The 288,358-nt window shown below is 43.0% G+C and overlaps 1 protein-coding gene across 1 annotated transcript; it reads left to right on the top strand.

The window, feature by feature from the left end:
* The first annotated feature begins 54,532 nt into the window (after window positions 1-54,532).
* Window positions 54,533-252,724, top strand: LAMB4 (laminin subunit beta 4). Its single transcript, XM_068273631.1, has 39 exons — window positions 54,533-54,725; window positions 55,096-55,267; window positions 93,248-93,332; window positions 109,176-109,311; window positions 110,722-110,795; window positions 111,843-112,031; window positions 115,163-115,226; window positions 122,401-122,615; window positions 126,110-126,230; window positions 127,643-127,831; window positions 129,571-129,750; window positions 132,327-132,436; window positions 134,471-134,550; window positions 136,361-136,511; window positions 142,109-142,240; window positions 142,395-142,580; window positions 145,096-145,217; window positions 155,844-155,961; window positions 160,001-160,178; window positions 162,808-162,951; window positions 165,500-165,731; window positions 174,503-174,660; window positions 175,755-175,976; window positions 177,597-177,828; window positions 179,489-179,646; window positions 181,602-181,823; window positions 183,735-183,961; window positions 187,143-187,239; window positions 189,925-190,297; window positions 190,693-190,856; window positions 196,746-196,960; window positions 200,464-200,667; window positions 206,061-206,205; window positions 218,726-218,794; window positions 219,285-219,483; window positions 223,257-223,395; window positions 234,086-234,262; window positions 234,957-235,110; window positions 252,525-252,724. Exons 1-39 carry the CDS (start codon window positions 54,533-54,535, stop codon window positions 252,662-252,664), a joined length of 6,366 nt encoding a protein of 2,121 aa, XP_068129732.1. The 3' UTR covers window positions 252,665-252,724.
* The last annotated feature ends 35,634 nt before the right edge of the window (window positions 252,725-288,358 follow it).

The following is a 288,358-nucleotide window of genomic DNA, read 5'->3' as shown; positions in this document are numbered from 1 at the left end:
ATGCTCTTCGTGGTTGTTTACGGTGAGGTAAGCACACCCTTTCATCTGTCAGTGTGAACCAGGCCTAACTCTTACACTACCTAATAGACATGTACACACGCCGGACATTGTAATGTGATCTCTGCCCTTTAGATATTAAAACATGACTCTGTGTCAACTATGTAATTTTTTGTGGGACTCTTGCCATCGATCCCCCTCCGGCATGCCACCGCCCATGTGTTAAGCCCCTTGAAACAACTTTTCCATCACTTTTGTGGCCAGACACAGTTGCTATAGGTTTTAGAATTCGCCTGCCCATTGAAGCCTATGATGGTTCACGAACGTTTGCAGCAAATTCGCGTTCACGAACTGAAAATTTGATGTTTGTGACATCACTACACCGGGGATTATTTATACTGTGGTGGCTCTGCAATGCAATGAAACATTTCTGGGCTCACTTGAAACATGAGAATAAAAAAAAAAAAGTTAATGAATTTGCATCAGCAAAAAATAGCTTTATAACAAAGATAAGCATGCATCTTACCTAAAACAGGACTGATTATGTGCCCATATGGCACGAAATTGTTTCTCTGAAATTAAAATGTAAAGCACACCTGAACTGTAAGGGATATGGCAGCTGGCATATGTATGTCAATTTAAACAATGCAGATTGCCTGGTTGTCCTCTGCCTTTAATAATTTAGCCTAAGACTTTGAATGAGCATGGAGAGGTTTCTGACAAAAATTTGACTGGATTACCTGCATGGTTTTTTTAAGAATTAAAGGGGCACTATGGCGAAAAATTATGTTTTATAGCCACTGTACTATGACTAGCTGTTTGTAGAGCATAGTAGTTTACATGTTGTGAGGCACAGGGTTTTTTTTTTTAAACACTGACATCACCTTGTATACATTTGCAGTCACGTCGGCAGAAGTACCTTTCCGACGCCACTCAGCCTGATCCATGTAGTTGTAGGAGGCATCTTTCCCTGTTGCTGTAACTGATGTTACAGTTTTCCCCTCTCTGCAGCGCTGGAAGGTTTGGTCTAAATTTCAACTGCACGATCATGCAGTTATACTGATCACCCATGCGCCGTAAAGAGTAGCAGCTTATGTGCTGTGCGGGGAGTGGAACGCACCCTCCCTCTTACGTGGGACGCAACTGCGTGTGAGGAGGACTGTGGAGGAATGCATCATCATTACTGATGACGCTGCCCGGCAAGGACCCTAGTAGCGAAGCTGGCATTGAAACGGACACCTAATGTTGTCCGTTTCTATGGCTACCAGGCTTCGCTCTTTGAAGTGCGCAGACAGAGCAGCGGCGGACTGTATAGCAGACACAAGCGCTGTAGCTGTGTCCTGCTAATTGTACAGCAGTTGTGATTGTTGGTTTTTTTGTGGTGAATTTTTTTTTTTTTACCCAATCGTTTTTTCAGTATTTTTTGTCTAAAGCAAATTGCAGGTAGTTATTCATTTTTTTTTATTACTCTGCTGAACAATGATATTTATGTATGAGTATGTATATATACATATAATTAGGTGTATATATATATATATATATATATATATATATATATATATATATATATATATATATATATATATATATATATATATATACACATACATACATACACACACACACACACACACGCACGCACGCACGCACGCACACACACACACACACGTATATATACCTAATTATATGTATATATACATACTCATACATAAATATCATTGTTCAGCAGAGTAATAAAAAAAAAGGAATAACTACCTGCAATTTGCTTTAGACAAAAAATTCACCACAAAAAAACCAACAATCGCAACTGCTGTACAATTAGCAGGACACAGCTACAGCGCTTGTGTCTGCTATACAGTCCGCCGCTGCTCTGTCTGCGCACTTCAAAGAGCGAAGCCTGGTAGCCATAGAAACAGACAACATTAGGTGTCCGTTTCAATGCCAGCTTTGCTACAGGGGTCCTTGCCGGGCAGCATCATCAGTAATGATGATGCGTTCCTCCACAGTCCTCCTCACACGCAGTTGCGTCCCACGTAAGAGGGAGGGTGCGTTCCACTCCCCGCACAGCACATAAGCTGCTACTCTTTACGGCGCATGGGGGATCAGTATAACTGCACGATCGTGCAGTTGAAATTTAGACCAAACCTTCCAGCGCTGCAGAGAGGGGAAAACTGTAACGTCAGTTACAGCAACAGGGAAAGATGCCTCCTACAACTACATGGATCAGGCTGAGTGGCGTCGGAAAGGTACTTCTGCCGACGTGACTGCAAATGTATACAAGGTGATGTCAGTGTTTAAAAAAAAAACCCTGTGCCTCACTACATGTAAACTACTATGCTCTACAAACAGCTAGGCATAGTACAGTGGCTATAAAACATAATTTTTCTCCATAGTGCCCCTTTAAGTATTTAGAGCACATCACTTTTTGCACATTTTGTTGTTACAGCCTTTTTCCAAAATGGATTAAATTCATTTTTTTCCTCAGAATTCTACAAACCACACCCCATAATGCCAACATGAAAAAAAGTTTACTTGAGGTTTTTGCAATTTTATAAAAAATAAAAAGATTGTGAATGCATATGTACAGTACATAAGAATTTACAGCCTTTGCCATGAAGCTCAAAATTTAGCTCAAGTGTATCTTGTTTCACCTGATCATCCTTAAGATGTTTCTGCAGATTAAAGTCCTCCTGTGGTAAATTCAGGTGATTGGACGGGATTTTAAAAAGCACACACCTGTCTATATAAGGTCTGACAGTTCATGTAAGAGCACAAAAGCAGAAAGTTAAAGGAATTGCTTGTAGACCTCTGAGACAGGACTGTATCAAGTCATAAATCTGGGGTAGGTAACAAAAATTTCTGGTGATTTGAAGGTCCCAATGAGCACAGTAGTCTCCATCATCCATAAGTGGAAGAAGTTCAAAACCACCAGGACTCTTCCTAGAGCTAGTCGGCCATCTAAACTGAGAGATCAGGGGAGAAGGGCCTTAGTCAGGGAGGTGACCAAGAACCCAAATGGTCACACTGTCAGAGCTCGAGAGGTCCTCTGCGGAGAGAGGAGATCCTCCCAGAAGGACAACCATCTCTACAGCAATCCACCAATCAGGCCTTTATGGTAGAGTGGCAAGATGGAAGCCACTTCTTAGTAAAAGGCACATGGCAGACATCACGTTTGGAGGAAACCAGGCACCACTCATCACCAGGTCAATATCATCCCTACAGGGAAGCATAGTGGTGGCAGCATCATGTTGTGGGGGTATTTTTCAGTGGCAGGAACTGGGATACTAGTCAATGTAAAGGAAAAGATGACAACCGCAATGTACAGAGACATCCTGGATGAAAGCCTGATCCAGAGCACTCTTGAACTCTGGGGCAACAGTTCATCTTTCAGCAGGACAATGATCCTAAGTACACAGCCAAGTTATCAAAGGAATGACTTCAGAACAACTCTGTGATTGTCCTTGAGTGGCCCAACCAGAGTCGAGACTTGAATCCAAAACATCTCTTAAAATGGCTGTACACTGATGCTTCCCATCCAACCTGACGGAGCTTGAGAGGTGCTGCAAAGAGGAATGAGTGAAACTGGCCAAGAATAGGTGTGTCAAGCTTGCAGCATCATATTTAAAAAAAACTTGATGCTGTTATTTGCTGCCAAAGGTGCATCAACAAAGTGTTGAGCAAAGGCTATGAATACCAATCCAAAGAAGGAATCCTGCTGCACCGGTGGTGAAGTAAAAGTCCAATCTTTATTGCAGAATTAATGGACAGCACAGTAAAATATAGCTCACGAGTAACGGAGCAGAAACATGGCTCCTTAGTCATAGCTAGCAAACAGGTGAAACAAAGCAGGTTATATAGCTTAAAATACTTGCCCAAGAATGTGTTACCTATATTAAAGGGGAAGTAGCATGAAATTTTTTTTCATGCAGAAATATGCAATAGTTTTACGTACTGAAAACTTCAAATAGGTATTGATACAAAGTACTTTAATGTCAAGATACAAAAGTACAAATATACAAAAAGAAACCCCCAGGCTCTCAACATCTAAACAAAGATAAGCTGAGTGGATAAACTAGGCTGCATATCCAATAATTATCATAAAAAGTATTGAGAAATCCTTGCTTACTAAGTGTCATATAATAGATTGAGGTCCCATCGGGCATTAAAGTGAACCTCCAGACTAAAAATCTACTCAGCAGAAATTAAAAGGCTTGAGGTTTCTTTAACAGTTTCAAAGCAGAACTTTGTTTTTCTTACCAAAGCATCATTTTTAGCTGCATTTTTAGCTAAGCTCCACCCATCAAAGAAAAAAAAGCCCAGGCTTTTTTTCCCTGATGCTGTGCAGAGCATGATGGGATTTCCTATGTTGTTATTTACATTGCCTAGCAACTGGGAGAGGTGCTCAGGACACAAGACAGTTGGAACTGTGTCTCATGCTCCCTGTCACCTCCTTTCAACCAAAAAGATGGCTGCCATCATAAAATCAAACATTTGCCTGTTCTTTTAAAACAGTGTAGGTAAGAGATTATATTACCTATCTATTTTAATTAACATAACTAATGTAACTTAATGACAGTATGTTTGTTTAGGATGAAGTTCCTTTTTAAGACCAGATGGCACCTGTGTGCCCAACTGCTATATCCAGAAGGTCTCACATTTAAGAAGCCTCCTGTATATGTTCCCCCTCTCGACTGTCAAACAATTCTCTCCAAGCCTTGGAACCTAAATGCCGACATATCGGCAAGCCCGGCAATAAATGTGTCGTTTTTAATGCATCTTCCAGGGCCATTAAAGCGTTCTTATATACGCTGGTGCAGCGGGCAAGTTGTGCAACCAACGTATTGCAATTTGCAAAAACGCATGTGACCATGTATACAACATTACAGGATTGACAATTTATATATTGCTGTATTGGGATGGTCTGGTTCTGTGATAGTGACATGATCTCCCGAGTTTGTGTGTGTACACAACAATACCTGCATGTTGCATAAGCGCATTTAAAGGAACCTTTTACATTTAGCCAGACGGGAAGGGGGGGGGGTCCACTTGTGTCTGATAGAGGCTGGGTGACAAACTAGAACCAAGGTCAGTTCTAGCTGAAGGCTTGAGACACAGCATGGACACAGTAAAGCTACAGCACTTCACAAATGTGTGTAGCAGCTTGTCTGCAAATAAGTCTTCTTCCTATATTTTATAAGAATGGATGAGAATGGAAACTATCCCTAAATGTAAAAATCCTGAACTAAATGCTGATGTTACACGTGGGGTAGACACTACTACCTCATATCTGAGTGCAAACTTAAGTAACACAAGTTTTTGGGAAACTTTATCTTTACATGACAATGACTCTTTGTCCCAGCCAGTGACGGGTAATGGGAACTCTCTGGATCCCAACCATCAAGATCCTATGCAGAACATTCAGGGGTCATATGATCAAAACAATGCAGGAGGTACTCAGTGTGCATCTGTGTATAACTGTAATGATCCGCTCAGCTGGATGCACTGGCAGACAGCTGTTTGACCATTCCTCTAGTCTGTGGGCTGCAGGTCTCTGCAAGAGAGACCTGTCTTTCCATTACAAGTTTCTGGTCTGTTCTGCTGCTGAGGAATTTGTATACACTCGTTATGCAAATCCCCTACCTGCCTCCTTTGATGACTGGCAGTATAAAGAGCTATGTTTCCCAGAGTTCTTTGCTGATCATAAGGGTTAGTCCTGTGGAACACTCTTGGAGTGTCAGCCTTGCTCATTGTTTGTAGATTAGTTTAGAGTAATTCCTGGAACTGCACTAGGCAGATTCCCTAGTGCAGTTAGGATTGCATATCTGTTTTGTTTGTCTGTTGTGATTGTTCTGTCCCAGCGGTGGTCGACAGGAAGTCATTCTGATCTTTGTTCTTGGAGTATAGCTAGAGCAGCGGTTGCTACCAGCTATCTCCTCTATCTGTCTTGCCTGGATTGCACTCGCCTTGCGCTAGTGCTGTGGATCCGTCTCTCTCACTTATTCCTGTTTTCGTGTATCTGTCTTGTCTGCTACGAACGCTTGCTGGAGGCTCGGTGAGGTAACCGTTGAGCAAGCACTCGCGTCCTCTGTTTCATGTTTGTCTGTCGGTGGTTAGTTAGGCGTGCTTGTCTCTGTTGTGCTTAACACGCGGAGACCGCGCATAAATGCGTGCACTGTTGCGAATGAGTGCAGTGTTCGCGTTTAGCTAGCGTTTGTTATTCTCCTTATCTTCTCATTGTATCATTTGCTTTGCCTTTGCTACTCTCGTGCTCTGCCTTGCTGTAGCCTTGTGTCACCTCGGGCAATCGCATCTCTCGCGATTGCGTTCCTACTTCATATCTGCTGTTGTGTATGCACCGTCGCGGGTTGGCGACTAGTTTGGTGCACACACATACAATCTGCCCCTGTGCTCACTCTCTTTCGCAATCACTTCTTTTGCAATTGCGTTCTCACTTGGTTTCCTTTGTTGTGTGTCCGCCGTCGCAGGGTGGCGGCTAGATTGGTGGACATACATACATTCCTCATCTGTGCTTATTCGGTCTTGTGTCGCTGTTAGCAATTGCCATCTCTGGCGATCGCCTTCTCACTTTGTCTTCATGGTTGTGTGTTCATCATCGCAGGGTGGCGACTAGTTTGGTGGACACACATACCCTCTGTCGCTTTGATCTCTCTCTTTCAGGGCTATCTTGCCCTGCGTTTCTTCCCTTCGTGCAATTCCTGTCTGGCGTGTGTGGCAGGGCAGAGGAGCTGTTCCTATGCACTCCACAGCTCCACCTGTCGACAGGAATTTCCCTCTACAGGCGCATTGCACCTTTTGCTGGGTTCCCTAAAATTACACGCTTGTGGAGGATTTCCGCAGTGTCAGCACACGCCCTGTTCGCTGATCACGGAGAGAATTCCACAATCGTTACAATAACGAAGAAACACTTTAGAAATTCTGGGAGATATTTTAATGTGTCCAAATAGAATTGATAAATACCTCTCCGTGTTTTCTAATGCAACAAGGACTTTCCGCAAGGACCCTGCTTTGAATTTACAATCTATTTTAACAGGTCTTGAATGTTTATTAGATAAAGAGGTTCACCTCTGGTGGGACATTACCACACTTAAGAATTACATCTCGGAGGGCATGATCCCTAGGGGACTTCGTATGAAAACAATTCCCATGACCATATAGTCCACCCAGTTTGTGGTTAAATGGAACCAGGTTTTGTCTGACTGCTCCATTTGGTTAATTGAATTAATAGTGTCATACAAGGAAAAAAAGCTTGCAGATTTAAAAGTGCAGATTACGGAAACTCATAGAGATCTGTAGAAATTTGCATCTCTTGATCAGTACGAGGATCTTAAAATTGAAAGAAAACATTGGTCATCTCGAGAATATTATTAATAATACAAAATGAGTTAAATTTCTGTGAGATCAAGGGAACTACAAACAGGATGCAGTTTATGTATGGGGTAGATGGGATATGGTATACAGTTCCCCAAAATCTATCCTTCGCAAGTCCAAACCAAGCAATAGAGAGTCAATTTTAGCTCAGGTGAAAGGTCCAGTTCCCAGTCAGACCTCTCAATCACAATAGAAGAAAGGGCTAGGCCTATCTTGGCTGTCACTTCACCGCAGGGGGACCAGTGGGGACAGACCAATAGGACTACCGTTTTAGACACAGTTTCATATTACAGGAACAGGAAAAAGAAATAAAGGAAGTATCAAAACAAAGAGAGGTGCAGGAGGAGATCAGACCGCAGGCACAAAAGGATGGATAGAAGCTTGCCCCCTCAGAACTTTCCCCTACACAGCTGTTGTTGTTTAGTGGTCTCTCATTTTCTCCCTCCAGACATTTCAGTGTGTTCAGTACCATGCTACACATTAATACATTTGTCAGAAACTTTTTTTTGATATGGAGGAGCGGACAGTAGAGACTATGTTGGGGGAACAGCCGATGGGCCCCTTATGTCTGCCCTGGAGATCGGGGAGCTCCCTCCCTTCCAGGAGGCCTCTACCATCCATTCATGAGGGATTCCTCATTCAGCATGAGTGATGGCCTGACCTTAGGGGCGGTTCGGGGCCCAGTCACCATCTCTAACCCACAATTCTATCCTCTTCAGGCCAGAACGCCAGTTGTAGATACCTTTCAGGATTTCATTGATATGGAATTGATGTGGATTGATAGGACATGGAGACATAGTACAAATGTATCCCGTCAGGAGCAAGAGGCTCTCCGTGCCCTCCAGGACAACAAGTCAATTGTCATCCACAATGCAGATAAAGGGTTTGCAGCTGTTGTTTTGGATGCAGAGGCTTATAGAGATGAGGCTCTTGGACAGTGAGGAGATTCCCATACCTATCAAGTTTTGTCTGTGGATCCAACTCCTGTTTTTAAGGATGAGCTTAGACAACTTCTGGCTTTTGGGAAGTCCTTGGGTTACTCACTAAGAGTGAGGATGAATTTTTAATGGTGGAGCAACCCATTATACCTATATTTCATCATTTGCCTAAGAAACACAAACTGGACACTCTTCTGAAGGGCCGCCCGATAGTTGTGGGAATGAGATCTTTGTGGGAGTATCCGGGAGAATGGGTGGACTCATGTCTTTAGCCCCTCATACGAAGACTTCCGGGTTACATCAAGGATACTCCCCATGTGCTATGTAGTCTTGAGCTCCTTGAGTGGAGAGAGGGGTACAGGTGGGTCACAATGGATGTGGCCTCACTGTACTCCTCTATTCCGCATGACCTTACTCTCAGGCACTTGAATTTAATTTAAACAAGTATGGTACGTTCTCCCCATCAGTTCAGAACTTCCTCATGTTGGCGGTGGATCATCTATTGACCCATAATTATTTTTTACTTGATGGGGTTTTCTATTTCCAGAGGTGCGGAGCTTCAATGGGGGCGAGATTCTCTCCCTCCCTAGCCAATCTATACATGGGATGGTGGAAGGAGCTCTGCATCTTTGGAGAGGACAACCGCTTTTCTGGTTACGATTATTGGTATGGTCAATACATGGATGACCTGCTGCTGATATGGAGGGGTCCCTGTCAGACTTTTTGTATTTCTGCAATTATAACACCTTTAAAGGGTCACTTTAGTTAATTAGCGTTAATATAAGTGCTGGATAAAATTAAGCCAGCATGTGAGAGAAGCTGCAGTGACAAAGAAATGATTCAAGGGAAACAAGCAGAACATTTTCTTTACTCACAGTATCTTTTGATATCCCGTCGTTTCTGAACTAAACGACAGACAAGCCAGATCAGTTTATTATCTTGTGAGGAACATCTGTTTTAACAGGTCTGTTTCTCAGATCTGTCCTCCCCCATTGTTTACGTTAGCTCGTCCACTGCCTCGTGGTGCTGTCTAGCTGGGCTGCTCTTCCTGATAGAGTAGTGTGAAGGACCCCTACACTCTGACAGGCTATCAACCAACCATCTAAGCTCGTCCATCTATTCCTCCTCCGTTGTGTACTGCATGGATACTGGCATGTCTGCTATTTTATTCATGCAGTACACAATGGAGGAGGAATAGATGGACGAGCTAAGCTGGCTGATCGATAGCCTGCCAAGAAAATAAACTGATCTGGTTTGTCCGTTGTTTAGTTCAGAAACAACGGGATATCAAAAGATACTGTGAGTAAAGAAAATGCTCTGCTTGTTTCCGTTGAAACATTTCTATGTCGCTGCAGGTTCTCTCACATGCTGGATTAATTTTATCCAGCACTTATATTAACGCTAATTAATTAAGTGCCCCTTTAACTTGTCTTTTACTATGTGTCACAATCTCCGTGAAATCAATTACCTTGTTATTACGTTACGAGGCTCATGTGATATGGGGAGAATAGAGACCAGGACTTATAACAAGGTGTGCTCAGGCAACTTACTCTTGTTTGCTTCCAGTTGTCACCCTGCACATACCCTGAGGGCAATACTGTATGGGGAATTGACATGATCCAGACATACTTGAACAAGAGTTGGCCATAGTGGAGAGGTGCCTACTTGATAGAGGATACTGCCAGAACCAGATTGAATCAGCACATCAAAAAAAAAAAAAGGAGATTTTTTTTTAAAAAATAGAAAGCCGCATCTGGGATCAAACAACATAAGGGTGTAACTATTTTTATCAATTGTAGTTTAGAATATGAAAAGGTGATTGCCATTGTTAAAAGGTATTTGCCTGTCCTACATGTGGATTTCAAACTCTGTGCAATTTTATTGGACGGGGTTTAGTTCTCATCGAGACATGCCCCAACCTTTGGTTCTAGGTTGTTACCCAGCCTCTATCAGACACATGGGGGACGTCGCCCTGTCTGGCTAAATGTAAAAGGTTCCTTTAAATGTGCTTATGCAGGTATTGTTGTGTACACACAAACTCAGGAGATTGTTTTACTATCACAGAACCGAACCTTCCCAACAGCTGGGACAAGGTCCTCCAGCACCCAAGGCTGAGACACCAAAGTGCGGCGCGCTCCTCCATCCCTCCCACCCCAGCCGTCACACACTGATTGCTATTACACTAAGAGGCACCGCAGCCCCCCCTCCCAACACCTTAATCTCTAGTTATCTGGCTTGCAGTCACTGCCATGTATCCCCTTTTCTTATTTCTCTCTGCTTTAAACAGAATAGGGGAATGATAGCTGAGTGAGTTGTGTGCCCCTTTCCTACACTGCACCCTGAGGTTGGAGCCTCTCTTGCCTCTGCTTCGGCCTGGACCTGCTTCCCAATAAAGCAATATATAAATTGTCAATCCTGCAATGTTGTATACATGGTCACATGTGGTTTTTTTTGCAAAATGCAATACGTTGGTTGCACAACTCGCCCACTGCGCCAGCATATATCAGAACACTTTAATGGCCCTGGAAGATGCATTGAAAGCAACACATTCATTGCCGGCCTCTCCAATGCATCTAAATATTTTGTGACAGTTCATGGAGGAGATATGTCGGCTTTAGGTTCCAAGGCTTGGAGAGAATTGATCGACAGTCGAGAGGGGGAGACATATACAGGAGGCTTCTTAAATGTGAGGCCTTCTGGATATGGCAGTTGGGCACACGGGTGCCATCTGGTCTCAATGCCCAATGGGACCTCAATCTATTCTATGACACTTAATAGGCAAGGATTTCTCAGTACTTTTTGTGATTATTATTGGATATGCAGCCTAGTTTATCCAATTAGCTTATCTTTGTTTAGATGTTGAGAGCCTGGGGGGTTGTTTTTGTACTTTTGTACCTTAGCATTAGCAGCGGAGGCACTTGGGGGGCATAGGTAGCTAGCCAAGTGCTAGCTAAAGACTATGGAACACATTTTATTTTAAAAAAATCCTTCCGGGGCCAAGCGATCCTCTGCGGTGGCTTGCCCGACACTGTGTTGGGTATACCACCAGGGAGGTTAATTAATAAAGTTTCTCTTTAAGGCATTCATTTAGAGGACAAATCATAATGGAATATCCACACATCTATTAAGTTGCACACACTCTCTTCTCCACTTTATTGCAGTCTTGTGATGTGAGAGCAAATATAGTGGCCAATGACCTATTTATAAAAGAAATGGCTATGCTTTACATGGAATAAGGATTGATTTGCATGATTTGTTGTTGTACGATTTGCCTAACAATTCGGAACATAATAGCTACAGCCTGTTCAGGATGAAGTGGGTGTAAAATCACTTAAAGAAAAAACACACAACAAAAACCTACTTAGCAAAGGTAACAGTTGGAGGAAGCACTACAAGCTTGTTTCACAATAATGAAACAAATACAGCAAGAGAACAAAGAAAACAATTTCACTGTGAAGCTAATTATTTGCAATAACACTAGGAACAGGTTTGACACCTCAAGGAAATATTTATGTATTTCAGTGGGTTTTATCTTAATGAAGTCTTCTAGTCTCAATTATATGAAAATCTTAATGCAATAACTATATTTAGATTTACTTTTTAAAATATCAATATGGATTTTTTGTCTTACAGAACCACTGATTTGCAGGCATAAGGGAGTAGAGTATAAGGTAATGCTAAATAATACAGTTTTTACAACAACTTCTCTTAATGGTTTTCCCTACTCTGGAACTCTCTTCCACAGTATTTTCTGCACTCTTGAACACTTGTGTATAGAGTTGAGCCGAAATTTTCGTAATTTCGCATTACTATAATTACGCATGCGAAATTTGCGATTACGATGCGAAATTACGGTAGCGTAATTGCCATTAAAATCGTAATTGAAAATACCGTAAGCGTAATTTTCAACGCGTAATTTCGTTCATGCCGTAATTTCGCATTAAACGCTACCGTAATTTTGCGTTAAAACCGTAACGCTCCGTATAATATAAAAAAGCCGCCGACTTTAAGGGTTAATAGCAAAGCCCCCTTAAATGCTAAGAGCCTCAAATTTGGAGAATATATTAAGGAGATCAGGAGGAATAAGAGGAAAAAACAATTTTTCAAAAAGACCTTATAGTTTTTGAGAAAATCGATGTTAAAGTTTCAAAGTAAAAATGTATACAGTTAAAAACCCGCCGACTTTAACGGTTAATAGCAAAGCCTGCTTAAAGTTTAGGAACACCAAATTCCTAGGGTATATTAAGGGGATCAGTGGGAATAAGAGGAAAAAACATTTTTTCAAAAAGACCTTATAGTTTTTGAGAAAATCGATTTTTAAGTTTCAAGGGCAAAAATGTCTTTTAACCACTTGAGGACCCATCCTTTACCCCCCCTTAAGGACCAGCGCTGTTTGATGGGATCTGTGCTGGGTGGGCTCTGCAGCCCCAGCACAGATCAGCGGGCACGCAGAGCGATCAGATCGCCCCCTTTTTTCCCCCCTATGGGGATGATGTGCAGGGGGGGTCTGATCGCTCCTGCTGGTGGCATGTTGCGGGGGGGGGGGCACCTCAAAGCCCCCCTCCGCGGCGACATTCCCTCCCCCTCCCTCTCCTACCTGTCCCCCCAGTGATCCGGGCTGCACAGGACGCTATCCGTCCTGCGCAGCCAGTGACAGGACGTCCTCTGGATCCCCGGCCGCTGATTGGCCCGGGGATCGCCGATCTGCCTTACGGCGCTGCTGCGCAGCAGCGCCGTACAATGTAAACAAAGCGGATTATTTCCGCTTGTGTTTACATTTAGCCTGCGAGCCGCCATCGGCGGCCCGCAGGCTATTCACGGAGCCCCCCGCCGTGAATTGACAGGAAGCAGCCGCTCGCGCGAGCGGCTGCTTCCTGATTAATCAGCCTGCAGCTGGCGACGCAGTACTGCGTCGCTGGTCCTGCAGCTGCCACTTTGCCGACGCACGGTATAAGCGTGCGGTCGGCAAGTGGTTAAATGTGGAAAATGTCAGGTTTTTTTGCACAGGTAACAATAGTGTATTATTTTCATAGATTCCCCCAAGTGGGAAGAGTTTTACTTACTTCGTTCTGAGTGTGGGAAATATAAAAAAAAACGACGTGGGGTCCCCCTCCCAGACCTCTTTAACCCCTTGTTCCCCCATGCAGGCTGGGATAGCCAGAATGCGGAGCACCGGCCCGCGTGGGGCTCCGCACCCTGACTATACCAGCCCGCATGGTCCATGGATTGGGGGGTCTCGGAAGGGGAGGGGCAGCCAAGCTTTCCCCTCCCCCTCCGAGCCCTTGCCCAATCCAAGGACAAGGGGCTATTCTCCACCTCCGATGGGCGGTGGAGGTGGAGGCCGCGATTTTCTGGGGTAGGGGTTCATGGTGGAATCTGGGAGTCCCCTTTAAAAAGGGGTCCCCCAGATGCCCACCCCCCCCTCCCAGGAGAAATGAGTATAGAGGTACTTGTACCCCTTACCCATTTCCTTTAAGAGTTAAAAGTAAATAAACACACAAACACTTAGAAAAAGTATTTTAATTGAACAAAAAACATAACCACGAAAAAAGTCCTTTAATATTCTTAATTAACCATTAATACTTACCTGTCCCTTTAAATAAATGATCCCTCGCAATATCCTCGGAAATGTTCTATCAGTTACAATGTAACAAAGTTATTACAATGTAACAACTTTGTTACATTGTAACTACGCCGCACCCGACGCCACTCGCCGCTCAGCCGCCGCATACGCGTCCGTGCTGCACGGACCCGACAGAGCTCTGAGCTATATAGCTCAGAGCTCTCTAAGCATCTTTGTATTTGGGCTCCAAGGAGCCCCATTGGTCCTTAGCAGACCAATGGGGTTCCTTCTGATTTGAAGGAACCCCATTGGTCTGCTAAGGACCAATGGGGCTCCTTGGAGCCCAAATACAAAGATGCTTAGAGAGCTCTGAGCTATATAGCTCAGAGCTCTGTCGGGTCCGGACTCCGTGCAGGACGCTAAGTTCCGCCGGCTCCGCTGCCCTCCCCGCCTCTCCCTCATGTCACCCACATGTCACCCACATGTGGGTGACATGTGGGTGACAGATGTGGGCGGGGTGGACAGCGGGGACTTAGCGTCCTGCACGGATGCGTATGCGGCGGGTGAGCGGCGAGTGACGTCGGGTGCGGCGTAGTTACAATGTAACAAAGTTGTTACATTGTAATAACTTTGTTACATTGTAACTGATAGAACATTTCCGAGGATATTGCGAGGGATCATTTATTTAAAGGGACAGGTAAGTATTATTGGTTAATTAAGAATATTAAAGGACTTTTTTTGTGGTTATGTTTTTTGTTCAATTAAAATACTTTTTCTAAGTGTTTGTGTGTTTATTTACCTTTAACTCTTAAAGGAAATGGGTAAGGGGTACAAGTACCTCTATACTCATTTCTCCTGGGAGGGGGGGTGGGCATCTGGGGAACCCCTTTTTAAAGGGGACTCCCAGATTCCACCATGAACACCCCCCCCCCCAGGAAATTGCGGCCTCCACCTCCACCGCCCATCGGAGGTGGAGAAGAGCCCCTTGTCCTTGGATTGGACAAGGGCTCGGAGGGGGAGGGGAAAGCTTGGCTGCCCCTCCCCTTCCGAGACCCCCCAATCCATGGACCATGCGGGCTGGTATAGTCAGGGTGCAGAGCCCCACGCAGCCGGTGCTCCGCATTCTGGCTATCCCAGCCTGCATGGGGGACAAGGGGTTAAAGAGGTCTGGGAGGGGGGACCCCACGTCGTTTTTTTTTTATATTTCCCACACTCAGAATGAAGTAAGTAAAACTCTTCCCACTTGGGGGAATCTATGAAAATAATACACTATTGTTACCTGTGCAAAAAAAACTGACATTTTCCGCATTTAAAAGACATTTTTGCCCTTGAAACCTAAAAATCGATTTTCTCAAAAACTATAAGGTCTTTTTGAAAAAAATTGTTTTCCTCTTATTCCCACTGATCCCTTTAATATACCCTAGGAATTTGGTGTTCCTAAACTTTAAGCAGGCTTTGCTATTAACCGTTAAAGTCGGCGGGTTTTTAACTGTATACATTTTTACTTTGAAACTTTAACATCGATTTTCTCAAAAACTATAAGGTCTTTTTGAAAAAAAAAATTCCTCTTATTCCTCCTGATCTCCTTAATATATTCTCCAAATTTGAGGCTCTTAGCATTTAAGGGGGCTTTGCTATTAACCCTTAAATTCGCGGCTACCTAACATTGATCCATGCGTCAACTTTTCCGCTTGGGAGCATGGCCATACGCATTAATTTCGTAATACTCACAGTAATGCGAAAATTACGCGAAAAATTACGCTTACGCGAAATTTCGCGAAATCCTTCTTCATTACGATTATGTACTTACGGCCAAAAGTACGAAATCGTAATTACGTCATTACGCTCATCTCTACTTGTGTATTCAGGGAAGCATGTTCATTTCTGATTGCCACACTGATTGCCACACTACCACTCTGGCATATATTATTTTCTTATCCTTAAAGAAAACCTATACTGAAAATTAAAAGTCAAAATAACCATACACAAATCATACTTACCTGCAGTGTAGTCTACTCCTCAATCTCTTTTGCCTCTCCTGTGTCTTGTTTGTCCACTGTGATCAATGGAATTCTCCGTCCTCCATTTTGAAAATGGTTATTACCCCATAACAGCTTCCTGATCAGCACACAGTTAAACTGTAACATCGCCCACTTGAGCCATAGGCAAACATGGACACATCAGTTCTTCACTCAGCTATAACTGACAGCAACTGATATATAACTGACAGCAACTGATAGATTTCAGTTCTGACAAAATGTTGTCAGAACTGGAAGGGATTATTGTCAGAAGAAAATGGAGAGCTTCTGAGAGGAACTGATGGCAAAGTAACTATGTAATGTTCATTTGAAGTTACCTCATGTGTTTATTTTAAATATTTTTACTCAGTACAGGTTCTCTTTAATCTCTTAGAATGTAAGCCTATGAAGGCAGAGTTCTCTTGCCTTCTGAGTTTTATTACTTCTGTGTATTGTAGATACATATCTTCCACCTTTGTGTTCAATACATTAGCTCATTTATTAAACCGGGTATTAGCTGTATCTAGTGTTTGGCATAATGTCTTGATATTTACAATGGGATGTAATTATGAGCCTGAATTACACACTACAACATGGTAGTCGTAGTCCGTAATCACCCGCGATTATGAATTACAACTATGGGTGCAATCATAATTACACATGTAACTATGGGAGCGTGTCGTATTTATGATTACATTGTGAAAGTGCATTTTTTACATTTTTGGACCAAACAGAATGGCCCTAGCAACCAATAGGAATGAGCTGAGCTAAGGCACATGCCATTTTGGATTAACTCATTGCTGTTACTCAGTACTGTGTGGAGAGCTTATGTTGGAGATAGCAATGCTGTGTATATGCAATTTGTAATTTATTTGTGCTAATTTGAGAGTAATTGCACCTGCAATTGTTAGCTTTGTGGTTCAGTTAGAGAGTTAGCGTACTATTTTTTTTCCTTTTTGACTTAGAGAGTTTGCTTACTGCACTAGTGAAGTAATAGTGTGTAGTCAGTGGTAGTTGAGAGACAGAGATGTCATGCATTTAGCAGTAGTAGTAGTTGTTAGGGTCCAGCGATTGACAAGGGACTTTGTTTGTGGCTGAGTTAGTCTGTAAAGTGTGCTATTGTCTTAGACAGTACTAGTAGTAATAGTAGTAGTAGTCACTACTGTGTCACTCAGTAACAGTAGTAGTCATTTTGTGTCACTCAGTATAGTTATTTCTGATATACTTGTTTGAGGTAAACCATACTATGGGCTGCTGATTTGGATAGTTTTGGCCTAAGGAACTGGACTGTATTACATAAATTACACTTTACTAATGCTAAGGACTCCAAAGTTGAATGTAAGCCTTTTGTTTACTTTTCAATTAATGCTGAAGCAAAGCTGTTTGATTTAGGGCTCGTTTCCACTTGAGCGGTGCGTGTCTGCGAGACGCGTGGCTGCTCTTCCGGGTGTGCGGGATTGTAGGCGAATCCCATCAGCTGTGCCATGCACGGCTATGGGATTTGCTGCCTCCCGAGCGAATTCTGCGGGGGGTTCCGGACGAATCTCTATCGCAAGCGATTCGGCCAGTGGCACCATAGTTCTCTATGGCAGAGTTTCCCCGCACGATTTGCCTGCGGGGAAACTCTGCGAAATCGGAGCGGTTTCCGCATAAGTGGAAATGGGCCCTTACTTCTGACAATAAATGGACATGTTTTATAAAGCTGTGTACTGCATGCTGGCAGCGACCCCTCTAAACTTCACATTAGGTTTAGCTGCAGTTAAGGATCTGTTGTTTTTGAGCTATCAGCAGCAAATGAGTTAGTACTAGTGTACTAGTTAGTTAGTACTAGTTAGTATTAGTTTAATCTAGCTAGTATAGTCAGTATAGCAATTTCTGTGTGCTATTGCTTTTTTGTGCTTTTTTGTAATTTGTAATTCCATTTGTGGTTTGTCTCGTAGCTGTTGCCTAGCAGGGGCGGAGTGACCATTTGGGCACTCGGGCACGGATCAAGCGCCCGTGGTCAGGGGGGCCCGCCAGAGCACCGTAAGCAGGAGGGGAGAAGCGCAGTGAAGGGGCAGTGTGCATAGCATGGGGAACAGGGGAAGTTTCCCCCCCCCTTCCCTCACCTTGGTGCCCCCCTTCCTGGCTCTCCCCTCTGGTATTTTTAAATCTCGGCGACTAACAACGGGCGGAGACTTACCGCCGTTCTTCCATCCACAAGGGAAGCTCTGCTCTGTGCACCACTAGTCTGGTCTTGAGTAGACTAGCCGCGCACAGAGCAGAGCGTCCCTTGCGGCTGGATTCTGGCAAAATGGCGGTAAGTTTCCACCTGCTGTTAGTCGACGAGATTTAAAAATACCGGAGGGGAGAGCCAGGAAGGGGGGTCGACTTACCCCCTTCCCCACGCTGTGCACACCGCCCCCTTTACTGCGCTCCTCCCCTCCTGGGGGACACCTATAGACCTAGCTACATACTGGAGACACCTAAAGACCTTTTCTGCATATACTGGGGACACCTTTAGACCTGGCTATACTGGGGACACCTATACACCTGGCTACATATACTGGGAACACCTATAGACCTGGCTATCTATACTGGAGACACCTATAGACCTGGCTATCTGTACTGGGGACACCTATAGACCTTGCTACCTATTCTGTAGACACCTGTAGACCTGGCTATCTATACTGGGGACACCCATAGACCTGGCTACCTATTCTGGGGACACCTATAGTCTTGGCTACCTATTCTGGGGACACCTATAGACCTGGTTTTCTATTCTGGGGACACATATAGACCTGGCTACTTATAATTACACCAGAGAGGAAATGTGTGCATCAACCAAGTGAACCTGACAAATCTGGCTTTGCAAATTTGGCCTATTGGCTAATCATGAGACATTGCTCATGCAAATATGCATTTGCTTTCGCATGCCTAAATATGCAGGGTCAAAAACCAAAACCGCAAAACAATCGCCCTGTGGGAATTAGTTCATGCTACATTAGCACTATCCAGGGGCTCCACGAGGAGGCTTTCCATTGCCCCCATACAACCGGGGGGCCGCGGGGGTCCCAGGCTCTCTCACCGCCTGGAACCCACACAGCGGCACCCCGGAGGGGGAGGCTGGGGGGTGCAGGCGATCTCCCCAGCGTGGCCAGCACCGGGAAGAGCCGCCTGCACACACCTCCCAAGATTAAAAACAGGCACTTACCTTAACGTCCATTGCGTTCTGCTACATGCGCATGACCTGGGCGCGACACATAAGGGGAGGACAGGTGCAAACAGCCTGCTCCAGGGCTCTCACCTCCTAAAACAAGCTATTCACCACTTGCCTCCAAAGGAAAGAAAATGCAATGCTAATTACACCAGAGAGGAAATGTGTGCATCAACCAAGTGAACCTGACAAATCTGGCTTTGCAAATTTGGCCTATTGGCTAATCACGAGACATTGCTCATGCAAATATGCATTTGCTTTCGCATGCCTAAATATGCAGGGTCAGAAACCAAAACCGCAAAACAATCACCCTGCGGGAATTAGTTCATGCTACATTAGCACTATCCAGGGGCGCCACGAGGAGGCTTCCCATTGCCCCCATACAACCGGGGGGCTGTGGGGGTCCCAGGCTCTCTTACCACCTGGAACCCACACAGCAACACCCCGGAGGGGGAGGCTGGGGGGTGCAGGTGATCTCCCCAGCGTGGCCAGCGCCGGGAAGAGCCGCCCGCACACACCTCCCAAGTAGACCTGGCTACTTATACTGGGGACACCTTTAGACCTGGATACCTGTACTGGGAACACCAGTACACCTGGTCACTTCCACTGGGGATACCTTTAGACCTGTTACCTACACTGGGGGCACCTATTTTGGGGGAACTGCTGCCAGATTAACTATTTTTGGGGAACTGCTGCTGCCAGATTAAGTGTATTTTGGGGAACAGCTGCCAGATTATGTGTATTTTTGGGGAACCGCTGCCAGATTGTGTATGTTGGGGGAACCGCTGCTTTCAGATTGTGTGTTTTGGGGGAACCACTGCTGCAAGATTACATGTATTTTGGGTGATCCGATGCCAGATTATGCATATTTTGGGCAACTGCTGCCAAATTATGTGTATGTTAGGGAAACTGCTGCTGCCAGATTAGTCTATTTTGGGGGAACGATTGCCATATTATCTGTATTTTGAAGAAACCTCTGCCAAATGGTGTGGATTTTTGGTGAAATGCTGTCAGATTACATGTATTTTGGGGGGAAACACTAAGGCAGAGCTCAAACTTCCCCGGCAGACCTTTTACACCACTGCTAAGGTCATGTATATTTTGCCCCACCCATGACCATGCCCACATTCTGTTGCATGACCACACCCATTTTTCGGCATGGCAGGAGTTTTTTTTCTATCAATATGAAATATCTGTTGTCAGTATATTATTAGATCTTACTCTGTAAAAAAATAACATTAAAAATGTGGGTGACACTGGTACGGGGCCCCATAATCTCCTATTGCCCGGGGGCCCCATGAGTTGTCAGTCCACCCCTGTTGCCTAGCATTTTGTCACTGTCCATTCGCTTTTTGTCTGCCAAGGTTTTTTTGTTAAAACAAAAATCTGCTTTCTTGTGCTCATTGTGTTAAAGCACATGTTGGCTTGTCTTTTCTTTTCGTGTACGCTACTTGCCGTTTTTTTTTTTTTAGTTTTTAGAAGACCTATTGGGTTGAGTTTTAGTGTATTTAATTAGTTGAGGTAATAGGTACATTTGTTTCAATCCGCACTTAAATCTCACTGTGTCCATCTGCCATCAACTTAGTTTGCACTGTACACTGCATATTTCTTGTACAGACATTTACTTTTGATTTTCAAGTTTTTATAATTTTATATTTTTTTTTTATAATTTACAATGTCTGGCAGAAGCAGAGGCAGGAGGTCCAGAGTTGTAGTCTCCCTGGCTGATCCGCTGCTAGCCAGTGGGTGCTCAGCTACTGTGGAAGGAGCTGAGAGGAGAAGCACAGAGATAGACGACATTTCGGTCTTTGTTGCCCCCCAGGGTCATTGCCCCATTGAGGAAAGCCATATCAAGGCTGTTGTGGAGCTGATGTTGCAGCAGCAGGGCAATCCCACATAGTCCTCTGCCATGAGTCCTCCTCATACCAGCAGAAACAGCCCCTCCCCCCCCCCCAAGTGGCATCTAATCAGACTGTCCCAAGCTCCCTGGATTAAACCCCATTGGTTTTCAGCCCAGCCTCAAGGAGTTTGTTGTGAGTTGGTGGCTGCAGGGGTGTTCCTGCAGCCTGATGGGCAGGATCTGCAAGGTGTGGATCTGCAGGAGGAGGTGGTTTTGCTGCACATTCTCCTCTGTCTGGCCCTTCACCTGTAGTAGGAGGTGGTGGTGATGACAGCCAAAGCAACATCCCACCCAATGCATGTTGCTCACAGGACCAATTTAAGAAAGGGGAGGGGCAGGTGGCAGGCAGTTCATCACAATTTGCAGTGTTTTGTGATGTTGTAGCAGTAGAGGTCCTGGGATCAGAGGAGGAAGTGCTGACCCTGTTTTTTTTCCAAATGTCTCTGATGTCAACTCGGATGAGGCAGAGGAACAAAGAAGGCAGAGGATGGAGCAGCCCATCATGGAGTCCAGGGGCAGGACCTCCAATGGACATGGAAGCCAGTAGCCACAGCACAGTGCTGAAACCACCCACTCCCAAACCACAGTGACTGCCGCACCCCCTTCTTGCCTTAAGGGGTTGTTTACCACACGTGTGGTATTATTTTGACCAGTCTGCCACGGATGTTTGCGTCACCATAAGACATCCATATATATGTATAGATAGGTTACGGTTATGGACATGTATATAAAAAAATAAATAAGTATTTAATACTATAATAGAATTAAAAATACCACATTGATAATACAATTATAATTACAGCATAGCGATGTGTAGACTTAATTGGCCATTACGATCATCACTAGATCAGAATCACCTTTATTCACTAAGCACGTCAATTGATGTACCCAGAGTTGTTTGTGGTTCACATGGCAATGGCAGTAGTACATGAGACAGACATAGGTACATGGGAAAGACATAGATACAGACATGAGCAGCAAAGTACAGGGCATAGGGGGGCAAGCAATAGGACTCTAAAACAGCTATGTTGTGGAGCAGGGACTGCGCAGGGTCACTTGGAGTTCAGAGTTGACGATATACTGTCCAAGTGCGGAGTGGGCATTTACTGTCAGTGAATTGAGTTGAGAATTAAATTGTGCTAACCAAGGGGCTAGAGCGCAGCAGTAGGGGGGACCGGGGGGGGGGGGGGGGACACTGGAGTTCAGCATGAGGACCACTTTGGGGGAGAGGGGAAGGTTCCTGCGCCGTGTGGTTCAGGATGGGATGGTTCTGTAGCGGGGACCCAATGGGAGGAGATCAATGAATTGACTGCCTGGGTGGGAGAGCTTGTGCAGAATCCTGGTGGCCCTCTTCCTCAATCTGGCACTGTGGTGGAGGTCTAGAGGTGGCAAGGGCAAACCAATGACCTTTTCTGCAGAGCTAATTACTCTTTAGAGTTTGTACTTGTCACTAGCGCTAGTGCCTACATACCAGACAATGCTAGATGTATCTAATCTTGTTTATTCAGCTGTATCTGCTAACTATTCTCTGTATCTTCTACCTATTCATCTATCTTTCACTCACTATTTATCAGCATGCAAACTGGGATTAGGCATGAAAGCACATCCTATGAGCCTGGAGGCTTCACCTTGTGAGCTATATTGGGCTGCAAGACTTTGAGCCTTGCAGAAAATCTTACTACCCTTTACAAAGCATACTTGTGCAAACAATACATACAAGGGACTTTTAATGTCCGGAGGGAGGTTGGATAATAGTACGACAAGGACTTATGGTGGTCTAATCAGCCCTTTACTAAGGGGTGATTAAATAACCCCCCCCCCCACTAGGGTATTTTTTTCTGTAGACCCCTTGATATTAAACACAATCTATATTCTAGGAGTCAATAACACACACTGTTGGGAGAATATATCTTTTCATCTGTTCGTTGACAAACCTTTTTGAGGTCCTTCTATAGGACTTAAACCTTGATCCACAGCTTCATTAAAGTTTCTAGAAATCTTTTTTTTTCCTGTCTTGTTAGAAGAATCTTGTCAGATTGTTTGCAATATTCATTGACATGCCACTGTCCACAACATCTTCTGCCATTGAGCTTCAGAGCTCAACTACCTTAACTACCTTACCTCTATTTATAGTTCTGGCCAGAATACAATATGAGGGTGATTAGTTAAGTTCACAGAGATGTTGTTCTAACAAAAAATGTAAGGGAAAATATTTTAACATGGATAAGAAATGACAGCTATTCGCTTGCAATCATTACAACCATTTCTTGAGGTATTGCAATGGCCAGGATTTACATAGGGAACTACCGGTAAATGTGCACAGACAGTTTTCTTATGGATTGCCACCATCTACATAAATCAGGCTACCTTTGCTACTTTATCTTTGGTCATGAAATAATTTAGAAACTGTGTATTGTGCCTGCTTTCTTCTGATGTTTACATTTTTTATTTCATAAAATAATCACATTTTCTTATGTCTGTTTTGTTAACATCCTAGATACATGACACATTTAGAGATCCAGAAGACCCCTGTGTGTCCTACACTTGTGATGTGACTGGATTAACAGCACGTGCTGAAAAATGTCCTCAAACTAAGTGTCCAAAGGTATAATATAGAGCTTATGTTTGGTCATGGTGAAACTAACTTTCTAACTGAAATTTCAAAATCAGATATTTTTTCTCAAATAGTCCACTATTCAAGCAACCTGTAAAAGAAAGGAAAAAAAAACAAGCTGGTAAACAATTTATTCAGGAGTGTTGCAGCAAAAAAAAAAAAAAAACCCAGAAAACAAGAAAAACGGTACCTACCGCTAGTCTAACGATAAAAACACGATTTTTTCCTAGTGCTGCTAGTCATAAAATGGTATACACATTTCTCTCAAACAGACATCAAACAAATGACAGCGCTCATAGGCTGCAACTGAATTATAGACCAACAGAGGCATGCAGAGCTCCACAGGGGCTAAATACATGCCTTGAATGCAAATCAGATGCAAAACTATCGTTAGACTAGCGGTAGGTCTTCCCCGAGAGGACCAGTCATCGCCGTGGGGAAGTCTAGTAGGGAATAATTTGTGCACATATTATTTATACTGAAGCTAACATCCTCCTTTGCTGTACCTGCTTTGAATGCATGTTGTGTATTTTAGTCCACAATTGTGGAGCTCTGCACATCTATTGCAGGTAGTCAATTCGGGTGCAGCCTCTGTTTGGTAGTGCTGCCAATGTCTCCTGCTGTACAGAACTCATGTAAGTATACTTATGGCTAGCTGCATCCATGTGCATCAATTTGCATTCAAATTATAGATTAGGACTAGTACATGATTTGCATCTGATTTGCATTCAAGGCATGTATTTTGCCCCTGTGGAGCTGTCATTTGTTTGATGTCTGTTTGAGATAGATGGCATCATAGATATGAGACACAGCCTCTGCCCCACAGAAGAATCCCTATTCATTGCATCGCTAACACGTTGCTTGCATGCTGTGCTCCACAAGCCAGGGGACACAGGTAGTCTTAAACACCATGTTGCAGGGAATGGGGGGCATGGACCCAGCTGGCAAGAGCAGGATCACTAGTACACAATCCTTATGCTCCTCTGCCAGTAGCACATCCTGTTCCACCAACCCCTTCCACCATCCGTTCTGCTTCACTGACTCACATATAAGCCAAGGGGGTAACTTTTTCAGCATATTCTCAGTGCTGAAAAAAATAGGCGCTATATCTATATCTATATATATATATATATATATATATATATATATATATATATATATATATATATATATACACTGGCGTAACAATAGGGCCTGCAGCCCACCCCCGGGCCCGCTTGGGGCCATTTTGGGGGGCTGGAAGGGTCGCAGCATGAGGGAAAAGCCATGCTGCACTTTGGCGGGGAGAGAGTACGGTCCCCCCCTCCCTCGCATCGGGCTCTCCCCTCCAGCATCAATACATCTGTCTGTGCAGCGGCGGGCAGCGGCTGATCCATACCTTCCATGCACTCCAGCGTGGACGTTCCTCTCTCTTCATGCACCTTTTCCTTTTTTTTGGAGGTGAAACATGTCGATGTATGCCATGTCTTTTATATAGCACTGAGCAAAACTTTCACACCACTCTCTTTTCCAGACTCATAAATTATGTACATTGGCAGTATACATAGCCTAGTGATGAACCTGATGGACACAGCGCTTTCTTTTAGTTTACAAGCTTTGTACTAGTCTGCTATTTATATGTGTAGCAGAAACATTAATATCCTGGTTTTGGTGTAGTTTTAACCCTCGTATGCAGTCTTACATTATAGTATTTTCAATAAAGATTCAGTTGTTGTAAGCCAACAAGCCCAAAATCATAATTTTCTCTGGCTTTATTTTGGACTGTTAGGCTTTGTTCACAATCTAAAATCGAAATCACACACGGCCGCTTTTTGCGATTTTGTGAGTAATGTTTTTTCCCCCTCCAGGCGCTTACCTGCATGCTACGATTTTGTGTACAGTGCCTTTCAAAGCGCTTTTGCAGAGTGATTCTATTTTTTCACTTTCTGACAGGAAGTGAACTTTTTGACCCGGAAAATAATAAATACAATGTATTTATTCTTAAAAGCGCAAAAGCAATCTCTGCATAAAGCGATTTTGTGAGCGTTTTGTGCTTTTCCTATACCTTCCATTGTAGCAAAATCCCATGAGAATTCATTCTACATGCGCTTTTAGGGCCATTTTGAAAATCACCAGCACTTAAAATAGAAACGCAAATCACCCTAGGTGTAAACAAGCCCTTAAGTTGGGACTGAGATGTCAAAAAATTAGTTCTAGGTTAAACAAGACAAAAATGTAGAACATTGCAAATATTTCTGGACCGGAGTTGAATTCTGAATTTACTGTATGTTGTTAAAATAATATAAATAGAGTCAGGTGCAATTGGGCTCTCAATTAAGACAAACCAGTCACTGCAACAATAGCAAAACAACTCAAATCAATAATAAAAAGTGATAAATCATTCTGCTATGCCTCTCTAAGGTGCACTTGCAGCCCTATAATGGAAGTACAGATATAAAGTGAGTACTCTAAAGTTAGAGTCTAATTATGGTTAAATAAACTTTGACTGTTACCAGAGAATTAAAAATGTGTTTTTTTAATGATATCTTAACTTTTACACACTGATTTTTAATTTGCTTATATTCTTATTTACTTAATGTTTATCATATCCATTTGTCTTTTAGAGCCGGAGAACCTATGATGAATATGGATGCTGTTATTCCTGTAAGTGAAAAATATATGTTGTAAACTAGATCTTACATGTCTGGAGCTTCTTACCATAGGACCCCTGGCAGGGGTGTAACAATCACCCATGCAAGGGATGCAGCCACAGAGGGGCCCATAGGAGGATAAGCCTGCAGAGGGCCCTGAAGCAGAGCTGTCTATAAAAAGGTGCTGTACATTTTCTGGCAGTCCAGGGGGAAAAAAAAGAAGTTTGAGACTGACAACTAAGGGTGCAGAGAGAAAAAGCTTTCTACTCTCTGCACAATTGTTCTAATGACTGCATCTGCTTAGTCACTGATAAAGAAATCAGAGTTTTGTAGACAGAGATTTGTAGACAGTCCCTATCCAGTGTGCAGCAGGGTCTTGTGTACAGTGTCCTATCCCCAGCTTCTCCTCCCCCTCCCCAAGTGTTGTGTGCTGTAGTGATGCTGCCAGAGGAGTCTGCAGAGCCAGTTCTGCTCTGGCAGAGGTGGACAGAGTGAGTGTAATAAGAAGCTGAGGCTGGGAGCACACTTGTGTTTTCTGTGTATGTTTCCATATGCGTTTTCTGTACACCATGTGTATCTGTATGTGTGAAAACACGCACGTTTTATCACAGAAGCTAATGTGATTAATAGAGAAAATGTTCCCAGTGCTTCACTGCTGTCAGTTTTTATCTGCATGGGGAAAAAAAATCAAGTGTGCACTAACCAATTGAATAACATTGGTTTTCAGTTTTCCTGTCAGGAAGCACACAGACAAGTGTGCTCCCAGCCTGAGGATAGGAAAGCATAGTGAGATCAGGACCCAGGAGGAGTAGCAGCTGGGAGAGACATGTGCCCCAGTGAGACTCTGTTGTCTGCATAGTGACTTGCTGTGAGTGTCGCAGCAGGTCAATGTTCTTAAGAGGGATCTGTCATTTGTGGAAGTCATCTTCTACAGCTCTTAAAGTAAAATTTGAAAATTGTTCATATTCTCTATATTAGATACTTTGGGGCCCCTTGTTGTCTTTGGCCTTCCTGCCCTGCTGCCACTGTTGCATCGATTTTTTCCCACTCCGCACACCCTCTGTCTGCACATTCATTGTGTGTAGCAACGACCGTCTGGAGCATATTGGGCATACATGGGGCTTGATTCACTAAGACAAATGGCATGCCTTATCAAAGTTAACACGCCCTATCAGAATAGCATAGCAAGTGCTACGAACCCACAGGGGCTCAGGGCAGGAGTGTTATAGTGTGTCTGAGCCCTAAAAGCTTGTAAAAAATATTGCATGGCTTTTAGACCCTAAATCTGGAAATATAACACCAGGGAGGTTAATCTGAAGGGACTTGTGCTGCCATCTCACAATTTACCCCATCCCTGCTTCATTTGTATTTTAATCACCTCTCACAGTTCCTCAGATCTACCAGCATAAATGTGAACGGGCGGTATGAGAAACTTGCTTCAGACTTTCAAATACGAAAAGATGTCTGGAACTCTTGCAGTCAGCTTACAAATTATTTCAAGAACAATGTTATCTGCTAAAGGATTTTCACTTTTTGACCAAAGATATAATTTTAGCTTTGCTTTATAGGAAATTACATTACACTTTTTACTTTTAACCGTATAATATTTTTATTTTTTTCTGTAGGTAACAATACTTGTGCACCGGAACCAGGAAAAATGAACCTAGAAGCTAGTTTTATAGATTCAAAAAGCAAGGTTTTGAAAAATTGTTCAAGCATAGCTGAAATTGCATTCTGCACTGGGGACTGTCCTACCTCCCTCAGGTAAATGTTACAATTGACGTATATAGCAAATTGTATTGTAAGAATCATTTTCTGACCAAAGACACTGGCCACCCACAAAGCTGCATGTACATATGATGTTAGCAGTCGGCTTTAGACTTTTTGCTGCCTGAGGCAAACTTGTGAGGATGCCCCCCCCCCCCCCCCCTTTTGGAATGATCGCACAGCATCCGACAATTTACTCTACTTCATTTAATGTTCTCACATGACATGCTGCAGCTCAACACCAGCTGGCTATAAGTCTGACAAACACACTGCTCACCCTCAGCCACACCATTCTTCAGTCAGGACAGCAGTGCCACCTCCTCCCTTCTGCTGTGCAAGTCAAATGAAAAAGTGCTGCTCCCCTGCCTCCCCATCCTCACTCACTGCCAGACTCCTCACACAGCACAACAAGCTGCTTTTTCACAATGGTGACCTCTTCACCTCACTCGCTCTCCTCTTGGCTCTCCTCCTACTCTGGCTGCATGCTGTAAGTGTAAACAGTACAAACATGCTGCCCCTGTAATCTTTGCACCTGATGCAAATGTTTCACCTTGATTCATGAAAGAACTGGCCCTAGATGTTAGTTATATTTCATACCTGCACTTAATAGAAACAATGTGTTCAAAATAATAATTAGTAGACTAATATGTTATTTTTTTAATAAAGTCCTGCATTTGTTTTCTTTTTCAGTTATGATGACACTAATCATAAAGTGATAAATCCTTGTTCATGCTGCTCACCCGCATCATATGTAAATAGAACCATATCGCTGAACTGCCCAGGTGGAAGCAAATATGACTATACATACCAGCTTATAAGCTCTTGTGTTTGCAATCAGTGCCCTTCAAAGTAACAGGAAACATCCTCATCCAACTTTTAATGTTGTCTTTACATATATGCTGCAAAAAATTAAAACTATCTGTGCAATGTTAAAATGGTAATTTTATGCTTTTGAAACACATATTTTCAATTTGTTGTCGTCATTAAATTACAACTGTTTGTATAATCACACATAATAAAATAATGTTCATCATTTACTTTCTCGGTATGATTTATTAACATTTTATCTACTGCGGGCTGAAACCCACAAGAGCGTTTTTTTGAGCAGTTTGGCAGCGCTGCGATACGCTAGCGTTTTGCCAAAACGCTCAGCTGATGTTAATGGATGGGGCAACTTCCACAGGAGCGTTTGCATTTCCCAGAAATGCAAACGCAGGACCTGCAGCATTTTGGGAGCGTTAGCGCTTCAATGTAAAGTATTGAAACGCTAGCAGAAACGCTCAGCAAAACCTAAACTTAGCGGTTTTGCTAGCGTTTTGCGGTTCAGCACACTGTAACAAAATTAAAAATAATTCACAGGACCAATCAGGATAAAAACTCGAAACGCAAAACGCTAGGCACCCGCTGGGGAAAAAAATACAATGGTGCAAAACACGACCAAAAACGTGCATGAATCCGCTTGCAAACCGCTCAGACAAAACGCTAGCGGTTGCGTTTTGCGTTTGCGGATTTCAGTGGGTTCAAGGCCTAAGACTGTAAATGGTAAAAAAAAAAAAAAAAAAAAAAAAAAGGTCACAGGATTTTAATGTTTAGTGGCAGTAGGTAATATGCTTTACAGTATATATGATCCTTCTATCAGACTAAAATGTGCAGTTTTATTACCAATAAATGGATTATCAACACAACTTTTGAATAAAAATTGCAAGGAGACAGCTAGTAAATAATTATGGAAAGAAACTTTGGACAGTCTCCTCCAAACTGAATACATTTTTTGTGGGGATGAGATGTATGGCAGTTTGGTTACCACTAAGTTGAAACACTGCTTTCACTGAAAACAAGTGCAAGGTAAACAAATGATCGGCTTGGCCGACAATACAATAAATACTAATCCAATTTACAATGCCACTATATTAATATTTTTACAGTCAATTAAACGTACAATCTTCATACTATTACAATAAAGAGAATGAAAACACTAGTATAGCGTGATTGTTATAATTAAATAAATCCAGCTATCATTAGATCAGACATTATATATATGGACAGCCTCATCAGCCAGCCAAGACTCCTTCCTGCATAAGAACCTTAAAAGGAACCCACCATATTTACTTTTACACAATACCAGTTGCCTGGCAGTGCTGCTGATCTTTCTGGGCAGCAGGGTCTAAATCACACACCTGAAACAAGCATGCAGCTAATCTTGTCAGATTTGTCTTAGGGCCCGTTTCCACTAGAGCGAATCTGCATGCGTTTCCTGCATGCAGATTCACATAGACAATACAAGTGGATGGGCCTGTTTCCACTTGTCAGGATTTCTGAGCGTTTTTCTGTGCAGAAAAAATCTGCACGGTAGACCCCGCAGAATCGCATACCGCTATGTGATTCACATACAATGTATTTAATAGGAAATTCGCATGCGTTTTAGTATGCAAAATTTTACCGCAAATTTGCATGCGTTTTCGCATAAAATCAATGTAAAAGCACACAGGCACTGACATGGTTAAATTCGCATACTTACTAACATATGCGAAATGCCCGCGAATTTGCGGCAAAATTTGCATGCGCGTGCAAATTCATTTTGCGTTTTCCGTGACTAATTCGCACCGCACAAGTGGAAACGGGCCCTTACACATCTGATCTGCATGCTTGTTCAGGGTCTATGGCTTAAAGGCCAAATGAAGCAAGAGAAATATGAGGCTGCCATGTTTATTTATAAGCAATACCAGTTGCCTGGCTATCCTGTTGGTCCTCTGCCTCTAATACTTTTAGCCATAGACCCTGAACAAGCATGCAGCAGATCAGACATTTCTGACATTGATGTCAGATCTGACAAGATTAGCTGCATGCTTGTTTCTGGTGTGATTCAGACACTACTGCAGCCAAATAGATCAGCAGGACTACCAGGCAACTGGTATAATTTTAAAAGAAATAAATATGGCAGCCTGCATATACCTCCATAGTCCTTTAGGCTACTTCCACACCAAGACGTTAAGGTCGCATAACGTGCCCCTAATGCAATGCATCATGATGGTATTGGAGGACGCTACATAGAGCCGTGTTAAGCGGCTCTTGATGCGTCCGTGATGCATACTTTTTGATGCATGTGCCGGCGGAGACCACATGAGCGGAACACTCCGCATCACATGGTCCCGCCAGCCAATAAGCGGCCGCTCCAGGAGGTAAACACTGCAGTGGCGTGCATATTTATTAGCCATGTGGCTGGCCGCAATAGCGGACTCTCCCAGCCTCCTCTCCTGCCCCAAAGTTAAAAAAACAAAACACATCACTGAGCATGTGCAAACAGCCTAACGCGGCTAAAGCCGCTATAACGTACAGCATGCAGCACTTTCTTTAAACGTGCTGCGTTACAATGTAACGCAACGTGGGCACTGTGAACAGCCCATTGATTTTTCATTGCTGTGCGGTGGGCTGCTTTACAGGCTGCTCTAACGTGCACCTGTAACGTCTCACTGTGAAAGCAGCCTTAACCACTTCAGCCTACAGGTGTTTTCACCTCAAGGACGGAAGCAATTTTCCCCTGTAGCGCTTCTCCCATTCATTCGCCAATAACTTTATCACTACTCATCACACATAGATGATCTATATCTTGTTTTTTCACCACAAATTAAGCTTTTTCTGGGCGATACTTGTTTTCAATAATTACTTTATTTTGAATGCATTTTATAGGCAAATAAAGAAAATACACAATTTCCCCAATTCCATCACCTTTAGTTTTAAAATAAGCAATGCTACTATAAATAAAACCCACTCATTTTATTTGCCCATTAGTCCCGGTTATCAAAACATTTAAATGATGTTCCTAGTACAATATATGATGCCAATATATTATTTGGAAATAAAAGGTGTCTTTTTTCTGTTTTGGTGTTTTTTGTGTCCGGTCAATTACAAGCCCTCATGTACTAAAATAACAGTCATATACCCTCATGACATACATATAAAAAAATAGCTAAGTCAACTATTTATTTGGGTACTATAGTACCCAAAATATAACTTTTAATGCGTTAAATTAAAATATACAGTTGGGCTATCTACCACCACCAAACTCATATGAGGGATAGAAAAATATCACAAGAGTGCTGTAATATAGTCAGACAACCATTCAATCACTGCAGAGGCCTGAGTCGCTTGTTTAGCAGATTTAGCACAATAGTTAGGCCCCATTCACACTTAAAAGCGCAAAATGCCAGCGATTGCCGCCGGCGTTTTGCGGGAGTGATTTTTCCCGCGATTTAACACGGAAAAATCACTGGACACTGCAGCGATTTTCCTGCGATCGCATTCTATAGCACTGAAACACGAACACCGGGAAATCACCTGAAAATGGTGCAGGCTACATGTTTGCGTTTGTCGATTTGCATTAATCGCTCGCGATTAAAGCAAATCATCCAAGTAAGAATGAGCCCATAGGGTATTATAGCACTAGCGCTTTAAAAAGCGCTAGCACTTGAGCGTTTTGCCGAAATCGCCGGCAAAGCACTGGTGTGAATGGCCCTGATAATAATTATACACTAAAGTGCAATCCAATAGTAAGTGCTGACCTGCTATTTATCAGCATTCAGCAATTCTAAGGTCAGAGAGCATTAATACTGGGAAGAGAGGATCAGATGCTGCATTACTGAGCTCCCTTGCCCCACTGAGGCGTATAGACCCAGTGTATAAGCTATATCTCACATAAACATAGAAAAATACACAAGTACATCAAAACGCAACATGTTTCACCTATAACATTAAAAAGGCTTCATCAGGAGAAAAAAAATGTGCAATGCTAAATGTGCATAATAATTGATATAATAACAGCCCAAATCAGAGCCAACTTGATACTGCTCAACACAGGTATATATATATATATATATATATATATATATATATATATATATATATATATATATATATATATATATATATATATATAGGTGTACAACCCCACCATTACTGATTGCAAAAACACACCCTTGCTTAGTCAGCAATGCACCTGCCAATAACCCAGTCTGACAACACAATAGACAAATATATTACAACAAGGACTAAGGCCTCTTTTCCACGGACTGTTGAACTGTGTGCTCAGCAAGCAGTTACTAGTAGGCAGCAGTGAGCAGTTGTGAGAGTTTGAGAGGCATTACACTGCGTAAAACAGTCCATGGAAAAGGGGCCTAAAGGATATTGGGCTCCATTCATAAAAGGCTGTGCGGGGAATAAATCTTGGAGGGAAAATACTGCATTCGGTATTTTAGACTTCTGTGTGCTAATTCATAAAAAAAAGTTTACAGTTGCGATAGAAGTTCGGTATTTACCGGACTAGGCTGGCTGTAGGCTCGAGGTAACATGAGAAGCTGCCTGAGCTGATACATTTTTTTCCTGCAGAGACAGCGTTAGGCCTCTATTCCACGAACTGTTGAACTGTGTGCTCAGCAAGCAGCTACCAGGCAGCAGTCAGCAGTTACCAGGCAGCAACAAGCAGTTACCAAGCAGCAGTCAGCAGTTGTGAGAGTTTGAGAGGCATTTCACTTTCTGTCAACAGTTCATGGAAAAGAGGCCTTAGTGACATGTGTTGAGATAATCACCACATAAGGCAGTAATTTCCCGCACTGCTCAGGAATTTCAGCTTTTCATGCGGAAACCGCTTTTATGAATTGACATTTTGCTAAGTGGTTGGTAAAGTCAGCTGTTTTGAGCATTACCGCATGCGGGAATGCTTTATGAATAGAGCCCATTATGTCCAATGCCAGTGTCAGACAACCAAAGGAGGAAAGGTAGCATCCAGTCCAGCTCTCTCAGCGGTGGAATTTGACAAGTGTCTGTATCAGAAAAGGGAGAAAGAAGATAGTGCATCTATAGTGCAATACCTTTAATTCAGTTTGTAAATTGCAATAGAAATGCATGTACAAGATTGCATAATTTTGCAAGCATATCTCACATGTTCAATATTCCACTCCTCGGACGTCGACCGTGGCCTGCGGGGGACAACAACAAGGGTCCAAGCAAACTCTGTGGGAAGTCAGGATGAATCCTGACTTGATAAAGACACACTGGCAAGTCGAAAATGCATCATCATTATGACCCGGCACACGGAGCTTGCCTGGACTCCAGACCTATCACGAACCCTTGTTGATGTCCTCCGCTGGCCATGGTCGACGTCACAGGAGTGGAACATTGAACATGTGAGATATGCTTGCAAAGTTATGCAATCTTGTACGTGCATTTCTTTTGCAATTTGCAAACTGAATTAAAGGTATTGCACGGTGCAATACCTTTAATTCAGTTTGCAAATTGCAAAAGAAATGCATGTAGAAATGCACATACTATTGTGAATAGAGCCCAATTTCTCTACACATGTTCATATGTTTACAAATGAGGGGGCATATTCTGGAGAAAATGTACTCATACCTTCTGACAATTCCCAGTGCAGACTGGGTTATTTAAAAAAGGAGAGAGAAGAGAGTGCCTCTGTGGTGCAATTTGCAAATGCAGTATTTTACACTTTTTTTCCCAAATTCACTAAAGTTTTTCCCCCATGAGGCAGAAGTTCGGTAATTTACTGAACAAACATGCCTTAATTCACTGAGCCCTGCTTGGTAAGTGTCACTTACCAGCTGTCTAGCAGGGCAGTAGGCAGGCAGGGAGCTGTTTGGGCTGGTGCACACCGAGCGGGCTCTGTCGCGTTTTTACAGCCGCTTGTGGCTGTGGATACGCTAGGGTAATGTATTTCAATGGGATGGTTCACACCAGAGCGGAAGGTTTTTTGCTGAATCGGGCTGAGGCATTTTTTGGATTTCGGAGGCGTTTCTGCCTCCAATGTAAAGTATAGGAAAAACGCAAACCGCTCTGAAAAACGCCGGTTCAGAGCGGTTTTGCAGGCATTTTTGTTACAGAAGCTGTTCAGTAACAGCTTTACTGTAACAATATATGAAATCTACTACACAAAAAACGCTACCCAAAAACGCAAAACGCATTTCAAAAACCACTAGCGTTTTGCGGATCTGCTAACGGTTTTTGGTGTGCACCAGGCCATAGTGTGACTCAGAGGTTTTCTGTCCAATGCAACCTGTCATCCCTTTAGATGTGCTGCATCCACCAGGGGAGCTCTTCTGTATGCTACAATAGTTATATACACATCTAAAGGGATGCAGGGATGCCTGCAGAATTGTAAGCTTCCTCTGATTTGAGGCCTGGTGCATACCAAAAATCGCTAGCAGATCCGCAAAACGCTAGTTGTTTTTTAAACGCTTTTTATTATTTTTATTAAGCGTTTCACCTAGCGTTTTGCGTTTTTGGGTAGCGTTTTTTGTGTAGTAGATTTTATATATTGGTACAGAACAGCTTCTGTAACAAAAATGCCTGCAAAACCGCTCTGAACCGGCGTTTTTCAGAGCGGTTTGCGTTTTTCCTATACTTTACATTGGAGGCAGACACGCCTCCGAAATCCAAAAATGCCTCAGCCCGGGAGTATGCGTTTCAGCAAAACGCCTCCCGCTCTGGTGTGAACCACCCCGTTGAAATACATTACCCTAGCGTATCCACAGCTGCAAGCGGCTGTAAAAATGCAACAAAACTCGCTCGGTGTGCACCAGCCCTGATACAGTGAAAAACCCACCCGATATACCCCATCGCATCAACTGAGAAGCAGGCTGTGTGGCTCTCCCTATTGACTGCCAGGCTCTCCGGCCCAGTGCACACCGAGCGGTTTTGGATGCGATCCGCCGGCCAAATCCGCTTGGGTAATGTATTTCAATGGGATGGTGCACACCGGCGGTTTGAGGTTTGTAGCAAACCGCAAACGTGCCTCCTGCTGCACATTTGCGGTTTGCAGAAGTGTTTCTGCCTCAATGTAAAGAATAGGGAAATAGCAAACCACTCTGAAAAACGCTACATCAGAGAACATTTAAATGTGGAAATCTTTGTGAATTGACTTTTCTTGACATTTCCTGAGGTAATTACCGCACAAGTCGGTAATTTACCTCACTAGTCAGGTACTGTGATTTTCTGTGCGGAGATAGGTTTAGTAAATTTTAACTTGGGAAGGTGATCAGTAAAATCAGCTGTTTTCAGCATTACTGAAAGCGGTAATGCTCTGTGAATTGAGTCCACTATGTATTTTCTGTCCTTCATAATAAGATCTACCACTCCTATCAGGCCTGGAACCCACTACAAATTGCAAATCGCTATCACTAGCGTTTTAAATTAGAGATTTGTAAGCGATTTCATAAGTGTTTTCTGGTGATTTAGGAAATGATTTTAAAAAGTGTAAGCTTTTTTCCAGTGATTGTGCTTGCTATTTGTGACAAGCGATTTCAACTATGATTGGTCGTTTTAAATTATTTTTTTTTTACAGTTTGTATTCATTTAAAATCCCACACAAATCGCTCTGTGTAGCGATTCATAAGCGATTTGTCAGCGCTTAAATACTTTACATTAATTGAAGCGCAAATGCTCCCAAATTGTCTTATCCATTTACATTAGCTTAGCATTTAGGGAAATCGCTGGCGATTGAAAGCGCTCCCTAAATGCTCAAAAAAACACTCTAGTGGGTTCCAGCCCTCACACTGATTAGATCTTACATAAACTGCTGTAGCAGTGTTTATCAGACCTCCTATCACCTTTTCACAATATCTGTCATTTCCAAATGCATACTATGATGGACACGATGGGCTCTATTCACAATCATTGCTGCTGCCTGATAACTGCTTGCTGAGCACACAGTTCAACTGTCCGTGGAAAAGAGGCCTAAGGGAGAGCCAGGCAGCAAATAGGGAGAGCCACACAGCCCTGCTTCTCTTGTTGATTTGATGCAACAAGGTATCGGGTGGGTCTTCACTCTAAAGGTGCGTACACACATGCGACTATAGTCGTTTGTAACGATCGTTCCCCGATCTTTACCAATGACGATCGTTACAAAAAACGAACCACCGACTATTAAAGAGACTCCGTAACAAAAATTGCATCCTGTTTTTTATCATCCTACAAGTTCAAAAAGCTATTCTAATGTGTTCTAGCTTACTGCAGCACTTTCTGCTATCACAGTCTCTGTAATAAATCAACTTATCTCTCTCTTTTCAGACTTGTCAGCCTGTGTCTGGAAAGCTGCCAAGTTCTTCAGTGTTGTGGTTCTGCTATGAACCAGGCCCCTCTCTGCACACTGCTTGTGTGTTATTTAGGATTAGAGCAGCTTCTCTCTTATCTTTTACAAGCTGGATAAATCGTCCTCTGAGCTGGCTGGGCTTTCACATACTGAGGAAATGCAGACAAGGGCAAAGCTGTTTGCAGGAAGAAACGAGCAGCCTGAAACTTCAGTGCATGAGAACAGGGGGAAAGAAACACACAAATGATCTCTTGAGATTCAAAAGGAAGGCTGTATACAGCCTGCTTGTGTATGGATGTATTTTCTATGTGTGGACATACTGTACATCAACCTACTTCCTGTTTTGGTGGCCATTTTGTTTGTTTATAAACAAACTTTTTAAAACTGTTTTTAACCACTTTTAATGCGGCGGGGAGCGGCAAAATTGTGACAGAGGGTAATAGGAGATGTCCCCTAATGCACTGGTATGTTTACTTTCGTGTGATTTTAACAATACAGATTCTCTTTAATGCAAACGACGAACGAGCCAAATCGCTACAAAAGAAAGTTCTGTCTCGGCGGATTTTAACCAACGACGATCGTTTGCAAAAGTAGTACATCGTTGGAAACGGTCGTTCGTACTAGGCTTGACATGCGCATTTCACTATTTCTCTGTGAAACTTCTCATTTTTATGCGCAGGCGCAATAGTTGCTTTACGTGATGTAACGTTCGTTCTAACAATCAGATCGTTACACACCTTTTGAAACTATCTTTACATAGGTCGTTCTTTCATCAATTAAAAGTTCGTTCGTCGTTCTCAACGAACGATCGTTGTCGCATGTGTGTACGTAGCATAAGGCCTCATTCATACTTAAAAGCACAAAACGGCTGCGTTTACCGCCGGCGTTTTGCAGGAGTCACTGGACACTGCAAAGATTTTTCTGCAATCGCGTTTAGCACTTCTATAGCACTGAAACGCGAACGCCAGGAAAATGACTGAAAATGGTGCAGGCTACACGTTTGCGTTTTGTGATTTGCGTTAATCGCTGGCGATTAACGCAAATCGCCTGAGAAAGAACAGGCCTATAGGGTATTATAGCACTAGCGTTTTAAAAAGCGCTAGCGCTTGAGCGTTTTGCCAAAATCGCCGGCAAAACGCTCTAGTGTGAATGGACCCTTAGGCCTCTTTTCAGGGACTGTTGAATTGTGTGCTCCGCAAGCAGTTACTAGGCAGCAGTGAGCAGTTACCAGGCAGCAGCAAGCAGTTGTGAGGGCTGGAACCCACTAGAGCGATTTTTTGAGCGTTTAGGGAGCGTGATAAATTGCTAGCGATTTCCCTAAACGCTCTGCCAATGTAGATGGATGGTGCAAATTCCACAGAAGCGATTGCGATCAGCAAAATCGCAAATGCAGGACATGCAGCATTTTGTTAGCATTTGCGCTTCAATGTAAAGTATATAATCGCTGGCGTAATCGCTCATCAAAACCTGGATGGAGCGATTTTGCTAGCGTTTTGAAGTTACTGCACACTGTAACAAAATTAAAATTAATTGAAAGGACCAATCAGACTTTAAAACGCTAATCGCTACACAACCGCTGGCAAATTGATACACTTTTTAAAATCGCTCCCTAAAATGCTCAGGAAATCGCTTACAAACTGCTCATACAAAACGCTAGCGATTGCGATTAGCGATAGCGTTTTGTAGTGGGTTCCAGGTCTGAGAGTTTGAGAGGCATTTCCCTGCCTTTCAACTGGCAGTGGAAAAGAGGCCTCACAGAGCAGAGGAAGGTGACATTCTGGGGAGCTTTTCTGCATCCCTTTGGATGTGAAAATCTGTATTCTGGTATACAGAACAGCTCCACCTGGTAGATGCAGCACATCTAACGGGATGTCAGAGATGCACTCGACAGAAAACCCTGACTCATACACACAGCTCCCTGCCTCACAGCTGACGTGCTAGATGGCTGGTAAGTGGCACTGAGGGCTCAGGCACACTATAATCGCTTTTCTGAGCGCATTTTGGCCTCCAGAGCTTTCTGAGAGCTTTTTAAAAAATGCTCCCATTTACTTACATTAAAATCTGGGTAAAATTGCGGTAAAAATGTGATCGCAATAAAATCGTGTGATTTTACTGCGATTTTAATGCAAGTCAATTGGAGCATTTTTTTTAACTAAAACCTCTCCTAAGCTCTGGAGGCCAAAAAGCACTCGGAAAAGCGCTTATAGTGTGCCTGAGCCCTTACTGAGCAGGGCTTAGTGAATTGAGGCATGTTTGTTTGGTAAATTACTGAACTTCTGCCTCACGTGGAAGATCTTTAGTGAATTTGGAAAAACAGTGTAAAATACCCAATGCAATATTTTACCAGCCAGAATGACTTTATCGAGCTGCCCTTAGTGAATAGAGCCCAATGCTGTCAGGGGTGTTCAAATCAAGAGGACCTGTTCCAATTCATTCCATCAAACCTAGAGATTATGCTATAAGCATTCGTCCTGCAGTACAACACCGCATGCATTGTTATGCAGTATATATGGAAGTAGTGCATATTAAAGTATTGTATATATAGTATATGCAATATAAATTGGAGTAGTACATACAAGAATCATACTGCATGCATTGTTATGCAGTATATATAAGAGCAGTGCATTTAAAAGCCATATTGCATGCATTGTAATGCAGTATATATAGTAGTACTGCATATACAGTTGGAGTAGTATATATAGTATATAAAAAAAATTGTAAATGTCAAGATGCTCTTATTTCAGTCGGAAATGTATTGCTATTGCATTTCCGCATGCGGAAACTGATTGTGATAAGAGTGGTAGATTTTGATTCTGATGGACAGAAAATACATAATTTCTCTACCCATGTGCATATGTTTAAATACGGTGACCAGATGTCCTGCATTCGGTGGGACACATCCCGCTTTTGGGGTCTCATGTCCCGGGCAGCATTGTGTCCCGGGAAACGTCCCGCTTTTGCCCACGGGACGTCCCAGCTGCAGGACTCTGGCCACCGTCGGACGGACTATGATAGGCGCGGCCACCCAGCTACATTTGCCTCGCCCTCAGCTTGCTCCTTGCCCACCCTCCAATCAGCGCTGATATACCCGGCTGCATCAGCCCTGCCCCTCAGCGTGCTGTTCCTGCCTGTCAGCTCCGCCCCTAGAGCTCCTCCAATCGGAGCGGCCGCCTGGCCGCATCAGGCATGCCCCCAACCTGCTGCACACCCTCCACCAACCACGTGTTGCCCACATTGCGTTTATTTTGTGCTGACATGTTTGTCCACATTGCGTTTATTTTGTGTTGGCATGTTGCCCACATTGCATTTATTTTGTGCTGACATGTTGCCCACATTGCATTTATTTTGTGCTGACATGTTTCCCACATTGCGTTTATTTTGTGCTGACATGTTTGCCCACATTGCGTTGATTTTGTGCTGACATGGTGCCCACATTGCATTTATTTTCTGGTGTCTGGGGTAACTGTTGCTGCATTTAATATTTAATAGTCATAGTTGGCTATGCTACGCTGTTACATCATTACGTTAGCTCCGCCCATACAATGTCATGGCCACACCCATTTTTCGGCATTTTAAGTTAAATATGAGGTATGTAAGTGGCTGACTCAGTCCTGACTCAGACAGGAAGTGACTACAGTGTGACCCTCACTGATAAGAAATTCCCCTTTTTATCTCTTTCTTGCTCTCAGAAGCCATTTTCTGCTAGGAAAGTGTTTTATAATTGGAATTTCTTATCAGTGAGGGTAACACTGTAGACACTTCCTGTCTGAGTCAGGACTGAGTCAGCCACTTACATACCTGATATTTAATTATTTTAGGCAGAGAAAGAAAAAAAGGAACACAGCATAGTTATTTGTGTGCTAGGCACTGTACATACACGTCTTTCTCAAAATGTCACATGTCACTTCGGGTATTCTTTAATGCTCTGACCTGAGAATTGATGAATGCTGATAAATAGCAGGGTCAGTTCTTACTATTGGATTGCACTTTAGTGTATAATTATTATAACAAGCAACTCAGGCCTCTGCAGTGATTGAATGGGTGGCTGAATATATTACAGCACTCCACTCTAGTGACATTTTTCTATCCCTCATATGAGTTTAGTGATAGCCCAAATGTATATTTTAATTGACCATATTAAAAGTTATATTTTAGGTACTATAGTACCACCTGAGAGGGGTTAATAGGGGTTTGTTTGAGATCCCAGTGCTTTGCTATAATTACCCAATCTCTACTTGATTAGCTTGCAGTGTTTTGCACCAAAATGAGGAGATGGATAAAAAAAATAACTACATCCCAAAGGAAGTTCAGGCCAGCCAGTTCATGGATACGTAAAAGAAAAAATCCAATAAACTTTAAACTCTACTGAGGACCCTCTGTAAATCCCCTTCCACTTGTGCTAGGTAGTATTTGCTCAATTCATGTAAATATGAAAGCCAGGTGACAAGTCCTCCAAATGTTTTATGAAATTAGCATGGAAGCAATGCAAACTTGACTTGCAATTGTTATGCGTGGTAATAAAGAAAGCCTGAGACGATTAAATAAAAAAATACATACCTGGGGCTTCCTCCAGCCTCCTTCAGGCTGATTCCTCACCATCTGGATCCTCCTCTAGCTGACCCAGGATTTTTTCCAGTCGGGGCATACTGCGCATGCATAGCCTGGCTGTGGGCCCATTGTCAGGCCCGGCCCTAGACTTTTTGCCGCCTGAGGCAATTTTCAAAGAAATCGCTGCCGCCCCCCCCCAAGCCGTTGTTGTGGGGGGCCACCCGAGCTGGAGGGGATAGCGGGCTATTCGTAAGAGGCAACGGGCGGGGATTACTCACCTCTTCCTCGTTCCAGGCCAGCGTGCACTCCACTGACGTCACTTCCTGCGGCGTAGCAGGAAGTGACGTCAGTGGAGCGCACGCTGGCCTGGAACGAGGAAGAGGTGAGTAATCCCCGCCCGTTGCCTCTTACGAATAGCTGCAGCCACAGCACGGACCTTTTTAAAGCTGGAGGGGAGCGGAGGATGGGGGACCTAGGTGGGGGAGGGGGGGGTCCGAACCCCCCTCCCCGCCACTAGGCCCAATACCCCCTTCCTGCCCGCTATCCTCTCCAGCTCGGGCGGCCCCCCACACACATGGACGGGCGGGTGCCGCCCCCCCAGAAGTGCCGCCTGAGGCAAAAGTTTCACCCCGCCTCATGGGCGGGCCGGCCCTGCCCATTGTGCCCCCATCACGGGAAGCGTTCTGCGCTGGAACAGTACTACTGGCCACGGGCCATGGGAGCATCGATGGGGGATCGTGCACGCCAGACTATTCCTGCGCCCAACAGGAGGACTTACCACGCCACCTAGCTGGCCTGGGAAGACAGCGAAGAAGCAATCAACCTGAAGGGGGATGGAGGAAGCCCCAGGTATATGTGTGTGTGTGTGTGTGTGTGTGTGTGTATGTGTGTGTATATGTATATACAGTATACATACACACACACACACACACACAGTTATAATATATATATATTTTTTAATTGTCTTAGGTACACTAAGGCCTCTTTCACAGTAGGACGTTGTGGTTTGATGCGACGTTAAAGTCGCAAACAAATGACAACGCAATGCCCCAAAAAAGTCGCAACGCAACTTAATGTCCTATTACGGTCGCATACAGTAGAGCATACAGGCAATAAAAAGTATGTTTCCAGGTTATTACTGAGCATGTGCAAACAGTCCAACACAGCTAATGACGTGCATAACGTACAGCATGCAGTACTTTCACTTAACGTGCAGCGTTAGTCACCAACGCAATGTGTGCACTGTGAATGGGGCATTGATTTTTCATTGCAGTGAGTTATTTTGCGTTAAATGTTGTTTTAATGTGTGACTTTAATGTCGCACTGTGAAAGAGGCCTTGAAGTAAGCTACCTGCATAAACTTGCTTTGCAAACTGGTTGTTCACCAAATGGTTGGTTATATTGTCCAAGGGAATAAAGATGTTTACACTGATTGTATAAGGTCAAACACAATGGACTCTATTCACAATCACACATGTGGTATGGGATTTTCCAGGTGCGGGAACAATGCAGAAAAAAATTGCGGTAATCATGTAGTAAACATATGGAAAACATGCGAAAAAAGTTGCATAAAAGACTGTCAAAAAAATAAGTCCAGCAAAAACAGCGCTCAAGGCTCCAGACTCCATTTAAGTCAATGGGAAGTGAAATATATCACTAAACACTTGTAGGTGATATAAAATTGGTAGTTAAGTGAGAAATAATGTGCACCTTTTTTTGTGACTGTTTACCACACTTTTTACGAATGCTGGAAACCCATGCTTACAATTTTGTGAATGTCAAGATGGACTTATTTCACTCGGGAATTTACTGCTATTGCATTTCTGCATGCAGAAAATGATTGGGAATATAGCCCATTATAAAGTAGGCAGCCAATTCCTCCTACTGTTAAAGCTAGTGGGCAAGCCTGTTTGCTAATGTAGCTACATTGTGCATGTGTGTGTCAAACTATCGTACAAACTAAGGTGTCTCGACAACCTAAGGAGAAGAACACAGAAAAACAAACAAGGGAGCCCAAATAGCATAGCATGTTTAACCTTCCTGGCGGTAAGCCCGAGCTGAGCTCGGGCTATGCCGCGCAGGAGGATATCTCAGCCCCTGGTGCGGCGATTCGCCCCATTTAAAGTTCTGTACGCGCAGCTAGCACTTTGCTAGCCGCGTGCACAGCTTGATCGCTGCCGCTCTGCGGCGATCGCCCACACGCAGCGGCAGAAGAGGGCCCCCGCCAGAGCCCTGTGCTGCCCGGACCAATGAGTTCCAGGCAGCGCTATGGGCTGGATCGGAGGCGTCTGACGTCAGGACGTCGGCTGACATCCATGACATCATTCCAATCGTCGCCATGGTGACAGGAGAAGCCAAACAGGGGAACGCGTTATATACGCGTTCCCCTGTTTGCTATTGATGCCGGCGACGATCGCACTAGAGGGACACATGCGCCCTCTAGTGGCGTTTCATGTAGCTACAACTCTGGTAGCTTTACATGAAAAAATTTTTTTCAAAAAAATGGATTTCTGCCTATTTGGCAGAAAAAATAAACCGCCAGGAGGGTTAATAAATGTGGAATGAAATGCAAATATATAAAAGGGCAAAGGCAGGTTGCAGGAGGGCAACCAACCACTTGAAGCAGGTGGAGGCAATAAACCCAACTCCACTTAGGGTGTCCAACCTGGACTGGGGTGGTCGCTCTCTTTGTAGGAAAACAGCTGGTTCTCACAATGGCATCCACCATGTGCTGCCAGACCAAACCCCTCTCACCACTGCGTTTGAGGGGTGTAGCTTAGCACAATAGGTGTAAAAAGGCGCCCAGGTGTAGATAAAACTAGGTTAAAAACAAAACTGTCTCCTGGATTAGTAAGGTTTTATTGCTATTACTATTCTTATCTATGTGTAAATTGTATATGTATTGATTATGGTATGCAGAACTGTATAGTGAGCCTTGTACATTTGGCAGTTCTAGGCACTGTTACTGGCCTCTGGAAGCAAACTTGTACTCATGAAACGTGTTGTTTGTGCTTTAAATGTTTGTCCCAATAAACTGTAATTTTTGAGGTAAGCCACCTAACTACTTTTGAATTTTACTTTTTATAACAGTTTTATCTACACCTGGGTGCCTCTTTACCCCTATTGTGCTATTGTAAAAACTGGGGAAGGTGCTACAACATAACGGCCTCTTAATCACCTACATGTTTCACTCAGAGGGGGCATCATCAGGGTGTGTATATATATATAGATACACAGTGGGTTGCAAAAGTATTCGGCCCCCTTAAAGTTTTCCATATTTTGTCACATTACTGCCACAAACATGCATCAATTTTATTGGAATTCCACGTGAAACACCAATACAAAGTGGTGTACATGTGAGAAGTGGATCGAAACTCATACATCATTCCAAACATTTTTTTACAAAAAAATAATTGCAAAGTGGGGTTTGCGTAATTATTCAGCCCCCTGAGTCAATACTTTGTAGAACCACCTTTTGCTGCAATTACAGCTGCCAGTCTTTTAGGGTATGTCTCTACCAGCTTTGCACATCTATAGACTGAAAACCTTGCCCATTCTTCTTTGCAAAACAGCTCCAGCTCCATCAGATTAGATGGACAGCGTTTGTGAACAGCAGTTTTCAGATCTTGCCACAGATTCTCAATTGGATTTAGATCTGGACTTTCACTGGGCCATTCTAACACATAGATATGTTTTGTTTTAAACCATTCCATTGTTGCCCTGGCTTTATGTTTAGGGTCATTGTCCTGCTGGAAGGTGAACCTCCGCCCCAGTCTCAAGTATTTTGCAGTTTCCAAGAGGTTTTCTTCCAAGTTTGCCCTGTATTTGGCTCCATCCATCTTCCCATTAACTCTGACCAGCTTCCCTGTCCCTGCTGAAGAGATGCACCCCCCGAGCATGATGCTGCCACCACCATATTTGACAGTGGGGATGGTGTGTTCAGAGTGATGTGCAGTGTTAGTTTTCTGCTACACATAGCATTTTGCATTTTGGCCAAAAAGTTCCATTTTGGTCTCATCTGACCAGAGCACCTTCTTCCACATGGTTGCTGTGTCCCCCACATGGCTTGTGGCAAACTGCAAATGGGACTTCTTATGCTTTCTGTTAACAATGCCTTTTTTCTTGCCACTCTTCCATAAAGGCCAACTTTTTACAGTGTATGACTAATAGTTGTCCTATTGACAGAGTCTCCCACCTAAGCTGTAGATCTCTGCAGCTTGTCCAGAGTCACCATGGGCCTCTTGACTGCATTTCTGATCAGCGCTCTCCTTGTTCGGCCTGTGAGTTTAGGTGGACGGCCTTGTCTTGGTAGGTTTACAGTTGTGCCATACTCCTTCCATTTCTGAATGATCGCTTGAACAGTGCTCCTTGGGATGTTCAAGGCTTTGGAAATCTTTTTGTAGCCTACGCCTGCTTTAAAATTTCTGAATAACTTTATCCCTGACCTGTCTTGGACCTGTCTTGTGTGTTCTTTGGACTTCACCGTGTTGTTGCTCCCAATATTCTCTTAGACAACCTCTAAGGCCCTCACAGAGAAACTGTATTTGTACTGACATTAGATTACACACAGGTGCACTCTATTTAGTCATTAGCACTCATCAGGCAATGTCTATAGGCAACTGACTGCACTCAGATCGAAGGGGGCCGAATAATTATGCACACACCACTTTGCAGTTATTTATTTGTAAAAAATGTTTGGAATCACGTATGATTTTCGTTCCACTTCTCACGTGTACACCACTTTGTGTTGGTCTTTCATGTGGAATTCCAATAAAATTGATTTATGTTTGTGGCAGTAATATGACAAAATGTGGAAAACTTCAAGGGGGCCGAATACTTTTGCAACCCACTGTATATATGTTTACATACACATAAACCCACTGATGCTGCTGTCTCTTAAATACTGTGCATCCATCCAAAAACTATGGGAAGAGGGACCTTAGACACACTCAGACAAACAAATCAGTACAGGAACTACATACAAGGTTGTCCAGTTTCTAGCAGCACTGTGCATAATCAAAATAATCTGGCAAGGGCTGATTGTTGAACAGGCCCTTACAAAGGCAGGTCCCATTTGCTGACTGATTCTCAAGCAAAATGGCAACAGCCGTGGAATAACTTGTCCATCCAGCCTTAGACACCGCCTACAGGTTTCAAGTAGCAAAACAGGCTTAGTCCAAAGGCAGTAGAGGGCCACCTGCTGATGGGCAGCAGAAGTTCATCAGTCCATAGGAATGCTGCCACCAACAGGTGAAAGATGGTAATGTTTCTGACACCTATCTTAATGTTTAAAAACACACGATTGGTTCACACGATGGCCAGGGGCCCCGGACCCCTCTCACTGGCCGGGGCCCCAAGGCCAACACGCGATACCTAGAGGGGAGTGCAGGTGGGCCTGGATCTCTCACACCCAGGCTCTGGACCTCTCACATCCAGAAAACCCACCAACACTGCCTCCATACTGAATGCTAAATTCAACACACACAAGCAATAGAACACAGCAGTACATGCATCCAGCTACATTTGAAATTGGTCAGCAGGTGCTCGTCAGCCAATCAGGATGCACTGTCATACACCCTTTACCTGCCATACCACATCTAGCAGCCATTAGCATTCAGGTGGGAGGCTTCAGTTGGACGCCATCGCAAGATTGCGTCGTTAGCAGGACCGCCCTGTGCAGGCATCCCTCCCACAGGGGTCCCTCCCTAACCGCTCACCTGTCCGCCATGTCCTAGAGCTGAAAGAAAACGTTTAAAAACACACGATTGGTTCACACGATGGCCAGGGGCCCCGGACCCCTCTCACTGGCCGGGGCCCCAAGGCCAACACGTGATACCTATCGTAATGTACAGTATTTTGAGCAGTTCATCTGAGGAGGTGTTTGCCTAATTGTAAAACCTGCTGAGGACTTTTTGTATATTTCCTGATGTGCAAAATCTTAGAAATGAATAAGTGAGCAGTGTGTACACACACACACACACACACACACACACACACACACACGTTTGCAGACGTATTCGGCCCCCTTGAAGTTGTCCACATTTTGTCATATTACTGCCACAAACATAAATCAATTTGATTGGAATTCCACGTGATAGACCAAAAGAAAGTGGTGTACACATGAGAAGTAGAACGAAAATCATACATGATTCCAAACATGTTTTTACACATAAATAACTGCAAAGTGGGGTGTGTGTAATTATTCAGCCCCCTTTGGTCTGAGTGCAGTCATAGACATTGCCTGATGAGTGCTAATGACTAAATAGAGTGCACCTGTTTGTGTGTGTAATCTAATGTCAGTACAAATACGGCTGCTCTACGACGGCCTCAGAGGTTGTCTAAGAGAATATTGGGAGCAACAACACCATGATGTCCAAAGAACACACCAGACAGGTCAGGGATAAAGTTATTAAGAAATTTAAAGCAGGTTTAGGCTACAAAAAGATTTCCAAAGCCTTGAACATCCCACAGAGCACTGTTCAAGCGATCATTCAGAAATGGAAGGCGTATGGCACAAAAATGGAAGGAGTATGGCACAACTGTAAACCTACCAAGACAAGGCCGTCCACCTAAACTCACAGGCCAAACAAGGAGAGCGCTGATCAGAAATGCAGTCAAGAGGCCCATGGTGACTCTGGACGAGCTGCAGAGATCTACAGCTCAGGCAGGGGAATCTGTCCATAGGACAACGATTAATCGTGCACTGCACAAAGTTGGCCTTTATGGAAGAGTGGCAAGAAGAAAGCCATTGTTGACAGAAAAGCATAAGAAGTCCCATTTGCAGTTTGCCACAAGCCATGTGGGGGACACAGCAGGGGCGTTTCTAGGTTCCTGGGGGATCCGGGGCACCCCTGGGCACCAAGAGGGAATGAGTATGCGGCGCGAATATCATGTTGTGGTGAGAAATGGGCGTGGCCATGCCGTGTAAAGTGGGTGTGGTCATCATAGGTGGGGAAAAATGTACTTGAACATAGCAATGGTGTAACAAATATATTCAATAGGCAGTATTTCACATATATAAGATAGAGAAGATTGATAACAGCGCCCCCTGTGATGTCATCACAGGGGGCGCTGTAACCAAGACTACGGACGCCGCGGGGAGGAAGTTGGAAGCACATGGAAGCTGTGCCTGTGGCGATCTGAAGACAGGTGAGTTGTTTTAAATCCCTTGAGTGCAATTTATCATAATAACACAGGCTCAGTATGAGCTTCTTGCCGCTGGATGGCGAGTCCCCACCCCCTCACCCCTGACCTCCTCATGCATTAACTCCACACCAATGAGACAGCGCCAGGGACGTGCCTTGAAGGTCCTAACTAGGAAGCAGCACGGCGCTGCCTCTCTAAGGACACGCACGTGAGCAAGAGCCAGTCTGGCGTGAAACGGCTGTAGTGCCGTCCGTTCTTCCCCTGATCACCTTTCCCCTGCACACTGTCTGCTATCCAGGTTTGACTTATCCTTTTTCCTATATGTCATTACTGCTGGCTTTTGGCTGAAGAACAGAATAAAAACACTTAAAGAGATAGGTGCACAGTATTTTTTCTCCATGTGTCATGTATTTACTGTTGTGCTCTGCACTACCCTAACTTGCTGCACGCCTCTTCGTTTTTTGCTGTGAGCCTGTTGGAAGGTGTTTTTGAATTGGAGGTGAGGATCATCATTACATGCAGGGCTTTTCAACCTGTGGTACGCGTACCACCAGTGGTACTTTGCTGTTGGCCAGGTGGTACACACCAGGTTTGTCTGCCACTTGTCGTCATCCCATCTTGCCTCCACAAAGTTCAGCTCCCCTCGTTCGCTCCACGCTGTGCTGCCCTGCGGCATACTTCAGACCTCAGATCAGTGGTGAAGAGACAGCCAGGCAATCGGTGCACAGTGACAGTGACAGTCGGGTTACTGCGGATCTGAGGTCTGAACTTTTCTGCAGGGCAGCACAGCGAGGACCACAGGAGCTAAAGAGGCTTCCACCTTCCTCCACAGTAGAGGGGATCCAGCAAAAGGACGCCCAAAGATCTCCTTGTCAGCATACCCGCATATGCCGTAGCAGCTCTCCACTTTGATTTTGGTGGAAACAGCCGAGCCTGATCGGGTCTGCTCTACTGCGCAGGCCCACGGGTGGTACTTCTAAATTTTCAGGTGATAAAAGTGGTACAATTAGTGAAAGGATTGAAAAGCCCTGATTACAAGTATTGCAGGTGTTTTTCTGAATAAGGCCCATCCTCCAGAGTAAGCAGCTGAGTGCCGGATGATATTTTTTGCTACAGTGTACTAATGAATAATTACGCACACCACACTTTGCAGTTATTTTTTTTAAATGTTTGGAATCATGTATGATTTTTGTTCCACTTCTCACGTGTACCCCACTTTGTGTTGGTCTTTCACGTGGAATTCCAATAAAATAGATTCATGTTTGTGGCAGTAACATGGGAAACATAAAGGGGGCCGAATACTTTTGCAAACCAATTTGTGTGTGTGTGTGTGTGTGTGTATATATATATATATATATATATATATATATATATATATATATATATATATATATATATATATATATATATATATTCTCCTTCAAGTATTGCAGTTACTGAGTACATTTCATCCAAACTAGATAGGCATGTCAGAAAAAGCACCACTTCCTGGTATTGCTTGATTGAGAGAGCTCACTCAGCACACAAGCCAGAATTTCAATGCAAGGAGTGCCTCCTGCTATAGTCCAAATCTTCTGAAGACAAAGAAAACAGTAGCACGGAACATCCAGTAAAGCCAGCTTCTTTACGCATTAAAATCTAGTTCAATATAAAGTACAAACCCCCAAAACATGGAAGAGCCAAGTTACGCGCAGAGAGGACTTCTTGGTATTGTCATTCTTTTCTTGGCAGTGGAATAACAAATAACAAAAATCTCAGATATTTCACAGAAAACATCAAAAATGGCTCGGATAAAAATTATCATCCTCAGCTTAAAGCACACCTCAATATCAGTTTCCTGGCAGTCCTGCTAATCTCTTTGGCTGCAGAATCACACATCTAAAACATAGATGCAGCAAACTTAAGTCAAGCATCTGATCTCCATGCTTATTCAGGGCCTATGGCTAAAAGTATTAAAGGCAGAGAATCAGCAGAAAAGTAAGGCAATTTGCATTGTTTAATTCATCTCAGTTAAAAAAACAAACAAAAAAACAACAACAACAACACAACAACAGATTTGTAACTTTTTCCCTTGTTGCTACTGTCTCCACATACCTAGAAAATGCTGATTGTTCTAACATTAATATGAACTTTGCTATTAATCTTCAAAGTTGTCCCATTAATTTAAATGGAATTTGCAAGTTAGCTTAGATGAATATTTGCAGTACCCCCTGAATTTCGAAGCAATTTTCGTGAGACTGCCAAAGGTGCTCCCTCAGCCTATTTAAGACCGCTCTTTCTTTGCCAGCTGCTTCAGGTCTCTCAGATTTGAAGGGTTCCTTCCCTGAACTGCTGATTTAATACTCTACACAAGTGCTCTATATGATTTAGATTTGAATTCATAATTGGCCACTTCAGAACTTTTTCCTCTGCTTTGTCTTAAACCTTTTCTTGGTGCTTTATGAAGTATGCTTTGGGTAATTGCCCTGCTGCTAAACTCATGACCCCTGACTGAGATCCATATTTTTGACACTGGGGTCTACATTGCACTCCAAAATTCTCTGGCATTCAGATTTTATAATAGCATGCAAATAGTCAAGCCTACCAGTGCCCAAAGCAGAAAAGCAATCCCAAAACATTTGTGAACCTCCTCCATGTTTGACAGTAGGGACCTTTTTATTTACTTTGATGGCTTCTTTTCATTTTCTGTAAACAGTCACATGAAGTGTGTTACTGAAAAGTTGTATTTTTTTCTCATATAGGCCCGTTTCTAGGGGCGGGCCAGACGGGTTACTGCTTGGGGCAGGGTGCTGGAGGGAAGAGCAGGGAGATGCAGAGGAATGGCTAAGCAAAAGTGTTGCAGAAGCTGGGGGGGGGCACAAGAAGGTGAGCCGACTTCTAACCTCCCTCACCTTGGCACACCCCTCTTGCCACTGTGCTCCCCCCTCCATGTCCACTCTGTCTCCTCTGCATTGTGGATATCTAGTAACTGCTGAAGCCCGGAGCCTGGGAAGATGAATGTGTAATTACTCTTCCACTGTGCACGCAACTCTGCCTTATGGGGGAAGCACAAGAGGTGGGTGCCGAGGTAAGCGAGGGAGATTAGAAGTGCCCCCCCCCCTCGAATGGCTTGTTTGGTCAGAATTAGGATTGCTGGGTTGTAAAGTTCCTTAAAGATGCTCACAGGCTTCCTAATGTAAAGTACTGATAGTTCATTTGTCCCTTGAAGACAGACGTTAAGAGATTTGTTGAGCTCTGCTGAGGCCCAAAAGAACAAATGGAAGGTTGAAGCTGAATACTTTATAAATACAGGCTGCAGGAATGTCAGGGGGAGAATGAGATCACAGTAGGGTATCAGATTGATTTGTGTGGTTAACCCCTTGCTGGGAGGTTCTGATCACCTCTCTCTGTGCTTACTTTTCCTACTTTGGTAAATGGGAAGAAATGAACAAACAGGCTAATCAGAGGTGCAGAGGTGCAGAGCCCAGAACAGGTGAAAGTAAAGGTCCATACCCACTACAGATTTTTTTGAGCAACGAGCGATTGTTTCCACAATCTCATGAAGTGGATAGAGACGTGTGATCACACGAATGTCATCAGCATCGCATGACAATAACGACCGTAACAGCAAATCGGATCCTTAAAGAGAACCTGAACTGAAAATAAAAAGTCAAAATAACCATACACAGGGCATACTTACCTCCTGTATAGTCTACTGCTCAATCTCTTTCTCCTCTCCTGCGTCCCATTTGTCCGCTGTGATCAATGGAATTCTCCGTCCACCATTTTAAAAATGGCCATTACCCCATAACAGCTTCCTGGTCAGCACACTGTTGAACTGTATTATCACTCACTTGAGCCATAGGGAAACATGGACATTACCTTGCACATTCAGTTGTAACTGACAGCTGCTGATATATAACTGACAGCAACTGGTATATTTCAGTTCTGTCAAAATCTTGTCAGAACTGGAAGGGATCACTGTAAGAAGAAAATGGTGAGCTTCTGAGAGGAACTGATGGCGAGGTAAGTATGTAATATTCATTTGCAGCTACGTTATATGTTTATTCTAAATAATTTTACTCACTTCAGGTTCCCTTTAAGATCCCCAATTGCTCTGCGCAAAGTACCACAATCTCTTGACTTCCCATTCATGCCTGTTGTGTGACGTCGCCAGCAGGAAGATGGATCAGGGAGCTCTCGCCACTGGGGGACGTCACTGGATCCATCTTCCTGGGTTATTGTGGTGAGTATGTAGCTTGATGAAAAGGGAACAAGAGGTAAATTTGTTTGATATAAACGAGAAGCTTAAGTTGTGCTAGACGTTGGCTTGATTTGTATTGCAAATCTGAACTGAAAATAGAAAAGCAGGGGGGTGGGGGCAATTTTGCTGATGAACCTAGAAACGGCCCTGGTCTCATCCGTGCAGAGGACATTCTCCCACAATGATATTGACTTCCACGGGTAAGTCTTAGCAAACTTCAATATCGCTATTATATGTTTCTGTGTCAGCAGTGCGGTCCTTCTGGGTTTCCCGTTATATCTGCCACCCCCTGCCCCAATTGTCCAGTGGGCAGTGCTATAACTGCAATTAATATCGAGGTCTATGTATAGTCCAATTTAACATGTGGTTGTTAAAATTTCCTGCACCACTTCCAGGCCTGTTTTGGAGATGACTGAGGTTCTTTATCTACCATTCAAATCAATTATTTTTCTACAACAAATTATCATTCTTTAGGTGCCCATATCTAACTCGATCTGCTGCACTGATATCCAGAAGATTCAATTATAAATGTCGCAATCATAATTTTGATTGATTTCTGGACAAAATCTATAGAAACAATTGATCCGTTATGCTGGAAAGATCTTGCTCAAAATAGCTCGATTGGGTGCATGTTGGTAGTGGTACTCGGTTTCCCAACAACCAATGGACCCAACAGACCTCCAGCCAGTCTTTTCCCATGTAAAATGTGTACCCCAGACTGTGCAGAGTGTTGCAGGCTCACATGTTCGCAGCCATGCCTCCTCCTGTGTCCCATCTTTCTCGGAGGAGGATAAAGGAAAGCATGACAAGGAACAGTGGGTAATGTCGCTCAGGAATTGCAGTCATGCAGTCTCATCCCAGGCTCAATTACACATTCATCAATGTACACAGATGCACTTAGACTTAACTTTTTGTCAAAAATATGTAGTTCATCTGAAAGCGTTTCTATCCTATGTGCTTGTGCACTGCATGGAAATCCTTCACAGTTTGAAAAGGGCCTAATTCAAGAGTTCCTCTGTTGGGTATAGATGGCTGCAGCATCAAATAGACACAATAGATGGCAGCATTGTACCATGTTAGCTATGAATAGTGTAAAACTACAGCAGAGACAGTGCTGCCCATAATTATTCATACCCTGGGAAAAATTTGACTAAAAGTTACTTTTATTCAACCAGCAAGACATTTTTTGACGGGAAATTAAATAGGTGTCTCCCAAAAGATAATAAAAAATGTACAAGAAGCATTGTTGTGGTAAAAAATATTTCTCAGCTTTTATTTACATTCGGACAAAAAGTTTCCAGTCCAAAATGATTCATACCCTTCACAAACTGTCACAGTATGTGGGAAAATCCAAAATTCTATACCATTCCAAATAGTCCAAGCTGTTCTAAAGCATTCTAATTACCCTGATTAATTGGGAACAGCTGTTTTAATCAACTCAACAGATGAAAAACAGCAGCTCTCTGCAGTTGATTTGTGGACAGTCATGGCTAAGACAAAGGAGCTCAGTGAGGACCTGCGGCAACGCATTGTGGCTGCTCACAAGTTAGGAAATGTTTTCAAGTACCAGTGGCTACAGTGCAAAGTATTATTAAAAAATACAAGATGTTCTGTACTGTGGAAAATCTCAGTGGATGTGATGGAAGCCAAAAGTGACACCTGTGCTGGCCAGGAGCATGGTGAGAGAGGTAAAAATAATCGAACTATCACCACCAAGGCCATCATGGTGAATCTGGGCTCTGCTGGTGGCAATGTCTCAAGGCAGACAATCCAACGGACACTGCACAATGCTGAATGCCACGGATGCAGACCAAGGAGGACCCCACTTCTCCAGATAAGGCACACAACCGCTCGCTTGGCCTTTGCAAATGCTCATCTGGACAAAGAAGACTTATGGTTTTCTGTGTTATGGTCAAAAAAATTGAATTATTTGGTTTCAATGATGTTTCCTTCATTTGGCATAACAACGGAGAAGCCTTCAACCCAAAGAACACAATCACCACTGTCAAACATGGTGGTGAGAACCTAATGCTTTGGGGGTGTTTTCAGCTAATGGACCAGGGAACCCAATCACAGTAAATGGCACCATGAATAAAGAGCAATACATGAGGATTTTCAATGAGAACATCAAGCAGTCTGCAGAGAAACTTGGCCTTGGGCACCAGTGGACATTTCAGCATGCCAATGACCCAAAACACACAGCAAAAGTGGTGAAGAAATGGTTAGAAAACAATTGTTAATGTTTTGGAGTGGCCCAGCCAGAGTCCTGACTTGAATCCAATTGATAATCTGTGACAGGTGCCCCCTAGTTTAGGTAGTGTCAGGAGCCACCCAGTTTACATAGTGAAAGGTGCCCCCAGTTTAGGTAGTGACAGGTGCCTCCTAGTTTAGGTAGTAACAGGAGCCCCCAGTTTAGTTCTATATGTTGTGAGTGTCAGGGACCCCCTCTCACCATGTTCCAGCAGCCAGCCCAGCACTGGCTGCTGGGACTCAGGCAACGGGGATAGCCGACAGGGGGGGGGGGGGTTTGCACGCCCCCCCCATTTTGCCCAATGTGCGGACGCCCATGCTTGTAACAGTAAAATGATGTATGGCATTAGTAATGAGCAAACATTTGCTTCATCTGAAAGGTGGAGGTTGCTGCTGGTAAAACACTGAATAATAAATACAGTTGTTGGTTACAATCCACTTAGAAGGTAGCGCCTACACAGCAGTCACCAAGAGGTTAAATATAGTCACAATGTTCACATAAAGTCTATAACACTGGTTGAGAGTGAGGTTCCACTAAAATCTTAAATATAAACGATATTCATTCTTCAACATCTCCTACTACCTTCACTACCACCCCGTGAGCCGACACTCACCGGATAATAAGACCTCTTGGTGACTGTTGTGTAGGCGCTACCTTCTAAGTGTATTGTATTAGATCATTATTAAGAAGGGGCTGCTCCAATGTACTGGCTCTATTTTAGTGCATAGTGCATGTGGTGTATAGGCAGGGGCGCTCCTAGCTGCAGGCAATATAGGCAAGGGCTTGGAGCGGCAAGAGGAGGGGAACCGCCGCCGCGGGGGGGAATTCGCCGCTATTACAGTCACCGTCTGTGACAACTTGGAGCCCTCCGTGGTTTGTTTACATGTTGAACCACGTGCTCCGCCGCTGCTGCCGCCTCTATGCATGCCCCCAGCCAATAGGCATGACGCTAGCATGCAAGCCACCTCCCAGTCCCACCCTTCCCTCCTCCTCTAGTAGCCCGGCTAGCCTCGTCTCTATAGCAGCAGCCGCACGGGTACTCTGTTTACCTCGTGCGTGGTGCCACCTCTAGCTCCGCCCCCGCAAGCGTGACTCGTCGCCGCCGGATTCTAATTGCCGGTGTGACATAACTGTGCCCTCCTGCTGAGCCCCCTGTCCTGTGCACATACACGCAGCAGCCCCGTCTCATGATGCCTGTATCATCATCACTGCCTGTGCTGCAGGACTCTGGCTGGCTTATCTCCATGTAGCTCCGCCCCTTTTGTGAAGAGCCTAGAGAGGAAGCAGGAAGAAGGCCAGGAAGGAACTGGGGCTCTGGAGACGACTGCCTGGCATGGTCTGCCTTCTATGGTGCAGTTCACTGGAGCCCCAGCAGAAAGGAAGATGGGATGCTGCAGCTGCTTGCAACAACAATGATTTTGGAGGGTTAGTGCTGCTCTGTCCTGTGTGTTCCCCTGCCCTCTTGTGTGTTCCCCTGCCCTCTTGTGTGTTTCCCTGGCCACCTGTGTGTTCCCCTGCCCTCCTGTGCATTCCTCTGCCCACCTGCCCGTTCCCCTGGTCACCTGTGCGTTCCCCTGACCTCCTGTCTCTTGTCTTCTTTCCTCCTGTGTTCCCCTGCCCATCTGTGTTCCCTTGGCCTCCTGTGCATTCCCCTGGCCTCCTGTGCGTTCCCCTGGCCACCTGTGCGTTTCCCTGGCCACCTGTGCGTTCCCCTGGCCACCTGTGCGTTCCCCTGCCCTCCTGTCTCTTGTCTGCTTGTCTCCTGTGTTCCCCTGCCCATCTGTGTTCCCCTGGCCTCCTGTGCGTTCCTCTGCCCACCTGCGCTTTCCACTGCCCTCTTGTGCGTTCCCCTGGTCACCTGTGCGTTCCCCTGACCTCCTATGTGTTCCCTTGCCCTCCTGTCTCTTCTCTTTTTTCCTCCTGTGTTCCTCTGGCCTCCTGTGCATTCCTCTGCCCACCTGCGCGTTCCACTGCCCTCTTGTGCATTCCCCTGGCCACCTGTGCGTTCCCCTGCCCTCCTGTCTCTGGGCTGCTTGTCTCCTGTGTTCCCCTGCCCATCTGTGGTCCCCTGGCCTCCTGTGCGTTCCCCTGCCCTCCTGTCTCTTGTCTGCATGTCTCCTGTGTTCCCCTGCCCATCTGTGGTCCCCTGGCCACCTGTGCATTCCCCTGGCCACCTGTGCATTCCCCTGCCCTCTTGTCTCCCTGCCTCCTGTGTTCCCCTGCCCTCCTGTGTGTTCTCCTGCCCTCCTGTCTCTTTTCTCACTGCCCTCCTGTGTGTTCCCCATCTCCCTGCCTTCTGTGTGTTCGCCTGCCCTCCTGTGTGTTCGCCTGCCCTCCTATGTGTTCCCTTGTACTCCTGTGTGTTCCCCTGTCTCTTTGTCTCCCTACTGCCTGTGTGTTCCCCTGCCCTCCTCTGTGTTCCTCTGTACTCCTGTGTGTTCCCCTTCCCTCCTCTGTGTTCCCCTGCCCTCCCTGGTACAGACTTCACATGGATCAATAAATTAAAGCAAGTTTCATCTCAATTAATTGTTAAACATTGATGTGCGGGGGACATGGTATATGCGTTTGATGTGCGGGGGACATGGTATCTGCGTATGACCTGCGGGGGACATGTTATCTGTGTATGACCTGCGGGGGACATGGTATCTGCGTATGACCTGCGGGGGACATGGTATCTGCGTATGACCTGCGGGGGACATGGTATCTGCGTATGACCTGCGGGGGACATGGTATCTGCGTTTGATGTGCGGGGGACATGGTGTCTGCATTTGATGTGCGGGGGACATGATGTCTGCGTTTGATGTGCGGGGGACATGGTGTCTGCGTTTGATGTGCGGGGGACATGGTGTCTGCGTTTGATGTGCGGGGGACATGGTGTCTGCGTTTGATGTGCGGGGGACATGGTGTCTGCGTTTGATGTGCAGGGGACATGGTATCTGCATATGACCTGCGGTTGACATGGTATCTGCGTTTGACCTGCGGGGGACATGGTGTCTGCGTATGACCTGCGGTTGACATGGTATCTGCGTTTGACCTGCGGGGGACATGGTGTCTGCGTATGACCTGCGGGGGACATGGTATCTGTGTTTGATGTGCGGGGGACATGGTGTCTGCGTTTGATGTGCGGGGGACATGGTAACTGCGTTTGATGTGCGGGGGATATGATATCTGTGTTTTACCTGTGAGGGACTTGTTATCTGCGTATGATCTGCGGGGGACATGTTATCTGCTATTGACTTATGGGTGCCACATTATCTGAGTTTTATCAGGTGGGGGGGGGGGGGGGCACCACAGGTTCTCTCTCCTGGAGTGACAAAATGGCTAGAGGCGCCCCTGTGTATAGGTGTAGTGCATAACGCCTTGATTACACAGTTGTTAATTAAACTGATCAGCTGCTAGGTTCTTTAATTTGCCAAACTACATTTGGTCCCCTGAGTGTGGCTAATTAACAGGTTAGAAGTTTTTTTTTCTTATCTGATATGATAAATGGCTTACTTCTCCTTGTGGTGCTCTTTCACTTTCAAAAAAGCAGTTGATGTAGTCTACATAATGGTGATTAGAAAACAGGAGCAGAGTAAACACACCTACCAACTATCTGTCCAACTATCTGCCAAACGTGTCTGTTATTAAGCTCCATTCACATGCTCAACAGCAGTCTTTTATGCAGCACAATTGTCAAACAGCTTTTATTGTGAAACAAGTTGAAATAACTAAAAAAAAAAGTGCCTTGCTATTGTTCAAAAAGCTGATAAGACTGATAAGAAGTCAATCCAACTGTTGGATTGACTTCTGATCAGTCTTATCAGCTGTTTTAACAATTGCAAAATACTTTTATAAGTTGCTTCAACTGGTTTCACAACAAAAGTTGTATGGGGCTTTAACCACTTTACCCCCACGCGTACGCATTTCTCCGTCCCTTTTTCCATCCTTTCACCCCCAGGGACGGAGAAATGCGTACTTTCTGCGCTCCCGCCGCTGCCCGCGCTCCCGCTCGCTCTAGTGCGCACTCCCGCTCGTAAACACGCCGCCGGCCGCTCGCCCGAAGATCAATGAACGGAAAAATCCATTGATCTAATCTTCTCCCATAAGCAGCACGATCATTGTGAAAAAAAAAACCCCAGCCTCCTAGTACTTCCTGCAAGCGTCCGGAAGGGCGCTTGCAGGTCGCATTAAACAAAAAGTTACTGTTGCCATCTTGTGGCCAAATAGTAAAACTACACCCTAAAGCATTTTTCACATACAAATAAATGAGTTTTACACAAAAAATTAACTCCTTACCTCCCACACTCCCCAATTAATTTTTTTTTGTAAAAAAAAAATTACAATTAAAAAAAAATACATAAATAGTTACCTTAGGGACTGAACTTTTTAAATATTTATGTCAAGAGGGTATAACACTGTTACTTTATAAACTATGGGCTTGTAATTAGGGATGGACGCAAAACTGAAAAAATGCACCTTTATTTCCAATTAAAATATTGGTGCCAAACATTGTGATAGGGACATAATTTAAAAGGTTTTATAACCGGGACAAATGGGCAAATACATTTCATGGGTTTTAATTACAGTAGCATGCATTATTTAAAAACTATAAAGGCCAAAAACTGAAAAATAATACATTTTTTCCTACATGTTTTCCTATTTTCCCATGAAAACACATTTAGAATAAAATAATTATTGGCATAATGTCCCACCTAAAGAAAGCCTTATTGGTGGCAAAAAAAACAAGATATAGTTAATTTCATTGTGATAAGTAATGATAAAGTTATAGACGAATGAATGGAAGGAGAGCTGAAAGGTGAAAATTGCTGTGGTGGTCAAGGGGTAAAACCCCTCAGGTGTGAAGTGGTTAAGGTGGCCATACACTGGTCGATTTGCCATCAGATTCGACCAACAGATAGATCCCTCTCTGATCGTATCTGATCAGAGAGGGATCGTATGGCCACCTTTACTGCATACAGATTGTGAATCAATTTCAGCCTGAAACCGATCACAATCTGTGAAGCTGCCGCTGCTGCCACCCCCCCCCCCCCTCCTGCATACATTACCTGTTCCGGCCAGCGCGAGTCCCCTGGTCCCCGCTGTCTTCTTCTCCGCTCTGTGCTCAGACCGTTCCTGCATCTACTGAACTTCCTGTCCAGGGGAAGTTTAAACAGTAGAGTGCGCTCTACTGTTTAAACTTCCTGCCGGCACAGGAAGTTCTGTGTAGCTGAAGCTGGTCCGGAACCCAGCACGGAAAGAAGACAGCGGGAACCAGGGGACTCGCGCCGGCCGGAACAGGTAATGTATACCCGCTGTATTGCGTCGGTCATCGGGCATTCAAACGCCGCTATCGACGCACTCCCGACCTGCTGGCAATCGAGAAAAATCTTCCGCACGAACGGATTGAGGGGAATCGAAGGGAATTCCGTCAGGGAATTCCGTCCGAAATCGATCGTTCTGTCAGCGGCGTGCGCGGCGATTTCACAGCTGATTCGATCACTGTGATCAAATCGGCAGTATATCGGCGGGAAAATCATTTTAGGTGTATGGGCCCCTTAACAGACAAGTTTGGTAGATAGTTGGACAGATAGTTGGTAGGTGTGTATGAACCTTAACACAAAATCAGGCATGACTGGAATAACTGAATATTTGAATAACTAACAGCAATGACCAGTTTAATTTTAAGCATGCAGCAACATAAAATGAAGGTTTATAGTTTTTACGTACATATGCAGCACAGAATGTTAACACCCACTTCAAATATTTTGCAAAGGGGATGATTTTATATATCACCTTACACATTTTTTACAGTCTTTTCTATTTGCCTGGGGGAAAATGTCTTTCCTTTTACTGCTAGATTCTCTGTTATGCCTTTACTTGCTGTTTAGATTTCATGTAGCTAACGTGTCAATGCATTTTGTTCTTCAGACTCCAGGTGAGTTTTCAGCAGCTTTCTTAAAATATTTTAATGTTTAACTGCATGTGATGAACAAATAGCATTATGCCAATTATTTATATTGAAAATACATATATCATTGAAAGGGTTTGGTATTTAATCCTCTCTACCTTTTTGCAGTTTTAAATATTGTTTTAATCAGTCTGTGTATTTTAGATGTGAAAAAGTTGCCTAAATAATTTTTTTGTAATAGTCCTTAATACTTTATGTTATGGTTATATTGCAGAGGTGTAAAATAATTGTTTTTACTTTGGGGTCTTGTAGCACTTGTGCAAACTAGTTGAAATGAATATTTTTTCTGTGATCATAGTCCTTCCTACCGTAATACCTTAAATTATGTAAATGGTAGATGTACAATTTCCTTTTTTTTTTTTAGCTTGTCATTTGATCTAACATTGTCATTGCTATGAAGCAATATTAAGATGGTAACACTACGCTATGCTTATTCAACACACTTTTGTTCTGTCTGTTCCCCAGTACATACAGAGGAACAGAAACTACAAACTGTAATAGAATTTGCAATAAATACTTGCCTTGAATCAGGCTCATTCAAGAAACGTTGTAGAATCAACACATTGGGCTTGATTCACTAAGACAAATAGCATGCCTTATCAAAGTTAACATGCCTTATCAGAGTAGCATACGAACCCGCAGGGGCTCAGGGCAGGATGAGTGGAGCTCTCGTCATTGCCAATTAGCAGGCATAAGTTCATAGCTCTTGCTATGCTACTCTGATAAGGCGTGTTCACTTTGATAAGGTGTGTAAACTTTGATACGGCATGCTATTTGTCTTAGTGAATCAAGCCCATTGTGTAAAAGGCATAGAATATCTCATATGTGTTCCTAAAGGAGGTTATTATTGTTATTTAGAATGTATATAGTGCTGACATCTTCGGCAGTGATGTACAGGGTATACTGTCTTGTCATTTAACTGTCCCTCAGGAGTTCACAATCTAATCTCTACCATAGTCATAGGTCTATGTATGTTTTGTGTAGTGTATGTATGGTAGTCTAGGGCCAATTTTATAGGGAAGCCAATTAACTTATCTGTATGGTTTTGTGATGTGGGAGGAAACCAGAGTGCCCAGAGGAAACCCATGCAGACACGGGAAGAGCATACAAATTGTGCAAATAGTGCCCTGGCTGGGATTCAAACAGGGGAAGCAGTTCTGCAAGGCTAGAGCCCTAACAACTACTCCACCGTGCTGCCCAGCTCATAGTCTTATTTACCTATCAAAGCATTTACAAGGACCATTACATTTTTTTCAAATGCCAGTTAACCTACTATTATTTCTTTGGAATATGGAAAGAAAACTTTGCAACACGGGAGAACATACAGGCTTTCTGCAGATAAGGCTTCTGGAAGGATTTGTGTTGCTGTTTATTTCCAGTAAAAGGACAAATCAGCCTAAATATCACCAATTTTGATTCAGTCCAGATTATGGAGTGCTTAGTGGGCTAGATCTCCCTCCTACATTCTTTATTTCCCTGCAACTCCCCCCAGGTCACTGCCATGCCTAACCTTCCAGGCCTCTCCCATGCCCCACCCCACCCTCACCTCCTCCATCCAGACTGTTCCAATGCACCCACCCTCCCTAACCTCCTTCACTCCTGCTACCATTGAAGAGGTGAATCTGTTGCTTGCCACTTCCCCTGCCACCTCCTCCCCCCTCGACCCTGTCCCCTCTGACACCCTCCGCCCCCACTTCCCTGACCTGGCCCTGGTCCTCACCTCCTTGTTTAACCTTTCCCTCTCCACCAGCACCTTCCCCTCAGCTTTTAAAGAGGCCACTTGACTCCCCCTGCTGAAAAAACCCTCACTCGACCCCTCCCTACCCTCCAACTACCGCCCAATATCTCTCCTCCCTTTTGACTCAAAGCTCCTCGAATTCCTGGTCCACAGACCCATCACGCACTACCTCAGCACCAACTCCCTGCTTGACCCCCTACAATCTGGTTTCCGTCCTGCCCACTCAACAGAAACCGCTCTCGTCAAGGTAGTAAATGACCTTACCCTTGCCAAAGCTGAAGGAAACTACTCCATCCTGCTACTGCTTGACCTTTCCTCTGTATTTGATACAGTTGACCATCCCCTCCTCCTTCAAACCCTCCAGTCCTTAGGGATTTGTATCTAAAATTATCAAAGCGCTATAACAATCTTGCAATTAAAATCAACTTTCCAGCGAGTGCGCTACAACTAGAGTCTTTCAGATATCAATATATATATAGACCAGCGCACATCTTTTTCAGAAAGAACTTTCAAACAAATCACAGGGTTCTGCAGTGTTCTCTAGACTTCTGCCTCCACCATAGACACCCAAAGTAAAACAGACTCACCAGACGTGTTGGCCACTACTAGACTGGCCAACCATGCACGAGTCCAGGAGACCTAGGTACTTCAGGGTCCTGGTGTCACCATTTTCAGATGCCAAAATATTTCCTTTTATCATTTGCAGACCTCAGGACAAAAACCTCACATAGCATAATACTGTTTCCATTAAAATCACTTTTATTTTAAAATACACTCACATTCTGTTGGAGATGATCACACATAGAGTTAGTTAATTAGTTAGTTGATAGGCAGGAGGAGACCTTGTCCATAGTGGAGGGGGAGAGATCAGCCTAGATGTGTCCAACCTCCGTGCCCATGAGTCACAAGGAAGTGACGAAATCGATTGGGCGGAGGAGGACACGCTAGGCTCTCTACACACAGTGGATCCCTGGAGTGGCGTTGCACGAGAGGGACAGCCGTTAGTGGGTGGTGGGAATCTGGAATTCATCACGCGCAGCTTGGCGGCGGGGGAGAGCCTGTACAAAAAACTCTATGTGTGATAATCTCCAACAGAATGTGAGTGTATTTTTTTTTTAAAAAGTGATTTTAATGGAAACAGTATTATGCTATGTGAGGTTTTTGTCCTGAGGTCTGCAAGTGATAAAAGGAAATCTTTTGGCATCTGAGAATGGTGACACCAGGACCCTGAAGTACTTAGGGATGTGTGACTACACCCTTGCCTGGATCTCCTCATACCTCTCTAATCGCCACTTCACCACCTCTTTTAATGGTTCCTCCTCAACTCCCACACCCCTCTCGGTTGGAGTCCCCCAGGGCTCTGTTCTGGGCCCCCTACTGTTCTCAATTTACATCTCCTCTATTGGCAAAGTCATCTCCTCCCTGGGCTTCCAATACCACCTATATGCTCATAATACCCAAATCTATCACCCACACCCCTGATCTCTCCCCCTCCACTATGGACAAGGTCTCCTCCTGCCTATCAACCATCTCCTCCTGGATGTCAGCTAGGTTCCTGAAGCTTAACCTGGATAAAACTGAACTCATAATTTTCCCGCCCCGCTCTGCACCACCCCTCCCAGATACTTACATCACTATCAACAGCACTACCATCCGCCCTACCTTCCAGGCCCGCTGCCTGGGCGTCACCCTAGACTCTGCCCTCTCCTTCAGCCAACACATCCAAAATGTTACCAGAACCTGCAACACTTCCACCTTCGAAACATCTCCAAAATCTGCCCCTTTCTGACCCCAGACACTACCAAGCTTCTCATCCATGCCCTGATTATCTCCCGCCTTGACAACTGCAATGCCGTACTATCTGGCCTCTCCTTAAAACACATTGAACCCCTTCAATCAGTCATGAATGCAGCAGCTAGACTCACCAGACTTTCCCACCACTATGCTTCCACTTCTCCCCTCTGCGAAGCCCTACACTGGCTCCCTATCAGCTTCAGGATCAGTTTTAAGGTTTTGTGCCTTACCTACAAATCTGTGCACAAGACCTGCCCAACCTACATTTCTTAGCTTATCAACAGATATATACCTGCCCGTCCCCTCCAGTCCTCCAATGATCTGTGCCTGACCTCCCAACGCATTTCTCATTCCCATGCACGCTTACAAGACTTCTCAAGAGCTGCCCCCACCCTATGGAACTCCCTTCCACTCCCCCTCAAACTCGCTCCTTCCTTCAACACCTTCAAGCAAGCCCTCAAAACACATTTCTTTAAAATAGCCTATCCCACATCTACCACACTCTAACACCCTTTCCACAGTCCTACCTTATGTGTCCCCCCACCCTTTAGATTGTAAGCCTTGGCAGGGCCTCCCCCCTCCCTTAGTGTGTCCTTCTTAATTTTACTACCCCAGCATTTACACCCTTCTCATGGACTAACTCGTACTTGTTTTGCTGGGTCTCTGTAAATCGCATTTTATACCCTGATTGTATAACCTTGTGCTATGTTGTGTAACCGTTTGCTACCTCTCTGTCTGTCACCCCTTGTTGCAATGTATGTATCCCTATTTATTGTCCAGCGCTGCGTAATATGTTGGCGCTTTATGAATACAATAAATAATAATAATAGACTGTATTGCCCTGGACACCAATCAGCGGCCAGGAAAAGAGCAGAAACCAGGATTCCACAATCCTGGAAAGATTAGGCATTCTACCAGATACCTGCATCACCCGGTATTTTACCTCACACAGAGTGTAAAAAGGTTAACACGCACAGTATAAAATGTAAATTTTACCTCTACCTGGCTTCATTAATAACATGATCTCATCTCCATCTGGCTCCAGCGATGCATCAGTGGCCTCCGAGGCTCGACGTGGATGGGTGCGCGATCCTCATAGTGTGTTTGATGCTTCTGCAGTTCCCATGGGCTCGTGCAGACAAACTACCTCTGGCTTTGCTGGGTGATGGAGACACTCGGCGTACACTCTCCAACGCTGCCTCTGAACCAGGAAGTGATTGACTGGACCTGAGTCTATCACTAGAGGCAGGTGTAGCATTCATTGGCTGGCTAATGAGGGGAGATCTCCTAATTGGTGCAGTGCAGTATATAAGTCTAGTTAGCGCAGTAAGTTGCCTGTGATAGCATTAAGTCACTAGAGCTCGCTGCTGGTCTTTCCTTACTATAGCTTACTCATTGTCTGAATCCTTGCCTCAAACTTTGCCCGTTTACTAACCATCTATTGCCTGCTGCCCGGACCAACTCTTGCCTGTTTGACCACCCTTCTGTCTCATCCTTGTACCTGTCTGATCTTATGTGTATGGTCTTTGGCTTGCTGACTATGAGATTTTTCACGATTAGGATTGATAGTCATCTGATATATGTGTATGACCCCTGTCTTCCTGACTAAGAGATTGTATACAATTGTAATCAGACATCTGTAACTTGCCTGTATCATAGCTCTGTGCAAACTGATAGTTACTTGTCTATATATCTTATCTAAAGTTTAGATAGTTTACACAGCATATCTAGCTGTAAACAGCTTCAAAAGTTTATGATTACCGTATATACTTGCATATAAGCCAACCCGCATATAAGCTGAGGTACCCACTTTTCCTTCAGAAAACAGGAAAAAGTGGTTGACCCCCATATAAGCCCCCTCCACAGTATCGCCCCCTCCACAGTATCACTCCCCTCCCCAGTATAGCCCCCTCTACAGTATAAATAGCCAAGTGGGCCTCCAGTATGAGACAGCCCCACTTCCCATAGCCAGATGTGCACCCACATTTCTGCTAATTGTCAGCGCCCCTCACATCTGCTTAGCTCCCAGCAGTCAGCCTCTTCTTGATACAAATCCTGCTGAAAACTAGGGACATTGCCAAAGACAGATCTTCCACAACCTGGAATTTGGACTGTCAAATTACTGTTGGTGACTGTCTGCAGTGGATTCTGCTATAAAGGAATATACTCCAAAGTAAGATTAAGTGAAGCTGGACTCACCAGGGCACTGAGTACTTCCCCAGCAACTGCAAAGCTGCAGGCAGGAAATATAACTGCTTAGGCTACAGACACACAGCCCACATCATCTCCTTTGCATTTCACATGCTGCTTTCCTGACTGCTGTCATCTTGTATTGTACTGAGCATGTGCAGGGTCAGCAAAGCATGCAGGGAGATGTAGTCTCTGGAAGATCATCATAGTGTTTCACCCAACTCCCTCCCCCCTGCTGGGAAATGTTCACGCAGCCCCTGCTTGCCATAAATGCCTTTGAAGTTCTGTAGATTTCACTCCCTCTACTTCCCCCTCCCTCCCCTTGTGATGTGGCCGGGAAATGTCTATTTGTTTCTTGTTGTTGCTTTTATTGCTGTATCTCCTCTCTGCAAGGCTGAGCTGTTAGGAGTCAGACTCGGGACATGTGCTTTGTGAAACAGGCAGATGCTCACTGAAATTATGCTCAGGGCTGCATACGGCCATGGCTGTAACTCACTACCATGTCAGAAGCACTGATAGTGAGTTGCAGCCATGGCTGTATTCAGCGCTGAGTATAATCTCAGTGTGCATCTGACTGTCACATAAAGCACATGTCCCTAGTGTGACTCCTAACAGCTCAGCCTTGCAGAGAGGAGTTTCCCAGCTACATCACGGGGGAGGGAGGGGGGAGTAGAGAGAGTGCAATCTTCCGAACTGCATCTCTTCTATGTAATCCCGCATGCTTTCGGGAAGGTCTGTCAGCTCACTACCACACGCATCATGTTGCGAGGACATAGGGGAATGGGGAGCACAGCCAGCTGACCCGCATACAAGCCAAAGGGTGGACTGTTCAGCACATATTTTGTGCTGAAAAATTTGGCTTGTATGCGAGTATATACGGTATTTATTCCTGTGATACAATGAAGGCAGCCATGTTCTGTTTGTCACATTGTCCCAGGCTGAGGGCTGGAGATGCTATCAGCTTGCCTGTGTGTAAATTCAGTCCCCTCTCCTCCTCCCTCCTCTGCTCTGCCTCTGAAATCAATGGCTAGTAACCTCATCCTCCTCCTGCCCAGACTGAGCTCCCATAAGCCCTTGCTACAGTGCCAAGGCACAAAAGGAGCTGTGGGCGAGGCTTGTTTAGTTTATAGGGAATTAGAGTATTAAAACAAAACAAAAAAAGTATTTGGCTTGAGGAATGCCCTATAAACTATATGAAAGGAACACAATTACGCAATGAGTAAAAGTTTATCTCGGATTCACTTTAAAGGTATTCAGTCCCTTCACCTTGCGCATTAAGGCCTTGGTGTAACCGAAGTCTGGCAGGCTGTACTTGTCTTCCATTCAAGCGAGAGCACGCTGCACAAGGTGAAGATTGCAGAGATAGATTGGGGTATAGGAACTGGTAAAAAAGACGGTGGATCTTCTGGTCCTTACATTATCACTGGCCATAAAAGACCATTACTTTGGAGGAAATGCATCGACAGACTTACTGAAGCAGTAAAACGACTTTCTGTACAGGCTATTCCTCCAACCACACCTCAGGCTGACATGCCTCCAGTCAGTGAATCAATTGCTGCTGAAGATGCAGTTACCATTGCAGAACCTAAATTACCAGTACCAGGATTTTTTTTTCTGGCATGAGAAGTCAGTTCAGCAACTTTATGAATTCTTGCTGAATGTATTTCTTTGTACGCCCCAAAGCTTCTGGGACAGAGTCTCAAAAAGTGGCCCTAATAATTTTTTTGTTACAAGGGGATCCCCAAGCCTGAGCATTTAGTCTTCTTCAGGGACTTTGATCTAACTTCTGTAAGAGGTTTTTAAAGCCATGAATGTGCTATACTTTGATCGTGACCTGTCATCCACAAAAGATTAGGCATCTTAAACAGGAAATTGGGTTAGTGGAAGAATAGGCCTCTGCATTTTGCAGGTGAGCAATTTCTACCAGGTGGAACGATCCCGCCCTTCTTGATCAATACTTGTATGGATTATCAGAAACTGTTAAAGGAGAACTGTAGTGAGAGGTATATGGAGGCTGCCATATTTATTTCCTTTTAAGCAATGCCAGTTGCCTGGCAGCCCTGCTGATCTATTTGGCTGAAGAAGTGTCTGAATTACACCAGAAAATAACATGCAGCTAATCTTGTCTTATCTGTCAAAATTGTCAGAAAAACCTGATCTGTTCGGGGTCTATGGCTGAAAGTATTAGAGGCAGAGGACCAGCAGGATAGCCAGGTAACTGGTATTGCTTAAATGGAAATAAATATGGCAGCCTCCATACATCTCTCTCTACAGTTCTCCTTTAAAGATCATTTGGTCAGTCGTGTGGCACCTACTAACTTACAATAGATGAGGTAATCCTCCTGTCTATTAGAGTAGACCACAGACTACGACAAAGACTTCAGGACAGTTTTGTTTGCCCATAAGACCAATGTCTGTCCTCCTAATTCTGTTTCTCCTGAAGAGCCCATGCAGTTAGGGTCCTTCAGATTATTCTTTGCAGAAAAAAACTGGCGATGGACCAAGGGTCCATGAACTGTGGAGGTGAAGGTCATTATTTATTTATTTTTTATTTTATTTAAGTACTTTATATAGCGCCGACATATTACGCATCGCTGTACAGAGTATATTGTCTTGTCACTAACTGTCCCTCAGATGGGCTCACAATCTAGTCATGTGGTAAAATTCTGTCCAGTCAAGATAGGAAAGTTGCTGCAAAACCTTAACACCTAGGTGGCAATGTATTTCCTCAAATATATGAATGATTGCTGTTACCCTTCACAATTGTTAGGGGTAAATATTCATTTTGGTCAAGCCTTTATTGATAGTCGTTCTACTGAAATAACTTCTTGAATGTTGATTTAGCTCAACAGTGGGGTATTCCTACCTTTGAATTAGCAGATACGATGTTTTCAGCAAAGCTTGGAGTACAGAGGCGCCAGAGTAGAATAAAAACATTTAAAAACCGTCTAAAAGAGGGGGATGTTCAGGTGGACTTACCTCCCTCAAAAATATAAAACTCACAGAGGCGCTCACTTCTGCATTTAGACCCATTGAGCTATACTCCTGTTTGCCTGATGAAGCGGGACCACACCCGCCAAACGCGTTGCACTAAGTGGAGTTGAATAAAAAAAATTTGTATTGATATATTGCGACTCAATTGAGTTTTATATTTTTGAGGGAGGTAAGTCCACCTGAACATCTCCCTCTTTTAGACGTTTTTTAAATGTTTTTATTCTACTCTGGCGCCTCTGTACTCCAAGCTTTGCTGAAATCTTGATTCCACCCTCGGTGGAGGGGTGCTACCCCATTTCCTATCTACAGAGAGCGACATCTTAAAAACCTGAGTGGGGTCAGGTTCTAATACTCGCTCCCCACCTGCACTTGAAGTGGTTGCCTATGGGTAACCCATGTTTCTGAGTATATCTAAGATTTTTTGCTTTAAACCACAACCAACTTAACAATATTACACCATATTGGGCTCTCGATTTCTCTTTGTTCTTTCAAGCAGAGAAGATGTTTGTTACTGCTGTTGATGATTCTCCCTTACAAGTCGATCAGCCGATTATCTCTACTCCTGATTTACAGTTAAAAGTGGGAGCCATTTATATGGAGTGTCAGAAATTATTTTTGTTAAAGATGTCATCTTCTTCCTTAATTCTAGCATTTCTATGGTTGAGATTCCACAATCCTGTGATTGATTAGAAATCTGAACAGTTGGTCAAATTATTGCCACGTGAACGGTTTGTGAACATTACCTGTGCACAGTGTTGATATGCATATCAAAAACTAAGTCCCACTAATCTTAAATTCAGTGATGTATTTTCTCCTCAAGCTGCTAATTTTCCTCCACATCAATCTTATGACTGTCCCATAGATTTACTTCCTGGGACCATGCCAACTAGAAGTTGTTTGTATAATCTCTTTGACCCTGAAACATGGCTATGAGGAATTATATAAGTGAGAACCTAGACAAAGGTTTTATATGACCCTTCATACATCTCCTGCTGGGACTTTTTTTTTGTGGAGATAAGAGATGAGTGTATCAGACTATATATTGGTTATAGGGGTTTAAACAAGATCACCATATAGGTTTTCCTTACCATTGATTATCTGTTCGGTTAGTTTGCAGGAGCAAAAATCTTCACTAAACTTTATCTCAGAGTTGCTTATACTTTGATTCATTTCTGCCAGGGAGATGAATGAAAAGTCTCTAACATAAAAGTTGCAGCATGGTACTTGTAGTCCTCTACCTGGTTTGCTAGCTGTACACTGCACCTAGTACTGTGAGAAGAACTGTCAGCTATAGTATTCCTTAAAAGACTACTGAAGTGAGAGGGGATATGGAGTCTACCAGCTTTATTTCCTTGTCACAATGTCAGTTTCCTGGCAGCCCTGCTGGTCTATTTGGGCTGCAGTAGAGTCTACCACTAGAAACAAGCATGCTGCTAAATTTCAGAAACACCTGATTTCTGAAGCTTGCTGGACATACCATAAGGCAGCATTCCCCAACCCTGTCCTCAAGGCCCACCAACAGTGCATGTTTTGTGGCAATCCACAGAGGTAGTTAATCAGCTCTGCAAGACACTAATTACCCCACCTGTGAATGTTAGTGGTTTTCTGAAAAACTTGTACTGTTGGTGGGCCTTGAGGATAGGGTTGGGAAACTATGCGATAAGGGAGTTTGAATGCCATGCTGCAGACTGGAAAGGTCGTTCATGGCTCTGGCTGAGATGGCAGATTGTGCAGTAATGGTTCTGCTTTGGGATATGCACCTTTGCTTGAGAATTATCACAGAGGACCTCTTTAAAATTGACTGATGCAAATGTTTCTTGGGTAATTCAAAAATGTGTCCTGTTGGGGGTTTATTTGAAATTTTCCATCAAATGAATATTGGTCTGCATGATAAACTATTAGTAGTAGGAAGCCCAGTTGTAAATAAGATTGAGTCACCAATCAGGCTCCATATCAGTATTGCAGCTGGATGCACCAGGACAGACAGTAGACTCTGCTCTCATATCAGACTTACAGAATAGAAGAACTAGAAAACAAAGAAAAGAATAAAATAGTACAACAGAAGTATAAAATAATAAGTAAGGAAGCAGATGAAAATGGTAGAAGAAGCTAGTTATAAATACACAGAAATATAAAGTAGTATAGACATGTAACTAGAGTAGCATACAGAAGAAGAAATAAGGATACAGAAAAAAAATTAAATATAAAAGTGAAAAAGAAGGTAAAGAATTTTAAATAAAATATTTATTAGTGTTTTTCAGAAACCCATTGGCTCTAGGTTAGGAAGTGTTTCTAATATTGAAACAAGGATAATTAACATATAGTTAGTTATCCTGAAGAATGCATTACATTGTACTACACTCCATTATGGTTCCTCTTTAATCCAGTGCTCTCTCTCTCTCTAAACCCTGTCACTACTGCCATTTGCAAAGCGCCCAAACTAATCAATAATGAGTTAGGGTAATAGAATCAAAGCACTAGGATTGAAACACTCCCCATTTGCCCTCCTCAAACAGTACTTTAGTACCTAAAATATAACTTTTATTAGGTTTTATTAAAATGTATAACGGGGCGGGCTAATAACACCACCGCCCAAACAATTGTGAGGGATAGCTAAATAGGCTAATAAGGTACTACAAAGGGCTCTATTCATAAAAAATGTGTGCCGTAAAAACTAGTGGAGGGAAAATACCGCATCGGTATTTTAGACTTCTGGGTGCGCATTCATAAAAATGTTGGCAGCTGCAATAGCAGAGCGGAGATCTCCCGCTGAAGGCTGGCGGTAAGCTGTCGGAAGGCATGCTGAAACACTTAAGCCGGCAGAGTCCCTCCGTGCGCTGCTCTCTCTGGGAGGTCTGTCCCATTCACTTGTATGTAATTCGCAGGCTTCTCACTACATCAGAGGAAGCGGTAGTTCCCCTCCACATACCGCTTCCTCTAATCTTTATGAATAGCCATTTTGTTACTTTTTTCTAGATAAATCTAGAAAAACACTGCAGAAGGCAGAAATTTCTCGCTTTGCTGGGGGATTGTAGATTTTCATGCGAGAACTGCTTTTATGAATGCCCACTTTGCTAAATGGTCGGGAAAGTCAGCTGTTTTGAGCGGAAAACTTGCGGTAAAGTTTTATGAATAGAGCCCAAAGTGTTCAAACAATCATACTCTGCTGCAAAGGCAGAGCTGATTAATCACTGCAAACACCTGCTGTCTGACCCTATTTGATGGCCTGTTAGTAAGGAGTCAGCCTGCAAACGTATCAGCTGGTCAGAGGTATAGAGCCAGTACTACATAAGGTTACAACATTGAGGCTGGGAACACTAGGTGTTGCGTGAAAGGTTGCATTTTTGCTGCATATGTGCTTGTGAATTTTAAGTGTGTTTTGAGTGTTTGTGTTTCGCACATGCGTTTTGCTTGCGTTTGCGTTGCGGACATATGAATCCCAAGTACGTTTTTGTGCGTTTTGTATGAGTTTTTTATATGTGTTTTATGATTATCACTAGGAAGTCAACAGGTAGTGAAAATACATCAAACTTGTTTTTTTAGAAAAACAAAATTGCATAAAAAAACGCAATAAAACTCTATACCTCTGCATCACCATTGACATACATTATGTGTGTTTTAGATGTGTTTTAGAAAAATATGCAGCAAGTTCAGTGTTTTCTAAAATGGACATTACAGAATGCAAACAAATGTGTTTTTTCATGCAGCCTATTGACCTACATTATGTGCGTTAACGCTAGCGTTTCTGCCTTGTGTGTTCCTACCCTCATACTTTGCTGCAAAGGCAAAGCTGCTTAAAGGAATACTATCGATTGAAACGACTTTTTTTTTTAATACTCTATATTAGTGTACACATTACCACTAGTGCTAGGGGCACTTTATTTATTCACCCAGGTCTCTCTGTCGCTATCCCTGCTTAAAAATTCATTTCTCACACAGCTCATAGTAGTTTGGGTCACCCTGAGCTGCTTGGTTACTCTGTCACACAGCTCACAAATATATTTCACTGTGTCACTCACAGCATGCAGCAGACATGAGGAGAAATAGGCTGATCTGAGGTGGTAACAGGTAACTAAATGAGCTGAAATATTGCTGGAATATAACTAGCTATACCACGAGTCTGTGTTTACACTCAGACTGGCTGCCTGCTTGAGGTGATTCACTCCAGGCTGTATCCACTTTACAAGCTGCTGAGAGGGGCAGACCACTGTCTACAATTAGCATTATTAGTATATTTATCAGTCAAGAGAAGCAAAGATAATAAACACACATTGCTAGAATCTTTAACCCCTTACCACCATATCAATAAGATTCTTTCAGCAAGGTGATAATTAAACTATAAACTGAGGAGTTGATAGCAACTCCCCTGTGCAGAGATATGGTCTAGCCCTCTGGGAGCCCAGTATTAGATACATTTTGTATCCAACACTGACGCCAAAACTGACAGAGGATTTTACAGCTGAGAGGAACAGCTGTGTGAGGAATCAAATTGCTCCTAGTACTTCCCCTAATGTGTGCTACAACATACAGCATTTAAAAATAAATGCATACATCGATAGTATTTCTTTAATCACTGCAAGCACTTGCTGTCTGACCCTATTTAATGGCCTGTTATTACTGAATTGGCTTGTAAACGTATCAGCTGGTCAGAGCTATAGAGCAGGTACTACATAAAGAAGCAACATTCATACTTTGCTGCAAAGGCTGAGCTGATTAATCACTGCAAACACTTGCTGTCTGACCTCATTTAAGTACTGAGTCGGCCTGCAAATGTAATAACTGGTCAGACCTATAAAGCAGGTACTACATAAATTTGCAACAATCATACTTGTAAGGGTTTTCATGCCTTGTAAGGGTTTTCATGCCTTGTAAGGGTTTTTTCGCCTTCCTCTGGATCAACAGGGATATATGAGGGAGCTGACTGGAGTTGTACTTTGTATTGGTTGAACTCGATTGACGTATGTCTTTTTTCAACCAAAATAACTATGTAATGTAACTATGTAATACTCTGGTGCAGAGGTAGTATTAATAAATCACTGCAAATACTTGTTGTCTGACCTCCTTTGTTGGCCTGTTAGTACTGAATCAGCTTGCAAACGTATTGGCTGGTCAGAGCTAAACAGCAGGTGCTACATAAGGTTGCAACATTCATACTGTGACAGCACTAATCAATCACTGCAGACACTAGTTTTCTGACCTCATTTGATGGCCTGCTAGTACTGAGTCGCAGTACTTGCTGGGCAGAGATATGGAGCAGGTACTACGTAAATACATAAAGTTGCAACAAGCAAGTGTTTTCAGCAAAGACACAGCTGATTAATCAATGCAAACACCTGCTGTCTAAACCTATTTGATGGCCTATTAGAACTGAGTCGGCCTGCAAACATATCTGTTCAGAGCTATAGAACAGGTACTACATAAAGTTACAACATTCATACTCTGCTCCAAAGGCACGACTAATCAATCACTGCAGACACTTGTTGTCTGACATTCAGGGTACAAACACACTAGGCAGAAATGCTAGCCTTGCGGAAAATGCTAGTTTTAATGCACATAATGCAAGTCATTGGGATGCATGAAAAAACGCATATGTTTGCATTCTGAAATGTGCATCTTTGAACTTGCTGCATATTTTCCCAAAACGCATCTAAAACGTACTTAATGTATGTCAATGGTGACAGAAAGGTATTGCATTTTATTGCATTTTGTATGCGCTTTTTCCTCTTCAGTTCCTCCAACAATACACAGAACTTGCAAGCCGAGCGATTGACCTTATTTCCCCTGGCATGTGTGCATACTGGTTGCCGCTGGCCATGACTTGTTGGAGAAGCTGAGCAGATAATTATATGCTTTCAATTGATTTTAACTTTGCAAGTTTTTAGATTGTAGGGCAGGCTCTATTTTATTAAAAAGGTAACCTCGCTATATGGGCACTCCTTTTTCTTTTATCTTGTTATCTTGATGCAAACCCCTGTTACACAGAGCTGCACAAGAGAGGACTGTCTTGATATAACAGAGCCATTTGTTTTTATTAATATGGACTGGGACTTCATATCATTTTGCACCCTAGTTAGTACTTGACTATGATTTTTCTTAGTGGTTATGCAGGTTTAAGCATAGAGTGTTTGCTTATAATATTAAACATGTTACAGGCCAGTGTGGGGACACATTTGAATCCAGAGGAGCTTCCATTTGGCATATATGGCTACAAAAAGTAATGCATATTTTTGTAAACTAAAAAAAAACTAAGCCCCTGACTGTCTTTTTAATCAGTTGTATGGACATTAGATGTTTGATGTCTTTACTGCATTTGAGTGGCTGGTGAGCTCCGAGTCTCTGTGTGTGTGGGTTTGTAAAGGGTTATTCGCTTTTGTAACATAATTGCAATACATTGAGTTCTATTAATTTTCCTTTATGATCATTTATGCCATTACATTGTTACACTTTGAAAGAAAGGATTACTTTAAATAATACTACCAATATAGGATTAGTTTTTCTTCAGTTTTGCTAAAAGGGCTCCTTTGGTAGGAGGAACATTCCATGCACGAGCTGCTAGCTGGGCCCTTGGGGTCAGGGGCTTTATTAGTCACTTTGAATTTCAAGTTTTAGGTGCACCATGAGGACCAGCAAGTTCCACCTATCATTGAGAAAAAAAAAAACACACAAAAAAGCAGCATTATCATTTCAAATTAGCAAGCAGCCTTCTTAAAGTGGACCTGAACTCTTGCACAGCACACAGTGAAAACCTATATAGTTGCTAAGAAATTCACTGTGTGTGTGTTTAGGGATATCAGCCTGTCTAATTACCATTATCAACAAGTTATCAGCAAGTGTGAGCCGTGCGCTGTGCCATGGCTCTTTAATAAAAAAAAGTAAACACTGAAGGTTAAACCTTTCTCTGCTCCCAGGAACGTGCAGGAAGTTAACACTTTTTAGGATTTCCTTAATATTATTTGTAAAGACATCCCCCCCCCCCCCCCCCAAAAAAAAAAATGATGTGGCTTATCTTTTAGAGTAGAGAGGACATTATGAGTATAGTTAGTTCCACTGTAAGTCTTTAGTTTTTTGTGAACTCAGTGGCTTTTAAGGATTTTAATTGGCTGTTGATTTTTGTATTGTTTATAAATGGCTCTGGATGTCTGGAGCTGTCATAATGCTGGATGTTTTGAGGTATACTGCTCTGCATATACTGTTCTGCAGCATTACAGTAATTAACCACCATGTAGGATATCTACCACTAAACTTTATATATATTGTCTCTTCTATAATACCATACAATTCAATAACTAAGTATACGGACCTTTTTTAATGCTTAGCTAATGAATTTCTCTGCCGCATTGCCTGCTCGTTACTTGAATCTTAAAGAAAAAACTGAGCTACTGATTTTCCCGCCCCCAGCACTGCACCATCCTTCACAGATACTCACATCACGATCAACAGCACGGCCATCCACCCTACCTCTCAGGCCTGCTGACTGGGCGTCACCTTGTGGACTCTGCACTCTCCTTCAGCCCCCACATCCAAAATGTTACCAGAACCTGCAATTTCCACCTCTGCAACATCTCCATTATCATCCAACCTGGTCTTATTAAAAGGGCTTGCTCTGCAGAGTTTATCTTTAAGGAGAATTTCTCTTGGAGATCAGTAGAGGCATTTATAGGAGCACAATGTAGAACTTTTTGTATGTCTTCTACAAGGCCGTAAAAGAGATATCCAGTGCATATGCCAGACTAGCTGACGGCAAGCACCAGAAAACATGAGCCATTGTTATGAAAACATTCTCACAGTACATTAAACAATGGTCTTGGGACATACTACTTCATTTACAGGGTATTCACCGTGTGTGTTTAAGGATATCGGCCTGTCTAATTACCATCATCAGCAAGTTATCAGCAAGTTATCAGCAAGTGTGAGCTGTGCGCTGTGCCATGGCTCTGTGATAAAAAGTAAACACTAAATATAGATGAGGGATTTTCCATATTCTTGCAGCCGCTAGACATCTTATTATGATCAATTGGAAATCTAAGGAAATACCTACGCTAACCCAGCTAATATACTTAACGCAATACAACCTCTCTTTGGAATCAAGATTAAGAGCACATAGGGACAATTAAGTCCAGACTGCATTATGTCAATTAACTAAAGGGCAATTGGCCCCCATATCCCTATGATTTTGCTCGGACTGGTGGGAGTAAAAGGAGTCTATGATGGATATACAACCAACACACCCTAATCCTGCTGTACTTCAGTACAGTCCAGGTACATTAGTATTTCTGCTCTAAGGTAGTTAGGTATTTAAAAGCGTAATCATATACATAGAGGTGATAGCCATGTTGTTAATTATAGAAGATAAGTTCTTGTTTTATGTTAATTATATTACCAGTCGTTTTTCTTTTATCAAGAATATTCATGCTCCTATCCAGCAATGAAATCTCTCAGCACGACTGGCTGAGGATTCTTCATAACAGAGGGTTTACCTTAGTTCTGCTACGTGTGAGATGGCATGGCCAGACGCTATTAGCACTATGCAACGGTATTCCTCTGTATAGAGTGGCCCTTAAAGCCTTAAACTATGTTCAACGTATTACTATATGCATTGTATTTGAAAAACTTAATAAAAATGTATTGAATTAAAAAAAAAAAGGAAACACTGAAGATTAAACCTTTCTCTGCTCCCAGCCAAATATGGCGTTTCCCATCTGAGCAGGCGTGGACAGTGTCATCCATCGCATGCTCTTATCAGCCAATTGCAGGCGATGGGTGACTGGTACGTCCCTGCCGAGTGAGGTCATATTTAACTCTTTAGAGGCTAGTATATAAATCTAGGCCAGAGCTACAGAGCCCACTTTCACTTTCTTCTAGTTACTCCTATGTCTATTCACTTCCTAACTTCTTGTAACGTCATTTATCTGTATGCTGTATACAGCCAAGTGCTGTCTTAGCACAATGTAGCATAGATGTTCGAAAGATAAAGCCTGGTCGATTCACAAGGGATGGATCAAGAGCATGACTTACTACAGATTGATTACTTTGCTGAGGTAACGAACATGTAACGAAGATTGCTGATGAACACACATGTATATCTGTTTTGCCGAACTCAAAATTATCATTCTCTGTCTTTTCATAGGTCTTTCAACTTCAGATCATAGCCTATGAAGAGAAAGAGGTTTTGCATATATCAAGTGTAATCATTTAATGATACATAAACAGAGAGCAATGGTAAGATAAAATAACCCAGTAGGTTTATAAAATGACATTTCTGCATTTTGTACGTATGATCGTGTGTTTTACTTTTCTCTCTTTTTCCTTTAAACACTGTTGTAACCCATTTAATTACTTTAATAGAAAAATGTTGAAAAAAAATTCAGTAGGATTATTTTTTAAAATGTTTAAAAATGCATAACATTTTGCTGCATGTCCAGAAGCATGTAGGCAATATCTCATTTATTTAAACATGCCCAGAGATGTCAGATTATCTCCAATGGTGATGGGAATATTATAAGCAATTCAAGAAGCCGGGTCAATATAAAAAATTGAAGCATAAAAAATCTGCCATTAATGGACAGAATTGTCCATCATCAGTTAGTAAGTACAGTTATATGCAGTTTACACAGTAAGATTTTTATAATACAGAGAAGTCTGGGTTTATTTTAAAAAATACTCCAGTAGGAACCTGTATAAAATTGCAGTCACACAGCTAACCCTCACTGTGTTTCACCATGTTTCAGCACAAACCAGGTCAGGGAGGCAATTCTTTAATTACCCAGCCAAGGTTTCCTGGATCACTTGTGATATTCCCACTGAAGAATTTTGCAGATCTCTGGAAATGACTTGGTAAATCAGACTTTATAAAGGATTGGGGACAGAAGAACACCAAGGAGAGCTGTAGAAAAGAAGGACAACTAGACTACCAGAGAAAGCTATATAAAGGACAGAGGGAAGAAGCAGACCGCCAGGAAAAGTTATATACAGATAAAGGGGACCTCTAGATGTCAGGGAAAGCTATAAATATAATGGAGACCACTGGATCAACAGGGAAAATAAGGGGTAATAGCACAGGGCCACCATGAAGCATTGCACAGTACAGGGACCACTGTAAGTGAGAAAAACATAGGGGACGCTATAGGGTGTGCTATAAATTGGAGGCCACTATAATGAGACACTTCAAATGGGTGCTAAAAAGAGACACATGGGCCCATATGCAATTAACTTATTTTCCTGAGTTTGCTCCAAGGTGATATTTTCACATCTTGTCAATAAACTGCCTTTTAGTCCACCAGCAAGCAAGAAAATATTCAAAATTATTAGTACTTTTTTAAAGGTTTTTAATCCTTACAGTACCAGCAAAAAAAGTGTTAAATGCAGAAAAAATAAACCTTTATTTCATGACTAAATAAAAAGATTATACTTTGTTCTAGAAACACCATTTTTATGCTAATTGTGAGAAACCAAATGTATTTTGTTTGTTCTTATTACCTAGTTTTAGGATGAAAAAAAGTATATTCATGTAAAAAATTTAGAAAATTCTTAAGAGTTCACAAACTTTTGTGCACTACTGTTCATGATGAATCTTTACTTAGTCAATAATGGTGTGTTTCTTTATACAGATACTGTATTTTAAATTACTTATCTCTGCTTGATCTGGCTAATGAAATTGCATCTATATCCACATTGTGCCTTGTTAATTCTGGTAATGTTACAATGAAATGTTGGTGCAAGCTGTTAATGTATTTTCTTGTCAGCTTTTGCAGAGCTTTTGGTTTTACCCCCAAAACATCCTAGCATAACATTCCCTGTCACCACCCCAACTTAGCAGAACCCTAATGCCTAATATTACCAACTACCATAGAAAATCTAATAAAGGTCCATTACAACAAGCACCCCCTTCTCCCCAAGAAAATATTCATTTCCAGAAGTCAAATAATGTAGCTGAGGAGAGAGTGTTATGCTGGATTACACTGTCAAGTGAGTAACGTCAGTTCTGTAAATTGATTTTCTTGGCTGTGACATGCTAACTTTTGGCCACGGTCCTTTTTCTTTTCCCTGATTATCACTTCTGGTTCTTCCACTAAAGTATTCATGCTCTAAGTTTGGACACAACAGATTTTACAATTTACAGTTCAACTCATGGTGGCTCCCAGGCACTGGGCGAATACATAAAATTCTACAGGAAAAGAGGAGAAATCATTATATCTTATCAGTGTTCAAACCCTTACAATTAATTTCTGTAGCATAACATTAAAAACATTTTTAATGTATATGTGAAATTCTGAAAAAGCAGCTAGATAAAAGAAAATATTATTTAGCTCAACCTACAGGAATGCAAGAAAATTGACACTTACCACAAGCTTGTCCTAAGTATATCAACATTTATGGTTAACATGTTATTTGAATATCTTTTGTCACCAAACATGTATTGACATTTTATATTATTTAGGTACATGAAGTCAGTGTCCTGGAAATTATTCTCTGCATAGTGCGTAAGTATGAATTTTTTATATATTTTTGTTCTTATTTATGAAAATATAGGTCTTGCAAAGATGTTAAACAAACCATGTACAAGATAAAACTAGGTCAATTCATTGGTGTATCTGCATGCTAATAAGCAGAAATCAGAAAACACACACTGTCATAAGGATTTTACACACGATATATATTAACTGCTATTAGATAATTAAAAAAAATACTAATACAATGCCTTAAAAATAAGTTTTACAATTACTTAGAAGGAGAAGGAATGAAACTTTCAAAGGTATTTATAAAAGCATGACAAGTTTACAATGTTAGATGAAGATGAAAGGGTATCTACAGTTATACATATTTATAATAAAATATATATTTAATTTATTCATTCTGATATATGGGTTGATCAGTAGACAATAATGCTACGAAAAAGAAGAGAAAATTAAAATTCTAATTCGGTGAAGAAAAATACAAGAAAAGACAACTTGATCAAATGGAATTTGTTTGATGCCTATTGTACATTAAATTGTTGGAATAGGAGTCATAGCAAAATTAGCATCCATAGAATATAAGCATGCACATCTTGTATTCTGTGTTCTGTGCTTTTTATCTATCGTGATTCAGAGCTTTGGACTAAATTACCAAATATGCCAGGTAACTGTGTCATATACTCAGTATTGAGGAAGCATTTAAAGCACATCTGACCTGAGGTTAAGCTGCCTAAGTTATGCACAGAGGAATATTCATTCTGGATCCACATACCTCTGTGCATTATCCATTCCTCTCCTTGTTCCCCTTAGTACCCATAATCACTCCTATAAATTAGACATTCGGCTGAAGGAAGAGGCAGGCTTGCTGTGATCTTCCCTCCTATAAACCTCCCATTCCTTTTTCTTTCCGACCCTATTCACCCCCCATATGAGGAGGAAAAGTGAGCAGGATTGGAGGAGGGAACATCACAGCAAGCCTGCCTCTTCCTGTTTTAAAATGTGACTTTAGCCAACAGTCACATTTGTCAATTAGTGATTATTAGGACTGGGGAGAATGAAGAGTGGAAAGGACAACACAGAGGTATGTGGATCCAGCATGAACATACCATTGTGCTTATATTAAATGACTTTTTCTAGGGTAAGGTATCCTTAAACATTCCAAAATATTTCTTAAAATGCTATCTACATCTGGAGAGGTAAGCTTAAAGAATAACTGTATTAAAGAGACACTGAAGCGAGTAAAAAACTCGCTTCTTCTCTTATATTCAGCAGGAGCATGTATGCCCCTGCTAAACCGCCGCTATCCCGCCGCACAACGGGGGTCCCTTACCCCCCAATTCCCCCCTGCAAAATGTACGACCAACTTGGTCGTAGATTTTGCTGCTCCTCCTAGAGGCAGGGCTAACGGCTGCAGCCCTGCCTCACAGCGCGTCTATCAGCGGCGCATCGCCGCCTCTCCCCTGCCCCTCTCAGTGAAGGAAGACTGAGAGGGGCGGGGGAGAGGCGGAGATACGCGCTGACAGACGCGCGTGAGGCAGGGCTGCATCGGGTAGCCCTGCCTCAATGCGGAAGAGATCCCCGGCGAGGACGGAGGGGATTTGGGGGGTAAGGGACCCCCGTTGTGCGGCGCGATAGCGGAGGTTTAGCAGGGGCACACATGCCCCTGCTGAATATAAGAGAAGAAGCGAGTTTTATACTCGCTTCAGATTCTCTTTAAAAATAACATAATTAATAATCTTACTTGCTGTTTACAATATTCATTCATAGATTATTTAGTCAGTGTTTGCCTATTGTAAAATCTTTCCTCTCTCTGATTTACATTCTGAAATGTATCACAGGTGGTGATATCATTAGTTCTGCCAGGTGATCTGTACGGAATGTTTGTTACTGAGAGTTCTATGCACAGTGAGGGATATTGCTTGTTTTGCCATTATTTCCCACAATGTAGCGAGGTTCACAAATTGCAAACTGTCAGGATCCCGGTGATAACCTCACACTGTGGGAGGGGTTTCACCACATTATCAGTCATACAGACCCCCTCCCTGATGATCTATTTGAGAAAAGGTAAAGATTTCCTTTAGAAAAAGGGTTATCGGCTACAGATTGACATAAAGTTCAATCCTTGGTTAAAGTTCTTCTTTAATTTAAGCCTTCGCATGAATTCACTTGTTTGTTAGAACTTACCACAAATATTTTCATTGGATAAAAACGGTGATGCTGAGCAAGTTTATCATGACAATCATTGCTCTGTATTTTCATGAGAACAGACTTTTAAACTTATTCGAAAAGCAGAGAACAGAGTGCAATAATGCACAGTGGAGGAATAGAATCCATCTTTTAGATATCTGATTGAAATATTCTATAATATGGCTCAAATTTGTACTTTTGCTTGTTCTTTGCACTAAAATTATTGAAAATTCCAAATATTTCATTAGAAATAGACAAAATAGAGGTATCTGTAAATGAATTACAGTATGTATAAACTGCTGGACTGACAGATTATATTTTAAAAGCACTCAATATATCAGTGAAAGTATTAATCACTACAGAAATTTTGAGCCTAAAAACTTGCTGTTTGGTCGAATATACCAACAGCTATACCCTGTTAGGACAATTCATATCTAGGGACTAGGATCATCGATCCCAAAATGAGCAATTTGCATGAAAAAGAAACAAGTAGTCCCCTTAATATCCATCAATAATGGTATTCAAACCACAATAATCTTAGGTTATAAATTCATCTTTATTACTAAATTCAAACGACATTATAATTAAAAACAATTAAAAAACAACAATAAGGATCCCCTGGCCTCTTGCCATCCAATTTCCCTTGTAATATAATACAATAAAATCAAGATCCGCTCAGTAGGAGTGGGACCCGGGGTAGTTGGTGTGCTGATCAGGGGGCTTGTTTAAATAAACAGCCACTGAAATATATAATGTTATAAATGTAAAAGGTTTAATAGCTGTGTCAGCGTATCCAACGTCCCAGGGAGCCACAAGGTTATAACATGGTAAAACAATTGCTGCTGGTGGAGGAAATGTGCAAAGATACAATTACCTAAAATGCTGTACAATATATTAAATGTAAGGTCATTTGGTAGTCATTAATGTGAATCAAAATAAGTGTTAACAACGTTAAAAGTGGCTGCAAGGTCCAAGAAGGACTGAGATAAGTGATAAAAAACAAGGAGAAATGGTGCAAAAAGGAAAGGAAAAATGCCCAGTGAATGCTGTGCTGAAAAGAAGGCAGAACATGAAATGGATCCAAACAAACAGAATGAAATGACCACGTGTGGCAGACCAAATCCCGCAGTAAAAGAAAATCAAGCAACGTTGACCATATAAAGAGAGCAGTATTTCGTATGTCTGAGCAGAGCTTACCCTCGTGTGGGGAATAAAATGGGGCCATTTTATTCCCCACACGAGGGTAAGCTCTGCTCAGACATACGAAATACTGCTCTCTTTATATGGTCAAACGTTGCTTGATCTTCTTTTACTGCGGGATTTGGTCTGCCACACGTGGTCATTTCATTCTGTTTGTTTGGATCCATTTCATGTTCTGCCTTCTTTTCAGCACAGCATTCACTGGGCATTTTTCCTTTCCTTTTTGCACCATTTCTCCTTGTTTTTTATCACTTATCTCAGTCCTTCTTGGACCTTGCAGCCACTTTTAACGTTGTTAACACTTATTTTGATTCACATTAATGACTACCAAATGACCTTACATTTAATATATTGTACAGCATTTTAGGTAATTGTATCTTTGCACATTTCCTCCACCAGCAGCAATTGTTTTACCATGTTATAACCTTGTGGCTCCCTGGGACGTTGGTTACGCTGACACAGCTATTAAACCTTTTACATTTATAACATTATATATTTCAGTGGCTGTTTATTTAAACAAGCCCCCTGATCAGCACACCAACTACCCCGGGTCCCACTCCTACTGAGCGGATCTTGATTTTATTGTATTATATTACAAGGGAAATTGGATGGCAAGAGGCCAGGGGGATCCTTATTGTTGTTTTTCAATTGTTTTTAATTATAATGTCGTTTGAATTTAGTAATAAAGATGAATTTATAACCTAAGATTATTGTGGTTTGAATACCATTATTGATGGATATTAAGGGGACTACTTGTTTCTTTTTCATGCAATATATCAGTGAAAGTGTCTGAGCATATGTAGTAACATTTAAAGCATTGACATTTTTACAGCTTTGCGCTATTCTTTTTCTCAGTGTGTAGTTAGAGAAAATATACTGGTTAAAAGAGCAGGTCATGTCTTTAGGGCTTATATCTGTTTAACATTCAAGACAAAACCTGTCTTAAGAGACTACTGCCTGCAGTCCAAATGAGAAATGAAGTAAAGGTATTTGTCTCCAGGTGTAAGTGGTCTTCAACTTTTATTGTATTAAAAATCAATAACGGAAACAATGGACTTACTTAATTGTTTTATATCAGAGATTTCCTTACTCAAAACTAGTTAAGAAACACAATGGCGTCAATTCACCAGAGAGGATTTACTAAGAGAAAAAAGGTAGGTAGTTTATCCAGTTCGGCCTATCTGGACGAGCTTCCTCGTCCAGATAGGCACTGCTGCTGCCACTGCCTCGTGCGCGCGATCGGGCGCACCCCCGCGCGTGCTCCCGCTGCCCGCCGCTAGCCCTCCGATCAGTGAATGGGAATATAATTCCCATTCACCGATCTGTCTTAACCGCAGAAATACCGACGCTTTCTCTCCAGAGAGCGCGGTACTTCTGCCCCAGGAAACATCTCCCCTGTTTTTAAGTTCCTGGACGCGAGATCGTTCGCATCCAGGACTTTTCTCACTGTGGCCATCTTGTGGCCAAATAGTGAACTGCACCACAATACATTTTTAATAAAAAAAAAAATATTATTTTACATTTAAAATTAACAGTTTGCCTCCCACACCAAAAATTACACACATACACTTTTTTTTATTAAAAATAAAAAATACAATAAAAAAAAACAAAAAAAACATAAATAGTTACCCAAGGGTCTGAACTTTTTAAATATGCATGTCAAGAGAATATGTTATTATATTATTTAAAATTATAAGCCCTTAAATAGTGATGGACGCAAATTGAAAAAATGCACCTTTATTTCTAAATGAAATATCGGCACCATAAATTGTGATAGGGACATAGTTTAAACGGTGTAATAACCGGGACAGATGGGCAAATAAAATACATGAGTTTTAATTATGGTAGCGTATATTAATTTAAAACTATAATGGCCAAAAACTGAGAAATAATGAATTTTTTTCATTTCTTTCTTAATCTTCCTGTTAAAATAGATTTAGAAAAAAATAATTCTTAGCAAAATGTAGCACCCAAAGAAAGCCTAATTAGTGGCAGAAAAAACAAGATATAGATCAATTCATTGTGATAAGTAGCAATAAAGTTATAGGCGAATGAATGGGAGGTGAACGTTGCTCGGATGCATGAGATTTTCGGACCGCGGCGCTGAACCGGTTATCTCATGAGGTATTTTAACACTCTGGAGTCAATTCACCAGTGTGAGAGGACAGAGAGAAAAGTGTTCGATAGCAGGGGATAATGGAGAGATATGCATGAGGAAAGTGTGAGAAAGCAGAGAGTTAGGTAATCGTTATTAATGATTTGCATGGGATACTTTTCCTCTCTGTAAGCTTGAAAGTGAAGCATTGTGGGTAGGAGGCGGAGTTTTACCACGACCTGACCAGAGTATTCCCGCCTTTTACTGCCGGATCATATCATAAATCATATCACGAGTGAGTCTGAACTTCTTCACCACCTCTGTCTCAGTAAAATTATCAAGAACTGTTCTCTCACGAAAAATACGAGGGGCGATTAAACAGATCCTCCTCCTGCCCCTTCGTCTCCTCATAGTAGAAGCAAGCTCTAAGTCCTAGTGCACACCAGAGCGGTTCGGTCGCATTTTGCGATCCGCTTGCGGCTGCGGATACGCTTGGGTAATGTATTTCAATGGGCTGGTGCACACCAGAGCGGGAGGCGTTTCTGCTGCAGATTTTGGATTGCGGAGGCGTTTCTGCCTCAATGTTAAGTATAGGAAAAACGCAAACCGCTCTGAAAAACGGCACTTCAGAGCGGTTTGCCAGGCGGTTTTTGTTACAGTAGCTGTTCAGTAACAGCTTTACTGTAACAATACATGAAATCTACTACACCAAAAATGCTTCACAAAACCGCAAAATGCTAGCTGAAACGCTACAGAAAAATAAGAAAAAGCGTTTCAAAATCTGCTAGCATTTTGCGGATCTGCTAGCGGTTTTTGGTGTGCACCAGGCCTAACAGAGTAAGCTCAAAAGGCTCCATCTTCCACAGCAGCAGCTGCTGTGTGAAAACCACGATATCTCCAGGTTCATTCAGGGGATAAAGAGATGCAAAATAATGAATGGCCACACCCCCTTTCTTCCCTGGTGAATTGTGATTTGGAGAAAAACTAACTACTAACTATCACTTATTTATCTCATACTTATCTCACATTTATCTCTTACATTTCTCTCTGTCGATATTTTCTCCTATACTTCTAGAGAATTGCTATTTGGAGATATCACAGGAGGTAAATTACCTCCCAAGAGATAAATAGGTTGGTAACCTCTGGTGAATTGACGCCAATGCATTTCAACCCTAAGAGGCAGTGGCGTATCTAGGGAAAATGGTGCCCATAGCAAGTAGTGATATTGCGCCCACTCCAACAACCCTCTTTTACAGCATTTTCCTATAGTATAAGTTAAAAAATTACAAATCAAACTTGTTAATTACAACATTACTATTTTACCAACATTGTGCAGATAATATAAATGACTGGCAGATATCAATGTCTTGCAGATGTTAGCAACAATACCAATGCTAAATCATACCAGGGCCCTGATTCGCCAAACTGTGGTAAGATTGGCATGTGTGCAGGCAGCCCATTGCAATTTTACCAGTATTCACCTCCCTGGCGGTAAGCCTGAGCTATACTCAGGCTAGCCGCCGGGAGCTCAATGCAGAGTATAGTGTGCAGCAGGCATTTTTACTCACCTCCCAGGGGATCCAGGCGTCGGTAGTCGTTCTCCTTCCTGTCCTCCGAGGCTCTGAATCACTCTGGTGACATAATTGTCAGTCATCTAACTACAGAGTCACAGCACCACCTGGAGTATGGAGGGAAATTGCAGCGCTGCAGCCTAGGGAGGTGAGTGAGTGCTGCGGCTGCTTCAGGCATTTTGGTGGCATGATTTTTAGTTAATGCTGGGGGAGCACAGGAGTCAGGACATTAACCCATCAACAACACACACATTACCAGAGTATGGTACATTCTAGCCTGTGTGTGAGGCTTTAGGCAATGTTAGGGCATATGACTGTAGTGTAACACTCAGTGACATGACTATAAAAAGTGCTGCAGAAGATGTTAGTTCTATATAAATACAAAATAATATGGTAGGACATTACACTATGACTATGCTAGGGATAAGGATGTGAGCTACTCTGAGTGACATGACTATGTACTCTGTAAAGTGCTGCAGAAGATGTCAGTGCTCTATAAATACATAGTAATAATATGGTAGGACTTTACACTATGACTTTGGTAGAGATTAGATTGTGAGCTCATTTGAGTACAGTCAGTGACATTAACACGTACTCTGTAAAGTGCAGCAAGAAATGTCAGTGCTATATGAATACATAATAAAAGAATACATTTGCTTCTTACACAATGAGTTTGATGTGAGCGATAGTTGTTAGTATAATATTGGTCATTTTATATTACCAATATTATACTAATGAAAACATAAAGCTCTCGTGAAACTACTCTGCTTTTTGAACTAAACTTGCTTTTATTCAAGTTTCTTTTTATATACCACCAGCTTGCAAACTAACAGGATGTAAACCTGATGAAGGCTGCAAGGCCGAAAGCTTGTTTATTCTTATTCATTTGTAGTTAGCCAATAAATGGTATCATCCTGATTTAAAACTTCTTGCTTTTACTGATGGCTAACACGGTACAATACCCTACTGCTTTTTATATTGTTATAACTGACATCAACTAGGAGCATAATTAGTAAGAAAGCTTGAGGGCAACATTAACCTTTAGCCAAAAGGTCACTTTGAAGGATCCAGCTACTTCTGTTAAAATAGGTTAAGGCACAAAGTTGTATCAATTTTAATTCCAGCTTGACTCCTTAAATAAGGTATTTGCAGAAGTACAATGTACTGATGAGCAGGATATATAGATATACAACAGTGAGTACTCTTCTCACATTATTGTAAATATTTTATTATATCATGTCATTGGACAGCACTGAAGATCTGACACCTAAATACAGTGTAAAGTAGTTAGTTTACAGCTTGTATAACAGTATACATTTGTCCTATCAAAAAACTCAACACTGTCACGTTTTGTACCTTTAGTCCCCTGCTGGTTGCAGCAATGGGGAACTTTTCAAATGGACTTCTTGGTGGGACACTCGTTGGTTTTAATTTAAGGTTTTATGGAGCATCCAGGGGCCACTACTGAAGGGGGAGGTAATGTCACAGTTTGTACCTTTAGTCTCCTCTAGAGATGGTTCGAACCTCCGATTTTCAGTTCGCGAACCGCGAACTCAAACTTCCGAAAAAGATTGTGAACCTGTGAACTTTTCGAACCGCAATAGACTTCAATGGGCAGGCGAACTTAAAAAACTACAAACACTGTTTCTGGCCCAAAACAAGTGATGGAAAAGATGTTTCAAGGGGTCTAACACCTGGAGGGGGCATGGCAGAGTGGGATACATGCCAAAAGTCCCAGGGAAAATTACGGATTTGACGCACAGCAGGGTTATAATCCCTAAAAGGTAGAAATCACACTGCATTACTAAATTGGAGGTCTAAAGTGCTTGAAAACATCTTGCGTGTGTATACATGGATCAGCAGTTCGTGTAAGTAGTGTACTGCTTCACACTGACAGGCCAAACTCACTGTGTAACGCACCGCAAACAGCTGTTTGTGTAGTGATAAAAACAGGGAACACCAAGAGCCCCAATAGTGTAATATGTACTGAATAAGGTGGCAATAAATTCGTATTGCTAGATACTCACAAGTCAGGGTCACCAGCAGGCAACCACTGTAAAGGCAGGTGGGGAGATTATTCTGACCCCACTCAGGATTAAGAAGTCGCTCTCTGTAGACAGGAAAAAGGGTAGCAACCCTCCACCACGGGTGGACTCGAAATTGTATACAATGAACAGAGGCGCCAAAAGTATAAAATTAGATTAAATGAGATTAAAAACCAACTCAAATGGCAAAAATGAAGGAGGAAGTGGTGGTCTTACCTCCCTCAAGCAGACACGACAACGACTGAGATTCAGACAGTCAAACACATTTATTAGAAACTCAAAAACAATTGCAATGCGTTTCGCAAGCTCAATCCCGCTTCATCAGGCAATACAGGGAGGAGTATCAAGCGATCTGCACAAGGATTCAAGTTAGGCGCCTCTGACGGAGGCGCTTAACTTGAATCCTTGTGCAGATCGCTTGATAATCCTCCCTGTATTGCCTGATGAAGCGGGATTGAGCCTGCGAAACGCATTGCAATTTTTTGGGAGTTTCTAATAAATGTGTTTGACTGTCTGAATCGCAGTTGTTGTCATGTCTGCTTGAGGGAGGTAAGACCACCACTTCCTCCTTCATTTTTGCCATTTGAGTTGGTTTTTAAGCTCATTTAATCTAATTTTATACTTTTGGTGCCTCTGTTCATTCTATACAGTTTGTGTAGTGATGGCCATGCTGGACTTGTGCGCACAATGGCAAGAGTGCAGGCGATGGCGGTTTTCAAGCCCATATGGTCAGGCTGAGGTAGCTCAATGACAGAACAGTGACTGTCCAGCTGATCAAATTTTGTCTGTCCACAATGAAGCAATGACCTTATTATCTTGGGTGTGCCCCCCCCCCCCAACACACTCATATAGCTGGCGGTCATTGCTTCATTGTGATACGCAAGCCCCTTTACTGCGGCAAGGTAATGATCACGAAGGGGAATGGGCACATGTACATGCCTTTTGTTTTGTTGTTGCAGCTGCAGTGCAGGCAGAAAAATTAGGCAGGCATGTACACACACCAGAAAAAAATATTATAGCCTTAAAAATCCAGGAATCCGCCTGGAGTCCTGGACCCTGTTGGTTGTGGCGGAGAAGGCAGTCAAGCGGCCTGCGGACAGAGAGGAGCGACTTAGTCTTGGGGCAGGCAGCTAGTCACACGGCGTCCAGGCAGAGATGCTGTGTGTGGGGACTGACTTAGCCTGACTTAGTCTTAGTGGAGGGTGGATCCGGAAGGGCTAAGGCAAGGCGTTTGACTAAAGAATGTCCACATGTCTGACATCAGCATGAGATCGCTGGAGCGTCCTGTCCTTGCCTGCGTGGACATAGGAGAAGGATTACTGGCAGTGGTACCTTTATTGCGTTGTGCTGTGACATCCCCCCTAAATGCATTGTAAAGCATAGTTGCCAGCTTGCTCTGCAAGTGCTGCATTCTTTCTGCCTTCAGGTGAGTTGGTAACATGTCCGCCACTTTGTGCCTATACCGAGGGTCTAGTAGCGTGGCCACCCAGTACAGTTCATTCCCCTTGAGTTTTTTATACGGGGGTCCCTCAACAGGCTGGACAGCATGAAAGACGCCATCTGCACAAATTTGGATCCAGACGTACTATCCATCTCCTCTTACTCTTCCTCAGTGACGTCAGGTAAGTCCTCCTCCTCCGCCCAGCCACGAACAATACCACATCTAATGGGATGACAGGCGGCACAGTCTGGAAAACCTCTGAGTCACACGCACAGCTCCCTGCTGCCCTGCTAGAAGGCCAACTTATATACCAAGTAATCGACGCATTGACGTTCATTACAGAGCTAAAGACAAATATCTGGGTACCAGTAACAGGCTATCTAATCTCAAGAAAAGAGTAAGAAGACAAGATGCTGAGTTCTTAAAGGGACAAGAAGCTGGATATGCTTATCAACATCTCTGTAAAGCGTGGTTGCTGGTTCCTTGTGATCAGCCAAAGTATCTGGTGAGCAGATGATATAGCCTTTATCACACACGGGAAAAATCACAGCACAATGTGTTGGAGGTGTTTTTTGGCACAGTGGGGAGTGGAATCACGGTGATTTGAGTATAACAAGATTACGCTATGTTTGCCTCTCTCTGTTTACTTCCGAGCATTTGAACTGCTGGAGCCTGGAAGACCAGGAGGAACAGGAGCAGTATATGTGATTATTACTGACTATAACTAATCAGCTACAAGTTCTGGTGAGCGCATTATATTGCTTAATTAATGGGAGCAGCATCTGGATTTTAAGACTGGACTATCGTTGTGTTGCAACTAGTGCAGTGATCTAGGAAAGTGGATGGAGATGAGACTGATGAACTTTAATATATAAAAGCACTGTTGAATGTTGAGCGCGACACTACTGTTTGACAAACATAGTTTACAGGGTGGTGATACCAACCCATAGTGTGGCGAACCATTTTTATAGTGTGATAGCTATTGAATTGGTTAAATTTGTGCTGAGGAAAGAGGAGCGCATATACCGCTTACATTTATTTAATACCACGGGAACGCCAAGCATCACAAGCCCCCTGCGACGCCTGCTGCAGTTGTTCTTCTGCCGCTGCCTCCTCCTCCTCCAAAGAAACACCTTCCTCATCATCCGAGTCTGACTCCTCTTCCCCACACGACTCTTCCTACTCCTCCCCCCTCTTTGCTGCCGCAGGTGTTAAGGAAACATCTGATTCTGATGTAAATTGCTCCCACAACTGTTCCTGCCATAACTGTTCCTCTTCATGCTCTTCCACAGCTTGAACCACCACTCTCACGGCACGCTCCAGGAAGTAAGCGTACGGGATCAAGTCGCTGATGGTGCCTTCACTGCGACTCACCAGGTTGGTCACCTCCTCAAACGGCCGCATGAGCCTGCATGCATTTCGCATCAGTGTCCTGTTCGGGGGCCAGAACATCCCCATCTCCCCAGATTGTGTCCTTTTACAGTAATTGTACAGGTACTGGGTGACGGCTTTCTCCTGTTCTAGCAGGTGAGAGAACATGACCAAGGTCGAATTCCAGCGAGTCGGGCTATCACATATCAAGCATCTCACCGGCAATTTGTTTCTCAGCTGAATGTCCGCAAAGCGTGCCATGGCCATGTAAGACCGCCTGAAATGTCCACACAACTTCCTGGCCTGCTTCAGGACATCCTCTAAGCCTGGGTACTTTGACACAAATCTTTGAATGACTAGATTCAGCACATGTGCCATGCAGGGTACTTGTGTCAGCTTTCCCAAATTCAAAGCGGAAATGAGATTGCTGCCATTGTCACACACAACGTTGCCGATCTCCAGCTGGTGCGGGGTCAGCCACTGATCCACCTGTTTGTTAAGAGCAGCCAGGAGAGCTGGTCCAGTGTGACTCTCCGCTTTGAGGCAAGACATGTCTAATATGGCGTGACACCGTCGTACCTGGCATGCGGCATAGGCCCTGGGGAGCTGTGTAGCTGGAGAGGAGATCGCAGCACCAGTAGAGTTGCCACTCAGCCAAGGAGGAGGAGGAGGACGACGGCGAAGAGGATGTAGCAGGAGGAGAGGAGGTGGCAGGAGGCCTGCCTGCAAGCTGTGGAGGTGTTACAAGTTTGTCCGCTGCACAGCCACATACTCCCTGCTTGCCATCGGTCACCAGCTAGACCCAATGGGCTGTGTAAGTAATGTAACTGCCCTGACCGTGCTTGGCAGACCAGGCATCCGTGGTCAGGTGGACCCTTGACCCAACGCTGTGTGCCAGAGATGACACCACTTGCCTCTCAACTTCACGGTACAGTTTGGGTATCGCCTTTTTAGAGAAATAATTGCGGCCTGGTATCTTCCACTGCGGTGTCCCAATGGCCACAAATTTACGGAAGGACTCAGAGTCCACCAGATTGTATGGTAACAGCTGGCGAGCTAAAAGTTCTGCAAAAGGTGGATCAGCGCAACACCAGGCCGCCTCCGAATGGCCTCCATCAGAGATGCGCTGAGCCCCCCCAGGAACTACAAACGCACCTTGAACCCAAACAGAAGCTCTGCATATACACCAAAAGCATGGCTGTTAAGTGGGAGCAGCTGACCAAAAACGAATTACATTAGTACATAGCAAGGAAATGAGCAGCGCTACTTAAAAACAGACTAGTGCCTACCTGCAAAAGAGTGCAAGCTCCACTTGTGGGGTCGAATACACACCTAGCATACACATGACCTGTCTACCACTAGAGGAGGACGTTGGTTTCCATTAACAGCCTGCATGCAACCTATTAAGCACTCGTCCCTCCCACTGCGAAGAAGTCAATCCTCCATGGGAGGGGCCTAACACTAACTAAATCCTAACCTATGTATATGCATAGCCTGGGTGCGGCTAATCAAATAAAATCAAAAATTGCGCAAAAGGTGGATCAGCGCAACACCAGGCCGCCTCCGAATTGCCTCCATCAGAGATGCGCTGAGCCCCCCCAGGAACTACAAACGCACCTTGAACCCAAACAGAAGCTCTGCATATACACCAAAAGCATAGCTGTTAAGTGGGAGCAGCTGACCAAAAACGAATTACATTAGTACATAGCAAGGAAATGAGCAGCGCTACTTAAAAACAGACCAGTGCCTACCTGCAAAAGAGTGCAAGCCCCACTTGTGGGGTTGAATACACACCGAGCATACACATGACCTGTCTACCACTAGAGGAGGACGTTGGTTTCCATTAACAGCCTGCATGCAACCTATTAAGCACTCGTCCCTCCCACTGCGAAGAAGTCAATCCTCCATGGGAGGGGCCTAACACTAACTAAATCCTAACCTATGTATATGCATAGCCTGGGTGCGGCTAATCAAATAAAATCGAAAATTAAAAATTGCGCAAAAGGTGGATCAGCGCAACACCAGGCCGCCTCCGAATGTCCTCCATCAGAGATGCGCTGAGCCCCCCCAGGAACTACAAACGCACCTTGAACCCAAACAGAAGCTCTGCATATACACCAAAAGCATGGCTGTTAAGTGGGAGCAGCTGACCAAAAACGAATTACATTAGTACATAGCAAGGAAATGAGCAGCGCTACTTAAAAACAGACTAGTGCCTACCTGCAAAAGAGTGCAAGCCCCACTTGTGGGGTCGAATACACACCGAGCATACACATGACCTGTCTACCACTAGAGGAGGACGTTGGTTTCCATTAACAGCCTGCATGCAACCTATTAAGCACTCGTCCCTCCCACTGCGAAGAAGTCAATCCTCCATGGGAGGGGCCTAACACTAACTAAATCCTAACCTATGTATATGCATAGCCTGGGTGCGGCTAATCAAATAAAATCGAAAATTGAAAATTGCGCAAAAGGTGGATCAGCGCAACACCAGGCCGCCTCCGAATGACCTCCATCAGAGATGTGCTGAGCCCCCCCCAGGAACTAAACGCACCTTGAACCCAAACAGAAGCTCTGCATATACACCAAAAGCATGGCTGTTAAGTGGGAGCAGCTGACCAAAAACGAATTACATTAGTACATAGCAAGGAAATGAGCAGCGCTACTTAAAAACAGACTAGTGCCTACCTGCAAAAGAGTGCAAGCCTCACTTGTGGGGTCGAATACACACCGAGCATACACATGACCTGTCTACCACTAGAGGAGGACGTTGGTTTCCATTAACAGCCTGCATGCAACCTATTAAGCACTCGTCCCTCCCACTGCGAAGAAGTCAATCCTCCATGGGAGGGGCCTAACACTAACTAAATCCTAACCTCATCTACGCAGTGGGAGGGACGAGTGCTTAATAGGTTGCATGCAGGCTGTTAATGGAAACCAACGTCCTCCTCTAGTGGTAGACAGGTCATGTGTATGCTCGGTGTGTATTCGACCCCACAAGTGGGGCTTGCACTCTTTTGCAGGTAGGCACTAGTCTGTTTTTAAGTAGCGCTGCTCATTTCCTTGCTATGTACTAATGTAATTCGTTTTTGGTCAGCTGCTCCCACTTAACAGCCATGCTTTTGGTGTATATGCAGAGCTTCTGTTTGGGTTCAAGGTGCGTTTGTAGTTCCTGGGGGGGCTCAGCGCATCTCTGATGGAGGCCATTCGGAGGCGGCCTGGAGTTGCGCTGATCCACCTTTTGCGCAATTTTTAATTTTTGATTTTATTTGATTAGCCGCACCCAGGCTATGCATATACATAGGTTAGGATTTAGTTAGTGTTAGGCCCCTCCCATGGAGGATTGACTTCTTCGCAGTGGGAGGGACGAGTGCTTAATAGGTTGCATGCAGGCTGTTAATGGAAACCAACGTCCTCCTCTAGTGGTAGACAGGTCATGTGTATGCTTGGTGTGTATTCGACCCCACAAGTGGGGCTTGCACTCTTTTGCAGGTAGGCACTAGTCTGTTTTTAAGTAGCGCTGCTCATTTCCTTGCTATGAGCTAAAAGTTCTGCCACGGCAGCTGTCAGACACACGGGCAAGGGGGTGAGTGGCAGAAATTGGCTTCTTCCGCTCAAAGATTTTCTTCACGGACACCTGGCTGCTGTGGGCAGAGGAGCAGGAACAGAGGTCAGAGGCGGAGTGGAGGAGGGTGGCTGTGAAGGTGCAAGGGTGAAAGCGGCTGAAGATGCTGCACCTGAAGTAGGAAGAGGAGAAGGAGGGTGGCTTTTCATTTGTGTGCTGCTTTTGCTCAGGTGCTCTTTCCATTGCAGTTTGTGCCTTTTCTCCATGTGCCTTGGTAAGGCGCTTGTCCCTACGTGAGTGTTGGCCTTTCCACGGCTCAATTTTTGGAGGCAGAGAGAACAGATGGCATTTCTCCGATCTGGGGAAGACACATAGAAAAATTTCCAAACCGCTGAGCCCCCCTTGGGTGATGCCACTATGGTGGCATCAGCAGCTGATGTTGAAGGGCATGTTGGCCGGCTGTATATATGTGGCGATACATGGCGGCGGACACTGCCACCAGCTGTTTCTGACGATGAGCTCCCCCTGCTTCTTTCAGGAACTTGTCTCCTCCTACTCCTCTCTGACTCCCCCTCTGAACTGTCCCTTTGGTCATCTTGTCTCTTAGGAACCCACATGGGATCCGTATCATCATAATCATCCTGCCCAGCTTCGCTTGCCTCAGACACCTCCAAAACTGCGCCAACAGCGGGTACTTCATCATCCTCCTCCTCACACGTTATGTCCATAGTGTCGCCGCCTAACTCAGACATATGAGATGGTGTAACTTGTTTAGCGCCTTCATCTGGTTGTAACAATAATGGCTGTGAATCAGTTAATTCCCCACCAATTAACTCCTGCGAAGTGTCAAATGCAATGGATGTGGTGCTTGTAGTAACGCTGGTGGCTGCGGAAGACGAGGTTTTCTGTGATGGGACGTGCCTTCTTCTGAGCACTGTACTTCGGGCCATGGCTGCACGAAATCTCATCAACACGACCCCGCACAGACCTGCCGGGTGGCATTCCTTTGGGTCTGCCTCTACCTCTGCCTCTACCTGTATTGTCCATTGTGTCCATATCGGGGGGGGGGGGGATGAAGTGAAAGGTATGCACTGACTTGACTAATACAATGTGCAGTCACACAGGTGCAGTTAACAGGTATGCACGGTGTGGTAGATCACACTGCGTGCACTCACGTAGGTAGGTGGGTGCACTGAACACAACAGGTAAGTATATGCAGTGATGAGGTGGGTTCACTGAACACAACAGGTAGGTATATGCAGTGAAGGGTATTACAATGTGCACCTGTCACACACAGACAGGTAGCGGACAGGCACAGTGACACTGCGTGCGCTCAACTCACGTAGGTAGGTGGGTGCACTGTGAACAACAGGTAGGTATATGCAGTGATGGGTATTACAATGTGCACCTGTCACACACAGACAGGTAGCAGACAGGCACAGTGACACTGTGTGCACTCAGCTGACATTGGTAGGTGGGTGCACTGTGAACAACAGGTAGGTATATACAGTAATGGGTATTACAATGTGCACCTGTCACACACAGACAGGTAGCGGACAGGCACAGTGACAATGCGTGCGCTCAATTCACGTAGGTAGGTGGGTGCACTGTGAACAACAGGTAGGTAGGTATATGCAGTGATGGGCATTACAAAGTGCACCTGTCACACACAGACAGGTAGCGGACAGGCACAGTGACACTGCGTGCGCTCAGCTCACGTTGGTAGGTGGGTGCACTGTGAACAACAGGTAGGTATATGCAGTAATGGGTAATACAATGTGCACCTGTCACACACAGACAGGTAGCGGACAGGCACAGTGACACTGTGTGCGCTCAACTCACATATGTAGGTGGGTGCACTGTGAACAGGTAGGTATATGCAGTGATGGGTATTACAATGTGCACCTGTCACACACAGACAGGTAGCGGACAGGTACAGTGACACTGCATGCGCTCAGCTCACGTAGGTAGGTGGGTGCACTGTGAACAACAGGTAGGTATATGCAGTAATGGGTATTACAATGTGCACCTGTCACACAGACAAGTAGCGGACAAGAACAGTGACACTGCGTGCACTCAACTCACGTAGGTAGGTGGGTGGGTGCACTGTGAACAACAGGTAGGTAGGTATATGCAGTAATGGGTATTACAATGTGCACCTGTCACACACAGACAGGTAGCAGACAGGCACAGTGACACTGTGTGCGCTTAACTCACGTAGGTAGGTGGGTGGGAGCACTGTGAACAACAGGTAGGTAGGTATATGCATTGATGGATATTACAATGTGCACCTGTCACACACAGACAGGTAGCGGACAGGAACAGTGACACTGCATGCGCTCAACTCATGTAGGTAGGTGGGTGCACTGTGAACAACAAGTAGGTATATGCAGTAATGAGTATTACAATGTGCACCTGCCACACACACAGGCAGTCACTGAATGTGCTGGGCCTGGCAGTGGCACACACACAGTATGAATTAGCAAGGCTGTCTATGCAACACAAGTGTCAGTGAGACACACAGAAAAAAAAAAAACAGATCACAAGAACAAGATTAGCTCTCAAAAGAGCTGTTGTGGGGTGCTATTTTAGCAATAAGAATCTGCAAGGAGCACGCTAAGAAGCCTACAAGAGCCTAACTAATCTTTCCCTATGAGAGTCTGCAGCAGCTGTCCCTTCTCAATTTACTGCAGGCACACGAGTGAGTAAAATGGCTGGCAATGCCAGGGAGTGTAGCCTGGTTGGCTACAATGTGACTGCTGACTGTGATGTAGAGGGTCAAAGTTGACCCTAATGGTGCATTATGAGGGCGAACCGAACTTCCGGAAAAGTTTGCGGATCTCCTTGATCGCAAACTCCTGGAAGTTCGCCTAGAACCGTTCACCGGCGAACCGTTCGGGCCATCTCTACATGTATAGTGTGGTGTTGCTATCAACAGACCTATTAATGCCATCCATTTATTTTTTTTACTATAATTGTTTTTACATATAAATACATGTCACAATTTTAAGAATATATATTTTTTGAAAAATACAACATGGTGTCACATATATAATTTTGTAAAGTAACAGCAACTGAAAATAAAAGTCAGCATATACACATATGCAATACATTTTGGTATTGCTTCAATTTGGCATATTACCATATACAGAACATGTAGGCAAACAATTATACCAAGACTGGTTGCCCTAACGGGAAATGAACTATTCAAGGAGCCCACACTTGATTAAATATTTGTATGGTGGACTTCAGAGTTTGGGAAATTTTCATGTGGTAAAGCCATCATACTTTATGGAAAAGGCACAAAGATGGAAGCATAGGACCTTTCCAGTGTTTCACAACCAGTCATCTATTTAGGGCACAAAACAGTGATACAGGCTTATTGTGGTGTTTGAGGCCAAAACGGCATATTTTATTAAACAAGGGGGTGCCAATATCTTTAGGTACTGAAAATCCCAGGGTTAGGAAATATGTTGGAAACGCTCATCCCAAGATTTTAAGATAGGTGGACAACTCCACCACCCAGAGGCATAACTAGAGGGGAGCAGACTCTGTGATGGCGGGGGGCCCAGAGCTGTAGGGGGCCCAACTGCTAATGTTCCCTTTCTTCAATATACGGGACTATAGTTCAGATCAGTTGTTGTTTGTGTGACTACACTTGTTATGGGTATGAAGATCGTGATGGCCACGCTTGTTTTATGACCCTTGTGAGATGGGCCCCAAGGCCAGGAACGGGACCAAGGGGAGGCAAGGGAAGAGGTGGGAACATTTGCGGGGCATCAAGTTTCACTGGGGGGCCCATGATTTGTAGTTGCGTCACTACCACCAACAGTGTGCCATATCAGTGATAAATGAATTGTAATGGAAGCACAGTGAAGTCAGAAGGGCCCCAATCCTTCCCATTTTTTTGGATTGAAATCCTACTGGTACAAGATGTTATAGGCTTTCTCTTGTATTACTATATTTGATGAATCTACAGTCATGTTATCAAAGATCTTTGTCCACTTTTCAGGAGATTCAAGAGCCAAAAACTCTACTCATTTTTCCATAGGAAGGGCGAAAAGCTGAAGGGTATCATACCATAATACAGCATACAGTCGGGAAATTAGACCTGGTCTATCTGGCCCCTATAAATATTCATATTCGATCAGAGAACGGTCCCAGTCACTCAGGGCACGCTCTCATTATAGATGAAATATAGCTAAGTTGACACTACAAAAGCCAGCTGATTCTATACCTAGCATGCTGGCTTTATAGAACAGCTTTAATGGAATCGCCAACCTGAAAATAAATTAAGCTAAATCAATTATTCTTGATCTGTGTTGTAGAAAAAAATCTGAAAGCTAAAATAAAGAACACCCTGGGTCTCCACTCAAATTAACTACCTTGGTATTAAAATATGTAATAACTTATCACTCTTCTTTGACATACACCATAAAGAAATCAAATCAAAAGTTCAAGACTAACAATATCTTGGGTAAGATTCTGAAAAGGGTGATTCTTCCAAAGCAAATGTTTCTTGTTCAGTGTCTGCTCATTTCAATTCCCAGGGAATGTTTCAAACAAATGGAACATATTTTTCAAAAATAAAAGGCCAAGGGCTGCTTATGCCAAATTAACCCAATCAGGAATGCTTGGAGGGCTTGACACACCTGGCTTACAGGCATATTATCACTGTATACACCTGTCCAGAATCTTAGAGTGGAGAATAAGGGATAGGAACCATGTTACTTGTGAATTTTTGCCAAAGTGATTTTCATATCAAAAATACTATTTTCAATTTAGAGAAATATTCATGAAAATACATTGTATTTTCGCAATGTTGACAAAGGAAACAAATTTTTCTTTCCGATGTTAAAATTTGCGAAAAATCCTAAACTTATTACAAAATTATTTTTGATGGCATTTTCACTCGAACGTAAAATGTTACAAAGAGTGGGTATTACTGGAATCCGCAGATGTGAATATGAAAGATGCTCTATCGTGACAGGCTATACAAATAAAAAAAAGATTGCGAGACAAAGTACACCCTTGCTGATTCAACCCAGTCCCATGATAATCAGACAAATTAAATAACAGCCTCTAACCGTTGTGTGCCATTGGCAATAATAAAGAGTTTCCACCTCACCAGGAAAGAAATTGGTTTATAATAAATTGACCAAGATATCAGAGTGGCAGGTGTAATTGTTAGAGGAATAAGTATCTGTTCAACACTCTTTGGGAAAACTACCGCCAGTTGAGTCATGAGGCAGGGGGAAATGTTTGCCTCAGGTGGCATGAATTGAAGAGTTGCAAGCTAGCAGTACACGTGTGCACACAGACTGAGCAGTGCACGGCATGCTGCTTCTTCCTGTATTCAATGTGGCTCCCCGCCCCCTTCCTGTCCTGGCCACAAGGCGGCAGTTTGTAATGTGTCTCTGTTTACACTATGGTCTGCTGAGTACTTATGAAAAATGGTTCCTAGAAAAGACTAGACCAGAAAAATGACTATCCAAACTATATAGAGAAATGGTGATAAGCAATACCTATAAATATAAGAAACTATTTAGGATTTGGGAGAAGGGTCTGGGAATAGAAATTAGAGGCGACCTATGGCTCAAGCTCTGCACTAACAGCTGGATCCCCTGCAATTTTAGGTACCAAGAAACTCAGTTTAAAGTATTAAATAGATAGTATTTGACACCGGATAGGAAAGCATTAGCTAGTGTCACTTCTTATGATTGCTGGAAATGTAAAAAGGAAATAAGAGCCTAGGAACTTAAGTACTAACTAGGTAACATAAAAAAGCTGAACTAAGAGTTTACAGAGTCCCATGAGAGTACCGTGCCATATTTGATTCCACCTGTCCCAATAAGCATCATGGATCATAAAGGGAATCTCAACTTTATAGTATAATGGTTCAAGAACAGTAGTAGCCTTTTCCCTCCATATGAACCGTGATATTATGGCATATTAAATGAAGGAGCCATAACAGATCAGCAATGTTAAGAGGATACACTATCTGAGCTTCGAGGGAGACCGATCTAGGGGGAGGTAGTGTTGCACCATGCCATATTTTTTACTTTGGAGTAAAAGGGGATATTAGGCAATCCTGTACCACCTTGTGCTTTGAAATCTAGCAGGTAACTGAACCCAATTCTGGGGCAATTTCACTTCCGTATGAATCTATTAATCTGGCTTTGGAGTTTTGTCATATCACTATTTTCTAGATGGGAAGAACTCTAAAATAATGTAAGATCTTTGGGAGAATGTTCACTTTGACCAAGTTTATGCGCCCAAATAATGACATATAATCCTGCCATTCTAGAAGTAGGCGTCGTAGCTTCCGAAAGAGCAGGGTGTAACCTTATAAAGGTCACCCACGTTCGATAGGAGCGTCACTACCAGGTATTTGATGCCACCAGGTTTCCAAACTAAACCAAATGCTTGGCGTAGAGCTTGTTGTTGCACCTCTGAGAGGCATATAGGAAGTGCCATTGTGTCAGTGCATGCTCAGTGTGATTCAATGTCCTTTGCAAACACTAAAAACAATAGAACATTTATTTATTTATTTTTCAAAATAACACGGTTTCCCTAGAACAACTAATAGTATCTTTATTCACTATAAAATAAAAATATAAGACATCAATATTTAGAGGTCATTGCAGAATACTGTGCAAAAGTAAAAATGTCATGTCACAAGTAGCACTTTTTATAACAATTCTCTAATATGTATTGCTTTAATAGTAGAGAGAAGTATTTCTGTGAAAAAATGACTGTAACGTTTTCCTTTCCCCACCATGAGAGCTGGTAAGTCTTGGAAATGCTCAGGGAAGTTGTGAAGAAGGCCCCTGCTATCCAACTATTGGAGATCTTCTAGTGGGACGCAGTAAGCAGCTCTCATCGTCATCAACATGTGGAGAGGAATTACCCCAAAGATATTGCATTATCAGCTACCTGGAGGTAAAACTGGCAACCTATCTCATGTAGCTCAGATAAATAGAAATAAGCAATGTGGTATCAGTTCCTGCAACTCATACTAAACCCATTTTTGGATGGGGGAACATATTAAGTGTGTAAAATGCCCTTTTTTCATTGCTGGGTAGGGTTGGTCAGTGAGATGCAAATCATTCTGAGTTGATGCAGGGTTATGCAAATTTTGTATCCAAATGTATTCAGCTTGAAATGGACCACTCACATGAAACCTCCATAGGATTCCATCCATTTTTTCAACTGCATACATTTACTTACAAAATGTGCATTATTCAGCATCAACTTGGAACAATTTGCCACTCATTAACCATCCTTATTGCTGGGAAACATTTTTATCTGCCAATTTCATTATAGAAAAAGTAATGAAAAATTGTCACTGCTTAAGAGTTCATCATATTTACAGTCAAACAAAAAAAGATTCTTTATCAGCAAAATGTAAACATGTTTATCTATTTTCCATTAGCTTCCTTCTAGTATTTCAATTGTATTTCTCTTATGGCAACATTTTTGCAACATACACTATACCTCATTTATATCAAGTACCGCCACTGTGGGAAAGTTAAAATACTAATTTACAGATTCATTAGAATTCCTTCATAATTGTGTATGAACGCATTCTAAACCTTGCTTTTTATACTTATAATGTACAAAAACAATTTCAAAATTGCCTCAATTTGATCTTTCTTTTTTTGTACTTGTTTTTTTATAATTAATTGATGTCAATAAAATTAAGTTCTCCCTAAGATCATTGTAAGGGGGAGGGGTTACAGACAGATCATTACATCTTCCCACTACCTGGGTCAATGTTATAGGGTAGACTGCCTCAATTGGGGAAGACATTGGGTCTGCTACCTGAGGGTGGGGGTTCACTGTAATGCTCATATTGTAAGGAGGTGTTGGCCTATATCTACCAAAAGGTAAGGAGAATTACAGGAGAGGATTATTAGCTTTGCTCTTGTCCTGTTTGCCATTTTCTTTTGGGGAAGATCCCTGGGAGCAGAGGGGGCTATGTTTATCAAAACTCTGCCCCCTCTACCCTACAGGAGACCTCTTTAAAAGCCATGACACACAGAGACCACAGAGATACAGGAGATCACATCTGCCCACTGAAGTTCCCAGTTCTCCTTTAGTGTGAAGTAGCCCTCCAGTGTGCATGGAGCAGGTTGTTTTGGAGCACCCACTGACCACGCTGCGCCTGACCTGGGCAATGCCATAGACATAATGTTATTATAACTATGGCTGCGCAAGGGGCGATAGCCGGACCCCAAATTACTTCTCCCTCTAAGTTTCTACAACTCAGAGGGGGAATAGTAATTAACGACGCCAGGAATTTGTGCAGCAGCAGGGTGAGCAGTCAGTCAGTCGTCTCACCCTGCTCAAAAAAGACCAAGTGACGAACACCATGTATGCGCTGAGCCCAGGCAGAGCCTATTGTTCTCCTACCTATCCTCTCCACTCCATCTTGCGCCACACTGCCAGCTTTACAGACCTGTGCCATGGCTCTTAGGGTAGTCCTCTGTCAGTGGGGGAAATGTTTGCTAAAAGCAATGCTGATGCATTGTAAGTAAATCAGTGGCAGGGTAAGCTCACAATCATATGTATTTCATAGTCAGGGTCTATTGTCTCTACCATTTTATTATTATTATTATTATATATTTATATAGCACTGACATCTTCTGCTGCACTTAGTTGTTGTTGCAAACTAGATAATCAAATGTTTCAATTGATTGGCTTCTCGCTATGATTATCACACAACTAAGACATGCCTATACTGGGTCAAAATTTTAGGCACTTGGAACATGAGTGCCTACACCAAAACTGATAGTCTGCAATGATATGAAATGTGATTTCCTCTATTCAGGAACACAGAATTCAGTTACTGGTTGATGCATACTAACCACTTAAGCCCGAAGGGTTGACATTTTTTTACATCCGAGCAACTTTCACCCCCCATTCATTTGCCAATAACTTTATCACTACTCATCACAATTAATTGATCTATATCTTGTTTTTTCCGCCACCAATTAGGCTTTCTGTGGGTGGTATATTTTGCTAAGAGCCACTTTACTGTAAATGCATTTTAACAGGAAGAATAAGAAAAAAATGGAAAAAATTCATTATTTCTCAGTTTTCAGCCATTATAGTTTTAAAATAATACATGCCTCCATAATTAAAACTCACGTATTGTATTTGCCCATATGCCCCGGGTATTTCACCGTTAAAATTATGTCCCTATCACAATGTATGGCGACAATATTTTATTTGGAAATAAAGGTGCATTTTTTCCGTTTTGCGTCCATCACTGTTTAGAAGCCCATAATTTATTAAATCATATTGATATACTCCTTTGACATGAATATTTAAAAAGTTCAGACCCTTAGGTAACTATTTATGTTTTGTTTTTTTATTATTATTGTAATTTTTTTTTTTTTATTTAAACTTGTATGTGGGTATTTTTTGGTGTGGGAGGTAAACAGGGTTTTTTTTTTAATATATTTATAGGTTTATTCTTAAAACTTTTTTTTTTTTGGGTGTAATTTGCTATTTGGCCACAAGATGGCCAGAATCAAAAAGTCCTGGGAGCGATCGATCTCGCTCCCAGGCAGAAGAAAGGAGACCAGAGCTCAGAAAAGCCGCAGCGTCTGAAGAGACGCTGTCGGCTTTTCTCCGGGGGGGTCCGATCAGCGAAAGGGATTTATAATCCCTTTCACTGATCGGTGGGATAGCGGCCAGTAGCGGGGGCGCGCACGGGGGAGCCCGCGGGCACGCGCGCGACCCGCGGGAGTGCGCGCAGCCCAACTGGACGAGAAATCTCGTCCAGTTGGGCTTAAGTGGTTAATGTTGATTCAATTTTTATTAAAGAGGCAAATGCTAGAACAAAGAAGGACAGCAACTGGACAGCTACTTGGTATGACACTTTGGTCTTAAAGAGACTTTGAAGTCTCTCAAAATACAGGTTTTTATTTTAAAAATCTCATTAACATCAATACCCTAACTGAAACGCTGAATCCCCGCGGCTGAAACCTATCTAAATCACCCCAAAATCCCTAGCAAAAATCCACGACTTTCTTGGTCTTTGCTGCCCAGGAAGGCAGATCTTTGGGCTGTAGCTCTGCCTCCATGCCCATCAATCCTCGTATATCTCCGCCTCTCCCCCGCCTCTCTCAGTGAAAGAAGACTGAGAGGGGCGGCGGAGGCAGCGATCCGCACAGATGGACACGTGTAGAGACAGAGCTACAGCCCAAAGCTCTGCCTCTTCACGGAAGCGCTCCCCGCAATGTGCCCCAGGGAGTTTGGGGTGATTTAGTTAGTGTGCAGCCGCGGTAATGCGGCATTTCAGTTAAGGCATTGGTATTAAAGAGATTTTAAAATAAAAACCTGTATTTTGAGAGATTTCAGTCTCTCTTTAAGGGGCTGATACAAAAATTAGATTTGTGACATTACCCCTTGGCCAGGAGCATAACTACAAATCATGGGGCCTAGGCATTGATGGACAAAAGTGACATGCAAGCGTTGGCATTGAATGAAGGAGAGGAGAAAGGCAGACACTCACACAACAGTCCTCCGGTCACCACAAGGTGTGATGTCCCTGCTGTGAGCTTAACACTGTAAGCAATGAGGGAGATGATGATGTGGTGATGGATGTGTCATGGGTGCCAAAAAGAAAGGAACAGAAGATGGAAAGTTCAGAGGGAGAGACTGAGTCTGGGCAAAGGAAAAAATATTAGGAGGCAGGGAGAGGTCGCGGGGGACAGGAGGCAAACCCTGTTACCTGAGGTCTGCGGCTGCCAGACACCACTCCAAGTCACTTTTAGCGGTACTACTCCAACTCAACAAGGCTCATTAGTATGGAATACTTCTGTATGTACAGTATGCTGCTGCTGTAGTTTTATCACAAAGCCAGATATGTAACAACATGTGCAGCGGCAGGTGAACAAAAAAATTATATTACCCTGGCGCGTTCCAGTTACTCCAGAACTGCCTTGGCCACAGGCACAGCTATCCTGCCCCACCACCAGCACAGCACACAACATGTCATTTGGTCCTACTTTGGTTGGCTGTACCCCCCCCCCCCCAAAAATATCATTACCCTAGTGTATGCCAGTTACTTCTGGCCTCACATCCGCCCTGGTCACAAGAACAGCTATCTTGCACCACCACAAGCACGGCACACAGTATGTTATTTGGTATCACTTTAGTTGGCTGTACCCAAACAAAAATTATAAAAAGTATTAGTTTCCCTAGCACATGCCAGTTACTTCAGGCCCTTGTCTCATACAGAGGCTGAAATTCAGATACAGTATTTATTTGGCAGGTAATTGCCCAATTTTTCTGGCCTCTGTCTCATACAGAGGCTAAAATTAAAATACTTATTCAGCAGTGAATTGCAGTGTGGCTGCTAGAGCAATGTTTTAGACAGGAAATTGCCCAGTTTTTCAGGCCTTACATACTATGGCTGCAATTTAAAATGTTTAGGCAGATAAATGCTAAATTTTTCAGGCATCTTAGACACTGGCTACACTTAACAATTTTTTAGGCAGGTACATACAGTAGCCATTCTTAAGACCTGTATTTGAAAAAATCTTGAAACTATATGTGATTTTTGGCATTTATGCATGAAAAAAAGCCTTTGCGTAAAATACATATGTTTGGAGGAACATTTTGCCATGCCATGTCCAGGTTTTTGTACACTTTTTAAACCTTTTAAAAGAAATTCTGGCTGCAGAGATGCCCTGAAGGTTTTTGATATTCATCTGCCCTTTAAAGTCAATTGGGCTTGTTGCAAATTTCCGGTTGTGATTTTTTTTTTTTGCGGTAAAATTTGCGGTCACGAATGCAAAATCATGATGTTCAGCCATCACTACTGCAGATTTTCAAACACATTTCATAACTGACTAATAGCTAAACTTTCATTGATATTCACTGTCACACATACCTCTATTAATACTAGAGCACTTTTTATGACTAGTGACTAACTTTTTAAGACTAGATAAAGAGGGTATTGCCCACAATACTTAATCACTATCACATACTAGTAAAGGTTTGGCTATTAGCTAGGTACAATTTCTTTCTGGAGGCAAACCAACTAACTCCTTTTAATTGTGTTTCACTTATTTGTTTGTTAAGGATACCCTGTCACACTGTGTCAGTGCCATTATGTACTGTATGTCAGTGACCAGATATTCTCACTTCTATTAGCCAGCTATGATAGAGATTTAATTGTGCATTGATGTGTCATTGTCTTCCATTTAAGGAATACAAAACCTCCAAAAGAAAGACAATAATAGTATTTGTTATTTATTGTATTACAGGATGAACAGAAATGTTTTACATGTGATTCTAGATATCCATATGATGCGTATACTAATACCAATAGCCATCAAATTGAAAATGTAATTTCAACATTTGATCCAGACTGGAAAAAAAAGTGGTGGCAGTCAGAAAATGGTAAGTACCTAAGGACGCCTCTATCCAGAGGTGCCTGGCTCTTCTACTGACCCCATATGCTATTGCTCCGTTGTTATTGCCTGATGAAGCAGGATCAAACCTGCAAAACACGTTGCATTGACCCCCGGAATATGTAAATAAACTTGTTGTATTTGACAAACACATTGGCAATTTTTTGTCTGCTTGGAGGAAGAAAGTCCACCACTGCCTCCTCATGTTTTAAACTTTTTAGATACTTTTATTCTTTTGGCGCCTCTGTATCCATACTATGCTCTATCATTATGTTGCCTGATGAGATGTAGAGTTAATTGATTCAACTATGCTCTAATATAATATTTTCTATAAAAAAAATACATAGTATTGTTTGATGCGACATTTTCCCGAACCAGTTAATTTAGGCGGCAAAGGAGGTGTTTGTATTGGCACAGATTGCGGCAGGGCATGGCAATGCGTGTAGGGCTAGGCATCAGTGTGTGGAAGGGTTAGTGTTAGGCATTGGCAGGGGGGTGGTTTAGGTTAGGCTTTGTATGTTTTATCCGGGGTTCCAGTTTCCTCCTAACTGCAAAAAGTATACAATCAGTTTAATTGGTTCCCCGCTTAATAGCCTTTGACTATAGGGACATGAGATTATGATTGGCTATGGTAGGGTATAGACTGTTAGCTCTGCTGAGGGACAGTTAGTGACTTAAAGAGGAACTGTCACAAAAATCTTAAAATTTAAAACACATACAAATAATAAGTAAATTTCTTCCTGAGTAAAATGAGCCATGAATGACTTCTCTCCTGTGTGACATTTACAGTAAGTAGTAGAAATCTGACATTACCGACAGGTTTTGGGCTAGTCCATCTCCCCATAGGGGATTCTTAGCATGACCTTCATCCTTTATAAAGACACTCCCTGAAAAAGATTTATACAAAGATGCTGGCCAGCCTCCCTGCTCACCGTACACTTTTTGAGGGTGCAACTGCCATTCACTAAATGCATTTTGAAAGTAAAGAAATCCCTGTGAGCCTCCCATGAGGTGATGGGCTAGTCCAAAACCTGTCGGTTCTGTCAGATTCTACTACCTACTGTAAGTGACAGCAACATAGGAGAAAAGTAATTTATGGCTCATTTTACTCTGGAAAAAACATACTTCTTAATTGTATATGTTTACATATATTTTAAATTTTAAGATTTTCGTGACAGAGGTCCTTTAACTATATACTGTGTAAAGGGCTGCAGATGTCTGTGTCATATAAATGCACAATGAAAATAATATTAAAATCAACCAAGTTGTGTTCAGAACTTCATTGTGTATGATATATGTAAAGGCTTTTGTCAAATTCATATAATGCAAATATAATATGCAAATATGAAAATAAATCTGTTACATCCCTTTTTTTACATATCATACTTTCTTTTTGTAGGTGTTGACCTTGTAAGCATTAGATTGGATTTAGAAACATTGTTTCAGTTCAGCCATCTTGTAATGACCTTTAAGGTAATATATGCACTACAGCAATTTAAAAATATCTGTCATCATTTGGTATAGGTACGTGTTAAATTATTTAATCACTGAAAATGTAATTTGCACTTAAAATATTTTTTTTAATTACCATCAGATATGGAAAACACTTTCACATTTTGAGAAAATCATTTCCAAAAGTGCAATACTATGTGCTCATAAAGCTGGAATCAGAAATCATTTCTGATTGTTGAATTATAGTTCCAGTTTTAGGCCGCTTTCATAGTGGGATGTTGCGTTTGATGCAACGTTAAAGTCGCACAACATGCCCCTAACGCAGCGAATGTAGGTTATGAAATTGGACGTTATTTTGCACTGCATTATGTGCCTCTTGGTGCGCCGTTTTTGTTGCATACTGTTGGAATGAAAATGGCGCATGCGTTACATTTAAAAAAAAAAGAAACATTACTGAGCATGTGCAACACACATAACGCAGCGAATGTATTGCTAAACGCACAGCATGCATCACTTTCTAAATATTGCTACACGTTACACACAACGCAACGTGTGCACTGTGAATGTTGCACAGACTTAGTATTGCTGTGCATTAGTCAACGTTAAAACATTTTCTAATGTGCAACTTTCACGTTGTACTGTGAAAGAGGCCTTAAAGCATGTTCTGGTGTAGCCTGTTTATCACAGGGAACCATGAGCTGGTGGGCTGTATGCAGTAATAAACTGTGTTAAGCAGACTAAGATGTATAGTCTTACCGCATGATGATGAGTAGAGCAGAATGCAATACATTACAAACAATACATTACGCTCTACTCATAGAGCAGTATGCAAGACTTTATTCACGTAAGGTTAATCCAGTTTCTTGCAAAAACCTCTATGCCTGTTGCTTCGTGCTGCATGTACATGCATTGCCCATACTATTCTAAAATTGGAAACATATTCAGTTAAAAATAGCATACGAGCAGCATTTCAAATAAGCCAAGTCACATCTTGCTACATCAGACCTGCATATTATCTGTGTTTTACATTTATCTGAAATGAAGTCCTCATTATTACATATTTTGTAGACATTCCGACCTGCTGCCATGCTAGTTGAGCGATCTCGGGACCTGGGGAGAACATGGAAAGTGATTAAATACTTTGCACAAGATTGTGAATCAGCTTTTCCTGATATCCCACAAGGGCATGGTAATGATATAGGTGAAGTTATCTGTGATTCTCGGTATTCTGACCTGGAACCGTCTACAGAAGGAGAGGTAATATCTCAGCTTAAAAAAAAAACCTGTCATTTTCAAATGCTGAAATTCTTTGCAGTGATTTAATTTGCCGCTGTATAAGCGAATAGCCTACACTAAAAATGTAACAAAAATGTTTTTATTATAGCAGTCACTGACCATATACAGTCAGTCATAAATAAATACTGTGGGATTGATTTATAGTGGATAACCTTTTCTCGGTTTGAAACCCAGCCAGGACACTACTCTGCACGGAGTTTGTATGTTCTTCTGTGTTTCTGTGGGTTTCCTCTGGGCACCCTGTTTTCAACCACATCCCCCAAAAAACCCAGATAAGTACATTGGCTACACTGTAGCCAAACTCTGGTGAAAAATAGCAGTGAGTGAGGTTAGTGTTAGGAGTAGGTGAGGATTGGTTAGTGTTAGGAATAGGTGGGGATTGGTTAGTGTTTTGAGTAGGTGGGGATTGGTTAGTGTTAGGAATAGGTGGGCATTGGTTAGTGTTTGGAGTGGGTGAGGATTGATTAGTGTTAGGAATAGGTGGGGATTGGTTAGTGTTAGGAGTAGGTGAAGGGTGGTTAGTGTTAGATACAGACAGATGATGGTTCAAATTAGAATTAGGGTACATTTGAGAGTTGTTGGTAAAATTACCAATATTCTACTATAAAGGATAGTTGAATATCCGAAAAACTACAGATATTCTACTACCTAAATATTTAGTGTCCATTTTACCACGCACTTTTTATGCATAGACGTTACTATGATAGGGATAGGATTGTGAGCCCCTCTAGGCACAGTTACTGACAATACTGTTTACTCTGTGAAACAGTATGAAAAATGTCCTATTCATTCAAAAAAATTTGGAAAAATCTTAGGATTTGTGTAAATAGATTGCATTATGAATACGAGGGGTACATTTTAAATAATGCATTTTAAATAATACAAATGATAAAAACAAAAGATTTATTGTCAGTAGTATTAACCATTGAGTTTCCAGAAGAGATTTTTTGTTAATTATAGTACATACAGTATACTTGCAAATAGTCCTATAGACTATTACCAAAACAATGACATGCAAATTAGGTCAATTTTAAATCTCAGTTAAGTCAGTATCTTGTAATGTGAGCTCATTCTCCTGCCAGGGAAAGAGTCCTTAGTCAAGTGGCCTATTTTAAGTTTTTCTAGATTTCTGTGGATCTTCAGGGAAGTCTGTAGGGATAGAATGGGATATACTTACCAGATTAGTAGTTTAAATTGCTAGCAGTTTATTTAATTTTCCCGCCCAACATAACAGCTGCTTGCTTGTATGAAAATCAAGCAGCAGCCTCTACCTGCAGACACTGATGCCTGCACAGCACTCAGAGCTTGTCAATTTAGTTGCACAAGGACACTGAGGAATCTGGCAGCACTACCCATGGTTTTACATATTTGTCTGCAAATGCTATTTAATGGACACTTGAAGCAATGGGAATAAGGAGGCTACCATCTCTGTTCCCTTTAAAAATGTTAGATAAATGTGCAAGACAGGTGGCTTGATTCGAGTCTGACTTAAAGAGACTATAAAGTCTAAAATGCACTTGGTGTTCATGCCATTCTTGTAAATAGTTATACTGACTTTGACGGTCCATTCAGTATAACTCATCCCTGAAGACTGTCTGTGTGGCCACGTCTGGTAGTTAGCCTTGCCCCCTTGAAGCAGAGTGCAGTGGCACTTTTGTGGCACTCTGTATCCCTGATACAAAGAGTGCCATGGTACTATTTGGCCAGGGGGCGAGAACCACTAGAGGTCACCAGCGCATGGAGGGTCTCTGTGGAGGAGTTATACTGAAAGGACTGCTGAAGTCAGTATACCTATTTACAGGAGTGGCGAACACACTAAGTGCATATTGCTGCAATGCGCCGATATAAAATATACAGGGTGTTGGATGGAAAAGTAATTCAAAATCAGGAAACATTTAAGGGGCACTACAGCGAAAAACTGTAAAATTTAAAATATGTGCAAACATATACAAATAAGAAGTACATTTTTTCTATTATAATGCTGTCACTTACAATAGGCAGTAAAAATCTGACCGAAGTGACAAGTTTTGGACTAGTCCATCTCTTCATAGGAGATTCTCAGCAAGGCTTTTATTCTTTATACAGATATTGCCTAAAAAGGATTTAAACAATAATGCTGGCCAGTTTCAATGCTCCCTACACAGTTTTTTGGCAGTTGGAAAGAGCAACTGCCATTCACTAAGTGCTTTTGAAAATAAATATATCCCTATAAAGAGATGGACTAGTCCAAAACCTGTCACTTCTGTCAGATTTCTACTACCTACTGTAAGTGACAGCAACATAGGAGAAAAGTAATTTATGTCTCATTTACTCTGGAAAAAAATGTACTTCTTATTTGTATATGTTTGCACATATTTTAAATTTTACAGTTTTTCGCTGTAGTGCCCCTTTAATGTAAGCAAAAATGTGAACCAGCAGCTGTAAACCTATTTGGAAATGACTTGTGCGAAATGCAAATCATATGCATGACCAGCAGCTATAAGCCTATTTATAAGGTGACCTGAGCCAAATGCAAATAATATGACAATATTATAACACCAGGTGCAAGTCTACCATATTGCATTCAACAAGAATAATAATGTGAACCAACAATTGTGACCTTATGTGTAAATGACCTGTGCAAAATGATGGCTCAGTCACCAACAATTAAGTTTTCTAAAATATTAGATACTTACCTCACCTCATTTGTTGAGAGCCCACAATAGTGTAGTATGTTATGGTCGGTGTTGTTGGGGAGTTCTTTACATTAAATAATACACACACAGGTGGGTTACCACTAAGGCAACCACTGCAGAGGAAGGTGGAGAGCTTAGACCCGACTTCTCTCGGGTTAAGAAGTAGCTTTTTGTAGATTGTAAAAAAGGGGGTAACACCCCTCCACCAAAGGTGGACGAAAATTGCACATAATATAATAAAACAGAGGCTCCAAAAAGAATAAAATATATTAAATAGTTTACAAATGGGATGTAGTGGTGGACTTACTTCTCCATTGAGGACTTGGTTTATCTAATTCAGGTAACAACTTTATTGTGTACTTTTGGTTACATGAGAACCTCAGTAGATAATATTCATGTTGTGTTTCTGCTTTGTAGGTGGTTTTAAAGACACTTGATCCCAGTTTTGATATTGATGATCCTTATGATCCGTACATACAAGGTAAAATGTATTTAAGACAAAAACTAAAATCGTTAAACATATACTGTACAGTATGAAATTTACATTAAGGGTCTATGTACTTGAGTGCTTATGATCATTTAACCATTCCTGCCACCTGGTCATGATTTTCACATCCAGGTGGCAGTTGCTGGGCTGTAGAGTTGGGCCGAACCTCCGATTTTAGGTTCGCGAACCGGGTTCGCGAACTTCCGCGGAAGGTTCGGTTCGCGTTAAAGTTCGCGAACCGCAATAGACTTCAATGGGGATGCGAACTTTGAAAAAAAAAAAATTATGCTGGCCACAAAAGTGATGGAAAAGATGTTTCAAGGGGTCTAACACCTGGAGGGGGGCATGGCGGAGTGGGATACACGCCAAAAGTCCCCGGGAAAAATCTGGATTTGACGCAAAGCAGCGTTTTAAGGGCAGAAATCACATTGAATGCTAAATGACAGGCCTAAAGTGCTTTAAAACATCTTGCATGTGTATACATCAATCAGGTAGTAATTAAGGTACTGCTTCACACTGACACACCAAACTCACTGTGTAACGCACCGCAAACAGCTGTTTGTGTAGTGACGGCCGTGCTGGACTGGTGCGCACCATGGCGAGAGTGCAGGTTTTGGTGGCTTTACAGCCCATATGGTCGCCTGGCTGATGTAGCTGAATGACAGAACAGTGACTGTCCAGCTGATCAAATTTGGTCTGACCACAATGAAGCAACGACCTTATTATCTTTTGTGTGCCCCCCGAGACACTCATCTAGGCGCCGGTCATTGCTTCATTGTGATACGCAAGCCCCTTCACCACGGCAAGGTAATGATCACGAAGGGGAATGGGCGCATGTACATGCCTTTTCTTTTGTTGTTGCAGCTGCCCGCAGTGCAGCCAGAAAAATTAGGCAGTCATGTACACGCACCAGAAAAATTATTACAGCAATCCGCCTGGAGTCCCGGACCCTGTTGGTGGTGGCGGAAAAGGTAGTCAAGCGGCCTGCAGGCAGACATGCTGTGTGGAGGGGACTGGGAGCGACTTAGTCTTCTTGGGGCAGGCCAGGCAGCCAGTCACACGGCGTGCAGGCAGAGATGCTGTGTGTGCGGGGACTGACTTAGTCTTGGGGCGAGCAGCAGCCCTCCGGGATCCATGCCTCATTCATTTTGATAAAGGTGAGGTACTTAACACTTTTGTGACTTAGGCGACTTCTCTTCTCAGTGACAATGCCTCCAGCTGCGCTGAAGGTCCTTTCTGACAGGACGCTTGCGGCAGGGCAGGAGAGAAGTTGGATGGCAAATTGGGACAGCTCTGGCCACAGGTCAAGCATGCGCACCCAATAGTTCAAGGGTTCCTCATCGCTGTTCACAGCAGTGTCTATATCCACACTTAAGGCCAGGTAGTCGGCTACCTGCCGTTCCAGGCGTTGGTGGAGGGTGGATCCGGAAGGGCTACGGCGAGGCGTTGGACTAAAGAACGTCCGCATGTCCGACATCACCATGAGATCGCTGGAGCGTCCTGTCTTTGACTGCGTGGACACGGGAGGAGGATTAGTGGCAGTGGTACCTTGCTGGCGTTGTGCTGTCACATCACCCTTAAAGGCATTGTAAAGCATAGTTGACAGCTGGTTCTGCATGTGCTGCATCCTTTCCACCTTCAGGTGAGTTGGTAACAGGTCCGCCACTTTGTGCCTGTACCGAGGGTCTAGTAGTGTGGCCACCCAGTACAGCTCATTCCCCTTGAGGTTTTTTATACGGGGTCCCTCAACAGGCAGGACAGCATAAAAGACGACATCTGCACAAAGTCGGATCCAGTACCCTCCATCTCCTCTTGCTTTTCCTCAGTGACGTCACGTAAGTCAACCTCCTCCCCCCATCCGCGAACAATACCACGGGAAGGTTGAGCAGCACAAGCCCCCGGCGACGGCTGCTGCGGGTGTTCTCCTGCCGCCGTCCCCTCCTCCTCCTCCTCCCCCAAAGAAACACCTTGCTCATCATCCTCTGAGTCTGACTCATCTTCTGCACACGACTTCTCTTCTTCCTCCTCCTCCCCCCTCTGTGCTGCCGCAGGTGTTGAGGAAACAGCTGGGTCTGATGAAAATTGGTCCCATGCCTGTTCCTGCTGTAACGGTTCCTGGTCACGCTCATTCGCAGCTTCATCCGCCACTCTACGCACAGCACGCTCCAAGAAGTAAGCGTAGGGAATTAAGTCGCTGATGGTGCCCTCACTGCGGCTCACCAGGTTGGTCACCTCCTCAAACGGCCGCATGAGCCTGCATGCATTTTTCATCAGTGTCCAGTTGTTGGGCCAGAACATCCCCATCTTCCCAGACTGTTTCATTCTACTGTAGTTGTAGAGGTAGTGGGTGACAGCTTTCTTCTGTTCTAGCAGGCGGGAGAACATGAGCAGGGTCGAATTCCAGCGAGTCGGGCTATCGCAAATGAGGCGTCTCACCGGCATGTTGTTTTTCCGCTGAATTTCCGCAAAGCGTGCCATGGCTGTGTAAGACGGCCTCAAATGCCCACAGACCTTCCTGGCCTGCTTCAGGACATCCGCTAAGCCAGGGTACTTTGCCACAAATCTTTGAACAACTAGATTCATGACATGTGCCGTGCAGGGTATGTGTGTCAGCTTCCCCATATGCAAAGCGGCAAGCAGATTGCTGCCGTTGTCGCACACCACGTTGCCTATCTCCAGGTGGTGCGGGGTAAGCCACTCATCCACCTATTTCTTAAGAGCAGCCAGGAGAGCTGCTCCAGTGTGACTCTCCGCTTTGAGACAAGACATGTCTAAGATGGCGTGACACCGTCGTACCTGGCATGCAGCATAGGCCCTGCGGAGCTGGGGCTGTGTAGCTGGAGAGGAGAACTGCCACTAAGCCAAGGAGGAGGAGGACAGCGAAGAGCATGTAGCAGGAGGAGAGGAGGTGGCAGGAGGCCTGCCTGCAAGCCGTGGAGGTGTCACAATTTGGTCCGCTGCGCCCTGCTTGCCATCGTTCACCACCAGGTTGACCCAATGGGCTGTGTACGTAATGTAGCGGCCCTGCCCGTGCTTGGCAGACCAGGCATCCGTGGTCAGGTGTACCCTTGACCCAACGCTCTTCGCAATAGATGACACCACTTGCCTCTCAACTTCACGGTGCAGTTGGGGTATGGCCTTTCTCGAAAAATAAGTGCGGCCTGGCATCTTCCACTGCGGTGTTCCGATGGCCACAAATTTACGGAAGGCCTCAGAGTCCACCAGCCGGTGTGGTAACAGCTGGCGAGCTAACAGTTCCGCCACGCCAGCTGTCAGACGCCAGGCAAGGGGGTGACTGGCCGAAATTGGCTTTTTCCGCTCAAACATTTCCTTCACGGACACCTGACTGCTGCTGTGGGCAGAGGAGCAGGAACCGCTCAAGGGCAGAGGCGGAGTGGAGGAGGGTGCCTGTGAAGGTGGAAGGGAGAAAGCGGCAGAAGCAGATGATGCACCTAAAGGAGGAAGAGGAGAAGGAGGGTGACTTTTCTTTTGTGTGCTGCTGCTGCTTTTGCTCAGGTGGCCATCCCATTGCTATTTGTGCCTTTTCTCCAGGTGGCTTCGTAAGGCACTTGTCCCTACGTGAGTATTGGCCTTTCCACGGCTCAATTTTTGTTGGCAGAGCGAACAGATGGCTTTGCTCCGATCTGAGGCACACACATTAAAAAATTTCCACACCGCTGAGCCACCCTGGGATGTGGGCACTATGGGGACCTCAGCAGCTGATGCTGAAGGGCAAGTTGGCTGACTGTACATAGGTGGCGATACATGGTGCCGGACACTGCCACCAGCTGTTTCTGACGAAGAGCTGCCCCAGCTTCTTTCAGCAACTTCTCTCCTCCTACTACTCTCTGACTCCCCCTCTGAACTGTCCCCCTCTTCATTTCCTCTATTGGGAACATACAGAGGATCCCTATCATCGTCATCATCGTAATCATCCTGCCCAGCTTCGCTTGCCTCAGACAAATCCAAACATGCACCATCAGTAGGTCCTTCATCCTCCTTACACGTTACATCCATAGTGTTGCCGCGTAACTCAGACATATGAGCTGGTGAAAATTCATCTGGCTGTAACAACAATGGCTGTGCATCAGTGATTTCAACACTAAATAATTCTTGCGAAGTGTCAAATGCAGCGGAAGTGGTGCTAGTAGTAGCGCTGGTGGCTGAGCAAGATGAGGTGTTCTGTGTCGCTAAATACTCAACCACGTCCTGACAATCTTGGGAGGTGATGGGACGTGCCTTATCCGAGCACTGTACTGTGGGCCAGGTCCACACGAAATTACATTTACACGACCTCGCGCAGACCTGCCGGGTGGCCTTCCTCTGGCTCTGGCACTACCTCTTCCTCTACCTGTTTTGTCCATATCGGGTATGCACGGAGTGGTATATCACACTGCGTGCACTCACGTAGGTAGGTGGGTTCACTTAACTGCACAGGTATGCGCACTGATGCGGTGGGTTCACTGAACACAACAGGTATGCAGTGGCGGGTTCACTGAACAGTACAGGTATGCAGTGGCGGGTTCACTGAACAGAACCGGTATACAGTAGCGGCTCCACTGAACAGAACAGGTATGCAGTGGCGGGTTCACTGAACAGTACAGGTATACAGTGGCGGGTTCACAGAACAGGTATGCAGTGGCAGGTTCACTGAACAGAACAGGTATGCAGTGGCGGGTTCACTGAACAGGTATACAGTGGCGTGTTCACTGAACAGAACAGGTATACAGTGGCGGGTCCACTGAACAGAACAGGTATGCAGTGGCGGGTTCACAGAACAGGTATGCAGTGGCAGGTTCACTGAACACAACAGGTATGCAGTGGCGGGTTCATTGAACAGTACAGGTATACAGTGGCGGGTTCACAGAACAGGTATGCAGTGGCAGGTTCACTGAACAGAACAGGTATGCAGTGGCGGGTTCACTGAACAGTACAGGTATACAGTGGTGGGTTCACAGAACAGGTATGCAGTGGCAGGTTCACTGAACAGAACAGGTATACAGTGGCGGGTTCACTGAACACAACAGGTATGCAGTGGCGGATTCACTGAACAGAACCGGTATACAGTAGTGGCTCCACTGAACAGAACAGGTATGCAGTGGCGGGTTCACTGAACAGTACAGGTATACAGTGGAGGGTTCACTGAACAGAACAGGTATGCAGTGGCGGGTTCACTGAACAGGTATGCAGTGGCAGGATCACTGAACAGAACAGGTATGCAGTGGCGGGTTCACTGAACAGGTATACAGTGGCGTGTTCACTGAACAGAACAGGTATACAGTGGCGGGTCCACTGAACAGAACAGGTATGCAGTGGCGGGTTCACAGAACAGGTATGCAGTGGCAGGTTCACTGAACACAACAGGTATGCAGTGGCGGGTTCACTGAACAGGTATACAGTGGCGGGTCCACTGAACAGAACAGGTATGCAGTTGCAGGTTTACTGAACACAACAGGTATGCAGTGGTGGGTTCACAGAACAGGTATGCAGTGGTGGGTTCACAGAACAGGTATGCAGTGGCGGGTTCACAGAACAGGTATGCAGTGGCAGGTTCACTGAACAGGTATGCAGTGGTGGGTTCACAGAACAGGTATGCAGTGTTGGGTTCACAGAACAGGTATGCAGTGGTGGGTTCACAGTACAGGTATGCAGTGGTGGGTTCACAGTACAGGTATGCAGTGGTGGGTTCACAGAACAGGTATGCAGTGGTGGGTTCACAGAACAGGTATGCAGTGTTGGGTTCACAGAACAGGTATGCAGCCAGGAACAAGCTAAGCCTAACTAATCTTTCCCTATGAGAGACAGTCTGCAGCAGCTCGCCCTACTCTCACTAATGCAGGCACACGAGTGACCGTAATGGCCGCCGCTGCCTGCCTTATATAAGGGGGGTGGGGCTCCAGGGGCTGGTGTAGCCTAATTGGCTACACTGGGCCTGCTGACTGTGATGTAGAGGGTCAAAGTTGACCCTCCATGTGCATTATGGGGCGAACCGAACTTCCGCAAAGGTTCGCCTGCGGGACGCGAACGCGAACCACGGAAGTTCGCATGGAACCGTTCGCAGGCGAACCGTTCGGCCCAACTCTACTGGGCTGCTGCCTGCTGCTGTGCGGATCGGACATGCACTGGCGCGCTCCTGTGCCGCCCCTGTTAGCCCAGAGATCAATTAATGGGAATATATTTCCCATTCATCGATCTAAGTCCCCGACAGAAAAAACGACGGCTTCTTATCTGAGGCCACGGTCTTTCTGAAAAAAGGAAGAAGTTTGGGGTCAAAAGGACAGATTCTGATCTAAGTGTCCTAAAAATTGTGAAAGGTAGTCTTATTCATCTATGTCAGAAAAAAAAAGCTTCTTTTGCTGTCTTATGTAAATATGTGCATTTGAGAATGGGGATGCGATACCCTACGCATGCCACAACAATGTAAAAAATGACAAACATTTGACCCTGCAGCAGAGTGCGCAGACAGGGTCATATGCAAAGCGCTGCCCCTTGTTCAGTGATGTACTCCCTGCTGGGCAGGAAATACGTCACTGGGATTCCCGTCGCTCCATCAATTACACTACGTGTGTCGCCCATAGACTTGCATTACAGCAGGTTCGGTGCGGTAAGCACAGTGCCTGTGGTAGATCGCTGCTGCCCTTGCATCCCCTCAACAGCTTCAGGTGCACCATAACATATTGAATTAAGTATGAAAGACTCCATTGCCTTTCATTGCATTAGCAGTACCATGTGGCAAATTAGGGCAATGCATCACAATTCAGGTTTACCCTGCAAGTGTGAAAGGGCTCATAAGGGAACCTGAACAGAGTAAAATGATTTAAAATAAACACATGATGAACATGCAAATGAACATTACATACAGTACTTACCTCGCTATACTAATAGCTAACATGGTACAATGCAAAATTGCTATTATGCTGTAGTAGAAAATGTAATTCTATTTTCCACTTCATTTTCTAACTTTAAAAAAGTCTATTTAAAGAACAAAACCTAAGGTTTCTGTTTTAGCACTGTATTTACTGTAATGTTCCAATGAATATTCAGACTTGCAACATTTAAATGTATCAGTAGCCTCTGCATGCAGATGTAAAATGGCATCTGCATCAAATGTCATTTATCATCATCAGATATTTTACTTTACAATCTATATCTTTATTTTTCCTGTTAGATATCATCACTCTAACTAACTTAAGGATCAACTTTACAAAACTTCACACGTTTGGAGACACACGTGGCAATGGATGGCATAGTGAGCCCCAAGAAAAGTATTACTATGCATTGTATGAAATCATAGTAAGAGGAAACTGCTTTTGTAATGGTCATGCCAGTCAATGTGTTCCTGTAAATAACATGAGAGGTGATGTGTTCAGTGAGCCAGGAATGGTAAGAAAAAGTTATTTTTCAGTGTGATGGCAGTTGCTATATCTCTGTTTGATGGTTGGATGTACTGCATGGGAGTACTTTATAGAAATTGGTAGTCAAATCAGCAGTCAAATCCAGCAATTTCCAAAATATCTGTTGAAAAGTATTTAAAGGGGCACTAGTGAGAGGAATGTTAAAGGCTCCCTTTTTTTTCTTTTAAACTATGCCAGTTCTCTGCCTGTCCTGTCTATGCTTTATCTCAAATACGTTCAGCCAATCCCATGTTGTGTACAAGATTCCTCTCATTTCTGAACCCAAAATCACATTAGAAATGTAAACAAATTCTAACCAAAGTCAGAGAAAATAATATTTTCAACAGTTCTTATCAGGCTGTCAAATCCACTACAGGACTAATCACAACAATGACCTAAGCTACCTTTGCAAAAATGGCTAACCTTGATTTAAGTCACGCCACATCAACTTAGTAGCCAATTTCCAGGATTTCTTTTTAACTAATCCATTGTGACCCCACCTAGTATATAAGTGTACCCTCCATCCCTCAAAATCACCTTGATACTTACCTACAGGAATCCTAACATCCATGGTGACTTGACCCTACCCTATGAGCTCACTGCCTCAAATGTCTTGGCATTAGTGATGGAATTGTGCTATTCTGTTTTCAACACTATACTTGGTTCACACTTCCTCCAATAGAGAAGAATAGAAGAGTGGTTGAGCGGCAGGTTGGCATTACTCCTTCTCACAACTTCCCACTCCCAGAAACCCCCCATGCTGCAATCCAGTAAGTTGCATGAGCAAATCACAGTCACACACACACACAACATTTTACCTGAATGAGAGGGAAGGTAATTTTCTATAGCATCCATGTTGCTCTTCCATTTGGCAGGAAATGGAAAAGTGATTGGATTGTTTGCATTTCCCCTACCAGACATGACTGCAAGAGGCCACTGCAATCATGATATCTTCATACTGGAAGTCTGGCATAGCATATTTGGCTCTGAAGTGCTGATTGTCCACTTGGAGTGGCACTGGAAGTTCTAAATCTTAAAAATAAAATATATGCCAGATTACAAGGCAGATATGAGGCTATAAGGTGAATCAACATACCAGCTGGATTTTTTCATACTTTGTCTGGACCAAAGCTCTAGCCTGTTTTCCAAAACTGCATGCATGTAGAGATGGCTCAAACCTCCGATTTTAGGTTCACAAACTTCCGCAAAAGTTCGGGTTCATGCGCACTTCGCGAACCGCAGTAGATTTCAATAGGGAGGTGAACTTTGAAAATTACAAACATTTATGTTGGCCCAAAAGTGATGGAAAAGATGTTTCAAGGGGTCTAACACCTGGAGGGGGGCATGGCGTAGTGGGATACATGCCAAAAGTCCCAGGGACAAATCAGGATTTGACGCACAGCAGCTTTTTAAGGGCAGAAATCACATTGCATGCTAAATTGGAGGCCTAAAGTGCTTTAAAACATCTTGCATGTGTATACATCAATCAGGTAGTGCAATTAGTGTACTGCTTCACACTGACAGACCAAACTCACTGTCTAACGCACCGCAAACAGCTGTTTGTGTAGTGACGGCTGCGCTGGACTGGTGCGCACCATGGCGAGAGTGCAGGCGATAGCGGTTTTCAAGCCCATATGGTCGCCAGGCTGTGGTAGCTCAATGACAGAACAACAGTGACTGTCCAGCTGATCGAATTTGGTCTGTCCACAATGAAGCAACGACCTTATTGTCTTGGGTGTGCCCCCCCCCCCCCAGACACTCGGCGGTCATTGCTTTATTGTGATATGCAAGCCCCTTCACAGCGGCAAGGTAACAATCACGAAGGGGAATTGACACATGTACATGCCTTTTGTTTTGTTGTTGCAGCTGCAGTGCAGCCAGAAAAAATAGGCTTGTTGGTGGTGGCGGAGAAGGCAGTCAAGCGGCCTGCAGGCAGAGATGCTGTGTGGGGACCAACTTAGTCTTGGGGCAGACAGTCACACAGCGTGCAGGCAGGCAGAGATGCTGTGTGTGAACAGGTATGCAGTGAATGGTTTTACGAATGTGCAGCTGTCACACACACAGGGACCGTGAACAGGTACAGTGACTGGTATATAACACTGTGTGCTTCTGTCATGCAGGTGCAGTAAACATGAACAGGTATGCAGTGATTGGTATTACAAATATGCAGCTGTCACACACACAGGTACCGTGAACAGGTGCAGTGACTGGTAAATAACACTGCGTGCTTCTGTCACGCAGGTGCAGTAAACAGGTATACAGTGATTGGGATTACAAATGTGCAGCTGCCTGAAAAGGTAGACACTGAATGTGCTGGGCCTGGCAGTGGCACAGTAGGAATTAGCAAGGGGCCAAGGGCCAGCTGTGACTGACTGACAGGGCTGTATATGCAAGTGTCAGTGGGACACACCAAAAAAAATGATCACAAGAACAACATTAGCTCTCAAAAGAGCTGTTGAGGGGTGCTTTTTAGCAATAAGTATCATCAAGGTGCAAGCTAACAAGCCTAACAAGAACCTAACCAAGCTTTCCCTATGTCTACAGCAGATGCCTCTCCCTTCTCTAATTACTGCAGCCACATGAGTGAGGGAAATGGCAGACGCTGCCTGCCTTTTATAAGGGGGGGGGGGCTCCAGGAGGGAGTGTAGTGCAGGCATGGGCAAACTCGGCCCTCCAGCTGTTACAGAACTACAAGTCCCACAATGCATTTGCCTTTATGAGTCATGACTGTGGCTGTCAGACTCCTGCAATGCATTGTGGGACTTGTAGTTCCTTAACAGCTGGAGGGCCAAGTTTGCCCATGCCTGGTGTAGCCTGATTGGCTACCATGTTTCTGCTGACAGTGATGTAGAGGGTCAAAGTTGACCCTAATGATGTAGTATAGGGGCGGGTCAAACTCACATATAGTTTGTGGTTCACCGCGAACCACCGAAGTTCGTGTGAATCAGTTCGTATGCGAACCGTTCGGGCCACCTCTACTTGCATGTGAGCTATCCAAGCCAGACCGTAAGGCCTTTAATGTTCCACTGCAAATTACATGTGCCTAGGTCTAATCTTGGCTGTCATACAGTGGACAGTGGACTCAGACAGCTATATTATGCTATTTTACTTTGGTCCAACAAACCATGCCCTGCACACTTATCCAGTAGAATTACCATTGATGGTTTCAATGCAAGTACATGACCATTTTACGCCCTGTGGGAACTACCTCTGCTTGTAAGACTTGTTGACTTTCAAGCAGTTTAACATCATGTTATTGAGATGTATCCCAAAGCTGTGGTGTTTGATTTAAGTATACTTGATACTGGCATTGTATGATGAAGGCATGGTATATCATTTGTGGGTACCATATAAAACAATGGACTTGAAGTGCCATATTGTATGACCTTATGCACAATAAGTGCATGTGTACATTTTCAAGTAATACATATTTCCATTTGCAGTTGCACAGAAATACTGAAGCAGTATAATTATTTTTTTAAGGTTCATGGCAAATGTGTCTGTCAGCATAACACAGATGGTCTAAACTGTGAAAAATGTAAAGAATTTTATAATGATGCACCATGGAGACCAGCAGTTGGCTTTGAAGACAATGCCTGTAAAAGTGAGTGCTGAATTACTACAATAAATCTTTTTTTCAAGTCTTATCCCAGGCTTTATGAAAACATGAGGCACAGCATCTTTTGTTATTACACCAAATGACAAACTCTGTGGTATTTATTTTGTGACAAACATTTATATTCCCAGTATAGGCTTTAAGTATTCTATGTTTCTCTGTACATTGGAAATCCAGAAGGTGAGAAACAGCTGGAACCAGGGGCGTATGAATAGCCATAGCAGTCATAGCAGCTGCTATGGGTCCCTGGAGCATAGGGGGCCCTGTGGGTACTTCATGTATTCACCATTAACTTTCTAGCATCTCCACCCTCTGACTTTGTATCAGTGCCCATGAACTATGTGCAGTGTTGATTGCATGTGAATGTAAATTGCCCAAATTAACTCATAGCCATATGGTAGGGTCAGGTGGCATTGCTAAGAGTGCCTACATCTTAGGGCGTGAAAGTTTTGCTATGGGGCCCGATGATCTCTAGCTATGCCGCTGGCTGGCACCATTGAATACTTTATTCACCAGTAAAGTTAAATGTGCAGTAGTACAATATTTGCTGTTAACACAATATACACAATGTGAGATAAGATACTTATCATTCTTGTGTCACTGGGTATAGGAAGTGGCAGTGAATGCCGGGGGTGCACAGCCTGACAATCAATTTGCTATAAACTTTGCTTCCTCTGAGGCTGAGGTGCTAGTGCCAGCTTTTTCTTTGCTTCTTGATTTTTATTTGAAGACTGTCTTCTAGCTTAGAGAACATTGAACATAATTGGGACTATCAAAAAGTACAGCCCTGCCTTATTCCATGATGGCATCAGTATCTGATTGATTTATCTGTGTACCTATCTATCCTTTGTGTATCTATGTATGTTTGGGGTTGAATCACAAAACTTATCTTATGAATTATTTCTTCTTGTCTCATTTAATTCATAAATGACCTGGCTTTAGCACGACTTCACTATCCTAAGGTAAGATTACCGTGCAGAGGCCGCACACAGCACTTCTACTAATGCTAACGACAGAGTAGCATGCATAGCACAATCAGCGATACCCTACAAATGCATGCATCACTTTTTTTGGGGGAAAAAACTGCCTAGTTATTTGGAGTTGGATCATTTTTTGGGGGGAAGGGGCGGGGGGAATGCTGTTTGATTATGTGTTTTTTTTATCCCTCTACTGGTACTGCAAGAGCTCAACCAGCCCTCCATCATGTAGTCTCAAAATAATTTGGCCCTCCATGTCCATGAAGTTGGACAGAACTGTTCTAGATAGTTGGCTGCATTAATATAGACATAACACTAATTGAAGAACTACTTTCAATATCTAGGATTGCATGGTCATAAAATGCATTATTCCTACAGGAAAACTGGAACTAAACAAGAAATCTGTGTACTTCTTTTTTGCAGAATGCAACTGTAATGGACACTCTGACAAGTGTCACTTTGACATGAACGTGTACCAGGCTAATAATGGCACTAGTGGAGGAGTATGTGAGGATTGCCAGCACAATACTGTAGGAAATCAGTGTGAATTCTGCAAGACATTTTTCTATCGTGATCCACTCCGAGATATTTCTGACCCAGACACATGTATTCGTAAGTTTTCTTTTTTGTATATATATACATAGAAACAATATCCTGATTTACAAAGATTTGTCCACACTAGGGAAGCCTTCGTCGGGCTTACATCCTGTTCGTTTGCAGGCTGGTGGTACAGACAGCTATATACATGCAACATCAAAAGGGAAAACAGATTTTTTTGAAGCATAAATTCATGTCATTGAGATGCCTTAAGTAAAACAGAACTTTTACTGATGGCTAACACGGTACAATACCGTACTGCGCATTATACCTTCTGAAACTGCAACCATCTGTATTAACCACCCTGGCGTTCTGATTAAATCGCCAGGGTGGCTGCGGGAGGGTTTTTTTCAAATAAAAAAAAAACTATTTCATGCAGCCAACTGAAAGTTGGCTGCATGAAAGCCCACTAGAGGGCGCTCCGGAGGCGATCTTCCGATCGCCTCCGGCGCCCAGAATAAACAAGGAAGGCCGCAATGAGCGGCCTTCCTTGTTTTGCTTATATCGTCGCCATAGCGACGAGCGGAGTGACGTCATCGACGTCAGCCGACGTCCTGACGTCAGCCGCCTCCGATCCAGCCCTTAGCGCTGGCCGGAACTTTTTGTTCCGGCTGCGCAGGGCTCAGGCGGCTAGGGGGGCCCTCTTTCGCCGCTGCTCGCGGCGAATCGCCGCAGAGCGGCGGCGATCAGGCAGCACACGCGGCTGGCAAAGTGCCGGCTGCGTGTGCTGCTTTTTATTTGATTAAAATCGGCCCAGCAGGGCCTGAGCGGCGACCTCCGGCGGTGTTGGACGAGCTCAGCTCGTCCAGACCGCTCAGGTGGTTAACATACTGCTGCAGTTTTTCCAGGACATCCTCAATGTTTTTATGTACTTGTATGCAACGGTAGTGGTACAAAAGCTAATTCACTAATATTTCTAGTACCTTCATTATGATTTGATATCAGCCAGGGAATAGTTTATCCTTTTCATCATCTAATTACAGATCCATTTTTAGAAATGTAGGCCCTGTTTGCAAGATCATTTTGTTCTTGCTTGCTTGCCACCTTCAAAAACCTTAGTTAATCAACAGCTTGATGTATTCAAACTTGTAAAAAAGATTTTACGCTTGATCATAGAGAAAAATCGTCTTACAAGTGATTTCGAATCATCTGGTACAAAACATAGATAATTATAGTATAATATCAATGTTTGCGGTCAATCACAAATTTAGATGGAAGCAAAATAAAAATGACTTTCATAGAAGCCCACCATTATTTGGAAATGAAGAAAAATGATATTGACAATGAAACCATTACAAGTTAATGAATGGATTGTGCAAAGGATTATGGTAAACTGAAGCTAAATGTGATGAGGAAATATAAATGACCAACATTTTCTCAACTAAAACTGAGCATATAGTATAGAAACCATTGCAATGGTTAGACTTTTTGGCATACTGTACATAACACCATAGAGACAGTGTACTGTATATCCATAATAGCGGTTTTATTCCCTAAATGAATTTAAATTACATATTTGAAATGTTTGGATTAGATGTTTCTAGATTGAAATCCAAAGAATGCACAACACTGCCAAATCTATTTTCTTATATCTTAGTAAAACAACTGTTTACTGAACTGTATCGTCATAAGATCGTAAGCTTACATGTTTTGCATGTTATTCATACTGATGGATTTCACAATAAACCATAGAAAATTAAATATGATGCAGATGTGTTTTAGTTATAAAATTGTTCTTTCTGCTTTTCTTGTAGCCTGTGATTGCGATCGAGATGGGACATTTGGTGGTGGACTATGTGAGGGTCATACAAACCGCAGACTCGGGATCATAGCAGGGACATGTTTATGCAAACAACATGTAGAAGGAATCCGCTGTGATCAGTGCAAACCAGGGTACTTTGGACTGAGTGCCACCTACATTTTAGGATGTAAATGTGAGTTAACTTTAAACATGAACTAGCATCTTCTATTTTATGGTAGTTTGGGAGGGGTGGAGGGGGTGGGGAAGCATTTATTGTCTTTTTATATGCAGATTTTCTTTAACTAAGAATATACTTGACCACACTAACAAGTTTGATTTTATACATTTATATAGTGTTGTCACATCTGCACAACACTTAATAAAGTACTCTGGGATATATTCACAGAACCTCAAACAATATATGTGAGCAGGCAACAGGTGTTGCAAGTAATAATACTGGTATATTCGCATAATGACCTTCATAGATTACATAAAGGCCAATAAACTGTATGGAAGCTCCCTGCAAACTTAAATTTACTGATGTTTTGTGAATGTACCCTATTGAGTAGTTCACATCAGTAATTGTCCATTAGTGAGGCACACAAACTCTTCTCACTGCCACAGTCTAGGGCTAGTTGGGAAGAAGTCAGTTAACCTACCGCCAGGCCTGGATTTACATCACAGGAGCCTATAGGCACAGATATCCTGGCACCCTTCTAGACTTCGCCCATCATGGACCTACAAACCCCTGCCGAAAGGCACCGCAAGTGTGCTGGCTGGCCCAGCCTTCACTTCTTTCTTACTTCCTTTGCCCATCATAGCCAGATCTATCCTTGGTATTAAGAAGTTAGGGTCAGGGGAATGCTGAGACCTGGGTGAGTAACCTCTCATTTATACTCTGCTTGGGAGTGAGCCGCCTTTCCATCATCAGGCGCCTGTACAGTGCTTCATGGTAAATCCGGCCCTGCCTGGCAGATGTTTTTTTTTTTGGGGGGGGGGGGGGGGAGGCTGTGGGAGAATAAACGTAACACCCAGAGGAAAGCCATGCAGACACTGAGGGAACATTTAAACTCAGTAAAGGGGTGTCCTGCGACCTGCGTATAGCACTGCAATACAAGAACACTTACAGCTTGGCTAACATGTTGCTCAGGTTTAAACACAGCACTGTGTTTTGTAAGTGTACATGAGCACATTTACCCAGGAAGAAAGCACGACTTGAGTACTGTAAGTACTCTAATTACTCTGGAGTATTCCATGCCCAGAACAGTTAGTTTTATGTGCTTTGCGTCCATTTTGGTGCCCATACATGGTACAATTTTTATTTTTTTTTCTATTAGAAAAATTTGTTCGATTATCCGTTAGATCGAAAAAAATCACATTGTTGTTTTCGAGGTACCATACATGAACGTCCGATTAGGCTGAAAATCCAGGGAAAATGATTGAATATGCCAAAAAATCTAATTGAGAAAAAATATAAAAATACAAAATAAAGTATTCGATCCAATGGTTTATTCAATCGGAAGTGGCATTTTTTTAAACTGGAATCTCTTTTTTTTCAGCTCGAACTGTATTTTCCTCAAATAGTTAACACAGACGGCAGTTGTAACTCAAAGCGTCTATTGAGCTGTATTTTTCCTCTGAGTGGTTCAATTTATTTTTTGCTAAGTTGATATTACCTCAGAGCAACTACGGTATATAGATGTCTTTTACCTCACAGTGTTGGGGGAGGGGGGGTTGTTGTGCTGAGGGAATTTTTTTACCACAGAGCGATTACAAATGGCTCTATTAACTAACAGGAAGAAGGCCAAAATTGCATTTGCATTGTACCTGTGGACTGTCCTTGATGAGGACAAACTTACTTTACTTTTGTAAAAATATATAATTATAATAAAATGATAATAATCATACACATACTTCAATATTTATTCCTTAATCTTGTTATGAAGACAATGCAAATAAAGATTACAGTATTTAAAACAATTCTTACAATTAGGATCTAAAAGATCTTTTCATACAATTTAACATATGTGATACAATTACAACACACAATCATCAACATTGTTCCAGCATGTCCGATCAGATTTTTCTCAAAACGACGGGATAATCGTTCTAAATTCTTGATCGAAAAAAAAAAAGATTATTTTCGACTTTCATTCGATCGTTTAGATTGAATAAACAGGAAAATCTAACGTTTTTATTGTACCGTGTATGGACACCATTAGAGGCTATACACAATACCTTTTTTTTTTCCATTTGTGTAAACCAGCTTGAAAAATGATTGTAACATTTCAATTCTTAGAAGCAGCAGAAGCAGCAGCAGCTTGTCAAAACAGTAAAACCTTGTAATCTTTTGAATTAATGCATGCGTTGGATCTGCTCTTTGTGTTATCCCCAATCATATTTCAAATTATACATATCTAATTATAATAATTGCATGCACCAATATACCCCCACCTGCTTCATGGTATCCTGTACTGGGAGGAATAATCATTAATCCCTTATGAAATATGAGAATTGCCTGTCTTTCTTACTGATAAATTTGTTTTGGAAGTATCTGTGTCACACACATGAAACAAGCATGAAGGCAGCGGTGTCAGAAATTCAGAGCACCAGATCCAAAAACTCATAGTGCAACATATCCTAGAGGTAAAGAATGAGCTTAATACCCAGGCTCAATGCATTTGGCACCTTCTACAGTATGTTTCTCTTAGGCAGGTTTCTATTTGATACATTTCTATATTTATGTAACTATTTAATAATTTTTTTCAGATTGTGGTTGCAATCCATTTGGATCTTTGCCATCATCTGTATGTGATGCTATTAGTGGGCAGTGCCAGTGTCAGAACTTTGCAACAGGCCAATACTGTGATGAGTGCATTGTGAGTATGGACATGATTACAACTGCTTTTTTTTTTTTTTAAATGTTTTATTTCACATCTGCTATCTTGTTATGAATATAGCAATAATCAACAGATTTAGAGTTTCACATTACAACCTAGGCAGAGACTCTTTCCTGTTCATGTTCGGTCTTTGGGTTGATAAAATGTGGTATGGTTATATACTTTTAACTCACAAAATAGATGCATGTTTCTGCCCATTGGGACGTGTAGAAAAAAATCTTCTATAATAAACCCCTGTGTCCCTGCGCCACGCTGTTCTGTGTACCTGGGTCCATGATTTTTGCTACTGCGCATGTGCGCAGCATGGACCCAGCCTCACAGAGACAGGAGGATGGGTACAGGGTCAGGGAGCTGAGCGGGCGTGTGAGCAGGAGGCCGGGTGTGTGGCGTGTAAGTGGGCATCCGGGTCTGCGGCAGGTGAGTGGGCGGCCGGGTCTGAGGCGGATGCTGGCGTGGTGGACGCACGCGGCGGTGGTTGGCGGGCACACGCACGGCGGGTGGCGGGCAAGCACGCGGCGAAAAACACAGACCTAGAGCCCGTTTTTAAACAGGCTTAGGTCCGCTAGTGTAACAATATTTAGGTTCAGCAGCTGTAATTATACCTGCTTGACCTCGGATGAGGATACAAGGTTTGTGTTAGCACAATGAGTTCACCTGTTAAATAATCAAATGTGTTTAAATATATGTGGAACGTGAAAACTGCCAGAAAAGTCAAACTGATTATAATAAATAATTAAACTCTTTGGGACCAAGGACGTTAGAGTTACTTCCTCTGTGTGGTGGTCTGTGGCTGATAGGACGTAAGTCTAATGCCCTTGAATTCCCCTTACTCCCAATGCGATCACATGCACCCGGTGGGGGAGAAGCTGACATCTCCCCTCACTGATCAAGAGCCATGGTAATTGGCTCCTGATCATGTTATCACTACAATCGCCGCCGATCATCGTGATCACTGAAGGGCAGCGGCTGAAGGAAGAAGAGGATTCACTCACCTTCCTGGTGTTCCCCCGAAGATCATCACTCCCCGTCCTCTCTGCCCGGCATCCATCCTCGCTCTGTCACTAAGCCAGGACCCAGAACTTAGTGGCAGTGCAAGGCTGCATTTAGGGGAGAGAGGAGGCGAGGAGAGCGCTCATTGCAGGACCCAGGGAGGTGAGTAATGGAGCCTGCCTGCGCTGGGGACACCTACCTAACCAGGGGACAACCATGCCTGATGATCTGTACAGGTAATACCTATTCCTGATGAGAAATGCAGTCAAGAGGACCATGATGACTCTGGACGAGCTGCAGAGATCTACAGCTCAGGTGGGAGACTCTGTCCATAGGACAACTATTAGTCGTGCACTGCACAAAGTTGGCCTTTATGGAAGAGTGGCAAGAAGAAAGCCATTGTTAAGCATTGAAAAGCATAAGAAGTCCCGTTTGCAGTTTGCCACAAGCCATGTGGGGGACACAGCAAACACGTGGAAGAAGATGCTCTGGTCAGATGAGAGCAAAAGGGAACTTTTTGGCCAAAATGTAAAACGCTATGTGTGGCGGAAAAATAACACTGCACTTCACTCTGAACACACCATCCCCACTGTCAAATACTGTGGTGGCAGCATCATACTCTGGGAGTGCTTCTCTTCAGCAGGGACAGGGAAGCTGGTCAGAGTTCATGGGAAGATGGATGGAGCCAAATACAGGGCAATCTTGGAAGAAAACCTATTGGAGTCTGCAAAAGACTTGAGACTTAACTTATTGAAAATGCATAAAGGTTTCCATATGACTACCACCAACACATGAAATGAGAAGAGTTTGTGTTGAGTGTGGCAGGAAGGTAGGTCATATAGTTGAGGAACAGAAATCTATAAAGCAAAGTCCTGCAGAGACTAAATTCACTAGTGTAGGTCTAAGACTCCTAGGATATTAACCAAAGCACTGAAATGATGGTTATGAAGGACTACACCTTAAATGCTTTCTTTTTCTCTTTGTATAACAATAAACATAGTTGTCTATTTTATTACATTCCAGCCTGGCTACTGGGGTCTTGGAAACAGTCTACATGCTTGCTCAGCATGTGATTGTGATATTGGAGGAGCACACAGCAGTGAGTAAGTATATGACTCTTGAGCATAACCACAACCTAGCTGATATTTTTTTACCCTCCTGCAGCAATAGAGTGCAAATGCTAGGACACACACAGCGTCGTATTGACTAACTTAGAAGAAAAAGAGTAAACTTCCTGAATAGAGTCTGTAGAAGGCTTATTAGCTGAAAGATAACTCTTTTTCTTGTAAGTTACCAATAAATGGTATCATCCTGATTCAAAACGTCTTGCTTTTAATGATGGCTAACACGGTACAATACTCTGCTGCTACTACAGCATCTTATTGAAAGCCAGGAATAGTGACCACTAATTTACCCCAAATAAATAAAACAGCATTACTACACATAACTAGGATGAAATAATATTCCGTTTTCAAGACTCATTCAGTGTTTCTGTATGTGACAATGTATTTTTTAAAAAAAAGGGCTATTGAGGCTGTGTACTAGATTTAAAGTTCTATCTATAACTAAACAGTAACTTCAAAATCAAACGTATTCAAACATCATAAGGTTTCAGATGTCCATCATCTACTTTGAAACAGATTAAAACCTCACTTACAAACAATAATCTTGAGTTGTGTTAAAGGGTAAAGTCTGGGATTGACCCATGCAGTGTATACAATGCAACAAGAGTCAAACAACATTTATACAATGATACAAAATAATTAATTCATACCGCCCCAATTAGCCAGGACATATAGCACACACAAAAACATCTACAACACATTTCATGGAGTATGAAGTGGTACAAAAAGTACCAAAAGCATCATTTGATACATAATTGTATGGTAATTTCAGAATCCAGGTACTGTACAGTTAATAATTGTTATGATAAGGGTGTGTCTATGACCTCCATGGCTGGAGAGAATAATTTACTCCCTTTCTCCATTCAGCACGGGGCCATGAACACACAATTATCAAAAGAACTTTAAAGTGCACATTAAAGTGAATGGGAACCCGTTATTAAATAAAAAAGTCAGATACTCACCTAAGGAGAGGGAGGCTCTGGGTCCCATAGAGCGTCCCCTCTCCTCTCCCATTCCCCGCTGTTGTCCTGGCTCCCCCGTAGTGGTATTCAACCGTTTTGGTCAAATACAGCTGTTTCCTGGCTGAAGGGAGGCTTCGGAAATGCTTCGGGAGCCTGAGTGCTCCCGAAGACGAGCCACTCTACACTGCGCACATGCGAGCGCCCTCTATGATGCACTCGCGCATACGCAGTGTGGAGCCGCCTGTCTTCGGGAGGACTCGGTGGGCTGGAGGCTCGTATTGGCAGGCGTTCACAAGTCAGGAAATTCCTGCATTTGGACTATAAGACGCAGTGACTCCCCCTTCCCCCCCCCCCACACACACACTTTTGGGGGGGGGGAGTGTGTCTTATAGTCCAGACTTGATTACTAGCTCACTGCTGTTTAATTGCAGATGATGTAGATAGGTGCTGACAACCGAAAGGGATAATATTAGTAATATTATTTAGGGGATGAATATAGCTTATGCTCTACTAAAATGTATTTTATTTTAAAATGTAAGATCCCAATAAGCAATTTTTATACTTAAAAAAAGAAAGAGGGCTTTGGCAGGGATTATTACTAGATGATCCCAATGGTTAATGACATTGAAAAATAACTTTTAAAGGATGCAGATAGTAGGGAGATCATGCACCCATGCTTCAAACACTTGAATGATGCTGTTGGTACTGTATAACCTTAGACCTGAAGCTAATATTTGTGCTGGCATGTCAAATCTTTAATTTATAAAAATACAATTATGCTATCCTCTTATTAGCATATTAATGAATTTTGTATTTTTTATATATAGATGCTCCCAGAGTACTGGTCAATGTAACTGTCTACCGAACATCGTAGGGCGCCAGTGCAACAAGCCTGCAGATGGGTATTATTTCGTATCAATCGACTATTACATTTATGAAGCAGAGTCTGCCCAGGCTCTGTCCGGATCAGCCACTATAGTGAGTTATACTGACATCTATTTTAGTTCTTCTCTACATAAAAATATTTTGTTCATAAAGCAATACAATAGAGGAAAATTAAATTATGTCTCAAGACAGCTAAAGGCCAGTTAACAAAAAATATGCTTGAGAGTGCTTGTTTCTGATTATACATATGGAATGTCTGTCATTTTCCATAGTAAGTGACTGAGTTCTAGTCAATTCATATTTTGTGTTATTTTTCTAATTCTAAATGTCCACACCTTTCATATTCTTAAAAAAAGTATTTACCATAATTAGTTTTTCAGTATATACTATACAGTGTTAGACTGTGGCATTTGGATTTTGTGCCTTCATGAACAATGCCCAGCCCGATACCTTTGTTTAACCTTGAAATAAAACATAACAGGAAACACCCCAATCTTCCCCTCTCCCCCCCCCCCCCCCCCTTGCCCTCCTTATTTGCAATATTCATATTTCCCTTGCTAACTATATAATACACCTATATTATTTTCAAAGACCCCAATTTACCCAATGGTCCATTCTGGCATACCATGCACTATATTGAAAGGGCTTACAAATTATTTGGATTTCTACCTGTGTGTAACTGTATTCTATGCATTTTTCCACTTCTTGAAAAAGGAATTTGTGCATTTTTCTGTATGTGTTAGAGCATCCACCCTGTCCATATTAAACAGATGTAGGAGTTCTTCTTGGCTATCCCAGATTATCCCAGATCGTCGGAGCAGACAAGTAGATCCACTAGATCCACTTGTTGTAGATTACCTTTTTATCTGCAGCTAGTACTATATGTCCCAGTGGTGATGTCTTGTGACAGGGCTGAGCATTCTCAGTGTCTTGTTGACTCACATGTTCTAAAAAAAAGTGCCCTGAACAAACTGGAATTATAGGTATAAAGCACTGTAATAATCAACATCCTATTGTCCTGTCTTGCTTTTATTGCGCACATCATCCAAATTACTGTTCCAGACATGTGGTTGTTGCCCACATCAATCTCAGTGCTGAGTACCTGCAGAGGTATCCTTGTGGTTTGCTTGTCCGGCGGCCATATTTGATTTTGAAGTGTCCATTCAATCTCTGCGAGCAGGTCATATATTTTCCATTCTGCTTTGTATTGCGGCTGGGATGTCTCCTGATCTGCCCCGCTTGGATTCTGTGCAGCGGCAGGTGCTTTCTCAGGCACAGGGGATGGGAGGCTGGACTGTGTCAGCGGAGCTCCATTCTCACTGTCTCTTTATGCAGGCGCCAGAACTGGAACTAATTTTCTATATTCTTGAAGAACTTGTTTAGAAACTGCTGCTGGTGTTGCAGTTTATTACTTTTTTAACTGGGATTGTTTTTTACTCAACTGACTTTTGTCAAACTTTTATAATAATAAATAATATTAAAATCCCTTATCAGCAGGCAGCAAACAAAAAAAATTACTTATAACCAGTTGTCCCAAATGAATTTAGGGTGAGTTTACTGTTACTTTTTCTACCTTCATTTTTGTACTTTTTTCACTTGCTAGTTGCAGAAAGGAGTTTTGCAGGTAAGACAAAAACTTCCTTTTAGAAATTCAGAGAAAAAACATACCGATTGAGTCAGGAACACTGGAGTTTATTCCCAGAGTAGTGTTACACTACAACACATGGATTTATACACCTTTTAAGTGCGTAAACTTAAAACCTGCTAACGGTAAAGCAGTGGCACATAGCATAATGGATGAATTAGAAATAACAGGAGGTACTACATATATGCCTACTCATGTGATTTCTGTTTGCTCACCTTTTATTTTATTTATTAAAATATTAACAGGTGATGAGTGTAACATTCTCTGGAGATGCAGCTGCGGGCAGTCAGGATACCCCCGCAGCTGCTTCGGTTTCTCTGTCGGGCTTTTCTCCTGTTCCTCCGGCGTCTAACACGCCGAGGAGAGGACTGTCAGTGGCTCATAGGGAGGCTTTGTCGCACGCGCACAGACAGGACCTTTATGCGGGAGGAGGCGCGTCAGCTGACCAGCCGGTCGGCTGACGTCAGAGGAGACTCTCGGCGTTTCCGATTGGCTGATGGGTATGGGCGTGGCCAAGGGGTCTCCTCTGCTTCTCAAGCCTCCTGGAGTCACTTGCAAGCTGTCTGCTGTTATGAATGCTTCGTGTTAGCACTCAGACCTTAGATAGATCCGGTGTGCTTTGATCCAGGAGGAAACCGGGGATTTCACACAAGACTAGGATTTATTATTACTATTGTTATTATATTGCTTGATTACCTGTGTATGACTCTGGCTCTCTTCTGACTTCGTTTTCGCTTAAAGATTATGTACTTTAGCCCATCTGATCCTGTTGCTGACTCTGCCTGAATATCTCTATCCTCTTGCCTGCCGATTTTGTACTGTATCTGCCTGTCTGTTGCCAATCCGATCTGTCTGACTACTCCACTCACCAGTGAGCCCTTGTCTCTGGTGAGGTTCATTACTGATAGTACCCACCAGCTCCTCTGGTGAGGTTATACCAAACTGATCAGTATTACAGTTGCACCAAGCACTATACACCTTTGCAATTACCTTGTTAGCTATACTTGCATTATTGGTGAATCTGTAGATCACCACATAATCAGGTATAGTGTCTGGATTATTGGTGATACTGCAGATCACACAATAACCAGACTCCTGTTTGCTACACCAATCGTTACAATGAGGTTTGCGCTCATAACTAAGTTACCACTGAAACTTAGTCTTTTGTAAAATAAAGCTTTGAAATATAATGCTGCCTTTTTAAGCAACTCCATGGAATCTTAACTTAGCTAGTAGGGTTGGCAATGATTAGCAGGGTCGGTTCTAGACCTTTTGCTGCCCAAGGCAAACTAATGTGGATGCTGCCCTCCCCCCCCCCCCACCCGATTTGAAATGATCGCACAGCACCTGACAATCTGCTCTGCTTCATTTAATGTTCTCACATGATATGCTGCAGCTAAACACAATAGCACACTGCCTGGCTGTGAGTCTGTGAGTCTCGCTTCTCCTCCTACTATGACTGCATGCTGTTGTAACGATTGGGGAATTATTTCCGTGGTCAGCGCAAAAGATGCGCGCCGACACTGCAGAAATCCTCCACAAGCGTATAAAATAACAGAACCCAGCTTTGGTGCAATGCACCTGTAGAGGAAAATTCCCACCGGTAGATGGAGCTGTGGAGTGCAGAGGAATAACCCTCTGTACTGCCACAGATGTCAGATGGGAATTGTACGAGGTGAAGCAATACAGGGCAAGATAGCCCTTAGAGAGAGAGAGGGAGCACAGGGACAGAATGTGTGTGTCCACCAATCTAGTCGCCACCCGGCGACGGTAACGGCACACAACAGCGAAGACCAAGTGGGAACGCAATCGCAAGAATGGCGATTGCTATTAGCGACACAAGACTGAGTAAGACAGAGCAAAGGAAGAATACAGACAGAACTGATAACAAACTGTAATACAACACACAGGAACAGACAGGACTAACTACACGCGGTCACCACACGTTAAGCGCAATAGCGACAAAGCGTGTGCACGGAACGGTCGCCACACGAGAAGCGCAATAGCGACAAAGCGTAGCAACCCTGACTAACCAAAGAAACACGAAAACAAAAGAGAACGCGAATGCTTGCTAAACGGTTACCTCACCGAGACGACAGCAAGCGTTCGTTCCAGACAGACAGACAGATGGAGCAACCAGTAGCAACCGCTGCTCTGGCTACACTCCTAAGGCAGAATACAGAAGGAACCACCGCCTCTACTGCTAGGGCGAATGCGATCCAAACAGACAGACAGATGGAGCAACCAGTAGCAACCGCTGCTCTGGCTACACTCCTAAGGCAGAATACAGAAGGAACCACCGCCTCTACCTCTAGGGCGAATGCGATCCAAACAGACAGAGCGATTTCCTGTCGACCGCCGCTGGCAACAAGACAATCGCAACAGATAGACAGTACAAAGCAATACAGGTAACAAAGAACCTGACTATGCTAGCAGGAATGCTAGGGCACTCCCAAGGAACTACTCTAAGATAGCAATATTAGCAAACAATAAGCAAAGGGCTGAGACTCCAGGTAAGTCAGCAGGAACAAACCATCATGACCAGCACAGAATTCTGGGAGGAAATGGTATTTATACTGCAAGCCATCAAAGGAAGCAGCTAAGCAATTTGCATGACAAGTGGATGTAAATTCCTCACCAGAACAGCAACTCTGCAACTTGTAGAGTGAAGACAGGTCTCTTTTCCAGGGACCTACAGCACTCAAACCTAAAAAATGGTCAAAAAGCTGTCTGCCTGTGCAGACAGCAGAGCAGATCATTACAGCTGTTAGTGCAAACACAGTACAAACATGCTGCCCCTATAATCTCTGCTGCCTGATGCAAATGTTTCACCTTGCTTCATGAGAGAACCGGCCCTGATGCTTAGGAGAACTCATGGAGCAGCATGTGATTAGTTTGATCAACTTATAGAAGTTTAAGGCTCTGATATGCTGTTCATGATCATGCTTTAAAGAGAATCTGTATTGTTAAAATCGCTCAAAAGTAAACATACCAGTGCGTTAGGGGACATCTCCTATTACCCTCTGTCACAATTTCGCCGCTCCTCGCCGCATTAAAAGTGGTTAAAAACAGTTTTAAAAAGTTTGTTTGTAAACAAACAAAATGGCCACCAAAACAGGAAGTAGGTTGATGTACAGTATGTCCACACATAGAAAATACATCCATACACAAGCAGGCTGTATACAGCCTTCCTTTTGAATCTCAAGAGATCATTTGTGTGTTTCTTTCCCCCTGTTCTCATGCACTGAAGTTTCAGGCTGCTCTTTTCTTCCTGCAAACAGCTTTGCCCTTGTTTGTAATTCCTCAGTATGTGAAAGCCCAGCCAGCTCAGAGGACGATTTATCCAGCTGATTAGAGCAGCTTCTCTCTTCTCTCTTATCTAAATAACACACAGGCAGTGTGCATAGAGGGGCCAGAAAGGGTGAGTTCATAGCAGAACCACAACACTGAAGAACTTGGCAGCCTTCCAGACACAGGCCGACAAGTCTGACAGGGGAAAGATACATTGATTTATTACAGAGACTGTCATAGTAGAAAGTGCTGCAGTTAGCCAGAACACATTAGAATAGCTTTTGGAACATGTAGGATGATAAAAAACAGGATGCAATTTTTGTTACGGAGTCTCTTTAAAGCAGGCAATCATCAAAGCAAATCAGAACCTTCCAAATCTATCAGCTGATCAAACTAATCACATGCTGCTCTATTAGTTCTCTTAAACACTGCTATCCCTATTAGTTAGCTTGATAACACTAGCTAACACAACAATCCATTGAAGACTGTACAATAAGTATAATAGAGTTCAATACAATACCAAATAAACTCTAAACATTATTTGAAAGATGTTAAAAAAAGAGCCATACCTACAATATTGGTGTAGCTCTCCATCTAAAAAATCATAATAACATTTTAAAATAGGAGTACAGACATTAATATAAAATCAAATGCAATAGTTGTCTTTTTAGTTAGTGGTTTGTACTAACAAACCACAGCAATGCTGATTTTTCACGGCAGTTCTCTGTTTATAGTGTGTTACTTACATTTTCAGGTTGATCCAACACCTATGCCTAAATGCAAGGATTATTTCATGAAACAAGGAATTGATTTCCGGTTTGAGAATAACAGAATAATACTTAAATCAATGCCCAAAAGGAGTATACGAGGAAGACGTCAGGCGCAGGTATATAAGCCATGATTCATTACTTGAGTATGTGTTGATCTGTTTAAGCAGTATTATTATAAATCATGGATCAGTAAGGATAAGTTTGTCCTCAAAAACTCCAGATCCAACTGTTTTCACTATATTCACTAAAATGTATGTTATCCCTGTCTAGGAAATTATTCCATTTGGTACAGCAGGTGTTGTGGAACTGGTATTAAGGGAACCAACACCAGGAAAACCAGTAACATGGACCGGTCCTGGATTTGCACGTGTTTCGAATGGTGCTGGATTGAGATTTACTGTTAACAACATACCATACTCCATGGATTTCATTATTGCAATCCGTTATGAGCCAGAGGTAAGGTACTCCATGTTTACATTAAACATGTAAAAACAGTCACTGTGACCTTAATTTTGTTATTAAATCAGCACCTCTAAGTCAGTTAATTATTACTAATGTGTTGACACAAGCAGGTAGTTTGGAAGAGAATTATTCAGAATATGTATGGAACATGTGGTAAGGGTTCTGATTGATGACAGGGGGATTTAACAACTCCCGCCTCCCCGCCCATTGACTATGTGCATGCCCCCATGCAGTAGCCGCAGATGTCCATCAATCGTGGCTACTAAAAAATGGATGTTTATTAAAAAAGCACAAAAATAGGACATTTTAAAACGTCCATTTTGCAGTTACTGGTTAATTATAATGGCAGAAGGAATTCTAAGAACACAGTCCTTACCCAGCATCTTCAACATTCCCTATATACCACAACAGTGTATTTAAAACATTTTTTGCATATACAGTACTCATTTAGTACTCATAAAAGATCTATGATGTAACAATCATGTATCCATGACACCAATCTTTTTGACCACTGGAAGCTGTAACATACTTTTTAAATATATTGTTACTGAAATGAGAGTATAAAGGGGCTGGGCATCAGCTGCTTGTCCAGAGCTTCATTTAAAGGTATATTCAATTTTGATGATATTAGGTTGAAAATTGCTATCAACATAGATTGGCACTACACAAACTCTTTTACAATTTAATGTAGAAGCTTATCAGAACAACTAGGCAATCTGAATTGTTTAAAATACATATGTCAGCCTCCATATCCCTCTCACTTCAGGTGTGCTTTGTAGGACACCTGAAGTGAGAGGCATATGGAGGCTGCCATATTTATTCCCTTTTAAACAATAACAGTTGCTGTGTGTCCTGCTGATCATCTGCCTGTAATATTTTAGGCCATAGACCTTGAACAAGCATGCAGATCAGATGTTTCTGATAAAAATCTGACAAGATAAGCTGCATGCTTGTTTTAGGTGTGTGATTGAGACACTACTGCCAAATGATCAGCAAGACATCCAGGCAACTGGTATTGTTTAAAAGGAAATAAATATGACAGCCTCCATATACATACTTCAGGATCCCTTTAAAAAGCTGATATATTCTCACAGGATGGCAACTACAAAATGCCATTTCATATGGGATAAATGGACACGTTGTTAAACGTCTATTGAATCCAACAATATTCTTAATGTTACTTGTTAACCACTTTTTACCCCTTTAGGACCATAACAATTTTCACCTGTCAGTGCTCTTCCCATTCTCTCGCCAATAACTTTAAAGAGACTCTGAAGCGAGTCTTAAATCATGTTATTCCTGTAAAGCACTATAGATATTGCTAAACCGCAGCACCCCCGCGGCAAAACGAGGGGTTTATACCCCCCAAATCCCCTCTGCAAAATCCATGACTTTGTTGGTCATGGATTTTGCTGCTCATGGAGGCAGAGCTTTGAGCTGCAGCTCTGCCTCCATGTGTGTCAATCGCCACGCGGTTCTCATTCATTGATGTCCCCTCTAACTGGCGGTAAAGGTAGTGCCTGCGCGGGCCATTGACTAATTATCGTACCCCTGGGACTTCAAGTGAAGTTTTCCAGGGCGTGATTATACTGCGCCTGGTGCAGTAAGTAGTTAATCTATTTCAGGTCAAGACATGGGAATGGTGTGAGAGGTCAAATGCCTCTTGGTCCTTACTGTCGCTCCCAGTCATATACTTTGTTATTAAAATGTATTCCACTAGATAACCTTTGTTAGCCATCAAAGAGTCCTGTATCCCTCCCTTTAAAGTGGAGCTGTCAGCCATACTATCTCAGGAAGAAAAAACACATATATAAGTAATAAAATACTTCATCTACTTACATAACATATGTATTGCACTGTCCACATTTTGAATTTAGCGATTTTTCTATAGTGAAAAAAAAAAGAGAAAATCCTTTTCAGGATTTTCCATTAGTCTGTGTCTATCTTGAAGCCAAACCTGACATAATTTCCTCCCTTACTCTGTCTGTGTATCATTGCCGGCCCCCTCCCAGTCTTCAGACACTCCTACCCAGGTCTGCAGTAGAAAGTGCATTGAGAAATATTGGTCAATCAGAGATGAACAGAGGTGTGGAAGGGGAAAACAGGAGGGAAAGAGGCTTCAGCCAATCAGGCTGCATTAGTTATCTCTGAGAGGAAAGTAAAGAAAACAAAAAGAAAACCCAGCATGCCCTGCAACTTCCTTTGTGCGACAGATGTACCAAATAAGAGCCAGGGAAACTGGGGAATGATGTTTTATGGAGAATAAAAATAAGAGTGATTTTTAACTTTTGGATTGTCTGGTTAGCATCCTTATTACTTGTTTACCAGATAAAAATAAAGAATAGATTTTTTATTTTATGCTATATGATGCTATATATTTCTAACTATATATGTAATGCCAACTGTGTTACATTAATGTTTGTCTTTTAAAGAAAAGTTCCTGCAATACAACACTTTTTTTTGTTGGTGATATTTTGAAAGCTTTTTTATTATCTACCCATTTTAATAGTCTTTGAATGACTGGGCAGCAAGAATTATGATTAACATTCCTCATGGTGAAGCAAGTGAACGCTGCAAAAACAACAGCCCTCTGCCTGAGGGATATACACTTCTATTAGCTGCCACTTCTAGGTAAGAAACTGTATGCTCATAAACAAATTACAATGTGTTATTCATATGCAAAAGCACAATACTGTTATTAAAATAAAATAAGCATGCATGCGCTCGGGATCAGTAACAAATATCACCAGTCTGTGGTTCGCGTACTGTAACAAACGCTGTAAACACTGCAATGACCATACAAAAATATAGGACGTGCTCGCAGTCTATGATAAATAACAAGAGGGACTATATCACCCAGCAATCCTCCAAAAACAGTTCAGTTCCTCTGACAAGGCAACGTCACCATCAGGCACACAGTCCTCTTCTCTTGTCATATGTGACCATCACAGGCACCGGCGTACCTACCGGGGATGCGACCCCCTCAGCCGCAGGGGGGCCCGGGGCTGCTCTGGGGCCCGCTCACTGTGCGTGGGGGGAGCGCTGCTCTGGACCCCCCAGCAAGGTGCTCAACTGGCCGCAGCGTCTAATAGACGCTGCGCCAGTTCATTCCCCGCAGCCCTGCTCCAGCAGCCTGCATAGTCTCCGGCAGGCAGAGCAGGGCTACGGCAAGATGGCCGCCGAAGAAGCCCTACACTGGAGACTATTTGTGTCTCTAGTACAGGGCTTCGGCAGCCATCTTGCCGTAGCCCTGCACTCTGCCTGTCAGCGCGGGAGATGTGCTGCAGGAGGACTCGGGGAGCTGCGAGCCAGATGCCGGGGGAGGAGAAGACTTCTGTCAGGTAAGTGAATTGTTTTTTTTTCACAGGTGCATTTTTTTTTCTAGTGTCTGCTGCCTACATTGTGATTTTCAGGTGTCTGCTGCCCACATTACGATTTTCAGGTGTCTGCTGCCCACATTACGATTTCTGGTCACTGCTGCCCACATTACGATTTTCAGGTGTCTGCTGCCCACATTACGATTTTCTGGTCACTGCTGCCCACATTGCGATTTTCTGGTGTCTGCTGCCCACATTACGATTTTCAGGTGTCTGCTGCCCACATTGCGATTTTCTGGTCACTGCTGCCCTCATTGCGATTTTCTGGTCACTGCTGCCCACATTGCGATTTTCTGGTGTCTGCTGCCCACATTACGATTTTCTGGTGTCTGCTGCCCACATTACGATTTTCAGGTGTCTGCTGCCCACATTACGATTTTCAGGTGTCTGCTGCCCACATTACGATTTTCAGGTGTCTGCTGCCCACATTACGATTTTCTGGTCACTGCTGCCCACATTATGATTTTCAGGTGTCTGCTGCCCACATTACGATTTTCTGGTCACTGCTGCCCACATTGCGATTTTCTGGTGTCTGCTGCCCACATTACGATTTTCAGGTGTCTGCTGCCCACATTGCGATTTTCTGGTCACTGCTGCCCTCATTGCGATTTTCTGGTCACTGCTGCCCACATTGCGATTTTCTGGTGTCTGCTGCCCACATTATGATTTTCTGGTGTCTGCTGCCCACATTATGATTTTCTGGTCACTGCTGCCCTCATTGCGATTTTCTGGTCACTGCTGCCCACATTGCGACTTTCTGGTGTCTGCTGCCCACATTACGATTTTCAGGTGTCTGCTGCCCACATTACGATTTTCTGGTGTCTGCTGCCCACATTACGATTTTCTGGTGCCTGCTGCCCACATTACGATTTTCTGGTGTCTGCTGCTCACATTGCGATTTTCTGGTGTCTGCTGCCCACATTACGATTTTCTGGTGTCTGCTGCCCACATTGCGATTTTCAGGTGTCTGCTGCCCACATTACGATTTTCAGGTGTCTGCTGCCCACATTACGATTTTCTGGTCACTGCTGCCCACATTGCGATTTTCTGGTCACTGCTGCCCACATTGCGATTTTCAGGTGTCTGCTGCCCACATTACGATTTTCAGGTGTATGCTGCCCACATTACGATTTTCAGGTGTATGCTGCCCACATTACGATTTTCAGGTGTCTGCTGCCCACATTACGATTTTCAGGTGTCTGCTGCCCATATTGCAATTTTCAGGTGTCTGCTGCCCACATTGCAATTTTCAGGTGTCTGCTGCCCACATTGCGATTTTCAGGTGTCTGCTGCCCACATTGCGATTTTCAGGTGTCTGCTGCCCACATTGCGATTTTCAGGTGTCTGCTGCCCACATTACGATTTTCTGGTGTATGCTGCCCACATTAGGATTTTCTGGTGACTGCTGCCCACATTGCGATTTTCTGGTGACTGCTGCCCACATTGTGATTTTCTGGTGACTGCTGCCCACATTGCGATTTTCTGGTGTATGCTGCCCACATTACGATTTTCAGGTGTATGCTGCCCACATTACGATTTTCAGGTGTCTGCTGCCCACATTACGATTTTCAGGTGTCTGCTGCCCACATTGCAATTTTCAGGTGTCTGCTGCCCACATTGCAATTTTCAGGTGTCTGCTGCCCACATTGCGATTTTCAGGTGTCTGCTGCCCACATTGCGATTTTCAGGTGTCTGCTGCCCACATTGCGATTTTCTGGTGTCTGCTGCCCACATTACGATTTTCTGGTGTATGCTGCCCACATTAGGATTTTCTGGTGACTGCTGCCCACATTGCGATTTTCTGGTGACTGCTGCCCACATTGTGATTTTCTGGTGACTGCTGCCCACATTGCGATTTTCTGGTGACTGCTGCCCACATAAGGATTTTCTGGTGACTGCTGCCCACATTAGGATTTTGTGGTGTGTGCTGCCCACATTATGATATTCTGGTGACTGACTGCTGCGCACATTACGATTTTCTGGCCCACATTACGATTTTCTGTTGAAAACTGCCCACGTTACGATTGTCTGGTGAATGCTGTCCATGTTACAATTTTCTGGTGAACGCTGCCCACATTACGATTTTCTGGTGAACTCTGCCCACATTACGATTTTCTGTCCCACATTACGATATTCTGGTGAAGGCTGCCCACATTACGATTGTCTGGTGAATGCTGTCCACGTTACAATTTTCTGGTGACTGCTGCTCACGTTACGATTTTCTGGTGACTGGTGCCCACATTACGATTTTCTGGTGAACTCTGCCCACATTACGATTTTCTGGTGAACTCTGCCCACATTATGATTTTCTAAAGGCCCACATTACGATTTTCTGGTGAACTCTGCCCACGTTACGATTTTCTGGCCCACATTACGATTGTCTGGTAAAATGCTGCCCACTTTACAATTAATTTACAGTGAAACGCTGCCCCATTACGATTATTTGGCACCTATGGGGGGGCCCCATCCAAATATTCGCAGGGGGGCCCAGTGATTTCTAGTTACGCCCCTGATCACAGGGCTATGTAAAAGAAGCAGGGAGAGGTGGCATAGCGTATTTCTGTAATCCATTTATGCCTCCACCATCACCCTGAAGTGATTCCACCGTATATACGTGTAAGGTGGCAGGCACAATGACCACTCCGTGCTGGGCCACTCCCCCTATGTGCCCGCACTCACCCTATGAGCCACCTAGAGCCGGAGGTAAGATTACAAAGTATTGGGTGATCTCTGCGATCTTCTGTAGCACTAGAACTCCTCAAAGCAGACATGAAACTGTCAATTTTCAAAGGTTTAGATTTATTAATATACTCCAAAAAACCGGTTGCAAAGTGTTTCGCAGGTGTGGCCCCGCTTCATCAGGCAATAGGGGATGGAGCATACAGCAACAAGTGTCTACAGCAACAAGTCTAGCTCCTCTGTTATTAACTATAGTAAAAAAAGAATCTCTGAGAAATGAGTACATACAGTGTGATGCGAAAGTTTGGGCAACCTTGTTAATCGTCATGATTTTCCTCTATAAATTGTTGGTTGTTATCAAAATTTTTTTAGTTAAATATATCATATAGGATACACACACAGTGATATTTGAGAAGTGAAATGAAGTTTATTGGATTTACAGAAAGTGTGCAATAATTGTTTAAACAAAATTAGGCAGGTGCATAAATTTGGGCACCACAAAAAAGAAATGAAATCAATATTTAGTAGATCCTTCTTTTGCAGAAATTACAGCCTCTAAATGCTTCCTGTAGGTTCCAATGAGAGACTGGATTCTGGTTAAAGGTATTTTGGACCATTCCTCTTTACCAAACATCTCTCTTTACCAAACATCTCTAGTTCATTCAGGTTTGATGGCTTCCGAGCATGGACAGCTCTCTTTAACCCCCTTGGCAGTAGGAAAAATTCCCCCAGGAGACAGCGCAGCAGTTTTTTTTTTTTTTTTTTTAAATCATGTAGCGAGCCCAGGGCTCGCTACATGATAGCCGCTGCTCAGCGGCATCCCCCCGCCCGCTTCGATCGCCTTCGGCGATCTCCGATCAGGAAATCCCGTTCAAAGAATGGCGACGGGGCGGGATGACGGCACTGATTGGCCTAGCAGCGCACGGGGTCTGGGGGGAGGGGGGCCGCGCGCCGCAACGGATAGTGGCGATCGGGCGTGGGGCGGCGGCGATCGGTGTTCTGGCGCAGCTAGCAAAGTGCTAGCTGCGTCCAGCAAAAAAAAAATTATGTAAATCGGTCCAGCAGGGCCTGAGCGCCACCCTCCGGCGGCTTACCCCGTGTCACACACGGGGTTAGCGCTAAGGAGGTTAACTCATACCACAGCCTTAGTGGATTTTGAGCAGTGTTTAGGGTCGTTGTCTTGTTGAATGATCCAGCCCCAGCGCAGCTTCAGCTTTGTCACTGATTCCTGGACATTGGTCTTCAGAATCTGCTGACACTGAGTGCAATCTATGTGCCCCTCAACTTTGACAAGATTTCCAGTCCCTGCACTGATCACACAGCCCCACAGCATGATGGAATCGCCACCATATTTTACTGTAGGTAGCAGGTGTTTTTCTTGGAATGCTGTGTTCTTTTTCCTCCATGCATAAAGCCCTTGTAATTCCCAAATAACTCATCAGTCCACAGAACCTTATTCCAAAATGTAGCTGGCTTGTCCAAATGTGCTTTAGCATACCTCAAATGTGCTTTAGCATACCTCAAGCGGCTCAACAGTAAAAATGTCACCATGTGATAAATGTCAGAAGGTAAATCAGGGATTTAACAGATTTTACAATGGGAGAACACTGCCTAATCATTTATACATAATTATTATAAAAATGAAGCACTTTTTTATTACATTATTTTCACTGGAGTTCTTCTTTAAGGCAGGGGACACACTTAACTGTTTTTCGTGTGCGTTTTCTGCACCGAACTGATGTTAATCAATGGACTAGTTCACACTTAATGTATTTTTTTTCTCTCAGGAAAAAAACCTGACATTCTAGAGAATAATTCTGCATATTTTGTTAGTTATCTCTCTCAATTACATTAGCTGCTGTGAATAAAAAGCATACTTTTCCTCATACAAACACACATGGGGCTCGATTTACAAAGCCGTCATAAAATGATATCATGGCCGTGATATGCTTAGCACACGGATTAGCGCGCATACAGGTTTGCATGCATAATAGTAAAGGTTTGCGCGCATTAACTTTCGTGGTTCACGAGCTAACGTATATATTAGCATGTGAATGTTAATGCGCGCAAACCTTTACTATTCTGCTCACAAACATGTGCGCGCTAGCCCGTGCGCTAAGCATATCATGGGCGTGATATAATGTATCACGGCTTAGTGAATCGAGCCCATAGTGTGCATAAATGTATGTAGAAAAATGCGTGCAGAAAACTAAGACAAGTGTGTCCCCTGCTTAAGTAATAGTACGAATATCAGATTATATTAGGTTATATTTACACAAAAATGTTGAAGTTAAAAAAGCTACTCAAAGTAGGCTGATAGGTAAGCGTAATATACTGATAGTAAACTAACTGCAGTGGGTGCAGATGCCTGTTATTTTGACTGCTTTGTAGGCACAGCCTACACAACTGCCTTCTCTGGTTGGTAATTGGATTTGTATATTAATCATTCCCCCATCTTCTGCAGATTAGAGATGGCCCAAACGGTTCGCATGTAAACGCGAACACGCGAACTTCGGTGGTTCATCATTAGGCTCAACTTTGACCCTCTGCATCACAGTCAGCAGACACATGGTAGCCAATCAGGCTACACTCCCTCCTGGAAGCCCCCCCCCTTATAAAAACTGGCACTTGCATATACAGCCCTGTCAGTCAGTCGCAGCTAGCCCTTGGCCCCTTGCTAGTTTCTACTGTGCCACTGCCAGGCCCAGCACATTTAGTGCCTACCTTTTCACTGCACGTGTGTGACAGGCAGCTGCACATTTGTAATACCAATCACTGCATACTTGTTCCTGTTTAATGCAGCTGCGTGACAGAAGCACGCAGTGTTATATACCAGTCACAGCACCTGTTCACGGTACCTGTGTGTGTGTGAGACAGCTGCACATTGTATTGATACCAGTCACTGCATACCTGTTCACTGCACCTGTGTGACTGCACATTGTATTAGTCAAGTCAGTGCATACCTTTCACTTCATCCCCCCCAATATGGGCAAAACAGGCAGAGGCAGAGGCAGGCCACCCGGCAGTTCTGTTCGAGGTCATGCTGTCGTGATTTCGTGCGGCCCTGGACCAAAGTACAGTGTTCAGAAGGCACGTGCCATCAACCCCCAAGATTGTCAGGATGTAGTTGACTATTTAACACAGAACACTTCTTCCTCAGTTTCCGCACGGAACCGTGACATATCTTCCTCCTCCTGCTCTGATTCTGGCACCCCACTTAACACTCAGTTGGCCGCCACCACCAAAGTGCCATAACCCTGGGCTCAGCGGTGTGGAAATTTTTGTGTGTGTCTGCCTCAGATGAGAGCAATGCCATCTGTACTCTCTGCCGCCGAAAATTGAGCCATGGAAAGACCAAGACCCGCGTAGCGACAACTTCCTAACAAAGGCACATGATGACAAAGCACAAACTGCAATGGGATGACCACCTGAGGAAAAGCAGCAAACAAAAGCAAAGCCACACACCGTAGCGGAAGATACCAGGCCGCAATTATTTCTCAAAAAAGGTGATGCCCAAACTGTACCTTGATGTTGATAGCCTAGGCAAGTGGTGTCATCTCCAGCACACAGCATTGGGTCAAGGGTCCATCTGACCACGTGGTCTGCAAAGCACGGTCAGGCCTGCCCGAAGACTAAGTCAGTCCCTACACACAGCATCTCTGCCTGCACGCCGTGTGACTGCCTGCCCCAAGACTAAGTCGGTCCCCAGTCCCCACACAGCATCTCTGCCTGCAGGCCACTTGACTGCCTTCTCCGCCACCACCAACAGGGTCCAGGACTCCCAGTGGATTCATGAATTTTTAAGGCCGCTGCTAGCAGCGGTTGCTATAATAATTTTTCTGGTGCGTGTACATGCCTGCCTAATTTTTCTGGCTGCAACAACAAAACAAAAGGCATATACATGTGTCAATTCCCCTTCGTGATCGTTACCTTGCCGTGGTGAAGGGGCTTGCGTATCGCAATGAAGCAATGACCGCCGGCTATATGAGTGTATAATATGATGATAACGTCATTGCTTTATTGTGGACAGACCAAATTAGATCAGCTGGACAGTCACTGTTGTTCTATCATTGAGCTACCACAGCCCAGCAACCACATGGGCTTGAAAACCGCCATGGCCTGCACTCTCGCCATGGTGCGCACTAGTCAAGCACGGCCGTCACTACACAAACAGCTGTTTGCGGTGTGGTACACAGTGAGTTTGGTCTGTCAGTGTGAAGCAGTACACTGATTACACTACCTAAATGATGAATACACATGCAATATGTTTTAAAGCACTTTAGGCCTCCAATTTAGCAATAAAATGTGATTTCTGCCCTTAACCCTCTGGGCGATACATTTATATCGCCCAGGAGGTGGCGCAGCACTATTTTTTTAAAATTTTTTGTTTTTTAAATCATGTAGCGAGCCCAGGGCTCGCTACATGATAGCCGCAGCGCAGCGGCATCCCCCCACCCACTCCGATCGCCTTCGGCGATCAGAGTAAGCAGGAAATCCCGTTCAGAACGGGATTTCCTGCTGGGCTTCCCCGGTCGCCATGGCGACGGGGCGGGATGACATCACCGACGTCTTGGACGTCGTGACGTCAGAGGGAGTCCCGATCCACCCCTCAGCGCTGCCTGGCCTGATTGGCCAGGCTGCGCAAGGGGTCGGGGAGGGGGGGGGCTGCACGGCGAGCGGCGGCGGATCGGCGGCGAGCGGCGGTGATCGGAAGTTACACGCAGCTAGCAAAGTGCTAGCTGCGTGTAGCAAAAAAAAAATTATGCAAATCGGCCCACCAGGGCCTGAGAAATCCTCCTGCGCGATATACCCCGAGCTCAGCTCGGGATTATCACTCAGGAGGTTAAACCCTGCTGTGCGTAAAATCTGGATTTTTCCCCGGGACTTTTGGCGTGTATCCCACTCCGCCATGCCCCGCTCTAGGTGTTAAACCCCTTGAAACATCTTTTCCATCACTTTTGTGGCCAGCATAAATGTTTGTAGTTTTCAAAGTTGAAGTCTATTGCGGTTCGCGAAAGTTCGCGCACCGAACTTTTGCGGAAGTTCGTGTTCGAGGTTCGTGAACCTAAAATAGGAGGTTTGAGTCATCTCTACTGCAGATGCTCAATGCTCATTGAGCATGGAGTTTAGAATAGTGATGGGGTATTTTTCTAATGTAGACAACTGGATATTTTAAAACAGTGCTAAAATCATTAATGTGAGTGCATTGCACTTACCAGAGCCTGATTTGAAGCTATTGGAGGCCAACTGAAATGAAGCAGGTGATTTGGGTGCTCAGCGCTGAGTGCCTAAATTACACGCCGCCAAAGCAGTAATGTTATACTGCATCGGGTGTGTATACTGCGTGGGGCGTGTATACTGCGTGGGGCATGTAAATCTCTTCAGGAAGACACAGGAAAGGAACAATAATATGTTTCCCCACAGTGTCCAAAACTGAAGATGAGCTTAGCTGGAAATTCAGTTTAAAGGGAAGATCCGAGGTTAAAAAAAAATAGTTCTACTTAAGGTGGCCACACACGATACAATAAAATGATCCGATTTTACAGTAATTCGATAAAAATGATCGGATCTCCTGAAAAAATGTAAAGCTTTTTTTTCATTCGACTGAAAAATCCCGATCGGATTTCCCGTTTTTCTTCGATTTTAATCGATCCGGAATGCCAGATATTTTTCTTCAAACTTTCTAAAGATTGTATGCTGTGTGTTGGATTGTCAATTTATTAATATAGACACCCTAGCAATTTTATTTATCATAATTGGGGGAAAAATTGAACATACGTGTGTGGTACATTGGTCATATTTTTGAAATGTTACAATCAGTCTTAATTTATTGCAATTTAATCAAATTTATTGCAATTTTTAAATTGAACAGATAGTTAAAAAGTTGTATGGTGTGTGGCCACCTTTAACCTCCCTGGCGGTAAGCCCGAGCTGAGCTCGGGCTATGCCGCCGGGAGGCACCGCTCAGGCCCCGCTGGGCCGATTTGCATAATTTTTTTTTTGTTACACGCAGCTAGCACTTTGCTAGCTGCGTGTAACCTCCGATCGCCGCCGCTGCCCGCCGATCCACCGCTATACCCGTCGCCGCAGCCGCCCCCCCCAGACCCCGTGCGCTGCCTGGCCAATCAGTGCCAGGCAGCGCCGTGGGGTGGATCGGATTCCCCTTTGACGTCACGACGTCGATGACGACGGTGACGTCATCCCGCCCCGTCGCCATGGCGACGGGGGAAGCCCTCCAAGAGATCCCGTTCTTTGAACGGGATCTCTTGATCTCCGTTCGCCGGCGGCGATCAGAGGGGCTGGGGGGATGCCGCTCAGCAGCGGCTATCATGTAGCGAGACATTGTCTCGCTACATGGAAAAAAAATAAATTAAAAAAAAGGTATTTGCTGCCCCCTGGCGGATTTTAACAAACCGCCAGGGAGGTTAAAACTCGGGGCTTCCTACAGCCCCTGACAGCCAATATGTCACTTGCAGCAGCTCAGCTCCCAGCGCGGTGGCCGGGTTCCTCTTCGTTGAAGATGCCGACCTCGCCAGGTCGGCATCTTCTGCGTCTGTGTGAGCACCCGGCCGCACGACTTGTGAACGCGCTTGCATGGTCTAGAGCATTCTGCGCAGGCACAGTACTTTGGCACCTGCGCAGAATGCTCCAAGCCACGTGAGCGTGATTGCGAGTGAGGTCGGCACCAGGGCAGCATCTGCAATGGAGTGGACCCCGGGACACCGGAGCTGTGGCAAGGGACATATCAGCTGCTAGGGGCTGGAGGAAGCACCTGGTAAGTAGAACTTTTTTTATTTACCCTTTAGGCTAGAAATAACCACCACATTATTCTGTAATGTGATTAGGCTTTGTTTTTCTCTTTTAATATAAGTGGTGGTTTTAGTTCTACATTTTCATCTTAAACATCCAAAGTGCCTAACATGCATAAGTTGTACACCAGGTGGCAGCCTTTTTCACACATCTGATTGTCTTGTAAATCCTGTACCCTGCTAACATATACTGTACAGTATAATTTCCACTTTTCATAATAAAGGAGGGAATTAAACTTTCTTGAGAAAATGCTGAACTATAGTTGTAATTACTAATTAGTAAAGCAGTAGGGAGATATTTGCTTGCTGGAAGGCAGTTATGTGGTGCACACAACTGGCTTTCCTAAGAATCTTAGTAAAATAATAAGTTATGATATTGTGATTTCTTACAGGATAGCTCTACTGAATGCATCTGTTTGCCTGGACCAAGGCAGAGAATACCTAATAGATGTTTATTTTTCTCAAATATCAAATGTTAATACAGATAAAGTGTACATCCTTGTGGATTCGGTAAGTGCATTTCTTTCATTCTTATCTAATATATAGCTTCAACGCGTTATTCCAAGCGGCTGCAGAGTACAGTAGAGTCTCTATTATTAGATCATTAGATTGTAAGCTCGCAAGGGCAGGGTCCTCCTCCTAATGTTTACTGTTTTGTCACAATATTTGTGCTGCTTGGAACTCTGTTTTACATTTTGTTAGTGTATCTATGTTCCCCTTGTCATCTTATTGTGCTTTGTAAAGACTTGTAAAGCGCTGCGGAATATGTTGGCGCTATATAAATAAATAAAAAATAATAATAATAATATCTGGCACAGGTAGGGAATGCCTGATGCTAGATAGAGGTAATTCCAATTGCTTAATAGTACAAGCAGCTGGGGCCCTAGTGTGCCACTTTACCCCCAGCAAAGTCCTCTATCTCACTAATGCAGAGCAATGTGCAGTGAAAAAAATACATTAATAAGCCCCGGCGCCATTCTTTTCAGTTCTAACAGCTACTGGAAGTTCTCCTGCATACTTCATAAGAGTCCTGATGCGTGTAAGGTGACACACATCAAAAGACTATGAAGGATGCAGCAGAACAGCCAGCAGCTGTAATGCTGGGCATACACGGGTCGATCCGGCGGTCGATTAGCTGCCGGATCAACCCCCGCGTGCGTGTGGATCGATTCCCGCTCGTCCCCGCCGGCGCTCCTTATCAGCCGCTCGATTCCCCGCTATTGTCCGCCGGCGGGGATCGAGCGGGGAATATATCTGGCAGGTCATCGGACCTGTCGGATATTATCAATTGAGCCATCATCGGCTCGATTGATAAGAGGAATCTGGGCCGTGTATGCCCAGCATTAGATGGATGCTTCCTGGAACTCTGTATGTGTTTTCCACTGCACACTGCATTAGTGAGGGTTAGGCACGTCCCCCATGACCCCCTGAGTCTTGTCAATAACTGTGAGGGGCTCACTATCTAGCCAAAATTACTCATTTCTATTCCCGATTTACATTCTGCAATTTATAGTAGATGATGACATCTTTAGTCCTACCAGGCGATCTCTGTCCATAGAACGCTCAGTAAACAAAAATTCCACCGAGGGAGATATGGGGGTTAATTCACAAAAGGAAATAGCATGAATATTTCCATAGCGTGCTTTAAATGTAATGCGCTGCACGCTACGTGCGCTATTGGCCGCGTAGTGTGCATAATCACAGGCGCGCACGATATGATGCGGGTAGTGCAGAATAGCGAATGCTATTAATTGAAAGAGACACTGAAGCGAAAAAAAATTATGATATATTGAATTGGTTGTGTAATACAGATAATTACTAGAATTGTAGTAGCAAAGAAAATATTCTAATATTTTTATTTTCAGTTATATAGTGTTTTTATAACATTGCATCTTTTTCTAAAATTTGTAGTTTAGATACTACTCAGCAGTCTAAATGGGTTCAAAAGTTCACTAGCCTGTTCTGTAAAATCTTCCCTGCAGAGGGAAAGAAAGATACATTGGCCTCGATTCATAAAAGTGAGTGCGGTAGTTCAGAGAAGGGCGGGAAATTACCGCTAGCGGTAAATTAGGGTTTTTGCAGTGAATTCATTTAAAAAATCCCGAGTGCGAGGTGATTGCGATAGCAGTCGGTAAGTGTGCGGTGTGGTACGGAAAGCTGTGTGCGGTGTGGTACGGAAAGTGTGCGGTAAGTGTGCGGTTTGGTACGGAAAGCTGTCGGTATAATTTGCTTAGTACGGTAGTTTGTCACTGACTTCCTAATGACAAAGTGCACGCTGGGTAGAAGTGGGCAGTTTTAGCCACACGTGACTTATTTATTATGAATTATAAATTATTATATTTTATATATAAAAAATTATATATATATATATATATATATATATATATAAATATATATATATATATATATATATAGATATAGATATATGTTTATATATAAATAATTTATATATATATATATATATATATATATATATATATATATATATATGAATTATCCTTATAAATGATCGAACTGTGCGATTTCTAAAAACCTGGGTGATATTACAACCACCCTTTTTCCTCTGTATCCTTAAAAATTCCATAACATTAAGTTCAAAAGTGTAAAGCAAACTCGGCAGGTCTTTGTTGGCGATAACAACATGTTATTTATCGCTTCCTTGCTCCCCCTTTTTTTTTTTTCATAAACACACTTCATTCAGTTTACCGACACAAACAACGTTTTCATTACCGCACTATTACCGCACTGCTATTGCTAACACCTCACCAGAGGTGTCGGTAACTTGTTAACACCTCACCAGAGGTGTCGGTAACTTTGGTCAGGCTTTTCGCTTGTTGAAGGCTTTATGAATTGACACATTGCTAAGTGCTCGGGAAAGTCTGCTATTTTCAGCATTACCGCATGCGGTAATGCTCTATGAATTGAGGCCAATGTCTTTTAAAGCTGATTATCTCAAGTGTCTGGCAGAGTTCTCTGCGACTTTGAAAGTCATGGAGCTCAATGGCTAATTTGCGTAGATAACAACTGGAGTTTCTTAGCTCTTCCTTTACTGGAAACAATACTAGACTGCTGCTTATGTTTTTTTTTCTTAGCTGTACTACACATACAAATCATTATATCATACTTTTTTTTTCACTTCAGTGCCTCCTTCCAGCAAATAAGGAGCACTCCTCTCCTCCTGCCCTGAGCCCCTGCGGGACCAATCACAATAGAGGATGTGATACCCGCACTCCAATTGGCCCAATAGGCTGCCTGTTACTTGACAAGCAGCCTATTGGGCCAATCATAGTGTGGGGATCACATCCTTTATAGTGATTGGACCCGCAGGAGCTCAAGGTGGGAGGAGAGGAGTGCTCCTTATTTGCAGGAAGGAGGCTTTAGTTAATGGCATTCGCTATTCTGCACTACCCGCAACACAGCATGCGTTCTGTGTATATGCGAGCTATGCGGCTAATAGCGCCCGTAACATGCAGTTCGTTACATTTAAAGCACCTCCTATTACTTGCGCTATTTCCTTTAGTGACTCAACCCCATGGCTTGCTTGGCAGTTGGGAACAGACATTATTTCGCACAATGCAACAAGGTTACACAGTAAACTGTCAGGACCATGGTCCTAACATCCCGCTGTGGGAGGGGCTTCACCACAATATCAGACATACAGATTTCCCTGATGATCTATTTGAGAAAAGGAAAAGATTTCTTATGGGAAAGGGGGTATCCGCTACTTATTGGGATGAAGTTCATTCCTGGGTTAAAGTTCCTCTTTAAGGGTTCACATGAATTCACTGGTGTTCACACCACACCATCTTTCAGACCTTTACATCTTCAAATATGTGCACTGAGAGAACTCAGAATACAGAGGGATCCTACATTTCTACTCTAGCAACAACTGCAGTCCATGAGAACACTAGAGATCGTATGTGTGCAAGCAACCATCAGATTGCAAAAACAATTTACATGTAAATAATAATAAATTGCAAATGTATTAGAAAAAAAGAATTAACATTTACAAAGAAACAACACACTTTCTCTGTACTATACAGATTTACTAGCATATGTGTCCTTACAATTCTTCTACATTTGCCACAATGTAATGCAAGTCCAGCAATTGCTTAGAGAAAGAAAGCAAGTCATCAGCTAAGCACAACAAGTTCTGTCTTGCTCACATTCCTTGTATTTTTCAGATGTATGCATAATGTCATCAGACAGCTGTAAAACAAAGGAAGGATGGAGGTCATGCATTTTCTGTGACCTAGTGATCACTACATTTGATTAGTGCATGCAGTGATATAGCCTTTAATTAAGCACTAATTGTAAGGTGATGATGCACGTATTAAATACAATTTTATCCAGACCACTGACTGTAAAATCACACAAGTATAGTACTAAAAGTAACTTAATACTTCACCTTATGTGATTTATTTTAGGTTACAAAATGGAGCATGGGAATGGAATTTTTGTATACTTATATCAATAATGGCATACAGTATATTGATACTTATATCAATAATGGTTTTAAAATTATTTTAACCTTCTATTTCTTACACAGCTTGGATTGATTCCACAAATTTCTTCAATAAGCAATCTCTGTAGTGACGAGGATTTGCAAGCATATGATTATTATAACTGTATTGAAATTGCTTCCGATATTGGAGCGCATATTCTGCCTGATGTCTGTGAAAGACTTCTTATCAGCATGTCTGCACGCATACATAACGGAGCTGTTAGTAAGTAGACAAGTGTTGTCTTTTGTAATCAATTTTATTTGAGCAAAAGGCAGTATCCACATGGTACAGGCATTCCTTACTGACCATTTTCAGAACATGTCAACTCTTTTTTTCTGTTATGTTTTTATATAATGACATTTTTTTGGAACTTGTCACAATAAGTTCATTTGATAGGAATAAAAAATTATTTCATTTATTAATATATTTTAATAGGATGCATAATATGATGGCACTTTATAAATACAATAAATAAATAAAAATAAATAAAATAATAATAATAATGTATATCAGTCAACAACGTTTTCACCTTGTAACTGCCTTCAGGTGATGATTTTTGATGGTGACCGTGTTGAGGTTACAGTAGTCCACATACGTGGCTACCCACTCACCCACCACCACACATACCCACACACACATATGCACAACCAACAAAAAAATCAATGCTAATTGAGCAGTTAGTTGACTTGATGATTTTTTTTTTTTACAGCCTATATGCTTGAGAGCATTCAGATCTGGTTTGATGTGTAAATTCACCCAAATCAAATCTATGTGCTATGGGTCAGTAGAGAGACTGTTAGCATGCTTCTTTCCAGAAGAGGTAGAAAGTTGTTGTACTCCAGTGGAACCATTTTCAGGGTGGTGCATTGACAACCTGAATTGCTGACAATAGTAGAATTGAAAAGAGATTTTTCCAAAAGACCAGTAAACAAGAGGGTCTTTTGCCTACAACCAAGACAGTCCTAGGATGATAGTGAACAAAGAACAAGGAATCATGTCAAAACCTAGGAACTCTAATTAACCTGGAGAGACAGTAACACACAGGTGAAGAGTTATTTCAGTAATAGCCCCATATTGGACAGAAGAACTGTCGGATAAACAGACAGCAAAAACCTGATTCATTTTACTGATGAGAAGATCAAGTTGCCATATGGGTGTGTAAGGACCCTTTTCCACTATACCGCGTTTTGTGATCCATCTCTGATCACTAACAGATCACAAAACGCCGGCTACAATTAAAACAAAAGGAAATGGCAGCGACTGTTTCCATTAGTGCGATCTGATTGTGGTGCGATTTTTCCCCTGAGCACAGTCATCAGGCAAAAGCTTACTTGTTTTCTCTTTAGTTAGCAAATAAATAGTTTCATCCCGATTTAAGACTTCTCTAAGTTATGGATTAGTTTGCGATCTTCCCTGAGGAACAGTTAGGGGCATGACTATGTACTCTGCAAAGATGTTAGCATTGTATAATTTCATCATAATAATAATAATAACAATAATAACAATAATGATGATGATAATAATAATAATAATAATAATAATAATAATAATAATAATAATAATAATAATTACTATTATTATTATATTATTATCATCTATGAGTGAAGTTTCCTGTGTGTAATAGTTGCAGGATAAAATAAAATGAGAAATAATATTTGATAGTGACCAGACCAAACCTGAACAGGATTTGTTTTTCTTTTCTTAACAAAACTGGAGTTTAAGGTTTCTGTCCAGCCCAAAGAATAGTTCTAGTCTACAACTGCTCTTAAGTCTACAATCATTCATACCCATGGAGAAAACCTTTTAACATTCCTTTAAATCAGTACATTCCAACCTGACATTTACCTCAGAGACAGACATTCTTAAGTGTATTATCTAGTGAACACTACAAACCAAATTAAAGGAAGGAATTACCTCAGGTAAAATAAACTCAAAGCAGAATAGTGGGTGGTAAGGAGAATGTCGTTCCCTATTCACTCCAAGGCCCATATGCAATTTCACTTTTTCACCTGAGTTTTCACCTAGGTGAAATTTTCAATCTTGTCAATAAGATGCCTTTTAAACCACCAGCAAGCAAACAAATGCTCAAAATAATTTTGATAGCACTTTTTCTCGCACTTATTCTATTGCAAAGTGGTAGAAAGTTATTATAAGTCGAAGATTAAGTTGAAGATTATCTCCTAGGAGAAAACTCATGAGTAAAAGTAAATTGCATATGGGCCCAAGAGTGTAAAAACTTAAAAATGTATATGTTGTTTTTTAAAAACTAAAGAATTTTAAGAAAATTAAGTTTTACATCTAAATTAACACGATTTTCTAATGATAAATGATCTTGCAGGTTTGAAAGTTTGTGAAACCGGTTTTAGTATAATCTATTTAACTGGAAGAATTGGGCAGCCATACTGGTGATACTTTGTATGGGTGCCCTCTTCTTTTGCCAACATTCCATCTGCGTTAACATTGGAAATAGTAGTGCCATACGGTACCCATACCAACTGCAGGATGGCAGCTGGCTTCTCTAAGCTTGTATTTGACAGAGCAGAGTGGTCTGTACACGCAGATAGGCACCCAGTAAAGCAAGTTAGAACTTGACTGAAGAAAATATGCAGAGATATATTATACACCACCATCAGGAAATGCAGCTTACTTATAACAGAGAGGAACAAGAGTGAATACAGGAAAACACAATACCACAGGGATCATCATCACATTTTACACACAGTGGCATATTGTGGTTGATTTACTATATTGCAGTTTAAGTAATAATTCTGTTGATACTTTTGGTATTTGCATACAAATAGAGGAAACAAAATAAAAAATACACTAAAAGTAAAATATCCTTTTTTTTCAGAGTGTACCTGTAATTCTAAAGGATCTGTGAGCAACCGTTGCAGTGAAATTGGAGGACGATGTCAATGCAAGCCCAATGTTGTTGGAAGCTGTTGTGATAAGTGTGCTATTGGCAGCTATGGGTTTGGTCCTAGTGGCTGTCTAGGTATTACAGTCATAATATATATTTCAGTTACTGTACTGACATCATGAGTAGTCATCTATGAAACTGGAAACCAACACAACAATGGTCAGAAATGATTAGCTTCTGCCCATTGCAACTGTAGTATCAATGGTCCAACAATTTCATGTAAATTTAAAATTATAAATAAAATGCATAAATACAACCAGAGATTAAGGGCTCGTTTCCACTATAGCGAATCCGCATGCGGGCACTGCACGCGGATTCGCATAGGTAATGTAAGTGGATGGGGCTGTTTCCACTTGTGCGGCTGCGGCAGCGTTTTTTGGTGCGGCAGAAATCTGCACGGCAGGGCCGTCAGATTTCGCGTGCAGAAGGAATGTGCGCGAATCGCCGCTAATGTAACTAATAGGGAAATCGCATGCGATTTCGCATAGGTATTAATGTTATTTCACTCAGGCAGTGACATGGTTAAAATCGCATACAGCCTTACCTATGCGGAATCGCATGCGAAATCGCGGCAAAAACGCATGCGGAATCGCACCCGCATGCGATTTTGTCCGCGGTGGAGTGCAGGCGATTCCGCACCGCACTAGTGGAAACGAGCCCTAAAGGTTATGTTGTTGTTGTTGTTAAATTAAGTGGCCATAATATTATTCTCCGCAGTTTAAATATACACAGCTGTTTCACTGTAAAGGTTAGAGATGGTAAATTAGAAAAACGAATGCCAATTGGAAGTAAATTTTGTTAATTAGATGCAAATGTATGCAGCATAAAATTAAATCAAACTTCGTCATTAGCTACTGCTTTTGATTTATCCAGTTCCAAACTGAATGAATGTGCCAAAAAAAATAATAATATTACAATTGCATCAATTTAAAATTGTGAACATGTCCTCAATCGTCTCGAATAGGAGCAAATGTATTTAGCACGATTTCCCCAATTTCAAAATTATTTTTGACAGTCTATATTTTTTCAATTATAAAGATGTGGAACAGCATTTTCTTTGGCAAAGTAGTGTGGAAAGATGAAAACTAGTTCCATAATTTTACTAAGAGCACAGAAGTTTGGTGCATCAAGTCATAAATGAGAGGTACTTCTGACCATTCACAAAAAATTGGATTTCAAACTTATAATAAACAAAAAAATACAAAAAAGGGTAAGAAACCAATTCATGTAGGTATGTTTAATACTGCCACAGAAGAACTTTGGCATGAGATATACCGTACTTAAAATATCAGTTAGGGCCCATTTCCACTAGTGCGGTGCGATTCCGTTGTAGAAAACGCAAAAACGAATTTGCATGCTGATGCGAATTCGTATGCGTTTGTATGCAAATTTTAACGTGAAAAGGCTTTAAATTTCGCATCTGCTTATAAGTATGTGAATTTAACCATGTCAGTGCCTGTGTGCTTTTACATTGATTTTAAGCGAAAACGTACACAAATTCGCATGAAAAATGTGCATAATGAAAATGTATGCATTTTCCTATTAATTACATTACAGGCGAATCGCACACTAACCTTGCGGTGTATGAAATCTGATGGTTCTGCTGTGCAGATTTTTTCTGCACAGTCCACCACACCGAATTTCCGACAAGTGGAAACAGGCCCATTGATTAATATTGGTTATGCGAATCTGCATGCAGAAAACGCATGCAGATTTACTCTTGAGGGCCCATTCACACTAGAAGCACTTTTCTGAGCGTTTTGCAATTGATTAGCATTTTTTAAAATCTCTCCCATTCACTTTCATTAAAATAGTGGTAAAAATCGCCACGATTTTCATGTACGTGATCGTGAAATCACGGGGATTTTTCCGCAATTTTAATGAAAGTGAATGGGAGCGATTTTTTAAAAATGCTAGTCAATCACAAAACGCTCAGAAAAGTACTTCTAGTGTGAATGGAACCGATAGCTTCATGCTCTCCCTTCCTAACATTAACCTCCCTCTCCATGCATAACACTGAGTTTTGTCTCCATGCCTTACAGTAACCTCGTTCCCCACACCAAAAACTAACCTCCTCCTTCATGCTTAGCTCTTAACAAAAACCTCCCGCTCCATGCCTAACCCTAACCTCCTTCTCTGCTACCTTATTGCCTAGCACTATCCCTCGGCTATAGTATAGCCAAAATCCATTACTATGCCCTCACACTAAACTTCTGTCCCTGCTGCTATGTAAATTTGGCTACACTGGAGCTGAACGTATAACTGTTTCTTGTGCTCTGGTATGTCATAGCCAGGTGTCCACACCCAAACTAAGCACCCAGCCCCCCATAGGTGCAAATTTGAATTGCGGTCTGTGGAGGCACCGAGTAGCAACTAGCACTGCTGCGCCAAAATGACCTGCTTTGCCTTGTTATCCCTATTGTATTTCTACATGCATTTAAATTACAAGGCAATATGATGGACTACAAAATGACATCCCCGGACAATTGAGTCCATCAATCCAGTACAGAGGCTGAAGAATAAAAAATCTAAATGAATATGTTGTTCCATATAATATGTTATTTTGTAAATTTGTATGTCAAGTAGTGTATATATGGTAATGGTTATTTCTATCATCTCCTAGGATGTGACTGTCATAGCAGTGGTTCCATCAGCACACTGTGCGATCAGGTAACTGGACAGTGTGCTTGCCGTAAAGACATTCAAGGCAGGCGCTGTGACAGCTGCCTTCCTGGATATTATGGATTTCCAAACTGTAGACCTTGCCCATGTAGTGGCCGTTCAAAGACGTGTGATCCAGTTACAGGAGCCTGCGAGGACTGCGAAGGATTTTCAACTGGCACCAACTGTGAGATGTATGAAAAACCTTTACGTGTGTGTATAGATGTGCATGCGTGCATGCGTGCGTGCATGTGTGTGTGTGTTACAAATGTATAAAAACAGTCCTGTGTCACATCATCAATAGACACTAGTGTCCCTGTGCCACTAGCAGCCATGCATGCCCCAAGCCATTACACTGCCTCCACCATGTTTTACAGATTATGTGGTATGCTTTGGATAATGAGCCTTCTCTATACTTTTTTATTGCCATCATTCTGGTAGAGGTTGATCTTGGTTTCATCTGTCCAAATTATTTTTTCTATAACTGTGCTGGCTTTTTTTAGATGTTCTTTAGCAAAGTCCCATCTAGCCTTTCTATTCTTGAGGCTTATGAGTGGCTAGCACCTTGCAGTGCACTCTGTATTTACTTTCATGAAGTCTTCTCTTTATGGTAGACTTGGATATCGATACACCTACCCTCTGAAGAGTGTTGTTCACTTGGTTGTCTGTTGTGAAGTGGTTTTTGTTCACCGTGTCAATAAATCTGGGATCATCCACCACTGTCTTCCGTTGACGTGCAGGTCTTTTTACATTGCTGAGTTCACCAGTGCTTGCTTTCTTTGTTATGATGTACCAAACTGTACTTGTAATATTGTAGCAATTTCTTGGATGAGTTTATTCTGTTTTCGCAGCTTAAAGAGACTCTGTAACAAAATGTTCATCCTTATTTCTTGTGTCCTATAAGTTCCTATACCTGTTCTAATGTGGTCTGGATTACTGCAGCCGTTCCTAGTTGCACAGTGGCTGTATTATCTCTGTTATATGATCTAATCTTCTTTCCTCTGACTGCTTTGTCGGGCTCAGGCACTCAAGCTGGAATGTGCTGTTCTGCTTGTGATAGGATAGAAGCTATACACACCCTCTCCAGGCCCCATGCATGCTCTGTATGAGTCACAGACTGAGCTCCTGTCAGCCTATCACAAGCTTTTAGCAGCCATGTCTTTTGTTTGTAAACACTGCCTAAAACTGGCAATTACAAGTCAGGATTGCAGCTGGGAGTGGCAGAAACAGCACAGAGGGGCCCAGGAGAACATAATGAATAGAATGGTATGCTTTCTATTGTAAGAATTTTAGAGTACAGATTCTCTTTAAGGAAGACTTCTTTCATTTGCATGGAGAGCTCATCTGACTGCAGGTTATTTGTTCACAACAAAATCGTCCACATGCAAGCACCACACCTCAAATCAACTTCTGGCCTTTTATCTGCTTAATTGATAATGTCATAACAATGGACTTGCCCACACCTGCCTATGAAATAGCCTTTGAGTGAACTGTCCAATTACTTTTGAGCCCCCGAAATGAAGGAATTGTGTTAAAAAAAATACTTTCGTTGCCTCACATTTTTATACAATTGTTTTTTCAACCCACTGAGTAAAGCTGAAAGTCGGCACTTCAACTGCATCTGAATTGGTTCATTTAAAATTCATTGTGGTAATGTACAGAACCACAATTAGGAAAACGTTGTCTCTGTCCAAATATTTATGTTTCCAAGATTAATTACTCTGCTGAATATTGGATAGCAAGAGGCAGGGTTTCCAAGCCCACTGTAGCAACAAGCTAGGGACGAGGGAAATTGATATTTGAGGCCTTATTCAATTCACTTTTTCTCCTAAGTTTTCTCCTAGTAGATAATTGTTCATCTTCTGGTAATAATAACGTTTTACCACTTCACAACTGAAAAAGTACTAAAAAGTAGATGAGAAAGTACTACTAAAGGATTCTGCATATTTTCTTGCTTTATGGTGGCTGACAAGGCATTTGATCGATAAGGTGTAAAAATATCACCGAGGCGAAAAAGTGAATTGAGTAGGGGCCTTAGGCCCATATGCAATTAACTTTGTCAACCGAGTTTTCTCCTAGCAGATCCTTTTTAATTCTCCCTTTAAAATGATTTTTCTGTACTTTTACAATTGAAAAAGTAGCAACAAATAAGTAAAAAAAAATACTATCAAAATATTCTGAGAATTGTCTTGCTTGCTGGTGGTTTAAAAGGTGTTTTATTGACAAGGTGTAAAAATATCACCTAGGAGAAAACTCAGAAGAAAACGTTAATTGCATATGGGCCCATGTGTCTAATTACATATTTAATAACAGTAGTAGTAGTTTATCAGCAAATACCATAATCTATAGCTCAGAATAAGGACAGTGATATTTCTAGGGAACCGTGACATACAAAAAGGTTTTTGGTGAGACATGGAGGACCATTGGAAATACTCCCCCATTTCTAACACCATGTCAGATTCAGAGGCTCAAAGAGGTAAGGTGGCAAATAAGTGCTTAAAGTATCACTATCGCAAAAAAAAAATGTAAACGCAAAAAAAAGTATACGTGTATAAGTATAAGCAGATGCACAATACAGCCATTACTGAGTAGAAGAGAGAGGGGGAAGAAAAACACAGTACACTGCTGGTCAGCTTGGCGCACGGTAAGCCAAATGACAGCTCACCCTGCTACGGATGAAATGCCCAGGGGGAGACACAGACTTCCCCAACCTAAAAGCTCATTGGGACTCTTTATTGCAGCTAAATTTTTTTAGGGCTTCTGATCTGGCTGCCCCCCTCCCCCACCGTTAACTATTCTTCCCAGAGCCCCTGCAATGTCTTCGGCGGAGTAGCATATCACCTCTGCCAGCGGGAACTCTCCTCTGTCAGCACATGGCTCTGTGCACTCCCCAACTTCATTGTTGCAGTGGCCCTCCTCCTCTGTGTCCCAGCAGCATGTTTTTACATAATAACATGCTACCAGTAATATCATGCCACCAGGTCACAGAGGAGAGACTTCCCTGCAAGTATAAAGTCGGGGAGTGCACAGAGCCACGGACTGACAGAGGAGCTTGCTTGTCGGGTTCAGGTGAGAAGCTACTTTGCCAAAGACATTTCAAGGGCCCTGGGGAGCATAGCTAAGTTGTGGGGACACCTTGAGGGGCCCCTACAGGCTCCTGGGCCCTGGGGCAATTCCCTCTATGGAAGCACTGGCCCTGCCTAAAGCTAGCTAATTAGCTCTGTTGAGATAGTTCAGGTACACTTTAAAAGTAATGCTTAGATTCATGTTACTTCTTACCTGCTGTATTATGCATTGTGGGAAAACATGTGTTTCTCCTGGGCTTAACCACTTCAGGACCACAGTCTTTTCGCCCCTTAAGGACCAGAGCCTTTTTCTCCATTCAGACCACTGCAGCTTTCACGGTTTATTGCTCGGTCATACAACCTACCACCTAAATGAATTTTACCTCCTTTTCTTGTCACTAATACAGCTTTCTTTTGCTGCTATTTGATTGCTGCTGCGAGTTTTAGTTTTTATTATATTCATCAAAAAAGACATGAATTTTGGCAAAAAAATGACTTTTTTAACTTGCTGTGCTGACATTTTTCAAATAAAGTAAAATTTCCTATACATTTGAGCGCGAAAGTTATTCTGCTACATGTCTTTGATAAAAAAAAACATTCAGTGTATATTTATTGGATTGGGTAAAAGTTATAGCGTTTACAAACTATGGTGCCAAAAGTGAATTTTCCCATTTTCAAGCATCTCTGACTTTTCTGACCACCTGTCAGGTTTCATGAGGGGCTAAAATTCCAGGATAGTACAAATACCCCCCAAATGACCCCATTTTGGAAAGAAGACATCCCAAAGTATTCAGTGAGAGGCATGGTGAGTTCATAGAAGATTTTATTTTTTGTCACAAGTTAGCGGAAAATGACACTTTCTGACAAAAAAAAAGAAAAAGAAAAAGTTTCCATTTCTTCTAACTTGCGACAAAAAAAAATGAAATCTGCCACGGACTCACTATGCTCCTCTCTGAATACCTTGAAGTGTCTACTTTCCAAAATGGGGTCATTTGTCGGGTGTGTGTTCACTGTCCTGGCATTTTGGAGGGTGCCTAATTGTAAGCATCCCTGTAAAGCCTAAAGATGCTCATTGGACTTTTGGCCCCTTAGCGCAGTTAGGCTGCAAAAAAGTGCCACACATGTGGTATTGCCGTACTCAGGAGAAGTAGAATAATGTGTTTTGGGGTGTATTTTTACACATACCCATGCTGGGTGGGAGAAATATCTCCGTAAATGACAATTGTTTTATTTTTTTTACACACAATTGTCTATTTATAGAGATATTTCTCCCACTCAGCATGGGTATGTGGAAAAATACACCCCAAAACACATTATACTACTTCTCCTGAGTACGGCGATACCACATGTGTGGCACTTTTTTGCACCCTAACTGCGCTAAGGGGCCCAAAGTTCAATGAGTACCTTTAGGATTTCACAGGTCATTTTGAGAAATTTCGTTTCAAGACTACTCCTCACGCTTTAGGGCCCCTAAAATGCCAGGACAGTATAGGAACCCCACAAATTACCCCATTTTAGAAAGAAGACACCCCAAGGTATTCCGTTAGGAGGATGGTGAGTTCATAGAAGATTTTTTTTGTCACAAGTTAGCGGAAATTGATTTTAATTGTTTTTTTTCACAAAGTGTCATTTTCCGCTAACTTGTGACAAAAAATAAAATCTTCTATGAACTCACCATACTCCTAACGGAATACCTTGGGGTGTCTTCTTTCTAAAATGGGGTCATTTGTGGGGTTCCTATACTGCCCTGGCATTTTAGGGGCCCTAAACCGTGAGGAGTAGTCTTGAAACCAAATGTCGCAAAATGACCTGTGAAATCCTAAAGGTACTCATTGGACTTTGGGCCTCTTAGCGCACTTAGGGTGCAAAAAAGTGCCACACATGTGGTACCGCCGTACTCAGGAGAAGTAGTATAATGTGTTTTGGGGTGTATTTTTACACATACCCATGCTGGGTGGGAGAAATATCTCTGTAAATGACAATTGTTTGATTTTTTTTACACACAATTGTCCTTTTACAGAGATATTTCTCCCACCCAGCATGGGTATGTGTAAAAATACACCCCAAAACACAATATACTACTTCTTCTGAGTACGGCGATACCACATGTGACACTTTTTTGCAACCTAGGTGCGCTAAGGGGCCTAACGTCCTATTCACAGGTCATTTTAAGGCATTTGGGTTCTAGACTACTGCTCACGGTTTAGGGCCCCTAAAATGCCAGGGCAGTATAGGAACCCCACAAGTGACCCCATTTTAGAAAGAAGACACCCCAAGGTATTCTGTTAGGAGTATGGTGAGTTCATAGAAGATTTTTTTTTGTCACAAGTTAGCGGAAAATGACACTTTGTGAAAAAAAAAACAATACATATCAATTTCCGCTAACTTGTGACAAAAAATAAACAGCATACAGAATACCTTGGGGTGTCTTCTTTCTAAAATGGGGTCACTTGTGGGGTTCCTATACTGCCCTGGCATTTTAGGGGCCCTAAACCGTGAGGAGTAGTCTTGAACCCAAATGTCTCAAAATGACCTGTGAAATCCTAAAGGTACTCATTGGACTTTGGGCCCCTTAGCACAGTTAGGCTGCAAAAAAGTGTCACACATGTGGTATCGCCGTACTCAGAAGAAGTAGTATAATGTGTTTTGTGGTGTATTTTTACATATAACCATGCTGGGTGGGAGAAATATCTCTGTAAATGACACATTTTTGATTTTTTTTACACACAATTGTCCATTTACAGAGAGATTTCTCCCACCCAGCATGGGTATGTGTAAAAATACACCACAAAACACATTATACTACTTCTCCTGAGTATGGCGATACCACATGTGTGACACTTTTTTGCAGCCTAGGTGCGCTAAGGGGCCCAACGTCCTATTCACAGGTCATTTTGAGGCATTTGTTTTCTAGACTACTCCTCACGGTTTAGGGCCCCTAAAATGCCAGGGCAGTATAGGAACCCTACAAGTGACCCCATTTTAGAAAGAAGACACCCCAAGGTATTCCGTTAGTGGTATGGTGAGTTCATAGAAGATTTTATTTTTTGTCACAAGTTAGTGAAAAATGACACTTTGTGAAAAAAACAATAAAAATCCAATTTCCACTAACTTTTGACAAAAAATAAAATCTTCTATGAACTCATCATACACCTAACAGAATACCTTGGGGTGTCTTCTTTCTAAAATGGGGTCACTTGTGGGGTTCCTATACTGCCCTGGCATTTTACGGGCCCAAAACTGTGATTAGTCTGGAAACCAAATTTCTCAAAATGACTGATCAGGGGTATAAGCATCTGCAAATTTTGATGACAGGTGGTCTATGAGGGGGCAAATTTTGTGGAACCGGTCATAAGCAGGGTGACCTCTTAGATGACAGGATGTTTTGGGCCTGATCTGATGGATAGGAGTGCTAGGGGGGTGACAGGAGGTGATTGATGGGTGTCTCAGGGGGCGGTTAGAGGGGAAAATAGATGCAATCAATGCACTTGGGAGGTGATCGGAAGGGGGTCTGAGGGGGATCTGAGGGTTTGGCCGAGTGATCAGGAGCCCACACGGGGCAAATTAGGGCCTGATCTGATGGGTAGGTGTGCTAGGGGGTGACAGGAGGTGATTGATGGGTGTCTCAAGGTGTGATTAGAGGGGGGAAATAGATGCAAGCAATGCACTAGCGAGGTGATCAGGGCTGGGGTCTGAGGACGTTCTGAGGTGTGGGCGGCTGATTGGGTGCCCGCAAGGGGCAGATTAGGGTCTAATCTGATGGGTAACCATGACAGGTGGTGATAGGGGGTGATTGATGGGTAATTAGTGGGTGTTTAGAGGAGAGAAGAGATGTAAACACTGCACTTGGGAGGTGATCTGATGTCGGATCTGCGGGCGATCTATTGGTGTGGGTGGGTGATCAGATTGCCCGCAAGGGGCAAGTTAGGGGCTGATTGATGGGTGGCAGTGACAGGGGGTGATTGATGGGTGGCAGTGACAGGGGGTGATTGATAGGTGATTGACAGATGATCAGTGGGTTATTACAGGGAATAACAGATGTAAATATTGCACTGGCGAATTGATAAGGGGGGGTCTGAGAGCAATCTGAGTGTGTGGGCGGGTGATTGGGTGCCCGCAAGGGGCAGATTAGGGTCTAATCTGATGGATAACAGTGACAGGTGGTGATAGGGGGTGATTGATGGGTAATTAGTGGGTGTTTAGAGGAGAGAAGAGATGTAAACACTGCACTTGGGAGGTGATCTGATGTCGGATCTGCGGGCGATCTATTGGTGTGGGTGGGTGATCAGATTGCCCGCAAGGGGCAGGTTAGGGGCTGATTGATGGGTGGCAGTGACAGGGGGTGATTGATGGGTGGCAGTGACAGGGGGTGATTGACAGGTGATTGACAGGTGATCAGTGGGTTATTACAGGGAATAACAGATGTAAATATTGCACTGGCGAATTGATAAAGGGGGGTCTGAGGGCAATCTGAGCGTGTGGGCGGGTGATTGGGTGCCCGCAAGGGGCAGATTAGGGTCTAATCTGATGGGTAACAGTGACAGGTGGTGATAGGGGGTGATTGATGGGTAATTAGTGGGTGTTTAGAGGAGAGAATAGATGTAAACGATGGATTTGGGAGGTGATCTGATGTCGGATCTGCGGGCGATCTATTGGTGTGGGTGGGTGATCAGATTGCCTGCAAGGGGCAGGTTAGGGGCTGATTGATGGGTGGCAGTGACAGGGGGTGATTGATGGGTGGCAGTGACAGGGGGTGATTGATAGGTGATTGACAGGTGATCAGTGGGTTATTACAGGGAATAACAGATGTAAATATTGCACTGGCGAATTGATAAAGGGGGGTCTGAGGGCAATCTGAGCGTGTGGGCGGGTGATTGGGTGCCCGCAAGGGGTAGATTAGGGTCTAATCTGATGGGTAACAGTGACAGGTGGTGATAGGGGGTGATTGATGGGTGATTGATGGGTAATTAGTGGGTGTTTAGAGGAGAGAAGAGATGTAAACACTGCACTTGGGAGGTGATCTGATGTCGGATCTGCGGGCGATCTATTGGTGTGGGTGGGTGATCAGATTGCCCGCAAGGGGCAGGTTAGGGGCTGATTGATGGGTAGCAGTGACAGGGGGTGATTGACGGGTGATTGACGGGTGATTGATGGGTGATTGACAGGTGATTGACAGGTGATCAGGGGGGATAGATGCATACAGTACACGGGGGGGGGGGGGGGTCTGGGGGGGGGTCTGGGGAGAATCTGAGGGGTGGGGGGTGATCAGAAGGGGGCAGTGGGCGGGGGGGGATAAAAAAAAAATAGCGTTGACAGATAGTGACAGGGAGTGATTGATGGGTGATTAGGGGGGTGACTGGGTGCAAACAGTGGTCTGGGGGGTGGGCAGGGGGGGTCTGAGGGGTGCTGTGGGCGATCAGGGGGCGGGGGGGGGGAAATCAGTGTGCTTTGGTGCAGACTAGGGTGGCTGCAGCCTGCCCTGGTGGTCCCTCGGACACTGGGACCACCAGGGCAGGAGGCAGCCAGTATAATAGGCTTTGTATACATTACAAAGCCTATTATACTAAGTACATGCGGCGATCCGGGTGCTAGTAACCCGCCGGCGCTTCCGAACGGCCGGCGGGTTAGTACGAGCGGTGGGCGGAGCCAGTCCCCGGCGGCTGATCGCGTCACGAATGACGCGATCGCCGCATAGCCACTCCCGCAGCCGCCCCCGCCGATGGGCGTATTGCGGTCGTTTGGGCCCAGTCTTTGCCGCCGCCCATCGGCTGGGGGCGGTCCTCAAGTGGTTAAATGAATGACACTGTTGCTAAAATAGTATAGAAAAAGTATAAAAGACCAGGTAATGCTGTAAGTTTTTAACCACACTGACTTTATATTTTATAATATTTTTTTTACAGATGTCTAGAAAATTACTATGGAAATCCATTACTAGGACAGCCATGTCAACCGTGCATGTGCCCAGACTCTCCTACAAGCAATCAATATAATGCACATTCCTGTCAACAGGATCCTATCACTTTGGAGGTGACCTGCAACTGCCTTGAAGGATACACTGGTATGTTTTTTTGTTTTACTGATAATACATGGTTATATTAAGGAGATTTTCTACTGATAATACATGGTTATATTAAACATCATTTTTTATACTTTAAGTTCTCTAATAGTTACAAATGATCTACTATTTTGTGCTATTTAACATCAATTTAATAGCAAGCTAGCATTTGTTTTCTCTGCTATTGTATCACAACCATGCTAGCTCTGCTTTAATACAATTATTAGGGGGCTATCACTTTCACGGACTTTTTTAAATAGTGCTCCAAATCCCAAAAGTTGTAATGGTTCTGGAAAGGGAATCGTAAAAGGCCTTTGGTTGCAATAATTTTCACAAATGGCAAATTATTTCAAAACAAAATCTGACGCTCTTCATTTTTTTTCACCACACTACTTGTGTGAAAGATGTTTGTCAATATTTTTCAATATATGCATATTTTTACATTTTTCGGGGGGGAGGGGTCCAGTAATAAAGGTTTACTACTTTTATAAATAGCAATATGTATATATATATATATATATATATTGTGCAACATTGATTAATATTTAGAGAGACTTATTGACAACAGTTGGCCATATGCAATTCACTTTTTCCCCTGGGTTTTCTCCTAGGTGATAGTTTTAAAAATTGTGCAAAACAATGACTTTTAAACTATCTGCAAACAAATACTCAAAATAATGTTGACAGTAGTTTTTCACCTACTTTTTGGTACCTTTCCCATTGTAAAATGCTAAAAAGTTATTTTAAATCGAAAATGAAAAATTATCTCCTAGGAGAAAAGTCAGGTGAAAAGGTGAATTGCATATGGGCCAGTGTATTTTTTCTTTAACTGGCAACTGCCTGTTGAAAAGTTAAATCTAAATCTGAAAGTTAAAATTTTATTTTTCAATTGACAGAATATTTCTTATTCCTGACACATAAGAAAACAGAATTACTTGTATTTAAACAAATTAGAGTGAACAAAATCAGCTTCTCTAGACAGATATAACCCACATAACCCATTTGAATACGTTTTTACAAAGATTACTACATATTTGTTGTTGTTTTTATTATTATTAGTAGTAGTAGTACTTGTAACAGTGATTGCTTGTTTTAAGGAAAGAAATGTAATGAGTGCCCTGCTGGATTTTATGGAAATCTTGAAGAAGGTGAAGAATGTTCACCATGTCAGTGCAATGACAACATGGATGTTACAGATCCTGGATCATGTGATACGTTAACCGGAGAGTGTTTAAAATGTTTAAACAATGCATATGGACCAAAATGTGAGCTGTGTCTCCCAGGTTACTTTGGATCTGGACGTCATCGGAATTGTACAAGTAAGAAATGATTTGAAGTGGAACAGTCTAAGTGTCAGTTGTGTATAGAAAAGTTGCACTCACATAATCTATGGGCATGTTCATTGGGGAAATAATCCAGGGCAGTAGGGAGGACATGGTCAAGACCAGGTAACAAATGAAGCTGGAGAAAATTACTCCTTTCTGAACTGAACTGCAGAGGAAGTGAAATTCTGTTTATTAGAACAGTTTCTACCCTGTTTGATTGACAGTCATAATGTAACACAAAGTAGAAGTGTATTCATAATATAAGAAATGTGGACAATACAGATACTTGGAAATATATTATTAGTAACTGCTTGCTAGTTTTTAGTACTGGGAAAAGTCATATGTAACTGAAAGCTGGTTGTGTAATTAATGCTGAGGCTTGCGATTAAGATCTGGTATACAGTAAAGACTTGCCTAAAATACTTAAAACAGATAAATTGTGATATGGAGGTATATACAAAAGAAAGCACAGTGGTGCAGCACTTCTGTGAGCTACAGATAATCCAGTGGGGATAGAACAAACCCTCTTGTGCAAAGTTGCAACAATAACTGATATACTGTGTTTACAGCATGCTCCATGGTATAGCAGGAAACAGGAAGAAGACATAATCACAAACACATGAAATGAAGACACCAGCATTGCTTGTGCAAACACACACTACTTTATTCAAGTTTTCAAATATCAAAACAAAATAACTCACACATCCACGTTGGTGGTGATGTTCACATGTAGAGGGGTGAGAGGTGGGTATAAACAGGCATTAGATGTCTATTTCATGTCCTATAGAGACTAAGTCATGTGCAGTCTGAGCAGTGATGGTGGACTAATAAGGCATTATAGGTCCAGCCCATAAACCCTTCTTCACTGCTAGAGGCTCGAAGGTGGAGGTTGAATCATATTGTGGAGGAGACGTTGTCAGAACTCCATCCCTGGTAACTGTTGAATGGGTGCAATAGCAGAGGTGTAAGTATTATTATTACTATTATTGGTATTTACATAGCGTCAACATCTTCTGTAGTGTTGTACAGAGTATATTGTCTTGTCACCTAACAATCCCTAAGGGGCATCCTCAATTTAATCCCTACCATAGTCATATGTCTATGTATGTATTGCAGCCTAAGGACAATTTTTCTGTATAGTGTAGTGTATGTATCATAGTCTAGGGCCAATTTAGGGGAAAGCCTATTAACTTATCTGTATGTTTTGGGGATGCGGGAGGAAACCAGATTGCCCAGAGGAAACCCACTCAGACACGGGGAGAACAGACAAACACTATGCAGACTGTGCTGCAAGGGGAGATTGCTATCCACACATAAGTAAAAGGTCTCTTTCCCCACAACGCATAGGTTGGACTCAGGAGCGGTGCCCATCTCTTAATTTCCTATGTTCATGAAGATGTGGAGAATATCTTACCTTCTCTCAGCAATAACGTTCAATCAACAGGGACTACACTTTGAAATATTATTAATGGAGATTAGATAATATCTGAGTATTCATTTATTTTTCTTGTAAGGATAAAATTCTATGCAGCTTTTCTAAAAGTTGTGGCCTACCTAGACACTGAAGAATGTCATAATAATGCTAATATCTATGCTTTTGATTTTTTTTTCTAGAGTGTGATTGTGATGTAGATGGTTCCATAAACTCCTTGTGTGATCAGGTAACTGGACAGTGTACTTGCCGCAGTGACATTCAAGGTCATCGTTGTGACAGCTGCCTTCCAGGATACTATAAATTTCCAAAATGTAAACCCTGCCAGTGTAATGGCAACTCTGAGACATGTGATCCAGTCACAGGTGCCTGCAAGGACTGCAAAGGATTTTCAACTGGAGCTAACTGTGAAAAGTATGGAAGCTTCAAATACAGTTAAAGTGTGCGTGCGTGCGTGCGTGCGTGCGTGCGTTTGAGAGAGAGATACCCTTGTTTCACAATACAGCAGTAGGTGAAGCAAATAATTCAACATACTTTATAAAACAGAGATATGTTGTAGAGCATGGAATTGGAAAGGTAGGAAACATAGATGGATTGCTAAGGTGAAGGAGGTCTAATGCAACTTACTGGAAGCTGCCAAATTATAGTAGTGATATAGGCACTAAAAAGTGCTAAGGCATGAACCCAGGAGAACTTGGCTTTCAAAAGAGCTCCCACAATGACTGATAGAACTGTGTTGTTAGTAGGGATGGTCAATGAGATATAAATAGCTCCAGTTGTAGAGGTTACAACATAGTAGCATTCACTAGCACTTTTACTAGTGGTGTCTGGCATTTTCATGGAGACAATGGACCATAGCCAATGTATATGCTTGCAAGAAATTTTTTTTGTCTGATCTGCACATGCACCCTCCCTATTTCCTGTTGTGTTAGGTCCTATATGGGTAGGGGATGCGTCTACAGTTGGCATGCAAGTTTTGCACATTTTTAAAAGCCTGGGCATCTTAAAGTACAAATGTCACTTCCAGTTTGCTGTAAACATGTTAACAGAATAAATTGTAGAGCACAGGTTAGTACTCTCCATTTCCTCCTTTCTTTTACTGCAGATAACAGCATGCTGACTTCCCACTCTTAGGAGCACACCAGTACCAGTGTTAAATCTTCATAAATGATTTTGCCTGCAACTTAGGCCTGGAACCCACTAGAAAGCACAAAGCACTATCGCAATTGCTAGCGATTTGTGATATTGTTTTGGGAGCGATTTCTCTGCTCCTATACAGTTTATTAGAATGGAAATACTGCCAAAATGCTGCATGTCCTGTGATTGCTATTTCCTTAATCGCAATCTCTCTAGTGGAATCTGTCCCATCCATTTACATTGGCAGAGTGTTTAGGGAAATCACTAGCGATTGAAAGTGCTCCCTAAACGCTCAAAAAATGCTTTAGTGGGTTCCAGGCCTTAGAATGTGCCTTATATTTAGGCCCCGTATATGACTAAGTTTGACATCCCTGGCATAGGACAAAATAAGCTGCTTAGCAGAGAGTCAGAGCAATACAGGACTACAAATGGGTTAAACAGACTGTAACAAAATAATATCCATAAGAAAATACATTTTACAATAGGCAACCAAATTGTGCACTTCAGAACTTACCGTATTTATAGGCACATATTGCAGATAATAACATTTTCTGCCACTCAAATAAATGATTAATCCATCTAGTCTCCCTCATGTATACAGTTTGTGTGAATAGAAAGAAGGTTTGTGTGGATGTCCCTGGATTCAAAAAGGAACGTTTAAAAGCAAGAACATTCAGAAAAGGATGTAGTAGTAATGTAATGAGGAGGAGCACTTGAATCAGACTAGTAGAGACATGTGAAGATGAAGATTAATGGAAGACATCCACACAGAGGGTCCTGCAGTAGTATTTTGCATTTCAGGAAAGCAATCTATTTTCTTTTGGGAAAAAAACAAGCCGGCTTTCTAGTTGTGGCAGAAAAGTAGAGACTGTATAGAGGACTAAATATGTTTGTCTTAACCACACGGACCTTACAAATATTAATTTCTGCTGTACAGGTGTATCAAAAATTACTACGGAAATCCATTACTAGGACAGCCATGCCGGCCATGCATGTGCCCTGGTTCCCCTACAAGCAACCAATATTTTGCTCAATCCTGTCAACAAGACCCTAACACTTTAAAAGTGACCTGCAACTGTCTTGATGGGTACACAGGTATTAGAGCCACGTGTCAAATGATTATGTTTATGATGATGGTAGTCATTGTTTACCCTTCAGGATTCATCCCAACTCAAATAAACCTGGACAAGTGTAGAAACCAAAAGCAAGTTTTGGTAGGGGGTACAAAGACATAAAAAAAACCCTTAGGGCTCTTTTCCCACTCATCATGTTTTAATATAACGTTCTGATCCCAAGGGCACCATCAATTTCATGAAAATCGTGATATCCCTTTTCCACAAATGCAATGGAAGTGCAAGAAAAATGTATACCAAATGCATTGCTATGTTATTATTATTATTATTTTTGCAATTTTTCTGTTTTAATATTAATTTTACAGTCCAACAAATATTCAGACTGTTCTCATGTAATGAACCATACATGAAACTGAATCATCACACAAAATGCACAGAAAATCGGCATGGTGTAAAAGTAAAAAAGCACACCGCAGCAGATTTGTGATAACAAGTATAATTTTCAGTGAAAGAGGGTCTTGCCTTTTAATTCAGTGATGACTGAAATTATATTAGGGCATAATTACAATTCATAGGGCCCTATAGCTACTTTTTGAAAAGGGCATCTACAGCAACAGCTTTCCACATATAAAGAAAACCTTGCAGTTCACCATAGACACTCTGAAGACAACTATACAGACAGCCACATACATTCGGTTGTTTTCTATGGAAGACGTTCCCTCCTCCTCCCCCTGTCCTCTCCAAAGTTCAGTTCACACTGCTTGGTAGAGTTCAGAATTTGTGGTGGAATCATTGAGATGAAATGAAGATAATATACTGATTATTATTCTATTATTTTAGGTTAATACATTTAGCAGACCCTGCAACACAGCCCCTTAACCGTCCTACCATTTTTAGAGAAGAATCTACTCTCTCCTTACAGCTACGCTAAAATATCACTTCCCCACATGTATTAACATAAACCCCTTGCCCATGTTCATTTTCCTCCATTCACTTTACAGACCTGTCTTAATAATACTACAATTGCGAGCCAATTTTCCAGTACCACCATTCCCTATTGCTTTAAAAGATAAATCTACATCTTTGGTCACTGTTGCATAATTTTAACACAGCCACTTTTACAGATTCCTTTAATTTGCACTCACTTATTCTGACACCATTTCATTCCCATTTAATGACTCTTACAGTCTCCTCTAATTTTCCTATCATTAATCATACAGGCTTCCCTTCCCCTCTTCAGCAGGCCTCACTCTCATGCAGCCATTCTGATTCCCCTGTAGTCACTCTTCCATCCCCTGCGGTCAACCTTACAGATTACTATCCTCCTTTATAGAGCTTTATTCATCACCACCACCTATAGAGAACCTTCTCAGCTGTAGTATTCCATAAAGAATGTATCCCCCTTCCCCTCATTGACAACAAAAGCCGTTTAATCCATCTAGCCATCCATGCAAACATCTGTGATGGAAATGTTGTATACTGTAGACAGAAATGGCAACATCCTTGCAGCTCAGCACCAGTGAAGAAGGTTGGTAAACTATCATCACCGTATCTTCTGTAATGGGGAGCCTTGTAATAACAGTTTTAGACCCAACCCGCCAAGAATTTGGGGCTATTATATCCCTCCACTTAATATTCTGCTTGATAAATAAAAAATAAATAAAAAAAATCAAGATACACACAATTCCTTGACAGTTAAGACTTTACTATTATAACATTTTCAATGGACATTCATATAATGACAAATGCTCATTTGAGACATGTTTCTCAATATATAAACCAGATGTACTGTTTATGTTACAAAGTCTGTTCAAAGGGTCTTCCCCTCAACAGTATATCATATAGTTATAAATATAATAGTTTTAGTAAACACTAATGTTATTCTACATGGTTATTTTGGTTATTTTGAAATAATAGCCGTTTTGTTTTTGTTTGTTTTTCTTTTTTGTGTGTTTGGGTTTTTTTTGCTTGTTTCAGGCAAGAACTGTGATGAGTGTCCAACTGGTTTTTATGGAAATGTAGATGAAGGTGAAGAATGTTCACCATGTCAGTGCAACAACAATGTGGATGTCAAAGATCCTGGAGTATGTGATAAAGTGACAGGAGAGTGTTTAAAATGTTTAAACAACACATATGGACCTAAATGTGAGCTATGTATGCCTGGTTACTTTGGATCTGGACGTCATCAGAACTGCACAAGTAAGAAAATAGTTAAGCAGTTAATTGTGGAAGGTAACAGATAATTTCAAGTTTATTTGGTGAAGCCTCTCTCTCTTCCATTGCACCTTATGTATGTATAGCTACTTGCATTTTCCACAGATGTCACCTTGTCCATGTAGTCAAAGCTCTGGTTTTTCCAATAGTAATGTATGGTTGTGAGAATTGGACCATAAGGTAGGCTGAGTGCCGAAGATTTGATGCCTTTTAATTGTGGTGCTGGATAAAACTTTTGAGAGTCCCTTGGGCTACAAGAAGGTACAATCAGTCAATGTTTAAAGAAACTAACCTTGACTGTCCATTAGAAGGAATAATGCTGAAGCTGAAATACTTTGGACACATAGGCCCATATGCAATTCACTTTTTCTCCTGAGTTTTCTCCTAGGAGATAATTTTTCATTTTCAATTTAAATTAACTTTTTAGCACTTTACAAATGAAAAAGTACCAAAAAGTAGGTGAGAAAGTACTGCCAAAATTATTTTGAGCATTTGTTTGCTTGCTGGTGGTGTAAAATGTACTTTATTTACAAGTTATGAAAATATCACTTACGAGAAAACTTAGGTGAAAAATAATGAGAAGGCAGGATTCATTGGAGAAGACCTTGATGCTGTTAAAGATTAAGGACAAAATATGGAGGGGGTGGAAGGGAATGAAATGGCTAGATAATATAATGGAAGCACCAAAAAAGAGCTTGGACAAGCCTCGAGAGGCCGTAGAGGGTAGATGGGCCTGGCAAGCTATGGTCCACGGGGACACAAAGAGTCAGACACACCTAAATAGCGACTGAACAACAACACTCACACTATGCAGAGGGAAGGTTCTGAATCCCAAAGAGCCTTCCTAGTCCTCTCTTCATCTCCTTGATCCCCCGATGTCCCTCTGGTGAAATTATTTGACGCGCCTGCTGAATATGTCTTTGGACCTCCTCTGGCAGACATCGGACTCATGTCCCAGAGTACTTTCAAAGATCATCGAGTCCATGCTCTGACCTGAATGCACAGTATGGATGTGCCTATCTTTGGAGGCACTTAGAAACGGCAGTGTTTCTGAAGCCTTCAGTGGACTCCTTAAGGGGCCAAAATTGAATGGGGGACATCAGGGGAATGAGGACACAGAGAGAGTACTGGAGAGGCTCTATGGGATTCAGTGCCTGTCCTCTCTATATTCTTTTTAGGTTGATTTAGGCCTCAGACCCATTAGCAATGATTTTCTAAGCACTTGTGATTTGACAAGCTCTTGCCAATGTAATGCTATGGGGAATTTTTAAAAAATCACATCCATTTGATCACAAATAGCTTTACAAATTACAAGCGCTTAGAAACGCACTGCTGGTGGGTCCTAGGCCTCAGGGTTGCTTTAACCTTTTAAGAATAATGCTCATGAAAAATTATTTTAAAAAATGTGGTCCTGTTAATACAACTTTAGTAGTTACTTGTATTGCATGTTAAAGCCATGTCCAAAGGTGACTGCTGTGACATGTTTAGCATATTCAAGGTTATGTCATATATTTCCTGATCTTTAAGTCCTTAAGTCAAGCCTATAAATAAAAGAAATGTAAGGAGAGAAAAAGTTAGTGCTTATATATTCTGAATCAGCTTACATGTAATTTGGAGCTTTTGTCTGTTGAGGTTTTTTATTTAACCTGTCAGTGTAAAGGAGTCATACATTTTTCTCATTAGGTGTCAGGGTAAGAGTGTCAGTTATAGGAAGTATGTTATGTTCGCATTGAGATGCATCTTAAATCATATGAAAACTAAAATGCATGAATTTAGTGTAAATGAACACAATCTGTTACTAAAAAAAATACTGAAGACATTTGAAGACAATGTTATACCTTCTTTTCTAATTTATATGTGTTTTATTAAATTATTATTATTACTTTATTTTGCAAGGTTGTGTTTGTAACCCAGAGGGAACAAATGCTGAGAACTGCTCTATTTATGAGGAGGTTGGAGAATGCGTGTGTGACAGGACTACCGGGCAGTGCCCCTGTCTGCCTAACGTGGTTGGCATAAGCTGTGACAAGTGTAAACTTGGATACTGGGGCTTTTCCACTGGGAAAGGATGTCAGCCTTGCAACTGTTATCTAAACAATTCTTATGGTAAAGAATGCAACCAGGTGGGAATTCTTATTTTTAGTTTATATTTAGAGCCAATTGTAACATTTTTGCCGCCTGATGCTATTCGCCTAAGCCACTGCCATATTCATTCTCTTCACAAAGGACAGAACTGTGTCTCCATTCTGAAAACACGTAAACCACAAGAGAGCACTTTTGTCTGACCTAAGGTTTGTACATGCATGGGTTGTCCCTCTAAGGATGCATCTGTACAGCCTCAGCCATGAACTGTCAACTAAGGGATAGAGTCCCGATCTCTGCCTGATGGCAGCAATCTAATGTATGTACAAGGCTTAAGAATCCCTTCAGATAACCAGGTTATAACCCTGGACACAGAAATAAAGAGAATGTGCAGGATTTTGTTAAGCTACAGTGCATATTGCTGCCATCAGAAGCCAAACACAGTGAATCCAGCACAGGAGACTAGGGCGCAGCCGGCGTCACCATAGACCGTGATAGGAATTATGACTGTAGCAGCGCACAGGGAGTAACTTCGGTGCCGTCAGAAGACAGAGCTGAAGTTACTTTTAAAATTTAAAATTTTCCCTGAATGCAATCAACAGAAAAACGGAGGAAAAAACACAGCATGCAGTAACGATTCAAAATCGGAATCGGATGTAAAAACCGATTTAAAATTGGAATTGCATGCTATTGCTGGAAGCCAAATTATTTCATTCCCCACCATCCATGTCGGCCTGGAGGGGGAATAGTATGTAACACTGCTGGGAACTTGTGCAGCAGCAGGATCAGCCATATACCGGCTGTATCCTGCGCCCAAGTCTCCCGCTCTGATTCATCTCATACGCCATTAGAAGCTTGATGGGAACGTTCTTGTAGGGCAGCAGAAATCAACCACGGCAAACACATTTGAGATGCATTCTGTGGTAAGCAAGTCTATTACTTAGAGATGCAAATTCAGTGGGCCAAGTTGTCCTGTTGTTGAGAACAGTGGTAAAGAACTTTAATAAATCACTTCCCTTATCAATAATTAAGTATACTAGCATGATTATTTTTAGTTCCATTTTAAGATACTGCCTTGTCACTGCTGTATCTACAGTAAACACAATACATTTCTTTTCAATTCAATTTTATTGCGTCAATTTATTTAGCCATTACACATTGAAGATAAAATAACAGTATGCTAGAAACGACGTTCTCAGAAATCGAGAACAAAAAAAAGTCTTTCTAAGTTCCCATTTAGGAAGATTTTAATCATATGTTATTGGCCAACTTAAAAGAAACAAAGTGTAGTCTCTTGGCAAATAAGCCTTCTTTAGACTCCATTCCTGGGGGAAAGGCAGGTCTCACCCCGTGGCGAGGAGAGGTGCAGCGGTGGGGGGGGGGGGGGGTGTAACTCACCTCTCTGGGATCCATGTGCTGCCTGTCTTCTTCCTCCTTTCATCCATCACATTGGTGACAGGCAGCACCCCCTGTAAGGTCAATTACTTTTGCCCAGGAGGGGTGAAGGGGCTCTCTGGCTACCTACACTAGGAGGGGGAGCTTTCTGGCTACCTATACTGAGGGGGGGGGGGGCTCTCTGGCTACCTCTGTGAAGGGGGCTGTTTGGCTACCTATACTGGGGGGGGGGGCTCTCTGGCTACCTAGACTTGGGAGGGCTGTCTGGCTCCTTAGTGGAAGGGCGGCACTCTGGCTACCTATGCATAGAGTGGGTTCTCTGGCTGCCTATACTGAGGGGGGTTCTCTGGCTATCTATACTGTGGGGGGGGGGGGTCTCTGGCCACCTATATTGTGTCAGCTCTATGGCTATCTATACTGGGTGGAGGCTCTTTAGCTACCTATACTGAGGGAGGCTCTCTGCCTGCCTATGTTGGGGGAGGGATATCTGGCTACCTATACTGAGGGGGGCTCTCTGACTACCTATACTGGGGGGCTATCTGGCTACCTATATAGGGGAAGGGGGAATTCTCTTAATAATTATACTGAGGTTGGGCTCTCTGGCTATCTATACTGGGGGAGGGGATTGCTTTCTGGCTATATATTTGGGGAGGGGGGTCTCTGGCTACCTATTCTTAGGGGTTGCCAACTTTACTGGGGGACTCTCTGGCTTCCTATATTGAGGGGAGGCTTCTGTGGCTACTTATATCGGGGGGGGGGGGGGGGGACTGTAACTGGCGACTTAATACTGGGGTATTCTCTGAATACTTATACTGTGGAGGACTCTGCATTTTGCCACCTAATAGTGTGGGCTCCTCTGGCTAACGCATTGCAATGTTGTTCTATGGTCTATGGGGGGAGGGGGGATTTTTACAACCTTGCCCAGGGAGCTATGTAGCCTAGAAACTGGTTTGCATGTAAACTGACACAATGGGCTCTATCCCCAAAACTTCTCATACATGACCTATTTATCACCTAATTCATAAAAATAACCTTTCAGCACATTTACAAGCAAAATAATAACTCAAACTAAGTTGTTCATGACTAACTTCATCTCAATATTACTTTTCTTACCTGAATTATATTATATTTTTGTTCTTTGGGAGCTTAAAATGTAACACAGAAGGTGAAAACAGGTAAAAAAGCTTTGTGAATCATGCCCAATGTTAGATAACACAGCTGATATACATTATGTACCGGAGACAGCTGTTTGGCTTCTTCATTGATTACAATAGTGATACCATCCACTTACAACTCAGCATTTGGTCTTAGACACCCTGGTCCCAGATCCCACAGTCTCACCTGCAAATATCCCATGGACAGGCATAGCTCATCCAGCGCAAAGCTGCCATCCACAGCAACCGAGACCACCAACAGAGATCTGTGGGATCAGCTGATCAATACCGGTCTGGCCCACCTACAGAGGAGACCTCATCGCAGCCTCAGAGCTTAGTCCCCTGCTGTAAGTGGGACGCATGTCCTACAGGCTGCTTTCATCACTGTGCAGCCACATATAACCAGGTGATACCTGTCCTTATGGCCAGCAGCCATCAATAGTGCATACTGTGAGCACTCTTTTTTTTGACCTTAGCAAATTTTCAGTTGAGTTAGAGCTGCACCAGCGATCTTAATGACACCTGATCACCCTGCACAGAGAGTCTCAGCCCCTAAACCTTTACCAAAAAGTGCACACTACAGGAAATGTAACGTTTTACCATTTAATTCACATTCACTTCATGTACAATGAGTTTCTGAATTCTCCCTACATTTATGATATTGGTCTTACAGATAACAGGTCAGTGCTTATGCAAGCCAAGATACAAAGGAAAGAAATGTGATCAATGTGCAGAAAATCACTATGGGAATGCAAAGGTGCAATGCTTACGTGAGTATATTTAAAATGTAGTGATCCTAAAACTCTTTTAAGCGTTGTATATATGAACTGTTAATGTGACCCTTAAAGAGGAACTCCAGTGAAAATAATTTAATATAAAAAGGTGCTTAATTTTTACAATAATTATGTATACATGATTTAGTCAGAGTTTGCTCATTGTAAAATCTTTCCTCTCCCAGATTCACATTCTGACATGTATTACATGGTGACATTGTTACTGTGGGCAGATTATGTAGCTGTTCTGGCTTTAACAGACAGCTATAAACAGCCATTTCCTGTGTGTGTCATTGTTACATTGTGGCAGTTTGCCCAGAGTACCGTACGGTACCAGAGCCTCTTGTGGGAGGGGTTTCAGCACAAAATCAGTCATACAGCGCCCCCTGATGGTCTGTTTGTGAAAATCATTATATTTTTCATGTAAAAGTGGGTATCAGCTACTGATTGGGATAAAGTTCAATTCTTGGTCGGAGTTTCTCTTTAAGGATTGTTACTCAATCATTAGGGTGAGTCTGTGGAGAAAGAGAGCTGTAAAGATACAATGTTTGGCTATAGCCAAACACCATTTACTGAGAAAAAAGGGGCAATGGATAATAAAAAATTAAAAAAAAATTACAATCTCAAATTTATTTTCAGGTTATCTTCCCCTGCTCCTTGTTATTCCTCTCTAACTCAATGTCTAGTGTCACAAAGCTCAATTCACATTATGAACTGTAATACAATACTCACATTGCTTCTATAAAGAGTGTTACGCTGATGCTTCTATAATGTGTGCATTCTGTATACATAATGCGAGTTCAGCTATGTGTGCAACACGTTACTTTGCATGTGTAAATACTGGTAAAATTGCCGTGCACATTTTGCACATGGCAGTTTTACTATGATTTAGTCAATCAACCCCAAAGCCCATTACTTTCATAGAGAAAGAAAGGGGGAGAAGGGATTAAGGAGAAAAACATTAAACCCACCCCCTCTAAACCTGGCAAATGTCTCTGGATGCCACTGCATAATATATGACCTGCAAAGCTTATATAATCTAGATCCCCATCGACATTAAATACCTGTGGTCAAATCCTTGTGGTTTTAAGAACTGCTGAAGTAAACTGGCTGATAGGAATGGCAGGAAATGATGGGCAACAATAAAAACTAGCCAGTGATTTCAACTTCTTGACACACTGTACAATGATATATTATAAATATTGGTGTCTTTGTCATTGTTGGAGAGATTTCCTAAATTCCCACGTGTAGAGGTGATGGAAATTTCCACAGATGGATGTGCAGTACAGGACTAAATATCGTAAAGGACAAACGCCTTACCACATGTAAAGGATTGCGGAATGGCCGCCGCATGCTCTGACGGCGTGGCGGCCGTTTCCGCGTCCACTCCGGCGGTTTACGCGCGGCGACATGTGTCTGACCTGGTGCAGCCTTCCTGTGCACATAGGCTGAGGAATACACGCGCACGGCGAGACAGAAGCTTTATGGGAAGCAGAGAGGGATCAGCTGACTCCCTTGGTCAGCTGATCCAAGTGTGTATACGGATTGGCTGGAAGGGACTGGGCGGCACTGGGCAGCGCTGCACTATATAACCACTCGTCCCTCAGTCTCACATCGTCTGCCGTTGCAAATGCTTACGTGTTAGCACACAGACCTCAGTCAGATCCAACAGTGTGTCTGAACCAGGAAGGACCTGGGAATTCACACTGAGCTAGAATACTTTCTCATGCTTATGCTATGTTATGCTTTAGACCAGTTCCAGGGTGTTGTGACTACGGACCTCACACCCAAGACTAGGATACTGTGTCAGTTCTATGTTATGCTTTAGACCAGTTCCAGGGTGTTGTGACTACGGACCTCACACCCAAGACTAGGATACTGTGTCAGTTCTATGTTATGCTTTAGACCAGTTCCAGGGTGTTGTGACTACGGACCTCACACCCAAGACTAGGATACTGTGTCAGTTCTATGTTATGCTTTAGACCAGTTCCAGGGTGTTGTGACTACGGACCTCACACCCAAGACTAGGATACTGTGTCAGTACTATGTTATGTTTTAGACCAGTTCCAGGGTGTTGTGACTATGGACCTCACACCCAAGACTAGGATACTGTGTCAGTTCTATGTTACGCTTTAGACCAGTTCCTGGGTGTTGTGACTACGGACCTCACACCCAAGACTAGGATACTGTGTCATTTCTATGTTATACCTTAGCCCGGTTCCAGGGCATAGAGAATAGGCCCTCACACCTAGTTAGGGCAAGCCTGTTTATATTAGCAGCAGGGCTTCCTGCAACCAAGCCTAGGCCTCTCTCCTAGGGAGCCTTTGGCCTAGGGATTCACCCACAGTCTGAGGTGAAATCCCTTCTTCTTCATACCTCCAGTTCCTCTGGCGGTTCTCTCTCAAAGTGTTACTGTTACACTGTACACTCATATCTCAGGTGTCCAGAGGTTAGACATACCTGGATTATTAGTGATTCTGCAGATCATTCATAATCTGGTGTATATCTGCATTACTGGTGAATCTGCAGATCACCAATAATCAGATTCTCTCTGCGTGTTGACACCAATCGTTACACCACACCTCAGAAAACTACCATTATTTTATTTATTGGAATTGGACTTTAAGTAATACAAATTTTCTTTTCTTTTATACATCACTGTGTTTTCTCACTTTTTTACAGCTTGTAGTTGCAGTTTGGAAGGTACTCAGAAGCCCGTATGTGATAAGGACACTGGTGCCTGTATCTGCAAAGCTGGTGTCATTGGAAGAAACTGTGACCAATGCGCTCCGAAATTCAAACAAGAATTTCCAGCATGTCCTCGATGTCATGTTTGTTTTGACCAGTATGACGCTGAAGTAACATCCTTGTCTGACTCTGCGCATGGCTTGGTTAGATTGGCTGCTAACATAGGTCCCACCAGCTCAACAACCGGCTGTGATATTCAGATAAGCATCCTTCAAGACAAACTTTCTACAATTGAAAAAATGTTTCGGAGTCCTCTTCTTTCACCTGATAAATATAAGAAAGTCAAGAACTTCTATGATATTGTGCGGTAATCATTTAATACTTGACCTATTTCTCCTTTTTCACAGTTCACCTATGGCAGATTTCCCAAATACTTTACAAGAAGCGTTAGGTGCTCATTTCCTTTGTGAAACTGTAACAGAGAACCTCTTATGGACTGTGTAGGCTGGTATTTCTCAGGGAGTGGAGCCCCACACTCATAAGCTTTGGAGTCCATGGGGAATACCAGCCTGCATGGACAATAAAATGTGAACATTGCAGTTAAAGTTGTTGTTTTTTTAAATATTGTATTGTAATCATTTGCATAAAGCTGTATAGTGCGTGGCTATCTGAGCAATAATATTTTAGATAAGAACATTTTCAATTTTGGTGACTTCACAGTTGTACGTTTATTTTATTGCTCATTGAAACAATCCTTTACAGGCAAAAACTGGGTAAAATAAAGATTCCAGACTTGGGAAGGTTCAATGAGATTCCAAAGCTGAATAAAACAATATGGGACATGGAGAAAGAGATTGATGATTTATATAAGGATCTGAACACAATAAAAGAGAGGAAACAGAAAGAAAAAACAGTCAAAGTTACAGGTAAGATTTTCTTAAATGCTACAGACACATATATATGTATTGTTTATTGGCCTATTAGTAAGGCAGTGGAGTACCAAATACCATAGCCAATATGTTTCTTGTCCTACTAAACATTACAAACTAAACAACGCTTCATAGTCTAGCTTTAGCAGCCTGTTTGTTATATGCTATAGAAACAGTTGTTAAAACATGCAAAAGGAGGCACCATCTTTTAAATGGCAGAGATGTTCAGGTCTATGAATACAGCCTTTTGTATCATTAAGTACAGAAGTAATCATTAAAGCCCAGAGAACATGTGACATCATCATGTTCACTAGGGCAGAAAGTAGGGTAGACTATGTATAGTGTGGTCAGTCCTGCCAATGCATTGCATGACTTTACTGGGCCACCCAGCCATGCCTATGACCTTACCAAAGTAAAGGCATCTGTATGTCCACCTGCCAGCATTGCCCCCATTTTTTCATAATTTTAATGTAATGTGTTCTGTATCTTTACATGCCAAAAACATTTTAAATACATACAATACACTATAGTTCATATATTGTACATTTAAATTCACTATACATGAAGTGATTCCTATCTTGCTGTAATTTACAGTTGGTAGTACAAATCTTGACAGATCTGGCAGGTTTTGGCCAAGATATTCCTTAGGAATTACTTTATTTTCAAAACCACTTTCACTTTCTGAGTGGTTGCTGAGATAAACTGGCAAAATCATGTTCAAATAACTAGGGAGGTTGGGTGGCATTTTTGTATAAAAATTTTCCAGGGAATGTTTTGTAAAGAATAGAGGAAATACTGTGAATCCTCCATGAGAAGACGAAGTATTGCAAAATCAATGTGGAAATTAATTATTTATGGTACTTTATTGCTGTTAAAGCTAATGTGACCCTATATTTAAATTAAAAAAAAGTCAGATACTCACCCAAGGAGAGGGAAGGCTCGGTCCTAATGAGCCTTCCCTCTTCTCTCCCGGTGCCCTCGGTGCTGCGCTGGCTTCCCCGTTCGCATCCGCCGCTGCGGGGACTTCGGAAATCTTTGGGAGCCTAGTCTTCCCGAAGACAGGCAGCGCACACGTGAGTGCATCATAAAGGGCGCTCGCACGTGCGCAGTGTAGAGCGGCCAGTCTTTGGGAGCACTCGGGCTCCCGAAGCATTTCCAAAGCCTCCCTTCGGCGGGGAACAGCGGTATTTGACCGAAACGGTCGAATTCCGCTATGGGGGAGCCAGCGCAACGACGAGGACCGGGAGAGGAGAGGGAAAGCTCTATAGGACCCAGAGCCTCCCTCTCCTTAGGTGAGTATCTGACTTTTTTATTTAAAAACGGGTTCCCATTCACTTAAAGATGTTATGTATAACATGTGCATCATCAATAGCATAATTACTTAAAATGTATTTTCTGTGCTCATGTGTGTAACTTAACCGAGTAGAATAACCATCTATGAAACGCTTTGCTAATAAATATTACTATTTCAATAACCAACATTTTGTTCTTGATTACGATTTCATTGATTCCATAAAGAGAGTCCATTCAGTATCAGTGAGGGCAATTTCGGCGCAGGGTGAAGCCGAAATATGCCTCACCTTGCTCCTGCGCAAACTCCCGGGCCGTGCTAATTACTATTCCCCCTCTGAATTGTCGCAGATCGGGGGACATGTAATTTGGGCACTGACTATTGCCAGTGGCTGAATTACCTTTTTTTTTTTTTTTGCTAAATTGTGCCGCACCAGGCTGGAACTCAGGGTGCCCAAATCCGCTGTCTCATCGGTTGTGTACATTCACCTGCTGACCCATGGAGAGCGACCTTCCATCTGACAGCCTTGTCCCAGGCATAAAATGGGATTAAGCCTCTCAGTTGGTCACTCGTGAAGACTTTACACTTTATATTACCTAAGGCCATTTTCAGGGAGATTACAGTTAACACTGAGGTTACTGCACAAAACACTTCTTTGTCTCTATTGATCTTTTTACAGTTTTGTACTGTAAAGTGTCAGTGTACTATAGAATCCAACTATGATTGCCCCCTCCTTCATCTCACACATCATGACCTGAGGGTTCTGTCTGCTTTCTATAAACACATCCAAGGAGCTCTGTGTGGTATAAGATTGACATGAGGGTAACTGAATCTAAATAGATATCCTAATCTTCTGCACATTTAGCAAACTGACACTTCATTTGTAAGTCCTTACAGTAATCTCCCCAGGCTCCCTGATAGTCTGTAGTCTTTTGGATATAGAAAGAGGAAAAACCTCACCTCAGTTCAGCCTTGTGAAGGAAACTGAAGTCGGGTGGTAGCTTTTGTCATCATTTGACATGCAGTGGCAGCAAAGAAGTCTGTGCATGGTCAAATGATGTGAAATCTTGCCCTGCAGGGGTTAGTAATCCAGTAATGGAAGTCATCACACCCTAGCGGCTCCTGTTGAACCCGCCTTTTGGCAGGCTTGGACAAGAGAGACAAAAGTGGAGAGGAGCAAAGATCTGTAGTGTGATAACATTTTTATTGAAGTAAATGCGCAAAACAAAGATGAACTTACTATGTGGTTGTAAAAGCAGGCATGTAGCTGGGCATGTAGCCCTTCACTGTGTCCCGGGAGGGTGCAGCCTCAAACTGCTGTGGCCATCGGCAGTGAATGGATCAGATGGAAATGGATACTAGGTGCCCTGTTGTTAAACTTTCGTGTGCTGGTAGCATTACGACACGTTTTGGCTTTCCACGCCTTCGTCAGGTAAACGCCACCAGCATGCACACAACATTTTAAACAGTGAAATAGGAGGGACACAGTGAAGGGCTATATGCCCAGCTACATGCCTGTTTTTACAAACACATAATAAGTACATCTTTGTTTTGTGCATTTACTTCAATAAAAATATTATCACACTACGGAGATCTCCTTCTCTCCACTTACAACTGAGCATGGCCACGGCTGCACTCAGATGTGACTTCATGAGGGGGTGCAGTACTCCACTGCCAGTGCCAAGCATTAGCAAGTGCCTAGCCAGTGCACGGGAGCAGCTGACAGGTGGTGAATTCAATACTTTGAATCTCCTGAGGAAAGTAAGCCTAAGGGCCTGAGCCCACTAACACAGCGGAGTCCACTTCTGTCCACTTTTCATTATCTGTAACAATGATGTGTTGCTGAAAAGCAGACACAACTGTGTTACTGGTCTCAGGTCCTAAGAGAATGTCAGATTTTGTGTCTGCAATTGAGAAAAACAAGAAGTAGCCAAATTACAACACTGTGCACCACATTGTCTGGTGTCCCTACTTATCTCCGATTATAATGAATATATGTTCACTAATTTAGTCCAAATATGAGTTAAGGGGTGGTAAGCATTATTATTTCTGATGGTATGACATTTGTGTTGCATGCAGAAATAAAATGGCATGTGCTGGCCTTACAAAGCAACCTGGAAAAACAACTAAATAGTTATATGGACCCTGTTTGCCGCAGTTAGTGATAGGACAAGTTATGATTGGAGTGTTGTCCTGGTGTCGAAAAACTTGGACTATCTAACACCATCTGGTCCGTATAACCTTCAGCTACTCCAGAGAGAAACACCTTTCTCCCACTAAGCTGCATACGGGGATGGTACTTAAGGGATTTAAGTTGACTGATGAAGGGGAGAGAATATGGAAGAAATATATAGAACCTTTACACCGCTATAAAACAAGTACTTTGTAAACTGAGCAGTATAAGTAGTCTGCAGCTTATTCTGAACCAAAATGATTATCATCATTCTCTGTGCTCCCTCAACATCAGGACAAAATTATACTTTGTTGTATTAAAATTTAGTAGGTACCTTTCTTTCTTGTTTGAGTTTTGTAAATATACCTTCTGTTCATATTAATGCACAGTTCTATGTTTATTGGAATATTAAATACAAAATTAATAAATTGGCCTTCTGTGTGCAAAGCAAAGAATTCAGCTTGGTTGTAAGATCACTTTCAGGTGTGTAATTCAGTCACTGTGGCCAATATGACCCTTTGAACATTTTAGCACTAAAGTGCTGTCAGAAGTGCTTTATCAGCTTGATGCTTTCACATGACTCTTGCACTCTGAGATAAATCAGGAAGTTTTGAATCAGGAGGATTCCATTTATTGACTAACTTAAAGCGGAATATAACCCTGCATTTCAACTTTGCTCTAAAACATTATTTACAGTATATTATATGCAACCAGCATTTTTTTTTACTAGACCAGCATTGGAAGGGTTACACAGAGCTTTAAAGTTCCTGGAGATTTCTGCAGACGCCAACTGCAACAAACACAATTGCTAACTTCCAGCTAGAGCAATATCCTGCCTCTATCTGGCCAGAAGACGCCAGTCAGCCAATCAGGTGTGCTGTCATACACCCTTTGCCTGCTGTACCAAATCTAGCAGGAATTACATAAATTAGCATTCAGGTGGGAGGCTTCGGTTGGACGCAATCGTGAATTGCATTGTTTACAGGGACGCCCCGTGTAGGCACATCTCCCACACGGTCCCCTCCCTAACCACTCACCTGTCAACCACATCCTAGAAGCTGCAAAAAATAAATTTAAAATCACAAACACTGGTCCACATGACAGTCCAGGGGCCCCAGGTCTCTCTCACTCGCTGGGGCCCCCAAACCACCATGCGACATCATGACAGTACACCTGATTGGCTGACTGGCGTCTGCTGGCCAGATAGAGGCAGGATATTGCTCTAGCTGGAAGTTAGCAATTGTGTTTGTTGCAGTTGGTTTGGGGGCCCCAGCGAGTGAGAGAGACCTGGGGCCCCTGGGCTGTCATGTGGACCAGTGTTTGTGATTTTAAATTTATTTTTTGCAGCTTCTAGGATGTGGTTGACAGGTGAGTGGTTAGGGAGGGGACCGTGTGGGAGATGTGCCTACATGGGGCGTCCCTGTAAACAATGCAATTCACGATTGCGTCCAACCGAAGCCTCCCACCTGAATGCTAATTTATGTAATTCCTGCTAGATTTGGTACAGCAGGCAAAGGGTGTATGACAGCACACCTGATTGGCTGACTGGCGTCTGCTGGCCAGATAGAGGCAGGATATTGCTCTAGCTGGAAGTTAGCAATTGTGTTTGTTGCAGTTGGCATTCAGTTTAGAGGTGGTGGGGTGAGTTCCCTGGAGGTGAGAGGTCCAGGGCTTTCCCACACTTCCCTCTAGGTGTCGCATGGTGGTTTGGGGGCCCCAGCGAGTGAGAGAGACCTGGGGCCCCTGGGCTGTCATGTGGACCAGTGTTTGTGATTTCTGCAGACGCATCCGAAGCTGACATAGATACATTTTGTTTACATAAATGTATCTAAGTGTTGAATGTGACTCACTCTCTCTGAATGAGAAGGAGTTGGAGGACAGCCAAAGAGTGTGTAACATTTCTCAATAGATACATTTAACTAAATAGAATGTAACAATCTGAACTTCTGCATATCTCTCCACGGAACTTTAAACCTCTGTCTTTAACCCTTCCAATGCTGGTCTAGTAAAAAAAAAATGCTTTTTGCATATAATATGCTGTAAATAATGTTTTAGAGCAAAGTTGAAATGCAGGGTTATATTCCGCTTTAAAAGAAAAAGAGTAAACTTTTGTCTAACAAGCTTTCTAGACTGACACAATGTTAGAACACACTAACATTGCTATAACATAACTATGAGATAAGGTCATTGTTTGTGGGACGTAGTATATTGCTCTGTGAAGATTTTCACTAGACAAAATATAAGTGTGGAATTCAGGATAATTCTCCCTGCACATGTCAGAATATGAACAGCTCATAGCTTGTTTAAAATCTGCACCAGCATCTAATTTTTGACATGTCTGAATATATATATATATAAATAATTTTTGTCTTAGTACATAATTAAGAACGTGAGATTTACATACTTTTTTCTTTCCCTTCAGATATCCAAGCATCTTTTGACAAGATCACCAAACATTATAAAACATTTTTATCTGCAGCTGAGAAGGCACGCAATGCCAAACTTGTTATCCAAGTAGCATCAAAAAACAAAAAGAGTAGAGTGACTGCACTGAGCCTCCTAGATGTGAAAGACAAGCAGAGTTTAGACAAGCTGAATAAAATGAAATCTCTGCAAATAAGCAAAATGAATGAAATGGTCAGTTACACCAACAGTATAACATCTGTTTAAAAAAAAAAACTGCCACTCTTCGCTGTATGAAATGTTTGACTACTACTTAAAGCTGCAAATGCAGTATGGGTCATCTTCTCGATGAGTCATTCCAATGAATGTTGGTTAGCCAGTTAAACATATTCTAGCAGCCACTAAATACATTCAAGTTTGTCAAGGATAACGAGGGAACATGGCAAATTCTGCAGTCCTTAAATGCTTCATCAAAATATAAGCCAGTATCTTTCCAAGAAGGAATCCTTGGGCAAATCTCCCTAGCACTGCAGGGTGGCCTATTGAGTATGACCTTAGTAACTGCAGTTCTCTAGCAATTTAAGTCTGACAGGACAAAAGCACTATACAAATTTTAGCATTGCTATTGTTAGCATTTTATATTATTTTTTTAATGCATTGATTTAACAGTGTATATCTGCATGAATCTTATGTATTTTGATAAAAGCTTGGGCTCAAAATTCAAGACCATTCTACTTTGCCAAACTTTATTATGGAAACCAATACACTTAATGCAAACCTGAATTAAAAATAAAGTGAGATAGGTAATTGTATGTGTAGTGATAATAATAACCAGAACATGAGTAACATAGAATAGAGTTTCATACTTACAAAATTCAGATCTTAAAGTGAAAATATAAGACTGAATTCTAAACAGCAGTCATATGACAGTCTGATGTAAAATCAACTCCATTCAGCTAATGACCTTGATAGTGAAGAGAGCCCAGGGACCTTATTAAATTCCCTTTTTCTCCTGAGTTTTCTCCCGGGTTAATTTTTCACACTTAGGCTCATATACAATTAACTTGTTCTCCTGAGTTTTCTCCTAGGAGATCATTTTTCATCTTCCATTGAAAATAACTTCCCATCACTTTGCAATTGAAAGAGTACCAAAAAAAATAGATGAACAAGTACTATACAAATTATTTTGAGTATTTTCTTGCTCGTTGGTACTTTAAACACATTTTATTGATATGATGTGAGAATATCACCTAGGAGAAAAAGTGAATTGAATATGGGCCCTTAGCAATAAAACTCCCTTTAGGCTACCAGCAAGCAAAATAATACTCAGAATGATTTTGACAGTACTTTTGTACCCTACTTTTTGTTACTTTTTCAGACACAAAGTGCTGAAATGTTATTTTAAATAGAAGATGAAAAACTATCTCCCAGGAGATTTGAATATGGGCCCAGTAGTCTTGAATGGTTGCCAGCCATATGTGATAGGCTGCCGGACCTACTTGGGCATTTTGATTCTGACAATTATTAGCAAGGGATGAATAGAAGGAATGACCTTGGTCTCTGCAGTTTCAGGAAGGTATCCTGAGGCCCTTTACACTTTATGCTAAAAAAAACTGATGCATTTTAATTCTCCATAACAGTGCATTGTGAAGAAGCTTTCAGTTTTTCTGTGTACAGTATGAAAGAAGCCATAGGGAAACATGGACATTACCATGCACATTAGTTGTCCTTTCAGTTATCACTGACAGAAACTGTTTTAGTGTAAATGGAACCCTAGTCTCTTTCCATTGGTATCTATATTCCTTCTGAGGTGTATAGTTTCCCAGTTTCTTAAAACTGAAAGGCGTATGATCTGAAACAACACTCAGTCATTTTGTTGCACTGTGGGATCTCTGGAATGAGGGCGATATTCTGCAATGAGGGCGATATTCTGCAATGCTTTTCACTAAATCTTAATCTTTTAGATAATTTCACACAATCCTCATCAAAGAGTAGCCATCAGGCACTCTTTTACAGAAAGACAATCAATACTCTCAAACTCCTTACCTATAATTACCATAAGGGTCTCTTCAAGGGGAAGACATAGCAGCTAGCAGCTGCCTAGGGGAAAATGAAAGAAAACTCACCTATCTCAATATTTATCTAACCATAGGCTAACAAAACTGAAAAGCTAAACAGCTGTATCTCTTTTAGACTTCTGTCCATAAAAAACAACTTAATTAACAGAATGAAAGTATTCCTCCAATCTGCCAAAATAACTGTAAAAACAGATCATGCATTGCTGAGAATAAAACATAAGAACCCCAGACAGCAGGGCAAGTCTGATAACCCCAACAAACTATAAATAGTGCAGCATGTAAATCATCATGTATAGCTCAGAAATATTAGAAGATTCCAATAAACAGCAAAAGAATGCATACACATCCTAGGCCCCCAAAAAAAGATCAAGTGAAAAATGGCCTGAGACCTCAGGAGTGCCAAAATTGATTTTTAGTTTGGGACACGGTAGAGCAAGATGAGAACCTCTGCCAGGTTTGTTTTGCTATCTATATAACCATGAGAGAGGTGATGGGTGAAACATTTTACTCACAGGCTAATTAGCGTTACCTGGGAAGGGGAAGGTAGAGCTAGAACAGTGATGGCTAACCTTGGCACTCCAGCTGTGACAAAACTACAAATCCCATCATGCCTCTGACTCCCCGATGTATGCTTAGAGCTGTCAGAGTATTGCAAAGCCTCATGGGACTTGTAGTTCCACCACAGCTGGAGTGCCATGGTTAGCCATCACTGAGCTGGAAGATCATTGACCCAGTTGCTGGTTAGTGGTTACCTGCATTACCTATTGCAAGCTGTGGTCTATTAATCCCAACCTCTGCTTCCTGACTAGGTCTAATAAGTAAGGACGAGCCTGTGGCCAAGCTTAACCTGAATGTTGGTGGGCATGTGTCATGAGTGTTCGCTCATGTATGTCGTTACTTGCTCCTCTCCATCTTCCCGAAACCTCCATTTTCACATCCAGGAGTTTAACTGTGGTGGTGTAAGTGTCGGGAAGATGGAGAGCAGCGTATCAGCATTGTAGGGGAGTTAACACTTTCTGCAGCGCCTGCACACTCCAACATGGCGGAACAGAATTTCATAATCACGCTGACTCTTTCCTACTAATGAGTTATTTTTGCTCATCAGAACTATTTACTACCTGTTGCTAGTAGCACAACAAATAGCAAATCTTTAAAATGATCAAACAAACCACAACAAAAACTGTTCTTGCTACTCCTGTTATTATTTGAGAAATCTGTTCACATCATTCTTTAGCATGACAAACAACCAAGAAGTGAAGTAAAAACTTTCCAATGGAGGCAAAAACAGTAATAAAGGGCTGGTTCACACTGCAAGAGCTTTTTAAGAGCTTATGGTTTGAAAAGCTCTTGCTAATGCAATGCTATGGGTGATTTTTATAAAATCACTTCACTCAAGTGATATCACACACAGCATTACATTAGCAAGAGCTTTTCAAATCACAAGTGCTTAGAAAAAGCTCTTGCATTGTTAACCAGCCCTAAAAGAGGTTATAATCCTTCTTCCACCATTCAACATTAAACTAAGCATGTCATTGTAATGCTGCACTAAAATCCTTTAATGAATTATCCTGTAAATCGTTTATTTAATAGTCAGGTATTTATGATCTCTATAGCTATGTTTATGAATGCTTTTGACATATTCATAATGTTTATTGACAGATTTGTGGAACTGTGTGGGACTTTCCTTGTGATGTTTCACCGTGTGGAGGAGCTTTATGCAGAGATAAGTTTGGCAGGAGAAAGTGTGGTGGACCGGACTGTAATGGAGCAGTGCCACTTGCAAGGGATGGTCTGAAAAAAGCAAATGAAACTGATACTAGGCTTAAGGGTGTTGCAATTCACCTTCTTGAAGCTGAGAAACAGGTAAAAGAAAAAAGACACCATGATTCTTCCATTAGTAACAGTGTGCTGTCAAGGGGGAATCTTCACACCAAAGATATCAATTTGCCCAAAGGGGTGCATGACCACATGTTACTGGATGAGACTGCAACTGCTAGTTAAGCAACAAACATACACTAGATTTGTATCGCCCAAAACAATCAATCATGATCATTTCAGGTGAAAATCTAGTGTGAGATGTCTTGATGTCAACAGCCTTAATTCTCCAGCAATATGAAAAACTACATCAGATTTGGCTGACCACTATTATAGTTCTCACTATGAAATACAGCAGGACTGTGAGGATCCGCTGGGCTGCCTGCGCAGGCAGGCAGCCTTTTGACCACTGTTCAGGTCTGCATTCTGCAGGTCTCTGGAAGAGAGACCTTTTGTCAGTATTGCAGCTTGCTGCTGAGGAATTTGCATATATTTGTCATGCAGATTGCCTAGCCACATCCTTTGTAGGCTTGCTCTATAAATACTATATGATATCACAGACCTGGGCTGGTCAAAAGGATTCTTCCTGTGAAACACTCTGGAGAGTGTCAGCCTTGCTCATTGTTTGAATATCAGCTTAGAGTAATTCCTGGGACTGCACTCGGCAGGTTCCCTAGTGCAGTTAGGATTGCTTATCTGTTTTGTTTGTCTGTTGCGATTGTCCTGTCCCAGCGGTGGTCGACAGGAAATCGTTCTGTGTGTCTGGGTGCTAACCAGAACAGCGGTTGTTACTGGTAGCCCCTTCTGATCTGTCTTCCTGGATCGCACTGGCCTTTTTTTGCTGTTGCTGTGGATCCTTCTGGTCTGCTACTCTGTACTTGGATCGCACTAGCATCTTGCGCTAGCACTGTGGATCCTTCTGTTCTGTCTTCCTGGATCGTACCAGCCTCTTGCCCTAGTGCTGTGGATCCTTCTGGTCTGCTACTCTGTACTTGGATCGCACTAGCATCTTGCGCTAGCGCTGTGGATCCTTCTGTTCTGTCTGCCTGGATCGCACTCGCCTAGCGCTAGTGCTGTGGATCCGTCTGATCTACATCTCTCTGTCTCCCTGGATCGCACTGGCCTCTTTTCGCTAGTGCTGTGGATCCTATCTCCCGCCTGTTCCTGTTTTCGTGTGTCTGTCTTGTCTGCAAGAACGCTTGCTGGAGGCTCGGTGAGGTAACCGTTAAGCAAGGGCTCGCGTCCTCTGTTTCATGTTTGTCTGTCGGTGGTTAGTTAGGCGTGCTTGTCTCTATTGTGCTTATCACGTGGAGACCACGCATAAACGCGTGCACTGTTGCGAATGAGTGCGGTGTTCGCGTTTAGCTAGCGTTTGTTATTTTCTGTATCTCCTCATTGTATGATTTGCTGTGCCTTTGCTACTCTCGTGCTCTGCCTTGCTGTAGCCTTGTGTCACGTCTGGCGATCGCACCTCTCGCGATCGCGTTCCTACTTCATATCTGCTGTGGTGTGTGCACCGTCGCGGGTTGGCGACTAGTTTGGTGCACACACTTACAATCTGTCTCTGTGCTCATTCTCAATCGCCTCTCTTGCGATTGCGTTTCTTCCCTTCGTACAATTCCTGTCTGGCGTGTGTGGTAGGGCCGAGGAGCTGTTCCTCTGCACTCCACAGCTCCACCTGCCGACAGGAATTTCCCTCTACAGGTGCATTGCACCTTTTGCTGGGTTCCCGCAAATTATACGCTTGTTGAGGATTTCCGCAGTGTCAGCGCACGTCTTGTGCACTGATCACGGAGAGAATTCCACAATCGTTACAAGGACACACCCTACTCACACTCCTCAACCCTTTCCACAGGGCAGAATGGACAGCTAATTAATTACACACACCTGAATTCTAAAGAAAATAAACTGGATGACCTTACATGCGAGGAATGCGATGAAGGCTAAAACATGACTTTTAATTAATATAATAAAAAGTACTCAAGAGGACCCTAACAAGTGGTGCTGCTGACATACAAAACATTTAAAAATGATATCATCCTGATTTAAAACTTATTGCTAGTATGGAGGAGAGAGCCGTTTGGACTAATCCACTAAATTGTAAATTGGGATTAGGCTAACCTCTCGCAATGCATAGTAAAAACAAACAAAACCCCACATATAACCCTACATGTTTTTGAACCCTCAGAAAAAGGGTTTCTTCATCAGGGGAACAAAGTGATACGTGCCAAAGGTGCCTTGTGCTAAGGTGCAAAGCTATCTACAAAACAGTACATTCACATATTATAACATTTCAGTAAGCCAGTCGGCTCATATAGCTGCCAAAAAAGAATGCCAAGACAGCCAATCATCTGATCTGTATGCTGACTTTGCATGGTTTATGACAATATTTGTCATAAACCAAAGTATATGTCAGAAGTATATGTGACATAATACAAGTGTTTCTAATAGTGTCTGTGTCTTTTTACACAGCAGACCTCAACATGCCTTTTCCATACATGCATGCAAAGGCAATATGAAAACACTGCCCTTTAGAAGCTGCTTGACCATAAATTACCAACAGTGTGGGTTATTAATATCCTTGAAGAGGTTGTTTTGGTGACAATGGAGACGTTTTGTTTTCTGGTGTTGTAGATGTTCACTCGAATGAAGTTATTTTGCTGCTGTTGCTACTTATGTTTCTGGTAGGCTATTAACCACTTCACCACTGAGGGGTTTTACCCCCTGAGCACCAGAGCAATTTTCACCTTTCAGCGCTCCTTCCATTCATTCGTCTATAACTTTATCATTACTTATCGCAATGAAATGAACTATATCTTGTTTTTTCCGCCACCAATTAGGCTTTCTTTAGGTGGGACATTATGCCAAGAATTATTTTTTTCTAAATGTGTTTTAATGGGAAAATAGGAAAAATGTGGGGAAAAAAATAATTATTTTTCAGTTTTTGGCCATTATAGTTTTTAAATAATGCATGCTACTGTAATTAAAACCCATGAAATGTATTTGCCCTTTTGTCCCGGTTATAAAACCATTTAAATTATGTCCCTATCACAATGTTTGGCGCCTATATTTTATTTGGAAATAAAGGTGCATTTTTTTCATTTTTGCGTCCATCCCTAATTACAAGCCCATAGTTTATAAAGTAACAGTGTTCTACCCTCTTGACATAAATATTTAAAAAGTTCAGTCCCTAAGGTAACTATTTATGTATTTTTTTTAATTGTAAATTTTTTAATTTTTTTTTAATTACAAAAAAAAAAAATTGGGGTGTGTGGGAGGTAATGAGTTAATTTTATGTGTAAAAGTCATTTATTTGTATGTGAAAAATGTGTAGGGTGTAGTTTACTATTTGGCCACAAGATGGCCACAGTAACTTTTTGTTTTAATGCGACCTCCAAGCTTCCTTCCGGAAGCTTGGAGGAAGTATAAGGAGGCTGGACACGTGAGTTTTTTCTCACAATGATCGCGCTGCCCATAGGAGAGCAGCGGATCATTGCGGGGCTTAGATTAACGAACGGGAATGGATTTTCCCGTTCATTGATCTCTGGGCGAGCGGGCGGCGGCGTGTTTACTAGCGGCGGGCGGCGTGTTTACGAGCGGGAGCGCGGACAGCGTCGGGAACGCGGAAAGTACGTATTTCTCCGTCCCTGGTTGTTAAAGGATGGAAAAAGGGGCGGAGAAATACGTACGCGCGGGGGTAAAGTGGTTAATGCATCCTTGATAAGGGAACACATTCTGTTGATGACATGTGAACACATGTTTGAAATTGCTATTTTTTCCCTTAAAGCTAAACCATAAAGCTAAATTAAACTAATGAAACAAGAAAAAATCAAACTACAAGATAATTAAGGACGTTAAAGACATAAACCATAATTTCAGATGTCAATTCAACAGGTTGCTCTAAGGCGTAGGAAGGATGGCTTTTTCATGTTGATCACTGCTTGGTAAATTATCAAGTGAAAGGATTAGGGAATGTTTGTCTTTTGGCACCCAGATTTGTGCCATTGTTTAAGTCTATCTCTTTCTTTAGTTTCTTTATAGAATTATAAAACCAATCCATATGATGTTATAGTGTAGCACATCTGATGCATGGAAGAGCTATGCAGTCAATGCCAGATGACACGTGGTGGTTGTATTTTGGGTCCATGAAGTCAAGGTCTAGGTTAAAGTCAGTCAATCCATTGAGACTGGAGTTGTTCAGAATGTGCTTGGATGACTGATCTTTTAAAGAGCAATATTTTATCATCTACTTGTTTCAGATTTTAAAGCTAGTATTGTGAGGAAGGGGTGGATGGTGTGATGGTCTGACCAAGCCACAGGGTTTATTTTTGCATTGCATATTAAAAGTCCTATATGAACCATAAGAGCCAATAAAGGCATTTTGTGGGTAGGGAAGTTGACAGCTTAAGAGTAGCCAGGTTCATTTAAAGTAATACTCACACATTGAAGTCTCACAGGATGATCCATCTGGTGTTCCAGTATGAGGCTAGATAGCAGTTCAGCTATTTCTTTAGGAACAGATGAGCCATCACCATGGAAGGTGGCAGATGAGCAATATATTTGTTTTTCTCAGCTGAGAGTAGGGAGGACAGACAGGATTTATTCGGGACCTACAGCAAAGGGTTAAATCATCAAAGTGGATATAAACGAGCCTCTAGCAGTGTTAGACAAAGTAGTTGGCTGCCAGGCCAACTTTAACATTGGGTCTTGCTTTTTTATCCAGCCAGGTCTTAGTGATGCAGGCATGATTAGAACACCATGATGGGTCATGTATGATGGCTGTTGTTGTTCACTGACCTGGGCTTTCAGAGTACCACTTTAGTGGAGCTTTTCAGGGGATGTCATCTGTATTTAAAGTTTTAAATGGGACCCATATCCAGGGTGTTTAGGAGTTCTGGGACCTTCAGTGCCAAAACTGGGATTCTACCTGTAAATACTGTTACTGCAGTATTACAAGAGCTGGTGTAGAGAAACATTTTTTTTACCATAATCAGGTGGACAAATAGGTTGTATTAGCCATCTCTCCAGGAGGCTCTTTTACTTTTTCTTAGAAATCCAAAAGTTTTTTGTAAGAAAATTATAAATGGCTCAATTGAAGAAAGTTGTTTCCAGAAAACCTTGTACTATATTGCAGGCTTGGTATTATACTGAGTTTTCTGTGTGTAAGTAAGCTGTACTTTTAGTTGCAAAGTAATCCTACACACACTGTGGTACTGAGACTTTACCCGATTCCTGCCACCGACTCCCGAGATGGTGTCTACACGCTCTGTCAGCCACTGATACACAATGAAGACTTTGCCTCTGGTATTTAAAAGGAAATGATGACAGTAGGAGAGTAGGTTGTTCTACGAATAATATTTACATATAGAAATGATCTTATATAGGCGGATTTAAAATGTATTCACACGATTTACACATAAATATTTATCTATTGCCTTTAGATTCAGAGCATCAGACAGCTTGCAGAAGATACAAAGTTAAAAGCTTCAAGGCTAACTAAAACTTTAAGCAAAGCAATGAGTCGTGTAGAAGCAGATAAAAATCGATCAAAAGAGCTTATAAAAATTGTTAAGGAATTTTTACTAGGTAAGTAAAATACTATGCAATAATGATTTGAGAAAGCATTGAAAATGGTCAGATAATAGCAGTGTCATTTCTGTAACTTCACAAAAAGATAAAGGCTTGATTCAGTTGTAGTTATTAATCAAAGTTGTTTATGTGACTTTCCTATTGCTCTGCATCACACACATTTTATCAAGTGTTTTGATTAATGGTTGCAATGCCAGTTTAATTTGCAAATTCCCTGATATGTTAAGCTAACTGGCTCAAGCATTAGAAATTAGTTCTATTTTTGGGTGATTTCTATTGTTTTGTGCTGAGCTTTCTTCAGTACCACGAATCACCTATCTCCCAAATGCTTCCCTAGTATAGATGGCCCGAACGGTTCGCCGGCAAACGGTTCCCGGTGAACTTCCGTGGTTCGCGTTCGCGGAGAACCGCAAACTTTTCCGGAAGTTCGATTAGCCCCCATAGTGCATCATTAGGGTCAATCAGTCTACATCACAGTCAGCAGGCACATTGTAGCCAATCAGGCTACACTCCCTCCTGGAGCCCCACCCCCCCTTATAAAAGCCAGGCAGTGTGTGCCTGCGAGTAATTAGAGAAGGGAGAGCTGCTGTGCAGAGACCTATAGGGAAAGCTTAGTTAGGCTCTTGTAGGCTTGTTAGCTTGCTCCTTGCTGATTCGTATTGCTAAAAAAGCACCCCTCAACAGCTCTTTTGAGAGCTAATCTTGTTCTTGTGATCTATTTGTTTTTTTGTGTGTGGTCCACTTGCATTATATACAGCCCTGTCAGTCAGTCGCTGCTGGCCTTTGACCCCTTGGTGGTATAATTACTACTGTGCCAGCTGAACATTATAATACCCATCACTGCATATACCTAACTGTTGTTCACTTCAGTGCACCCACCGACCTACGTGAGCACACGCAGTGTCACTGTGCCTGTCCGGTACCTTTCTGTGTGACAGGTGCACATTGTAATACCCATTACTGCATATACCTACCTGTTGTGTTCAGTGCACCCACCTACCTATGTGAGTGCACGCAGTGTGATATACCACTCCGTGCAAACCTGTTAACTGCACCTGTGTGACTGCACATTGTATTAGTCAAGTCAGTGCATACCTTTCACTTCATCCCCCCAATATGGACAAAACAAAAGGCAGAGGCAGGCCACCTGGCAGGTCTGTTCAAGGTCGTGCTGTCGTGATTTCATGCGGCCCTCAACCAAAGTACAGTGTTCAGAAGAAGGCACGTGCCATTACCCCCAATATTGTCAAAAAAAGAGATATCAGCAGCACCGCTACAGTGAAAAAGTTAGCTCTTTTATAAGTGCAGTAAAATCATGTGGCAAAGATAGAGCTGGAGGCAACTACAGCCCGCTGTTTCGAAGCGACATGCTTCTTCTTCAAGTTGCAAGCTCATAATGACAAACAATGTTCTCATACCTTCTTAAATATGGCCACACATTCAAATGTCAGCCAATCCACAAATTAGACTTGAGAAGTGACCAATCAGAGCAGACCAAAAGAATGAAGGACCTGATGGGGAACTTCAGTACACAGGAAGTACAACCCACAAGTGACCTCACTGCAAGAAAACACTCCCATAAGAAAAACGGCTGCTAAACCACACCCAAAACGGACCTGATGGGGAACTGCCATGTACGCGTAAAAATCACCTGATGCGTAAAAATGTACGCATAAACCCCAAACGCGAAAACGCATGAAAAAAGTATGCTAAAGGCATCTACAATGGATGCCAACAAGAAAAGACGCGTAAAAAGCGTAAAAATATACGCAAAAATCTAGGAACGCGTGGAAGAATAATGCGTAAAAACCTCTGAATAAATGCTAACAAAGCGTACGCGTAAAAAGATGGGAGTGGCGTATAAACATATGCAAATAGTTAAAGTAAACTGTGCATAACACTACAAAAGACAAAAACCAGTAAAATATACATATGCAAAATTGTACAAATATTGATATGCTCTGATTGGTCACCGCTCATGCATAAACATAAAGAACCTTAACCCTCCTGGCGGTTCATTTCTGTCTGGAATTAGGAGTCAAAAGCGGTACATTGTTTTCAAGAATTTTAGGACCTCCGATTCAAAAGTTATAACTCACCAAAATATGTCAGAATAAAAGCATGGTAGACATTTTACATATAAATAAAAGACTGGAACACAAATTTGCAGGAAAAAATAAATTTATCAATAAAATGAAATAGCAAAACTGTACAAATAAGCAGCAGATTATATATATATATATACAATAATCAGTACAGTATATACAATAATTAGTACAGTATATCCCTAGTACACCTCCCGTGTGTGATAAATCTTAAAGCATGGAACGGGACACAGGCCGACATCACAGTCCGGGCAGTAAAACCGGGTTTCTTTGCGGACTTTCTTCCCCTTGCTATCCGTCTTGCTGCAGCAAACCACACACATTCTTGTTGGTGTCGCTTTTTTTGGAGTGGGTGGGATGTAAAAGTGGCGGCCAGTGAGGCGCTCCGGATTGACTACATATGATGCACGGCGCCCAACTCGCACATCTGATGATGAAGTTGGGTACTTTAGGCATATGGTTTCACACAGTTTCCATATGAAGTCAGCATGTGATCCTGGCCTTTCACTGCGTTGCTTATGCAAGATGAATGCATTCCACAATGCCTGTTCCAGCAGAGGACGAAAACATTTTTTATAGTACTTTTTCTGCTGTTTCCGCACTGCGGGGTAGTATGTCATCGCCTGGTCAGCTCGGTCCACCCCACCCATTGTATGGTTGTAGTCCAGGATAACTTGCGGCTTGTCCAGGACTTTCCCTCCTCGCGTTCTGGTGGTGACAGAGGATGCATCGTGGACTGTGCTGAGCGCACACACGTCCCTCTTGTCACGCCAGCGGAGTGCCAACATTTTTCCCTTCTGCCAAGCCACAATGTCCCCAGATTTTAGCTTTTGCTTGGCGAAGGCAGTAGGCATTTCTCGCCGGTTAGGACGAACGGTGCCGTAGGCGTCGGTTTTGTTCCTGATAAGAAATTCAAACAGTTCAGGTGAACTATAAAAATTGTCCGTCGTCAAACAATACCCCTTATTCAAAAGTGGCTCCACCAAGGACAGCACGGATGAAGTCGCCAGCCCGTAATTGCTGAATGCAGGGTTGAACTGTGTCCCTTTCCCGGTGTACAGTACGCTGTTCCAGATGTATCCGGTGGCAGACTCGCATAAAGTGTAGGACTTTACTCCAAACCGGGCCCTCTTGGATGCGATATATTGGATCCAGGACAGTCTGCCCTTGAAGGCCATCAAGCTTTCATCCACACTTATGTCCCTCTGGGGTACATAAGTGTTGCGGAAGTTTTCCATGACCAGCTGATGAACCTCCCATATCTTCTTTAGCTTTGGCGCAGGGTGGGTGGACTCATCAAAGGCAGTGTTGTCTGCGAAATGCAGAAATTTCATAATGAGTCCAAAGCGGTACTCTGACATGACCGTGCCAAAGAACGGGGTGGCGATGACTTTGTTGGTCGACCAGTACCATTTCTGCAGGGGTTTCCCCACCACCCCCTGCAGAATAATCAGTCCAAGGAACCGCCACAAATCCTCCTTCGTAATTGGCTCCCACATCCTGGTCCTGGAAAGGGGCCTTCGTGGAGCAGCAATTTCTTGCGCGGCGTAGCGGTTCGTCTCCACCACGATTTTGTCAATGACAGCGTCACTGAAGAACAGCTGCAGGTAGGCCAGGGGGCAGTGTTCACAAGCAACCTTCAGGCCGGGTTCCCCAGTAAAAGGGAAACGGGGGGGGGGCGGTGGTGGGGCCCGAGTGGTGTTGACTGGGCACCAAACTCGTGCGTCACTGACCTCCGTGTCGCTGGAGATGGAGTCGCTGTCACTCTCGCTGTCGGACGACAGGTTGCCAGGCGCATCACTGTCACTGGAGTCCTCCAGCGACGGCATATCCGGATCGCTGTCCTCTAACTGCATCAGCGCTTCCTCTGTGAGATGCCTTGAAGATGACGCCATAGCAGGTGATGGGCAGGTGGCAGGAGAAGAGCGTAGTAAAAATCCAGGCAGAGGTCGGTACAGGCGGCAGGCAGAGTAGTCGAAATCCAGGCAGAGGTCGGTACACAGAAATCCAAATTGGGCAGAATCAGCAGGCAAAGAGCGTAGGTCAAAGTTCAGGCAGAGGTCGGTACACGGAAATCCAATATCGGTCAGAATCAGCAGGCAAAGAGCGTAGGTCAAAGTTCAGGCAGAGGTCGGTACACGGAAATCCAATCGGGCAAAATCAGCAGGCAAAGAGAGTAGGTCAAAGTTCAGGCAGAGGTCGGTACACAGAAATCCAAAAAATCCAGCAGATCACAAAGATCAAAGCAGATCACAAAGATCAAAGCAGCTCACAGCTCACAGCTCACAGCAGGGATGCAAGTGGCAACAGTGTATTGGATACACATGTAATTCATACATGTGTATCCAATACAATGCACTTTAGGGCCAATGAAAAATCATCCTTTTCAAATTTCCCGCCCACCCCCATGACGTCACGCCGCCCGACGTCACGCTGCTTGCTCTGATTGGCTGCCGGGTCCCCAGGAGCATTCTGGGGCGAGAGGGGGACCCGGAGGCCGGAATTCGTAGAGAGGAAGCGGGGAGAGCCCGCAGAAGAAGAGGGGACAGCCGCTGCTGCTGGGGGAGCCAGGCAGGAGTCCCTGGGGAGCACCGATCGCGCTAGGGACTCCCGCAGAAGAAGAGGCGAGATGCTGCTGGGGGAGCCAGGCAGGAGTCCCTGGGGAGCGCCGATCGCTCTAGGGACTCCCGCACAGCAGGTATTTGCCGCCTCCGCGAGCCGCCACTACCCCCGATCACATGGCCGCCGGGTCCCTGCTAGATTACAGGGGATCTGGGGATCCCGGCGGCCAAACACACATGCTACATTGCGGGGGACAGATGCAGGAGTCCCGCTGAGCAGTGCCGATCGGCGCGCGGGACTCCTGCACAGCGCACAAAGCTATTTTTAGCCACCCCGACCTGAGCTCGGGATTACCATTAGTTGCATGCATTTCCTACCCCGAGCTCAGGTCGGGGTTACCGCCAGGAGGGTTAATCACATCAGATATAGAAAAGTACAGGAACAACCTTAAGAAAATGTTATCTCAGAATATAAATACTAGATACATCCCATAAATTATTCCAAAAATTGCCGAAAAAACCCCAAACCTATGTTACTGGTCCTGATTGCCACCCAGATCCCAATCTTCTTAAATACAAAACGATAAATCGTACTCCCTATTTCAACCTCCTCGACCTACAGTTCCTAAACGTCTAATCCATCCTGCTTCACATTTTAGTAATGCTTTCAATCTATCTCCACCACGTAATGTCCTAGGTACACTGTCTATGACCTGTATCCTAAGTTGTGACACTGAATGTCGAGACTCGACAAAATGGGACGACACTGCCTGTTCTCGATTCTGACCACGTATCGCACACTTGTGTGATGAAAGACGTACACGTAAAGATTGTGTCGTCATGCCAACATAAGCTAAGCCACAAGGGCATTTAATAAGATACACTACATATGTTGAATCGCAAGAATAGCGTCCACGGATCTTAAACTCAGTTCCCAAAGATGGGTGATTAAAACTATCACCTTTGACAATATGGCTACAAGCATGGCAACTTAAACATGGATAAGTGCCAAATCTGCTCGCCGAGTCAGTAACTACAGGTGTTGTCCCATACTTGTCTCGTCCCATTTTGTCTCTAATAGTGGGAGGTCTTTTAAAAGACAGAAGTGGGGGATATCTGAACTCATGAACTTGTGGGAAGGACTGGCGTAAGAGGCCCCAATGTTTCCGTACAATGGACCCCAGCTGAGCACTGCAGGCATTGTAAGTGGAAACAAAGGGGAGTCTAAGGCCCTGCTGGCATCTAGGTCTACTATCCCGTTCTTTAAAGGTATGGTCAGGATAACCTCGTTGCTTGAATTTAGTAACAGTCTCCTGGAGTCGTTGGTCACGCATAGCCTGGTCAGTAACTATCTTTGAAATTCTCGCAAATTGTCCTCGTGGGATGTGTTCTCTCACAGAACGAGGGTGGAAACTAGAGAATTCTAAGAGGGAATTACGGTCAGTAGCTTTAACGTAAAGGTCTGTGATAAAATGGTTACCCTGACGGATCACCATAGTATCCAGAAATGGAACCCGCTCTAAATCTGTAGGGGGTAGGAGGTAGAGGCGCTATATCTGGCTCTTGACCCGACTTTGCTCCCTCCAAAAATTGTTTGCCTGAAGAAGCGGGACTGTTACCCGTGAAACGCGTTGCACTTTTGGAGCTCATAATAAATGTTACTTTAAACTTGAAGTAACCTGCCCGTTGTCTGGCCATTTTTTCAGAAGGGAGGTGAGTCCACCCACTTCCCCCTTTTTAACAATTTTAACTAATTTTACTCTACTTGGCGCCTCTGTTGTTATACCACATAACCGCTCTAAATCTGAGTGGGCAGTCAATCTAATAGATGGACATTTACTACTCAACTCACATATGAACAGGTCGAGCTCAGAACGTGGCCCCCTCCACACGCAAAATACATCATCGATGTATCGCCACCAACACAAGACGTGTCGGCGGAAATACATACTTTGGTATACAAATGCCTCTTCGTAGAGGCCCATGAAAAGATTAGCGTAGGAGGGGGCCACGTTAGAGCCCATTGCCGTTCCTCTCAACTGTTTATAAAAATTCCCACCAAAGAAGAAATAGTTCTCCTCAAGAATAATGCGTAATAATTCAACCGCGAACTTCCTATGTGGAGTCTGTAAGTCAGAATGTGTTAATAAAAACCAATCAAAGTTGCCATGCTTGTAGCCATATTGTCAAAGGTGATAGTTTTAATCACCCATCTTTGGGAACTGAGTTTAAGATCCGTGGACGCTATTCTTGCGATTCAACATATGTAGTGTATCTTATTAAATGCCCTTGTGGCTTAGCTTATGTTGGCATGACGACACAATCTTTACGTGTACGTCTTTCATCACACAAGTGTGCGATACGTGGTCAGAATCGAGAACAGGCAGTGTCGTCCCATTTTGTCGAGTCTCGACATTCAGTGTCACAACTTAGGATACAGGTCATAGACAGTGTACCTAGGACATTACGTGGTGGAGATAGATTGAAAGCATTACTAAAATGTGAAGCAGGATGGATTAGACGTTTAGGAACTGTAGGTCGAGGAGGTTTAAATAGGGAGTACGATTTATCGTTTTGTATTTAAGAAGATTGGGATCTGGGTGGCAATCAGGACCAGTAACATAGGTTTGGGTTTTTTTCGGCAATTTTTGGAATAATTTATGGGATGTATCTAGTATTTATATTCTGAGATAACATTTTCTTAAGGTTGTTCCTGTACTTTTCTATATCTGATGTGATTAAGGTTCTTTATGTTTATGCATGAGCGGTGACCAATCAGAGCATATCAATATTTGTACAATTTTGCATATGTATATTTTACTGGTTTTTGTCTTTTGTAGTGTTATGCACAGTTTACTTTAACTATTTGCGTATGTTTATACGCCACTCCCATCTTTTTACGCGTACGCTTTGTTAGCATTTATTCAGAGGTTTTTACGCATTATTCTTCCACGCGTTCCTAGATTTTTGCGTATATTTTTACGCTTTTTACGCGTCTTTTCTTGTTGGCATCCATTGTGGATGCCTTTAGCATACTTTTTTCATGCGTTTTCGCGTTTGGGGTTTATGCGTACATTTTTACGTATCAGGTGATTTTTACGCGTACATGGCAGTTCCCCATCAGGTCCGTTTTGGGTGTGGTTTAGCAGCCGTTTTTCTTATGGGAGTGTTTTCTTGCAGTGAGGTCACTTGTGGGTTGTACTTCCTGTGTACTGAAGTTCCCCATCAGGTCCTCCATTCTTTTGGTCTGCTCTGATTGGTCACTTCTCAAGTCTAATTTGTGGATTGGCTGACATTTGAATGTGTGGCCATATTTAAGAAGGTATGAGAACATTGTTTGTCATTATGAGCTTGCAACTTGAAGAAGAAGCATGTCGCTTCGAAACAGCGGGCTGTAGTTGCCTCCAGCTCTATCTTTGCCACATGATTTTACTGCACTAATAAAAGAGCTAACTTTTTCACTGTAGCGGTGCTGCTGATATCTCTTTTTTTGCTATTTTTGAACTTGATGAGCAACAAGTTCTTATCAGCTATAGCACGCTTGTCTCCATTGAGAGTGCTGGGTCAAACCACTTGTTTGCACCCCAATATTGTCAGGATGTAGTTGACTATTTAACACAGAACACCTCATCTTTCTCAGCTTCCGCACGGAAGCGTGACATATCTTCCTCTTCCTGCTCTGATTCTGGCACCCCACTTAACACTCAATCGGCCGCCACCACCAAAGTGCCATCAACCCAGGGCTCAGCGGTGTGGAAATTGTTTGTGTGTCTGCCTGAGATGAGAGCAATGCCATCTGTACTCTCTGCCACCGAAAATTGAGCCATGGAAAGACCAAGACCCGCGTAGGGACAACTACCTTACGAAGGCACATGATTACAAAGCACAAACTGCAATGGGAGGACCACCTGAGGAAAAGCAGCACACAAAAGCAAAGCCACACACCACAGTGGAAGATACCAGGCTGCAATTTTTTCACAAAAAAGGCAATACCTAAACTGTACCGTGATGTTGAAAGGCAAGTGGTGATATCTCTGGCACACAGCGTTGGGTCAAGGGACCATCTGACCACGGATGCCTGGTCTGCAAAGCACGCTCAGGCCTGCCCGAAGACTAAGTCAGTCCCCACACACAGCATCTCTGCCTGCACGCCATGTGACTGTCTGCCCCAAGACTAAGTCACTCCCCACACAGCATCTCTGCCCGCAGGCCGGTTGACTGCCTTCTCCGCCACCACCAACAGGGTCCAGGATTACAGGTGGATTCCTGAATTTTTAAAGCCGCTGCTAGCAGCGGCTGCTATGATAATTTTTCTGGTGCGTGTACATGCCTGCCTAATTTTTCTGGCTGCACTGCAGCTGCAACAACAAAACAAAAAGCATGTACATGTGCCAGTTCCCCTTTGTGATCATTACCTTGCCGCAGTGAAGGGGCTTGCATATCACAATGAAGCAATGACCGCCGGCTATATGAGTGTCTCGGGGGGCAAACCTTTGATAATAAAGTCATTGCTTCATTGTGTACAGACCATATTTGATCAGCTGGACAGTCACTGTTCTGTCATTCAGCTACCTCAGCCCGGCGACCATATGGACTGGAAAGCCGCCATCAACTGCACTCTCGCCATGGTGCACACCAGTCCAGCACGGCCGTCACTACACAAACAGCTGTTTGCGGTACGTTACACAGTGAGTTTGGTGTGTCAGCGTGAAGCAGTACACTAATTACACTCCCTGATTGATTTATACACATGCAAGATGTTTTAAAGCACTTTAGGCCTGCAATTTAGCATTCAATGTGATTTATGTCCTTAAAACGCTGCTTTGCGTCAAATCCAGATTTTTCCCTGGGACTTTTGGCATCTATCCCACTCATCCATGCAAAAACTCAGAAGTTAGACCCCTTGAAACATCTTTTCCATCACTTTTGTAGCCAGCATAAGTGTTTCTAGTTTTCAAAGTTCGCCTCCCCATTGAAGTCTATTGTGGTTCGCGAAAGTTCGCGCGAACCAAACTTTTGTGGAAGTTCACGAACCGAAAATCGGAGGTTCGGGCCATCTCTATTCCCTAGTTCTATCTCAGTTTGTGTTTATTGCTTTTGATATTTTTTATTTTCTTTCTTTTTTAACATTTATCTCAAAATGCTTGAAAATCAGCACGGCCCTTTCCAAGCCTCTTTTATCGCTTTGTACACCAAGCAGACTTCCATATTACACCAATAGTGACTTCCCTTCTCTCCCAGCATCCATCTCACAGGCATGCTCACAGACTATGTAGGGGACAAGCCCCTTGTTCTTAACATGGATGAAAGGTTTTGCAAGAGTGCATACATTTTTCTCTTCCTTTTTGAAGATCCACATAATGTCATGGACCATGCTGGCTAGCACAGCAGTTGTTCTGGCAATGCAATCCTGTAGGTGGAAGGAAAGGGGGTTGGCGTTTAAAAAAAAAAACCTTCCTTTTTACTTTTTCGTACTTTTTGGCATTTAATAAAAATTTTAATAGTAATAAAGTATTACATGTAAAAAATGGGCAAGAACTCACCGTTCTAAGCTTAGTGATATTTCTTCTCACCTTGGGGAGAGCAGATGATACGTTTAGCAGTCATTTTGATGTTAAACAAAGGTCCCACAACTAATTGAATCAGGGAAAAAACTGTAGTAACAATAAATATATGCTCAAACAAATTGGTTTTATAACAGCTGAGCAAACTAATTAGCGCATGGCACTGTTTCCTAAAGAGTACCTCAGGTCAATTGAGCATATCTTTTAAACAATTATCATTTTTATTTTTTATTATTACTTATTTATTATTACTCAATAATTCTGTAAAACCGACAAATGTACCCACCTGCATTCTCACTATTTGATTCTGGCCATCATTTGGATGCCACAGTCATATCTACAAATAGCCTGAGGTCCATCATGAAAATAATGTTCGTTATCATGGCCATAAATTTGGTGCAAGTAGGCTGGTGGAGGAGGAGAGGAGGCAACATCACTTTTTCTACAACCACCTGTGAGCTTAGCTGAGAAAGTGCCAAGGCATTTTTTCAATGTAGTGTGTGGCTGCACAAAGTTTTATAGTCTGTAAAATAAAGTTATTGGTGAAAGTTGCACTACGGTCTGCAATTGTACTGTAAATAATTTACAGATCTGGATTCTTAACCCTTAGTTACATAGTTTTATAGTTACATAGTTATTTGGGTTGAAAAAAGACATACGTCCATCGAGTTCAACCAGGGAACAAAGTACAACACCAGCCTGCTCCCTCACATATCCCTGTTGATCCAGAGGAAGGCAAAAAACCCTTACAAGGCATGGTCAAATTAGCCCCAAAAGGGAAAAAAATTCCTTCCCGACTCCAGATGGCAATCATATAAAATCCCTGGATCAACATCATTAGTTCTATGTAGAATTGGGACTGCACATGGCAGCACTCTGCATCAGTATGCACCTGTAAGTAATAATAATGAAAATTTTCAAATAATCCTACTGTTACGGAATAGGGGAGCCTTCCAGAGTCATTCATTATCAGAAGAAAGTTCTTTCTGAAAGTTCTTCCTAACTTAAATAAGCTATGATCCAGTTCTTTAAGTCAAGGCTGATCAGAGCTAGTCATCAGAATACAAGACCCATGCTAGGCAATAGTATTAGATAGCATTATTTAAGCATATTTCAAATGTTTGAAAAATATTTAAGCATACAACAAGGTCTGAAAAATTACTAGGAAGGAAGAATTATCCAGTTTACAATTGTATAACATGAATGAGAACATAAGAAAAATAGTTTTTTTTTTATTAAATGCACCCCCATCATGACACTTTAGTAATGTAATATAGGGAGTTGTAGCAGGTAAAGAAAATAATTTTAGCATTTATTAATAAAAACAGATATTAAAACAAACCTGATAGCAAGTTTAACTGTGAGTAAAAGTTGATAACTGCTGTAGATCTGAGGAAAGACATACAGTTAGCTGAGCAACTACTGAAAGGGAAGCTACTGGTGAGGGAAAGGGGCATGACTTTTTAAGTCAGAAAGTAGAAGCCAATTGAATAGTCATTTTAAGAAATAATATGGGGACTAGATTACATATCTACAAGTATCTGGACACTGGCTGCTGATGTAAAAATGAGAAGTTCATCTATACTATACAGTAAGAATATGTAGTGCAGGGAATCATTAATCTTGGTTAGAGAAGTGTCACGTGTACTTAAAAATACCACCTTACAGACTCAGTGGCATTAAATAAACCAATGTAACAGCAACTGAATTGAGTGAAACAAAATGTATAAATTGCACCTTTTTTTAAAGCATCTTTGTGCTATGTTTTAAAGTGCAAAAAAATGGTATAGTAAAAAAGTGGTATTATTTTTTTAATTTAATATTACAAATTTGAACATAGTGTTATATTTCTTACATAAAACTAAAGTTGTGCTCATTAGAGGCATTATTATAGCCAGATCATACAATGTTCTCCCCACTGTGCTCTTTCTATACGTTAGGACTGTGGTATTATCCTCTTTTGCCTTGAAGTATGCTAGTACGCAACAGCAGGGCCCTAATGTTACTGGGCATTTTCCCAGGTTCAAGTAAGGTATCTGAGCTATAATTATGTTTATAGAATGAACAATAAAACTAGGCATCATCTTACATGGTTTCCCCAGAAAATCCAGAAATGTTAACACTTTTTTTGTAAAATATGGGATATTACGTAATGGGCTTCGATGTTGCTATAGGTCAGAAATTAAATTTAATTGAAAATGAGAATTTTCTTTATTGAGATTGCTGTTTATAATCTTCATGCTTTTCTATGTATATTAAAAATGAATTACACATTTTTTACCTGTAGACAGCATACCTGTATACCAGTGCCGAAGCAAAACAGGTGGACGCCCACCTAAGAAGCCACTGCAAGTTGGTAAGGCTTTTCTAACTTAAAACTTTATTTTATTAATTGAAAGGTTCTTGGGTTGATTTGCTAAGTCTAGGGAACAGCAGGGGCACTGACAAATAGAAGTGATTCAACAAAGCTAGACTGGGTTTTTCTGTTATTTGGCAAAGATTTGCAGCCTTCACTTGGTTATATCAGACAGCAAATATTTCGTTAATTGTCGTAGTGTTACTGCAGTGAGTATGTATCATTAATAAATCAAGGACACTCTGGAGGGATTTGTCAGTACTATACATCCATATTATACTCTTATCTAGAAAAACAAAATTCTAAAATTACGAAACTTGCTTTTTTTGGGGGGGAGAGGGGCAACTTGAACAACAGGGCTTCCTTTGAACATGTTTCTCCTATTCGTAGTAGATAACACACCAAACCCCAAACTGAAAAGTAGTAAGAGGAAAGGGGAGAAGGTGGTGAGGATACATTTTTCAGAGTATTAAAATCTTTTTGCTTACAGATGCCACCCCAAACCCTGAAGAAATAGAGAAGATTGCTAATGAGATTCTCGCTATAAAGCTACCAGCTGCTCCTTATGATTTAATCAACACACTGAACAGAATTAAAAAGATGTGTGATGAATACAACCAAAACAAAAAAAATCTTCAAAAACAGTTGGAGGATGTGAAGAAACTAACACAACAAGCAAAAGATGCAAAGTATGTGGCTTTCAAAAGTCATCACTGTATAATTAAGATCTCAAGTCACACCAATCCTGTAGAGTATCTAGCTTTACTTAAAAAAACTTAGATATAAGTCGATGCTCAAAACGTTTGCACTTTATTCCTGCAATTATGCCACTCAATATCAGAACTATGTCTCCAGGTTGAGCATGCATATTATATGTTAGCCTTTAAAATGTACTATTTGTTTAGTGGAAAATGACCATAAGTTCACGCTCTGATTTGTCTCCTGACATTGCACTGCTGTATAAAGAAAAATCCACATCACACATTTTTAAATAAACTAGCAACTTAAAAATGTTCCTGAAGTCACTTTTCATACTGAAAACTGTCAGTATAAATCGATATGTGCCTTTACAGCTGGCAATCTGGCATACATCGCTGGTTGGTCTGTTCCAATTTTACTGTGTTATCCCTAGTTCCTGCCCATATCTTTCCTCTAGATGCCCATTCACGGCCCTCTCCATGTGCATTCACATCCTACTTATGTGTACTATCCTACTTATCCTACTTATGTTCAATGCACGTGGAAGACAGTACTGAACATGCATGTGCTAGCACCATGCATGCCCCGTGCATTCAAACGCTTATGAATGGAGCATTCACAAGTGCACATTTTCAGTATGCAGAGTGCTGACCTGGGGTCAACACCATGTTTGAAATGGAGGACCTAATACTTGTCAAGTTGTGGAGGATCTCACCATTGTAGATAGTGGATGTGCCTAGGTTCATCTAGCAGCACCCCAGCCTGGCAAATATATTAAAAAATTATTTAATTGGTGGATGTTAGTGTTGCAGTAAAACTCGACACAGGAGCATTATGCTCTAAAACGTTATACATTTGTGCCTGTGCCTGATACCCGAATAAAGTTAAAGACCAGAAAAGGTGGGGGGGGAAGGCTGTGCATCCCTAAACACATGCTGCAATTGAATGGTTAATCGCACAGGCATACACCGCCTCTGCCAGACTGAAAAATGCCTGCCCTGCATCCAAGACAAGTGCTAACATTTATTAAACTAGGAGGTACTTTAGCTTCCAATATGGTTTGCATGCAAAGTATATTATACTAGACACTTGCGCCACGGTGAGGCAGACCTCCGGGCAAGTGACCTAACCTAAATTTAAAACCTCGGGAGCAGCTAAGCAGAAAAAAATGTGTAACTTACATTTGGTAGAACAGCAAGGAGAACACCAGCGCATACCACTAAGGCTGCATCTGAAATGACCACCAGCTCAGTGTGTAGCACCTATATAGACTTTCTACACACTTCGCATTCAATTCAGATGCAAATCATATTCAAATCTGCTACTACTTATCATGCAAACAGGAAACTCAGGAGGAGGGGCTGGGAGCAGCTAACCTGACAGTTACATAGTTACAAAGTTAAGGAAAGGTGGGGGGGAAAGGCTGCGCATCCCTAAACACATGCTGCAATTGAATGGTTAATCGCACAGGCATACACCGCCTCTGCCAGACTGAAAAATGCATGCCCTGCATCCTAGACAAGTGCTAACATTTATTAAACTAGGAGGTACTTTAGCTTCCAATATGGTTTGCATGCAAAGTATATTATACTAGACACTTGCGCCACGGTGAGGCAGACCTCCGGGCAAGTGACCTAACCTAAATTTAAAACCTCGGGAGCAGCTAAGCAGAAAAAAATGTGTAACTTACATTTGGTAGAACAGCGAGGAGAACGCCAGCGCATACCACTAAGGCTGCATCTGAAATGACCACCAGCTCAGTGTGTAGCACCTATATAAACTTTCTACACACTTCGCATTCAATTCAGATGCAAATCATATGCAAATCTGCTACTACTTATCATGCAAACAGGAAATTCAGGAGGAGGGGCTTAGAGATGCGCAGCCTTCCTTCCCACCTTTCCATAACTTTGTAACTATGTAACTGTCAGGTTAGCTGCTCCCAGCCCCTCCTCCTGAGTTTCCTGTTTGCATGATAAGTAGTAGCAGATCTGCATATGATTTGCATCTGAATTGAATGCAAAGTGTGTAGAAAGTCTATATAGGTGCTACACACTGAGCTGGTGGTCATTTCAGATGTAGCCTTAGTGGTATGCGCTGGCGTTCTCCTCGCTGTTCTACCAAAGTTAAAGACCAGTTAAAGAGATTGTGCCGGTCTACATTGCTCAACTACTAAAATCGAGGGCCTAACATTTGGCATCATGCAGCGGCCGAAAGGGACAACAGAGGGGAGAAAGAATATGCTGGTTTGAAGGTGTTCTGCCAAGCAGAAACTTTTTGATGATTATGAATGCAGATGTTTTGTTAATGGGCAGCATTATACACTAATTAAGGGTCTTATATCCCCTTTTAGTATTATACAAACATGCAGATGTACTTTGAATTGTCTCCTGAAATAACTGACAACGTGATTGGCATTTATTATTTTGTGTTTAACACAAGTCAGACTTTGCTTTAAAGGGACTCCGAGCTCAAAAAAAAAAAGAAAGTTGTACTCACCATGGGCTTTCTCCAGCCCAGTGCTGGTCGGGAGGTCCCACGCCGGCGTCCTGGCTCCTCTCCTTCTCCCCGCTCCGGAATGGCTGGCAGGCCGCAGCCCGGGCGACACTCTCCCGAGTGTCGGGCTTCTTCTTCCGCATATGACGCGGATTACGTCACACGCCGGCCGCCTCGCGTCATCATGGCGGCCGGCGTGAAAGTACTGCGCATGCGCGAACAAAGCGCGCATGCGCAGTACTTTCACGCCGGCCGCCATGATGACGCGAGGCGGCCGGCGTGTGACGTAATCCGCGTCATATGCGGAAGAAGAAGCCCGACACTCGGGAGAGTGTCGCCCGGGCTGCGGCCTGCCAGCCATTCCGGAGCGGGGAGAAGGAGAGGAGCCAGGACGCCGGCGTGGGACCTCCCGACCAGCACTGGGCTGGAGAAAGCCCATGGTGAGTACAACTTTCTTTTTTTTTTTGAGCTCGGAGTCCCTTTAAAGCAAACCTGAAACCAGGTAAAAAAAAAGAATGTAGAGCCTTACATCAGTTAGGGCAAGCTTCTGCACCTTCCAGAGGACCTTCCAGAGGCTTCCTGATCCTTCTAGACCCCTCTGCTGTTGGCTAGGACTCTTTTCATCTTCCCGGCCATGCTCCCCTCCATGTACGAGTGTGAACCCATTGCACAGGTGCCAGTGGGTTTGTGCCTGCGCAGTAGCACAGGGCCACTCGCGCAAGGAGAAAAAAGTTGTGCACAAACGGCTCTATGCTACCGTGCAGGCCATACTTTGAGCCTGCGCAGTGCAGTCACGCTCGCACATGAAGAGGAATGAAATATTCATTCAGGAATGGAGGGGCAGAGGAAGACTTTAAAGTCTTACCCTTTAAAGTTCAGTTAATTCAATATTGTTCAGAATGTATAAAACAATTAATTATACTGTACCAACAAATTTTTCCACATCTGTAAGTAAAATGGTTGAATTTATTTAAAACAGCTTTTTACTACTTTAAAATGGTGCCAAAACTGAAAACTGGCATGGAAGGATGTGTTTTTCAGGCACACAGTGAATATAGAGTGCCAAAAGTGGGCTCGATACCACTTCCCTTGAACATTTGTAGATTGAATGATTTTTTTAAATTTATTTTTTTATGAACATTGTAGTGATGCGAAAACTCAAGATTTAGATCAACTTTATCTTTCATATGAAATATACTTGTAATTTTTTTGTATTTGCCTTACAATGTCTTCTAGATAACAGTTATGTTACATACTTGATTTCCAGAAAAGCCGTTGACAATCTTCCTAGTGGAGATGAGATTCGAAATAACCTAAAGCAAGCTGAAAATGCTCAGAAGAAAACCAGTTCTGTGCTGAAAAATCTAAACAAGAATATTCAGGACATTAGAAACAGACTTTCACAGGTAATGCATGACTTACACCATGTAGATCAACATCTGAACTGAGAGGGCTATGGAGAATGCCATATTTATTTTCTTTCAAACAAGACTAGTTGCCTGAATTTCCTGCTGATCAACTGCTTCTAATGCTTTTAGTCATAGACTCTAAGCAAGCTTGCAAATCAGACGATTCTGACTGAAATCTGATTTAGTTTAGCTGCATGCTTGTTTCAGCTGTGTGATCCAGACAATACTGCAACCAGAGAGACCAAAATGACTGCCAGGCAACTTGTATTGTTTACAAGGAAATACATATGGCATCCTCCACATCCTCTCAAATCAGGAGTACTTTAATATGAAAGTGTACCAGAGATGGTACACTGGCCATTGTTTATACTTACATGGGGCTTCCTCCAGCCCCATGAGCACCGGGGCTTCTCTTGCTGTCCTCCTCGGGTCCCCTGTTCTGGCGCTATGACTCCTGGTAATCCGGTAAGTCGCCGCCAGCCGCTGCCTTCTGAGCATGTGCGGCTGGGCAGAGCATATCCCCACTGTGCTCCTGTCCTCTGGAGCGTTCTGCGCCTGCACAGTACTTATACACAGGCGCAGAACGCTCCAGGGGATGGGAGCACGACGAGGGGTGCGTGGCCGAGCTGCACATGCGCAAAAGGCTGGGACTGCCCAGATTACCGGGAGTTATAACAGCAGATAGGGGGGCCAAAGGAGGATGGCGAGGGAGGACAGATGCTCATGGGGCTGAAGGAAGCCCCAGGTAAGTATAAATAAGGGCTAGGAAACCATCTCTGGTTTCCTTTAATTTTGCAAGAGTAAATCTTGTTTTGAAGAAGAAAATTCATAAAAGGTATGCTAAACACAACTTTCCAAAACACTGAAAAATAACAAAACACTGCTATCTTGCTATCCAAACAGAGTCTAAAAAAATATTGCCTGGAAAAAATATAGTGTAGATCCGCATATTATTAACGTGCTTGTGACACTTCCCATAGAGAGCACCAGAAAGTATAACAAGCACCACCCTTGGATATATACCAATACTGTCAGAGGCAGACATGAAGGATTGACTCCCTTGCTGAGTATGAGTGGGGGGAGCACTCATTTACATCTTCCATTTATAGATTGGACATTAGAATAACTGAACTTAGAAGTGTTACTATCATTCATAGGAAACCTGCATAGGAAACCTGCTACAATAGAAAGATGGAGCTAAAAACTTTATTTCCTTTTGAAATATGCCAGTTGATGGATACTGGATTAAAGGGAGCCCGAGGTGAGAGGGATATTGGAGGCTGACATATTCATTTTCTGTAAATAATGCCAGTGTCCTGGCAGCCCTGTTGATCTTTTAGCATAAGTAGAGTGAAAACCCTGGAACAAGCATATGGATAATCCAGTAAAACCTGAGTCAGAGTACTTGATATGCTGCAAGCATGTTCAGGATCTATAGCTAAAAGTATTGGAGACACAGGATCAGGAGGACTGAAAGGCAACTGGTATTGTTTAAAAGGAAATAAATATGGCAACCTCCAAATTCCTCTCACCTCGGGTTCCCATTAAACAATGTGTCTGTCACACAGCAATAAACATTAGAATACCTGATAAGAATTTTCATTCACTATTTGTGAATGAGAAAGTGTTACAGGCATCCTCCTTACAGCCAGGTAAGCAGCATATACAGCCAGGTAAGCAGATAAAGATGGCAGCGCCCATGGCAGCATTCTTTCTTCTCCTTAATCTTTTTTTTTCTGCTAAGGCATTGCTGCAGAGGACCACTTACAGAGCTGCAGTCACTGGGTGCAGTAGCAGTGTTAAGGAGTCTTGCCCAAGGTCTCCTCACTGAATAGATGCTGGCTTACTGAAAAGGAAGAGCAGAGATTCAAACCTTGGTCTCCTATGTCAGAGGCAGAGCCCTTAACCAAACCACTGTACAGAGTCTTGTCACTAAACTGTTCCTTTAGCGGGGCTTATAATCTAATCCCTACCATAGTTATGTGCCCATCATAGTCTAGGGCCAATTTTAAGGGGAAGCCAATTATCTTAACTGTATGTCTTTGGGGTGTGGGTGGAAACTAGAATGCCTGGTAAATGGGGAGAACATACATACTCCATGCAGATAGTGCTCTGGCTGGGATTCAAACCAGGGACCCAGTGCTGCAAGGTGAAAGTGCTCTCCACTATCCCGCCGTGCGGCCCCATTTATTTATATAAGCTGCCCCAAGGACTAAAATCACAAAAAGTGATTATCAGTTAGCACTAGTGGCTAGGGTTAGGCATCCTTTGGCATAGAGGTGTAGTTAAGTTAAGGTGTTAAGGAGTAAAGGTTGGGAGAAAGTAAGAGTTAGATTTTAGGAAGGGTTTAATGTTATGGGGAGTAGAGATGGCCTGAATGGTTCGCCGGCAGACAGTTCCCGGGGCATTTCGGCTGTTCGTGTTCTCTGCGAACTTCGAACATATGGCTTGTTCAACCAGTCTCCTATACATCATCATGGAGCCAAACTTTGACCCCTTACCTCACATTTAGCAGACACATGGCAGCCAATCAGCTAGAACCCCCTCCTGGACCCCCCTATCAAAAAGCAGTTATGGTGGCCATATTGGATTAATTCTGTGTCGGCTGCCAACTGTAAGTGAGAGCAGAGTCAGATTTGCTGCAGATATGTAGGGAAAGCATTAGCGAGGCCTGTGTTCTTGTTCCTCACTTGCTGTGAAAGCACCCCAAACAGCCCTTTTAAGGGCTAGCACATCGGTCTTCTGTGGGTTTTTTTTGTGTGACACTCCACAGCCCACTGACAACCAGAGCTGTGTGCACACTACTGCTGTTGCTACATTAAGTTGCAGGCACAGAACCACTCCAATGCATTATTATTTCACTGTATTCTGATAGTACTATTGCGTCTCTCTGTGTGTGACACTCCTCAGCCCACTGACACCCAGAACTGTGCACATGCTATTGCTATTGTTGCTACATTAAGTTGCACGCACAGTTTTACTCCAGTGCATTATTTGTAGGAATGTAATGTGATTTCTGCCCTTTAGGGATTAAAACTCAACTTTGCATCAACTCCGTACTATTTGGTGGCACTTTTGCCATGGATACCCCTCTGGCATGCCACAGTCTAGGTGTTAGACCCCTTGAAACAACTTTTCCATCACTTTTGTGGCCAGAAACAGTCTTTGTAGGTTTTAAAATTCGCCTGTCTATTAAAGTCTATGGCGGTTCGCATGTTCGCGAACATTTGCAGGAGTTTGCGTTCTCTTTTCGCGAACGGAAAATTCTATGTTTGTGATATCTGTAATGGGGAGAGGCTATGTATAAATCAGCAATAAGACAATCAGGATGAGGCAATCAACAGGAACATAGTGCACAAACACCAGCAAAGTGTATCACAGCCAAAACACAATAGTAGAATGAATATTGTACCTGATACTCCGTGCCAGCACTGTGTCCACTGATGCCAAACTGACACATACCCATTCTTTTACCACAGTTCGAAAACCACTGATTTAGCAGTATTTGTCCCCAGAAAACACACTAATGGCTCTAAAGTCAATAACTAACTATACAGTAACTTATTTTCAATGTTAAAGGTTTCAGGGGATTTTTAGTGTTCTTTTAGCATGGCTGACTCACACATTACATTTACGCTCCATTTCACTTGTAGAAAGCAAGTTACATTCAGTAAGTTTGCTCTTGATTTTGCTTTCAAGTGATTTACTGGCAACACACAATCAAGTGACAGTGGTCAGCACTAAGATAAAAATAAAACTCAGTCAAACCCAACCACATTTACAGCAAGCTGACCTTTGATTCCTTTTAGTCAAAACACACAAGAAAGGCCAAACAGAAAATGCTGAGTTGCTAAAAACAGTAAGCTGAGGAAACTGTACAGTATTTGATGTTGTGGAGTTGATAATTTTACTGTATTTAACATGTTAGTGAACTTAATTTGCATTACATTTATAAAAACAGTAAAGCAATATAATTTACAGATATACTGTATGTACAAAATCTGCCTTGTGTTCTGGACAATGTATTAAACTGCAGATGACAGTAACACATGGGCATCTCAATGAGCATGTGAAAAGAATTTTCCTAACTTATGGTGACCATTAGTTGCAGCTTTCCAGATGCCAAGAGAAAGCCAGTGAGGACCTGTTTGAGGTCCTTCTGAAAGCTAAAAAATATGCTAAATGCCTACTAAATGCTGAAAGGATGTTACATATGAGCTTTATATTATTTACTTCTATTAAAAACAGAATGTCAGTTAGCCGCCAGGCCACCAGGGGAACACTGCAGGAGATGATTTTTTCTTTAAGGAAGATCGGTAGTAAAAGTAATATGTAGGTCACCATGTTCATTTTTTATTAGATGATACTTCCCTGTCTTGCTGATCTGTGATCTGCTTCCTCATTCTTTCAGTCAATGACTCTGACTAAGAAATTACAGAAAAATAAGACGTAAGAGAGAAATAAGGCAGAGGATCAGAATGACAACTAGGCAAGCAGTACGTTTTTTGAGAAGAAAATAAAATGGCAGCTCTCTTCCTAGAAGTTTCCTTTAAGTTTTCCCAATGCACAGCGAAGCAATACTACCTATAAATGCCTACGTAGGCAAATGATACCTATCAATGATCAAGGAAGGAGTGGGGCTGCATAAGTGTGTGGAAGCACTGTCTATTAATGCTATTGACTCTTACCAGAACTCAAAATATAAACTGATGAAACAAAGTGGTTGTTATGGGAAGATTAATGTTCTCATAAACAGGTGACATTTTGCTCAGTAAAAAGCTAAAGAACTGCTGTGAAAGTGTAACAACCCTGTTTACAAAAAAAAAACCTTATCATATTATACAGGATCTTCTCAAAAAAATAGCATATTGTGATAAAGTTCATTATTTTCTGTAATGTACTGATAAACATTAGACTTTCATATATTTTAGATTCAAATACACACAACTGAAGTAGTTCAAGCCTTTTATTGTTTTAATATTGATGATTTTGGCATACAGCTCCTGAAAACCCAAATTTCCTATCTCAAAAAATTAGCATATTTCATCCGACCAATAAAAGAAAAGTGTTTTTAAAACAAAAAAAAGTCTAAAACACTTCGGACAACTCTCTGGACTTACATTAAATCTAAATAAATCTAAGATTCTCTTTGCAAACATGCCCAAACATTCCGCGGAGGCCCTAGCACATAAGATGGGTTTATCCTATCAACCAAAATACATTACCTACTTAGGCATAAAAATCTCAACAAATCCTTCAGATCTATTCGCGCTAAATTATCGGCCGATGCTGTCAGAGCTGAAACAGGAACTGGTCAGGTGGAATTCCCCCTCTATATCATGGTCTGGTCGCATTCATTCTATACGTATGAACCTATTGCCACGCCTGCTTTACCTCTTCAGAACACTGCCTATCCATTTAACTAAAGCTTCTCTTAAAGACCTACAGTCCTCAATTTTCAAATTTATAGCTAACAATAAAAAAAGTAGAATAAGACAGAGCACCATGTATCTCAACAGAGAAAGAGGAGGCCTGGGTGTTCCTGACCTCTATAGTTACTATAGAGCAGCCCAAATTGCTCAATTAGCACAGATGCACTCTACTCACAACCGACCTCTTTGGGCAGATATCGAGAATGATCTCCTGGCCCCAATTAATTTGGCAGCCCTTCAATGGTCCCCAAAACTTTCCCCCGCTAAATATAAAGCACAATCACCCTTATCGGCCCACTCTCTGGCTATCTGGCATAAACTAAGATTTGTAAAAAGACTACAATCTACCGTTCCCCTCCAACTCCCGGTCTTTGGTAACCCTAACTTTCCACCGAGTTGGGAATCACGACCCTTCCAGTGGTGGATCTCACATAACTTCACAACTGTCTCCAACTTCCTGGTTAATAATAGTTTCCCGAACTGGACGGCATTTTGTGCCCACACATCTTTCCCACCCAAAGAACATTTTAGGGCACTACAGATATATCATTTTCTTAATACACTGAACCACTCTGAGCCAGTTACTTTACCGCGCACTACCTACGAACACTGGTGTAATCAGAGACCCTAGGAAGGTGGTCTCATTTCTTATTTATACTCGGTCATCTCTCAACCCCTAGAAATTAACAAGCTACCATCTATGAGAGCATGGGAAAACGACTTAGGAACAATTCTCACCCCTAAACAATGGAGTAAGTGTTGCTTAACTTTAGCCAAAGGGAGTAATTACTATTCCCATATTGAAACAAATCACAAAATCCTCCATCGCACTTATATAACCCCACAAAATCTCCAGGTTATTTCAAAAGACATATCTCCAAACTGTTTTAGAAATTGCGGGCAACTAGGTGACATGGCCCACATTTGGTGGTTCTGCCCTGTAGTTAAAATATATTGGTCCCAAGTAGCATCAGCTATAGGCACAGCCCTAGAGCTTTCTCTTTCTCCTGACCCATTTCAACTACTACTTGGAAATAAGCCACCAAAGTGGAAATACCCACAACATAGACTTGCACAACACATAGCTAAAGCAGCTAGACTTCACATTGCCCGTCAATGGATGAAACCCACCTTGTCACTTGAAACGACAGACTCCATTATTATGGAGATCCTAGTATCTGAAAGGCTACTAGCAATAATTAATGATGCTACTTTGCCCTTTACACGAACCTGGCAACCATGGCTCTCGGCCTCATCAACGCTAGCCTTGCGATCCTGTGCCCTCTCCTTTTAGGGACAATCCTCACCAAATGCTATCCTCCGTACTGTTTTCTCTTTTTATCTCCGCATAAATTGTCATCTGACCTGTCACTGTTTATACCTGTACCAATGTTCATTACTATGTTTGAATGTTAACCGCAACATGGCCCTTTGCTAAGGGTCCATTCAAATGCTGTTATATTTGATATAATCCTTAATAATAAAACTTTTGAAACTAAAACAAAAAAAGTCAACCTTCATGCTTCCATCTGCTGAAAAGCTTTATGGAGATGAAGATTTCATTTTTCAGCACGACCTGGCACCTGCTCACAGTGCCAAAACCACTGGTAAATGGTTTACTGACCATGGTATTACTGTGCTCAATTTGCCTACAAACTCTCCTCACCTGAACCCCATAGAGAATCTGTGGGATATTGTGAAGAGAAAGTGGAGAGACGCAAGACCCAACACTCTGGATGAGCTTAAGGCCGCTATCGAAGCATCCTGGGCCTCCATAACACCTGAGCAGTGCCACAGGCTGATTGCCTCCATGCCACGCCGCATTGAAGCAGTCATTTCTGCAAAAGGATTCCCGAGTCCGACCAAGTATTGAGTGCATAACTGAACATAATTATTTGAAGGTTGACTTTTTTTTGTTTTAAAAACACTTTTCTTTTATTGGTCGGATGAAATATGCTAATTTTTTGAGATAGGAATTTTGGGTTTTCATGAGCTGTATGCCAAAATCATCAATATTAAAACAATAAAAGGCTTGAACTACTTCAGTTGTGTGTATTTAAATCTAAAATATATGAAAGTCTAATGTTTATCAGTACATTACAGAAAATAATGAACTTTACCACAATATGCTAATTTTTTGAGAAGATCCTGTATATATTACAAGTAATTTCACATTCTATAGAGTCTGGCCTACGCTGTCTTCCACAAGCTACTGAAGCAGTCAAAGGCTTGCTGCTGCTTCACTCACTAGTAATGCAGTGCTTGGCATAAAGAGGGAGGGTAAGATAATCAGATAAAGAAGGACTTTGTATGTAATTATAGAAACCCTTTATCTAGTGGAGTGAAGGGTGCAAGGCTGATACCTTTATAATACAATGGTAAATAACATAACAGATAGATAGATAGATAGATAGATAGATAGATAGATAGATAGATAGATAGATAGATAGATAGATAGATAGATTTTTATTTCCACAGATACCAACAAACAAGAAATTACAGTTACTGGTTCTTCCTTTTTTGTTTCAGTGATTGACTCCAAATCCTTATAAACCCAGAACAGGCATATATGTATTTCTAGAACTGCATCAGCATTCAGTTGCAGAGGTTATTTATGTACATGTAGAAGCTCCTTGATTAGCTGATTTCAAATGGTAAGCAGTCCAGATGCTTTTGTTCATCACCTGTGCCATAAGCTGCAGTCTTCCTAGACAGACTTAGACTGTGCCAGCTTTCTTCCATTCTAAACAGTGGAAATTATGTCACATCCACAGAGGCTGAAATTTGACTACCACAGCGTTCTCCGGTAAAATGCTCAAAATTTTAAGCCATGATTTTTAGATGCAGAAAGCTATTTTCACATACAAAACATAGCATTTGAGCAGGCGCGGACTGGCCAGGGGGGAAGGGGACAATATCCCCCCAGTCCGCCTTTCATTCAGTGATTTAGGGCCAGTCTGGTGTATTCAGGTTTGTTGTTGTAAGGCAATGTGAAACACTATGTTAGCTAGTAAAAGTGCAATTAGAGGGCAAGCAAGCTGGTAAATATACACAGCATGATGCAGATCTTGCCTGGAGGGTCAGTGGGCAAAAATCTGTCTGGTCTCTCCCCTATGTTATGATGACTGCATTTGTGGATAAGGTGTTAAGCAAGTTGAAAAGCTTTTGACAGTCCCTAGACTCCAGGAGTGCTGCTTTCTGACTTGAAAGAGACTGGCAGGGACAGGAGTCAAATTACAGACAAGTAGCCTCTGTGTGATGTGAGACTGCAATACACATAACCTCTCTGCTCCATCTCAGGCTATTCTTGGTCTCTCTCCACTCCTCCTCTCTCTGGACGGGTGCACGCCAAAATCACAATAGCAATCGCTAGCAATTTGCGAGTGTGATTTTGTGAAGCAATTTTTCAGAGCGATTTTTGAATGAATCGCTCCAAAAAATGCTACATGCAGTGTGTTTGCAATTTTGAAAAAATCACAACGCTGCTGTGAGAACACCCTCATAGGGTAACATTAGCCAAGCGCTTTTCAAATCACTGTCGATTTGAAAAACGCTCAGAAGCACCCTTGGTGGGCACCATCTCTCCCTCATTCACCTTTGTTTCCCTCCTTCCCCTAGTGCTGGGTGTCTGTGTCTTCTTGTCATACAGGAAAGCTTAGGACCAGTGCACACCAAAAACCTCTAGCAGATCTACAAAATGCTAGAGGTTTTTGAAGCAGATTTAAGAGCGATTATAGGCATGTTTAGAGAGGTTTTCTAAACATGCCTAGCGTTTTTTGGAGCGTTTTTGTGTATCAGATTACAAATATTGTTACAGTAAAGCTGTTACTGAACAGCTTCTGTAACAAAAACGCCTGGAAAACCGCTCTGATCTAGCATTTTTCAGAGCGGTTTTCCACTTTCCTATACTTTAACATTGAGGCAGAAAGGCCTCAGAAATCTAAAAAATGCTGCAGCCCCCAAGTATGCGTTTGTGGAAAAAAACTAACCACTCTGGTGTGCACCGTCCCATTCACTTTCATTAGCCAAGCGGTTTTCCCCCTGCAAGTGTTTTACAAAACGCTTCAGAACCGCTCTGGTGTGCAATCCTGGTGAGGAAAATTATTTTTATTATTATTTAGTATTTATATAGTGCCGCCATCTGCCACAGTGCTGTACAGAGCATATTGTCTTGTCACTTAACTATCTTCTTTCTTCTCTTTCAGTTTTTTTCTTCTCACCGTTTCTCCCCTTCTCTGCATAAGGCCTCAGACACACTATAAGCGCTTTTCTGAGCGATTTTACCATGATTTTAATGTAAGTCAATGGGAGCCCTTTTTAAAAAGCTCTCATAAAGTTCTGATGGCTAAAAAGTGCTCAGAAAAGCGCTTATAGTGTGTCTGAGCCCTTAATATTTGTACGCTGCGGGTGAGTTGGGCCCCTGGGAGAGCCGAATAATGGCTTTTATGCTGCCACTAAACCCCCCAGCGGTGATAAATACTATTCCCCCTTCCGAGTCGTTGCAAATCAGAGGGAGGTGTAATTTGGGGTACAGCGATCACCTGAGCACTTACTTTCCCTTACGCGACCAGTGCAGCATATTATTGCTGCTATGGGGCTCCTGGTTTGGGTAACCGGTACTGAGCGCTGTGCCCCAAACCACCTGCTTTGCCTTCTCTCACCTCTCTCCAATCTTGTTATTAGAAACAATAATCTAAAGCTGGCCATACATGCATCAATTGTTATGGACAGATTCTTTCACTATGATCGAATCATAATGGCTTTTCCACCTGTCAGTACTGAGTATGGATGTGGCCTGTAGGATTTCATACTATAGTAAAGTGGGTTGTGGGCAGGCAGTGATGCACTGCCACTGACCACCAATAAAAAGCAGGTAAGCAAGGCATGGATGTTGGGGGGGGGGGGAGTGAAAACTGTCATGGAAGGAGGGATACCGAAACTTTGGAAATTAGCATTAACGCGGCAGGGATCGTGATGCCTTTACTTTGCCTGTCACGCTGTCCCTAGAGTGTTCTTTCAGTATTTTTGGCGCTACACGTGACTACTGGCATATACGACGTGGGGTGCGTGTGTGACGTAATTTGGGCTGGGGCTGCCATGATAATGGGCCTCTAGTTTGTGTTTCCCCCCAGGCCAAAAGGTCCCAATCCTCCCCTGCATTTGAGTACTCTGATTCCTAAGCCATTACATGGTGTTTTTAGATCTATGTCTGTGGAGTGTCTATTAACGTTGTGCTTATTTTATTCTCCACACAGGCTAAGGATAAAGCAGATATGACTGATAACAGATATAAAGCGATAAAGGATTTACATACTGAGCTGGAGGCAAAGATTTCAGCGCTGCAGGAAAAGATGCTGCAAAACAGAAAAGCAGCTGCCAAGGCAGAGAAAAGTGCACAGGCTGCATTAAAAGAAGCAGCAGAAAATGAAAATGTATGTGTTTATTCAGAAACTAAGCATTAGGCCCGTTTATTAGTAGGCCATTCAGTTGAAAATATTTGCACACCTGTGAAAAGTGCATGCTGTGTCTTCTCATTTATTTTTTCTATGTTTCATTTTATAAAAGATTAGGAGGTTTAGGAATATTAAACTAACATGGTTAGAACCAAATGGACACAACAACCAGCTAGGATTTGAGGACAATATAAGCAATGTTTTCAGTTACACCCTGCTTCAGTACAAGGCCGGCTCTAGCTACAATGGGGTTCTAGGGCAAAAGTAACTTGGGAAGCACCCTGACACCCCTCTTCCAACCAAATCACCCCCAGGGCCCATGAGCCGCCTGCCAGGCCTAATCCACTATTATTCATTTCCTTGTTTTCCTATGCAGAGTAAATGCACAGCATCCCTGCTCTCATGGGTCACCATAGCTGGAGGGAAGAAGGGGCACCTTGGGGACCCCACAAGGCTCTGGAGTACTGGTGCAATTGTCCCCTTTGCCTCTATGGAAACGCCGGCCCTGCTTCGGTAGTCAGGATGGTTGTTGAGTCTATTCTATTCCTATTGTAGAATGTTTAATACTGTTAACATTTGATTGTTAAAATGCCACTATCTGTATCTGCTATGTAGAAACGAAGTAGAGAACTGTATCCAGTTTACCAGATTTTTTCCATTCAATCAAATGCAGAGTCTTAGTGACCTAAAGGAGAAGTATGAGCTACTCAAGGAAAAGATGAAGAAGAGAGAAATACCAGAAGAAATTTTACAACGATTGGAGAAGCTAAAAAATGATGCAGAAGACTTTGCAAGAGAAATTGATGCAAAGTTTGATCACATAGCAGGTATTTAATGTGTGTGCTTCCATTGCTTTTTGATCATTATCCCAGGTGAAATAGTTCTTGAAAGTGGGTTAAGGCTATCTTTGACTAAAAAAAAATAAGGGTATTCAAGGACATATTCCAGGACATATTTCAGGACCAATGACATTTGACAGTCATCTGCAGATTTTATATTTGATAGCAAATAATAAGATAATATGGGACTTGCCAGGGTCCCCAAATATACACTGTGATATTCTGGGGGTTTTAACTCATTGCTAGAGTAGGTCAGCAGCATCAAGGGTCACAACGTACCAGCCAGTGAGTCTTTTTAGGGTAAAAATAAAACAATCCAGCTTTATTGTCAGTTAAACAATGCCCATAAACAGCTACAAAAATACCCCACTCTGGGTTTTAAGTATTCACACTGTAGGCACAGCACAAAATATCACACCTTCTGAGTCTGTACCAACTCTATCACAGGCTCCTTGCCTTCTGCAGCCACACTGGATTGTGAGTGACACCCTGCCACGGGCCTAATGGCAGTCCTGGGCCACTCACCTTTTCCAGACTTTTACCGTACTCCAAGTACTGGAGTCCAACTCCCCTCCAGCACTCTACAGCAGCTTCCCTGCTTCAACAGGCCTGGCAGCCTCCCTGCTGCTAGACTCCCAGGAGCCTCCTTGCTCCAACACAGCCTACTGCATACTGGGTAATGCAGCTACTTATGCAAATTCCCACAGGTGAGCCACTTAATCCTCCATGTGCCAGACTCAGGCCCAGACTTGGAGGAGTGGCATGTAAAGCCCACCCTTCTCCCAATACACACCAGTCCTGGATCCCATACTAATCCGCAGGATAGCGTTGTTGCAAATGTGCAACAACTGACAACATCCAGATCCAGGACCTTTTCCTTCAAATCCAGACCTGCTCTGACCATCACAACACATACATTAGAAATACAAGACTGTTGTTTGTGTAAAAATAGTTCCAGCATTCAAGATACAATGGATTATTACTACGTGGTAGTCAGTGACGGGTGGCAGGGATAATGTCTGATACAGAAAAAAAGGATGCATTTCATACTAAGCAAAATATTTACTTTTGTGTTCGTTTTTAATTCTACATGACTATGTTCCAACTGGGCAGCAATTCTCTAATTTCCTGCACAGACAGGAAATGGGATGGATATCTTCAGCCAGGATAAGATGAGGAACTGTCGCGAAAATCTGAAACTTTAAAACACATACAAATAAGAAGTACATTTCTCCCAGAGTAAAATTAGCCATAAATTACTTTTCTCCTGTGCTGCGGTCACTTACAGTAAGTAGTAGAAATCTGACATTACCGACAGATTTTGGACTAGCCCATCTTCTCATAGGGGGATTCTCAGGGTTTTCTTTATTTTTAAAAGCACTTAGTAAATGGCAGTTGCTCCGTCCAACTGCCAAAATAGTGTGCAGCGAGCATGGAGGCTGGCCAGCATCTTTGTATTAATCATTTTCAGGGAACGTCTTTATAAAGAATAAAGGCCATGCTAAGACTCCCCCATGAAGAGATGGTCTAGCCCAAAACCTGTCGGAAATGTCAGATTTCTACTACCTACTGTAAGTGACAGCAACACAGGAGAAAAGTAATTTATGGCTCATTTTACTCTGGGAGAAATGTACTTCTTATATGTGTGTGTTTAAAATTTTAAGATTTTCGCGACCATTCCTCTTTAAAGGGAACCTAAACTGAGAGTGATATGGATGTTTCCCTTTAAACAATACCAGCTGCCCTGCAGTCCTGCTGCTCTCTTTGGCTGCAGTAGTGGCTGAATCATACACCTGAAACAAGCATGCAGATAATCCAGTCTGACTTCAGTCAGAGCACCTGATCTTTATGCTTGTTGAGGGGCTGTGGCTGAAAGTATTAGAGACACAGGATCAGCAGAAGTGTCAGGCAACTGGTATTATTTTAAAAGGAAAAATCCATATCCTTCTCAGTTTAGGTTCCCTTTAAGTTGACCGAGGAAAAATACTGTATATACTCAAGTATAAGTCTGAAAATTTAGGTTTGATTCACTTCATAAAAGTATAGGGGTCGACTTATACACAAGTCAGGGGCAACACTGAGCACACTGAATTGTGTGTATTCCCATTTGCAGCAATTTACCCAATGCTAAGCGATACTTTGAGGAAAGAAAATGCTAAGAAAACACAGGTCTGAAAGTTCTGGCCACAACAATTAACAAGAAAAGAGGCAGGGCAAAATACTGGGCTGCATATAAGGGAGAGAATAATTGCAGCACTTGGGGGCCTGGAGGAGGTATTGGCTGCGTTTAAAGGGAACCTGAAGCGAGAAAAAGTATTTAAAATAAACACATGACGTAGCTGCAAATGAATATTACATACTAACCTCACTGTCAGATCACCTTTTCTTCTTACAGCGATCCCTTCCAGTTCGGACAATATTTTGTCAGAACTGAAATATACTAGTTGCTGTCAGTTACAACTGAATGTGCAAGGTAATGCCCATGTTTCCCTAAGGCTCAAGTAGGTGATATAACAGTTTAACAGTGTGCTGACCAGGAAGCTGTGGACAAACAGGATGCAAGAAAGGAGAAAGAGATTGAGTAGTAGACTACACAGGAGGTAAGTATGACCTCCCTATGGTTATTTTGACTTTGTATTTTCAGTTCAAGTTCTCTTTAAGGGACAGGAGGGGTTAATGGCTGCAATACTGCATGCATTGCAATCATTAACCCCTCCTGAGCCCCAAGTGCAGCCATTAACTTTGTTGGGTAGACTTATACTTGGGTCAATAAAAAAATCCAGCTTAAGAGGATTGAATATTGGAGTCGACTTATACACAAGGTCGACTTGTATTCGAGTATATACGGTAATCTGTTTAAGGTTTTTACTGCTATCCCTCACTTCCATTCCTGCTGATGCCATGGGCTCAAATTGAAGTTTATAAATAATTAAAATTTCTTGCTGAGGCTTATGGCCAGCCACATCAGTCATGATAGCATGTCTCAAAACCTGGCTAAGGAAGAAGGAGGGAGCGGGAAGCAGGACAGGAGAGCTACTATATTCTGTTATGCTCAGTCTGCATTGTTGGGGAGTCTGCGGACAGGCAAAGGCGACCTAATACTGCTATCTGGTGACTTGGGGAACAAAGGACACCTAATACATGGCCAGCTGGATAGCGTATTGTTGGGATTTTATGTGGGAATTAAGCACTTGACCAGAATTGGAATTCTGGCTTAAAGTGTACCTGAAACAAGAAGCGTCTACTTACCTGGGGCTTCCTTAACCACTTAATGACAACCAGACTCATAAAAATGTCCTGCTAGAGCCTCTTAACAGCCCTGGGACGTTTTTATAAGTCAAACAGTGCTGTGCGTGTGCACACTCCCACGCATCCCCGTGCAAGTGAGATTAGTGAGGAAAAAAACAACATAGAAAAAATACACCTTTATTTCCAAATAATATATTGTCACCATACTTTGTACTAGGGACATCATTTAAAATGTTGTGATAACCAGGATAAATGGGCAGATAAAATGTGTGGATTTTATGTACAGTAGCAGTGTTTATATTAAAACTGTAGGGGATGAAATTGGAGAAATAGTGTATTTTTTCATTCTTTCCTTGTTTTTCCCTTTAAAATGCATAGAAAATAAAGTAATTACTGAAAACAAATATCAAGCCCAAAAAGCCTAATTGGTGGTGAAAAAAACAAGATATAGATCATTTCATTGTGATTAGTATTGATTAAGCTATTGGCAAATGAAAGGGATGAGCACTGAAAGGTGAAAATCGCTCTTGTCCGTTAGGGTAAAAACCGCCTTGGGGTGAAGTGGTTAATTTCCTTAGGGCCGCTCATCCCTCACCATCTCCTTGGGTGGCTTCAGTCCTGAGCAGTTCAGCCCGAAAGCATGGCCGAGTCGTGCTTCATTGCGCATATGCTGTCCGGCTGGACGCGCTTCCCCATCACACTCCCGTCCCTGAGAGCAATCTGCGCTTGCATAGTAGTACTGCGCAGATGCAGAACGCTCCCAGGTACGGGAGTGTGATGTGGGAGCATGCCTGGCTGGGCTGCACTTGCACAACAAAGCACGACTCGGCCAGGCTTTTGGGCTCAATTGTCGGGGACCGGAGCCACCCGAGAGATGGTGAGGGACGAGCAGCCTTAATTGGGCTTAAGGAAGCCCCAGGTAAGTATGGAACCTGAGACGCTTCTCGTCTCAGGTTCCCTTTAAAGAGAACCTGAACTGAAAATAAAAAGTCAAAATAACCATACACAGGTCATACTTACATCCTGTGTAGTCTACTACCCAATCTCTTTCTCCTCTCCTGCATCCCATTTGTCCACTGTGAACAATGGATTTCTCTATCCCCCATTTAAAAATGGCCATTACCCCCAACAGCTTCCTAGTCAGGACACTGTTAAACTGTAATATCAGCCACTTGAGCCATAGGGAAACATGGACATTACCTTGCACATTCAGTTGTAACTGACAGCTGCTGATATATAACTGACAGTAACTGGTATATTTCAGTTCTGACAAAATATTGTCAGAACTGGAAGGGATCACTGTAAGAAGAAAATGGAGAGCTTCTGAGAGGAACTGATGGTGAGGTTAGTATGTAATATTCATTTGCATCTACGCCATGTGTTTATTTTAAATAATTTTCCTCGCTTCAGGTTCCCTTTAAGCCTGTATGTAAAACAATAAGGAATCTTTGAGCAAGGCCCCCTAATGGTCCTGGTTGCCCGTGGAATGCGCCCTAAGTTGCTGAAGCTCTGGCACATTGAGTCTCCCAGAAGAAAAGTGCAATATAAATGTTCTGTCTCCATTTCACCTAAAAGTGACCCTTCCAAAAGGCATAGATTTAACACCAGAATTGAATCAAAATCATAATTGAATTGTGTTCATCAAGTAAATGTACTGTTAAAAGACACCTGAACTGAGAGGGATAAGGACACCCTTTTCTCAAAAAAATAAATGTAAATGTAAATAAATGCTTAGGGCTCTTTCACATCAGAGCTTGCGTTGGAGAAAGCTCAAAGCATACGTTTTGTTGTATGCGTTTTGATATGCGTTGCACTGCAGTGAGTGTGCGTTTTTAATCCGTTTTCAATGCGTTACAGCACATACAAAAACGCAGGTAATTTTTTTTTCTTTTAGTTTTCAACTTTCTACATTGTTCCTCTTTTGCATTCTGGGACTGATTGTCTGCGTTAACGGATTAAAAACGCGCATAGTGTGCGTTTTACATTGACTAACATTGTAACGCATAAAGCTAGCGTCGGCCGAAAAACTGCGCCTGGGTGCAGTGTAACGCAACGCACAAAAAGGCTGCGTTACATGTGAAAGCTAAAATGAAAGTCTATGGACTTTCATTTCACCTTGGGTAACGCAAACCTTACCCTTTGCGTTGAAACGCAGAAAATCTGCCCTAATGTGAAAGAGCCCTGAGGAATTTTTCCCCCCACAATAATGCCTCTTGTACATCGTCTTATTATCTTTTAGGAGACACCTATGTAATTTCCCATCAAAACATTACTTGCTGGTTGAATAAAAGTAACTTTAAGTCAAAATTTGCCAGGGGTGTGAATAATTATGGGCAGCACTGCATGTCAGCCTCCATATCCCTTTCAGTTCGGGTGCATTTTATGAGAAATTTGATTTTCAGAGCCCCACTGCCAGGTTGACTTATTGGGATCAGAAGTGAAAGATAATTCATCTTCTGGCTTGGCACTAAAATCCGTATGCAAGCATCATGATTCATCCACATACAGTCATGATTAAGCCACACCCACATACATTTTACCAAATTGAGCCAACCCATTTTTTCATTGCTGTGGACCTCAGAAATTTCCATAATTTCCAGCCACCAAAGGTTTATAAATAAACTTAAAAAAAGTTTCCATCTATATGGATTAGTTAAGAAATATTTCCATGTAAATACTGTACTGCCAAAACAACCATCTCATAAACAAAAACTCAGTTACGTTCCTCATAAAAAGACCCCAAATATGATTGAATAGTAAGTTCTGCTATAAAACAGCTAAACCACAGATTACAATCATGGGAAGTTCCCAGATACAGTATATTGAAAACACCGAATGTGGGAAATGAGAGTATTTGCAAAAAAAAATACTAGAGTAAAATCTGCACAAAAATGATAACCGTGTTAATCTCAATTACATGCAGACATCTGTTTTCCATAGGATTTTGACATGAATTTCCTATCATTGATGCCTGTCGTTGTAAAAAAAAGAGGTTATATTGGAATTTGAGGCGTTAAAAAGGTTGAAGGCATACACATTCTAGTTTTACCTTTAGGATTTTTTTTCTTTTTTTTCTCTCTGGCTTCCACTTCCTGATCTGTTTTTTTTTTAATCAGACGAAAATCACCATATTTGTAATCTATCAACTATTTTCTAAAGGAGACACTTTTAACAACATAGTAAAAAAATTGCCTGTAAATAATAGTTGATTCATTTACTCTAAAAAAAAATCCTCAAGAAAAATTTAAGCATGTGGTTTAATCAGGAGATTAATTTAGAATCTCTACTATTTAGGAGAAAGGCAAACACTGGTCAGAAAGGACCACCTTGCAATTTTTTTCATTTACATAGAATGCTTCATAAAATCTGCAAGACTTATAAATCCACACCCACATGAACATACATCTACTAATCAGATGATAACTGTAAAGGCTCATACACACATGCCAACAATCTGTCCAACTATCTTCCAATCTTGTCTGTTGGAAGATAGGTTGGGTGTGTGTACGGCTGGCAAACAACCAGATGACCAACTGATAACAAGCTGTTTGCTAGATCCAACCGGTGGATCAATCTGATCAACTATCATGCAGGTTGGACTGTGCAAGTCTTTTGAACAACTTTGTTGTTTTTGAATGGGGGCATGTTGTGCAGTTTGTCATTTAGAGTGCAGGCATAGTATTTAAAGAGACTCTGAAGTGAGTCTAAATTCCCGTTTTTAACTAGTATTTATGTAAAGCACTATAGGTAATGCTAAACGGCCACATCCCCGTGGCAAAACGAGGGGTTTATACCCCCCAAATCCCCTCTGCTAGGTCCGGGGAGCACTTCCTCATAGAGGCAGAGCTTATGGCTGTAGTTGTGCCTCTTGGGACGTCAGTCCCCACTGATCAACGCCTCTTCCCGCCCCTCTCAATCTTCCTTCACTGAGAGGGGCGGGGGAGAGGCGGAGATCCGCAGTGGATTGACGTGCATGGAGGCAGAGCTGCAGCTTAAAGCTCTGCCTCCATGAGCAGCAAAATCCACGACCCTAAAGTCATGGATTTTGCAGAGGGAATTTGGGGGTATTAACCCCTCGTTTTGATGCGGCGGTTTAGCATTACCTATAGTTCTTTACATAAATACTAGTTAAAAACTGGAATTTAAACTCACTTCTGAGTTTCTTTAAGTGAGTTGGTTGTTTAGTTGGTTGGTGTGTGTGTACCGTACTTGTCAGGTAAACAACTTGTTGTGTGGTTGGTCATGTTGTGTGGTTGGTTATGCATTAAGTTGGATGTGTGTATGAGCCTTTACATACATTTAAAGACAAACTGAAGCGGAAAAAAAAAATCTTCCCTGCAGAAGGAACAAAAGATACATTGGGCTTGATTCACAAAGCGGTGCTAACCTACTTAGCACGTCTAAAGTCTTAAGGCGCGCTAACCAGGGTGCTAAGTAGGTTAGCACCGGATTTCTCAATTGAGAAAACCAGTGCTAACCTACTTAGCACCCTGGTTAGCGCGCCTTAAGACTTTAGACGTGCTAAGTAGGTTAGCACCGCTTTGTGAATCAAGCCCATTGTCTTTTAAAGCTTATTATCTCAAGTGTCTGGCAGAGTTCTCTGCCACTTTGAAAGTCGTGGAGCTCAATGGCTAATTTGCATAGATAACAACTGGAGTTTCTTAGCTCTTCCTTTACTGGAAACAATATTAGACTTGTGTCTCTGCTGCTAATGTTTTTTTTCTTAGCCGTACTACACATACAAATCATTAGATCAATATTTTTTTTCGCTTCAGTGTCTCTTTAACCAGTACTAATTACAACAGAGTGGTCAACACACCAGTGGATGGATGAAAGAGTTTAACCACTTGAGGAGCGCAGTGTTAAACCCCCCTAAAGACCAGGCCTTTTTTTGAGAAATTTTCAACTGCAGCTTTAATGCCAAGCTCCTGGGCCACACAACTCAGCACACAAGTGTCCCCCCCCCCTTTTCTCCCCACAGAGAAACAGAGCTCTTTGTTGGTGGGGCCTGATCGCCCCCCAGGTGTTTGTTTGTTTTTTCATAAATATTTATTTCTGAATTTTGCTAATATTTTTAACTATTTTTTTTCCATTTTATAATCCCCCCTCCCTCCCCCCGCCAGCCAATCAGCGTGATCGGCTGTCATAGGCTTCAGCCTATGACAGCGGATCACTTCCGCAGCAACAGAGGGGACAGCCGTGTCTTAGATCGCAGCGCTGTACGAGGTAATTAGACGGCGGTTTCACCGTCTAACAGTCTCTGAGCGGCGATTGCCCCTGGGAGACTGAAGGCGGAGCGCAGCCTGTGCACGATTTCCTGCAATAGCCGGCCCTAGGACTTGACGCCAATTGGCGTTAGGCGGTCCTGGAGCTGCCGCTGTGGTCAAGCCCATTTGCGTGACATGGTCGTTATATAGTTAAAGAACTACTAAAAATTGTAAATTTAAAATACATGCACACAAAATGCACATTTCTCCCAGAGTAAAATACAACAATAACAGATCTGAAAGATTTTGGACTAGCCCATCTCCTCATTGGAGGATTATTACCTTTGTTCATTATAAAAGCAATCCCTGAAAAGGATCTACACAAAGACATCAGCCAGCCGCCCTACTCATTTGCACACTGTTTTGGCAATCGGATTGTAAACTGCAGTTCAGCAAGTGCTTTTGCAAATAAAGAAATAACTGAGAATCAACATGAGGAAATGGACTAGTCTAAAACCTGCCAAATCTGGAATATTTTTTTTCAACTGTAACTGACAGAGACATAGAAAAAAAAAGTATTTTATAGTGGATTCCTGTAATGATCGGTGTCAGCACACAGAGAGAATCTGATTTTTGGTGATCTGCAGTATCACCAAGAATACAGATTATACTTGATTATTGATGATCTGCAGAATCACCGATAATCTAAGTATAGCTAACCTCTGGACACCTTTATAATGTGGGTGTTTGGTGCAACAGTAATAACTTTGAGTAAGACCACCCGAGGAGCAGGTGGTCTCTGGCAGTATGGGCGATACCGCCTTTTGGGAAGTACAAAAACCGTCCAACAGCCTGAGGCCTCCAAAGGGATGGAGTCCCGGGCTGAAGATAGGAAGAACTTGTGAGTGCGTGACACCTGAAGGTGGATGTCACTAGCAGGTCTGGAGACTATCTCTAAGGAGAGAGATAGCTCTCTAGGTCGGGCAAGCCAGGTCGGCAACACACAGACAGACAAGGTACATAGACAGAAGGCTGATTCGGTATCCAAAGGCAGGCAGGGTTTGGCAACAGATAATCAGATATGCGTAGGTACCGAATCAGAAAGCAGAGGGATAGTCAGGAATGCAATAGGTCATAACAGATATCAACAATGCCTAGTCTTGGGTGTGAGGTCCGTGGTCTCTACACCCTGGAACTAGTCTGGAGTATAATATGATGGTACAGAGTATTCCTAGACTTGGGTGTGAGGTCCGTGGTCTCGACACTCCGGAACTAGTCTGGAGTATAACAGAATGATAACACAGAGTCCCTAATCTTGGGTGTGAGGTCCGTAGTCTCGACACCCTGGAACTAGTCTGAAGTATAACAGAATGATAACACAAAGTCCCTAATCTTGGGTGTGAGGTCCGTGGTCTCAACACCCTGGAACTAGTCTGAAGTATAACAGAATGATAACACCAAGTCCCTAATCTTGGGTGTGAGGTCCGTGGTCTCAACACCCTGGAACTAGTCTGAAGTATAACAGAATGATAACACCGAGTCCCTAATCTTGGGTGTGAGGTCCGTAGTCTCAACACCCTGGAACTAGTCTGAAGTATAACAGAATGATAACACAGAGTCCCTAATCTTGGGTGTGAGGTCCGTAGTCTTAACACCCTGGAACTAGTCTGAAGTATAACACAATAATACACAGAAGTAATCTGGCTCAGTGTGAATTCCCAGGTCCTCCTGGTTCTAACACACTGTAGGATCTGACTAAGGTCTGAGTGCTTCCACGTAGTGTTCGCAACGGCAGACAACTTAAGACTGACCAGCAGTGACTATATATAGCGCGGCGCTCTCCAGCGCCACCCATCAGCGATCAACCAATAGCCACTTGCTTTGAGGTCAGCTGACCAACCTGGTCAGCTGATCCCTCCTTGCTTGTCATAAAGGTTCTGCCTCTCAGCGCGCGCGCGCGTATTCCTCAGCCTGTGTGAACTAACAGGCCCAGCCACATCAGACGCACGCTGCTGCGTGCAAACCGCCGCGCTGGACGCGGAATCAGCCGCCTTGCCGGCAGTACACGCGGCGGCTTTTCCGCGTTTTATCACAATTCCACTTTGGAAGAAATGTATGTTTATATGTATGTATATATATATATATATATATATATATATATATATATATATATATATATATAATTTTTTTTTTTACATGTTGCAATTTTTGTGATTTTTTTGTTGCAATTTAAGGCAGAGTTCCCCAACCCTGTCCTCAAGTCCCACCAACAGTACATGTTTTGCAGAAAACCACAGATGAGGTAATTAGAGTCTCAGCAGAGCTGTGTATTTCTACAAAACATGCACTGTTGGTGGGCGTTGGGGAACACTGCTTTAAGGTTTATTTATTAAACACTGTAACTAAGGGACTGCTGATTCGGTGAATAAACCAACAGATGTCAAGCCCCCAACTTATTAACGATTGATCGCATGCTATACCATATCTGTTGCTACATTTAAGCAGCACCAATATTTCTTTAGGCAGAGGCAGATGCTGTAGTGAAGTGGAGCCATGAGGCAGATGTTTGTATTATCACATCTTGGCCTTGCTGCAGCGTTAGCCAAACAGCTGCAATGTATCAATAAACTGGCTTACTTTGTTGTACTTATGTAACAATATAAGGGAATGGGAAAGTTCACACTCCAAACAAATGTAGAAGTGAAGGTTCTAGGGGAAGTCTTAAAGGGAACCTGTAGGGAGTACATTTATTTAAAATAAACACATGCCGTAGCTGCAAATGAATATTACATACTAACCTCACTGTCAACTCCTCTCAGAAGATCACCATTTTCTTCTTACAGTGAATATCCCTTCCAGTTCCGACAATATTTTTTCAGAACTGAAATATACCAGTTGCTGTCAGTTATATATCAGCAGTTGTCAGTTACAACTGAATGTGCAAGGTAATGGCCTCAATTCACTAAGCTTAACTCCTGTCTTTAAATGGGTTCTGTTAGGGGTTTCTGAGGAAAAAAACAGACCCTTACCTTGGGCTCCTATCAGGACCGTGCAGCGGTAATGTCCCACGCCGTCCTCTTCCCATCTGCTGTTCTCCGCCGCCGGCCCCGGTCTAAGCGGCATGGGATCGAACTGCGGCTGCGCTGCAGTGGCCGCGCACCCGCTCGCTTCCGCCTGCGTCATCGGAAGCTTACTGCGCAAGCGCAGTACAAGGCTCCGTTGTACTGCGCCTGCGCAGTAAGCCTCAGATGACGCGAGCGGAGGCACGGCAACGCGCATTATTCGTCTGTGTGACAGACCAATAATAGCCCGGTGCCGGCAGCGGGGAACGGCAGATGGGAGCAGGACGGCGTGGGACATTACCACTGCAGGGGGCTGATAGAAGCCCCAGGTAAGTGGCAGTTTTTCTCCTCAGGAAGCCCCACAGAACCCCTTTAATAACTCTTCTGAGCTGTTTTACAGTTATCACCATGGTGATATAATTGTGATAACTGTAAAACAGCCCAGAAGAGTTATTAAAGACAGAAGTTAAGCTTAGTGAATTGAGGCCTATGTCTATGCTTCCCTATGGCTCAAGTGGGTGATATTACAGTTAAACAGTGTGCTGACCAGGAAGCTGTTATGGGGTAATGGCCATTTTAAAAATGGTGGACAGAGAATTCTATTGATCACAATGGACAAGTAGACTACACAGGAGGTAAGTATGAACTGTGTATGGTTATTTTGACATTTTATTTTCAGTTCAGGTTCTCTATAAACATGTGTAACTATAACTGTAAAACCATTAACCATAGGTTAGAGTATACATGACCATTACAACACTTCTGTTGATTCATTATTATTTGTAACTGATATCTTTATGTACACTAAATACATTGTGCTGTGTATAACATTACTTTAATCTTTACTACTGTTTTGTTTTTGTGTCTAGAAGTTGTGTTAACATACAGACTAAACCACATATCACACATCAAAGGGTACAATTGTATGCTGTCCTAAAACAATAGAATAGTTTAGTCTGTAAAATGGGATATCCTGTGGTTTTGAAGTGCACACTTACATCAGTACAGTGATAGGAATTAAGGTTCATACACTCTGGGCTTAAAAATACAATAATTGTACTGGGAATTTTTAGTTTAAAGAACGCCAGTAATGTGTCTTTTTTTCCCTTCTTTAAAATCTCTGCTTTATTTTGCACCTTAGAGTGTTTTTACAGTGTGAATTCTATTTGTTTTTGCAAAATAATGTAGAAAAAATATAGCACTTATCTGTAGGTCATGTCAGCTGCTTGGAAAGCTGAACCAGTGCTGTTATCAAAATACTTCCTGCAAAAATGTGACGGTGATAGGAATTCTGAAATAACAAAAATAAAAACCTACACTAATGACTGAGCCAAGCAAGTTGTGTTACTATTCTATATACACAAACCAGAGGTGATAATTGTAATCACAGAGTTGTGAAAAGAAATACATAGAGGTTAAACATATTGGGCCCGATACAATTCACTTTATCTCTTACATTTTCTCTTAAGAGATAGTTTTTCATCCACTAAATAACTTTTCAGCATTTTGCAATTGAAAAGTACCAAAAAGTAGGTGAAAAATTATGCTGAACATTTTCTAGTTTGCTGGTGGTTTAAAAGGTAGTTTATTTATAATGTGAAAATATCACCTAGAAGAAAGGAGAAACATTACATTTGACTGGGCCCATTGTGTTCTTATATATTATGATACTGTATATATTTATTGGGCCTGATCCAATTCATTTTTTCTCCTACGTTTTCTCTTACCTGTATATTTGATTTTATGCATCTGTTTGTAATGAATGGGTGTGGCTAAAATAGTTGAACCCATTCATCACAAAGGACGACCACATACTTTTGATCATGTAGTGTACTGTATAATCAGTGTTATGCTAGGTACACACGATATTTACCTGCCAGATCGATTTTTTCCAACATGTCCGATCTGAATTTCAATCGATTTTCCAATCAACTTCCATTCACTTTTATGGAAATGGATCGGAAAAACCATCAAAATTCAGATCGGACATGTTGGAAAAAATCGACCTGGCAGGTAAATCTGCCAGAAAATTGTATTGTGTGTATCTAGCATTAGACTGCATAACTAGTTGCTGGTGAAGTATGACATAACCGCATAGCTTTGTGAGTATCATAGATGACTGCTTAGATCTAATGAAAACCCATATTAGCAGAAATGTTTGACCATTTTATCCAAACTTGAACTGAATAATTTTCACTGGATTCAGTACTTTGGCCACACACCCTACAATTAAAAGATCCAATTTTTCACCAACTTGAAAACTTTGATCGGTTGTCCCGAAAAATCGAAAGCTTTTCTTTGTTTTTGATCGATAAATCCTATATAATTTCCTGTTTTTTTCGATTGGACATGTTGGAAATTTCAGACCAACTTTTTCAAGAATTGTATTGTGTGTGATGGGTTGTCAATTACTTGATGTACAGTTCTAATATTTTTTTTTCCTGAGCTTTCAATTATTTTATTCATGATTGGGGAAAAATTTTACATAGGTGTGTGGTAGATTGGTCAGATTTTTAATTGTTACAATCAGTCAGAAAAATTGATTGTTGTTCTTGAATTGAACAGATATTTATAAAATTGTATGGTGTGTGGTCACCTTTAGTCTCTGATCTGGAACAAGCATAAAGTGATACCAGAACACATAACTGTCTACAGGGGTGCAGCTAAGGTTTTTGTGGCCCCAAGCGGACTGTAGCAAGAGCCGAAAAATGGGTGTGGTTATCCCGCATAAGTGGGCGTGGCCATGACATGTGGGTGGAGCAGGAGGGCGGATTGGGGCGGGGCTGTTTGCGGGGAAAAATGGATGTGGGGGTGATTGATGATGGGCGTGGCCATGACATTGTATGGGCGAAGCTTAACCGTAGCACAGCAAATATAGCCAACTATGACCATTAACCAGCTGAGCGGTCTGGACGAGCTCAGCTCGTCCAACACCGCCAGCGGCTGCCGCTCAGGCCCTGCTGGGCCGATTTGAATGAAATAAAAAGCAGCACACGCAGCCGGCACTTTGCCAGCCGCGTGTGCTGCCTGATCGCCGCCGCTCTGCGGCGATTCGCCGCGAGCAGCGGCGAAAGAGGGTCCCCCCAGCCGCCTGAGCCCAGCGTAGCCGGAACAAAAAGTTCCGGCCAGCGCTAAGGGCTGGATCGGAGGCGGCTGACGTCAGGACGTCGGCTGACGTCGATGACGTCACTCCGCTCGTCGCTATGGCGACGATATAAGCAAAACAAGGAAGGCCGCTCATTGCGGCCTTCCTTGTTTATTCTGGGCGCCGGAGGCGATCGGAAAAGATCGCCTCCGGAGCGCCCTCTAGTGGGCTTTCATGCAGCCAACTTTCAGTTGGCTGCATGAAATAGTTTTTTTTTTATTTAAAAAAAACCCTCCCGCAGCCACCCTGGCGATTTAATCAGAACGCCAGGGTGGTTAAATAATAAATGCAGCAACAGTTACCCCAGACACCAGAAAATAAAAAGGCAATTTGGGCCACATTTCAGCAGAAATCAAACGGAATTAGAGCACATTTTCAGCAGAAATCAAACGCAATTAGGGCACATTTTCAGCCGAAATCAAACGCAATTAGGGCACATTTTCAGCAGAAATCAAACGCAATTAGGGCCACATTTTCAGCAGATATCAAACGCAATTAGGGCACAGTTCAGCAGAAATCAATCGCAATTAGGGCCACATTTTCAGCAGATATCAAACGCAATTAGGGCACAGTTCAGCAGAAATCAATCGCAATTAGGGCCACATTTTCAGCAGATATTAAACGCAATTAGGGCACAGTTCAGCAGAAATCAATTGCAATTAGGGCCACATTTTCAGCCGAAATCAAACGCAATTAGGGCACAGTTCAGCAGAAATCAATCGCAATTAGGGCCACATTTTCAGCAGATATCAAACGCAATTAGGGCACAGTTCAGCAGAAATCAATTGCAATTAGGGCCACATTTTCAGCAGATATCAAACGCAATTAGGGCACAGTTCAGCAGAAATCAATTGCAATTAGGGCCACATTTTCAGCAGATATCAAACGCAATTAGGGCACAGTTCATCAAAAATCAATCGCAATTAGGGCCACATTTTTAGCAGATATCAAACGCAATTAGGGCCACATTTTCAGCAGATATCAAACGCAATTAGGGCACAGTTCAGCAGAAATCAATCACAATTAGGGCCACCTTTTCAGCAGATATCAAACGTAATTAGGGCACAGTTCAGCAGAAATCAATCACAATTAGGGCCACATTTTCAGCAGATATCAAACGCAATTAGGGCACAGTTCAGCAGAAATCAATCGCAATTAGGGCTGCAAAAAGAAAAGAATTTACTCACCTGGCAGGCTGGCACTGGCAGAAGTCTTCTCTCCCCGTCTCCTCTCCCGGCCGGCTCCTCAGGCGCGCAGTTCCCACGGAGCTCCCTCCCTGGCTCCCTCCTCCAATCTCCCGCGCTGATTCATGCAGGGCTACGGGAAGATGGCCACCCGAAGCCCTGTACTGGAGACATAGTCTCCAGAGCAGGGCTTCGGCGGCGGCCATCTTCCCGTAGCCCTGCTCTGCTCTGCCAGCCCCGCGGGGCTGCGGGGAAAAAGTGACGTCACGCTGACGTCACGGAGCCGCCGAGGCCCCTAAGATCTTGAGGCCCCAAGCGACCGCTTGGTTCGCTTTATGCCTCGCGGCGCCCCTGACTGTCTAATTGTTCCAGGATCAGGTCTTATGGGCCATTATTAAAGGTGGTTACACACATCTAATATTGATTGGTCAATGTTACCACTTCCATGTAGTATGAGGACCAGCAGATTTTGACTACTTTGAATATACTGAGTAGGCATGCTCTACATGAAAGTGGTAACATTGGCCAATTAGGATTGGATGTGTGTAAGCACCTCTAGATTCTGTTACCATTGGCAACATGCATATTTATTTTAGGACAGCCAAAGTAAATGGAAGTGGGTTATTATTAACATTTTGTTAACAGACATACAAATGACAAATGATGAACACATATTCTTAGATATTAAGCACAGAAAGAAGGCAAACCACACTGAGCATTGCTTTTTAGTAGGAGGGCTTTTTGGTCTCTTTTATTCCCTTATACCAGTGATCTGTAAACTTGGCTCTCCAGCTGTTAAGGAACTACAAATCCCACAATGCATTTGCCTTTATGAATCATGACTGTCTGACTCCCACAATGCATTGTAGTTCCTGGAGAGCCAAGTTTGCAGATCACTGCCTTATACTTTCCTTATGGTTTTGGGTCACCCAGAGCTGCTTGGTTACTGTGTTGTACAAACATTTTAAATACGATTTTACCTTGATGCATTTATGCAGACATAAGTATTTCATGTGAATAAAATATCCCTATATTGTCTACCCCTTGGTAAGAGTACTTTCAGTATATTGCAATAGAACACTGAGAGCCCTTTCACACATCCCACATTATGTCACTGTGCAGGACTCACCCCTCTTGCTTGGACAATGAAAGTTTGTGAAGACCTATACAATGTGTCCCACTGAAGTAGTCAAATTGCCGCAATCCCGTTGTAAAGTTATCTGTGCATTACCACATGATCCATCTCAGATTATGCAGTAATGCAAGTCTATGGTGATGCAATAAGTATGAATGATGGAGCACAGTGTGGCACGGCACAAATGAGTGGACCGATGGGAATCCCAGTGACTTACTGACTGTCCAGCAGGGAGTACATCACTTAATAGAAGTGAAAGGAGGGCGGGACTTTGCATATGACCCTGCTGCTGCACTTTGATGCAGGGGTCATATGAACAACTGATTCGTGAGGTGCAGTGATTGCATGGCAGGCTGCCATACCTCAGGATCACCGCACCTCACAACTGTGAAACCAGACTGAGACATTTTCTCTTTACAGATTTAGAAGAGAGGATTGATGACTTGAACAAATTAAATGAAGAAAAGGCTAAACAGCTGCTAGACCTGGAGCAGCACGCCAGGGAACTGAAAGACTACATTCTTGTGGAAGGAAACAGACAGACAACATGCAAAGAATAGTTTGTCTTCACTAACTGACATGCTTGATATGTTTGTTTTTCAATAAAGAAATTGCAGAAACCCCTTTAAAATTTGTCTCTGTAAGGATGCCTGCAGAGTTGTGTTGTTTATTCAAAAGAACTGTCTAACATAATGTTGGCATCGACAAAATACCATTGCAGCAACTATATCACTGGCAAAATACACACAAGCATTTAAACCATACCTCACTACTCCTCAATCAGTGCACTTTGTATTTAGAAGTCTCAGCCCTCACTGTTCTTTACCTTTGCAGAGTTTTTTCTTCTCCATGTCACCATGCGTAACAAAAATATCATTTTTTTTAAAAGACTGACAGAGATTTGTAGTTATCGTTGGCCATAAATCCTCTATATTAGGGATGAGCAAGCAAGAATTGGAAGTCTAGATTTTGCGGTGAATTGGGCCACTCTTATTTACCAAAGATTTCCATAAGAAAGGCCAAGTGATTTGCCATACTGCCGCTTTCTTGCTGAACAATCACAGGCAAAACATAGGTAGAATGTGGCATCAAAATTTTGGCTGAAAACACGGGCTGGGCATATGCTAAGCAAATAATTTGCTCCTAAGATGCACAGCAAACCCCAGCAGCCAATGGCAACAGATCCCACAACAGTCAGATACAAAGAGGTTGGATAGAGGGGTTTTTTACTCCATCTTGTGTTGTATGTGTGATTGCAGCTAGAGACAGAGATGCGGAGAGAAGTGTATGCTTCAGAGGGAGATAGCTGGTAGTTGGGTCTTTTTTTTACCAACTTACAACTATGATTTATAGGGTGTTGTGTTGTGCCAAACAGTTATACATACTGTAGGTTGGTGGCTGACTGGTCCTGAGTACATCAGTAGAGGCAGGTTATGTGCCCCATTGGCTGGCTCCTTGTGGTGAGATAGAGCTAGCTGCGGGGCATTCCTTGCTTATAGCTTCCTTATTTGTCTGAAACGTTGCCTGTATACTGACAATTCTATTGCCTGCTGCCTGGACCTACTCTTGCCTGCTTGACCATTCTTCTGTCTCTTCCCGTTATCTGTCTGATCTTATGTGTATGACCTTTAATTTGTTGACTATGAGATAGTTTTGATTAGGATTGACTGTCATCTGATAGATATTGTAAGGACCAGCAGATCCACCACCTTATATCAGTCCCTATGCCCCAATCTACCTCCACAATCTTCACCCTATGTGGTGCATCCTGGCTTGAACAGGAGACAAGTACCTTTGGTTACACCAAGACCTTAATGCGCAAGATATAGGGACTGAAGGCCTTAAAGTGGATCCGAGATAAACTTTTACTCACTGCATAATTGTGTTCCTTTCATATAGTTTATAGGGCATTCCTCAAGCCAAATACTTTTTGTAACGATTGGTGTCAGCAACCAGAGAGAATCTGATTCTTGGCGATCTGCAGTATCCCCAAGAATACAGATATACCTGATTATTGAGGATCTGCAGAATCGCCAATAATCCAAGTATAACTAACCTCTAGACACCTGAAGCGTGTAAGTGTTTGGTGTAACAGTAGGAATTGGACCACCGAGGTAGCAGGTGGTCCAATAAGTAGAGAAGACTCTACTGCAGTCAAGGGCTCCAGGAGGGGGAGTCCCTGACTGGATTTGCAGCAAGGCCCCCGCTGAGGAGCAGGGGACCTCTGCAGGAGGACTGAGCACCCAAGGGGTGGGTGACAACCAGAAGGTCGGGCACGCCGGGTCGGCCACACACAGACAGATAAAGTACAGAGACAGGAGACTGATTCGGTAACCAGGGACAGGCAGGGTCGGCAACAGTAGATCAGATGTGCGAAGGTACCGAATCAGAAAGCAGAAGAGAAGTCAGGAGAGCTACAATTCATAAACAGATATCCAATAATGCCTAGTCTAGAGTGTGAGGTCCGTGGTCCCACACCCAGGAACTGGTCTAAGAAATAACACAGATGATATACAGTATTTCTAGTCTGGGGTGTGAGGTCCGTGGTCTCTACACCCTGGAACTGGTCTAAGGAATAACACAGATGATACACAGTATTCCTAGTCTGGGGTGTGAGGTCCGTGGTCTCTACACCCTGGAACTGGTCTAAGGAATAACACAGATGATACACAGTATTCCGAGTCTGGGGTGTGAGGTCCGTGGTCTCTGCACCCTGGAACTGGTCTAAAGAATAATACAAGATAATAATACAGTGAACTGGCTAAGTGTGGATTCCCAGGTCCACCTGGTTCCACCACACTGAAGGATCTGACTAAGGTCTGAGTGCTAACACATAGGTATTCGCAACGCCAGACAACCAGCAACTGAACGGCAAGAGATATATATAGCAAAGCGCTCCACAGCTCCGCCCAGCTCCTATCAACCAATCACCTGCTGAGCTGGGATCAGCTGACCGCCTCGATCAGCTGACCCTTCTCCTATTGGCATAAAGAGCCTGTCTTGCGGCACGCGCATAGCTCCCCATCTGTGTGACAAGACAAGACAAATAACATTTATATTGCGCTTTTCTCCTTGCGGACTCAAAGCGCCAGAGCAGAGCAGCAGCCATTAGGGCGCGCTCTATTGGCAGTAGCAGTGTAAGGGAGACTTGCCAAAGGTCTCCTACTGAATTAGTGCTGGCTTACTGAACAGGCAGAGCCGAGATTCGAACCCTGGTCTCCTGTGTCAGAGGCAGAGCCCTTAACCATTACACCATCAGCCAACTGCTGTGTGCACTACTAGGTCCAGACAAACTAGACGCATTTTGCTGCGGGGAAAGCGCGCTCTCTGTACGCGGACACCGCCGCCTCACTGTCAGAATGCGCGGCGGTTTCTCCGCAATCCATCACACTTTTTTTTGTTTTAATACTTTTAAACAAGGCTCACCCACAGCTTTTCAGAGAGCCTTGGCACTCAGTCTCAGGTAGCAAGGGCTTATGGGAGCTCAGTCTGGGAAGAAAGAGGAGGTTACTAGACAGAGATTTCAGAGGCAGAGGGGAGGAGGAGGGGGTGACAGCTTGCCTTAGTGTAGTGTGACAAACAGAACATGGCTGCTCTCATTGTATCACAGCAACAAATAATCATACACTTTTGAAGCTGTTTGCAGCTAGATTTGCTGTGTAAACTATCTAAACTTTAGATAAGATATATAGACAAGTTACTTGTTATAGTTCGTTTTTTATCTCGGATCCGCTTTAAGGCAATGTCACAGCATGAGAAGGGGTCACAGAAAGAGGAGAGAGCATGGCCGCACATCGGCAGGGAGGGGGGACACCCCCCCCTCACCTCGGGCTCTGCCGTCAGCACATTCCCCTCCTGCAGTTATCAGTGGTAGCGAGGTGGTGGCAGGAACACATACCTCCATCCACCGCAGAGGTCCAATCTCTAAGTGCCTCACGCTACTTCCTGTTTAAACAGGAAGTAGCATCAGACACTTAGAGAGTGTCTAGGTTTGCTTGCTCTGTTATACAAATCTCAGTGTAGTTATTTACTCCTCTGGTTAGAGATGGCTCAAACCTCCGATTTTGGGTTCGCCAATGTGAACTTCCGTAAAAGTTTGTGAACCGGCGAACATCGCGAACCACAATAGACTTCAATGGGCAGATGAACTTTAAAAACTACAAACACTGTTTCTGGCCACAAAAGTGATGGAAAAGATGTTTCAAGGGGTCTAACACCTGAAGGGGGGCATGGCGGAGTGGGAAACATGCCAAAAGTCCCGGAGAAAATTACGGATTTGATGCACAACAGGGTTGTAATCCCTAAAAGGCAGAAATCACCTTGCATTCCTAAATTGGAGCCCTAAAGTGCTTGAAAACATCTTGCGTGTGTAGACATGGATCAGGTAGCGTAAGTAGTGTACTGCTTCACACTGACAGACCAAACTCACTGTGTAACGCACCGAAAACAGATGGCCATGCTGGTGCGCACATTGGCGAGAGTGCAGGTGACGACAGCTTTCCAGCCCATATGGTCGGGCCGAGGTAGCTCAATGACAGAACAACATTGATTGTCCAGCTGATCGAATTTGGTCAGTCCACAATGAAGCAACAACCTTATTTTCTTGGGTGTGCACCCCAACACACTCATATAGGTCATTGCTTCATTGTGATGCGCAAGCCCCTTCACCGCGGCAAGGTAACGATCACAAAGAGGAATTGACACATGTACATGCCTTTTGTTTTGGTGTTGCAGCCAGAAAAATTAGGCAGGCATGTACACGCACCAGAAAAAATATTATTCTTTTTGTTAGCGACCTTAAAAATTCAGGAATCCACCTGGAGTCCTGGACCCTGTTGGTGGTGGCAGAGAAGGCGGTCAAGCAGCCTGCAGGCAGAGATGCTGTGTGGGGACTGACTTAGTCTTTGGGCAGGCAGTAGCCCTCCGGGATCCATTCCTCATTCATTTTGATAAAGGTGAGGTATTGAACACTTTTTTGACCTAGGCGACTTCTCTTCTCACTGACAACGCCTCCAACTGCACTGAAGGTCCTTTCTGACAGGACACTTGAGGCAGGGCAAGCCAGAAGTTGGATGGAAAATTGTGACAGCTCTGGCCACAGGTCAAGCCTACACACCGATTAGTCCAGGGGTCCGGAGTGGGAGCCTGAGAAACTGCCACCACCATCCAAGGAAGGACCCAATGTGCTGTATAAGTAATGTACCTGCCCTGACCGTGCTTTGCAGACCAGGCATCTGTGGTTAGATGAACCCTTGACCCAAGGCTGTGTGCCAGAGATGACACCACTTGCCTTTCAACATCATGGTACAGTTTGGGTATCACCTTTTTAGAAAAATGATTGCTGCCTGATATCTTCCACTGCGGTGTCCCAATCGCCACAAATTTTTGGAAGGTCTCAGAGTCCTCCAGCTTGTATGGTAACAGCTGGCGAGCTAACAGTTCCGCTAAGCCAGTTGTCAGACGCTGGGCAAGGGGGTGACTGGCAGAAATTGGCTTCTTCTGCTCAAAGATTTCCTTAATGGACACCTGGCTGCTGTGGGCAGAGGAGCAGGAATGGCTACCACCACACATCCAAGGAAGGCAGCAGGCACGGCACGCAAGTCCCGGGAGGTAGTGATGAAAAATAACAATGCAGGAGGACTCTTTCGAGGCCCTGCTGTATAATGATGAGACAAATACACTTGAAATCCTTTAACAAGAATCTGTTATGGAGGGCAAGTCTGCCATCCAATCAAGTGAAAGGTATGCACTGACTGCCAGGTATAATACAATGTGCAGTCACAGATGCAGTGAAAGGTATGCACTGACTGGACTAATACAGTGTGCAATCACACAGGTGCAGTGAAAGGTATGCAGTGACTGCTGGTATAAGACAATGTGCAGTCACACAGGTGCAGTGAAAGGTATGCAGTGACTGCTGGTAGAACAATGTGCAGTCGCACAGGTGCAGTAAAAGGTATGCAGTGACTGCTGGTAGAACAATGTGCAGTCACACAGGTGCAGTGAAAATTGATGCACTGACTGCTGGTATATAAAACAGTGTGCGGTCACACAGATGCAGTGAAAGGTATGCAGTGACTGCTGGTAGAACAATGTGCAGTCACACAGGTGCAGTAAAAGGTATGCAGTGACTGCTGGTAGAACAATGTGCAGTCACACAGGTTCAGTGAAAATGGATGCAATGACTGCTGGTATATAAAACAGCATGCAGTCACACAGATGCAGTGAAAGGTATGCACTGACTGGTAAATAAACAGTTTGCAGTGAAAGGTATGCAGTGCCTGCTGGTATAAAAATGTGCAATCACACAGGTGCAGTGAAAATTGATGCACTGACTGCTGGTATATAAAACAGTGTGCAGTCACACAGATGCAGTGAAAGGTATGCAGTGACTGCTGGTATAACAATGTGCAGTCACACAGGTGCAGTGAAAATGGATGCACTGACTGCTGGTATATAAAACAGCGTGTGATCACACAGATGCAGTGACTGGTATTATAATACAATGTGCAGCAGTCACACAGGTGCAGTGAAAATGGATGCACTGACTACTGGTATATAAAACAGCATGCGGTCACACAGATGCAGTGAAAGGTATGCAGTGACTGGTATTATAATACAATGTCCAGCAGTTACACAGGTGCAGTGAAAAGGTGTGCTGGGCCTGGCACAGTATAGCAGTTAGCAAGGGCCAGGTGTGACAGTGGGCCCATAAAAAAAACACATCACAAGAACATTAGCTCTCAAAAGACCTGTTTTGGTGGTGCTTTTCAGCAACATATATCAGCAACGAGCAAGCTAACAAGAGCCTAACTAAGCTTTCCCTATCTCTGCAGCAACCTCTCTCTGTTCTCTCATTAACACAGCAGCACACAGAGTGAGAACATGGCCGATGCTGCTGCCTTTTATAAGGGGGGGGGGGGCTCCAGGAGGGAGTGTAGCCTGATTGGCTGCCATGTGTCTGCTGACTGTGATGTAGAGGGTAAAAGTTTAGCCCAATAATGTGGTATAGAGGGCGGGTCGAACTCGCTAAAGGTTCGCAGTTCGACACGAATGCGAATCCACGTTGTTCCCGCGAATAAGTTCGCGTGTGAACCGTTCAGGCCATCTCTACCTCTGGGTGCCTATTAACCGTACTCTGCTGCTGCAATATAGACCCCAGACCAGCCAACTGGTTTCACCAGCTCCTCTGGCCTTCTCAAAGCTTAGCATATTTGTATCTTGCCTATTATGCAGTAATTTTATATTCCACCATTAACCTCTTCAGTGAAGCATAAAGAATATATCCGCAGAATGTTTTCCTGCTTCATGGCCCGTGACAAGTCTTCTATTAACCTAGATATCACCTGTCTCTAGAGCATTTCTATAGTCCCAGTTATACTGTATAAACTGTGTCAGTAATATGCTGCATAATAATTTCTTTTTTTATAGTCGTTCAATGACATTTATTTTAGATGTGTTACAATCAAAAAGGAAGGTATTATACACAGTAAAGTACCATGAATAGCAAACAATGTATGCATGATGCTGTAACACATTGAAACTTGCAAGCAGTCAGATTTCAGTTTACTGTAGTCGACTAAGTCAAAAAGTTATTCCTGACTGCTTGATGCAGGTCATTGCTATTTTCAATTGTGTTATAGAATGAAAATGTACCTCAAAAGATACGTGAGATGCACATTCAATTGAGACACTTGAAGCAAAGCATGTTCAGCTTTTTGACCTGTAGCTGTTTAGAGACAACAGTGGCCATTTGCATCATGTCCCCCATGTAGCAGCCTAACAGTGTCACTGTTTAATCAACTATAAGATATTCTTCCTGCCTAAAGTGAACCTAAAGCCTACCAAAAAAACCGAGATGAGCTCACCTGGGGCTTCCCTCAGCCCTGTGCAGACGATCGGTGCCCTCGCAGCTCCGCTCCGATGCCTCCGGACCCGCCGGCGACAACTTCCGGTTTCGCCGTCACCAGCCGACAGGCATGGAAACGCGAGTGATTGTTCGCGTTCCCAGCCTGTATATCGCCCCCTATGCTGCTATTGCGACCTGTACTTCAGATGTGTATGTATAGGTGGTCATCTGGCTTTGGGGAAGCTGTACTTGTCTGTGTGACAGTGTGGAATACAATTACCCTCAGTTCCTCTGGGGGCAGGGAGCTAATTAGAAGCCCCATTGTCCCATTAAACAATCCAGACAGAGTCAGGGAACTTCAAAGGCTAACAAAAAACTCTAGAATTTACATCTGGCAAGCCTGCTGGAAGGTGGAGGAAGCCTTAATCAATTGTCACCTGGAGGGGGGGGGGGGGGGGGAGACCTTTTTGATGATCTGAAAACTGAGACAAGGAAAGGTTTGAAGTGGCATATCACAGGAAAGGATATGAAGCGCGTTATGTATAGACTAGACCTGTGGAAATTGAATTATTGGTGGAGTTGAAAAGTCTCACTTAGCAAACTCTTGATGTATAGACATTGTAACCTGGGGAAATTGGGCTAAGGAAGTCTTTTGTTGGGTGTGTGTACTATAGTGGATGTTGGATCTCTGGAAATCCAATTATGATTGAGGATGTAATTATATCTAGCTTCCCCCCCCCGTCCACACAGGCTTACAGCCTCGGGGCGAATATTTCATTATAAAAACCAGGGGACAGCTACCTCAAATCAGTTCTCTTCTGACGGTAGCGGCAGCTGGTCTCCCGGCCCAAGCTAAGGGGCTCCTGGTCAAAGCCAGAACTGTGTCCGTCCACAAAAGTCCAAGATTCTTCTATCTGGATCCCTGTATTTGGTAAGCAAATCGCTTTTGTGTGTATCTTTGCAACTCTTAATTTTGTAACTTTTTTACTTTGTTTTTTGAAATCTTTTGTATATATTCTGTTCTGCATTGTTCCATGTTTTTCTGGAGTATTCAATTATTATTTAATAAGCTTGACTTCTGCCGTACTAAACTTACTTCAGCTTACATCTGGAAATATGCCTGAAGAAGGGGACTAGATCCCAGAAAGCTTGCATCATTTAACTCTATTAGTTAGCCATTAAAAGGTATTATTTCTTACAAAACGTTGTTTTTTTTCTACCTATATAATTTGTTTGGCTAACACGGTACAGAAACTTTTTTGCTACTGCCGTACTAAACTAACACTCATAGCCTAGAGGAGACTGCAGTGTAGCTGTGTATAAGTCCGTGCCTAATTGTATGCTTGAGCAACACTACCATATGAAATTGTAATTGCATTGTGTGTGGGGGCGTTTGTCATACGTTGGCCTAAAGCGCGCAGCTGACCCAACGTACGAAACGCCAGTGCGAGTAGCTAACAGTATCGTTCAGAACGACTGTTAGTGGTTTTGCTGCACGACAGTGTAACTTGCATTACAAGTCAGTGTCTGATTGTGCTGTGTTACTGTACAACTGTACGGTGTGTGTGGGTGCGTGGCGTTCTCGTATTCGGCCTAAGCGCAAAGCTGACCCAAATACGAAAACACAGATTGCGTGTTTAGCCCTCGACAGCTGAGGGGACGTGTCTAGCAACGCTAGTGGTGGCAGTGGGAAGTGTTTGAGGGGTTCCAGCCTTGTTTGTAGCTTAAATAAGGCTGTTCCCCACTTAATCTGGTCAAACCCGCAGTCGGGAACCGTATACGCAGGCGTGCCGCGGGCCGGTTCTTGACATAATTGGCTGGCAGTGGTGGCATCGTTTAGTACATTAGTACGCAGTTTAGCTCGCTATTCTGAGTACTAAAGGCTGGAAGCTTGCTAGAAGCAACTAGCCTACAGAAGTCTACTCAGTGCAGAATCTATATACGTTTTTTTTTTTGTTCAAAGATACACACTTGGTGTTTTGCTTTCCCTTCCCGCCTTTTTTTTCTTTTTATTTTTTGCAACACGATGGCTCAGAAAGCATCCAGCTATGCAAGGCTAAACAAAGAGATACTACTCAACCTGTGTGAGCACAAAGGCATCGAGATGGTGAGCGGCCAGACTAAGGAGCAGTTAGTTCGTGCGCTTGAGGAGTATGATGAGGTAGAGCAAGCCCGTGCTTCAATGTCAGCGGATGCAGCTCACAACACGCCAGAGGAGGAATCGCTCCCACCACAGAATGCGAGTGGAGACAATGTCCTGGATGATCCACTGAACACGGAGATGACATCTCTGGAAGACGACCTACAGCTACTAGGTTCGGCTGAGCCCGAACTGCGCCTAAAGCTGATCCTGGAACATCGGCAAGCAGAGAGGGAACAAGCTGCACAGCGACACCAGCTGGAGCTGGCTAAACTTCAGCAGCAGAACCGGTCTGCTGGACCCGCAGAACGCGAAGGTGAGCGAGTCCACAGAATCCCCCTGGATAAGTTCCCCGCTATGGACAAGGACTCTGACATAGACACTTTCCTACAGGGGTTTGAAAGGACTTGTCGGCAGTATGGGGTGCCCCGTGAGCAGTGGGCAAGATACCTCACACCAGGGCTGAGAGGCAAGGCCCTGGAGGCGTTTGTGAGTCTTCCCCAGGAGGAAGAAACAGACTTTGAGGCAATTAAGAAAGCCATCATTGCGCGATGCCACCTCACGCCAGAGGTGTATCGAAAACGTTTCAGGACAGTGCAGCGAGGTCCTAATGACAGCTACCTGGATCATATTGGTAGGTGAACAGAGGCGCCAGAAGGATAAAAGTACCTCTGTGCTCTGCTTGCTATAACGGAATTGCTGTTGTTTATCCCCTGCTTATTGCCTGAAGAAGTGGGCTGTGCCCGCGAAACGCGTTGCATCTTTGGGGTATTTTCAATAAATGTGTATATCTATACATTTACAGTCCTTGGTGTCTGCTTTAACGGAGGCAAGTCCACCACTTCCTCCCAGCAATTTAAAAAAAAATAATTATGTACTTTTATCCTTTTGGCGCCTCTGTTCACCTACCAATATATTTGAGTCCACCCCAGGTGGAGGGGTGATCTACCCCCTTTCTTCCTATCTACAGAGAGCGACTTCTTAATCCTGAGTGAGGACAGGTCTAATCTCCTCACCTGCCTAATGAGTGGTTACCTAGGTGGTAACCCGTGTTTGTGAGTATTACCATCTCACTGTTTCATTTATCCAATCAATTTTGACATACTACACCATATTGGGCTCTCGATTTCTCTTCAACTTTAGCTACCTGGATCATGCTTGCAACCTGCGCACTGCCTTCCAGCAGTGGTTAAAAGGACTGTCGGTTGAAACCTTTGATGCCCTGCAGGAACTGATAATAAAAGACCAGTTCCTCCACACTTGTCCTGTGGAGGTCCGGCAGTTTGTACGGGACCGAGAGCCGAAGACCGTGGATGAGGCCGCGAAAGTTGCTGATGCCTACACGTCCAATCGAGCATCTGACTTTCGGAGGACTACGGCGCCCAGCTGGAAGGGAGAAAAGCCTGCGAGACCTTCTCCTCTGAGCACCCAGCGAAGCCAAGTCCCGCAGCCGCCTGGAGGTAGAACAGCCATTGTTGACACTTGGAAATGTTTTGCCTGTAACAAACCGGGTCACATCAGTGCTACGTGCCCAGAAAAGAAGAAGGAAGCCCCAAACTCTGGCGGGGCCCGGAATGCGTTGTGTGCCACCAGGAATGCAGGTAGCTATGCAGAGAATCTGCAACCTGTCACGGTTGGGGATACAGTTACCACCGGTCTGAGAGACACTGGAGCAGAGGTAACTCTAGTGCACCCCCAGCTTGTGAACCCCGAGGAGTACATTCCTGGCAAGACTATGGCTGTCAAAGGAGTTGGGGGTGTCACCCCCGCCATACCCACCGCCTTTGTCCACCTGGATTGGGGGGCCGGCAGCGGAATGAAAGAAGTGGGGGTAACGGATGCCATCCCCACGAACGTTTTGTTGGGTACTGACCTGGGACAGTTAGTGGCCCGGTATGAGCCTACTCCAAACCCCGTGGAGCCTGCATCCCCAGCAGAAGTTCAGGACTCTTGCAAGGTACTGTGTGATAATGCTGTGTAAGTGGGGAGTGCTGGCGAGGCCCCAGGGGCTACGGACTATGGGCTAGGAGCCAGCCCTAGTGAGTCTCCAGTGCCCAGGCCTGGAGGGGGACACGTTGTTACCATGCATGCAGATAATGTTGATGTAATATGTGATGTGTTGCATAATGACATGTGTACAGTGAACGCTCCGTCAGCTGCAGTGGTGACCCGCAGTGCTCACCGGGCTGCAGCAGATGAATTGTCCACTGAAGGGGCTGACGTCACTGGGTCGGGCTCTTCCACTTCAGAGCCTGGCTCTGAGGACCCAGAGGCCTCTCAGTTTGCACTGTGTTCTCCGAGGCTGTACGGCTTGATAGCAGCCTGGAAGAGCTCAGGGGTCTGGCGGACAGGGCACCGGTGGAGGGCGACAGAGTGAGGGTGTACTGGGAGCAAGGCAGACTGTACAGAGAGGTTATTCCCTCTGAGCCGTCTGAAGTGGAGGAGGCAGACCGGCAGTTGATTGTTCCCCACAGGTACAGGGAGCAGCTATTAAGAATAGCACATGAGGTGCCCCTGCCTGGTCACTTGGGGATCCGCAAGACCAATCCCGTCTTGCCACAATTTTTATTGGCCCCACATGGGGACAGATATTGCCGATTTTTGCCGGTCTTGTGTCGCATGTCAGCGGGTCGGCAAAGCAGGTGACACAGACAAAGCCCCGCTGAGGCCCTTGCCCATCATAGAGGAGCCCTTCCAAAGGGTTGCGGTTGACATCATTGGGCCTCTAGCAATACCCAGCAGCACAGGGAAACGTTTCATTCTTACGGTGGTAGATTATGCCACTCGCTACCCTGAAGCTGTAGCCCTGAGCTCCATACGGGCAGACAAGGTTGCGGACGCATTGGTGCGCATTTTCTCACGGGTCGGTTTTCCCCGCGAAATGCTCACCGATCACGGCCCGCAATTCATGTCGCGCCTAATGGAATGCCTCTGTAAGCAAATGCAGGTAGAACACATCATGGCCAGCCCTTACCACCCCCAGACAAATGGGTTATGTGAGCGGTTCAATGGTACTCTGAAACAGATGCTAAGGGTGTTTGTTGAATCGCAAGGGAGGGACTGGGAGCGATACCTGCCCCACTTACTGTTTGCTTATCGTGAGGTGCCCCAGGCATCCACCGGGTCCTCGCCCTTTGAGCTCTTATATGGGAGGAGGGTACGTGGGCCCCTCGATCTCATTCGAGAGGTCTGGGAGGGGCAGGATATGGGTCCCGGGGTCTCCATAGTGGAATACTTTCTAAAGTTCCGGGAAAAGATGGACACCCTGGTGGAGTTAGTGCGAGAGAATCTTACTCAAGCCCAGGCCACCCAGAAGCAGTGGTATGACCGCGGGGCTAGGGAGAGAGTTTATGAGGTAGGTCACAAGGTATGGGTCCTAAACCCAATGCGACAGAATAAGCTGCAGGCCGCTTGGGATGGGCCCTATACCATACAGAGGAAGATTAGTGATGTGACCTATGTGGTCGCGCTGGATGACCGAGGTAAGCAGCTGAAAACTTACCATGTCAATATGTTAAAGGAACATCATGATAGAACCGCTTGCGCTCTCCCTGTCTGCAGTTTGCTACCGGACGGTGAAGCAGAGGCCCTGGTTGACATCCTGGCCTCCACCCAGGAAACCGACTCTGTTACCGAGGTGCAGATCAATCCGGAGTTGACAGCAGAGCAGCAGGCTGGGCTATCTGATGTGCTGACCCTTTACCGTGGTACCTTTACAGCCCGCCCTGGTCTGACCAGCCTGGCTGTACACCATGTTGACACCGGAAATAACAAGCCGGTTAGACAGTCAGCCTATAGAGTCTCCCCTGAGGTTCAGGCCCACATCAGCAAGGAGATTGAAGAAATGCTGTCACTAGGGGTGATCCAACGGTCGCACAGCGCATAGGCATCACCTGTAGTGCTAGTACCCAAACGGGACCAGACCACTCGGTTCTGTGTAGATTATCGAAAACTAAATTTGATAACTGTGTCAGATGCTTACCCAATGCCGAGGGTCGACGAATTGTTAGATAAGCTAGCTGGCGCGCAATATCTAACAATCGTGGATTTGAGTCGGGGATACTGGCAGGTCCCTCTAACAGCTGAGGCATGGGAGAGGTCTGCCTTTATCACCCCCTCAGGTCTGTTTGAATTTAATGTAATGCCTTTCGGAATGAAAAACACCCCGGCCACCTTCCAAAGGGTTGTAAATGGTCTCCTGGAAGGTTTGGAACACTGCACTGTCGCCTACCTAGATGACATTGCCGTGTTTAGCGCCAACTGGAACGACCACTTAGCGCAGCTGTCACAGGTTTTGGGGCGCATCACTGCGGCAGGACTAACAGTCAAGCCTAGCAAGTGTCAGATAGGCATGAAACAGGTACAGTACCTGGGACATGTGGTGGGGGGGGAGAGCTTCGTCCAGATACTGGGAAGGTAGATGCCATTGTGTCCTGGCCCACCCCCACAAGAAGAAGCAGATTTAGTCCTTCTTAAGGACTGCAGGGTACTATAGAAGGTTTGTCCCCAACTACAGTGCCCTCGCCAAGCCATTGACAGACCTCACAAAAAAGAAGCTGCCCAAGCAGATTCTCTGGACACCAGAATGTGAACAGTCATTCACAGCTCTGAAGAGGGCCCTAGCCAGCCCTCCCGTGTTGCAAGCGCCAGACTTCAGCCGACGGTTTGTAGTCCAGACGGACGCCTCAGCCTTTGGCCTAGGTGCTGTGTTAAGCCAGGTAGACAAAACTGGGGAAGAACATCCGATTCTGTACTTAAAGAGACTCCGTAACAAAAATTTCATCTGGTTTTCTTCCATCCTACAAGTTCCAAAATCTATTCTAATGTGATCTGGCTAACTGCAGCACTTTCTACTATCACTATCTCTGTAATAAATCAACTTATCTCTCTCCTGTCAGACTTGTCGGCCTGTGTCTGGAAGGCTGCCAAGTTCTTCAGTGTTGTGGTTCTGTGATGCATCTCCCCCCTCCTGGCCCCTCTCTGCACACTGCCTGTGGGTTATTTAAATTAGGGCAGCTTCTCTCTGCTCTCTTTTCTTTTACAAGCTGGATAAATCGTCCTCTGAGCTGGCTGGGCTTTCGCATACTGAGGAATTACATACAGGCAGAGCTGTCTGCACTCTGCAGGAAGAAACAGCCTGACACTTCAGTGGATGATAGCTGCAGAGGGAAAGAAACACACAAATGATCTCTTGAGATTCAAAAGGAAGGCTGTATACAGCCTGCTTGTGTATGGATGTATTTTCTATGTGTGGACATACTGTACATCAACCTACTTCCTGTTTTGGTGGCCATTTTGTTTGTTTATAAACAAACTTTTTAAAACTGTTTTTAACCACTTTTAATGCGGCGGGGAGCGGTGAAATTGTGACAGAGGGGAATAGGAGATGTCCCCTAACGCACTGGTATGTTTACTTTTGTGTGATTTTAACAATACAGATTCTCTTTAAGTCGGAAGCTGCTACCCCGGGAGGTAGCTTACGCCACCATAGAGAAGGAGTGCTTGGCAATTGTATTGGCCCTACAAAAGCTGCAGCACTATCTCTACGGTCGCGTATTCACAGTCATAACCGACCACAACCCTCTTAGTTGGTTACATCGGGTTTCTGGTGACAATGGCAAATTGCTGAGATGGAGCTTAGTTCTCCAACAATATAGCTTCACCATTCAACATAGGAAGGGGAGCAATCATGGGAATGCGGACGGGTTGTCCCGTCAAGCAGAACCAACAATGTAGGCGCAGGCAGGATAATCTGGGAAGATCATCTGCCTTGCCCCATTCTAAAGAGGGGAGGTGTGGTGATATATTGGGGTGCTTATGATGTAAGGATAATATTTTCATTTTCCTGTCTGCTATGTACTTCAGATGCGTATGTATGGGTGGTCATCTGGCTTTGGGGAAGTTGTACTTGTCTGTATGACAGTGTGGAATACAATTACCCTCAGTTCCTCTGGGGGCAGGGAGCTAATTAGAAGCTCCATTGTCCCATTAAACAAATCCAGACAGAGTCAGGGAACTTCAAAGGCTAACAAAAAACTCTAGAATTTACATCTGGCAAGCCTGCTGGAAGGTGGAGGAAGCCTTAATCAATTGTCACCTGAATGATCTGAAAACTGAGACAAGGAAAGGTTTGAAGTGGCATATCACAGGAAAGGATATGACGCGCGTTATGTATGGACTAGACCTGTGGAAATTGAATTATTGGTGGAGTTGAAAAGCCTCACTTAACAATCTCTTGATTTATAGACATTGTAAGTTAACCTGATGAAATTGGGCTAAGGAAGTCTTTTGTTGGGTGTGTGTACTATAGTGGATGTTGGATCTCTGGAAATCCAATTATGACTGAGGATGTAATTAAATCTAGCTCCCCCCCCCCCCCCCGTCCACACAGGCTTACAGCCTCGGGGCGAATATTTTATTATAAAAACCAGGGGACAGCTACCTCAAATCAGTTCTCTTCTGACGGTAGCGGCAGCTGGTCTCCCGGCCCAAGCTAAGGGGCTCCTGGTCAAAGCCAGAACTGTGTCCGTCCACAAAAGTCCAAGATTCTTCTATCTGGATCCCTGTATTTGGTAAGCAAATCGCTTTTGTGTGTATCTTTGTAACTCTTAATTTTGTAACTTTTTTACTTTGTTTTTTGAAATCTTTTGTATATATTCTGTTCTGCATTGTTCCATGTTTTTCTGGAATATTAAATTATTATTTAATAAGCTTGACTTCTGCCGTACTAAACTAACACTCATAGGGCTTGATTTACAAAACGGTGCTAACTTTAGCACTGGCCCTTAGCACGTCTAAACTCAGTTGAAATGTGAGAAGTAGTGATCGTGCGCAAAGTACCGCGCGCAAAGTTTTGCGCGCGCACTGCACAGAGCGCAGGGCGCTCCGTGCGAAGTGCCCACTAAAGCCTATGGGACTTAGCGCACGCATAGGACTTTGCGCGCGCAAAACTTTGCGCGCGGTAGTTAGCCCACGATCTGATTGAGAAAACTGGTGCTAACCTACTTAGCACCCTGGTTAGCGCGCCTTAAGACTTTAGACGTGCTAAGTAGGTTAGTACCTCTTAGTAAATCAAGCCCATAGCCTAGAGGAGACTGCTGTGTAGCTGTGTATAAGTCCATGCCTAATTGTATGCTTGAGCAACACTACCATATGAAATTGTAATTGCATTGTGTGTGGGGGCGTTTGTCATAGGTTGGCCTAAAGCGCGCAGCTGACCCAACGTACGAAACGCCAGTGCGAGTAGCTAACAGTATCGTTCGGAACGACTGTTAGTGGTTTTGCTGCACGACAGTGTAACTTGCATTACAAGTCAGAGTCTGATTGTGCTGTGTTACTGTACAACTGTACGGTGTGTGTGGGTGCGTGGCGTTCTCGTATTCGGCCTAAGCGCAAAGCTGACCCAAATACGAAAACGCAGATTGCGTGTTTAGCCCTCGACAGCTGAGGGGACATGTCTAGCAACACTAGTGGTGGCAGTGGGAAGTGTTTGAGGGGTTCCAGCCTTGTTTGTAGCTTAAATAAGGCTGTTCCCTGCTTAATCTGGTCAAACCCGCAGTCGGGAACCGTATACGCAGGCGTGCCGCGGGCCGGTTCTTGACAACGGCCAAACCGGAAGTGTTCGCCGGCGGGTGCAGAGGTATCGGAGCGGAGCTACGAGGGCACCGATCGTCTGCAGGGGGCTGAGGGAAGCCCCAGGTGAGTTCATCTAGTTTTTTTTGGTAGGCTTTAGGTTCACTTTAAACCACATTTAAGGCCAGAAACCCACTAGGAGCGATTTTCCGAGCGCTTTGCGATTTGAAAGATCTTGCTAATGTAATGCTATGGGTGTGATCCCACTGGAGCAATGTGATTTCATAAAAATCCCCATAGCATTGCATTAGCAAGAGCTTTTTCAAATCACTAGCGATTAGAAGATGCTCCTAGTGGGTTTCTGGCCTTAGGTCTATAACCCACTAGGAGCGCTTTTCTGAGCTTGTGATTTGAAAAGCTCTTGCTATTGTAATGCTATGGGGGTGATCCCACCTAGAGCAATGGAATTTTATAAAAAATCCCCCCATAGGATTGCATCAGTAAGAGCTTTTTTCAAATAACTTCACTAGCACTTAGAAAAGGCTGCTAGTGCATTCGAGCCCTTAGAAGCATTTCAGAGATCCCTCCAAGGGAACAATTAGGACATTCTCTATTATTTAAGTACTAGGGACCATGTAAATACCTGAACATTTCAACCTAACTTTATATTTAAGCCTTCCAAGTCTAGGCATGTGAAACTGGAGTTTTCTGGGTAGAAAGTGACCTTACCCATTTAAAAATATATAACTGAATGTTGTCTTAAACGGTTTGCTACCTCACATAACTTGTAGCTGTTAGAGATGTTATACCAATACATTCTGCTTTCAGTTTTTTTTTGTGTTTAGTATTCATAAGACTGAGGCCGGTTTCACACTGCTAACCCGCGGTTGTGGTGCGATCGGCTGATGCAGCAAATACGTCCCTTCCATCACATAGCACAGGTATGAAATGCCCCATAGACTTACATCGGTGTAGCATTACACTGCAGTAAAAACAGGGTAACACAACGCACCAGTGTGAAAGGGGCTTGAGGGTACTGAAAATGCATTGAACGCTTCTATACGTAGACATTTATTTCTGCGCTTGATCTGCATTTCTGAATTGTTTTGGTTCTTAAATGCAGAATATGAATTCTGAATGAGAACTCATGAAGCAATGTACCAGCATTTGAAATCCGTGTAATTTCTGATTATTTTATGTACCACTTTCCCAAATTCCGAATGGTCAGTTCCTCTGTGTTTGTGTTCCTTTGAAATTGGTTTTGAACATGCAAATAAAGTGCCTACTCAAACTCAAATGAAATGCTCTTCAAATGCAAAAGAAATGTAAATATCAACCAACGTGTACACTTTTTAGTTTCAAAACAGGATCCCATATGCTGGTAATTCGGAACATACCTTAAAGTTATGTGAAACTTTTATAATAAATACCTTAAAGTGTAAGTGTAATAATTATTTTATAACATCCCATCATACCTTTACATAAGTGTGTTTAAAGTTTATTTGAATGGGATCCTAAACAAGAAGTCACATAAAAAACAGGTACCATCCTGATTAAAAACTTCCTGGTTTTACAATAGAATGGGCTACCAATGACTCAAAAAGGAATTATGTACACAGCTCTACACACTATTTGGAAGTGTTGCTTTTTGGACATGTAGAAGCAAAAACCTACAATCATGTTCCTTATAAGGAAGGCAATATCGTATTTTGGTTTCTTAGGACTGCTCCCAAATCCCAAAAACGAAGTAAAAACGTAGACTTCTGCAAAGTAATTTACTCCTAAACGATGAATGTATGAGTGTAACCTGAAACATGGCTTACCTTGCTAGTGCCAAAAACAAAGGTGAGGTCCTGAATGCTTTAGAGAGACGATTCCTTTGTTGTCTATTTTTCAGCTACACTGAAGGAGGGATCACCCTTGCATCTGCTGGAATCGCATACAATTTCCTGCTAGCGTTTAGCCGCACAGTTATGCATTTGCATCTGCTGGAATCCGAATTTCCCACTAGCGTCTTGCTGTACAATTGAGCACTTTGAGGTGTGTTTTAAAGCATGTGTTTTTTACAGTAACATATGCGCTGTGTGGGAAAGTAGTGCAAGTATCTTTTTTAAACTCAATGCAGAATCACGTCTCAAGCAAATGCAGCAACCCCATAGACTATCATTACATGCAATTCTGCATGTTTTTTGAAGCAGCAACATGCTGTGAAATTTCTCAAATGTAATCCCTGCCTTATACATGTGCTCCAGTGTGTTCATTTTATATATATTTCCATTTTAGAGGTTAATTCTTTATTTCTTTATTATAGCATAGCTCCCAACTGTCCATCTTTTGCAGGGGCAGTCCCTCTTTGGGAGCCCCGTCCCTCTGTCCTCTTCATTTGTCCCTCTTTCAGGACTTTGTCCCTCTTTCTATGTAAATATATACAGTGATGTGAAAAACTATTTGCCCCCTTCCTGATTTCTTATTCTTTTGCATGTTTGTCACATTTTTGTTTCTGCTCATCAAAAACCGTTAACTATTAGTCAAAGATAGCATAATTGAACACAAAATGCAGTTTTAAATGATGGTTTTTATTATTTAGTGAGAAAAAAAACTCAAAACCTACATGGCCCTGTGTGAAAAAGAAATTGCCCCCTGAACCTAATTACTGGTTGGGCCACCCTTAGCAGCAATAACTGCAATCAAGCGTTTGCGATAACTTGCAACGAGTCTTTTACAGCGCTCTTGAGGAATTTTGGCCCACTCATCTTTGCAGAATTGTTGTAATTCAGCTTTATTTCAGGGTTTTCTAGCATGAACCGCCTTTTTAAGGTCATGCCACAACATCTCAATAGGATTCAGGTCAGGACTTTGACTAGGCCACTCCAAAGTCTTCATTTTGTTTTTCTTCAGCCATTCAGAGGTGGATTTGCTGGTATGTTTTGGGTCATTGTCCTGCTGCAGCACCCAGCACCCAAGATTGCTTCAGCTTGAGTTGACAAACAGATGGCCGGACATTCTCCTTCAGGATTTTTTGGTAGACAGTAGAATTCATGGTTCCATCTATCACAGCAAGCCTTCCAGGTCCTGAAGCAGCAAAACAACTCCAGACCATCACACTACCACCACCATATTTTACTGTTGGTATAATGTTCTTTTGCTGAAATGCTGTGTTACTTCTACGCCAGATGTAACGGGACACACACCTTCCAAAAAGTTCAACTTTCATCTCGTCGGCCCACAAGGTATTTTCCTAAAAGTCTTGGCAATCATTGAGATGTTTTTTAGCAAAATTGAGACAAGCCTTAATGTTCTTTTTGCTTAAAAGTGGTTTGCGCCTTGGATATCTGCCATGCAGGCTGTTTTTGCCCAGTTTCTTTCTTATGGTGGAGTCGTGAACACTGACCGTAATTGAGGCAAGTGAGGCCTGCAGTTCTTTAGATGTTGTCCTGGGGTCTTTTGTTGCCTCTCGAATGAGTTTTCTCTGCGCTCTTGGGGTAATTTTGGTCGGCCAGCCACTCCTGGGAAGGTTTACCACTCTTCCATGTTTTTGCCATTTGTGGATAATGGCTCTCACTGTGGTTCGCTGGAGTCCCAAAGCTTTAGAAATGGCTTTATAACCTTTACCAGACTGATAGATCTCATTTACTTTTGTTCTCATTTGATTCTGAATTTCTTTGGATCTTGGCATGATGTCTAGCTTTTGAGGTGCTTTTGGTCTACTTCTCTGTGTCAGATAGCTCCTATTTAAGTGATTTCTTGATTGAAACAGGTGTGGCAGTAATCAGGCCTGGGGGTGACTACAGAAATTGAACTCAGGTGTGATAAACTACAGTTAAGTTATTTTTTAACAAGGGGGGCAATCACTTTTTCACACAGGGCCATGTAGGTTTTGAGTTTTTTTTCCTCACTAAATAATAAAAACCATCATTTAAAACTGCATTTTGTGTTCAATTATGTTATCTTTGACTAATAGTTCACGGTTTTTGATGAGCAGAAACAAAAATGTGACAAACATGCAAAAGAATAAGAAATCAGGAAGGGGGCAAATCGTTTTTCACATCACTGTATATTTCTATACTACAAAATGTTTTATTGACTCTAAACTTTATTCCGATCCTTTAAATTGATATATTAAAAATGTTGAAATGTTAATATGAAGGAAAATGAACCAGGATAGAAAGGACCAGTGTGGTTTGAATTATAAAACAACATTTTTCTTATGAAATCTTTATGATATGTGTGGCTAGGGGTGTGACAGGGGCGTGATCAGGGGTGTGGCAGGGCGTGGCTTAAGTGTCCCTCTTTCTCATCTCAAAAAGTTGGTAGGTATGATTGTAGTACAGGTGTAAGGCCTGGCAACCTATCCACCCACGAATCAGCCTCAATGTCCCAATCTACCTCCGCCGTCTTCGTCTTGTGTGGCGCGTCCCCGCTTGAACGGGAGGTGAGAGACAACACCCACCCGACTTCGGTTACACCCAGGCCTTTAGGGCGCAAGATATTGAGGCTGAATGCAGGGTGGGTATAGATAGATCACCAACACCAAACACAAGAAACAAAAGCAAAGTCCAATAACAATCCGGGGTCATACACAGGTATCCGAGATTCGCAGTACAGAAAGAGCAGGCAAGAGAGTAGTCGAGAGTTTCCGGGGTCAGTTCAGGCAGCGAGCAAGGGAGGTCCAAAATCAGGCAGAGGTCAAAAATCCAAGTAATCCAATAAAGAATAGTTTTCCAACCAGGATACACGCACCCAGCAGCTAGACTAGCTAACGCTATCACGGGCAATGACAGGAAGCACTCAGCAGACTTATATACTACATGCAACCAATCAGTGGCCGGCCACATGCACACAACAGCCAATCACACGCAGGCATAAATCAGCTGACAGTGAGATCAGCTGAAACAGATGACCACAACAGGTCAGCTGACCCACCCAATGCTGACCAGCAAAGCTTTCTGAGAATATTAACCATAGCACAGTGGTCAAGCTCACCACCTCTGATGTGGGAGACCAGGGTTCAATCCTAAGCAGGGTCAGAAACTATAATTTTATATTATTAAAATAAACCCCTGCTAAGTGTCAGCTGACTACCTCAATCGTCGCCTCAGACCATACTGCGGCCGAGAGGAGCGGATCCTTACAACAGGTTTAAGCCTAGGGATGAGCTAGCAAAATCGGAAGAGTTCCAAGCTCAAAAAATTTGCATTGAAATGTTCACATTTCAAGTTAAAACTCAGAATTCTGCCTATACTAGCCTCCATGGAAGATGAGAGGTTAGATGCTGGGAAGGGGTGACCTCATGCTGTCTGTTTTCTTAAAATATAATGAAATAAAATATATACAACAATCAGAGTTCGGAATATTAGTTTTCTTCAGCAAAATTACATTTTACTTAGTTTAAAAACATTTTTCCTTGGAACTTTTAAAATCGATTTTCTCAAAACTATAAGGTCTTTTTGAATTTGGTTTAGACATGTTTCTAATATTGACCATAACATACATAGCAAATTTGGTGATGAATAGCACGTATGGGAGCTTTGCAATTAAAGACCAAAGTCGGTACCATTGACTTTATTGTACATAGATGGAATTCTGTGAAATTTGGAACAAAGTTTAGATTTACCAAGTAGAACTTGAAATTCTGATAAATTCATAATTCAGCTGTTCTGATTAACCATAGCTTATGCTGTATGAATGAATTATGAAAACCTTCTGCTTGAGATCTTTCCATGTACAGTATACATCAATGTAAATGTAAAGCAGGTGAGACTCAAAGAGCTTTTTGCAACCTAAATTATGTACTTGGCTTAAAACAGAGAGGGCATTTTAGTCATAAGGTACTTTATCATTCAAAATCCACATCAAAGAAGGAAATCAGTCTTATCAGTCTGAGGAATGTGCACATAGTAGCTGAAGCTCTGCTCTGAATCATATGTGTCTGAAACATCTCCCCTCCCCCCATCCTGCTTCAAACAGTTCCTTCTGACCAGCTATTTTGTCTCATCATTAAAACGTAGAAGTCTGGCTTCTTGAAGTCAAAATATCCACAAGCCACCACTGTGAGGGTGATGGATGCCTTTACTGCCTCTGTCTCTCTGATCATCCATAGGTTACAGCAATCATGTCAAACACATTTCCGTTTTGATTTCTAGCAATCTAGCACTTGTCTCTACGCTGACATCTGTATAGCCCCAGGTAAGGATCAGTCCTCAGGTCAGGACATCTATCACTGAACAGAATGTGATCAGGTTAGTTAAGTGCTATTGCAGTAGTAATGTACCAAGTTAGCCCTCAGTTAAAGCCAAATGTTTTGACTGAAGATGGCTCCATTTATTGGTTAAGTGAAAAGATTAAAATAATCTGAGTTATTCAATTAATGATATCATCCTTTATAAAAACAAATTATGTGATTGATAAAGCAAGGCACATTGTCTTCAGATATTGATAAAGCAAGGCACATTGTTTTCTGCAGTGACAGAACCAGGTACCTACCTACAAAGTTTGTAATGTAATTCATTACACTATTTCCATAAGTTTTGCACTGAATACAGAAGTTGTGAAGAAGGTTCTGCAATTTTTATTGTCCCATCACACATACAAACAGCATCTGACCGTTATCGCCAATGATCGTTTCAGGGCCAATCCGGTCCCCTTTGTCAAGGCACAGGGCAGACAAGAAACGTACGCTTGGTGTCTTGGTCAGATGCTTTTTGTATGTGTGATTGGACAATAAAAATTGCAAAGTTACTAATACAGCCTGTGTGCAGAACCTTCTTTATGACTTCTTAATATACTTGCTAATGGTTTCCAGCACTGGTAGCAGCTCACGAATCGGTGTGCGATCCTCACGACTTGGATTTTGTGTTGAATGCATTCGCCATCATTTTTGGACGTTTATCACTGTTCTATCACTATACTCCAAAGCATTGTAAAAGGTCGTGCTGTAGCTACTATATCACATGTTGTGCAATACAACCATGTTATTATTATCTTTTTGCCCATATAACTTGTTTGTAAAAATGTTTATTTGTACGCACCATGGAAGATGATGGTGCAACATAAATTAATAACAATAATCATGCTTTTAACTGAAGAAAAGTGTAAATTCTGAATTCCAGGAAACTGACAAGTTTGCACCACTCACAGTGCCTTAATAGGTGTGCTGTATTACATGTATGCTAAATAAATGAGCTCAATGACCATTTCTCATCCCTTCCCTATCAGTTATGTTCTGCATAGCGCATCTTGCTGGCAGTTCAGAATCAAAATCAGAATCAATTTATTTTCCCCAAGTAAGTTTGCACCTACAAGGAATTTGTCTTGGCAGTTGCTTAACAAACACAAACAAAAACAATACAAGGACAGACAGTGTGTATATTACAAGTCAAGGACATTATGCAAGTATAGTGGCAGTAAGCAATGTGAGAATTGCAGCCTCCCCTTTTCTAATGCTGAGCAGGAGCCGAACCATATTATTATTATTATTTATTGCATTTATAAAGCGCCAACATATTATGCAGCTACCATACTGTCATAGATGATGTTATGGTGGATTCGATGATTGCAGTGTAGAACTGTACCATTAGATTTTGAGGTAGGCCAACATTTTTCAGCTGTCATAAATGGTACATCCTCTGTTGCGCTTTCTTGACAATAGTGGCAGTGTTATTCCATTTTAAGTTGTTTGAGATCGTGGACCCAAGAAACTTGAATGACTCTACTTGGGTTATTGTGGATCCATTTATGGTTAAGGGGAGGTGCTGGGGGGGGGGGGGGGAGATCTCCTAAAGTCTATTATCATCTCCATGGTTTTGAGAGCATTTAGTTCCAAGTTGTTGCTGCTGCACCAGGAGGAAAGCTGTCCCACCACATGCCTGTATGCAGACTCGTCCCTGTTTTGTATGAGACCTACTACTGTTGTGTCGTCTGCAAACTTCAGAACCTTAACAGATGGATCTGTGGAGATGCAGTCATTGGTGTAAATTGAGTAGAGCAGTGGGGAAAGCACACAGCCTTGGGGTGAACTAGTACTGGCTAGTACTGACCTAGGTTCCTGGGGTGTCTAGATGCTGTAGTACATAACAGTAGTACATAGTACACAGTAGATGCTGTAGTACATAACAAATGTAGTACATAATTCAGGCCACACTTCCTCGCAAAAGGAACTGCAGGGGGATAGGCAGCCCCATACACTAATTCAGCTCACCACTCCCAGTGTAGGAGATACATGGTATAAATGTGAACTCCTCTAAGGACAGTCAGTGACATGACTATGTACTGTGTAAAGTGCTGCAGAACATGTCAGTGCTATATAAATACATATTAATATGGTAGGACATTAGACTATGACTATGGTAGGATTAGATTGTGAGCTCCTCATAGAACATGACTATGTACTCTATAAATGCTACATAGTATATATTGGGGGGGGGGATAGTATATATTGGGGGGGGAAGGTCACTTCAGTTGCTGAGGGAGGGAGAAATCAGTGTGGATGCTGGGGAAGGGAGAGGTCAGTGTGGTTGCTGGGGGAGAGAGAGGTCAGTGTGGGTGCAACTGGAGGGAGTGGTCAGTGTGGGTGTTGTGGGAGGGAGTAGTCAGTGTAAGTACTGGGGGAGGGAGAGGTCACTGTGGTTGCTGGGGAGGGGAAGGTCAGTGTGGTTGCTGGGGAGGGGAAGGTTAGTGTGGATGTTAAGAGTAATCAGTGTGGGTGCTGAGAGTGGTCAGTGTGGGTGCTGGGAGTGGTCAGTGTGGGTGTTGGGAATGGTCAGTGTGGGTGCTGGGTCAGAAATAGAGACACTAGGATTCAGACCAAAGTGCCTGGGTGGGGGTGGAGCTTCCCCTGGGTGGTGAGCAGGGCTTCTTTACACAGCCCAAGGGGATCTTTATTGAAAATAAAAAAGGCGGGTGCCATAGCCCTGTGCCCCCCTCCTTCATACTTACTAAGTAGCCCCAGCTTGCAGGCACAGGAATCCACAGCCTAAGCCGAAGCACTTCTCCTCTTCTGATGAGGAAATAGTCCAAGCTCAGGTTAGTGGTGCAGTTCTTATTCTGAATTACATTTTATATTTTCATTCAAAAGAAGAAAAAAAAAAGGTTGCCTGCTGCCAGGACTGAGGTGGTATCGGCCCTGCATTGCAGCTGCTATAGCGATCCCTACTAGGGATGATCACAGATATGCAATTTTTTTCAGAGTTTATGCAAATTATTATGCAAATATATGCAGCTTGAAAATGGACCAGTCAATTTAAACCTGAGTTTAAATTGATTGGTTCATTTTCAAACTGCATACATTTGCATACAAATTTGCATAATTTCAGAACAATTTGCATCTCATTGATCATCCCTAATCCCTACGCTACTGCTACCACACATACTTTAAATGGTATCTTGAAGTGTTACTAAACACAGCAGGCTAAGGGCAGCCTGTAGATGCCTAAAGATAGGCTTCTGGGCGTCTGGCATCCAGAATGCACACATTGCACTGTAAGTGTGGCCTTACATCTAGTGATGTTGTGGTCCAAACGCCCATCTGATTTGATAATTTTATTGTATCAGATGAAAATCAGTGTGGCAACATTTCCACTCAATCTATGATTCAATCGATTTCAGGCCAAAAATAGGTAAAAATATTAATCAGACATACTGTAAAATCTCTGTCCCATGTGGTCAATTAGGTGCATGGCAGTAATGCCGATCAATATTGTGATGACTGTGGTAAATGATGGACCCCCGGGCCACTATACCCCCAAGTGTAAACTGTCTCTCCTGCTGGTGTGACTCTGCTGACAGCCCTGTTACCATGAGCACCTACCCTGTTGCACCAGGTGCATGTGTGTGGCCTCGTGGAGGTGACAGCGGAGGATGTCAGAAGTCAAACCAGTGGGAAGGGGAGAATTTTCAGTGCATGGGCACAGGGGGGGGGGGGGCATTTTACACTTAGGGGGTGGCAGGGAGGGCAGTGGAGGCAGCAATGCTAAGCCGATTCGGTCTGGGGCCTATGGGCAGTCATTAGAGAGAAATCTGCCTCATGATTGATCTGAGCCACACATCCATCTCCAGATTCTTTCAGCTGACAATGCCCTTCCATCACCCTGCATAATGCCACAGCTACCCCCGTTCTTTGCAGAACATTTCTTTGAAATGCTACATTCACTTCTAGGATAAAACAAACCCTCATTAGGACCTGTGTCTTTTCATGAGTAGAGGTGCGTTAGAACTTGACAATTTCTTGAAATGGGGCTCATCTTAAAATGGAGCGCTGAATAGGGAGGTCTTCAAGACCACCTGGTCAACAGAATGTGTAAAATTAATACAAACGTATTGTAATGTATTTTCAGACACAGGAGGATGACGCACAGTTTGGTTTCCTTTGTCAAGTTGATGATGAATTATAATAATAAATAGCCTTATGCTAAAGTAAATACGGCATCCAGCAGGGACGTTGCTAGCCCAAAAGATCAGTGGCAGGTGCCCCAGATCTATTCTGGGGTGCCCAGGATGCCCTTGAGGCAGAGTCAGCTGTGTTGCCTTAATGGCAGGAATGCTGGAAGCTGTGGTGCATAAATTGGGGGTATGCTGGGTGCTGTGGTGCCTCTGTGTGGGCATACTTAGTGTTGTGATGCCATGCTCGGCACTGTGATGCCTTTATGGGGGAGTGCAGGGAGCTGTGGTTCTTCTATGGGGGCATGCTGGGAGTTGTGGTGCCAGAATGGGAGGCCCATGGGAGCAATGAGAGGGGGTCCCTAGAAGGTCAGGGAATGCTATGGGTGGGACTGCCAGATAACCTGGCAGCAGGGCAGTTTCTAGGCTAAATTGCACCCAGAGCGAGGGTGTAAAAATTTTGCCCCCTTCCCCCACCCCTGTGGACTCAGGAACCCTTACTCTTCAGGAACAGAAACACAGCCACAGGTCACAAGTAGATCTGCCTACTTACTAGTGACCAGCCACTCATCCAGGAGGAAGCAGGAAAACACACAGGCGAGGAGAGCCCGGAAAGCCGACTCCTCCATGGGTGCCGCGCACTCACAACCTGCAGTACCGCTACAAGACATCAGGTGTCATCACGTGGTGGTGACATGATGATGACTTGAAGTCTGACGCAGGCAGCCTAGGAGGAGTCAAGGAAGGTGATCGGGGTGGTAATCTTCTTTCTTCTTCCATTTGGCTGCACCGCGCATCACCAGCTCCCTAGCGGTAATATCTTTCTGCCTGCGCCCCCCTTCATCTACTTTCTGGTCTGCGCCCAGTGCGGTCGCCCTGCCCGCACTGCCCAAGAAACCGCCCTGCCTGGCAGCAGGCCAGCCTGCCCACGGCGTCCATCAGAAAGCCAGTACTGCCAGCAGAGAAGCCAGGTAACTCTGCCTAGTTATGTTTAAATGACACTGCCTATTTATGTGATATGCTGCATTTTTTTTTAATTAATAGCGAGGGGGGACTTCATTCAACATTTTGCTGGGCAAACCTACTTAGACCGCTGTTAAGTTCATGTAAATTTGGCTCCACCCATAACCACACCGACATTCTGGTGCATGACCACACCAATTTTCCAGCTGTAGTGCCCAAAAGTGTGCCTGATCTCTTCGAATCCTAGCAATGCCCTTAGCCTCTAGGTTTAAACCTGAAAGCCTTTTTATTAGCATCTCCTCTCTGTTGAAGTACTTTGTCAAGCAACAATCACAGAACAGCTGAAACCTGAAAACCCATATATAAGGACCCTTAGAGCAAACTGTCTTGTAGGAATGAGACTAAAGGGAATATTTATCAAAGATGAAAGTGTAGCCTTTGTAACTGGTGTGAGTTCTCTACTAACTGTTAGAGCTTCGCATTTGAGAATCGATTTTACTTATAAAGTAACAAAATGGTTAACTGGCAATGTGAATTCCTGCAAAGTAGTAGAGAAGTACTGGCTTTCCTAATGACAGGGCAGAGGAATCCCCACTATGTCATTAAATCAATTATGGAATGCATGTCCCATAACAGATATCCTGGGCTCTGATCCTCAGTGGGGCAGTTCTAAAATTTTGCTGCCTGATGCAAGTTTTAAAAGGATGACAACCCAACGCACTAACACACAGGATGGTATTATGTACAACTACTACCAATGCTAACACTAAAGTAAAAATTTCCATGTAAACTATAAACATGGGACAATTAGATATTGATCATGTAAGACCATATGACCAAGCAATAGTAAATATTCCTGCCCTCCTCCCCTCTGGTTGCTGCCACCTCACATCCCCAGATGGAAGCGCCAGCCAAAAGGGGGAAATACTCTGGCTTAACTTTAAAGGGGCATTTAAAATAACTTTAGAATAACTTTAACAGCCAGGCCCTGGTTCTATGACTGCCTTCTATGACAGGCCCTGGTTCTACAGCTACAGTGCATAACCCCTCATGTGGAAAAGGGAATGTGTTTTGCTGTCACAATTATGAAGATTTGCCAGAAATGCTAGTATTTACAGGGCTAATGGACTTCGGAGCTCAACTGATCCCACCAACCAACTGATCCCATATATCAAAATATATTTGGAGATAGGATAAAGTAACAGGTTTGGGTGGCTGGTTTTGTCAGTGACGGCATCAACTCTGTAATTAACATAAAGTAAGATTTCAAGCAAATGTGCAAGACACCAGAGGACATGATACTAAAAGATAAAACTTTAAAAACTTTAAGGGCTAGTTGACACTTGCTTTAAAAACGTATACGTAGCTACGTTTTTTCTCCCGTATGAACAACAGAGCCACGGATACCAATGTTAAAAATAGCGGCTGTACACACTCCCCAAAAAAACGGATCTGCGGTCGATCTGTTTCAGCCATACTCAGAAACTGAACGCAGAGTCCGGGCTTGCTGCATTTTTTCCTGACCCGGATACACGGAGGATAATGAAATCCTATGACAAAACGAACCTCCCTCTTCACAAAGAAAATTTCACACAAACCGTATGCCAACGCGGATGGGCAGAACTTCCCTCTCCTCCCCTCAACGTCATCTCTGACAGCTTCCTGTCAACAAGCTGAAAGAGACGAGAGCAGCCATCATGGCCACCCGGAGGTTTATAAACGTGGAGGACCTAATAATGGCCGTGCAGGAGTTCCCAGAGGAGTTCCCAGAGGCCGTGCAGGAGTTGCCATTGGTACAGGCACTCACAAACACCTCCCCAGGAAATTCAATATGCCTTTAAATGGCCAAAACACTGTTTTTTCTAAAGATAGCCCCTCCCACTGGCTTCCTAGTGGTCATGAGGTGTGAAACGGGTAAATAGTATCAGCATAGACCCTCCCAGGTCAAAAACAATTGCAATGGTGCAGGTCAGAGTTGTCCACGTTTTTGGGTTGAAAAACGGAACGGAAACGGATTGCATTTTTTTCTACAAACGGATCCGTTTGCGTTCCGTTTTTTGTTTACACGGAGCACGGACCGCGGACTGCGATCTGCAACCATGCCTAGTAGCCTAAGGCTGACTGCCTATTTAATTTGCCTCTAATTCAGCTTTAAAGGACACCTGAACTGAGTGAAGCCTGTTATTTCGGTGCACGGCACCGAAGCTGGGCGCCGTCATAGCAGCAATGCCATAATTCGGGGCTCTGGCGGCTGCCAGCCCCTAAATTACATCTCCTCCGAGTTGCGACAACTCAGAGGAGGAATAGTATTTAACGCCACCTCGGGGGTTTAGCGGCAGCAGAAAGAGACGTCATTCGGCTCTCCCTGCGTCAAACTGAAGGCGCCAATATAATATGTACTCCTAACTGAGAGGCTGTTATGTTAATTTCCTCTTAAAGGGAACCTGAGACGAGAAATCGTGAAGCACGACTGGCTGTCGGGCTGAATTACGGAGGATCGGAGCAACCCAGGGAGACGGCGAGGGACGAGCCTTAAAGGGGCTTAAGGAAGGCCTGGGTAAGTATGGTACCTGAGACACTTCTCGTCTCAGTTACACTTTAAACAGTAGCAGTTCAACCCCTCAGCCAGATTAGGCCCTCACAATATCTCCACAAACTGATCAACCCACTTCTGCTTTCCTCCTCTGTAAGCACCCCTAATACCTGAAAGTCATAATCACCTCATTACTATACCTTCAAATACAAAATACAATCACCTGTAATTTCTCGGTGGAACCGGCTGTGACCCTCTCTATATTCGTGCTTGTGTTTTTATCTTAAAATGTCTTACATACCCAAACTGTTATCTTATTGAGAGCGTAATTGTCATTTGAATTTCATGTACTTTCAAACGTCTGTGGCCCATGTTGGGCAAACACAGACTTCCTGTACAATACCACCAGGTTCTTCTCTGTATGCAATTTTGGCACTCAGTGCCTAATAAAAGTTTGTTGAAACTAAACAGTAGCAGTTGCCTGGCTGTTCTGCTTATCCTCTGCTTCTAAAGCTGGGTACACACAGTACAATTTTCCGTTCGATGGATCGTTTAGATAATTTCCTACTGCTCTTATTTTGGGTAGTTATTAATGGAAAATCAATCGAATTATCAATCGCTAACAGTTAGGACATTTACACACGATGCAATTTCTTATCAGATTCCCCTTCCCTCTAATGGAAAATTTACTGTGTGTACTAGGTTTAATACTTTTAGCTATAGACCCTGAACAAGCATGCGGATCAGATGTTTATGGCTGAAATCTGACTGGATTAGACAGATGCTTGTTTCAAGTGTGTGATCCAGACACTACTGCAGCCAACCGTATCAGTGGGACTGCAAGGCAACTGGTATTGTTTCAAAGGAAATAAAAATTGCAGCCTCCACATCACTCTCTGTTCAGGTGTAGTTTAACTTTCACTTTAGTAATATTTGTATACATACACAATTAAACTAAAGGATGAAATCTGACTTTGTAAATAGTATTAACAAATGGATGGAATGCCCTATGGCAGCAGGGCCAGAGTATGATGCAAGACAGGTACTGCATTCCTAGAAATCTCTTACATTCCAGACACTTGATCACATAAGAGCTCTGGAAAAATGACTTGGTAAAGAGTTTTTCAGTTTTTGCTAAAGTACACCACCTTCACAGCCTTTATTCAGTCCAGTTATTCAGTCAACTATATACATGCAAACAAAAATCCTGAATGGCCTCTTCCTGATGTAGATATACAGGGGGTGATTTGCTAAAAGAATTCTTTACATGACGCAGGGTTGTACCATCAGCAACATTATAATGGCAACTCCTAAAATCATGGCCGGACAATCTGTCCTCCTATGTAGTGGCCAGCTGTTCCACTCCTACCCCACCATTTGTGCAGAGCAAGTGCAGGAAGCTCTGTTGTATTTATCTAGTCCATGATGGTCTCTGGTCTCTTCCTCCCAGGGGTTACATGCTCTATGCTGCTACCCTGAGCTTGCAGCGCATGGAATCCAGTGGGAGGAGACCTGACGAAGGGTCAATTAGACAGTGACGAAGGGTCAACATGACCAATTAGATATTGATCATGTGAGACCATAATACCAAGCAATAGTAAATATTCCTGCCCTCCTACCCTCTGGTTGCTGCCACCTCACCTCCCCAAACGCCAGACAAAGGGGGAAATACTCTGGCTTAACTTTAAAGGGGTATTTAAAATAACTTTAGAATAACTTTTACAGCCAGTCCCAGTCTTTCAGGGATCACAGCTATCAATAATTATCATCTTCAAATGATATAAAGAGAAACACACTACTGGCTTCATACCTACTTTTATTTGAGCAGATAGCAAACCTACTAGTTTAGTATTATGATTAGTTCATAAAAGGTGGTGTACAGTTTTGCTATCTGTTCAGATATATAAAAATTTGGAGGCTGAAGTATATGCCTCTATATTAATGTTTTAAACCTTTATCACCTTACAGTGAGAAGAGCGCTATGCTGCTACTCTGAGCATGCAGTGCACAGAATCCAGTGGGAGAAGACCTGATGAAGTGTGGACAAGGTAATTATAATAGTGCTACCTGTGCTAATTCTGCACAAAAAGGTGGGGGAGGAGGAGCTGGCCCCTATAGCCCCCTCCCCCGCAGTCACACGGCAGCATACCCTTACGTTTCTTTCACCCTTGATAGGATAATACAGTATATGCTATATACTCATAGATGGTAAATCTACCTTTCAGGGTTTTTGTTGTTGTTGTGTTTTTTTTTTCGTTTTTTGGGTTTTTTTGGGGGGGAGGGGGGAGGGGGTGTTACGTTTTTCTCTTTTCTTATATTTTTGTTACCTCCAGCAGTATCCTTTTTTTTACTCCCTCTTTTAGTTATTTTTAATGCAGCTGTTAACCTCTTCCATCTGCTGTTACACAACCACTATAGTGTCTAAAAGAGACTTTCTTTCTGTTTATGGTGTCTCAACTGATTAAATATTGGGCTATGGGACTTTCCACTTCATTATACTCATCCCAATATCTTAAATTGTCCTATCCCTGGCACCGTGCTCATATACAGTCACTGAGTGTGGATTCCTCAGCTCCCCTTCTGGTATAGGTAGCCAGGTACCAACTGTAGCCAGGTACAGTTGGTGCCCTCAGTATAGGTAGAAAGCTATAGGTGCCCAGTAAAGGTAGCCAGGTATAGGTGCTGCCCCCAGTATAGGAAGCAAGCTATAGGTTCCCAGTATAGGCAGCTAGGTACAGGTGGAGCCCCAGTATAGGTAGCCAGGTACAGGTTGAGCCCCACTAGGTAGCGAGCTATAGGTGCCCACTATAGGTAGCCAGGTACAGGTGGAGTCCCAGTATAGGTAGTGAGCTATAGGTGCCCAGTAAAGGCAGCCAAATACAGGTTGAGCCCCAGTATAGGTAGCGAGCTATAGGTGCCCGGTATAGGTAGCCAGGTATAGGTGCTGCCCCTAGAAAGTTAGCTGCCAGCGTTCCATTGGTGACTCCTCTCACAGCGCTCTCCTCGCTCTCTGTTGCCTGACGTGGCTTCGCTCCTACCGTTGCGGTAACTTCCGGCAGGCACCTCCGACGTCATCGAGGCGCCGCTGGGTAACCATGGCGTCAGGATGCGCTGCCGAGCCCAGCGACAGGAGAGAGAGAGGAGACCATGTTGAGACATTTCTCCATAAATCTGTGTTAGTCATAGCAGTGCAATAGTGCCTGCTCCCACATCAGTGGCACCCAAATAAAGTCTTTCTGCTACAGGCCTGGAGATCACTAGAGAACACTAGACAATTATGCAAATCTCTCCTTGATTTATTAGGCAGTGTCTGCTTTCAGGTAGCAAACATGCTACCTCTAGTTTGAGCAGGATAAATTGTCCTCATAAGCCTTATGTTTATGTATAATGCCTGGTACACACTTCCAATTATAATTGGCCAATGATCAATCTTACCACCTCCATGTAGATTGAGCAGATTGTGTAGTTAAACCCTCATACTACATGGAGATGGTACAATTGACCAAAGATTTGCCAATCATTATTGAAAGTGTGTACTAGGCTTTAAAGTGTAACTGTCGGGCATAAAATAAAAAATCAATGCTTTATTTTTATCTGTTAAACTAGTAATAGGGATGCTAACCAGGCAATGCAAAAGTTAAAATCACTATTACTTTTCTTGTTCATAAATTATCATTCCCCAGTTTACCCGATTCTTATTTGGTACACACAAAATTTGGTACACAGAAAGGAAGTTGCAGGGCATGCTGGATTGTCCTTTTTTGCTTCTCTACTTTCTCCTCAGACTTAACTAATGCAGCCCGATTAGCTGAAGCCTCTTTCCCTCCTTTTTTATCCTCCCACACCTCTGTTCCTCTCTGATTGGCCAATATTTCTCATGCTGAGACAATGCACTTTCTATAGTGAAGGGCAGGCAATTCTTACACAATCAGGCAGATTAGAGTGAGGAAATGACATCAGGATTGGCTTCAAAATAGCCACAGTTAAAATGCGAAATGCTAAGAAGGATATTCTCTCTTTTTTACTGTAGAAAAATCACTAAAATCAAAATGTGGACAGTGCAATACATATGTTATGTAAGTAGAGCAAGTATTTATCTACTTATATATGTATTTTTTTCTGAGATAGTATGGCTGATAGCTCCTCTTTAAAGTATTCATGGTACCATTAATTGAAGATCATAAGAGGGTCTACGTGATGGTCCATCATGTAAACAGAAGTGCACATATGGTGGAGTGTCAATTGCATTCCAAGCAGGTTGTGGTAAGGCTTTGGTCACATCTAAAATCAAAATTGCTGACGCCAACGAATTTCAATTTTTTGCGCAATTTTTATTCCACCTCCCGATGCTTACTTGCACGTTGCGATTTTTTGTAAAGCGCTTTTGTACGCGCTTTTGCAGAGCGTCTTGATTTTTCACTTCCTGACGCAAGTCAGGAAGTGAACTCTTTAACCTGGAAAAGAATAAATACAATGTATTTATTCTTAAATGTGCTGGGTAAATCGCTACACCAATCGCTTTTTCAAGCATCTTGCGATTTCCCTAAACCTGCCATTATAGGGAAATTGCCCCAAAAATGGTACAGACAGCGCTTTGGTGCGTGCATCAGAATTGAACTGCTCGGATGTGAACACTCTCATAGGGAATCATTGCACACGCGCTTTTAGGGCGATTTTCAAAATCGGAAGCGCAAAAAAAAAGGCAAAAACGTCCTAGGTATGAACAAACCCTAAGTGAGAACCGCACAATCAGTGCAACAAACAGGAGCCCCAGCACAGTTATGGAAGAATAGCAAGTAAAAGAATTTTCGATGATAGCACTT

This window comes from Hyperolius riggenbachi, chromosome 3 (assembly GCF_040937935.1).
Source record: "Hyperolius riggenbachi isolate aHypRig1 chromosome 3, aHypRig1.pri, whole genome shotgun sequence".
Taxonomy (NCBI): Eukaryota; Metazoa; Chordata; class Amphibia; order Anura; family Hyperoliidae; genus Hyperolius; species Hyperolius riggenbachi.
This window is presented reverse-complemented; position numbering and strand designations above follow the sequence as displayed.

What these genes read in the sequence shown, in the direction of transcription:
- LAMB4 (XM_068273631.1), top strand. Translation starts at nt 54,533, where the DNA reads ATGGCTAAGACAAAGGAGCTCAGTGAGGACCTGCGGCAACGCATTGTG. An exon ending in GTGGTGGCAGTCAGAAAATG is followed by an intron (nt 109,312 to 110,721) that starts GTAAGTACCTAA and finishes TTCTTTTTGTAG; the next exon opens with GTGTTGACCTTGTAAGCATT. An exon ending in ATCTTGTAATGACCTTTAAG is followed by an intron (nt 110,796 to 111,842) that starts GTAATATATGCA and finishes CATATTTTGTAG; the next exon opens with ACATTCCGACCTGCTGCCAT.